Source organism: Mixophyes fleayi, chromosome 1, assembly GCF_038048845.1.
Source record: "Mixophyes fleayi isolate aMixFle1 chromosome 1, aMixFle1.hap1, whole genome shotgun sequence".
NCBI classification, from domain to species: Eukaryota; Metazoa; Chordata; class Amphibia; order Anura; family Limnodynastidae; genus Mixophyes; species Mixophyes fleayi.
This window is the reverse complement of record NC_134402.1, coordinates 282,435,440-282,723,344: the sequence shown is the minus strand read 5'-3', so window position 1 is coordinate 282,723,344 and position 287,905 is coordinate 282,435,440. Positions and strand designations below refer to the sequence as shown.

General features: G+C 40.3%; 2 protein-coding genes, 1 long non-coding RNA gene and 10 other non-coding genes across 14 annotated transcripts; 3 read left to right on the top strand and 10 right to left on the bottom strand.

The window, feature by feature from the left end:
- Positions 1-12,851: 12,851 nt before the first annotated feature.
- Positions 12,852-12,923, bottom strand: TRNAQ-UUG (transfer RNA glutamine (anticodon UUG)). Its single transcript has one exon. It is a non-coding gene; the product is annotated as a tRNA-Gln (tRNA).
- Positions 12,924-15,724: 2,801 nt separating this feature from the next.
- TRNAQ-UUG (transfer RNA glutamine (anticodon UUG)) lies at positions 15,725-15,796 on the bottom strand. Its single transcript has one exon. It is a non-coding gene; the product is annotated as a tRNA-Gln (tRNA).
- Positions 15,797-18,597: 2,801 nt separating this feature from the next.
- On the bottom strand, positions 18,598-18,669 carry TRNAQ-UUG (transfer RNA glutamine (anticodon UUG)). Its single transcript has one exon. It is a non-coding gene; the product is annotated as a tRNA-Gln (tRNA).
- Positions 18,670-21,472: 2,803 nt separating this feature from the next.
- On the bottom strand, positions 21,473-21,544 carry TRNAQ-UUG (transfer RNA glutamine (anticodon UUG)). Its single transcript has one exon. It is a non-coding gene; the product is annotated as a tRNA-Gln (tRNA).
- Positions 21,545-24,347: 2,803 nt separating this feature from the next.
- Positions 24,348-24,419, bottom strand: TRNAQ-UUG (transfer RNA glutamine (anticodon UUG)). Its single transcript has one exon. It is a non-coding gene; the product is annotated as a tRNA-Gln (tRNA).
- A 2,418-nt stretch (positions 24,420-26,837) lies between these two features.
- Positions 26,838-26,909, bottom strand: TRNAQ-UUG (transfer RNA glutamine (anticodon UUG)). The gene has a single exon. It is a non-coding gene; the product is annotated as a tRNA-Gln (tRNA).
- Positions 26,910-29,710: 2,801 nt separating this feature from the next.
- TRNAQ-UUG (transfer RNA glutamine (anticodon UUG)) lies at positions 29,711-29,782 on the bottom strand. The gene has a single exon. It is a non-coding gene; the product is annotated as a tRNA-Gln (tRNA).
- A 2,181-nt stretch (positions 29,783-31,963) lies between these two features.
- Positions 31,964-32,035, bottom strand: TRNAQ-UUG (transfer RNA glutamine (anticodon UUG)). The gene has a single exon. It is a non-coding gene; the product is annotated as a tRNA-Gln (tRNA).
- A 1,799-nt stretch (positions 32,036-33,834) lies between these two features.
- Positions 33,835-33,906, bottom strand: TRNAQ-UUG (transfer RNA glutamine (anticodon UUG)). The gene has a single exon. It is a non-coding gene; the product is annotated as a tRNA-Gln (tRNA).
- A 1,326-nt stretch (positions 33,907-35,232) lies between these two features.
- On the bottom strand, positions 35,233-35,304 carry TRNAQ-UUG (transfer RNA glutamine (anticodon UUG)). Its single transcript has one exon. It is a non-coding gene; the product is annotated as a tRNA-Gln (tRNA).
- A 34,544-nt stretch (positions 35,305-69,848) lies between these two features.
- Positions 69,849-130,569, top strand: PTAR1 (protein prenyltransferase alpha subunit repeat containing 1). Its single transcript, XM_075210963.1, has 7 exons — positions 69,849-70,106; positions 71,881-72,050; positions 95,208-95,274; positions 101,691-101,795; positions 105,146-105,359; positions 115,777-116,045; positions 126,621-130,569. The coding sequence occupies exons 1-7, from the start codon at positions 69,859-69,861 to the stop codon at positions 126,976-126,978; spliced, it is 1,431 nt and encodes a 476-aa protein (XP_075067064.1). The 5' UTR covers positions 69,849-69,858; the 3' UTR covers positions 126,979-130,569.
- A 15,217-nt stretch (positions 130,570-145,786) lies between these two features.
- On the top strand, positions 145,787-153,214 carry LOC142154651 (uncharacterized). Its single transcript, XR_012691655.1, has 2 exons — positions 145,787-147,273; positions 151,703-153,214. It is a non-coding gene; the product is annotated as an uncharacterized LOC142154651 (long non-coding RNA).
- Positions 153,215-154,814: 1,600 nt separating this feature from the next.
- On the top strand, positions 154,815-263,788 carry APBA1 (amyloid beta precursor protein binding family A member 1). 2 transcript variants are annotated; one of them, XM_075210974.1, is made up of 13 exons: positions 154,815-155,056; positions 207,548-208,752; positions 229,196-229,294; positions 234,687-234,726; positions 237,154-237,299; positions 238,191-238,223; positions 239,259-239,345; positions 243,296-243,481; positions 249,991-250,170; positions 251,189-251,401; positions 252,457-252,576; positions 256,017-256,157; positions 259,324-263,788. In XM_075210974.1, the coding sequence occupies exons 2-13, from the start codon at positions 207,592-207,594 to the stop codon at positions 259,393-259,395; spliced, it is 2,478 nt and encodes an 825-aa protein (XP_075067075.1). In that variant the 5' UTR covers positions 154,815-155,056; positions 207,548-207,591; the 3' UTR covers positions 259,396-263,788. The 2 variants fall into 2 exon arrangements, with proteins under 2 accessions (XP_075067075.1, XP_075067077.1); XM_075210976.1 differs by lacking the exon at positions 238,191-238,223.
- The last annotated feature ends 24,117 nt before the right edge of the window (positions 263,789-287,905 follow it).

Genomic DNA, 287,905 nt, shown 5'->3' with positions numbered 1-287,905 from the left:
TCTCCTGTTATAGAACAAAGTCCATCTCAAGTAAAGGGGATGTTGCTGGAAATACCAGGTTCCCTATGGACCAGAGATGGACAGGACACTGGACTGATGGCAAACGTAGCCCCTGTCATGGTCAATCTAAAAAGTGGTAGGATAGCTCCAAAAATCCCACAGTATCCATTAAAACCGGAGGTGGAACTAGGGGTATATCCTGTTATTGAGAGGCTGTTACAACAAGGGATTTTAATTCGTACAGCCAGTACAGCAAATAGTCCCATTTTCCCTGTGAAGAAGAGTGGGGGGAGGGGCTATAGATTAGTCCAGGACTTAAGGGGAATTAACAAAGTTGTTGAGAGCCAATTCCCCGTAGTGCCGAATCCAGCTGTCATCCTCATGCAGATTCCACCGTCTGCCAGTCATTTTACTGTCATTGATCTATGTTCTGCTTTCTTTTCAGTCCCTCTTCACCCTGACTGCCAATACCTTTTTGCATTCTCCTACAGGGGAGTGCAATACACATGGACCAGACTACCCCAGGGGTTCATTGACAGCCCCAGTATTTTCTCCCAAGCCTTACATGACTGTTTGCAATCCTTTCAACCCCACAATGGGTCTGTTCTAATTCAATATGTGGACGATTTGTTGTTGTGCTCTGATTCTTTTATGTCATGTTTACATGATACTAAATTGTTGTTGCTTCATCTTTCACAAACAGGGCACAAGGTGGCAAAGGATAAATTACAGCCATGTCAGACTAAGGTCAAATACTTAGGACACTGCCTCACTAAGGGGCTAAGACACCTGACAACCGACAGAATTGAGGCCATACAACACATGACCCTGCCGCAGAGCCAGAAGCAGATTCGTACTTTCTTGGGGATGTGTGGATACTGTAGGTCCTGGATCCCAGGTTTTTCTATTCTGGCATTACCATTGCAGGAGCTAGTCTCTTCCTCAAAACCAGAACGTGTCGTACACACAGAAGAGTCAGAGCAAGCCTTCTTTAATCTTAAAGATAGTCTGACAAGAGCACCTGCATTGGGAATACCTGATTATGAAAAGCCTTTTGAGCTATATTGTACAGAAGCTGATGGCTGTGCAGCAGGTGTCCTCGCACAGAAACATGGTGACGCTAGCAGACCGGTAGCATACTACAGTGCACAATTAGACAATGTGGCAAGATCACTCCCAACATGTCTCAGAAGTGTAGCAGCAACGGCCCTTCTAGTAAGTAAGAGCGAGGATGTAGTATTAGGACATAATTCAACCATCTATACACCCCATGCTGTATCAGCTCTGTTAAATTCAGCCCAAACCAGACATGTTTCTTCAGCTAGATTCACAAAGTGGGAACTAGCCCTGATGGCACCCTCAAACATCACCATCAAACGATGTAGCACCCTAAATCCAGCTACATACCTTCCGTATGTGTCTCAAGAGACACAAAGGGTGGGAGGTGAGGAGACCCTGGTTGAAGATGAGTTAGGCAAGAATACTGACACGCATGACTGTATGGAACACCTGAATCAGACCTTTACTGCAAGGCCCGACATACGTGACACCCCCTTAGAAAATGTAGATTTTACGTTTTATACAGACGGAAGTTGCCATAGACAGACAGAGACAGGAGAGCTATGTACTGGTTACACTGTTGTAGACGATCAGGATGTGGTAGAAGCTGAACCCCTTGGTCCATCTCACTCAGCCCAGGTGGCGGAACTAGTAGCACTAAAGAGAGCGTGTGAACTGGCAGAGGGTAAATCAGCCAATATATATACTGACTCTAGGTACGCCTTCGGGGTAGTGCACGATTTTGGGGCCCTTTGGCGTCTTAGAAACTTTACGACAGCAGCAGGTACACCAGTGGCACACTCACAACACATAAAAGGACTTCTGACAGCGATACAGTTACCCAGAACAGTAGCCGTCATAAAGTGCAAAGCCCATACCTTTGAAGAAGACCCAGTGTCATTGGGCAACAACAGGGCAGACGAAGCTGCTAAATGGGCAGCAGGGCAACCTATGACTGTATCGACCGAGACTATGATGGTTTTTCAGACATTAGACACGCAGAAATTAATTGAAATGCAAGATTTGTGTTCCCTGCAGGAAAAGGCGGTCTGGAAGGCGAAGGGATGTGGTCAAGAGTCCTCAGGACTCTGGAGGGATGGACAAGGTAAGCCTGTAGCTCCCCGAACATACTATCCAAGCCTGGCTGAAGCGGCACACGGCCTGACTCACCTGGGTAAAGAAGGTATGTGCAAACTGGTGAGAGCATACTGGTGTGCTCCCGGATTTTCCTCTCAAGCTGGTAAGAAAGCAATGTCATGTCTTACTTGTTTGAGGAAAAATGTTGGGAAAACTATTCCAACTGAGCCATCCCACATCCCTCCTACAGACGGACCTTTTCAGGTAATACAAATCGACTATATCCAACTACCACCGTGCAGGAATCTAAAATATGTGTTAGTGTGTATTGATGTGTTTTCAGGTTGGGTAGAAGCATATCCGGCAGCCACTAATACTGCTGTGTTCACTGCAAAGAAAATTGTACAAGACTTTGTATGTAGGTTCGGTATCCCTAGAATCATTGAAAGTGATAGGGGTACCCATTTTACTGGTGATGTCTTCCAAAATATGTGTAAACTCATGGGAATCAGTAGCAGACTTCACACCCCTTACCGACCACAAGCCAGTGGTAAGGTGGAGAGAGTAAACGGTACTATCAAGAACAAACTAGGTAAGATAATGGCTGAAACTGGGTTGGCATGGCCTGAGGCTTTGCCGTTGGTCCTCCACAGCATTCGAACCACTCCTAGAGCTCCTCTTAATCTGTCCCCCTTTGAGATACTGTTCGGACGACAACCTCATTTGATCGTGAGTCCACAAGACGACTTAAAGTGTAATAATGAAGTGACTGTACAATATCTTATAAGAATGAGTAGACAGCTGAAACAACAACAACAAAAACTAAAAATGCTGTCACCTGGTATGCCAGAGACGAACTGTCATGATGTTGAACCTGGAGACTATGTTATGATCCTGTTATGATCTGCCTTATATCGTTGTGTGCATTTTGCCCTGTGTTATTATTTGCCTAGTTTCCATGTGTGCATATTACCCTGCAGTGCCTGTGATTCTCCTGGGGTACTGCTGTTCAGCCTTTCCGGTCAGGGGTTAACTTGCACTGCTAGTTAATCACTCCACACCTGCCTGTGGCCTATATGTGCCTGCTGATTCCTGTATCCTTTGCTGGTCATTGAAGTTTTCTTGCCTGTTCATGTGATGTTCCTAGCCTGTTCATGTGATGTTCCTAGCCTGTTCATGTGATGTTCCTAGCCTGTTCATGTGATGTTCCTAGCCTGTTCATGTGATGTTCCTAGCCTGTTCATGTGATGTTCCTAGGCTGTTCATGTGATGTTCCTAGCCTGTTCATGTGATGTTCCTAGCCTGTTCATGTGTCTCTCTGTTCCTGGATTACCTGCATGTTTCTGGCTGCTACTACTACAAACTGGTTTCAGTTAAGTCATCTGCTGCATTTCTTTATTATTTACTGCTTGTTTGCCAAGATCTGGAAATCCGTTGTTCCATTAAGCCTGAACTGTTACTGTTTATTTTTGCCTTACCTGGACTTTACTTTACTGCAATAAACAGTTTAAACGTTTATATCACGTGTCTGGCTCCATGGCTGTAATTAAGGAAGTGGTTGTGAACAGAACCCTAACAGAATGACCAGCCAAAAAGCAAGCCTTGGAGTCCTGTGAAAAAAAACCCTGCTTCAGATTTTACCTGGAACTCTCATTGCAATTGATTTCATTTGTTTTCTCCCTGCAAACATGTCTGCTCTACAAATAGCTGAACAGCCTCTGCTTCAGTGTCTGCAAACTGACATAATTTTGTTACGCTCTCAGCTGGCTCAATTTTCTGCTATACTTTTGGACCCACTCAGAAGACTATCAGAATCTGTTTCTCTGAAATCCAATACTGTTGATTTGCTTCAGCCAACTCTGTCTGCTGCTGAAACTGTGCTGCCAGCACATCTTAATAGTACTAGGACAAATTTGCATTTAACTAACAACTACAGTGTAACAGATGCCCGGTTCACAGGTGGTCCACGCCCCCACCTGACCGAAGCGGAGCGACGGCGCAGAATAACCAACAAACTGTGTCTCTACTGTGCAAGTAATATACACTTCTTGCAAGCCTGTCCTCTCCGCAGACCACGACAACCTACCAAACCATCTTCTGTTGTTATTTCTCCGTATTCTGGATTTGTTTGTGCTTCACCTATTCTGCTCCCTGGCATGAGACCCAATTTGCCAACCCCAGTTACCAGCTCTGAGGTGCCAGCTCCAGCCGCCTGTTCCGAGGTGCCAGCCTCTGTCTCCTGTTCCGAGGTGCCAGCCTCTGTCTCCTGTTCCGAGGTGCCAGCCTCTGTCTCCTGTTCCGAGGTGCCAGCCTCTGTCTCCTGTTCCGAGGTGCCAGCCTCTGCCTCCAGCTCCGAGGTCACATCATCTGCCTCCAGCTCCGAGGTCACATCATCTGCCTCCAGCTTGGAGCCTGCTGCCACTGTGTCCGGTCCTGAGCCTGCTGCCACTGTGTCCGGTCCTGAGCCTGCTGCCACTGTGTCCGGTCCTGAGCCTGCTGCCACTGTGTCCGGTCCTGAGCCTGCTGCCACTGTGTCCGGTCCTGAGCCTGCTGCCACTGTGTCCGGTCCTGAGCCTGCTGCCACTGTGTCCGGTCCTGAGCCTGCTGCCACTGTGTCCGGTCCTGAGCCTGCTGCCACTGTGTCTGGTCCTGAGCCTGCTGCCACTGTGTCCGGTCCTGAGCCTGCTGCCACTGTGTCCGGTCCTGAGTCTCCTGCTGCAGTTGTTGCACCCGAGTATCCTGCCACTGTGCTGCCCGGTTCCGAGTCTTCAGCCGCGGCCTCCAGTTCCGAGTCACAAGCTGCTGTCGTTGTTCCTGAGTTACAGTCCGTTCCAGAAGGGGCGCTGCCCTTACAGTCCGTTCCAGAAGGGGCGCTGCCCTTACAGTCCGTTCCAGAGGGGGCGCTGCCCTTACAGTCCGTTCCAGAGGGGGCGCTGTCCCTCCAGTCTGCTCCAGAGAGGGCCCTGTCCCTCCAGTCTGCTCCAGAGGGGGCCCTGTCCCTCCAGTCTGCTCCAGAGAGGGCCCTGTCCCTCCAGTCTGCTCCAGAGAGGGCCCTGTCCCTCCAGTCTGCTCCAGAGAGGGCCCTGTCCCTCCAGTCTGCTCCAGAGAGGGCCCTGTCCCTCCAGTCTGCTCCAGAGAGGGCCCTGTCCCTCCAGTCTGCTCCAGAGAGGGCCCTGTCCCTCCAGTCTGCTCCAGAGAGGGCCCTGTCCCTCCAGTCTGCTCCAGAGAGGGCCCTGTCCCTCCAGTCTGCTCCAGAGAGGGCCCTGTCCCTCCAGTCTGCTCCAGAGAGGGCCCTGTCCCTCCAGTCTGCTCCAGAGAGGGCCCTGTCCCATGCGGTTCAGCCCGAGTTGCCAGTGCATGCGGTTCAGCCCGAGTTGCCAGTGCATGCGGTTCAGCCCGAGTTGCCAGTGCATGCGGTTCAGCCCGAGTTGCCAGTGCATGCGGTTCAGCCCGAGTTGCCAGTGCATGCGGTTCAGCCCGAGTTATCACTTGGTGCTGTCTGCTCTGTGGCTCCTCACAGTGCTGTCTGCTCTGCGGCTCCTCACAGTGCTGTCTGCTCTGCGGCTCCTCACAGTGCTGTCTGCTCTGCGGCTCCTCACAGTGCTGTCTGCTCTGCGGCTCCTCACAGTGCTGTCTGCTCTGCGGCTCCCCATAGTGCTGTCCAGTCCGAGTGGTGTGCTCAGTTTGGGCAATTCATCCAATGTGCCCAGCTTGCCGTCCCAGTGGGGGACTCCTGCTCTGCCGTCCCAGTGGGGGACTCATGCTCTGCCGTCCCAGTGGGGGACTCATGCTCTGCCGTCCCAGTCGGGGACTTATGCTCTGACGACCCAGTGAGGGATTCTCCAGAGACTGCTGCTCAAGTTGAAGACTCCCCAGAGTTTCCTAGTGAGCCAGAATGCCCAGATGCCTCTTCCGAGTCATCAGATCCTCCTCCAGTCTTCTTTGATGGAGACATCAAACAGTTTATTTCGGTTCTTCAGCTTACCATGAAAATGTTTCAAGACTCGCCAGATTACTTTGCCAGCCAATTTAACCAAGTGGGTTTTATGATCATGAATTTTAGAGGGGAGCCACAGACCTGGGCCTTCTCCCTTTTAAATTCCGATAACCCCATTATCCATAATACCATGGACTTTGTTAACGCTGTGTGCAAGAAGTACTCTCCATCAACAGTTGAGTTTCCTGGTCATAGTTCTTCTGTTTCCATTCCAGCCTGTGTTTCTGCACCTAAGCTTATTCACAAGTCATCGATGTCTGTTGCCTCCATTGGTCAGCCTATATCTTCAAAAAATAAAAAGAACAATCACAAACAACAAACCTTGGTTACCGGCTTCATGGGCATTTCACCATCTTCTCATAAAATTAACAGTTCTGTTCCGACTCTAGGCTGGGACTCGGACTCTGAAAGCGAATTTTTGGAGGATACTAGAGTGTTAGTGGATGAACTTGCCAATTCTTCTGCTTCTGAAGAATTGGGTCTTCTCTGTACTCCATTAGAGAAGAGCCCAATTGTGTCTCCAGGGAGATCTTATAAAAAGAAAAAGAAGAGGAGAAAAACCTGAAAGGAGCATGTATGGAGCGTCTGGAATCCGCTCCTTAAAGGGGGGGCTATGTTATGATCTGCCTTATATCGTTGTGTGCATTTTGCCCTGTGTTATTATTTGCCTAGTTTCCATGTGTGCATATTACCCTGCAGTGCCTGTGATTCTCCTGGGGTACTGCTGTTCAGCCTTTCCGGTCAGGGGTTAACTTGCACTGCTAGTTAATCACTCCACACCTGCCTGTGGCCTATATGTGCCTGCTGATTCCTGTATCCTTTGCTGGTCATTGAAGTTTTCTTGCCTGTTCATGTGATGTTCCTAGCCTGTTCATGTGATGTTCCTAGCCTGTTCATGTGATGTTCCTAGCCTGTTCATGTGATGTTCCTAGCCTGTTCATGTGATGTTCCTAGGCTGTTCATGTGATGTTCCTAGCCTGTTCATGTGATGTTCCTAGCCTGTTCATGTGTCTCTCTGTTCCTGGATTACCTGCATGTTTCTGGCTGCTACTACTACAAACTGGTTTCAGTTAAGTCATCTGCTGCATTTCTTTATTATTTACTGCTTGTTTGCCAAGATCTGGAAATCCGTTGTTCCATTAAGCCTGAACTGTTACTGTTTATTTTTGCCTTACCTGGACTTTACTTTACTGCAATAAACAGTTTAAACGTTTATATCACGTGTCTGGCTCCATGGCTGTAATTAAGGAAGTGGTTGTGAACAGAACCCTAACAGATCCGCAATTTCTTACGTTCAGGTTGTTTAACAGACCGTTGGGAAGGCCCGTACCAAGTGCTGCTGACCAGTACTACATCACTGAAGGTTGCAGAGAGAGACACTTGGGTCCATTCCACCCACTGCAGGAGAGTCCATAATCCGGAGAAAGTGCAAGACAAGACTCAGACCGACGACATAGAGCTGTCACTTGTGAGCCTGTTCCGGGAGACCTAAAGCCTGCAGTTGAGACACCTGAACCAGAGACGTTGCCTCAGAACTATCTTTCCAGCGATGGAGTGGCGGTTTTTGTTTTTCTTTTGTTCCAGGATTTTCCTTGTTTTTACTTTTTCTAGGACATTCTATTTTTGTGAAGGAGGATGGAGGACGGAGGAGAGTTCTGGGAGTGATACGGATGAAATAGAGGCCGAAGAAAAGTTAATAGGATATCCTGAGCAGCCCATTATCAAACTTGGTCCAGGGGTTATGAAAAGGTCTGCTAGCTCAGGAACTCGGAGGCAGTGTGAGGGGCTATTGTCTGATGAGTATTGTATCTGCAAGTTCTGCAACTCCCTAGTTGACGAGAGATGCATCCAACGATGCCAGTCCCCCAGTACTCTGAATATAGGCGGGCATCCTTTGGAGGATTATCACTCCCTGGTGGGTAAGGTGCTAAACCAAACTGAGTGTTGGGTGTGCTCTCACGTGCCTCAAGGGCAGCATAACATAGGACTAGTGCCATTCCCGCTAAACATATCCGAAGTACTCGAATTAAGGGGTGGGAGGCCCATAGAAGGGAGGTACAATAACACTAGGTCCCCTAGTCTGACGCTTCGACAAAACTCCATAGGCAGATCGTTGCTGTGTCTAAACATATCTCATGCAAAGCGCCTGGAGAATTGGGAGGCTGACCTATCAGATCAGACAATGGCTCGCCACACTCATTTTAGAGAGAGACTCACAAGGTCACTACTAGGCAGGAATGCTGATGGAAGTCACAAGTTAGGGCGTATAACCAAACATAAGAAGGTATCTATTGGAAAAGTCTCTACAGATAAATGTGAAAATATCATTAATGCCGACACGTGTCTAGAGCAGATGGAGACACTAGGCATGGGTAGTTTTATCAAAACTCTGTGTGATATAATTCATGGGCATACTTTTCCTTATGTTCTCCCTGATGATGTGTATTTTGTTTGTGGGAGGAAAGCTTATTCCTGGGTGACTCCGAGTTCCAAGGGCTTGTGTTTCTTAGCTAAACTGGTTCCTGAAATCATGACTATTACTCATGAAGAAATGGTAGATATTCACAAGACTACATTACCACCATACATACACACACAGTATGAACACCGTGGCAAGAGAAATATGATTCCTGGTGAGGAACCCATAGCTACAAAATTGATTAGTGAAACTGCTGGTTTCCAAGTTATGGTTGCTCTAGATCTCACCAGGACCGCTCGGGGAACATTAAACTTTAAATATATCCAAGACCTAGCTAAATTAATAGATAATATCACCGAGATGTATGATGACACTTTCAGGTATACTGGAAGGGAGCTACAAGCGTACAAGAAGGAGTTGGTGCAACATAGACTGGTACTAAATTATCTCACCTCTATTACTGGTGGGTACTGTGTGACACTGGCCACCCAGTTCGGTGTGAAATGTTGCACATACATTACTAATAATACGGATGACCCTAAAGAGGTTATAGACCGGAAGATGGATGAAATTTTGCAGCTGAAATGGGAATTTCGAAAGAGCCATAATTCTTCGTTATATGAGGTCGGGGAAAAGGTGGCAGGTTGGTTCTCATGGTTGAACCCAGCAAAATGGTTCTCCGGTCTGGGGGAGTGGGTACAGGAAATGGTTGCTAGTGTAGGTAAGCTCCTTCTCCTTATACTGGGTGTCATCTTAGCAATTGATTTAGTTGTCAAATGTGTTCCTACTGTGTTGAAGTGTGGAAAACGGTCTCATGGGAGTAACACTAAGAAAGAGACGGAAAGGGTGGTACCATATACCGAGATCATGGTCTGTGAAGAAGTATTGTATAATCCTGAACTTGAAACGGTGATTGGGTGATAGTTTATTACACTATCAAAGGGTGGAACTGTCGAAGTCAGCAAATTGGATAAAGTCATTTCAATTAAAGTCTAGCAAACTTGGTTGTCTTTGTCTGAAAAGATGCATACGGTACGCATCGACGTACAAGGGCACGCTACGGCGTGAAAGGGCGTACGCATCCACTACACGTGGCAGCAACAGTAATTGGTCTTTTACCATACATTCGCACTAACACGCATACTTATAAAATAGTACACATTATTGGTAGTTGCAACACATAGTCAGTTATGTCGAAATATAGTAGTATTTATATGTTATATCAGAGTTACATGCATATTAGTGAAATACACAGAACGGGTTAAAGGAATAACATCATGAGTGGTATCATAATGAACCTTGTTACATATCCTACTGTTTGGTTCACTCTGCGAGGGAATCGCAGAGTACATACGCAAGTTATGAATGATAGAGAATTATGAACTACTTAAGACTAAGGAATTCTGGCGGGAAGAGCAGAGCATACCCCCTGCAGAGAGGACCCCCTCCTTTGGATTCCTTAGGATGAACCAGCCAATAATTGACGACCCCTTGGACATTCCTGAGACCCGGACCAATAGATGCAAGCCATACCATCTTCATTGTATTACTGTATTTGATTGTGTATATAAGCAGCAGCTTGTGATCCAGAGGGCAGACATCTTGTCCCCAGACTTCAGGATTGAATGACTGTACTGGATCCAGAGCGCCTGCGATAAGTAACGGCTGTATTTACTATTACTTCGCTTGAGCATATTTGTTTCCACTTATTGCGAATAAATCTTTGTGCGTTGGAAACACAAATCGAGGTTCGACAATCGTTATTGGTTAGCGACAATATGCACATAACAAATGTTACAATGAGCCAACCGTAACCATATTTAGACATAGCCATGAATTAATATTGCATACCAAAATTAAATGTAAGAAAGTAATTTAACAATTGTAGATATCACCTTAATTTAATTATATTACCAATTCAGCAGAGAACATTTGTAATTGAGGTCAGTTCCTGTCCTAGCTGAGCTTTCAGTCTAAATTCCCTAACACACAGGTGTTATTTTCTATCAGTTGCCAATTACCCTACCACTATATTTTTTGGAGTGTGAGAAGAAGCCCAGGCAAGTATGGGAGAATATACAAACTGCACACAAATTAGGTTATGGTTGGGAATTGAACTCACAACCCCCATGTTGTAAAGCAGAGGTACTAAGCATTAAGCCACTGTTCTGCCTCTATATCAACAAATTAATGGAGAAAGGACCTTGCATGTATAAGCACAATAAAACATGAGAGGAGACAAGTACATGAAGATAAATAACCTGCAAACAACAATTTACAGAGCATCGAAACTTGTCATTTCTATGCTTCTCCAATATATATATTTTAATATAGTGTATAAGGAATCTTATTAGCTGGGTGACCTTTGTCCAAAACAGTTGGAGGTGCAGTTACACCTAAACAAGATTAAATAAGATGAAACATCTGATACAACATGAGCTAAAGGCATAAAGTTGGGTGACTAAAGGACCATTATCTCTTATATTTATGGTCTCCCTCATAAATGGTTCCGAGCCACAAATTTAGTGAAAAGCAGATGTGGTGCCAGCATTGAAAAGGTAACAAAAGCCTGAAAAAGGGAATTCTAGACCTGTGAGTCTAATCTCATTTGTAGGTATAGTACTTGAAAGGATTCTGAGTAATGGGATTCTGAAATATATTGTATAAAATAGTATCATAAGGTTCTAACCAGAGAGGATAGTAACTTTCTACAGAAAGATTTAGACCAAATGGCAAGCTGGTCCGTGGTGACATTTCATTTAGAAATATGTAAGGTTATGCCCCTAGGTCGTTTAAATAACTCCGCTCCTTACAAATTAATGTAAATAGAATTGGGAAAAACTGAGATAGAAAAGGATTTAGGACTACTAGTTGACTGAAAGCAGTGTAGTAGAATACAGTGCCAAGAAGTGGCTTCAACGGCAAATGAAATCATGGAATTCAAAAAAAGGTGGAATAAATGCATATAATGCATGGTGTTAGCATGGTATAAGGCACTAGTTGAACCACATTTTGAATGTGAGGTTAAGTTTCGGGTACCTAACTATATGAAAGACATAGGAGAACTCACGAGGGTATTGAGACGTGCAACAGCATTAGAAAAAAGTACAGAAGGGTTAAATTATAAAGAAAGGTTAAAAAACTAGGGTTGTCTAATTTGGAAAAAAGGTGCCTTAGAGGTAAGCTCATTAACTCTACAAATACACTGGAGTTCCAAACAAAGAATTAACTAACACATTTTTCATACCTAGGGCCCTACAGAGGACAAGTGGTCAAAGACGGAAAAAAGATATTTTTACAATGAACATAAAGAAGGTTTCTTTGCTGCCCAGTTGAAAACTGATTGCTTTCATTTTTAACAAGAAATAGTATACGTAGCCATGATTAATAAAGAAGATCATGGGCTTAGTTAATTCTAGGAATTTATCTTATTCACATTTTTTCACCCAAAGCAATTATTTCAACTCAAGGTGGGTAAATTGGACTGAAATGCCTTGTGTGTACGAAGAATACTAATGTGGAAATACACAGAAAGGAGGACTTCATGCAGATAACTGTGGAAAGGACAGCAGTAGAGGACCTCAGTTGCTAACTCTGAAATGAAATCGATTATACTATCAAAAGTGGTACTAAGAACCAAATGGCTACTGTCGGTACCAGCAGTCTTAGACATCACTGACCTGTCTCCAACACTCAGCAGTTCACTGATTGCTGGCCTTCCCTATTAGAATTCTTAACAGAACCCAGCTATGCTGAACCACAGGCTAGTGAGATGACATAACAGCTCTATCAGATGTTATCACTAAACTGCACTACTGATGACACATGTGGGGAATCAGCAATCAGCACAAAACTGTAAGAACCTGTTCAGTTCACTGCTAGTTATTGTCATCTGTGTGTGTACTCTGCTACACTTGCTGTCTATCTCTGTTCTACAGGGTCACTTCAATATATTCTTTAATCATCTTGGTTAAGTGAAGCCATAGCATGACACGATCAGGTATGCTCTAAACACTCCAAAACCACTGTGCCAAGCTCTGCATGTCATGTGCTCTTTTGCAGGTGCTCAGCCATACTCTCAGCACTGAAGAAGGGAGTCTCATGGGAGGGAAAACCACTGAACAGGTGCAGAGGCAAAGCACTGCATTATAAAAAAAACACTAGTCCAAATGTGGACACGTCCTTTCAAGTTAGCATTTGGTGCAAAATATTGATAAGAAAAGTACTAATTCATGACAGTATTAATTTGATTGTAGATCACTGTAATCAATCGTTCTTGAGATAAGGTGGAAAAGAAGTAGGTTCCACCGAGATTTGAACTCAGATTGCTGGATTCAAAGTCCAGAGTGCTAACCATTACACCATGGAACCCTTCCCAAAAGAACTCTCATTAACTTCTTTCACTACTGTCATCTAATTATATATTTGTGTGCATGACTCAGAAATGAGAGGAATATGACAAAGTGAAATGTGAAAAGATTAGATATTTACATGTACATTGTCTAATAAGAGCTCTTTTTAACTGTCATTCTGGCACTCAATACTACGTCTTACCTCAAAACATTCCCCGAATATCACTAAATGTCAAACAACTTAGTTGTCTATTAAGATCTATAGTGTACCACTGGTGGTACAGCAACTTCTTGTTAATAGAGTAGCATTCAATGTTACAATGAGCCAACCGTAACCATATTTAGACATAGCCATGAATTAATATTGCATACCAAAATTAAATGTAAGAAAGTAATTTAACAATTGTAGATATCACCTTAATTTAATTATATTACCAATTCAGCAGAGAACATTTATAATTGAGGTCAGTTCCTGTCCTAGCTGAGCTTACAGTCTAAATTCCCTAACACACAGGTGTTATTTTCTATCAGTTGCCAATTAACCTACCACTATATTTTTTGGAGTGTGAGAAGAAGCCCAGGCAAGTATGGGAGAATATACAAACTGCACACAAATTAGGTTATGGTTGGGAATTGAACTCACAACCCCCATGTTGTAAAGCAGAGGTACTAAGCATTAAGCCACTGTTCTGCCTCTATATCAACAAATTAATGGAGAAAGGACCTTGCATGTATAAGCACAATAAAACATGAGAGGAGACAAGTACATGAAGATAAATAACCTGCAAACAACAATTTACAGAGCATCGAAACTTGTCATTTCTATGCTTCTCCAATATATATATTTTAATATAGTGTATAAGGAATCTTATTAGCTGGGTGACCTTTGTCCAAAACAGTTGGAGGTGCAGTTACACCTAAACAAGATTAAATAAGATGAAACATCTGATACAACATGAGCTAAAGGCATAAAGTTGTTTGACTGAAGGACCATTATCTCTTATATTTATGGTCTCCCTCATAACTGGTTCCGAGCCACAAATTTAGTGAAAAGCAGATGTGGTACCAGCATTGAAAAGGTAACAAAAGCCTGAAAAAGGGAATTCTAGACCTGTGAGTCTGATCTCATTTGTAGGTATAGTACTTGAAAGGATTCTGAGTAATGGGATTCTGAAATATATTGTATAAAATAGTATCATAAGGTTCTAACCAGAGAGGATAGTAACTTTCTACAGAAAGATTTAGACCAAATGGCAAGCTGGTCCGTGGTGACATTTCATTTAGAAATATGTAAGGTTATGCCCCTAGGTCGTTTAAATAACTCCGCTCCTTACAAATTAATGTAAATAGAATTGGGAAAAACTGAGATTGAAAAGGATTTAGGACTACTAGTTGACTGAAAGCAGTGTAGTAGAATACAGTGCCAAGAAGTGGCTTCAACGGCAAATGAAATCATGGAATTCAAAAAAAGGTGGAATAAATGCATATAATGCATGGTGTTAGCATGGTATAAGGCACTAGTTGAACCACATTTTGAATGTGAGGTTAAGTTTCGGGTACCTAACTATATGAAAGACATAGGAGAACTCACGAGGGTATTGAGACGTGCAACAGCATTAGAAAAAAGTACAGAAGGGTTAAATTATAAAGAAAGGTTAAAAAACTAGGGTTGTCTAATTTGGAAAAAAGGTGCCTTAGAGGTAAGCTCATTAACTCTACAAATACACTGGAGTTCCAAACAAAGAATTAACTAACACATTTTTCATACCTAGGGCCCTACAGAGGACAAGTGGTCAAAGACGGAAAAAAGATATTTTTACAATGAACATAAAGAAGGTTTCTTTGCTGCCCAGTTGAAAACTGATTGCTTTCATTTTTAACAAGAAATAGTATACGTAGCCATGATTAATAAAGAAGATCATGGGCTTAGTTAATTCTAGGAATTTATCTTATTCACATTTTTTCACCCAAAGCAATTATTTCAACTCAAGGTGGGTAAATTGGACTGAAATGCCTTGTGTGTACGAAGAATACTAATGTGGAAATACACAGAAAGGAGGACTTCATGCAGATAACTGTGGAAAGGACAGCAGTAGAGGACCTCAGTTGCTAACTCTGAAATGAAATCGATTATACTATCAAAAGTGGTACTAAGAACCAAATGGCTACTGTCGGTACCAGCAGTCTTAGACATCACTGACCTGTCTCCAACACTCAGCAGTTCACTGATTGCTGGCCTTCCCTATTAGAATTCTTAACAGAACCCAGCTATGCTGAACCACAGGCTAGTGAGATGACATAACAGCTCTATCAGATGTTATCACTAAACTGCACTACTGATGACACATGTGGGGAATCAGCAATCAGCACAAAACTGTAAGAACCTGTTCAGTTCACTGCTAGTTATTGTCATCTGTGTGTGTACTCTGCTACACTTGCTGTCTATCTCTGTTCTACAGGGTCACTTCAATATATTCTTTAATCATCTTGGTTAAGTGAAGCCATAGCATGACACGATCAGGTATGCTCTAAACACTCCAAAACCACTGTGCCAAGCTCTGCATGTCATGTGCTCTTTTGCAGGTGCTCAGCCATACTCTCAGCACTGAAGAAGGGAGTCTCATGGGAGGGAAAACCACTGAACAGGTGCAGAGGCAAAGCACTGCATTATAAAAAAAACACTAGTCCAAATGTGGACACGTCCTTTCAAGTTAGCATTTGGTGCAAAATATTGATAAGAAAAGTACTAATTCATGACAGTATTAATTTGATTGTAGATCACTGTAATCAATCGTTCTTGAGATAAGGTGGAAAAGAAGTAGGTTCCACCGAGATTTGAACTCAGATTGCTGGATTCAAAGTCCAGAGTGCTAACCATTACACCATGGAACCCTTCCCAAAAGAACTCTCATTAACTTCTTTCACTACTGTCATCTAATTATATATTTGTGTGCATGACTCAGAAATGAGAGGAATATGACAAAGTGAAATGTGAAAAGATTAGATATTTACATGTACATTGTCTAATAAGAGCTCTTTTTAACTGTCATTCTGGCACTCAATACTACGTCTTACCTCAAAACATTCCCCGAATATCACTAAATGTCAAACAACTTAGTTGTCTATTAAGATCTATAGTGTACCACTGGTGGTACAGCAACTTCTTGTTAATAGAGTAGCATTCAATGTTACAATGAGCCAACCGTAACCATATTTAGACATAGCCATGAATTAATATTGCATACCAAAATTAAATGTAAGAAAGTAATTTAACAATTGTAGATATCACCTTAATTTAATTATATTACCAATTCAGCAGAGAACATTTATAATTGAGGTCAGTTCCTGTCCTAGCTGAGCTTACAGTCTAAATTCCCTAACACACAGGTGTTATTTTCTATCAGTTGCCAATTAACCTACCACTATATTTTTTGGAGTGTGAGAAGAAGCCCAGGCAAGTATGGGAGAATATACAAACTGCACACAAATTAGGTTATGGTTGGGAATTGAACTCACAACCCCCATGTTGTAAAGCAGAGGTACTAAGCATTAAGCCACTGTTCTGCCTCTATATCAACAAATTAATGGAGAAAGGACCTTGCATGTATAAGCACAATAAAACATGAGAGGAGACAAGTACATGAAGATAAATAACCTGCAAACAACAATTTACAGAGCATCGAAACTTGTCATTTCTATGCTTCTCCAATATATATATTTTAATATAGTGTATAAGGAATCTTATTAGCTGGGTGACCTTTGTCCAAAACAGTTGGAGGTGCAGTTACACCTAAACAAGATTAAATAAGATGAAACATCTGATACAACATGAGCTAAAGGCATAAAGTTGTTTGACTGAAGGACCATTATCTCTTATATTTATGGTCTCCCTCATAACTGGTTCCGAGCCACAAATTTAGTGAAAAGCAGATGTGGTACCAGCATTGAAAAGGTAACAAAAGCCTGAAAAAGGGAATTCTAGACCTGTGAGTCTGATCTCATTTGTAGGTATAGTACTTGAAAGGATTCTGAGTAATGGGATTCTGAAATATATTGTATAAAATAGTATCATAAGGTTCTAACCAGAGAGGATAGTAACTTTCTACAGAAAGATTTAGACCAAATGGCAAGCTGGTCCGTGGTGACATTTCATTTAGAAATATGTAAGGTTATGCCCCTAGGTCGTTTAAATAACTCCGCTCCTTACAAATTAATGTAAATAGAATTGGGAAAAACTGAGATTGAAAAGGATTTAGGACTACTAGTTGACTGAAAGCAGTGTAGTAGAATACAGTGCCAAGAAGTGGCTTCAACGGCAAATGAAATCATGGAATTCAAAAAAAGGTGGAATAAATGCATATAATGCATGGTGTTAGCATGGTATAAGGCACTAGTTGAACCACATTTTGAATGTGAGGTTAAGTTTCGGGTACCTAACTATATGAAAGACATAGGAGAACTCAAGAGGGTACTGAGACGTGCAACAGCATTAGAAAAAAGTACAGGAGGGTTAAATTATAAAGAAAGGTTAAAAAACTAGGGTTGTCTAATTTGGAAAAAAGATGCCTTAGAGGTAAGCTCATTAAATCTACAAATACACTGGAGTTCCAAACAAAGAATTAACTAACACATTTTTCATACCTAGGGCCCTACAGAGGACAAGTGGTCAAAGACGGAAAAAAGACATTTTTACAATGAACATAAAGAAGGTTTCTTTGCTGCCCAGTTGAAAACTGATTGCTTTCATTTTTAACAAGAAATAGTATACGTAGCCATGATTAATAAAGAAGATCATGGGCTTAGTTAATTCTAGGAATTTATCTTATTCACATTTTTTCACCCAAAGCAATTATTTCAACTCAAGGTGGGTAAATTGGACTGAAATGCCTTGTGTGTACGAAGAATACTAATGTGGAAATACACAGAAAGGAGGACTTCATGCAGATAACTGTGGAAAGGACAGCAGTAGAGGACCTCAGTTGCTAACTCTGAAATGAAATCGATTATACTATCAAAAGTGGTACTAAGAACCAAATGGCTACTGTCGGTACCAGCAGTCTTAGACATCACTGACCTGTCTCCAACACTCAGCAGTTCACTGATTGCTGGCCTTCCCTATTAGAATTCTTAACAGAACCCAGCTATGCTGAACCACAGGCTAGTGAGATGACATAACAGCTCTCTCAGATGTTATCACTAAACTGCACTACTGATGACACATGTGGGGAATCAGCAATCAGCACACCACTGTAAGAACCTGTTCAGTTCACTGCTAGTTATTGTCATCTGTGTGTGTACTCTGCTACACTTGCTGTCTATCTCTGTTCTACAGGGTCACTTCAATATATTCTTTAATCATCTTGGTTAAGTGAAGCCATAGCATGACACGATCAGGTATGCTCTAAACACTCCAAAACCACTGTGCCAAGCTCTGCATGTCATGTGCTCTTTTGCAGGTGCTCAGCCATACTCTCAGCACTGAAGAAGGGAGTCTCATGGGAGGGAAAACCACTGAACAGGTGCAGAGGCAAAGCACTGCATTATAAAAAAAACACTAGTCCAAATGTGGACACGTCCTTTCAAGTTAGCATTTGGTGCAAAATATTGATAAGAAAAGTACTAATTCATGACAGTATTAATTTGATTGTAGATCACTGTAATCAATCGTTCTTGAGATAAGGTGGAAAAGAAGTAGGTTCCACCGAGATTTGAACTCAGATTGCTGGATTCAAAGTCCAGAGTGCTAACCATTACACCATGGAACCCTTCCCAAAAGAACTCTCATTAACTTCTTTCACTACTGTCATCTAATTATATATTTGTGTGCATGACTCAGAAATGAGAGGAATATGACAAAGTGAAATGTGAAAAGATTAGATATTTACATGTACATTGTCTAATAAGAGCTCTTTTTAACTGTCATTCTGGCACTCAATACTACGTCTTACCTCAAAACATTCCCCGAATATCACTAAATGTCAAACAACTTAGTTGTCTATTAAGATCTATAGTGTACCACTGGTGGCACAGCAACTTCTTGTTAATAGAGTAGCATTCAATGTTACAATGAGCCAACCGTAACCATATTTAGACATAGCCATGAATTAATATTGCATACCAAAATTAAATGTAAGAAAGTAATTTAACAATTGTAGATATCACCTTAATTTAATTATATTACCAATTCAGCAGAGAACATTTGTAATTGAGGTCAGTTCCTGTCCTAGCTGAGCTTACAGTCTAAATTCCCTAACACACAGGTGTTATTTTCTATCAGTTGCCAATTAACCTACCAAAATATTTTTTGGAGTGTGAGAAGAAGCCCACCAGGCAAGTATGGGAGAATATACAAACTGCACACAAATTAGGTTATGGTTGGGAATTGAACTCACAACCCCCATGTTGTAAAGCAGAGGTACTAAGCATTAAGCCACTGTTCTGCCTCTATATCAACAAATTAATGGAGAAAGGACCTTGCATGTATAAGCACAATAAAACATGAGAGGAGACAAGTACATGAAGATAAATAACCTGCAAACAACAATTTACAGAGCATCGAAACTTGTCATTTCTATGCTTCTCCAATATATATATTTTAATATAGTGTATAAGGAATCTTATTAGCTGGGTGACCTTTGTCCAAAACAGTTGGAGGTGCAGTTACACCTAAACAAGATTAAATAAGATGAAACATCTGATACAACATGAGCTAAAGGCATAAAGTTGGGTGACTAAAGGACCATTATCTCTTATATTTATGGTCTCCCTCATAACTGGTTCCGAGCCACAAATTTAGTGAAAAGCAGATGTGGTGCCAGCATTGAAAAGGTAACAAAAGCCTGAAAAAGGGAATTCTAGACCTGTGAGTCTAATCTCATTTGTAGGTATAGTACTTGAAAGGATTCTGATTAATGGGATTCTGAAATATATTGTATAAAATAGTATCATAAGGTTCTAACCAGAGAGGATAGTAACTTTCTACAGAAAGATTTAGACCAAATGGCAAGCTGGTCCGTGGTGACATTTCATTTAGAAATATGTAAGGTTATGCCCCTAGGTCGTTTAAATAACTCCGCTCCTTACAAATTAATGTAAATAGAATTGGGAAAAACTGAGATAGAAAAGGATTTAGGACTACTAGTTGACTGAAAGCAGTGTAGTAGAATACAGTGCCAAGAAGTGGCTTCAACGGCAAATGAAATCATGGAATTCAAAAAAAGGTGGAATAAATGCATATAATGCATGGTGTTAGCATGGTATAAGGCAATAGTTGAACCACATTTTGAATGTGAGGTTAAGTTTCGGGTACCTAACTATATGAAAGACATAGGAGAACTCACGAGGGTACTGAGACGTGCAACAGCATTAGAAAAAAGTACAGAAGGGTTAAATTATAAAGAAAGGTTAAAAAACTAGGGTTGTCTAATTTGGAAAAAAGGTGCCTTAGAGGTAAGCTCATTAAATCTACAAATACACTGGAGTTCCAAACAAAGAATTAACTAACACATTTTTCATACCAAGGGCCCTACAGAGGACAAGTGGTCAAAGACGGAAAAAAGACATTTCACAATGAACATAAAGAAGGTTTCTTTGCTGCCCAGTTGCAAACTGATTGCTTTCATTTTTAACAAGAATTAGTATATGTAGCCATGATTAATAAAGAAGATCATGGGCTTAGTTAATTCTAGGAATTTATCTTATTCCCATTTTTTCACCCAAAGCAATTATTTCAACTCAAGGTGGGTAAATTGGACTGAAATGCCTTGTGTGTACGAAGAATACTAATGTGGAAATACGCAGAAAGGAGGACTTCATGCAGATAACTGTGGAAAGGACAGCAGTAGAGGACCTCAGTTGCTAACTCTGAAATGAAATCGATTATACTATCAAAAGTGGTACTAAGAACCAAATGGCTGCTGTCGGTACCAGCAGTCTTAGACATCACTGACCTGTCTCCAACACTCAGCAGTTCACTGATTGCTGGCCTTCCCTATTATAATTCTTAACAGAACCCAGCTATGCTGAACCACAGGCTAGTGAGATGACATAACAGCTCTATCAGATGTTATCACTAAACTGCACTACTGATGACACATGTGGGGAATCAGCAATCAGCACAAAACTGTAAGAACCTGTTCAGTTCACTGCTAGTTATTGTCATCTGTGTGTGTACTCTGCTACACTTGCTGTCTATCTCTGTTCTACAGGGTCACTTCAATATATTCTTTAATCATCTTGGTTAAGTGAAGCCATAGCATGACACGATCAGGTATGCTCTAAACACTCCAAAACCACTGTGCCAAGCTCTGCATGTCATGTGCTCTTTTGCAGGTGCTCAGCCATACTCTCAGCACTGAAGAAGGGAGTCTCATGGGAGGGAAAACCACTGAACAGGTGCAGAGGCAAAGCACTGCATTATATAAAAAACACTAGTCCAAATGTGGACACGTCCTTTCAAGTTAGCATTTGGTGCAAAATATTGATAAGAAAAGTACTAATTCATGACAGTATTAATTTGATTCTAGATCACTGTAATCAATCGTTCTTGAGATAAGGTGGAAAAGAAGTAGGTTCCACCGAGATTTGAACTCAGATTGCTGGATTCAAAGTCCAGAGTGCTAACCATTACACCATGGAACCCTTCCCAAAAGAGCGCTCATTAACTTCTTTCACTACTGTCATCTAATTATATATTTGTGTGCATGACTCAGAAATGAGAGGAATATGACAAAGTGAAATGTGAAAAGATTAGATATTTACATGTACATTGTCTAATAAGAGCTCTTTTTAACTGTCATTCTGGCACTCAATACTACGTCTTACCTCAAAACATTCCCCGAATATCACTAAATGTCAAACAACTTAGTTGTCTATTAAGATCTATAGTGTACCACTGGTGGCACAGCAACTTCTTGTTAATAGAGTAGCATTCAATGTTACAATGAGCCAACCGTAACCATATTTAGACATAGCCATGAATTAATATTGCATACCAAAATTAAATGTAAGAAAGTAATTTAACAATTGTAGATATCACCTTAATTTAATTATATTACCAATTCAGCAGAGAACATTTGTAATTGAGGTCAGTTCCTGTCCTAGCTGAGCTTACAGTCTAAATTCCCTAACACACAGGTGTTATTTTCTATCAGTTGCCAATTAACCTACCAAAATATTTTTTGGAGTGTGAGAAGAAGCCCACCAGGCAAGTATGGGAGAATATACAAACTGCACACAAATTAGGTTATGGTTGGGAATTGAACTCACAACCCCCATGTTGTAAAGCAGAGGTACTAAGCATTAAGCCACTGTTCTGCCTCTATATCAACAAATTAATGGAGAAAGGACCTTGCATGTATAAGCACAATAAAACATGAGAGGAGACAAGTACATGAAGATAAATAACCTGCAAACAACAATTTACAGAGCATCGAAACTTGTCATTTCTATGCTTCTCCAATATATATATTTTAATATAGTGTATAAGGAATCTTATTAGCTGGGTGACCTTTGTCCAAAACAGTTGGAGGTGCAGTTACACCTAAACAAGATTAAATAAGATGAAACATCTGATACAACATGAGCTAAAGGCATAAAGTTGGGTGACTAAAGGACCATTATCTCTTATATTTATGGTCTCCCTCATAAATGGTTCCGAGCCACAAATTTAGTGAAAAGCAGATGTGGTGCCAGCATTGAAAAGGTAACAAAAGCCTGAAAAAGGGAATTCTAGACCTGTGAGTCTAATCTCATTTGTAGGTATAGTACTTGAAAGGATTCTGATTAATGGGATTCTGAAATATATTGTATAAAATAGTATCATAAGGTTCTAACCAGAGAGGATAGTAACTTTCTACAGAAAGATTTAGACCAAATGGCAAGCTGGTCCGTGGTGACATTTCATTTAGAAATATGTAAGGTAATGCCCCTAGGTCGTTTAAATAACTCCGCTCCTTACAAATTAATGTAAATAGAATTGGGAAAAACTGAGATAGAAAAGGATTTAGGACTACTAGTTGACTGAAAGCAGTGTAGTAGAATACAGTGCCAAGAAGTGGCTTCAACGGCAAATGAAATCATGGAATTCAAAAAAAGGTGGAATAAATGCATATAATGCATGGTGTTAGCATGGTATAAGGCAATAGTTGAACCACATTTTGAATGTGAGGTTAAGTTTCGGGTACCTAACTATATGAAAGACATAGGAGAACTCACGAGGGTACTGAGACGTGCAACAGCATTAGAAAAAAGTACAGAAGGGTTAAATTATAAAGAAAGGTTAAAAAACTAGGGTTGTCTAATTTGGAAAAAAGGTGCCTTAGAGGTAAGCTCATTAAATCTACAAATACACTGGAGTTCCAAACAAAGAATTAACTAACACATTTTTCATACCAAGGGCCCTACAGAGGACAAGTGGTCAAAGACGGAAAAAAGACATTTCACAATGAACATAAAGAAGGTTTCTTTGCTGCCCAGTTGCAAACTGATTGCTTTCATTTTTAACAAGAATTAGTATACGTAGCCATGATTAATAAAGAAGATCATGGGCTTAGTTAATTCTAGGAATTTATCTTATTCCCATTTTTTCACCCAAAGCAATTATTTCAACTCAAGGTGGGTAAATTGGACTGAAATGCCTTGTGTGTACGAAGAATACTAATGTGGAAATACGCAGAAAGGAGGACTTCATGCAGATAACTGTGGAAAGGACAGCAGTAGAGGACCTCAGTTGCTAACTCTGAAATGAAATCGATTATACTATCAAAAGTGGTACTAAGAACCAAATGGCTGCTGTCGGTACCAGCAGTCTTAGACATCACTGACCTGTCTCCAACACTCAGCAGTTCACTGATTGCTGGCCTTCCCTATTATAATTCTTAACAGAACCCAGCTATGCTGAACCACAGGCTAGTGAGATGACATAACAGCTCTATCAGATGTTATCACTAAACTGCACTACTGATGACACATGTGGGGAATCAGCAATCAGCACAAAACTGTAAGAACCTGTTCAGTTCACTGCTAGTTATTGTCATCTGTGTGTGTACTCTGCTACACTTGCTGTCTATCTCTGTTCTACAGGGTCACTTCAATATATTCTTTAATCATCTTGGTTAAGTGAAGCCATAGCATGACACGATCAGGTATGCTCTAAACACTCCAAAACCACTGTGCCAAGCTCTGCATGTCATGTGCTCTTTTGCAGGTGCTCAGCCATACTCTCAGCACTGAAGAAGGGAGTCTCATGGGAGGGAAAACCACTGAACAGGTGCAGAGGCAAAGCACTGCATTATATAAAAAACACTAGTCCAAATGTGGACACGTCCTTTCAAGTTAGCATTTGGTGCAAAATATTGATAAGAAAAGTACTAATTCATGACAGTATTAATTTGATTGTAGATCACTGTAATCAATCGTTCTTGAGATAAGGTGGAAAAGAAGTAGGTTCCACCGAGATTTGAACTCAGATTGCTGGATTCAAAGTCCAGAGTGCTAACCATTACACCATGGAACCCTTCCCAAAAGAGCGCTCATTAACTTCTTTCACTACTGTCATCTAATTATATATTTGTGTGCATGACTCAGAAATGAGAGGAATATGACAAAGTGAAATGTGAAAAGATTAGATATTTACATGTACATTGTCTAATAAGAGCTCTTTTTAACTGTCATTCTGGCACTCAATACTACGTCTTACCTCAAAACATTCCCCGAATATCACTAAATGTCAAACAACTTAGTTGTCTATTAAGATCTATAGTGTACCACTGGTGGCACAGCAACTTCTTGTTAATAGAGTAGCATTCAATGTTACAATGAGCCAACCGTAACCATATTTAGACATAGCCATGAATTAATATTGCATACCAAAATTAAATGTAAGAAAGTAATTTAACAATTGTAGATATCACCTTAATTTAATTATATTACTAATTCAGCAGAGAACATTTGTAATTGAGGTCAGTTCCTGTCCTAGCTGAGCTTACAGTCTAAATTCCCTAACACACAGGTGTTATTTTCTATCAGTTGCCAATTAACCTACCACTATATTTTTTGGAGTGTGAGAAGAAGCCCAGGCAAGTATGGGAGAATATACAAACTGCACACAAATTAGGTTATGGTTGGGAATTGAACTCACAACCCCCATGTTGTAAAGCAGAGGTACTAAGCATTAAGCCACTGTTCTGCCTCTATATCAACAAATTAATGGAGAAAGGACCTTGCATGTATAAGCACAATAAAACATGAGAGGAGACAAGTACATGAAGATAAATAACCTGCAAACAACAATTTACAGAGCATCGCAACTTGTCATTTCTATGCTTCTCCAATATATATATTTTAATATAGTGTATAAGGAATCTTATTAGCTGGGTGACCTTTGTCCAAAACAGTTGGAGGTGCAGTTACACCTAAACAAGATTAAATAAGATGAAACATCTGATACAACATGAGCTAAAGGCATAAAGTTGGGTGACTAAAGGACCATTATCTCTTATATTTATGGTCTCTCTCATAAATGGTTCCGAGCCACAAATTTAGTGAAAAGCAGATGTGGTGCCAGCATTGAAAAGGTAACAAAAGCCTGAAAAAGGGAATTCTAGACCTGTGAGTCTAATCTCATTTATAGGTATAGTACTTGAAAGGATTCTGAGTAATGGGATTCTGAAATATATTCTATAAAATAGTATCATAAGGTTCTAACCAGAGAGAATAGTAACTTTCTACAGAAAGATTTAGACCAAATGGCAAGCTGGTCCGTGGTGACATTTCATTTAGAAATATGTAAGGTTATGCCCCTAGGTCGTTTAAATAACTCCGCTCCTTACAAATTAATGTAAATAGAATTGGGAAAAACTGAGATAGAAAAGGATTTAGGACTACTAGTTGACTGAAAGCAGTGTAGTAGAATACAGTGCCAAGAAGTGGCTTCAACGGCAAATGAAATCATGGAATTCAAAAAAAGGTGGAATAAATGCATATAATGCATGGTGTTAGCATGGTATAAGGCACTAGTTGAACCACATTTTGAATGTGAGGTTAAGTTTCGGGTACCTAACTATATGAAAGACATAGGAGAACTCACGAGGGTACTGAGATGTGCAACAGCATTAGAAAAAAGTACAGAAGGGTTAAATTATAAAGAAAGGTTAAAAAACTAGGGTTGTCTAATTTGGAAAAAAGGTGCCTTAGAGGTAAGCTCATTAAATCTACAAATACACTGGAGTTCCAAACAAAGAATTAACTAACACATTTTTCATACCTAGGGCCCTACAGAGGACAAGTGGTCAAAGACGGAAAAAATACATTTTTACAATGATTATAAAGAAGGTTTCTTTGCTGCCCAGTTGCAAACTGATTGCTTTCATTTTTAACAAGAAACAGTATACGTAGCCATGATTAATAAAGAAGATCATGGGCTTAGTTAATTCTAGGAATTTATCTTATTCCCATTTTTTCACCCAAAGCAATTATTTCAACTCAAAGTGGGTAAATTGGACTGAAATGCCTTGTGTGTACGAAGAATACTAATGTGGAAATACGCAGAAAGGAGGACTTCATGCAGATAACTGTGGAAAGGACAGCAGTAGAGGACCTCAGTTGCTAACTCTGAAATGAAATCGATTATACTATCAAAAGTGGTACTAAGAACCAAATGGCTACTGTCGGTACCAGCAGTCTTAGACATCACTGACCTGTCTCCAACACTCAGCAGTTCACTGATTGCTGGCCTTCCCTATTAGAATTCTTAACAGAACCCAGCTATGCTGAACCACAGGCTAGTGAGATGACATAACAGCTCTCTCAGATGTTATCACTAAACTGCACTACTGATGACACATGTGGGGAATCAGCAATCAGCACAAAACAGTATTAATTTGATTGTAGATCACTGTAATCAATCGTTCTTGAGATAAGGTGGAAAAGAAGTAGGTTCCACCGAGATTTGAACTCAGATTGCTGGATTCAAAGTCCATAGTGCTAACCATTACACCATGGAACCCTTCCCAAAAGAACTCTCATTAACTTCTTTCACTACTGTCATCTAATTATATATTTGTGTGCATGACTCAGAAATGAGAGGAATATGACAAAGTGAAATGTGAAAAGATTAGATATTTACATGTACATTGTCTAATAAGAGCTCTTTTTAACTGTCATTCTGGCACTCAATACTACGTCTTACCTCAAAACATTCCCCGAATATCACTAAATGTGAAACAACTTAGTTGTCTATTAAGATCTATAGTGTACCACTGGTGGTACAGCAACTTCTTGTTAATAGAGTAGCATTCAATGTTACAATGAGCCAACCGTAACCATATTTAGACATAGCCATGAATTAATATTGCATACCAAAATTAAATGTAAGAAAGTAATTTAACAATTGTAGATATCACCTTAATTTAATTATATTACCAATTCAGCAGAGAACATTTGTAATTGAGGTCAGTTCCTGTCCTAGCTGAGCTTACAGTCTAAATTCCCTAACACACAGGTGTTATTTTCTATCAGTTGCCAATTAACCTACCACTATATTTTTTGGAGTGTGAGAAGAAGCCCAGGCAAGTATGGGAGAATATACAAACTGCACACAAATTAGGTTATGGTTGGGAATTGAACTCACAACCCCCATGTTGTAAAGCAGAGGTACTAAGCATTAAGCCACTGTTCTGCCTCTATATCAACAAATTAATGGAGAAAGGACCTTGCATGTATAAGCACAATAAAACATGAGAGGAGACAAGTACATGAAGATAAATAACCTGCAAACAACAATTTACAGAGCATCGAAACTTGTCATTTCTATGCTTCTCCAATATATATATTTTAATATAGTGTATAAGGAATCTTATTAGCTGGGTGACCTTTGTCCAAAACAGTTGGAGGTGCAGTTACACCTAAACAAGATTAAATAAGATGAAACATCTGATACAACATGAGCTAAAGGCATAAAGTTGGGTGACTAAAGGACCATTATCTCTTTTATTTATGGTCTCCCTCATAAATGGTTCCGAGCCACAAATTTAGTGAAAAGCAGATGTGGTGCCAGCATTGAAAAGGTAACAAAAGCCTGAAAAAGGGAATTCTAGACCTGTGAGTCTAATCTCATTTATAGGTATAGTACTTGAAAGGATTCTGAGTAATGGGATTCTGAAATATATTGTATAAAATAGTATCATAAGGTTCTAACCAGAGAGGATAGTAACTTTCTACAGAAAGATTTAGACCAAATGGCAAGCTGGTCCGTGGTGACATTTCATTTAGAAATATGCAAGGTTATGCCCCTAGGTCGTTTAAATAACTCCGCTCCTTACAAATTAATGTAAATAGAATTGGGAAAAACTGAGATAGAAAAGGATTTAGGACTACTAGTTGACTGAAAGCAGTGTAGTAGAATACAGTGCCAAGAAGTGGCTTCAACGGCAAATGAAATCATGGAATTCAAAAAAAGGTGGAATAAATGCATATAATGCATGGTGTTAGCATGGTATAAGGCACTAGTTGAACCACATTTTGAATGTGAGGTTAAGTTTCGGGTACCTAACTATATGAAAGACATAGGAGAACTCACGAGGGTACTGAGATGTGCAACAGCATTAGAAAAAAGTACAGAAGGGTTAAATTATAAAGAAAGGTTAAAAAACTAGGGTTGTCTAATTTGGAAAAAAGGTGCCTTAGAGGTAAGCTCATTAAATCTACAAATACACTGGAGTTCCAAACAAAGAATTAACTAACACATTTTTCATACCTAGGGCCCTACAGAGGACAAGTGGTCAAAGACGGAAAAAATACATTTTTACAATGATTATAAAGAAGGTTTCTTTGCTGCCCAGTTGCAAACTGATTGCTTTCATTTTTAACAAGAAATAGTATACGTAGCCATGATTAATAAAGAAGATCATGGGCTTAGTTAATTCTAGGAATTTATCTTATTCCCATTTTTTCACCCAAAGCAATTATTTCAACTCAAGGTGGGTAAATTGGACTGAAATGCCTTGTGTGTACGAAGAATACTAATGTGGAAATACGCAGAAAGGAGGACTTCATGCAGATAACTGTGGAAAGGACAGCAGTAGAGGACCTCAGTTGCTAACTCTGAAATGAAATCGATTATACTATCAAAAGTGGTACTAAGAACCAAATGGCTACTGTCGGTACCAGCAGTCTTAGACATCACTGACCTGTCTCCAACACTCAGCAGTTCACTGATTGCTGGCCTTCCCTATTAGAATTCTTAACAGAACCCAGCTATGCTGAACCACAGGCTAGTGAGATGACATAACAGCTCTATCAGATGTTATCACTAAACTGCACTACTGATGACACATGTGGGGAATCAGCAATCAGCACAAAACTGTAAGAACCTGTTCAGTTCACTGCTAGTTATTGTCATCTGTGTGTGTACTCTGCTACACTTGCTGTCTATCTCTGTTCTACAGGGTCACTTCAATATATTCTTTAATCATCTTGGTTAAGTGAAGCCATAGCATGACACGATCAGGTATGCTCTAAACACTCCAAAACCACTGTGCCAAGCTCTGCATGTCATGTGCTCTTTTGCAGGTGCTCAGCCATACTCTCAGCACTGAAGAAGGGAGTCTCATGGGAGGGAAAACCACTGAACAGGTGCAGAGGCAAAGCACTGCATTATAAAAAAAACACTAGTCCAAATGTGGACACGTCCTTTCAAGTTAGCATTTGGTGCAAAATATTGATAAGAAAAGTACTAATTCATGACAGTATTAATTTGATTGTAGATCACTGTAATCAATCGTTCTTGAGATAAGGTGGAAAAGAAGTAGGTTCCACCGAGATTTGAACTCAGATTGCTGGATTCAAAGTCCAGAGTGCTAACCATTACACCATGGAACCCTTCCCAAAAGAACTCTCATTAACTTCTTTCACTACTGTCATCTAATTATATATTTGTGTGCATGACTCAGAAATGAGAGGAATATGACAAAGTGAAATGTGAAAAGATTAGATATTTACATGTACATTGTCTAATAAGAGCTCTTTTTAACTGTCATTCTGGCACTCAATACTACGTCTTACCTCAAAACATTCCCCGAATATCACTAAATGTGAAACAACTTAGTTGTCTATTAAGATCTATAGTGTACCACTGGTGGTACAGCAACTTCTTGTTAATAGAGTAGCATTCAATGTTACAATGAGCCAACCGTAACCATATTTAGACATAGCCATGAATTAATATTGCATACCAAAATTAAATGTAAGAAATTAATTTAACAATTGTAGATATCACCTTAATTTAATTATATTACCAATTCAGCAGAGAACATTTGTAATTGAGGTCAGTTCCTGTCCTAGCTGAGCTTACAGTCTAAATTCCCTAACACACAGGTGTTATTTTCTATCAGTTGCCAATTAACCTACCACTATATTTTTTGGAGTGTGAGAAGAAGCCCAGGCAAGTATGGGAGAATATACAAACTGCACACAAATTAGGTTATGGTTGGGAATTGAACTCACAACCCCCATGTTGTAAAGCAGAGGCACTAAGCATTAAGCCACTGTTCTGTCTCTATATCTCTGCTCCTTACAAATTAATGTAAATAGAATTGGGGAAAACTGAGATAGAAAAGGATTTAGGACTACTAGTTGACTGAAAGCAGTGTAGTAGAATACAGTGCCAAGAAGTGGCTTCAACGGCAAATGAAATCATGGAATTCAAAAAAAGGTGGAATAAATGCATATAATGCATGGTGTTAGCATGGTATAAGGCACTAGTTGAACCACATTTTGAATGTGAGGTTAAGTTTCGGGTACCTAACTATATGAAAGACATAGGAGAACTCACGAGGGTACTGAGATGTGCAACAGCATTAGAAAAAAGTACAGAAGGGTTAAATTATAAAGAAAGGTTAAAAAACTAGGGTTGTCTAACTTAGAAAAAAGGTGCCTTAGAGGTAAGCTCATTAAATCTACAAATACACTGGAGTTCCAAACAAAGAATTAACTAACACATTTTTCATACCTAGGGCCCTACAGAGGACAAGTGGTCAAAGACGGAAAAAAGACATTTTTACAATGAACATAACAAAGGTTTCTTTGCTGCCCAGTTGCAAACTGATTGCTTTCATTTTTAACAAGAATTAGTATACGTAGCCATGATTAATAAAGAAGATCATGGGCTTAGTTAATTCTAGGAATTTATCTTATTCACATTTTTTCACCCAAAGCAATTATTTCAACTCAAGGTGGGTAAATTGGACTGAAATGCCTTGTGTGTACGAAGAATACTAATGTGGAAATACGCAGAAAGGAGGACTTCATGCAGATAACTGTGGAAAGGACAGCAGTAGAGGACCTCAGTTGCTAACTCTGAAATGAAATCGATTATACTATCAAAAGTGGTACTAAGAACCAAATGGCTACTGTCGGTACCAGCAGTCTTAGACATCACTGACCTGTCTCCAACACTCAGCAGTTCACTGATTGCTGGCCTTCCCTATTAGAATTCTTAACAGAACCCAGCTATGCTGAACCACAGGCTAGTGAGATGACATAACAGCTCTATCAGATGTTATCACTAAACTGCACTACTGATGACACATGTGGGGAATCAGCAATCAGCACAAAACTGTAAGAACCTGTTCAGTTCACTGCTAGTTATTGTCATCTGTGTGTGTACTCTGCTACACTTGCTGTCTATCTCTGTTCTACAGGGTCACTTCAATATATTCTTTAATCATCTTGGTTAAGTGAAGCCATAGCATGACACGATCAGGTATGCTCTAAACACTCCAAAACCACTGTGCCAAGCTCTGCATGTCATGTGCTCTTTTGCAGGTGCTCAGCCATACTCTCAGCACTGAAGAAGGGAGTCTCATGGGAGGGAAAACCACTGAACAGGTGCAGAGGCAAAGCACTGCATTATAAAAAAAACACTAGTCCAAATGTGGACACGTCCTTTCAAGTTAGCATTTGGTGCAAAATATTGATAAGAAAAGTACTAATTCATGACAGTATTAATTTGATTGTAGATCACTGTAATCAATCGTTCTTGAGATAAGGTGGAAAAGAAGTAGGTTCCACCGAGATTTGAACTCAGATTGCTGGATTCAAAGTCCAGAGTGCTAACCATTACACCATGGAACCCTTCCCAAAAGAACTCTCATTAACTTCTTTCACTACTGTCATCTAATTATATATTTGTGTGCATGACTCAGAAATGAGAGGAATATGACAAAGTGAAATGTGAAAAGATTAGATATTTACATGTACATTGTCTAATAAGAGCTCTTTTTAACTGTCATTCTGGCACTCAATACTACGTCTTACCTCAAAACATTCCCCGAATATCACTAAATGTGAAACAACTTAGTTGTCTATTAAGATCTATAGTGTACCACTGGTGGTACAGCAACTTCTTGTTAATAGAGTAGCATTCAATGTTACAATGAGCCAACCGTAACCATATTTAGACATAGCCATGAATTAATATTGCATACCAAAATTAAATGTAAGAAAGTAATTTAACAATTGTAGATATCACCTTAATTTAATTATATTACCAATTCAGCAGAGAACATTTGTAATTGAGGTCAGTTCCTGTCCTCAGCTGAGCTTACAGTCTAAATTCCCTAACACACAGGTGTTATTTTCTATCAGTTGCCAATTAACCTACCACTATATTTTTTGGAGTGTGAGAAGAAGCCCAGGCAAGTATGGGAGAATATACAAACTGCACACAAATTAGGTTATGGTTGGGAATTGAACTCACAACCCCCATGTTGTAAAGCAGAGGCACTAAGCATTAAGCCACTGTTCTGTCTCTATATCTCTGCTCCTTACAAATTAATGTAAATAGAATTGGGGAAAACTGAGATAGAAAAGGATTTAGGACTACTAGTTGACTGAAAGCAGTGTAGTAGAATACAGTGCCAAGAAGTGGCTTCAACGGCAAATGAAATCATGGAATTCAAAAAAAGGTGGAATAAATGCATATAATGCATGGTGTTAGCATGGTATAAGGCACTAGTTGAACCACATTTTGAATGTGAGGTTAAGTTTCGGGTACCTAACTATATGAAAGACATAGGAGAACTCACGAGGGTACTGAGATGTGCAACAGCATTAGAAAAAAGTACAGAAGGGTTAAATTATAAAGAAAGGTTAAAAAACTAGGGTTGTCTAATTTGGAAAAAAGGTGCCTTAGAGGTAAGCTCATTAAATCTACAAATACACTGGAGTTCCAAACAAAGAATTAACTAACACATTTTTCATACCTAGGGCCCTACAGAGGACAAGTGGTCAAAGACGGAAAAAATACATTTTTACAATGATTATAAAGAAGGTTTCTTTGCTGCCCAGTTGCAAACTGATTGCTTTCATTTTTAACAAGAAATAGTATACGTAGCCATGATTAATAAAGAAGATCATGGGCTTAGTTAATTCTAGGAATTTATCTTATTCCCATTTTTTCACCCAAAGCAATTATTTCAACTCAAAGTGGGTAAATTGGACTGAAATGCCTTGTGTGTACGAAGAATACTAATGTGGAAATACGCAGAAAGGAGGACTTCATGCAGATAACTGTGGAAAGGACAGCAGTAGAGGACCTCAGTTGCTAACTCTGAAATGAAATCGATTATACTATCAAAAGTGGTACTAAGAACCAAATGGCTACTGTCGGTACCAGCAGTCTTAGACATCACTGACCTGTCTCCAACACTCAGCAGTTCACTGATTGCTGGCCTTCCCTATTAGAATTCTTAACAGAACCCAGCTATGCTGAACCACAGGCTAGTGAGATGACATAACAGCTCTCTCAGATGTTATCACTAAACTGCACTACTGATGACACATGTGGGGAATCAGCAATCAGCACAAAACAGTATTAATTTGATTGTAGATCACTGTAATCAATCGTTCTTGAGATAAGGTGGAAAAGAAGTAGGTTCCACCGAGATTTGAACTCAGATTGCTGGATTCAAAGTCCAGAGTGCTAACCATTACACCATGGAACCCTTCCCAAAAGAACTCTCATTAACTTCTTTCACTACTGTCATCTAATTATATATTTGTGTGCATGACTCAGAAATGAGAGGAATATGACAAAGTGAAATGTGAAAAGATTAGATATTTACATGTACATTGTCTAATAAGAGCTCTTTTTAACTGTCATTCTGGCACTCAATACTACGTCTTACCTCAAAACATTCCCCGAATATCACTAAATGTGAAACAACTTAGTTGTCTATTAAGATCTATAGTGTACCACTGGTGGTACAGCAACTTCTTGTTAATAGAGTAGCATTCAATGTTACAATGAGCCAACCGTAACCATATTTAGACATAGCCATGAATTAGCCATGAATTGCCCAGTTGCAAACTGATTGCTTTCATTTTTAACAAGAATTAGTATACGTAGCCATGATTAATAAAGAAGATCATGGGCTTAGTTAATTCTAGGAATTTATCTTATTCACATTTTTTCACCCAAAGCAATTATTTCAACTCAAGGTGGGTAAATTGGACTGAAATGCCTTGTGTGTACGAAGAATACTAATGTGGAAATACGCAGAAAGGAGGACTTCATGCAGATAACTGTGGAAAGGACAGCAGTAGAGGACCTCAGTTGCTAACTCTGAAATGAAATCGATTATACTATCAAAAGTGGTACTAAGAACCAAATGGCTACTGTCGGTACCAGCAGTCTTAGACATCACTGACCTGTCTCCAACACTCAGCAGTTCACTGATTGCTGGCCTTCCCTATTAGAATTCTTAACAGAACCCAGCTATGCTGAACCACAGGCTAGTGAGATGACATAACAGCTCTCTCAGATGTTATCACTAAACTGCACTACTGATGACACATGTGGGGAATCAGCAATCAGCACACCACTGTAAGAACCTGTTCAGTTCACTGCTAGTTATTGTCATCTGTGTGTGTACTCTGCTACACTTGCTGTCTATCTCTGTTCTACAGGGTCACTTCAATATATTCTTTAATCATCTTGGTTAAGTGAAGCCATAGCATGACACGATCAGGTATGCTCTAACCACTCCAAAACCACTGTGCCAAGCTCTGCATGTCACGTGCTCTTTTGCAGGTGCTCAGCCATACTCTCAGCACTGAAGAAGGGAGTCTCATGGGAGGGAAAACCACTGAACAGGTGCAGAGGCAAAGCACTGCATTATATAAAAAAACACTAGTGCCAATGTGGACACGTCCTTTCAAGTTAGCATTTGGTGCAAAATATTGATAAGAAAAGTACTAATTCATGACAGTATTAATTTGATTGTAGATCACTGTAATCAATCGTTCTTGAGATAAGGTGGAAAAGAAGTAGGTTCCACTGAGATTTGAACTCAGATTGCTGGATTCAAAGTCCAGAGTGCTAACCATTACACCATGGAACCCTTCCCAAAAGAACTCTCATTAACTTCTTTCACTACTGTCATCTAATTATATATTTGTGTGCATGACTCAGAAATGAGAGGAATATGACAAAGTGAAATGTGAAAAGATTAGATATTTACATGTACATTGTCTAATAAGAGCTCTTTTTACCTGTCATTCTGGCACTCAATACTACGTCTTACCTCAAAACATTCCCCGAATATCACTAAATGTGAAACAACTTAGTTGTCTATTAAGATCTATAGTGTACCACTGGTGGTACAGCAACTTCTTGTTAATAGAGTAGCATTCAATGTTACAATGAGCCAACCGTAACCATATTTAGACATAGCCATGAATTAATATTGCATACTAAAATTAAATGTATGAAAGTAATTTAACAATTGTAGATATCACCTTAATTTAATTATATTACCAATTCAGCAGAGAACATTTGTAATTGAGGTCAGTCCCTGTCCTAGCTGAGCTTACAGTCTAAATTCCCTAACACACAGGTGTTATTTTCTATCAGTTGCCAATTAACCTACCACTATATTTTTTGGAGTGTGAGAAGAAGCCCAGGCAAGTATGGGAGAATATACAAACTGCACACAAATTAGGTTATGGTTGGGAATTGAACTCACAACCCCCATGTTGTAAAGCAGAGGTACTAAGCATTAAGCCACTGTTCTGTCTCTATATCTCCGCTCCTTACAAATTAATGTAAATAGAATTGGGGAAAACTGAGATAGAAAAGGATTTAGGACTACTAGTTGACTGAAAGCAGTGTAGTAGAATACAGTGCCAAGAAGTGGCTTCAACGGCAAATGAAATCATGGAATTCAAAAAAAGGTGGAATAAATGCATATAATGCATGGTGTTCGCATGGTATAAGGCACTAGTTGAACCACATTTTGAATGTGAGGTTAAGTTTCGGGTACCTAACTATATGGAAGACATAGGAGAACTCACGAGGGTACTGAGACGTGCAACAGCATTAGAAAAAAGTACAGAAGGGTTAAATTATAAAGAAAGGTTAAAAAACTAGGGTTGTCTAATTTGGAAAAAAGGTGCCTTAGAGGTAAGCTCATTAAATCTACAAATACACTGGAGTTCCAAACAAAGAATTAACTAACACATTTTTCATACCTAGGGCCCTACAGAGGACAAGTGGTCAAAGACGGAAAAAAGACATTTTTACAATGAACATAACAAAGGTTTCTTTGCTACCCAGTTGCAAACTGATTGCTTTCATTTTTAACAAGAATTAGTATACGTAGCCATGATTAATAAAGAAGATCATGGGCTTAGTTAATTCTAGGAATTTATCTTATTCACATTTTTTCACCCAAAGCAATTATTTCAACTCAAGGTGGGTAAATTGGACTGAAATGCCTTGTGTGTACGAAGAATACTAATGTGGAAATACGCAGAAAGGAGGACTTCATGCAGATAACTGTGGAAAGGACAGCAGTAGAGGACCTCAGTTGCTAACTCTGAAATGAAATCGATTATACTATCAAAAGTGGTACTAAGAACCAAATGGCTACTGTCGGTACCAGCAGTCTTAGACATCACTGACCTGTCTCCAACACTCAGCAGTTCACTGATTGCTGGCCTTCCCTATTAGAATTCTTAACAGAACCCAGCTATGCTGAACCACAGGCTAGTGAGATGACATAACAGCTCTCTCAGATGTTATCACTAAACTGCACTACTGATGACACATGTGGGGAATCAGCAATCAGCACACCACTGTAAGAACCTGTTCAGTTCACTGATAGTTATTGTCATCTGTGTGTGTACTCTGCTACACTTGCTGTCTATCTCTGTTCTACAGGGTCACTTCAATATATTCTTTAATCATCTTGGTTAAGTGAAGCCATAGCATGACACGATCAGGTATGCTCTAACCACTCCAAAACCACTGTGCCAAGCTCTGCATGTCATGTGCTCTTTTGCAGGTGCTCAGCCATACTCTCAGCACTGAAGAAGGGAGTCTCATGGGAGGGAAAATCACTGAACAAGTACAGAGGCAAAGCACTGCATTATAAAAAAAACACTAGTCCACATGTGGACACGTCCTTTCAAGTTAGCATTTGGTGCAAAATATTGATAAGAAAAGTACTAATTCATGACAGTATTAATTTGATTGTAGATCACTGTAATCAATCGTTCTTGAGATAAGTCATTTTCAATTAAAGTCTAGCAAACTTGGTTGTCTTTGTCTGAAAAGATGCGTACGGTACGCTATGACGTACAAGGGCACGCTACGGCGTGAAAGGGCGTACGCATCCACTACACGTGGCAGCAACAGTAATCGGTCTTTTACCATACATTCGCACAAACACGCATACTTATAAAATAGTACACATTAATGGTAGTTGCAACACATAGTCAGTTATGTCGAAATATAGTAGTATTCATATGTTATATCAGAGTTACATGCATATTAGTGAAATACACGGAATGGGTTAAAGGAATAACATCATGAGTGGTATCATAATGAACCTTATTACATATCCTACTGTTTGGTTCACTCTGCGAGGGAATCGCAGAGTGCATACGCAAGTTATGAATGATAGGGAATTATGAACTACTTAAGACTAAGGAATCCTGGCGGGAAGAGCAGAGCATACCCCCTGCAGAGATGACCCCCTCCTTTGGATTCCTTAGGATGAACCAGCCAATGATTGACGACCCCTTGGACATTCCTGAGACCCGGACCAACAGATGCAAGCTATACCATCTTTATTGTATTACTGTATTTGATTGTGTATATAAGCAGCAGCTTGTGATCCAGAGGGCAGACATCTTGTCCCCAGACTTCAGGATTGAATGACTGCACTGGATCCAGAGCGCCTGCGATAAGTAACGGCTGTATTTACTATTACTTCGCTTGAATATATATATATTCTATTATTCGCGAATAAATCTCTGTGCTTTGGAAACACAACTCGAGGTTCGACAATCGTTATTGGTTAGCGACAATACGCACATAACAATTTGGGGGCTCGTGAGCTTTGGAGGTTTCGTTGCCGATGATACGCAAGACCAACGGATTTCGGTTCCTCAACAAAGGGTGGAGACGCGTCATAAACGGGTAAGAACCAGGGCTGCCAAGAAGAATTCAGGGCCCGGGTACAACAAATTCATGGGGCCCCCCTCATATTCAAGTAAGCCCCAAAATTTTTTTGCGCCGCCTTACGGCGGCGCAAAACAATTTAGGTGTATGATCATACATTCAGGGGCGTGGCTAGCCAAACGGCGGTGCAAAAATTTTGGGAGGTGTGGTCATGCATTTGGGGGCGTGGCAAACGTGCCATTGGGGCGTGGCTAACATAAAAACCACTAGGCTCTCAATTCGCCGGAGCGTCACATATGTTCAAGCACTCCTGACTTTCAGGACATCTACCACCACAGTGTAGTATACAAACAATGCAGTGTGTACACAAACAGTTCAGTCTTGGCCTACACCTTACATTGGGCACAACATTCACCAAAAATTGGTATTGTCCCTACTAGAATCACAACATTTCACACACTGTGCTGCTCTCTCCTACCTGTTCTTCTCACTTTCTCCACCTGTGGCTGCTGGTTTCTTTAGTTGTGGCTTGTCCGGATCCAGGAATGTTGAAGGACCTATTTTGAAAAAAAAATGGCTACATTTAGAAAATTACAGCCAGCCCCGGCGTTAAATCAATAGCACCCACAATTAATAATTAGGCCTTCCTCCAGCCCCAACATTAAAATAATACTATTCACATTTAATAAATAAACTTCCTGCAAACAGCCCCAGCAGTACCTATTTCTTGCAACCATCACTGCCATTAAATAATTCAGTCACATTTAATAAATAGACCTCATTCTCCCTAAACTCACCCCAACATTCAATAGCCCCCAAAACTTTTTTCTCCTCTGTTCCTCTCTCCTTTTTTTCCTCCACTGTTCCTCTTTCCCACTTTTTTTCCTCCTCTGTTCCTCTTTCCCACTATTTTTTCCTCCACTCTTCCTCTTTCCTACTTTTTTTTCTCATCTGTTCCTCTCTCCTTTTTTTCCTCCACTGTTCCTCTTTCCCACATTTTTTTCTCCTCTGTTCCTCTCTCCTTTTTTTTCTCCTCTGTTCCTCTTTCCCACTTTTTTTCCTCATCTGTTCCTCTTTCCCACTTTTTTTTCTCCTCTGTTCCTCTTTCCCACTATTTTTTCCTCCACTCTTCCTCTTTCCTACTTTTTTTTCTCATCTGTTCCTCTCTCCTTTTTTTCCTCCACTGTTCCTCTTTCCCACATTTTTTTCTCCTCTGTTCCTCTCTCCTTTTTTTTCTCCTCTGTTCCTCTTTCCCACTTTTTTTCCTCATCTGTTCCTCTTTCCCACTTTTTTTTCTCCTCTGTTCCTCTTTCCCACTATTTTTTCCTCCACTCTTCCTCTTTCCTACTTTTTTTCTCATCTGTTCCTCTCTCCCACTTTTTTTCCCTCCTCTGTTCCTCTTTCCCACTTTTTTTCCTCCTTTGTTCCTCTCTCCCACTTTTTTTTCCTCCTCTGTTCCTCTTTCCCACTTTTTTTTCTCCTCTGTTCCTCTCTCCTTTTTTTTCTCCTCTGTTCCTCTTTCCCACTTTTTTTTTAATTCCTCTGTGGCTCTCTGCTTTTTTTCCCTCCTCTGTTTTTCTCTCCCCTTTCTTTATAGTACTGTCCATCTCTGTTTTCCTCCCCTTGCCTCTCCGTTTCTTTACTTACCTTTTGTCAACTTCTTTCCTTTCTTTTCTTCTCTTCTGTCAACTTCTTCCATTTCTTTTCTTCTATCTCCTCTTCTGTCTTCTTTCTTCATGCTGGCTGCGGCGCTCCTCACTGACTGACAGGCGTGACTTGATGACGTCACGCCCGGCAGTCAGTGTGAATGGAGAAGAGGAGAGGAGGGACACGGCGCCGCGCGATCACGTGAGTATCGTTTTTTTTCTTTTTCTTTTTTTCTTCCAGCTCCCCCCACCAACGAATAACCCCCCCCCCCCGCGGGAAAAAAAATAAAAATAAATAAAAATCGCAAAAAAGAAAATTATAAAAAAAAAAAAAAAAATTTAATTAGCGGAGAGGGCCCGGCCCGGGCCCCCTGGCATGGCCGGGCCCGGGTAAAATGTACCCGCTCCCCCCCCCTCTCGGCGGCCCTGGTAAGAACGCATGGTGTTCAAAACCTGAATTTTACTCTGTGTTGCGAAACCGAATGTCCGTTTTGCATTATCTAGGGCACGCTAACTAGAACCTAAGGACAAAAGAGAAAACTGTTTCTTTTTTCTGTCATTGTGCGTTTTAACTGTATTGCATTGTTTAGCGTATGTGTATTTCCTGCTGTGCGTACGCGAACTTCCGGTAGACTTGCCACGTGGTTAAACAATCGTTTTGATAGTTATTGTACATGTATAGTATAATTACTTGTGAAAGCCTCTGAGATATTATTACTGTTGTTGGGAACTTTTGATTTTCTGCGCAGAAAAGGTATATAGTGTGTGATGTTGTAATGTAGATACACTGTTTTATTGTGGATTGTGCTCAGTTGCTGTCTGACGAGGCGGATTGCCCAACTGAAGGACGGTATACAGGGCAGGTATACCGAATGCGAAAACCGGGTTTTCGCAAAGCGCTACCAATAGATCGCAAGGTTTGCTAATAATTAGTATTGGTAGGCACTGCGATCCGATCGCACCGTTAGTGCGAATTGGTGAAGCAGCTAGGAGGAATTATACTGGAAAGGCAGGTTGATTGTATTAACTTGCGCTCCCAGCGATAATAAACTCAGCAGATTTTTGTGGTTGAGCCAGGGTATCGAGGAGCTGATAGCCCTTGGGGCCCACAGTGATATTTCTGTATTAGGAATCCTCGCCAGGGGCGAGAAAAGCGAATGAACGTGGCTAAAGGAAATACGTTCACCGAGCATTATAGATCTCTAGCGGTAAATATAGCAACAGAGTTGAAATTATTAGGTGGAAAGAACAGAGCATTGCGGTGTGTCTGTATTTCACATTTGGCCGGAAGGAACAGAGCATTGCGGTGTGTCTGTGTTCCGGGTAGAAGGTATATTGTTCAACATGGGTGCTAAGCATACGCTAGAGATGGTCAGTGTACTGCCTAAGGAAGGCCCTATTGGTTCAGCGAAGTTTCTCATGTGTAAGAAATATGGTGCATACGCAACTGTGTATTGTGACACGTGGGTCAAGATGACCAAAACTTGTGATAGGCCTTTCCCAACAATAGGAAGTTTTAATGCAGAGGTACTAAATACCGTAAAAGATAAAGTATGGTTGATTACCTCAACGAAAGTGAGGAATAAACATAATGATTGTTTAAAATTGTGGCAAATGGAAAGTAACACGTGGCAGAGCAGCGAATGCAAACCGTAAGTAGGCGTGACGAAAAGCGCGCGCAAGGCGGATGTAACCGTTGCAAAGCGTGGCGAACTCAGCGCAAGCGCGCCCCCGCCACCTTACGTGGCGGGAGGGGTAAGTACAGCCGTTGTTAAAACTGAAAATAGAAAAATTGCTAAGTTGTATCCTGTTTTAAACCAGTTTAAATCAAGTGTATCTGAAAGTGAAGATGAACCCACTGTGATTTCGGCCATTGCCCATGCCGTTAGTGTACTAGAGGCTCAGCGCAAGTATGAGAAAATAGCTGAGATAGGTGAGAGTAGCGTGATCACTAGGAGTGAAAGCGTTCTAAATCTAGGACCAGTAAATCCTGTAGTGTCTCCTGAAGTCAGTGTACCAGAGGGTGCGTTCCCGGTCCGCACAATATCAGTATCCAATGGGAAACTGGATAAGGATGGTGTAGTTCCTTTAAGAAATGTTACAATGCATTGTCCCTGGACTAGATCAGAATTACGTTCCATTATGACTGAATTCCCAGATCCTAGAAAAGAGTTAGCTAAATGTCAGAAATTTGTTAAAGACTTAGGAAATGCTCACGAACCAACCAGTAAGGATTGGCGGGTAGTGTTGAGGGCGTGTCTTCCTCCCAATACTAACATACAAAAATTTATTGAAGATTGTTTGTTGGAGGAAGATGACACCTTGACTGATGAGATTAACCAATGGAATATAGAACAAATTGTCAAACACTTAGCCATCTGTTTTTCAGTAGTAGTAAATTGGAGTAAGATTTTCACCATTAAACAAAAGGATAGTGAAACTGCCTCAGATTACTTTGCTAGAGCTATAACAGCGATCGCACGATTCACTGGGATATCCAACATAAGTGAGGATCCACATCACAGAGAGGTAGCTGTAGGAGTACTATTGGACAGCCTTAGAGAAAATTTAAAGACGAGGGTACAAACCACATTACCTAATTGGAGAGGCGTCACGGTAGACTCTCTTAGGGAGTCTGCTGTGGCGCATGACAAGAACCTTTTTAGAAAAAAGGAAGAGAAAAGTGATAGGTTAATGACGGTAAGTATACAGGCTCTAGAAGGGGTGTATACACGACCACCAGCATACAACCCATATAACAGGAAACCTAAAGTGATCAGGTGTTTCAACTGTAACGAGGAAGGACATTACGCTAGAGAGTGTAAAAAGGAAAGACTCAATACACAGAAAGGTGGGTCACATAGATATCCTCCAAGGAGAGATTCACATAGACTAGAAGACTCACATCTACCCGCGCATATTACGGCAGCAAATGCTGCGCGGGAAATCAATAGTCAGCGGTAGGGTTCAGGTCATACCTGTAGTCTACAGCCAGTGAGGTTAACTGAGAGTCAGAGTGAAGAACCAACAATGATAGTTGACATAGCTGGTAGGAAACAAACTTTTCTTGTAGATACAGGGGCGGCCCGATCTGTGATAACCTCTCCTTTCAACCTACAGGTGACCAGTAAAACTATTCCAGCTATGGGGGTAACGGGAAAAGTGTTACATTATCCTCTAACTAAACCCGCCGAAATTACTATCGGGCCTCTGCATACTAAGCATTCGTTTCTCTTGGCTGCAGCGGCTCCTACTAACTTGCTAGGGAGAGACTTGTTATGTAAAATGGGATGTGTCATATACTGTACTTCTGATGGTGTGTTCTTAGATATGCCGGAGAAGGTCGCACATGAGGTACAGGATATATTGGACACCCCTCAAAGGTTAATGTTACACTCTACTGTTATAGAACAAAGTCCATCTCAAGTAAAGGGGATGTTGCTGGGAATACCAGGTTCCCTATGGACCAGAGATGGACAGGACACTGGACTGATGGCAAACGTAGCCCCTGTCATGGTCAATCTAAAAAGTGGTAGGATAGCTCCAAAAATCCCACAGTATCCATTAAAACCGGAGGTGGAACTAGGGGTATATCCTGTTATTGAGAGGCTGTTACAACAAGGGATTTTAATTCGTACAGCCAGTACAGCAAATAGTCCCATTTTCCCTGTGAAGAAGAGTGGGGGGAGGGGCTATAGATTAGTCCAGGACTTAAGGGGAATTAACAAAGTTGTTGAGAGCCAATTCCCCGTAGTGCCGAATCCAGCTGTCATCCTCATGCAGATTCCACCGTCTACCAGTCATTTTACTGTCATTGATCTATGTTCTGCTTTCTTTTCAGTCCCTCTTCACCCTGACTGCCAATACCTTTTTGCATTCTCCTACAGGGGAGTGCAATACACATGGACCAGACTACCCCAGGGGTTCATTGACAGCCCCAGTATTTTCTCCCAAGCCTTACATGACTGTTTGCAATCCTTTCAACCCCACAATGGGTCTGTTCTAATTCAATATGTGGACGATTTGTTGTTGTGCTCTGATTCTTTTCTGTCATGTTTGCATGATACTAAATTGTTGTTGCTTCATCTTTCACAAACAGGGCACAAGGTGGCAAAGGATAAATTACAGCCATGTCAGACTAAGGTTAAATACTTAGGACACTGCCTCACTAAGGGGCTAAGACATCTGACAACCGACAGAATTGAGGCCATACAACACATGACCCTGCCGCAGAGCCAGAAGCAGATTCGTACTTTCTTGGGGATGTGTGGATACTGTAGGTCCTGGATCCCAGGTTTTTCTATTCTGGCATTACCATTGCAGGAGCTAGTCTCTTCCTCAAAACCAGAGCGTGTTGTACACACAGAAGAGTCAGAGCAAGCGTTCTTTAACCTTAAAGATAGTCTGACAAGAGCACCTGCATTGGGAATACCTGATTATGAAAAGCCTTTTGAGCTATTTTGTACAGAAGCTGATGGCTGTGCAGCAGGTGTCCTCGCACAGAAACATGGTGACGCTAGCAGACCGGTAGCATACTACAGTGCACAATTAGACAATGTGGCAAGGTCACTCCCAACATGTCTCAGAAGTGTAGCAGCAACGGCCCTTTTAGTAAGTAAGAGCGAAGATGTAGTATTAGGTCATAAATCAACCATCTATACACCCCATGCTGTATCAGCTCTGTTAAATTCAGCCCAAACCAGACATGTTTCTTCAGCTAGATTCACAAAATGGGAACTAGCCCTGATGGCACCCTCAAACATCACCATCAAACGATGTAACACCTTAAATCCAGCTACATACCTTCCGTATGTGTCTCAAGAGACACAAAGGGTGGGTGGTGAGGAGACCCTGGTTGATGATGAGTTAGGCAAGAATACTGACACGCATGACTGTATGGAACACCTGAATCAGACCTTTACTGCAAGGCCCGACATACGTGACACCCCCTTAGAAAAAGTAGATTTTACGTTTTATACAGACGGAAGTTGCCATAGACAGACAGAGACAGGAGAGCTATGTACTGGTTACGCTGTTGTAGACGATCAGGATGTGGTAGAAGCTGAACCCCTTGGTGCACCTCACTCAGCCCAGGTGGCGGAACTAGTAGCACTAAGGAGAGCGTGTGAATTGGCAGAGGGTAAATCAGCCAATATATATACTGACTCTAGGTACGCCTTCGGGGTAGTGCACGATTTTGGGGCCCTTTGGCATCTTAGAAACTTTACGACAGCAGCAGGTACACCAGTAGCACACTCACAACACATAAAAGGACTTCTGACAGCGATACAGTTACACAGAACAGTAGCCATCATAAAGTGCAAAGCCCATACCTTTGAAGAAGACCCAGTGTCATTGGGCAACAACAGGGCAGACGAAGCTGCTAAATGGGCAGCAGGGCAACCTATGACTGTATCGACCGAGACTATGATGGTTTTTCAGACATTAGACACACAGAAATTAATTGAAATGCAAGATTTGTGTTCCCTGCAGGAGAAGGCGGTCTGGAAGGCGAAGGGATGTGGTCAAGAGTCCTCAGGACTCTGGAGGGATGGACAAGGTAAGCCTGTAGCTCACCGAACATACTATCCAAGCCTGGCTGAAGCAGCACATGGCCTGACTCACCTGGGTAAAGAAGGTATGTGCAAACTGGTGAGAGCATACTGGTGTGCTCCCAGATTTTCCTCTCAAGCTGGTAAGAAAGCAATGTCATGTCTTACTTGTTTGAGGAAAAATGTTGGGAAAACTATTCCAACTGAGCCATCCCACATCCCTCCTACAGACGGACCTTTTCAGGTAATACAAATTGACTATATCCAATTATCACCGTGCAGGAATCTAAAGTATGTGTTAGTGTGTATTGATGTGTTTTCCGGTTGGGTAGAAGCATATCCGGCAGCCACTAATACTGCTGTGTTCACTGCAAAGAAAATTGTACAAGACTTTGTGTGTAGGTTCGGTATCCCTAGAATCATTGAAAGTGATAGGGGTACCCATTTTACTGGTAATATCTTCCAAAATATGTGTAAACTCATGGGAATCAGTAGCAGACTTCACACCCCTTACCGACCACAAGCCAGTGGTAAGGTGGAGAGAGTAAACGGTACTATCAAGAACAAACTAGGTAAGATAATGGCTGAAACTGGGTTGGCATGGCCTGAGGCTTTGCCGTTGGTCCTCCACAGCATTCGAACCACTCCTAGACCTCCTCTTAATCTGTCCCCCTTTGAGATACTGTTCGGACGACAACCTCATTTGATCGTGAGTCCACAAGACGACTTAAAGTGTAATAATGAAGTGACTGTACAATATCTTATAAGAATGAGTAGACAGCTGAAACAACAACAACAAAAACTAAAAATGCTGTCACCTGGTATGCCAGAAACGAACTGTCATAATGTTGAACCTGGAGACTATGTTATGATCCGCAATTTCTTACGTTCAGGTTGTTTAACAGACCGTTGGGAAGGCCCGTACCAAGTGCTGCTGACCAGTACTACATCACTGAAGGTTGCAGAGAGAGACACTTGGGTCCATTCCACCCACTGCAGGAGAGTCCATAATCCGGAGAAAGTGCAAGACAAGACTCAGACCGACGACATAGAGCTGTCACTTGTGAGCCTGTTCCGGGAGACCTAAAGCCTGCAGTTGAGACACCTGAACCAGAGACGTTGCCTCAGAACTATCTTTCCAGCAATGGAGTGGCGGTTTTTGTTTTTCTTTTGTTCCAGGATTTTCCTTGTTTTTACTTTTTCTAGGACATTCTATTTTTGTGAAGGAGGATGGAGGACGGAGGAGAGTTCTGGGAGTGATACGGATGAAATGGAGGCCGAAGAAAAGTTAATAGGATATCCTGAGCAGCCCATTATCAAACTTGGTCCAGGGGTTATGAAAAGGTTTGCTAGCTCAGGAACTCGGAGGCAGTGTGAGGGGCTATTGTCTGATGAGTATTGTATCTGCAAGTTCTGCAACTCCCTAGTTGAAGAGAGATGCATCCAACGATGCCAGTCCCCCAGTACTCTGAATATAGGCGGTCATCCTTTGGAGGATTATCACTCCCTGGTGGGTAAGGTGCTAAACCAAACCGAGTGTTGGGTGTGCTCTCACGTGCCTCAAGGGCAGCATAACATAGGACTAGTGCCATTCCCTCTAAACATATCCGAAGTACTCGAATTAAGGGGTGGGAGGCCCATAGAAGGGAGGTACAATTATACTAGGTCCCCTAGTTTGACGCTTCGACAATACTCCATAGGCAGATCTTTGCTGTGCCTAAACATATCTCATGCAAAGCGCCTGGAGAATTAAGAGGCTGACCTATCAGATCAGACAATGGCTCGCCACACTCATTTTAGAGAGAGACTCACAAGGTCACTACTAGGCAGGAATGTTGATGGAAGTCACAAGTTAGGGCGTATAACCAAACATAAGAAGGTATCCATTGGAAAAGTCTCTACAGATAAATGTGAAAATATCATTAATGCCGACACGTGTCTAGAGCAGATGGAGACACTAGGCATGGGTAGTTTTATCAAAACTCTGTGTGATATAATTCATGGGCATACTGTTCCTTATGTTCTCCCTGATGATGTGTATTTTGTTTGTGGAAGGAAAGCTTATTCCTGGGTGACTCCGAGTTCCAAGGGCTTGTGTTTCCTAGCTAAACTGGTTCCTGAAATCATGACTATTACTCATGAAGAAATGGTAGATATTCACAAGACTACATCACCACCCTACATACACACACAGTATGAACACCGTGGCAAGAGAAATATGATTCCTGGTGAGGAACCCATAGCTACAAAATTGATTAGTAATACTGCTGGTTTCCAAGTTATGGTTGCTCTAGATCTCACCAGGACCGCTCGGGGAACATTAAACTTTAAATATATCCAAGACCTAGCTAAATTAATAGATAATATCACCGAGATGTATGATGACACTTTCAGGTATACTGGAAGGGAGCTACAAGCGTACAAAAAGGAGTTGGTGCAACATAGACTGGTACTAAATTATCTCACCTCTATTACTGGTGGGTACTGTGTGACACTGGCCACCCAGTTTGGTGTCAAATGTTGCACGTACATTACTAATAATACTGATGACCCTAAAGAGGTTATAGACCGGAAGATGGATGAAATTTTGCAGCTGAAATGGGAATTTCGAAAGAGCCATAATTCTTCGTTATATGAGGTCGGGGAAAAGGTGGCGGGTTGATTCTCATGGTTGAACCCAGCAAAATGGTTCTCCGGTCTGGGGGAGTGGGTACAGGAAATGATTGCGAGTGTAGGTAAGCTCCTTCTCCTTATACTGGGTGTCATCTTAGCAATTGGTTTAGTTGTCAAATGTGTAGTTACTGTGTTGAAGTGTGGAAAACGGTCTCATGGGAGTGACACTGAGAAAGAGACTGAAAGGGTGGTACCAGATACTGAGATCATGGTCTGTGAAGAAGTATTGTATAATCCTGAACTTGAAACGGTGATTGGGTGATAGTTTATTACACTATCAAAGGGTGGAACTGTCGAAGTCAGCAAATTGGATAAAGTCATTTTCAATTAAAGTCTAGCAAACTTGGTTGTCTTTGTCTGAAAAGATGCGTACGGTACGCTATGACGTACAAGGGCACGCTACGTCGTGAAAGGGCGTACGCATCCACTACATGTGGCAGCAACAGTAATCGGTCTTTTACCATACATTCGCACAAACACGCATACTTATAAAATAGTACACATTAATGGTAGTTGCAACACATAGTCAGTTATGTCGAAATATAGTAGTATTCATATGTTATATCAGAGTTACATGCATATTAGTGAAATACACGGAATGGGTTAAAGGAATAACATCATGAGTGGTATCATAATGAACCTTATTACATATCCTACTGTTTGGTTCATTCTGCGAGGGAATGGCAGAGTGCATACGCAAGTTATGAATGATAGGGAATTATGAACTACTTAAGACTAAGGAATCCTGGCAGGAAGAGCAGAGCATACTCCCTGCAGAGATGACCCCCTCCTTTGGATTCCTTAGGATGAACCAGCCAATGATTGACGACCCCTTGGACATTCCTGAGACCCGGACCAATAGATGCAAGCTATACCATCTTCATTGTATTACTGTATTTGATTGTGTATATAAGCAGCAGCTTGTGATCCAGAGGGCAGACATCTTGTCCCCAGACTTCAGGATTGAATGACTGCACTGGATCCAGAGCGCCTGCGATAAGTAACGGCTGTATTTACTATTACTTCGCTTGAATATATATATATATTCTATTATTCGCGAATAAATCTCTGTGCTTTGGAAACACAACTCGAGGTTCGACAATCGTTATTGGTTAGCGACAATACGCACATAACATAGTGTATAAGCAATCTTATTAGCTGGGTGACCTTTGTCCAAAACAGTTGGAGGTGCAGTTACACCTAAACAAGATTAAATAAGATGAAACATCTGATACAACATGAGCTAAAGGCATAAAGTTGTTTGACTGAAGGACCATTATCTCTTATATTTATGGTCTCCCTCATAACTGGTTCCGAGCCACAAATTTAGTGAAAAGCAGATGTGGTACCAGCATTGAAAAGGTAACAAAAGCCTGAAAAAGGGAATTCTAGACCTGTGAGTCTGTTCTCATTTGTAGGTATAGTACTTGAAAGGATTCTGAGTAATGGGATTCTGAAATATATTGTATAAAATAGTATCATAAGGTTCTAACCAGAGCGGATAGTAACTTTCTACAGAAAGATTTAGACCAAATGGCAAGCTGGTCCGTGGTGACATTTCATTTAGAAATATGTAAGGTTATGCCCCTAGGTCGTTTAAATAACTCCGCTCCTTACAAATTAATGTAAATAGAATTGGGGAAAACTGAGATAGAAAAGGATTTAGGACTACTAGTTGACTGAAAGCAGTGTAGTAGAATACAGTGCCAAGAAGTGGCTTCAACGGCAAATGAAATCATGGGATTCAAAAAAAGGTGGAATAAATGCATATAATGCATGGTGTTAGCATGGTATAAGGCAATAGTTGAACCCCATTTTGAATGTGAGGTTAAGTTTCGGGTACCTAACTATATGAAAGACATAGGAGAACTCACGAGGGTACTGAGACGTGCAACAGCATTAGAAAAAAGTACAGAAGGGTTAAATTATAAAGAAAGGTTAAAAAACTAGGGTTGTCTAATTTGGAAAAAAGGTGCCTTAGAGGTAAGCTCATTAAATCTACAAATACACTGGAGTTCCAAACAAAGAATTAACTAACACATTTTTCATACCTAGGGCCCTACAGAGGACAAGTGGTCAAAGACGGAAAAAAGACATTTTTACAATGAACATAAAGAAGGTTTCTTTGCTGCCCAGTTGAAAACTGATTGCTTTCATTTTTAACAAGAAATAGTATACGTAGCCATGATTAATAAAGAAGATCATGGGCTTAGTTAATTCTAGGAATTTATCTTATTCACATTTTTTCACCCAAAGCAATTATTTCAACTCAAGGTGGGTAAATTGGACTGAAATGCCTTGTGTGTACGAAGAATACTAATGTGGAAATACACAGAAAGGAGGACTTCATGCAGATAACTGTGGAAAGGACAGCAGTAGAGGACCTCAGTTGCTAACTCTGAAATGAAATCGATTATACTATCAAAAGTGGTACTAAGAACCAAATGGCTACTGTCGGTACCAGCAGTCTTAGACATCACTGACCTGTCTTCAACACTCAGCAGTTCACTGATTGCTGGCCTTCCCTATTAGAATTCTTAACAGAACCCAGCTATGCTGAACCACAGGCTAGTGAGATGACATAACAGCTCTCTCAGATGTTATCACTAAACTGCACTACTGATGACACATGTGGGGAATCAGCAATCAGCACACCACTGTAAGAACCTGTTCAGTTCACTGCTAGTTATTGTCATCTGTGTGTGTACTCTGCTACACTTGCTGTCTATCTCTGTTCTACAGGGTCACTTCAATATATTCTTTAATCATCTTGGTTAAGTGAAGCCATAGCATGACACGATCAGGTATGCTCTAAACACTCCAGCCATCTTCACTCGGGCATTAATCAGGGTAGAGGGAGGGTGTGTTAGGTGGTCCTCTGTCCTGCTATATTTCGTGCTGTTCAGTTCTGTTCTGTGCTGTGCTCTGTGTCCTGTTCAGTCCAGTGGTGCTGTGTCATGTGCTCTGTCCTTCTGAGTTCAGTGGTGCTGCTGGGTCCTGTGCTGTGTCCTGTTCAGTCCAGTGGTGCTGTGTCCTGTGCTCTGTCCTTCTGAGTTCAGTGGTGCTGCTGGGTCCTGTGCTGTGTCCTGTTCAGTCCAGTGGTGCTGTGTTCTGTGCTCTGTCCTTCTAAGGGCATTGTTATTTCCCCATTATTCCCAAATTATAAAAAAATTCAAAAATAGTTATAAAAAAAATTACAAAAAAAGTAATTATAAAAAAAATAAAAAAATATCCCAAAACAATCCTGCAGTATAAGTCCATTGGTACTGCTATATTACAAAGTTCACTGATTCAGCAGTATAAGTCTAGTGGTACTGCTATATTACAAAGTTCACTGATTTTGCAGTATAAGTCCATTGGTACTGCTATATTACAAAGTTCACTCATTCTGCAGTATAAGTCCATTGGTACTGCAATATTACAAAGTTCACTCATTCTGCAGTATAAGTCCAGTGGTACTGCAATATTACAAAGTTCACACATTCTGCTGTATAAGTCCATTGGTACTGCAATATTACAAAGTTCACTGATTTTGCAGTATAAGTCCATTGTTACTGCCATATTACAAATTTCACAGATTCTTCAGTATAAGTCCAGTGGTACTGCAATATTACAAAGTTCACTGATTCAGCAGTATAAGTCCATTGTTGTTACTGCCATATTACAAATTTCACTGATTCTGCAGTATAAGTCCAGTGGTACTGCTGTATAACTCCAGTCCAGTGGTACTCTCCTGTGCCGCATATAATTTTTAAAGGCTTTGCCGAGTGTGTGTGGCTTAGGGGTACACTCTTTTGTGCTACATATAATGCAGAACAAAATTTTGGAGGCTAAAGTAGGGAAAGATCAAGACCCACTTCCTCCTAATGCTGAAGCTGCTGCCACTAGTCATGACATAGACGATGAAATGCCATCAACGTCGTCTGGCAAGCCCGATGCCCAATCTCCTAGTACAGGGCATGTAAAATCCAAAAAGACCAAGTTCAGTAAAAGTAGCAAAAAGAGAAACTTAAAATCATCTGAGGAGAAACGTAAAGTTGCCAATATGCCATTTACGACACAGAGTGGCAAGGAACGGCTTAGGCCCTGGCCCGTGTTCATGACTAGTGGTTCAGCTTCACCCAAGGATCTTAGCCCTCCTCCTCCTCCCCCCCTACAAAAAATTGAAGAGAGATATGCTGTCAGCAACAAAACAGCAAACAACTCTGCCTTCTAAAGAGAAATTATCACAAATCCCCAAAGCGAGTCCAAGGGTGTTGGTGGTTGTCAAGCCTGACCTTCCCATCACTGTACGGGAAGAGGTGGCTCGGGAGGAGGCTATTAATGTAGCTGGCGCTGTGGAGGAACTTGATGATGAGGATGCTGATGTGGTTATTGTAAATGAGGCACCAGGGGGGGAAACAGCTGATGTCCATGGGATTAAAAAGCCCATTGTCATGCCTGGTCAGAAGACCAAAAAAATGCACCTCTTCGGTCTGGAGTTATTTTTATCCAAATCCGGTCAACCAATGTATGGCCATATGTAGCTTATGTAAAGCTCAAATAAGCAGGGGTAAGGATCTTGCCCACCTAGGGACATCCTCCCTTATACGTCACCTGAATAACCTTCATAGTTCAGTGGTTAGTTCAGGAACTGGGGCTAGGACCGTCATCAGTACAGGGACACCTAAATCCCTTGGTCCTGTTGGATACACACCAGCAACACCCTCCTCGTCAACTTCCTCCACGATCTCCATCAGATTCAGTCCTGCAGCCAAAGTCACCAGCCAGACTGAGTCCTCTTCAATAAGTGATTCATCCGAGGAATCCTGCAGTGGTACGCCTACTACTGCCACTGCTGCTGTTGCTGCTGTTAGTCGGTCATCTTCCAAGAGGGGAAGTCGTAAGACCGCTACGTCTTTCACAAAACAATTGACCGTCCAACAGTCGTTTGCCATGAGCACAAAGTAAAACAAAATTAAAACCAATTAAACAAATTAAACCAAAAGTTAAATGCCCAGTCATAATAAAACAAAATAGGTATTGACGTCCTCGAACTACTGTACTGTTTATAACTTAGAAACACTACATTGGAAAGCTTGAGCGTTTAAATGAAAAAGTCACTCTTCACTGCACGAATATTTGCAACAGGGACAGTTTTTTGTTTAACAAAGTCAACAAATAACACTTCGACCCTGTCTGTCTTTCACATACTTGATGGGATCTCAATGATGAATGCTCAGTACCATGGTCGTCTAAAACAAGAGGTATTGACGTGCTCGAACTACTGTAGGGTTTATAACTTAGAAACACTACACTTGAAAGTCGGAGGAGGTATTGTGGCCCCGGTACCAAATTGGGTACCGGGACCACTCCACTATGCAGTCCAGAAAGCTACCTCGGTGAAACGTTTTGGACTAAAAACAATATTGTGAGGTGTTCAGAATAGACTGGAAATTAGTGGAAATGATTGTTATTGAATGTTATTGAGGTTAATAATAGCGTAGGAGTGAAAATAAACAAAAAAAACTTGATTTTAACACTTTTTATGTTTTTTTCAAAATAAATCCGAATCCAAAACCTTAAATCCGAATCCAAAACCTTAAATCCGAACCAAAACCTTTCGTCAGGTGTTTTGTGAAACAAATCCGAACCCAAAACCTTAAGCAAATCCGAACCCAAAACACAAAACACGAGACACCAAAAGTGGCCGGTGCACATCCCTACTGAGAACCTTCCTGGATCTAGTTGGGTACTATCTCCGGTTTATGGCTAATTTTGCCACTAGGGCTGCTCCTCTTACCAAGCTTCTAAAAAAACCTTCTCTAGACAAGTTGGCCTGGTCAGAAGTAGTGGAGGCTGCCTACCGGGATCTTCGAGTGGCTATGTGTTCGGCACCAATATTCCAAGCACCGGACTTCAGCAGGAGATTACATCTCCAAATAGATGCCTCTGCAGTAGGTTTGGGTGCTGTTCTCTCACAGAGGTTTCATGGAATATTGAAACCCATCCTTTAGTTAAGCCGCCAACTTCTGCCTAGAGTGAAGAAATACCCCACAATGGAACAGGAGTGTTTGGCGATCAAATGGGCCACCGAGGCTCTCAGGTACTGCCTCCTGGGTAGGGAATTCACTTTAGTCACCGGCCATGCACCCCTGAAGTGGATGCACAGGAACAAGGAGGTGAATGCTAATAAAGTAATAAAATAATTCCTTCAGTAAAAGAGACTTTAAAAATAAAATGATATCATTGTTTATTTACAAAAGAATATGCAAGCGCTCATTTTCAGAATTGAAAACTGTCTGATCTTGAACAGACCAGACAGTAGTTTTTGTTTTAACAAAAAGTAGGTTGTACTTCAATTTACAAATATCATATTACAATTGGCTGAGAAAGAATATAGGCGTATTCTGATCCTCATGGCTCTCCAGACTGCAATGGAGAAATTGAAGAAGTCTTTGTTCAAAAATCTCTTGATTAGAAACATCTGTTTGGATGTTGAATTAACTCCTTCATTCCTGTTCACATTCCTCACCAGCTCACACGAAAGGATTAAATAATATAACATATGACATAATAAAACCACATCAAATATAAATGATATACTAAAATAAGATAAAACAATGTAAATATTTTCATGCTAAAACAAATTGTCTTTATCCAAAAATGTCTTTGACAGTTTCCCCAGTTTGATAGTTCTCCATACTATCACACAATAACATGATTATGAGGTTTTATTTGTTCATACAATTCTATAATTTCTTCCCCTGTATTATTCACTCTCTTAATTTCTCTACTCAATGTTTTCTTACAAAATTTCAACAGTACTGGTATACACTTTAATACAAAATAGATAACTAACAATATTTCTAATATAAAGAGAAGAAATCTTCCTAATGAATGCATTAATGATTGAAACCATGTACCTAAACCTGAAAACCAATTTTTTGGATCTAACCACGAAAACCATGTATCTACTAAAGATAATGTCATGTTATGTAATTTTTCCAAAATCCATCTTTACTTTTATTACTTCATCCATATAATTATCAATGATTTCTTCTGGATTATTAGTGTTATTTGTCAGATAAGTACAGCACTGTGTACCATATTCCATTTGTAATGTTACACAATAACCTCCTGTTTGTGCAGTAAGATAATTTAAGACCAATCTATGTTGTATTAACTCTGTTTTGAAAACTTGAAGCTCTTTTGCAACATAATGGAAAGTTTCATCATACATATTAGTTATTTTATCTATCAATGTTGCTAAACCTTGGATATAAAACCAATTCAGATTTCTTCGTGTAATAACTGAAAATTCTAATGCAGTCAATACTTGTACACCAGTTGATTCACTAATAAGTTGCGATACTGGTTGTTTTTCTCTCTTTTCATCACTTCTTTTCTTTCTTATTACTAAATTATCTTTTAAATATTTTTGTTGTACAATTTCCTTTAAAACATGCATGAATACATTAACAGCTGGAATTACTTTACCCAAATAACATATTCCACCTATATTCAGTGGTAACCACTTATATGTCTTACTTCCACATATGTAATATATATTATCTGGTAGAATATATGGTATTGCTACATGTAATATATCTGTGCAAAGAATGTCTATAAATCTTCCATACTTATTATTGTCTAATTGCTCTTTACAATCACCATCTTGTAAGGTTATATTACAATACTTTGATGCTACTGTTCCTAAAGATCTCTTTGGCCCAACATATCTGAATTTTGGGTTTTCAAATGCAGGTCTTTTCACAATTTTTCTTAAATATTCACTTGTCTTTTCTATAGGCCTATTAAAGCTGGTTACCACCCATCCAAACCACTCCAACTCCCAATTTTAATTTCTTGTGTACTTGTAAAATTCATACATATAACACTTTCAGTGAATACATGTGTCAACAATTTTAAGTAAGGAGGTTGGGTTTCATTATATGTCCCAGCTACTGGTCTTCCTTCTGGCAAATTAAGCAATGCTGTAAAATTTAAAGGTATTAGCAATAATCCAACATTTTGGTGTCCATGTGGTGTATGTGTACATATCCAACAATTAGTTTGTTTAATTGCTCGTCCTATCATACCATGATACAAGTCTATAGGATGTTGATTTAAAAAATGCTCTGGATCCGTCTGACACCATTTTACACATCTTTCTTCAGGAGGATTATCACAATAACGACATATACACATTTCAGTTGGCAGTTTCTCACCACAATCTTCAGGTTCATCTCCAGCTATTTGTCTTTTAATTCTACCTTTATATGTGTCATTATTGTATGTGTTATTATTTGTGAGTAAAATGAATGATGAAGACAGTTCTGATTCTACATTTTTACGACTATATACCATCATTTCCTCAAAACCACTATCAGATTTTACCATCAAATCCTTATTAACAAAATGTCCATTAATAATATAAGGTATAAGAATCAGAAAACAGATCATGCCTATAGCGATGGCAATAGTAATAAGGATATTATCCTTTGGCTTCTTGGTCAGATTCTTCTTCCTGAACCACATCATTGTCAGAGTCCTAAAATAAATTTGTTATATCTGGTTCCAAAGCTTTATCAGTCTCTGCGTCTTTCCAGGTCACTGTCGGATCGACTACCTTCTTGCAGTGGGATGCGTGAATCCAAGTGTCTTTTTCTGCAACTTTCAACGCTGTTGTTGTGGTTAACAATACTTGATACGGTCCTTCCCAACGATCTGTCAAACAACCAGAGCGTAAAAAAATTCTGACCATAACATATTCTCCTGGCTGTATATCATGACAGTTCTCAATAGGCATTTGCGGTACAATCAGTTTCAAAGTCTCTTGTTGCTTTTGTAACTGCTTACTCATCTCAATTGGGTACTTAACAGTTACATCTTGAGTGCATTTTAAAGTTTCTTGCGGGCTGATGATAATATTGGGTTGTCTTCCGAACAAAATCTCATATGGTGAAAGATTAAATGGAAGTCTGGGAGTGGTTCTGATACTATGCAATACTAAGGGTAAAGCAGCTAACCAAATCATCCCCGTATCCTTCATCACTTTACTCAGCTTATTTTTGATTATACCATTAAATCGTTCCACTTTACCACTAGCCTGTGGTCTATACGGTGTATGTAACTTACTTTGTATTCCTAATAAAGTACACATTGTCTGAAAAACTTGCTCAGTGAAATGTGTACCTCTGTCACTCTCAATTATTTGTGGTATACCATATCTACACACAAATTCTTGTACCAATTTCTTTGCTGTAAATACTGCAGTGCAACTCGCAGCTGCATATGCTTCTACCCAGCTAGAAAACATGTCAACACACACTAGTACATACTGTAAATTACGACATTTTAGCAGCTGGATAAAGTCAATTTGTACTACTTGGAAAGGGCCCTCTGTGGGAGGAATATGTGATGGTTCTGTTGGTATCGTTTTTCCTGGATTCTTTCTCAGACAGGTAAAACAAGAAATAGCCTTTTTAACTGCATGAGAGTAGAAGCCAGGTGCATACCAATAGGCCTTAACAAGTCTGCACATACTGTCTTTGCCTAAATGAGTCAATCCATGAGCTGCTTCTGCCAGCGCTGATAGATAAGCTTTTGGGGCCACTGGTCTACCTTTACCATCTTTCCACAGACCATTAGTATCTTGTACACATCCCTTTAACTTCCAGAGGGCCAATTCCTGTGGATTACAAAACTTTTGCATTTTGATTAAGTTTTTGTCATCAATTACTGTAAACAACATTAAACTGGTAACCTGTGAAGAAATTTTTGTTAAGACCGGTCTTTTCGCTGCATCTTTTGCGGCCTCATCTGCCCTTCTGTTTCCTAAAGCAACTGGATCTGAACTGCTTATGTGCGCCTGGCATTTAATAACTGCTACCTGTGATGGCAATTGAATAGCATCTAACAACTTCATTATGTGCTGTGAATGTGCTACCGGGGTACCTGCTGTAGTTAAAAAATCTCTAAGCCGCCATAATACACCAAAGTCTTGAACAACGCCAAATGCGTATCGGCTGTCTGTGTAAATATTTACTCGTTTATCTCGCGCCAACTCACATGCTTTTGTGAGTGCAACTAATTCGGCAATTTGAGCTGAGTGGGGGGGACCTATTGCATTTGCTTCAACAGTACTCTCATCTGTTACCACTGCATATCCTGTGCATAACTCTCCAGTCTCATTTTGTCTATGACAGCTACCATCTATATAAAAGGTCAGATCTACATTTGGTAGTGGCGTGTCTTTTATATCAGATCTTGCTGTAAAAGTCTGATCTAAGAATTTCAAACAGTCATGATTAGGCATTAAATCACCAGGAATCTCAATGTTACCTTCATCAACATCTTCCACCATCTGTGCATGTCCATGCACAATTGGTAGAAAAGTAGCTGGATTAAGAGTAGTACACCGTCGAATGGTGAGATGTGGAGGAGCCATTAATGCTAGCTCCCATCTCGTAAAGTGAGCTGTAGAGACATGTCGTATCTGTGCGGATTGCATCAAAGCTGAAACAGCATGTGGAACATAGAGGGTTAAATCATGGCTTAGCACTAAATCCTCTGTTTTGTCTACCAATAGTGCTGCAGCTGCTACTGCACGCAAACAGGGTGGTAATGATCGTGCAACTGTGTCTAATTGGGAACTATAATAGCCTAAAGGCGTCTGATGGTCACCATGTAACTGTGTTAGGACTACTGCTGCACAACTAGACAATTCAGTGCAATATAAAGAAAATGGCTTACAATAATCTGGGATACCTAATGCAGGGGCCTCCATTAAAGCATCCTTAAGTGAATGAAAAGCATTTTCTGTGTCCTCTTTATGATTTACCAGATCTGGAAGATTGGAACCAATTAGGTTTTGCAATGGCAATGCCAAAATGGCATAGCCAGGAATCCAGCATCGACAATAGCTACACATACCCAAGAATGCACGCACTTGTGTTTGATTAATGGGCAAAGGCACATCCGAAATAATTTGCACTCTTTCCGGTGACAGATGTCTCAGTCCTTGGGTCAAACAATGGCCCAAATACTTAACCTGAGTCTGGCAAGGTTGCAACTTATCTTTGGATACCTTGTGTCCAGTGCGATACAGCAATGATAACAGCAAGCTGGTATCTGCAAGGGATGACTGAAATGAAGTAGAACATAACAATAAGTCATCAACATACTGAATCAGTACAGAACCGCATTTTGGCGTAAAAGCTTCAAGACAATCATGCAACGCCTGAGAGAAGATACTTGGACTGTCAATGAATCCCTGTGGAAGTCTAGTCCATGTATATTGCACCCCTTTATATGTAAAAGCAAACAAATACTGACAATCTGGATGCAATGGTATCGAAAATAATGCTAAACACAAATCAATCACAGTGAAGTGTGTGGCAGCAGGTGGGATTTGCATGAGGATTGTTGCTGGATTGGGTACAACAGGGTATTGTGACTCAACAACTTTATTTATAGCTCGTAGATCATGTACGAGCCTAAAACTTCTTAATTGGGAAAATGGGCGAATTACAAATACTATTAATTCTTATCAAAATGTTCTGCTCCAACAGACGTTGAATCACTGGAATAATTCCTAATTCTGCTTCAGGTTTCAGAGGGTATTGTGGAATCTTTGGTGGTTTTGCACCCGATTTAAGAGTCACTAAAACTGGAGCTACATTCACCATCAAACCTGTGTCTTGGCTATCTGTGGTCCATAACTGATTTGGAACTGTATCCAACATTTGCTGTATGGGCGAACTGAAAGTGGATGTGAGTTCCAAGTTAAACAATCGTGCTGGCATGTGTAATAAATCTTGAGCATCAATAGAATACTTCTGAGGAATATCCAAAAACACACCATCTGGTGTACAATAAATAGTGCAGCCTAATTTACACATCAGATCTCTCCCTAAAAGATTTGCAGGGGCACTTGTTGCTAAAAGGAAGGAATGTTGTGTACTCAAAGGACCTACTGTTACAGGCACTGTTTGAGTTAATGGTAGCTGCTGCACTATACCTGAAACTCCAACTGCAGATATTGAGTGATCAGATAATGGTATAATATCAGGAGTGTTCAACACTGATCTGGCCGCCCCCGTATCTACTAAAAACTGATGTTTCTGATCACCTATATGTAATGAAACTAATGGTTCAACATCTGCAGTATCAAAAGCATCTAAACTCAGTATATTACGGGTATGGCCAACACTTCAATGTGGAACAGGATACTGCAATTGTGTTTCTGAGGGCTGCATATGTGGGTTTCTAAAGCCCATGACCCCCCTCTGCTGGTTGTAATTTGAAGAGTCAGACTCAGAGATCCTTCCATTAGGAGTAAAATCAATGGGGGAGGAGCGTGGATAAAAAGATTGTGACTTGCCACGTCCCCTAGTCTGCCAATGTGTATATGGGCGAGCATTCAACCCTCTCATCATCATGACAACCCCTCTTCCCCTGTTTCTACCCCTCCCAAAAGAAGGCCAACAATAGGAATAATGACCTGCCTGTCCACATGTGAAACAACGACCAGCCATTTTTAGGTGTGGTTCACATCCAAACTGAGTATCATAAGTCCTTGGTAATGCCTGATTCTCTAAAGTTTTTAATTGCACAATCAATAATCTAAGCTTCAAATCTTCCTTTTTCTTACTGATATTAACATCATGATTAATAATCAATTCTTTTATTTCTACAAAAGTCTTACCCCTCCATTCCGGGGTTGCAATTTGAAGCCTGTTTCTCAACGTTTCTATTAATCCTTCTACCAACACAGCAACAGCCATTTGTCTATGTCCTTCTGCCTCTACAACATTTTCTATACCTGTATAATTTGAGATTTCAATAGCTGCCCTCATACAATACTGTTCTCCAGACTCATTAGCTTTCTGTTTGATAGTAAAAAGTTTCTGCCAATCTAGTCTAGGAGGAAAAGCTACTCGTAACTGTCTAAGAATATTAGTTATATTCATTTGATTAGCATCACCATTTACACAAGGCAAGTTATCATTTGCTAGTGCAGAATTATCACAAAATTCAACAATATCCAAACCCTCAGGTAATACTGCTCTAAGAAAAACACGCCAATCACGCCCCGTGGGTTCGTGTGCATTTCCAATACCTCTAATAAACTTCTGACAACCTATCAAATCCGTCTTTGGATTTGGGCAATCCTTAATCATGTTACGAAGTTCTGTACATGACCATGAAACATGCAGAGGTACCTCTAAAGGCAATTGTGGAACAGGGGGATCACCTGCATCTGGTCTAGGGACTAACATTCTTCTTATAGGCAACAATGCAACAGAATCCTATGTTTTAGCTGCTCTTCGCTGTTTGTTATTATTAGATGGTTGCAATACTCTACTGCAGTGGTTCCCAAACTTTTGCAGTTCGCGGCACCCTTAGAGTCTCCAAATTTTTTAAAGGCACCCCTCCAAAATAGTTATTGAGCAGTTCTGTTTTAGAAGTAGTTGGGTCAAAAAATTGTAATACGTATTTAGGTCAGGACAGAAATACTTATTTAGTTGTATGCAAAAATGCCCCCTCTGCATCCAGACACTCTGCCCTCAGGCACTCTGCCCCCTCTGCATCCAGACACACTGCCCCCTCTGCATCCAGACACACTGCCCTCTCTCACACTGCCCCCCCTCCTCTGCTCTGTCACGCTGTCCCCCTCCTCTGCCCTCTCTCACAATGTCCCCCTCCTCTGCCCTCTCACACGCTATCCCCTCCTCTGCCCTCTCACCCTGTGTCCCCCTCCTCTGCCCCGCTGTGCCCCTCCTCTGCTCTCTGTCCCGCTGTCCCCATCCTCTGCTCTCTGTCCCCATCCTCTGCCCCTCTGTCCCCCTCCTCTGCTCTGTCCCCCTCCTCTGCCCTGCTGTCACCATCCTCTGCTCTCTGTCCCCCTCCTCTGCCCCGCTGTCACCATCCTCTGCTCTCCTTCTCTGTCCCGCTGTCACCATCCTCTGTCCCCCTCCTCTGTCCCGCTTTCACCATCCTCTGTCCGCCTCCTCTGTCCCGCTGTCACCAACCTCTGTCCCCCCCCTCTGTCCCACTGTCACCATCCTCTGCTCTCCTCCTCTGTCCCGCTGTCACCAACCTCTGTCCCGCTGTCACCATCCTCTGCTCTCCTCCTCTGTCCCGCTGTCACCATCCCCTGTCACCAACCTCTGTCCTGCTGTCACCATCCTCTGCTCTCCTCCTCTGCCCCGCTGTCACCATCCTCTGCTCTCCTCCTCTGTCCTGCTGTCACCATTCTCTGTCACCAACCTCTGTCCCGCTGTCACCATCCTCTGCCCCGCTGCCACCATCCTCTGTCCCCCTCCTCTGTCCCGCTGTCACCATCCTCTGTCCCCCTCCTCTGTCCCACTGTCACCATCCTCTGCTCTCCTCCTCTGTCCCGCTGTCACCATCCTCTGTCCCGCTGTCACCATCCTCTGCTCTCCTCCTCTGTCCCGCTGTCACCATCCTCTGTCCCCCTCCTCTGTCCCGCTGTCACCATCCTCTGCTCTCCTCCTCTGTCCCGCTGTCACCATCCTCTATCACCAACCTCTGTCCCGCTGTCACCATCCTCTGCTCTCCTCCTCTGTCCCGCTGTCACCATCCTCTGTCCCCCTCCTCTGTCCCGCTGTCACCATCCTCTGCTCTCCTCCTCTGTCCCGCTGTCACCATCCTCTGTCCCCCTCCTCTGTCCCGCTGTCACCATCCTCTGCTCTCCTCCTCTGTCCCGCTGTCACCATCCTCTGCTCTCCTTCTCTGTCCCGCTGTCACCATCCTCTATCACCAACCTCTGTCCCGCTGTCACCATCCTCTGCTCTCCTCCTCTGTCCTGCTGTCACCATCCTCTGTCCCCCTCCTCTGTCCCGCTGTCACCATCCTCTGCTCTCCTCCTCTGTCCCGCTGTCACCATCCTCTGTCCCCCTCCTCTGTCCCGCTGTCACCATCCTCTGCTCTCCTCCTCTGTCCCGCTGTCACCATCCTCTGTCCCCCTCCTCTGTCCCGCTGTCACCATCCTCTGCTCTCCTCCTCTGTCCCGCTGTCACCATCCTCTGCTCTCCTCCTCTGTCCCACTGTCACCAACCTCTGCCCCGCTGTCACCATCCTCTGCTCTCCTCCTTTGTATCGCTGTCACCATCCTCTGTCCCCCCCCTCTGTCCCACTGTCACCATCCTCTGCTCTCCTCCTCTGTCCCGCTGTCACCAACCTCTGTCCCGCTGTCACCATCCTCTGCTCTCCTCCTCTGTCCCGCTGTCACCAACCTCTGTCCCGCTGTCACCATCCTCTGCTCTCCTCCTCTGTCACCAACCTCTGCCCCGCTGTCACCATCCTCTGCTCTCCTCCTCTGTCCTGCTGTCACCATTCTCTGTCACCAACCTCTGTCCCGCTGTCACCATCCTCTGCCCCGCTGCCACCATCCTCTGTCCCCCTCCTCTGTCCCGCTGTCACCATCCTCTGTCCCCTTCCTCTGTCCCGCTGTCACCATTCTCTGCTCTCCTCCTCTGTCCCGCTGTCACCATCCTCTGTCACCAACCTCTGCCCCGCTGTCACCATCCTCTGCTCTCCTCCTCTGCCCCGCTGTCCCCCTCCTCTGTCCCCCTCCTCTGTCCCCCTCCTCTGTCCCCCTCCTCTGTCCCCATCCCTCTCACTCTGCCCCGCGCCAGCCATAAAAAAAAACAAAAAAACACAGAAACTTACCAATCCGCCGGGCGCCAGGACCCAGCAGCCTCCTCTCTCCTGCAGCTTGTTACTGACGTCGATATTCAGTGACAGCTGCAGGAGAGAGGAGGCTGCTGGGTCCCGGCGCCCGACGGATTGGTAAGTTTCTGTGTTTTTTTTTTTATGTCTGGCCTACGGCACCCCAGTGACAGCGCCGCGGCACCCCTGGGAGCCGCGGCGCACAGTTTGGGAACCGCCGCTCTACTGTATGTTTGCCCTGTTGCTGGATTATACAATTGAACTGGTTGTCTGTCCTCTCGCATTTTTACTGTATCAGATATAGTAGTGCCAACTTGTAAACCCCCCACAGCACCCTGCTCAACTGCAACCCCTGCACCATCTGGTGGCAGTGCTGGTACTGCAGCCACACCCTGATTAACAATCTGCATTTGCAAAATCCTCTGAATTGCTAATGCCATTTGATTTTATGTAAGTAAATTCTCGGATTCACTTTCTGTGCTAGAATAATTTTCCAGTCTTTTCAAATCTGCTACAGGATACAGAGTTACAGGCTGAAGTGTTTGGTATGGGGGAGGAGATATTCCCATCTGTGTCTGTTCAGACATAGCAGTTTCAGAATCACCCAAGTCAGAATTAGGTGACTGTAAAACACTGCTTAAAGTTTCTAATGGCTTCCAATGTTCCGCTTCCACTTTCCACAAAGCCAAACAGTAAGTCATTAATAGTTTAGTTTTCTTATTTTTCAATTTCTGTTTGCACATTATCCAAAATATTTTTATCAAATTACCCTGTACTTGGAAACTACTTATCACAATTGTTAGTCATTTTTATCCATTCTTGCACAAATCGCACAGCCTCTTCCTTATATATATTAAACATTACATAATTAGCAGTTCCTTCCAGAAACTGTTTGCTATCTGAACCTCTAGACAATCCACTCCCCATAATTCACTGGGAATTTAACCCACGCAATATATTTTATATTATTTATTCTCAATTAAAATGCGTCCACGCAGTCCGCACTATGGTAATCCCGCAGTTTTACCAATATCCACAAAGTCAATTTAGGCCCCACGTCTGGGAAGATGGCCTCAATCTCTACACAGTTTAGTCACTTTTTATTATCTCTTAGTGTCCTTAACACTTATTATCACAACAGTTATACATACATACTCTTGATAAGTAGTTCACAAAGTAGCAGAACCCTTAAATCAGGCAATTACAAACAAAGTGCCCATACTCCAATAACAGAAATATATATGATATACTGTTTAGCAAAGTGGCAGACATAAAAAAAAATAAAAAAAAAATATAACACTTTAATCCCTAAGTTTTAAATTGTGAAACAATTACTATAAGCAACTTAAAAAAAATAATATGAGTTCATATTTCTGCAACACAAATTTCAATGGAAAACTAAAAACAGCCACTGTCTGTCAACAACACAAGGTTCTGTACATTTCGCAAAAGAAGTTTTTTCTTACCTCCTTTTACAAAATAGGGACGTCCACTTTTGAAACCTGTACTTTAACAGACGAGCATGCCAGAAGTTTTCCAGGAAATATGTTTCGAGAAATCGCAGCGATGCCTCCAATTAATAAAGTAATAAAATAATTCCTTCAGTAAAAGAGACTTTAAAAATAAAATGATATCATTGTTTATTTACAAAAGAATATGCAAGCGCTCATTTTCAGAATTGAAAACTCTCTGATCTTCAACAGACCAGACAGTAGTTTTTGTTTTAACAAAAAGTAGGTTGTACTTCAATTTACAAATATCATATTACAATTGGCTGAGAAAGTATATAGGCGTATCCTGATCCTCATGGCTCTCCAGACTGCAATGGAGAAATTGAAGAAGTCTTTGTTCAAAAATCTCTTGATTAGAAACATCTGTTTGGATGTTAAATTAACTCCTTCATTCCTGTTCACATTCCTCATCAGCTCACACGAAAGGATTAAATAATATAACATATGACATAATAAAACCACATCAAATATAAATGATATACTAAAATAAGATAAAACAATGTAAATATTTTCATGCTAAAACAAATTGTCTTTATCCAAAAATGTCTTTGACAATGCCCAGGTAACTCGATGGTTCCTAGCGCTGCAGCCCTACCACTTGACAGTGGAGCAGAGGTCATTAAAATTTGCACAAAAATGCAGATGCCCTTTCTCACGAGATGCGCTCTCCGCAGTGTCAGTGTCACCGAGGTTGGCAATGCTAAGGGGAGGGGTATGTGGCAAAGAGGCTTATTTGCACACCTCTCCCATAGGGAAACAGGCAAAAACCCAGCTAGTCTGCAGACAGGGTTAAATTCCCCAGGTGAACCGCATGGTTGTAGTAATTGGTTTGTTGTATTTTGTTTGTAGTGGAGAATAAAAACACTGTTTGAATTTGTGGGCGGGGACACCGATGCCAGTTAGTGGCCAGCTAGTAGTGAGGAAACTACTGTTTAGTCAGACGTAGGGTTGCCGGAGAAATGGTGATGGAATTTGCTGTTTATGCTATCCTGACACTTCCTGATTAAACAGCAAGATTGATGCAGGAGTGCAGTGTTTGCCGTACTTTATTACAGTATATTTTAAATATCTTATACTTCTTAATTATATCTTCCACACACTTATAGCTAATATACTTGGTCGTGTTTTTACAACATGAAATGACAGCTGTTTTATACACCATGGGCCTGAGTCATTAAGGCAAGCAAAGGAGTAAATGTTCTCTGGGACAAACCATGTTACAATGTAAGGGGTGCAAATCAGTTTATTATTTTGTACATAAGTTAAATACTGGCTGTTTTTTCATCTAGCACACAAATACTTGCTAGCTTTATTATTACATTGAAATATAAAGTTGATCTAGGACATGCCCTACCCAAACTATAAATCTGCCTCACATTTTAAATTTACCTCCCCCTCCAATACAACATGGTTTTTCCCAGGTGCAAATGTTACTCCTTTTTTATGCTTTACTCTCCTTAATGACTCAGGCCCCATGTCAATGACGAAATGTCAAAAAAACTGTTCTGTAATGGAAACCTGGAAACCACCATTATTTCTCCCAGATCCCCTAATCGCACTCTAAATCCTTTGCATATGCGCTCCTCCATACCTGTACCCCACTTCACAAGTGAGATACTGTGGAATGACGGCTGATTACTATAAAATGACAGCTGAGTTATATTCCATGTCATTGCAGAAATGTCAGTAAAAAGTTGCATAAATACACCCTTTTTCTCTCAGATCCTCTAATTTCACACGCTAATTTCTTTGCATATGCGCTCCTCCATACCTGTACCCCACAACACAAGTGTCATAATGTGGAATGACGGCTGATTACTAGCTGTTTTATACGCCATTTCAATGCAGAAATGTCAATAGATTTTTGCAGAAACCAATATGTATTCGAAATGTCAGGATTTTAGAAGTACAGAATCAAAAGTCCCATTCACATCTTTAAGTGTTTCTTAAAAAAAATAAATTGTAATGAGAATATCACCTTTAACACAAACTGATAAGCATAAGATTCTGGGGCCACTTAATTACTTTTTATCATTCTGCAGTGGTGAGAGTTTACCGCTGCAATCATGTGAGTATTTGTACACACACATGATCGCGGCACCGCCGTCGACCCCCCCCCCCCTCTCCCCTCCACCCCCGGTCCGAAAAAAACAAAACGGGCCCCCTATCGGGCGTAGGCAATTAGTACCCGAATCCCCCCCCCCCTCTCGGCGGCCCTGTACTTCTACACACTAATTCAGTGTAACTGAAAAGAGACATCAACTCTGGAAAAGGTAGATATTTGTTATATTTCAGTTCACAGCATTTGGAGGAACAATAGAGCTTATTTCAATTGTTTTTTGTTTTATCAAAAGACAGAAGATAATCTAATTTAACTGTATATCATGTCTTTTTTGGAAAATACTTACTTGTGTGGTCAACAGACTTGTCTATCACAGAAGCATTCCAGTTTTTTTGTAAAACAAACTTAAATGAGAAACAAATTATCTCACTACAACCTATAGAACCAAAAGGAGAAGTTTTTCCATAATTGCCCTTTTCTTCAGACCATGATCAAAAACTTGACTTCCGTTTTGATCAGTAAAGATGGATATCTAAAGGTTCGAATTTTCATGCTAAACGCCCAAATCATCCAGTTGTACTGCTATTTAAAGGACCCAAAAGGAAAAAAAGAGACACCTTTCATGGCTTTCGTAAACATAAGTATTGTTTAATGGAATACAGAGAATCAAAAAAGCTTTTAATTTTACATTATTTGGGAGATGAAACACTGTACCATCCTTCTTGCTATGGAAATAGCAAAAATACAGGTACTGCCACAATGAAAAGTTCTATCAAAGAAATAAGAGTCTATTGAATTAAAGAAAGAACCAATAAACACCTACAAATGTCTCCATAGTATACAATCACTTATTAGCACTGATGAAATAGTGTAGTTGTTTTATGTATATGGGAGTATATATGTAAAGGGTTTAGGGATCTATGCATCAATAAGATGCAGTACAGCTAAATAGGCAGAGCTGTAAACCACAGTGATGCATATTTAGGTACCGCTAAGATGCACTATGCCGGGGCTACTCTAAGAGCCCCGGCGAAGTGAACCCCTTGATGCAACCTTTTTTTCCTATTTACTGGCAGCTTAGTGCTGCCTGTGACAGGAGGAAGTGTTGTGCGCATGCGCACAGAACTTCCACTGTACCAGACACTGCAACGCCGAAGAGGCTTTAGCAGAATCCCATAGTAAATGACAGATAACGCCATCCTGTAATGGCATTATCTGTCTGCGCAATGCAAAGCTTGATGCATTGCAGAACATCGCAATCCCCATAGTAATCTATGGGGACTGCGATGCTGAACGGTATTTGCCTAAACGGAGATTTCTGTGAAATCTCCTCCTATAGGCAGTTAATGCATAGCAAATATACTTAAAAGATGCGGAAACAACGGTTTCCACATCTTGTAAGTGTCAAAAATGCTTGATGCACAGACCCCTTAGTCAGGGCTGTTTTTCCAATTGGGCACAATGGGCAGGTGCCCGGGGGCCCTGCAGCCCAGGGGGGCCCGTCGGAGGCAGGAAAAAAAAAAAACCCTGAAAAAAAAGAAGAAAATACCTTGCGGCCAGCTGGAGATCCGGCTCCCTCCATGGTCTCCTCCTCCGTCGCGCTGGCAGTGCATGTCGGGCGTGACGTCATCACACCCTCCCGACATCCATTGCGGAGCGCGACAGAGGAGGAGACCATGGAGGGAGCCGGATCGCCAGCTGGCCGCAAGGTATTTTCTTCTTTTTTTTCAGGTTTTTTTTTTTTTTTGTATATATAGGGGCCCCGGTGCACTGCTATGCCCGGGGGCCCGAGATGTTCTTAAGAGGGCCCTGCCCTTAGTGTGTGGGATTAGGGGATCTGGGAGAAATATGGTTGTTGTCCATGACAGCTTTTCTTACATGTTGTATAAACAGCTATCAATCCATAGCAATTGGCCGTCATCCATGTAAAACATGACCAAATATCTTAGCAATAAGTGTGCGGAAGATATAATTCATAAGTGTAAGATTTTATAAAATACATATAAATTTTCAGTTTCTTTCCATTATAGACAATTGACATTCCTTTTAGCAGACTGGAGCTATCGTTCCTTTTAGAACGTCCACTTATATATTGCATTGCGAGATGCGCTTTAACAATAACAATTAGTTTATCCATTAGAACTAATAAATATCGTCTAAAAAACGTATTTATGCACAAGTAAAAGGGCATTTAGATCTAATGCACTAAAACCTCCACGTGACTTACACATAATAACCCTCTTAAACGCCTACTGTATGCAGAGTATGTATAGACAGAATACATTAGTGACATGTAAATGTATAACCTCCCCCCCATGTGACGTTCCTGCGCTGGCCCGTGACGAGATTGGCATAATATCATTCATGCATGAAGCGAGTGGAGCCGCAATTATGAAGCACGGCCACGGAGAGTCACGTTGGCAGCCACAGCGGAGCGGTAACCGAGGGGAAGGGGTTACAGGCTCGGTACAGGAGGAGTGTCAGGCTGACCCGGAAGCGTATGTTCCTCCGCCCGCAGCCTCGGAGATGGCGGAGTGGAAGGAGGAGGTGGAGGTGCTGGTGCAGCGGGTGGTGAAGGACATCACTGGCGCTTTCCGCAGGAACCCCAACATGTGAGTCTGAGTGCGAGCGCGCGTGAGGTCATACACCGGCATTGTGACGTCATGCGGCTGGAGTTAGGAAACTTTCGGTCCTGTCACCTGCAGACTGCAGTCCTGTTATACCGCTCTGACATGACATGAGCCGCTATCCAGGCAAAGGAGACGTTTTATTTCAACTGTTTCTCGATTCCAAGCTGTGTTTCTGTGCCGGCGATGCATCGCTGAATAACCTTCAGTTAGCCTCTCACAGTCCTCCCACAGGAATTCAATCCAATTAAAGAGATGTGCACAATGTTCCGCCTCCTAATGATTTCTATTTACACACTCTGGCAGAAGATTCCCTCACACGTTACAGGGACACATAGATCTTACGTGTCAGAAAATGATTTATAGAAGACAGTTTTGCTGTCAGTACATTGCATCGCCAGCGTTTACTATCCCGTTGCTAATGCTTAGCTCATCCACTTTATTATGGTTCCAGCTTACATAATGCACTGCCTTGTACAGCACCAAGCAATGTGTTCTTCCAGTCTGAGCTCATGTTTTGAGATGTAACGTTTTACCACAAAACACGTGTGATCACTCGCATCTGTATCCTCCTCTAGCAATATGTACTCTTTAACTTTAACCTCTCATGGGTATGGTTTCCTATTGTTCATTCTGAAAGGTTTCTTAAATACAGTCGATATTCTTTGTAAGATGCTTGGGATTGGTGCAGAACACACGCTTTGTGCTCATAGAAACACTTGCACAGGTTGTCAAACTTTAAAATACACCTGTAAGCCACAACTAAAACAATACACATTTGAAAAGTTATTCACTGTAGGAGACAGTTACATATGGGAGACTGCTGAAGAGTTTCTCCCAGCAGCACTGTAAATCAGACCTAAAAGAGGAACTTTATGGAAGAAAAGTGGTATTTAAGGACTTGAGTGCAGGAGAGGAACCATTAAGATGGGTTTTGATGAGAAATTTATAGCAGATAATATTTCTGCAGTAAAACATTTTATAGAACATATTAGTTCAAGGGTCACAGCTATTTTGTATTAATATAATGATTATTGTGTGGCATCATTTTCTTTTTCTTAGCTTAACTTTAATGTATTTAGTTCTGCTTTGTGTGAATAATCATCACTTTCTGTTTCATTACATCACAGATTCCTGCAGTGTTCCACTAAATTTTGTAATCTCTTCTTGTAAAATTGCAAAAACGTTAAACTTTATTTAGCTGTCGCACCGCAGTCTTACTTTGTAATATGTTGCTTCTTTTCTTTTTGGGGGGGTTGCACAATTTTTGTTGTAATACAAATTAAAGTGCACCAACAATTGCTGGTACAATCTTATAATGCCTCTAGAATGGTATGACTATTGCTCAGTCTGTTGTGGGTAGTCTGTAAGTATGTTGTTTACTTGTTTTTCCTGAACTGAAAATCTGGCAGTGTTTCAAAAACTAGAAGTGTTAGGCAAAAGCAAATCTAGTAAGGGTAATAATGCAAGACACAAATTAATCCTTAGACTTTTTTTTCTGCACATTCATATAGTGAATTGTGCCATATATTTTCATGTCAGACCCACATGTTACAGTGCATTTGGGTGTTTTGCAAAGCCTAGTAGGTACTGACAATTTATTACACCCTCTAATTGAGACACATCTGTCAAATCTTTAATATGACAGATAATGAGCCTATAAAAAAAGATATTTTACATAACTCACGGATCTAACTATTGTATTACCATGTTTATTTGGGTTGTGGATTATATGAAACTTTTTTGTCTATTATTATAGAGATGAAATTGGATTAATCCCATGCCCTGAAGCAAAGTATAATCGGAGTCCTATAGTACTAGTGGAAAATAAGCTGGGAGTGGAGAGCTGGTGTATCAAGTTCCTGCTTCCGTATGTGCATAACAAGCTCCTACTGCACAGGCAGAAGAAACTATGGCTTAATAGAGATGGTGAGTATGTTTTTTTAGATTTGCATTTTATTTTTTGTTTCCATCTCCAGTCAACTAAACTAAAAGCATTTTTTTCTGTATATGGTGAAATGTATTGTTGGGACAATACATTTCACATTTCAACAATACATTTCACAGAACAAATTTGTTTTCTAAAAGTACACTGCACCATTGACTTTAAGCTAATTTAAATAATTCTTTTGGGATTCAATGTCATCTTTATCTTGTCCTTGTCAAAAGGGAGTAGCAGATTGCAGGGAAATTATAATCTGTGATAATGTATAATTTATGGAATTACATCTAAACGTAATTGCCAATTTTCATATTACCTGGCTACAGTTTTTTTTTGTTTTTTTTCTTCTTCCACAACTTTGTATTCTCCTGGAATCATTGCCTTGAACATTTCTAAATGGAATGGAAACTGCCTTGGCAATATGGTGGCTCCTTGATTAATAGGTCATTCACATGATTTCAGTAGACCAGAAGTATTGTGTTTGTTTTTTTTCATTTTTTTTCAGCAAGGTGCTCGGCTTTTGTGTTATCAGACAATTATCTTTTTTTTTTTTACCTAAGAAAAGTTATACCTGTTACATTTTTAGATGAGACCAATGTGTTACCCATTTTATTTTGTCATTTGGAACTAATACTCTCTTGGTAGTTTCTGTGTATTAACTTGTCCTCAGAATTTTAATTGGGGCATTTTATGTGTTTAAATATACACTATCTTGTGTTGGATGATTACGTGAATGGAAACATTCAATGACTTGGATGCATGCATGTTAAAAGACAACATTTATCTTTGACTAAAATGTATGAAAGGTTTAGTGGCCCTTTAAAAGTAATCCCTCTATGTCTCCATAATAGTTCTAACACTGGGGTCTGTTCCAGATTTTGTTATGTTTGGCTTGATTCAGATGGAAAGGTAATGTATAATTGGATAATGTTGACATTGCCCATATCGACAATTGAATGATTGTTAAAGATGGAAAAATCTAAAGTGGACACAATGTAAGAACAACAGATACATTTGTTCTGCTCTTGGGTGTACTTCAACAGAACAGCTCAAGATAGACTTGGCTGGTCTTGCAGATTTTACAAATTCTCAAAGGCTCCTTTGTCTGGAGCTAGACAGTTAAAGGGGACTTGTCTCAGTGCTCCTCAATTCAGGAAGAGATTCACTTTGAAGAGCTTCACTTACTTTGTTTTCCCCCATCCCTTTCCAGATGTTTGTGCTTATCTTTACATTTTTAATAGCTGCTTTTAAGGCAATTAAATAATACTGTGAGCACATTTCTTTCACGATATCTATTTATATTGTATCAAGTCAGGATCTGTTACATAAATAGATTGATCCTGATGTTTCTCATTGTAATAAAAAAAAACAAAAAAACACCAAAGGGAGCCTCTGCAAGCCTAAAAAGGAGAGATAGGGAAAAATGTTCTGAAATTATAGAACATTTGATGGAACAATATGACCTCTTATATCACTAAATGGGGATTGCCCTCTGTTATTGGAGATTTCTCTTTCACACAAGTTATTTACTCAACTCAACCTCCTCTAGATTTTTTGTTTTGTTTTTGCAAATCAAGAAAACAAAAAACACAGAATAAAGCAATGCAAATAAATGGCTAAAAAGGAAAATTAAATAGCCTCTATAAATCTCTAGTTTGTCTAATGCCCTCTGATCTAGTATATTGCATAACTAAGAGGCACATATCATTCCCAGTTTGTGCTGGTGTTAAGTGGCCAGATCAATAGTTGCACTAGCATTACAGTATAGCATACTAGGATGGGCAAGCCCTTGCCTCCCATTCCCCTGGAGTGAGCTAAAATAGGACACTTTTTATACAGGGCTTTTATCTTGCCAAACAAAATTGGTGATATAGGTCTGCAACATAGCTATATCTATATTCTTCCTCTGCACTGGAGCAGAGTTTTAACCTAATTAGTACTTCAAATAATGACAAATCAAAACCAGATCTTACTCCTTCCATGAATGAACACTACCTCCCCTCTGCAGTGGCTCTTTATATCTAGGGTCTAATTTCCACAGTCTTTTCACCTCCCTGGGTAAATGTCTGGATCCATTCTTCTTAACCATTGGTCAGTGCCGGACTAGGGCTGGTTGCAGAGGGCAGTGAAGATGAGCTGTCCTTCCACAGAACCTCCCCTGCTAGAATAGTCTTCTGAGAACAATGGACACTAATTAGTTTGGCCCCTCCAGTATTTTTCAACCTGATCCCTACCCATAACCGCCTGGCTTCACTTTAAAGACAATGAATAACCACCTCACTGCCAGGTCATCAATATACAATACACAATATACATATTTACACTGAGCTACAATGTCCCCTTAGCCACATGTAATTAGACAATGCAGTTGTAGTCTGGTGAGCTGGGGAACAAAAGCAAGGACTATAAAAAGTACTTTCTATAATCCACATTATGTGAGAAACAAGAAACAGAATGGTTAGTGTTAGCACATTTGTTTCGTCACACTAAATGGGATTCATTTATATTATAAAATAATTTAGTCAAAGAGACCGGGACATCATAATTTTGTGTGTCCCAGGGACCCATAATTTCCAATATTTGGGTTCTCACATCTCTATCTGTGTCCCTTTAATAATATTCTCTTTCATTATTTTTGGAATTCATAATATTGACTGTAATATAAGGTAAAATACGCGATAACTGGGGGTGTCTGCGTTTTAGAGCAGGGAGGGGGAGATGGGGTGACTGTGATGGAGCAGGGTGGGGAGCCCCAAGTCTTGCACCATAAGTACTTGGTGGTACCATGCCAGTCCCCGCTGGATTCCATCTCACTATCTCCTCCCAATGTATTTTATGTTCCTAAACCATAAAAATATGGAATGTTATTGTTCATAATAATATTTCCAGTTACTTTATTTATTAAATCATGAGAAGACTTGCATTGAAGAAACTAATGCACATTTCAGTATGCAACAAATAGATATCTTTTATTGTTTTATCATGTAGAACAGATAGAGGCAACTGTGACTCTCCATGTGCTGTGGGACTACAAGCCCCAGGATGCCCGACAGCCTGGAACTTGTAGTTCCACATCTAGAGAGCCACATGCTGCTTGGACTATGGTCTGTGTGTTTAAAAAGGATGCCACACTTTTTTCAGCTTTATTAATTGCTTCCTAGTGAGTGAAATGGGTACAAGAGCATACAATCTACTGTGGCAGCTAATGGGTGTCACACTGGCTCCTGCAGCAACGTCCACTCCCCGTATCTGCACATACAGTGTGCATATGTCATATATGACCTGCACATCCTGTCACATATATAGCTTGTACTTTTCATGCTGAGGAACTCTCACCAAAGAGAAGGCTATGGCTTCTATAAAGCTGTTGTCCATGACTGTGTGCAGACAGAAGACAGTCGCTGCATGTTGCAAGGTGGTTTTCTCATTATGCCTTTATCCTGTTTTCCTAGTCAAAAGCAAAACTCTGTCCCTTAGTAACCAGCTAGCTCCTGACAACCTTACCTAGCAGTATCCCGGCTTCCTATTGGTCAAAGTTCAGGAGATATCCCAGATAGTTGGGTGCACAACTGAGCTTCTTGGGGATCCATGTGAAACCAAGGAATGTGGGGGGAGGGGGTGTAACACTGTGGTACCCGTTCATTCTTAAATACTGGGTACCTTACCTGTAAAATACATATAGAGCATTGATTCAATCACTGAATACCATTGGGTTGGTAATTGTAACTAAAATGTCATGGGCAAATAAGTCTATTTTTTATTCTTCAAAACCAATATTTATGCCCTGAATCTCCCTAGTTAGCTAAGTCAAAGCCACCTGCAGCTCAATGCAGTGTGCAAAAATAAAATAAAAAATTAAAATAATCGTGAAGAGAAATGGAAAAATAAAGATCCAGGGCAACCTTAATTTCTGCAACTGTTTGAGATTCAGCTAACAAGTCCTTATTCAGCCTTCAATCTCCTCTTCAGAAAAAAAAATCTCTTAAAAGAAGAGCACATATAATCCAGTGATTTAATCAATAGATTTTCATCAGGAGGTGAGTACAATATAATTGCTTGTTGTCTGGGTGTGGAACTCCATGTTTCTTAAAGAAACAAAGCACAGAGAAGAAAGAATGGGTCTTGGTTAGCCTTAATAAAGATGGAAGGATCTGTAAACATGACTTTTCTTGGACATGATGTTCATATGAATTAGTTGTAACCCTACAGAGCTTGTCCAGCGAAAATAACCCAATTTTTCACATGTGTTTCTTGGACTAAAGCTCTTTTCCCATGATGTCTGTTACCTGAATGCCAATCTGACGTTTTTGGGCTGTTATGACCCTTAACATTTTTCTTCAGAATCGACAGGGTCTTTGTCCTCCTTGATTAAATAAGGCAGCCACTGGCAAAAAGACACTTCCATTCTCTTAACAAGAAGGATAAGTGCTAATACGTTAGAGCTTCTGGTGAGTTCTATATGAGCATAAGAATACAGTGAATTGTGTGGGGGGGGTCCATAATCTTACTATACTCAAAAATATCAAATGTACCATTGGCTAATTTTTTAGGGTAAATGATTGTCATCCTATCTAAAATGTCTTGTCACTCATATGGTAGAGAATAATAAGTTAGCCTTTTTGTATACATCTTATACCAGTTCTCTAGAGCTTTAAACTGTATCTCATTTTTCTATTCTTTTTTTATATTCAAGGTATGTGGCATAAAATTTGAGAAATAGGATAGTATTAAATGTTATACTCTCACTACTTCTATACACTATTCCTATATTTTCTCAATACTTGTACCCTTTCCACACTTTTCCTTGTACTTTCAAAACCACGCCCACTCAAGTTCTTTTCACCACTAACTTAACATACAGTCTTTACAACCCTTGTACAGTTACTTCCTCAGGAGCAACTGTACCAAAACTTGTAGGGGGATCTGCTCTTCTAACACTAAATGAGGCTGTGTGTTAATATGTATGTGTGTGTGTGTGTGTATATATAATCTTTTATAAATAAGGTGAAGAATAGCTAAAGTATGTTTATTATCTTATCAATACTAGCATTCAGCAGTATCATTCCATGTGTATATACACAGGTGTGTATAATTGTATATATTATACACACTAAGTGGGCACTTTAATAGTTACACCTATCTGCTCGTTAATAAAAATAATCAGCCAATCATGTGGCAGCAACTCATTAGATTAAAGCATGCAGACCTGGTCAAGAGGTTCAGTAGGTGTTCAGACCGTGCAGCATAATGGGGAATAAATGTGATTTAACTGACTTTGACTGTGGAATCATAGTTTGTGCCAGACAGGATGGTGTGAGCATCTCAGAAACTACTGATCTCCTGGTATTTTCAAGCAAAACCACCTTGTTAACAAGAACAGTGGAGAATGGACAGACTGGTTTAAGCTGACAGGTAGGTGAAAGTAATTCAAATAGCCATACATTACAAAAGTGGTATGCAGAAGAGCATCTCTGGACATACATCACATCGAAACTCAAAGTGTATGGACTAAAGCAGTACAAGACCATACCGGGTTCAACTCCTGTCAGCTAAGAACCGGAAACTGAGGCTACAGTGGGCAGAGGTTACCCAAAACTGGACATTTGAAGACTAAAAAGACATTACCTGGTTTGACTATATCTGCTGCAACATGTAGATGCTAGGGTCAGAATTCAGCGTAAAATATATGAATCCATCCGGCCTTGTCCATGGTGCAGGCTGGTGGTGATGTAATAGAGTGGGGAGTGTTTTCTTAGCACTTCAGCCTTGAGCATTAGTGTTGTGATGAGTCCTGGCTCTGTCAGTGGGTCAGTTCATCTCAAAGGTGCTCGAAGGGGTTCAGGTCAGGGCTCTGAAGACCATTCAAGTTGTTCGATGCCAAACTCTGGAAACATTTTTTTGATGGACCTCACTTTGTGCATGGGGGCGTTGTCATTCTGAAACATAAAAGGGCTTTCTCCAAAATGTTGGCATAAAATTTGGAAGCAAACAATTCTCTAGAGCAGTGGTTCCCAAACTGTGCGCCTTGGCTCCCTGGCCAGTGGTAAGCAAGGCTTTAGACTACTTGGCGGTAATTTTTGCCATGGGGTACCTTGAATAAACTATTGAGACCCTAAGGGTGCCTCAAACTGAGAAAAGTTGGGATCCACTGTTAGCATTAAGATTTCTCTTTACTGGAACTAAGGGGCTCAGACCAAACAATGGAAAACAGCCTCAGACCAGTATTCCTCCTCCATCAAGCTTTACAGTTTTGGCAGGAAGCGTTCTCCTGGCATCTCAAATTTGTTTATCAGGCTGCCATATGCTGAAACATAATTTGTCATTCGAGAATGCATTTCAACTGCTCCAGAGTCAAATGATTGTGTACTTTATATCCCTCCAGTAGATGTTTGGAATTGTGCATGGTGATCTGAGGCTTGTGTGTGACTGCTTGGCCATAGAAACCCAATCCATGAAGCTCCCAACAAACCATTCTTGTGCCAATGTTTCTTCCATAGACCGTTTAGAATTCCATAGTGAATGTTGCACCAGAAGACGAGACTATTTTTAGCATTGCACACTTCCGCACTCAGAGCTCCCATTCTGTGAGTTTGTGTGGCTTACAACTTTTCGACTGAGCTGTTGCTGCTCCTAGACGTCTCACTTCACAATAACAGTAATTAGAGTTGACTGGGGAAGCTCTAGCAAGGCTAAATTTTGAATAACTGACTTATTGGAAAGGTGGCATTCTGTAACAATGTCATATTGAAAGTCACTACGCTCTTCAGTACAACCCATTCTACTGCTTATGTTTGACTTTGGAGACTGCATGTCTGTATGCTTTCTTTTATGCACCAGTTGGCAGTAGATGTGGCTAAAATGTCTAATTACACTTATTAGAATGGGTGTTCACATACTTTTGGACATGTGTGTGTGTGTGTGTATATATATATATATACACACACACAAGTTAACCCGTGCATGATACTCATGCATTCTAGTCAAATCAAGCTGCTTAAGGTGTTAAAAAGGTTCTTGTCATGCATTTGGGCCTAGCCCAGGCCTCAACCACCAACCACTCCCCACTGTCACCCCCGGCAACCACCAACCACTCCCAACTGTCACTTCTCCTTCAAGAAATATATATATATATTTTTTTAAAATCTTTATAAACACTTTTAACAATTAACAACTTAAATTAACAAATTAAAAACATCTTAGTATACCAAATTTCAGCCCTTTCTGAGTTTTTTTTTTTTCCACACACACTAAGAATTTAGTAGGTCAGTGTATAACTTCGCCCAGCAGGTGGCGCTGCAGCTTGAGCACTCTGTCACCCGGTAGTTTTTTCCACACACACACAGTAACACACACCGCTAGGCTTTTATATATTAGATATATGTAATATAAATATATTTTTACATTTTAAGAAAAACAAGGGAGCACACATGGTGTAATATGGTTTATCAATAATCTAGTACGGCGGTTCCCAAACTGTGCGCCGCGGCTCCCAGGGGTGCCGCGGCGCTGTCACTGGGGTGCCGCGGGCCAGCCATATAAAAAAGAAAAAAGAAAGAACACAGTAACTTACCAATCCGCCGGGCGCCGGGACCCAGCAGCCGTCACTGAATATCGACGTCAGTGACAGCTGCTGCGGGAGAGAGGAGGCTGCTGGGTCCCGGCGCCCGGCGGATTGGTAAGTTACTGTGTTCTTTCTTTTTTTTTTTTATATGGCTGGTCCGCGGCAGAGGAGTTAGAGGGATCGTGACAGCGGGGCAGAGGAGGGTGACAGCAGGGCAGAGGAGAGGCAGAGGAGGGTGACAGCGGGACAGAGGAGAGTGACAGCGGGGCAGAGGAGTGAGAGGGATCGTGACAGCAGGGGCAGAGGAGGGTGACAGCAGGGGCAGAGGAGGGTGACAGCAGGGGCAGAGGAGGGTGACAGCAGGGGCAGAGGAGGGTGACAGCAGGGGCAGAGGAGGGTGACAGCAGGGGCAGAGGAGGGTGACAGCAGGGGCAGAGGAGGGTGACAGCAGGGGCAGAGGAGGGTGACAGCAGGGGCAGAGGAGGGTGACAGCGGGGCAGAGGAGAGTGACAGCGGGGCAGAGGAGTGAGAGGGATCATGACAGCAGGGGCAGAGGAGGGTGACAGCAGGGGCAGAGGAGGGTGACAGAGGAGGGGCACAGCGTGAGAGGGGCAGTGGAGTGGGACACGGCGTGAGAGGGGCAGTGGAGGGGGGCACGGCGTGAGAGGGGCAGTGGAGTGGGACACGGCGTGAGAGGGGCAGTGGAGGGGGACACGGCGTTAGAGGGGCAGTGGAGGGGGACACGGCGTGAGAGGGACAGTGGAGGGGGACACGGCGTGAGAGGGACAGTGGAGGGGGACACGGCGTGAGAGGGACAGTGGAGGGGGACACGGCGTGAGAGGGACAGTGGAGGGGGACACGGCGTGAGAGGGACAGTGGAGGGGGACACGGCGTGAGAGGGACAGTGGAGGGGGACACGGCGTGAGAGGGACAGTGGAGGGGGACACGGCGTGAGAGGGACAGTGGAGGGGGACACGGCGTGAGAGGGACAGTGGAGGGGGACACGGCGTGAGAGGGACAGTGGAGGGGGACACGGCGTGAGAGGGACAGTGGAGGGGGACACGGCGTGAGGGGGACACGGCGTGAGGGGGACACGGCGTGAGGGGGACACGGCGTGAGGGGGACACGGCGTGAGAGGGACAGTGGAGGGGGACACGGCGTGAGAGGGACAGTGGAGGGGGACACGGCGTGACAGAGGGAAGAGGAGAGGGGGACAGCGTGACAGAGGGCAGAGGAGAGGGGGACAGCGTGACAGAGGGCAGATGAGAGGGGGGCATAGGGCAGAGGAGAGGGGGACAGCGTGACAGAGGGGGCAGTGTGTCTGGATGCAGAGGGGGCAGTGTGTCTGGATGCAGAGGGGGCATTTTTGCATACAACTAAATAAGTATTTCTGTCCTGACCTAAATACTTATTACAATTTTTTGACCCAACTACTTCTAAAACAGGACTGCTCAATAATTATATTGGAGGGGTACCTTGAAAAAATTTGGAGACTCTAAGGGTGCCGCGAACTGCAAAAGTTTGGGAACCACTGAAATAGTATATTAAGAGCCGTAAAACTTTAAACAACAAGATAACTGCTTAAAATAAAAATAAGGTAAATGGCTCATCTGTTGTCAACCTTTTGCTAGTAAATGCATTGGAAGTAGTCCCAGTGACCACTGTACAATCTATACAGGTCAACATACTGCCAATGTTTGCTTTCTCTCCTCATGATAGTACAGTGGCGCATGCAGGGGGGGTTTCTGGTTCTCCTGAAACCCCTCCCCTCCGCGAACCAACGGTACTGTACAGCAGCCGCGGCGCTGTCAAAGAAGCGTCCGCGGCAGTGCTGTATTGTAGTATACAGCACTGCTGCGGATGCTTCTTGACAACGCCGCGGCTGCTGTACAATTCAGACTCACCGAAATGGAGCAGCAGCTCTCTCTCTACCTCGATTTTGGTTTTTTTTTTTGGGGGGGTGGAAACACCCCCTTCTAAATCCTGCGTTCGCCCCTGTAGTAAACCACGCCTGAAAATGATAGTGACCTTAAACAAAATCTAAGTGACTAACCTGTAGGGTAACCTCATGTTTTTTGTGCAAATACTAACCGCTGAGCTAAGCTTTCTAAAGAACTATGTATACAAGTCCAGGTGCTTAATTCATATTCCTTTTATGTGGACAAGGACTGTTGACCACAGTGAAATGTTTTGTATGGCGTCCGCAGCATATAAAAAAAACCCATTAATGCCAGCTTGTAACTTCACATGCACAAGACAAGAAAACATTCTCATTGTCCCTTTTGACTTACTCCAATTTTTATTTTTTAGGAACCAAGCTGTTTAGGTCTTGCCTTTTTACTATTGATATACCTTAATTGCAGCTCATGTAACCTTTAACCTCAGTTGTACTTCTTGCATGAAACTTAATTTCTTACCTACTTATTTATATAATAGGCATGAAAGACATATTACATACGTATACATTTTTGGTCCTGATTAATCAAGGCACTCAAATGCACATAAATCAGCTCTGCTTTCTCCCAAATTTAACAAGAAACAGATCTGAAGATACCAAATAAATATAAAATCGGGTGCACCAAAAAAAACCATCCTTAATAAATACAGAATAAATAATGAATTAATAAAAATAACTAAATGAATATAAGATGATGGGCTTCGTCTGAAATAAAATAGATTTATTGTAACCAATATAGATAAAGTAATCTAAAAATATATTAAATATATGCAAATAATAATTCTAAAAAAGTACCTCTAAAAAAGGATATCAATGTATATGGTAGTATGCAAGTCTGATAATGCAGAAAGTGCAAATAATAACTTTAATTGATAAAATCCTCACTCTGGAGATTGACACAAAATAGATAAAACAAAGTGTGTGGACAAGTACACTTTGTGAAAAGTCTAAAATCCTGGACATGCGCGGACAACCAAAAATATCAGGAAATAATCAACCAGCAGATGACAGTATACAGTTGAATAGAAAATTCTCACCCGAACCTGTGGCACCTGTTAACTCTGCTTATCACACATCCAGATACAATTCTTCTGTGTAATAGATGAGATGACGTGTATACATTCTGCATTCCTTATGCTCGTGACCTCGCTGCTGCAGGATGGGGGTGTCCAGCCTGTTAGTGAAGTTTTCTGTTTATAAGGATTGGCACCCTTAATTGGGGTTGCGACAGGGACAATTTTCAGTTATTTTGAATAAATATACTCTTTTGTGCTTGGAGTGCTCAAGATATGTTATGTAATCTCTAGTTTTGAAGATACGTGTGCTGATGAATTTGGGTGTAGGTCTCGTGTGCTCTACTTCGCAAGACACTGCAGGGATACGTCCAATACCTGTGTGGATTATTGTGGCTGGATCACTTATAAATAAATTATTTATGGCTAGATCATGTAGAAATAAATTATTGTAGATATTTATTTTAATTAGTAGTGCAGTGCATCTCTGTATATCATTGCAAATCTTTTTATATTGGTATGTGTGGAAATGTATTGACTTATGAGACAGTATTTCATGTTTGGGTTTGGAAACTGTCTGGAGACAGGTAATCTCATGTTAATTAAACCTTTTAATCGCTGAGTGACCAAAATGTCTGAGCCTGAAAGACAGGAGGAGGTAATTTATACTTCTGGTAGATGCCCTATGCAAGTGATCACAGATGAATGTGAATCTTTTATTTTTTTGGGATATCACTAATACCTCAAACTAGTGCGTAACTGTCCTGAGTTAATAAACATCACTGCTCAAGGAACCTGCTTTGATGCCTACTTACCTGCTGTAATTCCTGTGACCTACAAATTAGACCCAATCTAATCTGTTATCCGGCTGTTCTATTGTTGGAACCTGGCGTCTAGTACCAACGCTCTGCCTACTACCCTGCAGCTCTGGCCAGTGTCATAGGCCAGGGTGAACCATCCACAGTGGCTCCTGTTTGCAAACACATTGTTATAGCATGCATATGAGACTGTCATGGAGACTTGTCCTGTTCCTGGAGCAAGAGATACTGCAGAAAAACAAGTAACTTTGCGTTGCCCAGAGCTTGATTTGATAGCTGTGTGCGCTTGAGTTTCGCATGTCCTTACTGTAAATTGACTACGACCAAAAGCCCCTTCCCTACCCCGTTCACTCCCTGAAATTGTAGGCTGTAGTAAGTGTCATTTGTGCTAGAAGACGGAGCGGAAATGGCTGCGTTTACTGCCTTATCATCTGGTTCTGGGCATGAGCAGAGTGACTTTGTGTAAGATTCGCTCAAAATCTGCAAGTACGTGTCTTGATGAATCGGGCCCTTTATGTTTTGCTGCCTCAGTTTGCATACATGCTTTTCACATTAGTGTGCTCCTTTTTTTTTTTATTTTGCATGTTTTTTTTGCCGAGAGTCGAGCTCAAAATTTTATCTGTCCTCCATCCCTGTACTGTTAGTCTCACAGCTCCAGATGAAACTTGGGCCTGTGTGATGTTTTGAAGGGAGGTGTGAGCTCGATGACCAATGAGAGGCCAAAATCACACATTGTTGCTTCTTATTGGTTCTCCCACTCATAACCCAGTTCTACGATCATTTTAAAGTGGTGAATAAAAATGTTTACATCTTTAAGGTGATAGTGCAGCCTTAATAATTCTGTGTATTGACCCGGTTATATGAAGAACATGTTTCAAGTAACAACAGAACCATAGAAATCTTAACTGCGTTGATACCAAAGTTCTGGTTTCTTCATTTCTTTATTTTCCTTCTAGAATTGCATTTCATTTGTAGCATTGGCCCTAGTGTGATGTGTAGATTTATGTTGTTCCTGGTGTTGTATTTATGTTGCCATAGCCTTGTAATAACTAAATTCCATAGAATTCCAGGTGATGATGATGCATTTAGACTGCCCTGACCACCTTGTTATATATATGACTATTACATGTAATTCTAGGTAATAGTTTTCATGTTGTATGGGGGAAAACCAATTGTTACTGCACAAGCCACTGTAATATAACAGAACTATAAACCCATATTTAGAAGGTTAAATAAGTTTAAACGTGACTATATTCTACAATTCAGATGACACATTGATTCCTGTGTCATCTGGTTATTGAAATACTAGATAGCCACACAGTGGGTATACCTGTAAAGCTTTAAAAACTATGAACAATAGCTGGCAAAGCAAGGGATTAAGTGTATGGGCATTTAAACATCCCTGTGCCCTTCAAATGCTTTCAGTTCTTGCAAAATTGAAACAGCTGCAGCTTTCACAGAAATGGATTGTGCTCTTGTGTTATTTAGGACATTTTGTCCTTTCTTCCCACCTCAAAAGCAACTAGAGAGACCCAGATGGAGCATATGCACTGTAAGAACAAGAACTCCTCACTGAACTCCTAATGTGTTTGTTTTTTTTTTCTTTTCTTTTGTGATCCTTTTGTAAGAAAACCAAATCTGCTTTGTAAATTGGTGATTTTAAAGATTAAAAAAAAAAAATACACTTAAGTTACTATCACTTACGATGATTTGGTGAATATCGCAACTCAGGAATACTAGGTGGCATAAGCTAAAATTAAGTGTGCAGTGTGTGCGATTTTAACATTTACTGTGGTAAACCTATACTTGTTTAGACATATGTATTTATCTGCAGTTTACCATAGATGAAGTACCCATAAATAGGAAGAAAAAGCAGGTACAGGTTTCATTAACCCATACAGCAAACAATCTTCTTGGCACTGGAATGCTTGTTAAAATGCAACAGATGACTGGATCAGGAACATGCGCATTCATCTGTGTGCATTTAGAGGATAGCGTGCCATAAGGGTCAATGATATATTTTTTTTTTTTTCTTCGATTTTCAAGTCTTTTTTCAGTGTATTACCAGTGAGCTCATTGGAATGTTCACAGCAGCAGGAAATGTGCTGTCCTCCATAGTTGCTAACTCTCTATGCTTTCCAGGTATTAAAAATTTGTCTCTGGAAATGTTCCTATTTTTAAATCCTGATCGAATATTCTATGCAATTCCTGTTATTCTCTAAAATGCATGCAATTTTCACTATCTTGTTTATGGATGAGGTTATAACCATGTTCAATGAATATATTTTAATATGCATGGTAGGCCCATGTCCACGGGTCACCAATGACCCTTCACCTGCAGCTCCCAGTACTATGCTCCCGTTCTGACTTTTTATAGTAAGGTTGAAAGAGAGCAGCAGGCTTCTGCATCACCTGATCTCTGCTACACACTGCAGGAAGGTCATGTATCACAACAAATCCAAGGAGAAGAGAGTGCAGTTTATTCTGCACCACATGCTCTCCATCTGTACAGATCTGTATTTAGTCATGTGGTGAGGCATTTGAGTGACCTGGTGGGGGGGGGGGGGGGCAGTTTCGGAGTGCATGTGGCATCTGAAGCCATGTGAGGCAATCTATTTTGGAGCAAGTGAGAGGGCTGAGTGGCGGGTGGTGGAATTTTGGAGCACGTGAGGTGCATAAGGGAGCATTTTGGAATGAGTGATGTGGGGTTGCCCAAGATTTTTTGTGGCTGTTTTCTCTTTTAAATTAAACCTATAATACAAATGTCTAAACTGTTTGCAACTATGTCATCCACTTGTGATTATGCTAGTGAGTGTAATGTTGCTTATGACCATGTGGTAATTGTAAGTATGTTAACAGGAAACTTGAGGCAAACAGTTAGGCCCCTTTTAAACTGGTGCAGGAAGATTGTGGTATCAAATGCACCTCTACATAAAACTACATTCATGTATTCCTCCCCACTGTGCTTCTTATCCCTCTACCTCTTTCTCTGATTCCATACAGTGCACTTGTCTGCAGTATAAAAACCTGTTACGTTCACGGTAAAGTTATTCTATCCGTCAGGGTTAGCACACACCAGTCTTGGTGGGATGTGTTTTGCTGCCAGGAGCTCATAGGTCGCGGCCTTTGGGTTAGCCCACTGATGTGATGGTTGTAGGATGAGAGACTGCGACTGGAGACAGTCTGTTGGACCAAAGTTGATACACGTTCCATGGTCAGAGGGATAGCCGGGCACTGGTACACAACTGATGGTGTACAAGGGAGAATCCAGAGCCGTGGTCAGAATGGATTAGCAGAGGTCTGGTACGCAGCATCAGCATGGTACAAAAGAAGATTCAAGAATGGGGTCAGGATAGCCAGAGATCATACACAGGGAGACAGGATAATGTGGTGAGACAAAGAGAACAGGGGTCAGACTGTGGCAGAAAGCCTATTGTTCTGACACTGAATCCATGTCAGAGCATACATATATTGAGGAGAGGGATTCAAAATCCCTGCATGCTGTCACATGACCCCAGTGAGCAGATCCGCCCGTCCGGAAGCTGACAGCAAGAGCGGTACTAATCGGGACCTGGAGCGTGGATCAGGTAAGTTCCTTACCTATGGTTTTGTAAACACATAATAAACTTTACCCTGTTAGTCCTCATTTTTCCCATTGCAAGAGAACACTGAAGATATTTGACATTAAGCAGTAATGCTATTCCTTAATTCACACTAATATACATTAAAAGATTTTAAAACCATACATGTCCAGCATCATTTTAGTGAATGTTAAGTGGTACATATAAGCCACACCTGTTGACCCTCAATGGGGTAGCCCAGCATACACCTACGTAGGGACTACAATGCATTTCATGATAAAACAGATTATGTTCAAAGAGACAGCATGTAGTTCTCAGACAATTGGTTTTGAGTAGTAAGTAATATTTTATTCATAGATTATATTATCATTTTTAGTATGAGCGTCCCTTGTGCTGATTAGATGCTTGGTAGTTTGCCTAAATGGCAAAATACGGATGTTACCTATGTGACACATCCTGAATTACAGTACTGTGTGTGTGTGTGTGTGTGTGTGTATATATATATATATATATATATATATATATATATATATATTATTTATATTATTATATTTAGTGGATGCTGGTAGAATGTGGCTCTTGCTGCATTATATCTGTGAAGTTTGGTGGTGAAGGGATAATGGTATGGGACTGTTTTTCAAGGTTTGGCCAGGCCCCTTATCTTCAGTGAAAGGCTATCTTACCATACCATTTGGGGAAGGCCCTTTTGTATTCCAACATGACTGTGCCCCCGTGCACAAAGCAAGGACTACAAAGACATGGTTTGAGTTCGGTGTGGAAGAACTTCAATGGCCCGCACAGAACCCTGACCTCAACACCATTGAATACCTTTGGGATGAACTGTAACGGAGATTGCGAGCCAGGCCTTCTCATCCAACATCAGTGCCAGACCTCATAAATGCTCTACAGAATGAATGGGCACAAATTCCGACAGAAACTCTCCAGCATCTTGTAGAAAGCCTTCCAAGAAGAGTGGAGGGTCTAGCGCACACACACACACACACACACACACACTAAGAATGCTTTAAAAAATACAAGTGTTAATAGTGTTATTTCTATCAATTCACAACATGCAAAGTGAAACAGAAGAAAAATCTAAATCTAAACAATATTTGGTGTGACCACCCTTTGCCTTCAAAACATTATCAATGCATCATTTATAAATTAAAAGCAATAATGCAACTATGGTGTCAACAAACATTTAACACCTACATATAGTGTAAGCAGTATGTGACTATAAAACGTACACATTAAGCCTAGAGCACCTGGTGTTCCAAGGTGTTCTCCTATCAAAGTACTAACAAGGCCCAACCCTACTTTGCTTCCAAGATCTGACAAGATTGGGAACACCAAATTGGACAATAACCATACTGATTGTACCAAAAACATTACTTTTACTTAGTGTGAAAGCATACCAATGGACCTGAAAACGGCAAATTACTCAATATCTGAGTTAATGAATAAGTACACAAAATCTGTAGAATATAACTATAAAATTAACACGTAACATTATCATATATACATTGTATGTACAGCTATAGAAACCACTTGGCACCTCTCTTTGGCATTGTGAAAGTACTTTCTGAGCAAATCAAAATCTACTATGATAACTTGGCTTTTACTCTATAGTATACTATTAAATAGTTAGCCAATCTAGCAACTCTTATTATGTCAGTATCTATGTAACCCACATCAGATAAATGTTCCTCATAATGTTTATAAATGGGTACCAGACATTATTAACAATAATGTTCATGCTATATACAACAAGCAATCTCTCAAAGAAAATCGCCATATACAAAACAATTAACAATGTACAAAAAATATAGGAACACATATTCGTAGGAGACATTGCAGTCTCTAACCTGGAGAGCCCTAGATGTCCCCCAGGGAATATGGATGCTCCTCAATATTTAAAATCTAAAAAAGCAATTTAAAGGAAGGTTTTCATTAAGGCCATATGGGGCCACGGTGTTTAATCTGTATCCAAGTGATTCAAGTTGCAATATCTTATTGTTCCTGTCTCCTCCTTGAGATAAAACTGGAACATGATCAATAATTTTATATTGATGCATTGCCATGTTGCGTTGAGTATGCAGAAGATGTCTGACCACTGGTTGTTCACTAGTCAGTCTGATTGCAGATCTGTGCAAGTCCATCCTCTTTGAACTGTCGAGTTGTCTTGCCCACATAGTAAAAGCCACAAGGGCACATGATGATATTTATTACAAATGAACTAAAGCATGTTAGCCTAAAAAGTAGATCTCGTACACTTTACCTAGATGTGGATGTTTAAAAGTATTATCCGTCTCCATGTAACGACATGTGATACAATTAGGAAATTTAAAAAATCCTGTATGTACTTTACCCAACTTGCTAGACATATTTGTTACAAAAAATGGTAAAAAGTCATCTACTGCGAAATCCATCTGGAGCAACAAAAAATTGTCTCACAGATGAAACCACTAAACCTCAATTTTTATACTGCAATAGCTGTATACCATGTAGAACATCTGGAATCAGAAGCACTAAGGGAGTACAAGAATTCAAATCAAACACTACTGGCAAGTGCTTTCAGATAAAAGAAAAATTGACTTGTAACTCTGTGGGAGTTATTTACTTGATCACCTGCCCCTGTGGCATGCAATATATAGGGCGGACAATACGGAAATTGAAAATTAGAGTGGCAGAACATATTCGAAATATAAAATTGGGGGTAGAGACACATAGCTTGTCAAAACATTTTAAGGAAACGCACAATAGTGACCCATCAGGAATTAAATTTATTGCAACCAAAAAACTCAGGAAGGACTGGAGAGGAGGAGATTATATAAAAAAAACTAAACTGTGAAGAAACTAAATGGATATATGAGATGAGAACATTAACGCCATTAGGATTAAACATTGATTTCGAATTGGCTTCTTTTTTATAATAATCCTTGTGGAGGTAGGAGGTTTCAAGTATGTAGAAAACCTTGCTTTTATTTTATTTATTTTTTAAGAACCAAAATAATAATGCCTATAATTCTAATTACTAACTAAGAGAAGACTATGAGGAATAGGATATTTTTTGTCTACAAGAGATTTTAAAGGAAATTCTATATAGGAGAATATACATAATGCACTTTAAATACATTGATATTCCGAATATTAATGATTATTAACAGCATTTGGTATTTTTAGGAATTTTAAATTATTGAGAATGTATAAGAATAGCATAAGTAAGGAACTAGATATATTATTAAGACATATTATCATGCACAGGATGTTTGTAACTGGGCATTAACTGTTATGATTGGAAGCTTTTTAGTTTGCATTCGTTTAACATGTCAGGAAGACTGTATGTATGTGTATATATATATATATATATATATATATATATATATATATATATATATATATATATATATATATTGCAAGCTAGATTTTAGGACATCGATATTAAAGGAATCCTATTGGTTGGGATTGAATACAAAAGAACAGACTATGTACACTGTCCACACCCCCTGATGAAGTCACTTTGTGATGAAACGCGTTGGGACCAATTGGAATAAGACACGTCACAGACCACGCCCCCTTTGACGCTGCAGAGTTTTCCCTGGGCTATCTGAAGCCCGGCTAGTTTGATCGTGGCTGGGATTTAGGAGCTGGAGACTGCCGTTGGATAGAGGAAAGTGTGGACTGAAAGATACCTTTATAAGAGCGGTTCTAGCTTACGAAATGTGAGTGCTTTTTAACCCTATGTTCAAATCTAATAAATAGTTAAACGTACAACACCATGAGCTCTCTCTCTCTGTTCTCTCCCTATGTGCACTGTGATGAGGAGAGGAGCGAGGTTTTAAGAGGATTAACAGGATATCGTGTTGGTGCTTTTTGAAGCAAGTTGGCATATTATTCAAGGACTATATGAAATAAAAAGGGTTGCATTGCTGAAAGTCCACCATCTGGAATATCGATATAGGTTGAATTAGAAGATTGGTATTTATACTGACTTTGGGACTGTTTATATTAGCCATCCAATCCCTGTGTGTCTTTTCCCTTCCCCATTTGCGCCTATCCTTCGTTGTGTATATTTGTTACGTCCGTGTGCATAACAAGATCTCTAATATTTTTACCTCTTTTGTAAGCGTGTATAATAGATACATGTCTCAAAGAGATCAAATCAGGGTCTGTCTGAATAATTGTCCGTAAAGATTTCACTGTTTTGGCTACGATTTGAACTTCTTGTGTTGTATTGTAGCACCCATGGGAATTTATTAGATGTCTTGGTAATCAGCGCGTTAGGTTTTGGCGTTTTTAGGACTTTCGGTTCAATATTGTCTAGTAGTTGTTTGGAATAGACACAATCAAAAATGTTTCAATCGTCAAATCCATCTTTACAAGACTCATCAGAGCTTGTAATGCGATATACTCATAACTGTGAGTATGGTAGTCCATGTTTGAGGGCTATGGGATGATGACTGCTGGCTAACAAAACTGCATTTGTCTGTTTGTTTATGATAAATAGTTGTAGCTAACTGATGGCCTTGCTTCTTTTATTAGGACATGAAGATAATGAATCTCTTGTAGGTTGTACTCATAGGTAAATTTAATAGCAGAATCTGTTAATGGCTTGAAATCTTCAAAGGCTTTGATTGTACCCTATATATTATAAAGAGGTCATCAATATAGCGAGTGTAAAAAGAAAAAAAAACTCAGATGTGATAATCTCAGGTTGTGAAAATAAATTTCTTTTCAAGTTGAAACATAAAATGTGTTTGCATAAGAAAGTGCTATGATAGATAGATAGTCTATATCTAAATCATGTTACATACACCTAAAGAACATTTCCAGAATACGCACATATCTGACACAAGACACCGCAAAAACATTAATTCATTCACTTATCTCCTGCATCGACTATTGCAATTCCCTCCTTACTGGTCTTCCCAAAGTCAGACTTGAACCCCTACAATCTATTTTGCACGCAGTGGCTAGATTGATTTTCCTTACTAAAGCTGGGTACACACTACAGAAATTTCGACCAACTTTTTATGCCGAGCGATTTTACATGCGATCGATGTTCCGATCACTCGGTCCATGGACTGCATACACACTAGCCTTGTTTAGGACGATAAAGGGAAGAGCGGACGTCCCTTTAGCGACTTTTTACAGCTATGTTGTCGTGAGCAATAACTGTAATTTCGTACTCACTGTTGTGGATCGGTCGGAAGTTTATACACACTACACAGCGGAAACGAGATTGGAACGAAAATATTAAACAGCACGACCAACCAAATGAGGAGATAATCGTCCATTTGGGCAGACTTTCGACCATCGTTGTCACTGCACACACTGACCCGACTTTTGAACGAGGGGTCGTATGTCGGCTATTTGAGCCGATTATTGGACGAAAACAGTGTAGTGTGTACCCAGCTTAACCGTTATTCCTCTGTGAAGCCACTCTCAGTCTCTACATTGGTTGTTTGTATATCAACGAATCCAATATAAAATTCTTCTACTAACATACAAGGCCATCAACAAAATTGCACCGACATACATTTCCTCATTTGTCTCGAATATCTCCCTACTCGACACCTCCGTTCTGCACAAGATCTACGTCTCTCCACTCTCATCACATCCTCCCATTCTCGGTTACAGGATCTTTTCCGGGCTGCACCCACTTTGTGGAATTCCCTCCCACGCACAATAAGACTTTCCTCTAGTCTTCAAACCTTCAAGCGTTCACTGAAAACCCACCTCTTCAGACAAGCTTATGATATTCCTCAACCACCATCTTAATTTCTTTAGATTACCATATTAACATCCTCTACACAGCTAACGCAAGACAACAACCTTCTGACCAACATTGCAACACACACAGCCCACTCAATACTTTTACCTTTGCGTTCTAGCTGGTCCATTGTGCAATATGATGTAGCACATGCCCTTGTGTTTCTAACACCCATTGTCCTATAGATTGTAAGCTTGCGAGCAGGGTTCTCTTACCTCTGTGTCTGTATGTATTACCCAGTATTGTCTTATCAATGTTTGTTCCCAATTGTAAAGCGCTACGGAATTTGCTGGCGCTATATAAATAAATGATGATGATGATGATGATAGAACCCATTGCAGAGCCTGTTAGTTGTAAATAAAAATGCCCATCAAAATAGAAATAATTTCTAGTTGGCGTTTGGTTCCAGAAGTTGCATAAATAAATCAGTTTGAGGACGCTCATGTTTAGGATTATCTGACAGAAAACTTCCAACTGCTGTTAAAACATCCTCATGTGGGGTATGCTAATGTATAAACACATCTACTCTACATAATAGACTATTAGTAGGCTGTTAGACTTATCAGTGGGGAAAAAAAATATATATTGTATTCAATACATTGTATTTATTAATTTATTGTTTATATTTTATATTTTTTTTTATATATATTATTTTTTTTTGTTAAACTTTCCTTTTAAACAGTTGGCGATACCATATTAAAGATATTTACTGTTTCAAACATCAAAGCGGGCCATGGCTATATATAGATACATAACGCTTCATATTTAAATGCCCTCCATAAAGAATTGAAAAAAACAGTATATCGCTCAACTGGTTCTTTTGCACTGCAAGAACTGAGGATAGTCACACTTTTGCTGGGGATGTAGTCTTTTTCAGTGAACCACATATTTAATACACAGAAAATGCTATTCATTAATGGATATGCCAAACATCCTTCTAGTACACCCATTCAGGATGGACCCTGCCCATGAGAGCTTGCATATCAATAACATTAAATGCAGATGTATTCCAAATTTAACAATTTTCTTTTTGGGTGTGTGTTTACTACACACGTCAAATTTAGTGGGATAAAAAGTGATCATCTGCACTCTGCCACTCAGCACCACGCTACTTGTGTCTTCCCCATCCCTTTAGGATATAAGCTCTCATGAGCAGGGCCCTGTTTCCTTGTACATACTCTGCTTTTCAATCGCCTTCTGTACCTCTTGGCCTGCTGCTTCCCTAACCCTGTTTTCTTGAGCTCAGGCTTACTTCATGTTGGACATTTCCCCTTACACTCCCTCGTAATTTATTTTGCATTACCATATTATGTGTGTGTGTTTTGTTTTAATGGATAGATCATTGTTGTCTGTCTATTGTCTACAACTGTATGTCCTATATGGTCCTGCAAATCTTTTGTGGTGCCTTTATAAATAAGCGATAATATCCATAATATTACAGCATAGTAAGCATGCTGTTATTTCCATGCCTACATTTACTTTGTCTACCTTTGTGTGTGGTGCCTTACAAATTAATAATAACAATAGTGTGCAGAAAAGGGATTAAGTTCCGTGAAATAAATCACAAGGTGATGTCAGAGGGAGGGATGTGAAGTCATTTGATGGCATATATAACATGTTACAGCTCCACCAAAAAGAGAACTACTGTATTGAACTAGACATGTTACAAGTCACCATTTTAAAAGCATGAAACTGTAGGCAGAGTGTGTTAATGCAGGTCACAGCAATCCAAGGGGATTTCTAATATCAATAATTTACAGTAGGTGGTATATTATTACTTAGAATACAAAACGTTTCCTAACCAACCCTAAAGTGATGTCCTCAAAATCAACGCTTGTAAGCTATGACATCAGAGCTTTTTATAAAGAGATTTTTACAGGAGTTCATATATTAACATGAATTATGATAAATTCTAAGAATATTAGACGTTACTGAAGATTTGCGAGAAAATATAAATGGTTTACAGAACTGTGATGGGACAGATATTATTCACTGTTATGAGGATATGTGTGTTTCTGGAGATTTATCTCTATATATGCTATATTTCTTTAAATGAATGCAAATTCTGTTTACTATCTATATATGTATTACACATTTTTATATCTATCTATCTATCTCTTAGTGCATCAAATCGAATACAATGTTGGATGTAAAGTTTAGGTTAAAAATGTAAAGAAAAAAGTAAAGCATTCAAGTAAGGATTTATAAATAAAAGGTTGACTTGACTGTATCCAGTGGGATAGTAGTCAGTTGATGTTAACTTCCATAGACCTATTTTGAAGATTTGTTCATGTAATACTGAAGTCCAGTGGTTGGGTTGGTGTGTAGCACCCTAATTCTGAAAATCTTGCTAGCTGTGCTTCCAATTAAACTTATACATGTGCTTTCCAATCAAGTGCATTTTGTGTTGCAATGTGTTCGTTCATCTTTGTCTCTTCCAGAGTTGGTTGATGTAACCTGCACCCTGCTATTGCTGAATCCAGATTTCACCACTGCATGGAATGTAAGGTATGTCTTCCACTGCTGGCTAGAAAGCATTTTCTCTAGTAACATAAATGTGAGGACATTTATCTTTATATTTTAGCAAGTTAGGAAGCACTGCAAAGTCAATGTTAATTTTTTCACCATCATTTTTTTGCAAATAAATTGCTTTTTGTATTTGGTGGAACCCCGGCAGCAGTTATGCACATTTGGAAATGGCAGCCTAAGGGTTTTTACTATGTGCTGGCAGCCAGGTGTAAAGAAATAGAATTACACATCACAGAATTGCTGGGGATTGGACAAGTACAATGCTGTACAAACTATTCCAGATTTAGGAGCTAGGAAACACGGTGCTAGATCAAGATCATCTAGACTAGAAAAAAATGGTTACATTTTAAATGGCAGCATGAAATACCCTGTTGTCAAGTTGCGTAAATAAATACTTGCGTAGGGGCAGATTTAATTAGTCGCAAAGTGTGTTGTGGGCACTTCAAAGACACTTCGCAGGAGATATTTTTACAGAAATGTCCACTCATTTTTCTTCGCTCCCCATAGAGGTGCGAGGAAAAGTTAGTGGATATTTTTACTGTAGTAACGGCAAAAATGTGCAACAGCGATGTTCTCAGGAACATTGCAGCCAATTGAATCTGCCCCATAATGTGTAATTAATAAGGTATTTTCAACTACTAAAATCACATCACATAGAGAACAACTAAAAAATATTTTCCTCACTCACTTCTCAGAAAGCTGCATTAGGAAATGGCAGGATTGTGTGCAAAACAGAGCACCAAATAGAGGAGAAGTGAGCAAATACAGATACCACATTAAGCAGACAGAAGAAAATCTACTGCCAAAATAGTGAATAGATCCAGCTTTCATTCTGAGCGCTTGCAGTTAAGCTAAGTCAATCAACTTGTCCTGCACTCTGATCACTGTACGATTATTCTATTTCAATAAGCACAGAGACTTATGTTACCTATCCTCATGTCCCTCTAATCATGTTGCTATTGCCGCCACTGTTTATTTAAAATGCCAAACAGGAATTGGTGACCCTGCAATCTACAACTATAGTAATTACTTGCTGTTCTTCCAGGTAGTAATCTAACTAAATGCTCTTTCCCTCTTACCCAATAAACTGGTACCTAAAGTCATTCATGAAAGTGCAAAACATATGCCTCCGGGGCATTTTCTTTTTGTGTTTCGTTTCCTGGGGAAACGCATAAATTACTTCAGTGTCCTCTGGGGTGCAAAATGTTGCATCTTCTGGTTTTAGGAAATGAATCGATTGGGGCCTTTAAGAGTATACTGGATGCATGAATTGTTCGTCCACATGCTAACACAAAATTATTAAAGACGATTGAGGAGGTGGAGATGGTGCATTTAGGGGTGGGTCTTCTTTACCCCACAAAAGGCCTTAATTTTTCTATTGCACAGCCATTTGGGGGACACTGCTGACCATTGGGAATAGAGGGCGCTGTGCTGGGAGTAAGGCACTAAATTCTAACAACTTGTCTGGCCTGCTTCCCTCCTCTATGACCCCAGGTTTTTTTTTGTTTTGTTTTTTAAAGTGCCTTATTTTTTTTATTTTTTTTTAAATCCAGTATTTTTATTGAAATTTTTTAAGATATAAACATACTAAACAACAAAAAGAAAAGAAAAACGATCGCATACATATCGGAATTAAATGACGGAATTTACAAGATTACATTAAAGCATAATAATAATAAATGTGCTATATTCATTTAGGATCATACAACGTAAATGCTTATACATAAGTATGTTACACATGCAGGGTTTATTACATGGACTTAGATACTTATTATAAGAACTGCGGTAGCCATACATTTAAGTAGATAGAGCATCTGTACTAGATGACATAGGATAGAATGGAGACTCTAACCATCTGTACCATATATTCTCAAATTCCTTCAGAGCCTGTCTGCAAGTATAAACAAATCTCTCGTGCCTTATGGTGGTATTGACCAGTGCCTTCCAATTTTTAAACGTGGGACTCGTCGGGGCCAACCACAGCCTCGCTATACAGACCTTAGCCAACATCAATAACTGTGAAATGTACATTTTTGTCAGTTTATTAACTTTCCCCTTCAATCGGAGCCCAAAGAGACAAGTGGCCGGTGAACTAAGAGACACTTCAATTCCAGTAACCTGAATACATCTCCTGATCCTTCGCCAGAAGATTTGTATACATGAACACTCCCATAGAAGGTGCCAAAAGTTAGCATTGATCGAATTGCATTTCGAACAGTTAGGGGTAGCATCCGGGCGAAATTTTGCCAATCTAATAGGGGTAAAGTAGGCCCTGTGTAAGATAAACACCTGTATTTGTTGAAATTTTAATGATGAAGTATAACCTTTAGTACTGTCTGTAACCATTTCCCACTCCTTGTCTGATAAAGGGCCAATATCTATTTCCCACTGATTCCTCAAACCATCCAAATCATCTGCAGTGGATTCATACAGAAGACATGAATACATTCGAGAGATCAGACCTCTATAACCCAAGGCCTGTAATTGTTTCCTCAGTGGATCAAAGTGCCTTAATTTTAGTTTTTTTTTTCTTTATATTCATTTTAGTTTTAGAGCTAGTGGTGAACACTGACCGACGAGAGCCAACAGGGTGCTCCCTTTGCCTCTGGTATTTCTCAGGCCACTGGAGGGAAGAGTTCTCTCTTTCTAGTTAATGCCCCTATGACTAGACACCAGAGGTTCTGATGCTTCATTGGTAGATCCAGGGAAAGCTCATCCCTTGCTCTTTCGGTACCAGTGGATCTGTTCTTCCCAGGACACCTGGGTAAAGAGCATCGTGACCAGTGTTTACTTTCTGGATCTCTTGGGGGCGCCTCCATAGCGTTTCTTTTCCACTCCGCTTCCACGAGATGCCACCAAGAGAAGGGCCCTTCAGGGGGCCATTCAATCACTGTTGTCATCAGAAGTGATTGTCCCAATCTCAAGAGAACAAAAAGGTTTGGATTATTACTCAAACTTTTTTTTTGTGCAAGAGCTGGATTTTTCTTTCCATCCCATCCTGAACATGAAGTCCCTCATCTTACGCTTGAAAGTAACCAACTTCAGGATGGAATTTGTTTGCTCCGTGGTAATCTCCATGGAGCAGAACAAGTTTCTTGCATCCTTTGATTTCAAGGATGCATACCTTCACATCCCAATAGGGAAAAGCCAGCACAACTGTCTCCGATTTGCTTTGGACGCATCCCAATACTAGTTCAGAGCCCTACCCTTTGATCTGGCAACAGCACCGTGGGTATTTACAAAAGTAATTGCAGTTATGTCTGCAGTTTTATGGCAGAAGGGGGTGACTGTTACCTCATTAATCTCCTCAACGTAACTATTTCTGCTTTTCTTCAGTCCCAATTGCGCTTCACAGCGGAGATGCTGCAATCGCACAGATGGGTCAGAATTTTCAAAAAGTCCACCCTTTTCCCTACCCAGCATATGGTTTGGGCTGTTTAAAAGCAGACGAAAACCTTATCCTTAAAGCACATTTTTATCCTTTAGTGCAGTGGTTCTCAAAGTGTGCGCCGCGGCTCCCAGGGATGCCGTGGCCAGGAAGAAAAGAAAAAAAACAAACTTTATCAATCCACGCGGCACCTGGGACCCAGCATCCTCCTCGCTTCTCACTAAATGTCGGGCGTGACGTCATCACGATCTGACTTACTCAGTGAGGAGTGGTTGGAGAGAGGAGGATGCTGGGTCCTGGGCGCCGCCGGATTCGTAAGAGGACAGAAAAAAGAAGACCAAGTATGGTAAGTAAAGAAAGGGGAGGGGAAATGGTGATAGGAAACAGCAATGGAGGGGCAGAAGAATGAAGGAGGGGCACAGAGTGGATGGAGGAGGGGCACAGTATGATTTTTGTACATGTTGTTTTGTTTGCTCTTATTCCTCTTAGTATTAGCTGTAAATTATTCTTTGACAGAAATATAATTTAAAAAAATGTATAAAAATATTCTTTTCCATTGGCTTTATGTGTATTATTTTTGCAAACAACTTACTAAGTATTTCTGTCCTGACTTAAATACTTATTACGTTATTTTGACCCAACTACTTACAAAATGGTACTGCTTAGTAATTATTTTGGAGGGGTGCCTTGAAAAAATTATGGAGAATCTAAGGGTGCCGCGAACTGAAAGTTTGGGAACCACTGCTTTAGTGCATGAAACTTATGGGGCGAATGGTCTTTTGCTTTGAAGTGGTACACTCACAGGGTTTCCTGAAAGAGATATTTGCCAGGTGCGTGAGGTCCAATCCTCAGTTGGGGAGATGTTGTGGTTTTTTTTTGTTTTTGTTTGTTTTTGTGTCTGTCCCCAACGACCCTTCTTGTAGTGGCTACAAGCTAGGAATCTCTGTTGGGGGTGCCCCTTCTCGTGTGGAACTGGACCATAGTAACCACAGACGCTAGCCTACAGGGCTGGGTGACACTGAATCTCTGTCTTCAGTGGCTTTGGACTCGGGAGGAGGCAAGGCTGCCAATCAATGTTTTCGACTACAGGCACTCTTCAACGTTCTGGTACAGGCACAGTTCTTTCTGAGGAACAGATCCATTGGTGTCCAGTCCGACAATGCTGCAGCGGCGTATGTCAACTATCGGAGGGGGGACCAGAAGGAGGCGACCAGGATCATGCGCCATTTTTGCGTTCTTTATCCCAGGAGTGGACAACTGGGAAGCGGACTACTTAAGTCGCCATGCCATTCATCCAGGGAAATGCTTCCTTCACCCGGAGATGTTCGCCCAGATTGTGGACATGTGAGGTCAACATGATGGCTTCTCAACTGAACCACAAGGTGGTCCGGTATTGTACGAAGACCAAGGATCTGCAGGCATTCCTGGTGGATGCGATGACTGTTCCCTGGAATTTCCGGCAGGTATATATCTTTCCTCCGACTCCTATATGCTAAAAAAAAGGACAAAAGGGACGGGGGTGTCGGTGATTCTGCTGGCACCAGACTGGCCAAGAAGATCCTGGTACACCGATCTTCTCAGCATGTCTTCATCTCAGGGAAGATCTTCTGAGCCATGGTCTGGTCTTTCATCAGGAATTAGTACAGCTTGCTTTGACGGGCTGACAGCTGAGGACCTGATTCTCCACAGAAATAAGCAAAGCCAGGAAACCAGGGTCTTAATTTTTTTTTTTATTACTGGATCTTGAAGTCCTACATAGGTTGGTGTGAATGACGAGGTGCACCCAACTCTTCGTTCCGCCTGACTTTGTTCTTGTCTTTGAACAAGGGCCTGTGCTTGGCTTCTCTTAAGGTTCAGGTCTCTGTCTTGTCTGTCTTTTTCCAAGAACGACTGGATGTGTTTCTGCAGGCACCTTTCTTCATGGCGTCCTTCAAGTCCAACTACCTTTTGTGGCACCGTGGACCTAAATTTGCTTCTTTCAGCATTGCAGAAATTGCCATTTGAACTTTCGGAATCTGTTCCATTAAAATTTCTGACCTGGAAGGTTTCCTTTTTATTCGCCATTTCATCTGCGAGATGGGTCTCTAAGTTGGCGGCCCTGTTTGTTATACCTGCTTTGCATTGGGACTTGCGCAGCACGGTCTGTGCGTACCCACCCCTAGGGGCAGCTTTGGAACATCCCCATGGTCAGCAGTGTCCCCCAAATTGCTGTGCAAGAGAAAAGAGGATTTTTGTACTCGCCACAATATCCGTTTCTCTTAGCCCATTTGGGGAACACTGTGCTCCCACCCTTTTGTTCTGACAGTTTTTGGTTGTATGTTTCATTTTGAATGTGACTTTAGTCCTATCCTTAGGGCTTTGTTAGTTAAATAACTGAGTCTCTTCCATCCAAGGGGTATAGAGGGGGGATGGGGGGCAGGCCAGACAAGTTGTTAGAATTTAGTGCCTTACTCTGAGCACAGCGCCCAGAGTAATGGTGTCACTGCTGACCCATGGTCAACAGTGACACCCAATGGGATTTTACATACCTTTGAGGATGGTGGAAACAACTGGGCACAAGCCTAAGCTTTCAGTGGAGGCCTAGCAGGAGCACTTTAAGAAAAAAAAAAATTGTTTTTGTTTTGGTTGCATATTGGTCACAATTTTCTGTACTTGTACATGTTATTTACATGGTCACCGCTCCCAAAAGCTGCACAACCACTTTTCTTTTGCACACTTTAGCAATTATTTGGTGTTATTTGGACTTTATAATATAGAAAAGGTTTTTTTATTCATCTGAGGAATGCCAGTGTCTTTCCCAAAACACATAATCATTATACTTGTTGGGGCACTTCTTAAAATGCCTGTAAGTGTATTTTATTTTGGGCTGAATTACAGATGTAACCACCTCTATAGGCAGTTGTGCTGGAATTTAGATAGTGACTTTGTAGAAGTGGAAAAACATTCTGCCATTGAGAATCTTTACATGATGACACAAATGTAATGTGTATTGTGTTTCTCTCAACAGGAAAGAGTTGATCCAGTCTGGCGCCTTAAACTCAGTGAAGGATTTACAGCTAGGAAAACTTGCTTTGACTAAGTTTCCTAAAAGCCCTGAAACATGGATTCACAGGTCTGATTTTAGATTAATTTCACTCCAAAATGTATCCACCCATTTATTATCAATCTTCATCTTGTTTCCTACATTCTGTTTCTATTAAGTACACATAGATCTCTTAGGGGAAGTAAAATACAAATTTGATGTTCTATTTGCTTGTGTTGTTTCATTATTGGTTTTCTAACAGGCATTGCCTTGGAACATTGGAGGGAGTTTTATTCATCCCCCATTGCTAGCCACAGATGGTATAGTAACAGTTCTGTTCTTACCCTTATCTTCCAACATCAAAGTAAAATAGTATTATAGGATAGAGCTGTCTTAGGCTGGGTACACACTACAGGTTTTCCACCCGAACGACCATTCGGCCCGATATTGCATTAGGATGTACACTCCAACGATGAACGATTATCGTTCCAAAGAACATTGTATAGTTTAATTTTATAAACAAATTAAAAATCTCGTTCAATTATGGAACAATGTCATCCAATTCTGCAGTGTGTATACATTCACGACCTGCAGTGTAGGCAGATCTTCATAGAGTTGAGTCAGAATCTTTTCAGTCGATGGTTATTACAGATGAAGAGCACAGATCTGAGGGTAAATTTTGTAAAACATGTATAGTGTGTACACATGAATCTGCATGCTGGTCGGGACTTTTAGTCTCTGGTAAAAATTTTACTGATACTGCATTGGGAGAAATTTTCTGTAGTGTGTACCCACCCAACTGATATCCTGTGAGGTGAGAATGAAGCTTTACAAAGCTCTCTTGGTTCTGTTACATCTCTATAGTGTCTATTAGGTTACATTTTTACTGGCAAAACTTTGCCTAGCTTTTTCACATGTTTGACGCTTAAGTACTAGGTATGCTCCACTTGGGAGTATTGCTGTGGCTGCATGCATAGAGAAAGCAGCTATGTGCAGGAAATGTTCATTATGAGGTTAGAAAAGGGGAATTCAGGCACATATTTATAGTTGGTGTGCGCATAACTGTGAGTGTATTTTTTTTAGACATAAAAAACTTAGAATAGAGTTTCCCTGAGAAACTCCTCGTTACATTGCTGACTAATTCCAAAGCAAGTATATATAGGTATGATAGTGACAGGGCTAAAAGAATGGGGTTATATTCTATTAATTGTGTACACTTCAACAAAAGTCCTGCACGTCACCAGGTCAGAAGATCCTGGATATGTGAATGAGAACTTGTGTATTGTTACTACTGTTACAAACTAGCATAAAAAGTTAATTTTGCCCTGTAATCTCACATCTCCTTTCTGAAAGCATTCCTTACTATTCTATCACTTCCTTCCTAAACTCCTCTCTACAGATACATCTATAGTGCTGTAAGTTCAATATTTGTTTTCCTTTTAAATATAATCTGGCAGTGACTTTGTGAACCAACACATTTTAAATTATTTCCCCAGGGAGTTCCTCGTTACATTGAGCCACAGTTGGAGTGGTTTGATCCCCTGAGAGAATATTAAATTGGACTCCCACTGGGATATTAAATTGGACTCCCACTGGGATATATATATATATATCTCCCTAGTATGCAGACTCCAATCACATAGATTATTTCCCATGGTGCTTAGGAACCGGAAATAGAGATTTTTTATTTTTTTTTGACCAGTTTTGTATAGATGAATGAATTAACTTCTCAAAGTTGTTGAAGAGCGGTTACTATAGATTAGAGTTAATTTGATCAAGTCCAAAATGTAGTATGGTTTGCAATATAGCAGAATTATTGTTAGACATTTGGGACCTGAATCATTAAGGAGAGCAAAGGAAAAAAAAGAGTGACCATGTTACAATGCAAGGGGTGCAAGTTAGTTTATTATTTTGCATGTAAGCAAAATACTGGCTGTTTTTTCATGTAGCATACAAATACTTGATGGCTTTATTTTTACTTTTAAAGTTGATGTAAGATATGCCATACCCCAAATATAAATCTGTTCTCACTTTTTAAATTTTATCTACCCCTTCAATGCAACATGGTTTTGCAAAGGTGCAAAGTTTTTTTTTGGTTTTTTTTTTGCTTTGCTCTCCTTAATGACCCTTGGACCACAGTTAAGATGTTGGTATGTAGCTGTGATCTGAGATGTCGGCGACCCTACACCATTCCATTCTTCAAGCAAACAAGAAATAGTGGACCTCTTTTGTAGTATTGTTTGCTTTTCATCAAAGTTTGCTGAGGGTAATGGGAGGAATTTGGCATACAGGACACCTAGTTGCAGAGCAGTGCAAAAAATGTGATTTATTTTTGCAGTGAGATAAGAGTGGAAAGCAGCACATTTTTCATGCAGTCTTTGCTGTGCATATGGGTGCATGGGGGTGGCCCAAGGTCACTATCTAGTTAGAATTTGTGCCCCTCCCCCCCCCCCCAATAGAACAACAAAATGTAACCCTATTATGTGGTTTTATGTGAATGATTCTGTATTCTCTTGACAGCGCTGCCCATTTTGTATTTTTAATAAATTTATTTATAAAGTACCAACACACAGTGTATACACACAATGTAGAAAGCCAAAGTAGGTGACCGTATATACATCTGGAGGGGGCTGTTTGACAGTCCTGGTCCTTACACAAAAAAAGAACGCACAAAAAAAAGGTAACAAAAATGGCAAATAAATTACATGTTCCATTATATGGTCTTAACTTTATCAAAATAATAAATACCAAACCATTGAGTGATAAATCAGAGTGTGTGATATATTTTTTGTAATGTAATAAGGGGGGTGGGGGTAGACTGAGACAAGATGTGGGACTTCCAGCAGCCAGCATTCCTCTATTTGAAGAAAACAGAATCCATATATAACAGCAAATTTGACAGGTTGTAAGAGGGCCGAAGTATCCTGAGGGTGAGCGCTGGTGTCGTGTGAACTGGAGGGGCTATTATATGTAAACCAATCACACCAGACTTTGTCAGTTTGTATTTTTAAACTGGTGCAGTGATGCATTGTGAGGCCACACAGTTACTAGGTATGACAGTGGCATACCCAGTAGTGCAACGATTGGTGGATGGTGCCGGCCGTTCACGGCTGAAACTATCCACTTCGTGCAGGGCGCTGTCACGTGGCCTGTACAGTGCTCTGAGTGATGGTCAGGGAATGCATGAGGGGCAAGTAATTTAATGGAGTTGCCCGCACAGACCTGCAGTCTTTATTTATTTTTACACCAATGGAAGGGAAACAGGAGGATACTCTGCTAACACCCCTCCAAAAATTCTGCCTATGAGTGAAGTCATGTAAATAAATCATAAAAATAGTGATTAATTTAAGCACTAAATGAGACTAAATCTGTATTTTATTAGAAACCTTCATTCTTGTAAGATGCCAGTAATAACCTTTCCCTTCTTTCCATGATTACAGGCGGTGGGTGTTGCAGCGCCTTCTGCAGGAGAACTTTTCTTCTTCGTTGATGAATAAGGAAGGAAGCGGTCATACCCTCGCAGAGCAGATTCAGGGAATTGTACGAGAAGAGATGAATGTGTGTTGTAAGGCAGCAGGGAGGTACCCAAGCAACTACAATTCCTGGTCCCATCGTATATGGGTTCTACAACACCTCGGAAAACTAAATGTCAAGGTATTGAGAAATAATGTTTATGTAATTGTTTGTGATTTTTCCAATTTGGATTATCTAAATAAATGTTTTTATAGTTCAAACATAAGACTAACCTAATAAATGTACATCAACGACATGCAAACTCATTATAGCAAACTGTTTGTCTACACACTGCTGGTCATTTACAAAGCGCACAGCAAAAACCCTTCTTTCGGCACCAATGTGCCTGGATAATCAGCCCAGAGCATATCAGGACGCACACCTATTGTTGGGAGACTGCAGACTAGAAGTGTGTCTGTGTGCAGAGAGGAGGAACAATCTCTTGAGGCGGTGGTAATCGTATGAACGATTACCACAATTCCAATATCCTTCATACCTACAAAAAAACGATTGCATAAAAAAACGAAGGCAATGAAAACGGACTTACTTGAAATCCGAAGAACGAGATGTCTGATTGCACCGACAGGCTGACAGTAAGTGATTCCGAATATTGCGGTCGTTTTTTTTTTTATGCAATCAGGTTTTTTTGTAGGTATGAAGGATGTCTGAATTTTCGTCAAAGGAAATCCAACCCCTCTTGAGGTGCACTGTACAAAAGTGTAAACATCCTGTTAAATCCAGGCTACTACCTTTAGTACTACCTATTTCATTATAAAAAATATTTTTCAAACATACTGCTTAGTTTAGTTTCATTTATGACTTAATCTGGTTTGGGTATGAAATGTCAACAATGAAAATGTTGACATTCAGAATGTCTACACAGTTAAAAGGTTGACATTTTGAATATTGACATGGTCATTAGGTCAAGAGGGCTAAAATGTCAACAGGTAAAGTCAATAGTCACAATGTCTACATTAAATCTAAACTGGCAATTCCGTAAACTCTTAATAAAAAATAAAAAAAATGTAAATGAGTACGCTCCCCGTTTCCATACAGCTATGGTTGATACAAGCAAAATCAGGTGCAAATCTAGGCATGCTTGCGTGTCTACTCACTGGTGCTTCCTTTGCAAGGAAAGCCATCACTCCACCAAACTTCTCTCTTTGGTCTGTGCAAACAATTGATCCTCCACAAATGCCACCATGAGACTATGTAAAATCCTGTGCACAAATTGAAGTGCACAGCGGTTCCAAAGTAAAATTTGCACTTCGCAGCTGATGTTTTATGCTTCGGAAATGACTTCCACTGTGTTTAGGCAATGGGTATTTGCCACCTAATATGCATACAGTGCTTGCTTCATTGTAGAGTCAAAAATGGTATGCCTCTTATTCTTGTCATATGCTTTTTAGTTCAGCAGATATGACTATTACACTATTTGAACTGCCCATTTCTGTTCTACATATTTAATTCCTTATTTGTGACATTGAAAACTGGTTCTTTTGTTGCAGCTTAACGAACACCTCCAATCAAAAATGATGTAGCCTAATTTAAATCATTGTGCTGTGTACTACAATTTACTGGAACAATTCTTAACCTCTGAAATAGGGTGCCTTTTGAAAACTCAGAAAAACATGGTTGCTGCCATCTGACAAATACTGAAAGATTAAAATTCCTTGACAGCAGCTGTAGCCATGGAAAGTGATTGCATTAATTGTTTCCATGGATTCAGAGATTACCAAGGAGAATCTGTTTATAACAACTTATCTGTCAAATCACAATAATGTTGTGTTTCTCAATAGGCCTTTTCAGGATCATTTCTGTTTGAAGGAAGAGATTCAATTTGGATGCGCATATTTCCACCATTTATGGTAAGAAATCTCTGCTCCTTTTTCTGCGCACCTATATGGGTTGTGAGGGAAAATAAGCGGAGATTTCGTTGAGAACATCGAGGTGATGTGTCTCTGGAATAGACCATAGAGACACATCGTCCTGAATTGAATCTCCCCCGAAGTATCACTAGTTATCCAAGTAAATTGTAGTGCTCAGGTTATACATTTTAATTTGGCAGAATAATTTTGAGTGGAGTTACCCTATAACCGTCACTTGAACATAATCTGTAACAGACCCTATAAACTTTAGGTCAACATGTTTTGTTTTATTTTTTTATATAAACAGAACCTCTACCTTTTTAGAGCTATGAAATTGCTAACCTACAGCTGTGACCGATGGGGTGGAAAAAGGGATACACTTTGAATAATTTAACTCTACTATTTCAATGTAAGGGGCAGATTCAATTGACCACGTTACTCTCTAGAGTAACGCAGCCTGCGCACTTTTACCATTAATATGGTAATTTTAACCCAAATTTTAGCATTGAAATTACCGTACTGCGTGACAGTAATAATGTGCACTGTTACCGGACTGCGTGACAGTAATAATGCGCACTGTTACCGGACTGCGTGACAGTAATAATGCGCACTGTTACCGGACTGCGTGACAGTAATAATGCGCACTGTTACCGGACTGCGTGACAGTAATAATGCGCACCGTTACCGGACTGCGTGACAGTAATAATGCGCACCGTTACCGGACTGCGTGACAGTAATAATGCGCACCGTTACCGGACTGCGTGACAGTAATAATGCGCACTGTTACCGGACTGCGTGACAGTAATAATGCGCACTGTTACCGGACTGCGTGACAGTAATAATGCGCACTGTTACCGGACTGCGTGACAGTAATAATGCGCACTGTTACCGGACTGTGTGACAGTAATAATGCGCACTGTTACCGTACTGCGTGACAGTAATAATGCGCACTGTTACCGTACTGCGTGACAGTAATAATGCGCACTGTTACCGGACTGCGTGACAGTAATAATGCGCACTGTTACCGGACTGCGTGACAGTAATAATGCGCACTGTTACCGGACTGCGTGACAGTAATAATGCGCACTGTTACCGGACTGCGTGACAGTAATAATGCGCACTGTTACCGGACTGCGTGACAGTAATAATGCGCACTGTTACCGGACTGCGTGACAGTAATAATGCGCACTGTTACCGGACTGCGTGACAGTAATAATGCGCACTGTTACCGGACTGCGTGACAGTAATAATGCGCACTGTTACCGGACTGCGTGACAGTAATAATGCGCACTGTTACCGGACTGCGTGACAGTAATAATGCGCACTGTTACCGGACTGCGTGACAGTAATAATGCGCACTGTTACCGGACTGCGTGACAGTAATAATGCGCACTGTTACCGGACTGCGTGACAGTAATAATGCGCACTGTTACCGGACTGCGTGACAGTAATAATGCGCACTGTTACCGGACTGCGTGACAGTAATAATGCGCACTGTTACCGGACTGCGTGACAGTAATAATGCGCACTGTTACCGGACTGCGTGACAGTAATAATGCGCACTGTTACCGGACTGCGTGACAGTAATAATGCGCACTGTTACCGGACTGCGTGACAGTAATAATGCGCACTGTTACCGGACTGCGTGACAGTAATAATGCGCACTGTTACCGGACTGCGTGACAGTAATAATGCGCACTGTTACCGGACTGCGTGACAGTAATAATGCGCACTGTTACCGGACTGCGTGACAGTAATAATGCGCACTGTTACCGGACTGCGTGACAGTAATAATGCGCACTGTTACCGTACTCGAGAGTAACGGGGTCAATTGAATCTGTTCTTAAGTCTTTAAATCTCCTAAAAATGTAATTGTTCCTGAATCTGTATGTTGATCCATGGCTATTAAATAGACCAAAGAATTACTTTGATCCTTTCTTAGAGATTATTTGCAGAGGTGTTAAATTAATTTATACAGTGCATTATATTTAATATGCACTGCTCTTTAGCGTAGCTGTTTAAATAGATTGCTGCTCTTAAGGTAATAGAGCAATCTTGAAAGCATTGTGTGAAACAGCTGAGGCATCTTTACAGTTCTAAGGAAAGGCTAGCTAACATCTCCTTTTTTTATGCTGGATAGAACTACTTTTAATAAAACATTTCTCACACTTGTGCAAACCTGCTGGGATTTCAGAAGCTTTGCTATAACTGATCTAAAAAAAAATAGAACAATATTTTATTGAAAAGGGAAAAAAAGTCTGACACCTGGAGATGAAAGTGATGGAAACTATTTCAGCTCCCTGACCTTGGGAAAACTTGTCTAGAATCACATTTTATCCACCACCAAATCGCATTACATAGTTTTGAATGCAACAGTGATTTTTTTAATTTATTTTTTGTTTTTAAGGCTTTAGGAGCCAGGCAAATTTTACATTTTTAATATGATATCCGATAATAGAGAAACATGAACCTAGCCCTTACCCATCTAAACGAACATTGTAGCTCCTTCAATTCCCATCATTACTCTTCTGTATCCCCACCTCAATCAACTTTTTCATCATATACCTCTATTCCCCCCCCCCCCCCAAAAACCATTGTCTTTTCTCCTCTCCTCAGTAAACCAATTCACCTCCCTCCTCACTGCCCACTCTGTCCCATTCACCATTCCTTTGCCCCCTCATCGTTCTCTCTGCATTTTTCCGTTCTCAACATGTCTCCTTCATTATTTTCGCCATCAGTTACCCGCCGCCCTTTCCCCCGCCCCTATTCTCTCTCCTTCATTATAATCTTAATAATCACCCGCCCCCCCCTTATCCCAATCTAAAAGTCTTCATTACCCTATCATTACTTAAAACACACACGCACGACACCAAAATCCTTTTGGGAGACAGTGTGTTATATATGCAATAAAGAATATGGGGTTTGCAAGCAGATTATATTTAAACTAAATTTTGTCACATCCTTGTATGTAGGATGAACCTGTAGAAATATAAACAGATGAGCATATTAGAAGCCTCATCGAGGGTATTGTTTCCTATTATTTTCTTGTCAAACACTGTTATGATCCTAAAAAGCTTTTGTGGGTTGGAAATTACAAAGAGTTTTTGGAGAGGGGAAGGTATAGTACAGAAGATATAGTAAACTGAAAACAAAGTGCGATCACTAAGTGGTGACTTGACCTTAGTGGGCTTAATATCTAGTAAAATACCGTAAAATCTCTCTGAACATGAGTTGGGGGACACTGCTCACCTTGGGGTATAGAGGGCGCTGTGAGAGTAATGGCACTAAAAAAAAACTTGTCTAGCCTGCTCCCCTCCCCTCTATGCCCCCTCCACAGGAAGAGCTCAGTTTATTTACTAACCAAGCCACAAGAGGGCAAAAACACAACCAACAGAACGGTCAGAACATAGGGTGGGAGTGCAGTGTCTCCCAACTCGTGTACAGAGATTTTACAGTAAGTACAAAAATCCTATTTTCTCTTTCACACTAGTTGGGGGACACTGCTCACCTTGGGGACATTGAGCATTCCCACCCATAGGGGCAGCTATGCAATGAACGGCATGTAAAACTTTACTGCCAAAACTTGCGTCTTTTGAAGCAGAGACATGGAAACGATAAAACCTGGTGAATGTGTGAACAGATGACCAAGTAGTTGCCCTACACAACTTCTCGGCCGAGGCCCCATGCCGTGCCGCCCAGGAGGCGCTAACAGACCTCGAGGAATGAGCTGTCCGACCTTCAGGAACCGGAGAGCCCTCCGAAATGTTCGCCTGCCGGATAGTAGCGGTGATCCATCTAGTCACCGTCTGCTTTGTGGCCAGCCACGCCTTCAATCGTCATACAGAACTAGAAGACTATCAATCTTCCGAACCGAAGCTGTATGGTACACACAAATCCTCAAAGCTCTGATCACATCTAAAGAGACTGAGTCCTGACTAGACGCCAGCGAATCCTGAGGAAGAACCGGCAGAACAGTATCCTGATTTATGTGAAACCTCAAGATCACTTTTGGTTGAAACGAAGGCTTAGTTCCAAGCACCGCACGATCGTCATGAAAAATCCGAAGAGGAGCCCGACATGACAGGGCTGCCAACTCCAAAACCCGTCAGGCCGAAGTAATGGCCAGCAAGAAGGTCACATTCCACAAGAGAAATTTTAAAGAAACAGATTCCAAAGGTTCAAAGGGCGACTTTTGAAGCGCTGAAAGGACCAAGTTTAGGTCCCATGGATCCACTGGTGGAACGAAATTTGTATGTGAAGTGTACACCCTGTAGAAACGTCTGCACCTCAGGCAACAGAGCGATACGTTTCTGAAAATACACAGACAACGCCGCTACCTGCACCTTAAGGGACGACCTCCTCAATCCCTTGTCCAGACCTTCGTGCAGAAAAGTCAACACCCTGGCTAACCGAAAAGAATTAGTAGGCACTTTGATCTTCTCACACCAACATATATATGCTTTCCAAATGCGGTGATAAATGGTGAATGATGACTGTTTTCTCACCTTGATCATGGTTTTAACCACTCTCTCCAAAAACCCTTTCTTTTTGAGAATCAAGGATTCAACCTCCAAGCTGTCAAAGCCAATTTATCTAGGTCCTGATGAAAGAATGGATCTTGACTGAGAAGATCCTTCCTGAGAGGCTGACACCAAGGACGAACCACCGACATGTCTAGAAGATCTGAGTACCACGCTCTTCTCGGACAATCTAGTGCAAGTAGAATCACTGGAACCCTTTCGCCTCTCACTTTCTGCAAGATCCGCGGCAGCATTGGAAGTGGAGGGTAAAGGTACACCAACTGGAATTTTTTGTAGTTTATCACTCATCCGTGTTCCTGCAGTATGTCTCTGGTCAGCTGCAGATGTGACTGAAGCCGAGGTACCGACTCCACCTCGATCAGCAGATCATCTAGGTAAGGTAAAATAGTCACCCCCTGTAAATGCAGCTGAGCTGCCATTATAGCGTTACTTTTGTGAACACTCGCAGTGCGGTGGCCAAACCGAATGGGAGAGCCCTTAACTGAAAATGCTCCAGACCTTACCACAAACCGCAAGAGTCTTTAATGACCTGTTCATATCGGAATGTGTAGGTAAGCATCCTTGATAAGTACTCGCCTTTCTTCATGGAATTCATCACAGATCTGATCGACTCCATTCGAAAGCTGGCTACCCATAAGCAGGTGTTGAGGTCCTTCAGGTTCCGAATTGGTCTTAAGGACTGATCCGGTTTTTGCACTAGAAAAAGGTGAGTGTAAATTCCTTAATCTCTCGCCCCAACGGAACCGGAACAATCACCCCGGCATCCCGAAGTGACTGTACTGCCCCCTGCAAAGCCTTTCTCTTCTCTGACTCCCTGGGAAAAGGTGTAGTCATGAAACTCCGTGGCGGTGCCCCCACTAGTTCCAAGATGTATTTCCTGGACACTATACCTTTCACCCAGGGGGACCTGAGCCACCACTCCTGAAAGAGCAATAGACGTGCTCCCACCACTTGAGCCCCCGGTGGAGGATGCAGGAAGTCATGCTGCTTTTTTTTTTTTGCTGGCTTAGGGACAGGGCGACGTCCTGTCCAGGCCTGTCTGCCTCTTTGCCCCCCTCCCCTTGTAACCGTGGCTTGGCTTCTGGAAGAACCACCTCTAGAACGACTGAAAAGAGTGAAAACGCCTCCATTTTGCTTTTGGCGCAGAAGAAGCACTCTCCACACCAACTCTCCCCCCCTCCACCCCCCCCGCCACTTGTGGCCTGAGTGATGAATCTTTCCAAAGGAGAACCAAACAAAGCCGCTCTGTCATATGGGACAGATTCCAAAGCTCTCTAGGAATCCGCATCCCAAGATCTTAACCACAATGTGCGCCTAGCTGTCACTGCTAAGGAAGAGGTTTTTAACAACCCCTGACCCACATCCAGAACCACATTCCCTAAAAACTCAGCAGCATCTTTAATATGCTAGAGGAGCCAACTCAGTTCTAGCTACGCCAGACTGATTTCCTGTATGAAGGGTTGTGGCCCATTTTTCAACAGCTTTAACGACCCAAGTCGCCGCCATCACCGGGCACAGTGACACCCCAGACCCTAAATAAATCTATTTCAAAATCACTTCACACATTTTGTCAGTACGGTCTTTAAACGACGCTGCATTCGGCAACAGAAAAACAGTAGACATCGCCAAGTGTGCACTAGGAGCATCAATACTGTGATGAGTCTCCCAAGATCCTACCTCTGAATCTGGAAAGGGGTAGAAAAGTTTGTATCATCTGGGAATCGGAAATTTGGTATGAGGCCAAATTTAAACCTAAAATTTCAAACAGTTGTGTAGAAGGAAAGAAGAAGAAATTTATTTTTTTTCCCCCCCTTTTAAACATGGAGGTCTGTGATACAGATTGTTCCCCATCTGATATGTTAAAAACCTGTTGCACTGCCAGAATAAGGTCCTCCATGCCCTGTCTATTGGACATATACTTCTCACCTGTGGGCAAGTCCTCATAATCAGAATCCTCTAGAACATCACCATCTCCCAATTCAGATGGATCCGTGTCTGAATCTGTTAACTCCTGGGCAATAGGCAGACCCAAGCGTTTACGCCGTCCACCTGTCATACACATGGAACAATTTATCAAGAGAATTAGACCGCACAGACCGTTCCAAAATACTCACCCAAACAGGCTCCTGGGAGACCTCTTGACCACCCTACAGCAACTGAGTCGCCTGTCCCGAAGGAATGGCATCTGAGGACTGCGTACCCGGAGAAGAGGAAAAGGTATCGGCACCTACCGTCCCCAGGCGTGGGTTGTTTCTCCTTAATTCGGCAATAGACTGTGTCAGCTCCTTAGCCCAGACTGCTTCCACGATGTCTGCAACATCTGCAGATGATCACAGGCCCCCCTGGTCAGACTGTCCACCAGGCAGTTTGGACTCACACCTAGTATAGGTGAGTAGTACCATTACAGAGACAGCCTCTGGTTTGGCCCCGGTCCCTCTTTCTGACATATTACAAAACAGAAAGGTAAATGAGAGAGACACTGTAGAACTATATTATAACAAAGAAGAACTGTACAGTATATGGCAAACTGTAACACTATAGATATACACAATAATAGTGCTTCAGCTAAGACAGGAACCAGAAGTGTTCTGTAATGTACCCCCGCAAGATGTACAGCAGATAGAAAACACACAAACGCTGAAAAAGATATGAGAGAGCAAAGCCACTCCATATGTACTGGTTTTCAATCCCCAGGGATGTGTCTGCTCTGAGTGTCCTGCAGGCAGGGTGGGAAATTGCTGATAAACTTGCCAGAGGCCTGGAAAAAAACAGGTGAGTTGATGATTACCTAACCACGCCCACTTAACGCTTTGCTGGCCTGCACAAAATCAGCAATTTGTAAATGCAGAAAAAAATACATGGGCTCTGGTGGGGACTGCGCTCCAGCGACAGCTCCACACCAGCATAATATGCCTCACTAACTGTTTGCACCGCAGGTTCTCCTCTAAATGCCGGCTGACAGGCTAGGCAACTGGACAGCAAGCAGCTCTGCCTCCACAACAGTCACGGGCGACCGGAGGTGCCGCGGCCCGCATCCCCTCCCTGGAAGCGGTTGGGTAGTGGACACTACCAGACTGCCAGATGACCCTTTTCCTGGGAGCCCTACATACATAAATCATGAGGAACAGCACTAAAGTGCCTCAGGCGCTCTCCCTGAAGTAGACGCGGCGGTCATCTGGTGATCGCCGTGGAGAAATCCTAGCTATCTATTAAAAAAACCTCTAAGACTAGACTAAAAGTACCCTACTCTGTAGGTACCAAGAAAACAACTGAGCTCTTCCTATGAAGGGGGCATGGAGGGGAGCAGGCTAGACAAGTTTTTTTTTTTTTAGTGCCATTACTCCAACAGCGCCCTCTATACCCCAAGGTGAGCAGTGTCCTTCAACTAGTGTGAAAGACAAAAACTGTTTGATACAGGATAAATAAGGTATATGCCCCATAGAGTGATTGTGATGTTGAACTTAGTAGGACGGTGTACCCTGTACGTAGCAGTGATGTTTGTAATGACTCTAGCTTTGATTTTATGCTTAATTTGTTATATTTCCCTTTTATTGACTAAAGTCTTAGAGCTGAGAGAAGGGATCTAACAAGTGGTCTCTCAGAGAGAAGAACAAAAGCCACATCTTACGCAACATTTGGGGTTCTGCGTAATTTCACTAACTTTTTAGATAAGCTGTGTCCACTGGCTTGGGGAGGGCCTGGAGATAATGCTTTGGAACTAGCTATATTTACTGATTTCTAAGATGTTCTAAAGAATTTGGCACTGAAGATATTGTATATTGCATTAACATAGACTTGCCAGATTCTAAGGTTCGTGGCTTCTCATCTTCCATACAGTGAAGCCATCTGTATGTATAAATCTTTCATATGAAACTAAGAGGATATTTAGTGTGGAAATTATGGAAAAGCTAAAGATACAAATTACACAGTTGGTGGTTTGCTGCTATTGTAATCTTTTGTCTTCAAATCCAATACATAAAATAGATGTCAGTGTGTGTGTGATTGCAGCTTCCCAATTTTTCCCAGCATGTGCTTGAATTAGACAACTTATTTTGATTTTCATATAACAATGGAATACTATACTTATCTCCCAGAATTAAGGGTCTGCATTGAAATAAACAATAATTAAATTTATTTTCTTGTTTTCAGCTTCTCATAGATGAGCTGTCTTCCACAAAACACTGGGTTTCAATGCATGTGTCAGACCACAGTGGCTTCCATTATCGTCAGTTCTTGCTGAAGTCTTTACTGGTTAAAGCGCAAACAGACTGTGAAAAGTCAAGTAATGCTAGTCCTAGTCTTCCAAGAGAAGAGGAGGCCCCACGACTTGATGTACCACTTTTCATCGAAGAAGAAATGGAACTTAGCAGAGATCTTATAGAATCCTACCCAGGACATGAAGCACTTTGGTGCCACAGGTGAGACAGCCATTTATTTTGTGTTAATTGGTTTGATTACATTGAATAATCATAGATGAATTAATCTGGATAATGTCAGTATTATCTTCTTGTCACACCTCTACAAACTTGACATGTGAATAAAGCGTTTAATGTTAAATTATTGTGGAAAACCCATTACCCTCTTTATCAATACAGTTTTTTTTTAACATGTCCTTAACAATTGGATCAGTTTTATGCTTTTTGTAATGCTATGGTGACTCCTATTGTATGTGTTTTGAAATGTCCATTTTACATATGGGGTTTAAAGTATCTTAATCTCATGCATTGAACCTGAAGAGAAGAAATCATTTGTTTTTCTTGACGATAAACCTTTAGATTTTTGTTCTTCCATGGCCACTGCAACACATTTCAGAAGTGAAAGCGTTCATAACCTTGCAATTGATTGTCCTACCGTTGCCCTGCGAGTTGGTCTGGCATTAGATTACAAGGTTGTCCTCTATGTAAGCAGATGGTTCCACAGAAACTCTGCAGTAATCATTCCCAGCTCACTGTTTTGAACATATGACCAACACATCCATTTATATCTGCCTACATAAAACTATGCAGTTTTATTCCTGTAGTCCGACCGCTGACTTCAAAGCTAAATTAGAGTGGGTGGTGGAAGAGCAGATTTTTAGTCTGACATAGTATAAATAAAAAGATGCTGAAATGGGAGACTGACTAGAAACATTTGTTACGGACTGATATTTTAAATAAACCAAGTAAAGTTATAGAACAATAATATTTTTAAAGTGTAAGTCTGCTTGCAGAGCTCACTGTTCAGTAGTTATCATAATTTATCTTCAGTTTTCCATAATCACTTTTACCTTCTTGCTATCAGTTGTAATAATCCTCACAGGAGAGTAATTTAAGAGTGTGGCCAAGTGGTGAGAAGTATGTGTGACATCATTGGGGATGGAGTACGATGAAGTAGGTCCTTCAATTGTGACAGGGCAGATAAAGAGGTGACAAACACAACTCCCTAGTTTAGTCATGGTCTGAATAGAGGGATATCTTTAACTGCGTCTTGCATATGCACTCTGCACAGCTAGGCATAATTTAAGCAAATCTATCCATCCATATGATGTTTTCTGTTCCTGTCAGATGGGTGGAGTTTCTTGTCAGATTTTTTTTTCATCTAATTTACAGAACATGATTGGAAATCTGCATTGCCACCTAGATACAATATTTGAGTAAGGTGTCCCTCCTGCTAATAGGAGACTTGGAGGGTGCTTCATCCAGTTAGATGGAATAACCCACAGTCTACAAAATGCTGGTGCTCTATAGTGGTCTGTTTTAGTCGTACAAACAATTCTATACAGGTGCAGCAACCACCAAATTGGTGAAGATGTATGATTTGAAGATCCTCATCATACTTATTAAAAGAAGCTATTTAGATTTACTGTTAATTGCTTTTACTCTAAAATACTTAAAAGAAACCATTGCAATGGGTTATCCCACAGCTTGTCTTAAGTAAAGATCAGAAAATAAAAATGGGTAGTGTGTAGTGCAACTCCTGTTCCCCTGTGTCTCTGCGTAACGTCCCAAGCTGTTCCTAAAGTGTATGAATCTATTTATCAACACAAGTGGGGATATTGGGCTGTCCTATTGGGATGTACCCAAGCATTGATAGTAGGGATGACAACAAACACCATAAAATCGTCTCCCAAGTTGTGCATCAGCAGATGACATTACATTCAGTAGATGATGTCTGGTGAAGGTATGAATCGATAACCAACCAGAGATCCACTGTTGTGGCCTGAGCCCTATGTGCCCAATAAGTTGACACTTTTTTTGTTCAGGGTGTCTTGGATGCCTCTGTCTTGACTACTTTTGATCCAGTTTGAGATGGTCTGTTCAGATGGGACCCATCCTTTCCTGGGTTCCGTCTGATATTGCTCTGACTAAATCTACTATGTGTAGCTTTCTTTCTTTAATCAGCTGGTTGCAAACAAAAGTATGGCAATTACGTTTCTTGAACTAGTGAACTAATTAGGAGTCTCATGGCCGGGGGTACTTCATCTTCTCCCATCGTGTCTGAGCCCGGCGAGCGGTCCGCCTGCTGTTGATTCGTGGCAGGCGCTTGTGATTTAGTATGCTTTTTATTTCTATCGAAGAAGTTGCCGGCGTCTGCTGCGGGGGTGCGCTTTCCTCTGGAAGTCATAACAGGACTGCTTTTCTTCTATAACATGACAATGTTACAATTGCGAAGGGTTGGTGCCCCTGCTTGGAGCATTTAGAACATCTTAATCTAGGGGGAAGTCAGCCGTGAGTGATCGTAGAAGGGATGTTTGTTCGAGATGGCGCCGGGCACCAGGTCACCCAACTGTCGCTTTTCGGATAGAATAAGACTCTTGTGTAAGTTATCAGATCACCAGCCTCCTGTAATTATTATTTGCTAGACTTTTAGCGCCAAACTCTAATTGTGTGACTTTTTCTGCTTATGTAAGTACTTTTCAGATAGTATTATACTTTGTCCACTGGGTGGCAGCAGTACTGCAGCAGAGGATCCTCTGTGTCACAACAGGTAAATAAGGGAGATGAGTGTGCGTATCAGAGAGAGCCAGTGTGGGCCTATTAAAGTGTGGCACGTTGTTGGTGTCCCCAATTGAGAGCCCTATAACATCTGCAGGGGTACTGTGACTCACCCAGGTCTCGATGAAGCGGCCAGCTTATTACTCCTCTGAGTGATTCCACAGAGCGGAGAGAGGCTGACAGGTGGCCAGAGAGGATCCAAGGGACCTGTTGGAGCCTCCCGAGATCTGTGCAATTGAACTGGAGCCGTAAGAGAAGCTGCCCAGTGGTGCTTATGGTTGCCGCGACTTCCGGTCCGCGGGGTTTCTCCTTAGCCCTGGAATCTGGCCAGATAGATGGTAGGCAAGGACGGGGGACCTCCGCAGGGGGCACAAAACCGTTGCCTCCTCACCACGCTCTCCCGCAGTTCAGCACCCACCACACACGGAACAACGGCGGCAGGGAGCCTCCTCCTGGCTCAGCCGCCTCTGTATGTCGCGTGCCCTCCTGAAGGTAAGGTGTATAGCGGGCACAAGTGATAGCAGCGGTGGGGGGGGACCCGGCAGTGCCGTTGAGCGGACACGGAGACAGGCGGGGAATTGCGCAGGGATGGCCCCAGGCCAAGAGTACTGGTGATGCGGAGGTATGCCTGCGAGTCACAGCTGCACCTGTCTAGGCACAACAGTTTCACAGCAGAGTTACAGGTGTCCTGGACAAATTCAGGGGGTGAATAAGCCCAATGTAAGCTTTTTGTCCCATCTATAGGACGGAGCTCCGGTGAAAAGCAGCCTACTATTATGGCGGTCTAGCCACGCCCCCGGCAATTACGTTTCTTGATTATGAAAAGTAGACACCACTTAAGGTAACACTAAGGACTAATCCATCTTTCTTACCTAATCTGTGTAGATATTCAGAAAGGGTTATTTACACTACAAAGCCTGTAGTTCTCCAATTCTACAGGCGGAAGTAATTGCAACTAGGAATACCACCTTCAGCATAAGACACTATAGGGAAACCTCCTCTTTTAAAGGCTCAAATGGATCAGACTTCAGATTGCTTAAGACTAAATTGAGATCCTACCATTGACTTAATATGAGGGTGAATTCTCTTCACTACTTGAAAAATCTGATCCGGTCATCGGAAGCCAACTTGGTATCTAGCAAGTCACTGCGTGCATCTTTAGAGTTGAGAAGGTGAGACCTTTGGTAAGGCCATCCTAAAGAAAATCAAGAATATGTACAATAGTAGTCAAAGCTGGGGCTTGCATCACATGATGAAATGTTCTTTTTCCTTGCCTGTAGAAGTGTGTCAATAACCGTCTCTGAAATTCCTTTATTTTTTTAGCCGTGATCGCTCAGTAACCATGCCTTCAAAGATGGCTCTTCTAGATTTGGATGAAGAATTGGCCCTGGTGTAGAAAAATTGTGCCCTAGTTCATAAGAGGTAGATGTCATGGTTGCTCCTGAAGCATATCCTGAGCTACTGCAAACCATGGTTGTTGTGGCCAGAATAGAAGGATTGCTATGAATTTTCCTTTCTTTTTTTTTTTTTTTTTTTATCTTTTTCCGGGTGCACACAATGAGGGCAAACAGAGGGAAGACATATTCTAGTGGAAAGTTCCAAGGGATTGCCAGAGCATCTATCACTTCTGCCCTTGGAACCTTGTGGCGGAAATCTGGCCAGTGGTTCTGATTTGTTAATATTTATTTTTGAGAGAGGCTGAACGTTCTTGTTAGCAACTGGAATATTTCCTGGTGCACAGTACACTCTCCTGGATAAACTTTTCTTGGCTGAGGTAAACGGCTTTGACATGCTGCCTGCCTGTCTGCCACATGAATTGCCAAGAGCGACTTCTCTCTGCCCATGCTATAACTTTTTTGCCATCAAGTGTCCTGCTCTTGATGATTTATGAAGGCGACTACAGTCCTGTTGTCGGAAAATACCCTAAGATACTTTTCCTGTAAGAGAGGATAAATGCAATGAATTGCATTCCAGACTGAGTGATTTCCATAACCTTTTCATTTTAATTTCTTTTTGCTCTGTGACCATTTAGCTTATATTAGTTTTGAGAGGAGCCCTTCAGCCTGTGGTACTGGAGTTTGTTGTGAGTATTATCCAGTCTTGTTCTGAAACACACTCCTAGTTCTTTTGGATCTTGCCACCAGTCGAGAGACTCCCTGGTGGTTCTTGTGATCCAGAAATATTTGTCTGTGATCCCACTTAGTGAGTAAGCCTAACTGGATGTTTTTCATGTGCCCACATCCATAGGGGGAGAAGTCCTATGGTGGTCGAAAGCATGCCTAGAAATTGAAGGTCTCTTTGTATTTTAATCTAATGTGGAACCTGTACAAGCAAAAGACTGGATCTTGATGCATATTTTGCTAGAGATGCTTTTGTTTTGTTTTTGAGTCCAAATAGATAGTATTTATTTGAACTCCCAGAATCTTTATCTGCTGTGATGGCACTAGATGACTCATTGGTTTGTTTATAATCCAACTTGAGTTAACCAGGATTACCCAATGTCCTCTGACTTCCCCGTTAGTGGGATGCCGTCCAGATGGGGCCAGAAAGTTATCCCCTGTTTCTATAATTATGCCACCAGTGTAGTATTTTGGTAAAAATTATTGGGATGTTGCCAGACCAAAGGGAAGACAGGAGAATTGGAAATGCTGTCCGAGGACACAGAACATGAGCAATCTCTGGATGAACTGGAACAGGGATATAAAAGTAAGCATCTTGAAGATCTATGGATGTGGGAAAATCGCCTCTGCTTATAGCAGTGAGATTTACATTTACAGATTCCATATGGAAATCTCTTGCATGGACAAAGTGATTCAGTCTCCTTAAGGCTAGCACAGTACAGAAAGACCCTGAAGATTTTCTGACCAGAAAATGTTTGAATTTAATGCTCGGACTGGAGGAACAAGAAGAATTTCACAAGCTTCCTACAATGTTTCCAAACTGCTGTTTACCTTGGGAACGTGATAAAATTTGATCTTGTAACCCCTTCCAACAATGTCCAGAACCTATTGATCTAGAATAGTATTTGTCTACCTCCTACATACTCTGTAATGCTGCCTCCCACAGGTGTTAGTGGGAACTGAACCATACATATAGCGCCGCCTTCACGCACACTTGTTGTAAAGGGAATGGATGATCATATGTGACAAATGTCCTCCAGATGAATTTCTACCATTTAAAATAACACATATAAAAAAACAATAATGGTGCAGTACATCAACAAGAAGGTTGAAATGCCAAATAATAGAGGTTTAATCCTTTTTCCTCTTAATTCCCGTGTGCATATAAATTACTGAGCACCCGTGTTGTCATTTGTTGTGGAAAACCCTTTTGGGTCTGCGCTTACAAGAACATAGATGTATATTCGCCCTTAGTATGATTGGAGAACAGACCCGATTCTTCCTTTAATCTTGATGTCTCGTGCTCATAAAAAGATAATAAAGAAAACACCAATCTGGCGCATTATCTTTTTTAATATTATAAAATTGCTAAAAACACATAGGACTCGTACCAGAAATAAGCAGTATGATGGCAGTATAATAGCAAGGTAAATGGCAAGGTAAATGTGACATCAGCATCTCACCACGATCTCTCCATGCCCGATGTTTAAAAGTCCATACAGCAGTCTGTCCGTGTCCAATGTAAACGACTTGATACCTAACGCGTTTCGACTTACATACAAAGTCTTTTTCAAGGTCTGTATGTAAGTCGAAACACGTTGGGTATCAAGTCGTTTACATTGGACACGGACAGACTGCTGTATGGACTTTTAAACATCGGGCATGGAGAGATCGTGGTGAGATGCTGATGTCACATTTACCTTGCCATTTACCTTGCTATTATACTGCCATCATACTGCTTATTTCTGGTACGAGTCCTATGTGTTTTTAGCAATTTTATAATATTAAAAAAGATAATGCGCCAGATTGGTGTTTTCTTTATTATCTTTTTATGAGCACGAGACATCAAGATTAAAGGAAGAATCGGGTCTGTTCTCCAATCATACTAAGGGCGAATATACATCTATGTTCTTGTAAGCGCAGACCCAAAAGGGTTTTCCACAACAAATGACAACACGGGTGCTCAGTAATTTATATGCACACGGGAATTAAGAGGAAAAAGGATTAAACCTCTATTATTTGGCATTTCAACCTTCTTGTTGATGTACTGCACCATTATTGTTTTTTTATATGTGTTATTTTAGATGGTAGAAATTCATCTGGAGGACATTTGTCACATATGTTCATCCATTCCTATACAACAAGTGTGCGTGAAGGCGGCACTATATGTATGTATCAATTTGTTTATGATTGAAGTTCTGGTGGTTCTTCATTGATACATATTTGGCTGCACACCGAGTGAAGCGCTCCATTGACAGTCACAATTGTTTTATACTGGGAACTGAACCAGGCAATAGTCATTGTGAGGTCTTTTATATTGCTAGACTAGTTTAAGATTGAGCATATGATACCCTTGGACACAGCCACAAAGATGTTCTAGCTAATACTGTTGAAGCCATAGTTCTGATTGAAAACACAATGTATCCAACAAAATAATTATATTCCTCTCTGCATTACTTTGATGCTTTTCAGCAAATATTGGCTACTAATATGTTCCTGGACATCTGTGTGAGAAGTTTTACCCAATAGTCTGCCCATAGTGCTATAGCCATTGAAGATGTAACTACCCCCAATTTCAAAGTAGTTCCAGAGGAAATACGAAGCTTTTTAAAATACTGTTCCATCTTCCTATATGTAGGCTCTCTTAATAGACCACCATCTTCTAAAGGAATAGTGGTCCTGGTTGATAAACTGGCTATTACTACTTTTGAAACTAAACTCCATTTCTGTGCTTGTTCGTAATTTAAGGGATACATGTGTTCTAATCATTTCCAGTTAGACTGAGAGTTCTCCACTTGATCACATTCTTCATGAATTAAATCCTTTATTTTCTGGTGCACAAAACTCTATTTTTTTTTTTAGTCTGATCCTCAAAGATCGTTAAACTCAATATTTCCAAGACGGAACTTATAGTCTCCCCCCCTTCCAGGACTCTCCCATCTCCCCCCCCCCCCCCCTCTCTATTTCTGTTAATAACACTACCCTCGTTTCTGTCCCCCAAGTCAGATGCCTTGGGGTCATCTTTGATTCCTCCCTCTCATTCAAGCCTCACATTCTGTCCCTCTCAAAATCCTGCTACTTCCACCTTTCGGAATATATCTAAGATACGTCCCTTTCTCACCACGGATGCTACGAAAACCCTTGTTCACTCGCTTGTTATCTCTCGCCTTGACTACTGTAACCTCCTTCTCTCTGGCCTACCTGATTCTCGCCTAGACCCTCTGAAGTCTATCCTCAATGCTGCTGCCCACCTCATTTTTCTCTCCCGCCGCTCTGTCTCTGCAGTCTCCCTCCAACAGTCACTACATTGGCTCCCCATACCCTGCAGAATTAAATTTAAACTCCTCAACCTCACCTTTAAGCTCTTAATCATTCTTCCCCACCCTACATCTCCAACCTCATCTCTACCTACACTCCTACCCGCCCCCTCTGCTCTGCCTGTGACCGCCACCTCAATACTTCACTGATCACCTCTTCTCACTCTTGTCTTCAGGACTTTGCCCGGGCTGCTCCCCTGCTGTGGAACGATCTTCAACGTTCCATCAGGTTAGCATCTACTCTCAAAGGCTTCAAGTGTGCCCTTAAGACTCATTTCTTTATTCAAATCGATCAGTCCTCCTCCTAACTTCCTTGTCCTGGCTCTCTCCCCCAGTTAGTACCATCCTATTTGTGTCTCCCCCTTCCCTTTAGGATGTAAACTCTCATGAGCAGGGCCCTCTTTCCTTGTGTGCTCTTTCTACTACGCCATCACCCTCTGTACCTTTTGGCCTGCTTCGCTAGTCCTGTTTTCTTAAGCTTCGGCCTACTTCTCGCTGATTTCTACAATTCCTTTCACTATCTGTCCCAGAAATAATCTGATTTGCTTTACCCTGTCAACTATGTTTGTTTATATTTTTGTATCATATTTTGTCTTGGTTCTCTGTTTTCTGTATATGTAATGTATGGCGCTGCGGACCCTTTGTGGCGCCTTATAAGTCAAAGATAATAATAATTAATAATAATCTTCTGAACTGCAGTGGAGGTTGGTTCTTCATTCATCCCCATGAATTTATATATACCTGAGCAGAATCTCCACATTATCCAATTTCCCCAGCGTCACTACTAGAGGTTTTATCAACATTTTCCAACGAATACAATTCTAATGGGGAGAACCTGTTCTCTAAGCCCATAAATTGTCTAACCTAGCTCTCTTTACTACTTGCATAGCATATAAATCCTCCAAATGACTTTACAATCCTGGCTCCATAAATTGCTCAGGGGGCTGGGGATTTTTTTCCTTTGGGCTGGGATTTACATGCACAATCAGACAAGGTTTGTCACAGGCTCCGTGGATCTGATGCTGTGCTGGACTTTACTCTTTCTTCCCCTCCACGGGCCAGTCCTAAAACTAAAAGCTATATTCGTTAGTCCTCAAGAATAATAGTGCTGTGACACCATTTACACACTTTTGATTTTGTAGTAAAAATTGGCTAGCAGTGCATTTTAGGGCACAGAGAGTGCTGATATTGGCGGTTCTGAGGTCTTCTCTGCCTGGACTTCCATGCTTTTAACCCTGAACGTGCTGTACATACATGCGCAAATCGCCTGATTTCCATGTGCACCACTTTCAAATTGTACTGCCATTCCTATCCAAAATAGTGCTGTGACACGATTTACATACTTTTGTAAAAAAGCATAGCAAATATTTGAATGAGAAGTCAATAGCTGTGAATCTAGTTTTATAGTTCAGGTCTATATGAAAGGTTGAGAGGAACAACACAGACTGCCTATCCAAGGTGCACAACTAAAAACACCTTGGTGCTTTTAATATATACAGTTATCCAGTGTAATGTCATTTGTAATCCTGGCTTCCATAATTTATCCTGGGTAACGTTGATGACCTCTGCCACCAATTCCTCCAGTCGGATGATGGAACTGGCCAGCTGGGCTTGTTTTCCTTTTGCGTTTCATTGTCTGGCTCTGTGTCCGTGCCATAAACTACTTCAATAGTAACCTGAATGTTTGGATATTACCCATTAATATCAGCCTTGGACAGGTCTGGAAAGTTTGGAAGATCCAAAAGAAATGAACCTGGTCCGTCTCTTTGTAGAGAGGAGTGTTCATAGGTCATAATACAATGTTTAGGAAGAGGCCTGCGCTTAGCTTGGTCATCCAGATACTGTTGTCTTTCACCATGGGTAAATGGAAAGCTGGTTTCAGACAAGTACAGTAATTGCAAAGCAATTCACTTCGGACACGTACACGTGCAGGCATATATTTTGCAGTGCAGTGGAATGCACAACACTTACACCTGGCAATACTGAAAATGCACTCCATACAGGGAGTATAGGGAGTATTCATCTATTCCGTGCATTCTGGATTTATCACAATATTAAATTTAGACTGATACAACATCAATAGAGTTCTAGAAGTACTTTAAAAACATATGTTTCAGCATTAAGAATGATACTCAGAGCTATTTTTATTGCGGAAAAATTATCCTGAAATGCTTGGATTTAAACTTTTTTTTTTTAAGGTGTATATCATTCAAGGATGACTTACTGGGTTTTAACATTTGTTCTTTGCATCTAGTCAGATTTTAAATAAGTGTTCTCTACTTTTAATTTCACCTGTTTGTATATCAAATTTTCTTTTGTTATTTTATAAAATGTATTGTTTTTATTGTCAACAAGAACAATTTAATTTTGTGTCTAAGAAAGGAGAATTAGTATACTGTATTTGCCTCTGGATAACTAATAAGCATATAGTGGTTTGAGCCAAGGTGTTGTAAATTGTGTTGCGTTTACGAATTCTGGGAGGGGGGTGGGGGGGGGGGGGGGTTGGCCGGAGAGATTGTTTTATAGAAGTCTACTTAACTAGTAACTATATTAATTTTTGCTTCCTTCTAATTGTTTTGTAGGCGCCAGATACTCAGCTTGGTTCACCAACTGCACAATGAACAATCTCACTCTACCACTCCACAAGCCACAAGCGTGGACGCTGCTGCTGGTGTTGGCACAGGAAATGGGTCACACACCCATACTAACAGTCTGGGTTACTACACTAACACTATGGATATCGATGGAGCGTGTGAGACACACAAGCAGGGCTACACTCAAGAAACTAAACGTCTAAAGCGCGCTCCTGTCCAAGACTCTCTTATATATGAATCCGAGCTCAGGTTTATTAGCGGTGTCTCCTCCAGCTGCAGAAATGCTGAACAGTCCAGGTTTGCTGCTTCATACAGAAAATGGCTGCTGTCATTGCTAGGTCACTAACAAAAAACAAGCATTGTGTATGGATTACGTTTGTGCAATATTTTTTTTAGCAGCGATATGCCATAGTAGCAAGGTTTGTGGATTAATTAAGACTCCACAGGAAAAATGTTTGTTTTTTTTTAATTTATACTTTCCAATCATTACATTTCAGTTTTTTATTTAATGCAGAAAAGACTGTGTTAAATGCTGCATCCGTTATTGAACTTTGCATTACCTTTCTACGAAGTCATTTCAAATCATTGGTACAAGCATTTATGTATTTTAGTTATTAAAAATAAGCATGTTTCAGGGGTGGGAGGGATTGAGGGATGGTTACTTGATCAATTTTTAATTGAGAGCTGCATCTTGTCCCCTTGGTTTACTTATATTAGACATTTGGGCAAAGCATTCAGTTCTACACATCACTGTGTCCTAACCCATCATTTTAATATAATAAAAAAAAACAACAACAACCCAGAAATCTTGAATTCAGACTGCATATTCAACAATGGCCATTGTTTTAGAAGATTTGAGTTGTGCTTGTTGACATTTTTTATTTATTGTTTGTGTTTTCGGTAAGAAAATGAATAACAAGCATCCCACTTACACCCTAACGCCGAGGCAGTGTACACACAATCCAATATGAGACACAAAAAATAATTGAATGAAGTTGTGAATAATCGCACAGACTTAGGTAATACTGTGCCATAAATATAGCATATTATCGGTGTGCTTACTGTCCCCTAAGACCCTATGCAACTGGAAACCTCAATGGTGATCCTGCCTGAAACCCTAGCAATAGCGGATTCATGTAGATCCTCTTGTGGGGCAGTGATATTTAGTACAACAGTGACATCTGGCAACTTATTGCTGCACCTAAACCTATTCCCCGTCTTGCTAAGACACCTCCCAGACCTCCCAAAATATCACTGAGCTTCATAGGACATTTTGTGTGTACATATACCAACTTTTCATGTCTAATAATCTTGCACATTGCCATATACTATTTATGAACGGTGGGTGTATCTGCAGCCACCCACTTATGTACCACACATTGTTTTGCAGCAAATAGTAACTTTTGCACTCCTATGGTATTATGTTTATTATCTGGTAGCTCAGTCACCCAGCCCAGAACACATACTGGGCATCAAAATTAATTGTAATTCCTATTTTAGGAAATCTTACTCTGGACTGCTTGCCAGAATGACTGTCATTTTTGTACACCCCCATAATCACATAATATCCTGTATAAAAATGTAACTTTTATGAAGTCTTACTGGGTTAAAATATGTCCTGTGCACAATATACATTTTCATTTATGCACTGGAATTGTGGAAACCTCTTTCTGAGTATGTATCTGGTCATTGTCTCCTATTTATGATTCGCTGTTAGATCGAACTTTTGTCTCGCATAATAGTTCTATATAAGCAGGATAATAGTGGAGTTGTTTTTCAGGTCACTTAAAATTCAATTATTTGATAATTGTGTACATCATTTTTCAATGCTGACTGATTGTCTATATTGGAGATATTGAAATAACTTCAATATGTTGTCTTCACACACTTTATTGCCAAACATTTCCAGAATACCTATCTCTAGTATTGAATGCTAGCACATTATTTAAAAATAAACCATTTATGTGTGCTAGACAGATTGGAGGAACAGTGTGCACATAGAAGGTTTACATTTTCTAAATTAAAACCACATTTGACAGATTTTTACTATTCACTTTTACAGCAACATGATCATTATTCTGATTTTAGTTAATATATGACCATACCTACTACCATTCAATTTGACACATACACCTTTGCTTGTAAAGAGTATGCCAAACTGTGCAAAGTATTGGATGTTAGTGCTCATTTCATTCGTAAACAGGGACTTTTGTGATGGTTTTCAAGAGATCATCTGTCCAAATATATACCCCAGACCGAATATCAACACATTTAACCTAGGACAGTGGACTTGGGTCTAAAAAAGAGACCCAGTACCTCTGAAAGAGACCAATGTGGGTAGCTGACCCTGTTGAAGTAATGCTGTTAGCAGATATTGATCATTAAAAAGTCATTAAATGTCTATACAAGTTACTACTTGTATAGACATCTCAAATATAAGTTCCTGACAAAGGTTTATATAAGGGTTTCCTTTCTATTGTAAACATTTTACCATGTAGATCCCTGTGTGTTTAGTCTGTTATAGCAAATAGTCCAACTTGGCAACTTACCAATGTTGGCCTCTGTTAGATCCTGGGCGAAGGTGGGGGGGGTGGGGTGCTGTGCTGTCTCGGGGAATCGTGTCATTTTTGGCCCTGTGATGCAGACGTATTATTTTACTGCAGTGTGGTGGGCCAAAATGACGAGATTCCCAGATAATGTTATCATGGAGGCTCTAAATCTACCCAGTTCACTAGGAAGTAGGCAGATGCGGGAGAGTGCCCTACTCTCCCAGGAGTCTGGGAGACCTACCTGGAATTCGTGAGTCTCCCGTACATTCCAGGATAGTGGGCAAATATGAAATAGTCTATGGGATGTGAACCTTTTGTAGGATGATCAACGGCAGTAGTTTTCACTGTAAATAGTTTGGTCTACAGCGTTGTCTTTTTTTTATTTATTTTTTATTCATGTTGTAATTACACTTACAAAGATTCAGGCGGATATTGATGGTATGAGTGCAGATACTAAGAAGCCTTAAGCTATAGAACAGCATAATACTATTTTAGCTAATAGTTTTCTTTCATAGATCAATAAAGTGAAAAAATAAACGTGTTCTATGTGAAGCATGAAGCTAAAATGCATTGTATACTGTATTACTCTACCCTTCCATGGAAAAAATTACTCCCATCCCTGTTCATCACAAGAGCCAAAATACACATTTTAACATATCTTCCCCGTCAAACTGAGTCACTTGTTCTGCACCTGTGTTTCAATGCACTAATCTATAAAGAATACTTACATTTATAAAAGCAATGGGAAGGCAATTGCTTAGACCTTAACATTTAATATATTGGACACATATAGTATAAGTTACTGGACTGGTCTGCATTAAGTCAAAACACTCTGGTGCTCATTTAGAAGTGGATTTGCACCTGTTTTTTTTTTTTGGGGGGGGGGGGGGTTTCCCGTAAGATACACATTTCTTTACAGCGCATGTGCACCAAAACTGTATATACGCATGTATATCTTTGCTTTGTGTCTCCCTACACCTGAAGAGGTGAAACGGTGGTTGGAATAACATAGGACAAGTACAGTTATTGCTAAGCAATTCGCTTTGGACACACACTAATGCAGGCATATATGTTCCTTTTAGGGGGCATATATTTTGCAGGTTCCAGATGGCTGGTGCAACTATTCATGATGATGATCACTGTCGGCAGCACTATCTAGCAGCTTCTGATTCTGTATTGACCCTTCCAGCTTATTAGCATTGTGGCTTTATTATGGTGTCATGGCCATCCATGTGCATTGGAAACTGACATTTTCATTTGGACTACTCTAAACAAGAAGAATCCCACTTCATTTTTAAAGTGGAAAACAGATAATTTAGTTTGTGTGTATTTAATTGCATTTTATATTGAAAATGCGACTTTCCATTTATTAAAAATGGTCAAAACAACATCCTTGCGTTTTTGACACTTCATTATATTGTATACAAATAGGGTAATCTGCACTTACCACTAACACTGCCACGTCTCTATGCTATTGTGTGGTGTATGTATACACAATCGTTATACCTGATGTACTGTATGCCTGGTGCAAATGCTACTGCTTTACAGCTAGAAGTATCTTCAGATGTGTCGGATTCAACATATGCATGAAAATAGACTTTTTCCTGCGTACATGCATCCAACTCTAAATTAACTCATCGTATTACTTCCCGTAAAAGGTTTACTTGCTTTTTAAATATCACCCAAGGAGAAAGGATTTTTTGCTGGTAGTGTCGCTTTACAAAATCTAATCTTAGATTTAAAATTCTTTTTCAAGACAAACGGCGTAATTTTACACAAATATTCCTATAGCATGACACCTTAATATATGCAACTCTATTTTCTCATTCCAGTAAAATGTATGTGAAATATGTATGTAAAGAATAAGTTTGTTTTATCTTCTAAAACGCATAGATTCCTCCCACTACCTTACTCTGCAGGCATCACTGCCAGGACGAGCTTTAGCACAGCCTGGTAGATCTGCATACTGTGCTAAAAACATGGGCTGCCTTTCATGTAATACTGTTTATCAGAACTACAGTCTGTCTGGAAAGCTGGACACAGGATAATTATTTAATGTAATAGAGGGCTTTCCAAAAGAGGGATCCCTGCTGGTTTACTAGTCATGCAAAGGGATTGTAAAAATAAAATATTTACCTGCGTTCCCTTAAAAAAAAAAAAATTGGACATACACTTTAGTCATCTGTGTTCCTAATGCATATGATGGAGATAAATTAGAGTTGGGTTCAAATTTTGCCTCCCAAGGAACCTGTTGCACTGCAAGGGGTTCAAATACAATCATTTTATTTGCTTTCAGGTTACATACCGCATGCTCCTGTGTCTGTTAGTGACATGGAGGAAAACCAGCAACCAAGTGTTCAAAAATAACATTGTATACAATCCAGACAGTGATAATGTTTTTTTACATCCATTGATGAAAAGGAGAGCAGTGCAGGCAGACTGAATGCCTAATTGGGGATTATAAATTGTTAGTCTCTACATCAGTAGATGGGAATCTGTTCTCAATACTCAAAACAATAAATAGTGCCATGGAGAACATGTATTGGTTCAGTGGTGAAATCAGACCTTGGGGTAAATGTATGAAAGTCTGATTTCTGCAAGTCACCGGAAATCGGCGACTTTGCAGGTAAAATTTAAAGCGCTAATGGCTTGTAAAGGCAAGTTTGCCTTTACAAGCCATCGCCCCTTTAAATTTTCATTGCAAAGTCGCTGATTTCCGGCGACTTGCAGAAATCAGACTTTCATACATTTACCCCCTTGTGTTTACCAGATCTGATGTTCAACTGGAAAGTTCTATGAACACCCATCCTTATGTTATACATTTTGGGCTAGATTCAATTCCGTGCAAGGTGCTGACGTCGCCCCTAAAACTCACGGCTAGAAGGAATCTAATGGCTAATTATGAATTATAAATGAATGGAGCACAACCTGGTAAAACCTTAATAAAATTCATACGTTTACACATGAGTATTGGTGACTAATCACTTTGAAATATATTTATACAATAAGTTATCTATGTTAGTGGTGCAGTATGCCAATGTATATCCTTGCAAATGTACTGATTTTTACTTTGGGAATGCATTGCTTTCTGAAGTAATATGGCATGTTGGAAGAAACTTGTTTTTTTGTAACATTTTTGAAGAAGGGAAATTCCATGTTAATTTAGCTTTTGATCTAAATGCGACCAACACATCTTTTTAGCCTGAATGCACCACAGTAGTTTGTTTTTTTTTCCTTGTGTGAACTCTCTGAATAATGAAGCAGCAAGTAATCTGGGAAATTACAGATTGATGTTAATTTTAAGTTTAAATTGCGTTAAATCCAAGTTTAGAGAGTTTATTGTATCCTGATACTAAACATTGAATGTGAAAACTCAGACTTTGTTGGGCCAGGTATGTGTGCAGAAACTGCATAAGAAGAGCTGTATTTTGTATTTCAACTGATACATACCATCTACTTCTGGATGATCACATGTACCTCTGACTAGTGTTTAAAGAACGGGACACTTTTCTGAGCAGTAAACATCACAAGTGTTAAAGCAGGATCTTGAAGCGATGTACATGATGTTATTCCATTGATCTACAGATTAGACCACTCTAATCCGTTATCCGGCTGTTCTGAGGTTTTGGAACCCAACGTATAGTAACAATTCTCTGCCTGCTACTTCTTTGCTTCTCTGGTCTTTGTGATAGGCCAGGGGGAACCCTGACCTGAAGGAAGAGGTCAGAGATACCAGCCCAGGGGCCCAGCAAAGGGGTGCTCTAGCAGCAAGTATGTATCTAGAATGAAGAAATTCCAGGTGCCAGTGTCTGGGTCTAATGGTGGCAGCAGAGCGCCCATATAGCGTTTAGAGGAGGTGCATTTGTGAGAAAGAGACGGGTCGGTGGCAGGTCCAATCTATCCTCGGCAAAACGACAAGGTGGTATAGGAGGTCAATCCTGTCACATACATATTTAAAACTTGAATATATCGAGAAAAAATAAGCTATATAAAATTTCATCTACTAAATATATTTGATAATTGTTAAAAAAAAAGTAATTTAGAGCACATAGGTATGCTTGTCTACAATGTCAATTTGATACAGTAGACTTCCTGCAGTGTTGTGACTCTTCATTTTCTTTAAATGAGAGAAAACAAAGGCCTACATAACCAGTGTAGAATGTTAAAATACCATGATTATTTAATACATACAGCACAGAGAATGGGTATAACTTATTGGCGTACAATGTCAATCTCCAAATCGCTCTTTTTTTAGACTGACAGTCCATGCCGAGATGGAAGAGCCAGCCCAGCAGGATTACAACCATAACAGCTGAATTCAGTTTGGTCATTTATCAACAGTGAACATAGCTACTTATCTATGACTAACCGTAACAGATCAAAAAGTAATAGATGATGGATTTCATATTCTTGGCTACTTTATCAGCATGGCTTTGTGATTTATAAAGTTTTAAATATCCTATGGATAGATTTCATTGGTCACCACTTAAATAGAACTTTGAATACCGAATTAGATTCATTTTAGAAAACAAACAATTGTAATTTTTAATAGGGTCTAGAATATTGTAGATATTATGATAAAAATTATGGAAAAAAATGCTTATACAGCGAGCTCCAAATCCAAAGCATTCTGGGTAAATAACCATACACGTGTGTGTGTGTGTGTGTGTTGGGTGTAACTACAATATTTTTTATAGAACTACTAAACTGTTCTATGACATTGTAAAATTCACCATAAGTATATAAAAGTTATTACATTGTATGAACATGTATCTATGAACATGAATAGGAGATATTTATAATGGTATAGTTTGTACTCTTATTGTATAACTGAGTAAATGCAGTAGTATTTGGAATGCACATTCTGGGCAACATGTGCATAAAACAATTGCTTTCCACTCGGAGTTAGTGATTTTCCATCAGTTTCGACTGAAACATTTATACACTATTGTTGTATTTGGTTTTGTTTTTTTTTGTGATCTGTACTTATACTAATGCACCAGGAGACCCTCTGTTGTATCACAAACTCGGAGGGTTGCAAAATGGCAAGGAGCCCTAAAAATGTCAGGGATAGGTGGAAGCTTTAGCCCTAGCTCAGAAAAACTTAGGGCTACACTTGTTTGGAAAGGGAACGTTCCCTGTTTTAAGCATACCTGTCCCTGTTTATTGCCTGTTGGTTTGTTTGTGATCTGAGGCAATAAACAATATTAGAGTAGATAGAATTGGGGGAGCTCTAAAAGAGCCCCATGTAACCTACCTTGGTTACAAAATAAACACAGGCTCCCTCATTTCAAAGCGCTATCTTTCTAAGGAGGGTGGTCCTGGTATTACCTGTTGATAGATTTTTGATCAGCAGACAATAAATAACCCTGAAGAAGATAGAAGATGGGGGAGCTCTAAAGGGGCTCAGATTTCCCACTCCGCTCTGAAATTGAGGTTTCTCTCTATCACATGAAGGTGTCCCTTTTATGTAAAAAAAAAATAGATAAAAAAATAAAAATGTATTAAAGAAATAAATCCGCTTGATGGAGGGGTTCTCCCATGTTGCTAAAACTAGGGTCTTATGTAAGAGAGAGGAGAGTTGGAAACAAGCCAATTTCACAGCCAATTGTTCCAAAATAAACGAGGGTTTAGACTGCCCTCCTTTTAAGAAGGGCAGTCTTCACTTTCAAACTAGAGTGCTCATTTTATTTCTTGTCTGGTTATTAATCATAATTACCAAATAAACCCCCCCACAATATTTATGTAAATAGAAGGGATGGATATTTTAGAAATTAAATTTGCGTAAAATTTGTGGGTACTCGTAAATAAAACAGTCCCCTCTTTCAAATAAGGGAGTACTTTTTTTTTATTTAGTCTGTTGATGTATTGTGAGACTAAACATATCTATAAAAATAAATTTATTAGGTACATGTTTGCCAAGTTAAACTGATCCAAATGGATACAATTCTGTCGAGCAGCTATTGAGAAGAGGGGTTGAGTATGAATTTCCAAAGGTGAAAATAAAGACAGTCTAAGTACTGACATGCAGTAAATACCTACACAGATAAAATCCCGTCAGTGTGATTGCTGACAGGCACAATGCTGGCATTAAAACAGCAATGTCAGCGGGTTCGGCGGCACCCACTGGCAGTAAACAGGGATAAAAATAAATAAATATAAAATAAAAATAAAGTACCCCCTCACAGTTATATTAACTCTAGTGCTGCCAGCCTAATGCTGATTGGAGGAAAATCAAGAGAACAAACAGTGTAGTGTCTCCCAATTCTCATTCAGCCAGCGCTAGGTTTTTCCAGCTGGGGCTGGTGGCACCATAGCAAGGGAACCCGCAGCAGAGAGACTCCTTGCCATGATGCCAACCTGCCCCAGGCTGGCCAGCACAGTGCTGGATTCCCTAGGGAGTTGGGGTCCACAAAAAAAATATGTGGGCCCCCGCCCTAGGGGTGCCCAGCTCTGTGCCGACAGCTCTTCCCACACATCTGGGCGGTGGGTTTGGGGTAATGACGGTAAAAAATGAATAAATTAATTAAACACTGTTTTACATTGGGAAACTACAGGCGCCAGCAAGCATGGGCTGCCATGAACAGTCTGGGCATGCTGGAGCTTGCACCAATACCCATGGCTGCCAGGGCATGCTGACACTTGGGGAACCACTGTAGTGCACTAATGTAAATAAAAGACCCCTCATTACAACCACATTTTCTTAAAAAAAAAAAAAAAAACATTTCTACCCACCAACTCAGATTTTCTTTCTTTTTTATGATCCAGTCTTTTAATCCAAAGTGAGTGATGTAAAAAAAAACAGAAGGCCAAAAAAATATTTCAACTGCTGTAAAAAAAAAAAAAGCCAAATAATTTTCCAAGGGATATATAAACAATAAGCCCAATAAATATTCCAACAGCTGTAAGAAAAAAAAGAAGCCCAAAATATACTCCAAGTGATGTTGACAAAAGAAAAAGAAAAAAGGAAGCCTGAAAAATATTAATATTGTGACTATCAACATTTGTACTGTCTGCAATCACACGATCAATATTTTAGTATTTTCTCCATGTAGGTAAATCTACCACCTCCACACAGATAGGGCCCTAGTTGAAATTGAACTCATGACCCCAGAACTACAAGGCAGCAGTACTAACCATTGTGCTGCCCACTAAATATATTGTATACCATGCTGCAGGGAAGCTTTGAGATGTGTTAGTCAAAATGCTTTTAAGAACAGAGTAAGTTTTCGTCTATACTTTTAACTAGTGGCTTATATTGTCAACGGTCTTATGTACACGTCCTAATGTTTCCAAATAAAATTGAGCAGAAGCAGTCACAGAGTGTTCAAGACTATGTGAGTATTATTTGCTAATCTCCTTGAATAGCCCTAGAGATAACTGAAGGGGGACTGCCAATATGTTCATATTATGCCCAGTATATGGTCGGTATGCAGTGTCAAACACCAGCACAAATACACCATTACACATTATTATTATTAAGATGCATGCTGCATGTCTAAAGGCCATTTTGGTCACAATAAACAAAATATTAGTGTCCACAGTCTAGAAATTGCAGTACAGACTAAAGTAAAAGGTATAAGTGCTTGGCGCAGACAAAGCTTTTTCGATTGGACACCTATATGTGTGGTCAAATTAGACACTGATCTTGTCACTGGTGTTCAGGCCAGGTTGCAGTAGCCCATGAGGCTACTTCTATAACCATTTTTCTTTGGAGATACAAGTGTGTGTATGTGTAACTTAACCATTTGTGCCCGTTATGAAGCGTTGTCAGGTCTGTTGTTTAAGAGCTTTTTGTACCTTGGAATTGTTATCTATAATTATTAAGAGGCTCTATATACTAAAACAATTGTGCAACTGTTAACTATAACTGAAATATGTACGCTGTGTTTGACTGAGGTACAAGCGAGTATAATGCATGTAAAACAACATTAATAGTGAATATCTGAAGTAAAATACAAAATCATATTCAACCTGTTAGTCTAGCAAATCCTTAGTATTGGAGACCATAAGCCAGCCCAAGTCCATGCCAAACTGCCAAGATAAAATTAAGAAGGAAACTGAAGACTATAAATTGCCTTCTATCACCAGTCTACTATACAGGAGCCTCACATCATTACTATGCTACAGAGGAACCCTGCGCCTTCCACTGTAAAACTCTCAGTCTGGCTTGCCTCCATTCTCCTCAACACATCATGCCAATGCCGTCCTATCCTATGTAAAATAATCACGAGTGGACAGGTCACCACATCCCACAAGATCACAATCACGTCCTGAACTACTATGTACTTCTGTGAACATTCTGAGGATCTAATTAGCTCCAGGTTTTCCTAGGCTACTGCAGACACACAGAATGGGACTCCACAAGACCTCTAAAGGTGTCCCATGGTATCTGGAACCAAGATGTAGACGATCCTGTAAGTCCTATAAGTTGCAAGGTGAGGCCTCCATAGCTTAAACTTGTTTTTCCAGCACAACCCCGTAGATGTCCCTGTCAGGGGGAAATCAAATCCAAGGGAAGAACTAATGGACAATCAGGAAGTATCTGTCACGAGCCGCGGCGGTACTCAGCCGCCACGGCTCGCTTCCTGTCTGCCCCAGCAAGTGCAAGGACAGGTGCACTTCTTATTACAGTGGAGGAATCGTGGGTTAGAAGAACGGTCTTGGATTCCGCGAAGACAACTCCATGCTCCTAAACAGTTGAAGGAGTTCTTCAAAAAATTTCCAAGGAAACCTGGATGTCGGGGTCCCTCGACCCCTCCTCAAGGGGGGGTACGGTCACGAGCCGCGGCGGTACTCACAGCCGCCTCGGCTCGCTTCCTGTCTGCCCCAGCGTCCCGGCCGTCACCATGACGACCGGAACGTCACTTCCCTCTCAACGCCGACCGTTGTCAAGACAACGGCCGGACGCCTCACAGTGTAGCGCTGCGTCCCGGCAACAGGGGACAGCCGGGCGCATGCGCAAGGTTATCTAATAGCCTGGAGGCTATTTAGCGGTTGATTTAATTAATCAACAGGGCCCTGTGTGTGGTTACAGAGCTAGGCTCTGATTGGTCTAACCATGTATTTAAGGCAGTGAGGTCTGCAGCCTCACTGCCGGTTATAGCTTCTGTGCTCCAGTCTGCTGACCTGCTTGTTCCTGTTCCTGTATCCTGATACTGCTACTGATTTCCCGTGTATGACCCTTGGCTTTGAATTGGACTTCGCTTGTGTTTCCGGTGACCCTGATCTCCGGGCTGTTTACCGTTTCTGCTATCTGCCTGTGACCCCTGACCTCAGCTTGTTTACCGATACTGTTGTCTGCTGCCAGCCCTTGACCTCTGCGTGGACCTCACTCCGCTTGCCTGGGTTCTCCCCAGCCGGTACACACTTCACGACCCTCTGTCAGTCTGCGGCCCAGTCTGTCCCCACCATCAGGGGCTCCAGTGAACACCTGATTGGCAGAGTAGATTCCGGGTTGTGTTGTGCCGGCTGGAGGGGTTCCTAACATTATAACCGGCCAACCACTGAGACGAGGTTGTGATGGATGGAAGCGGATCCGCACCGTCTACGGCGCAAGCCTTAGCAGGCCATGTTGAGTCCTTGTACCAGATGATGCAGGGATTGGCTGAGCGTATGTCTATCCAGGAGGAACTTGCAAAGACCTCGCCATCCACTCCAGATCCCATCTGTGAACCCAAAATGAATTTACTGGATCGGTTCTCCGGAAATAGATCCCTGTTCCGGAATTTCAGGGAGAGCTGCAGGCTCTATTTTCGGTTGAGACCCCGCTCCTCCGGTTCAGAGCAGCAAAGAGTCGGGATTATCATTTCCCTTCTACAGGGTGACCCCCAGTCCTGGGCGTTTTCTTTGCCGCAAACCAGTCCTGCCATGCAGTCAGTAGACGCTTTCTTCGAGGCATTAGGTCTACTATATGATGACCCGGACCATATGGCCTCCGCTAAAGCTCATCTACGGGCCTTGAAACAAGGCCGGCGCTCGGCAGAGGAATACTGCGCTGAATTTCGTAGATGGTCACCTGATAGTGGATGGAATGACCCTGCCGTACGTAGTCAGTTCCGCCTGGGTCTGTCGGAACAGATTAAAGATTCTTTGGTGCAATACCCGACTCCTACCTCATTGGAGGATCTGATGCACCTCGCCATCAAAGTTGACAGAAGGATTAAGGAACGCAAATCTGAGAAGGAGGCATCTTCTCCTCCATCTGCCTTGATTCCTGTTGTCATGGATGACAAGGAGCCTATGCAACCTGGAGCATATCGTCTCTCCCCTGAAGAGAGAGACAGGAGGCGATCACAAGGCCTATGTCTTTATTGTGGCACTAAGGGCCATTTCTCCCGTTCCTGCCCTAATAAGCCGGGAAAAGGACATGCCTAGGGAACGAGAGGAAGGTTCACCTAGGTCTGCAAATCGTTTCCTCAAAAAATGCTGTGTTAATCCCTGCACAACTCACGTCTAGTGCCGGCTCAGTGAACCTATCGGCCTTCATTGATAGTGGAGCTGCAGGCAACTTCCTTGACAGCGAGTTTGCCCGCTCTGCTGGGATTCTGCAAATTAAACTCCAATTGGCAATTACGGTATGTGGCTTAGACGGTAGCCCATTGCCAGGCGGCAAGATTACCTGGGAGACTCCACCACTACAGTTGAACATTGGCGCTCTCCATTCGGAAACCATAGTCTAACCTCCTTATCGAATGTCCGTCAGTTCCCTTGATTCTGTGTCACCCCTGGCTATCCCGCCATAACCCTGTCATGGATTGGGTAAAAGGAGAAATTGTCCAGTGGAGCTCTCGTTGTACTCAGTCTTGCTTGACACTACCTCTGCATGTGATTCAGCCTATTCCGGAGCAGCTCCCTTCACAGTATCATGACTTTTGGGATGTTTTCTCCAAAAAGGCTGCTGACACTCTACCACCACACCGGGATTTTGACTGTACCATTGAGCTCATTCCGGGTTCTAAATTACCCAAGGGACGCTTGTACTCTCTCTCCGGTCCAGAGACCAAATCCATGCAAGAATATATTGACGAAAACCTGGAGAAAGGCTTCATCAGGCCATCCAAGTCCCCAGTAGGAGCAGGGTGCTTCTTTGTATCCAAGAAGAATGGTGGACTCAGACCCTGTATCGATTACCGGGGCCTGAATCTTATTACGGTTGAAAACACCTATCCTTTTCCTCTCATCTCTGTACTTTTTGACCAATTAAGAGGGGCAACTATCTTCACAAAGATTGATCTTCGAGGTGCCTATAACCTCATACGTATTAGAGCAGGTGATGAGTGGAAGACGGCATTCAACACGCTCTCGGGCCACTACAAATATCTGGTCATGCCGTTTGGCCTTAGTAATGCCCCTGCAGTATTCCAGGATTTGATTAATGAGGTGTTACGTGAGTTTCTGGGACTCTTTGTTGTTGTCTACTTGGACGAAATCCTCATTTATTCAGAATCCTTGTCAGTGCACCAGGGTCATGTCAGACAAGTCCTACAGAAATTGCGGGAACATCATTTCTATGCTAAACTCGAGAAATGCGAGTTCGAGGTCCAGAAGGTATCCTTTCTAGGTTACATAATCTCCTTAGAAGGTTTCTCCATGGATCCCACCAAGGTCCAAGCAATCCTGGATTGGGTACAACCAAATAACCTCAAGGCGGTCCAGAGATTCCTGGGATTCGCCAATTATTACAGGAGATTTATTGGAGGCTTTGCTGATATCGTGGCTCCTATCGTCTCCTTGACCCGCAAGGGAAGTGATCCAGCTGCTTGGTCACCACAGGCAATAACTGCTTTCGAAACCCTGAAGAAAGCTTTTTTGTCTGCTCAAGTCCTCAGACACCCGGATCCTAAGGTACCATTCATTCTTGAGTTAGATGCCTCGGACGTTGGTGCTGGGGCCATCCTGTCACAAAAGGATACCCGGACCCGCCGCTTACATCCGTGTGCCTTTTTTTCCCGTCAGTTCTCTGCAGCAGAAACCAATTATGGGAAACCGAGAACTATTAGCAATTAAATGGGCCTTTGAGGAATGGCGACATTGGTTGGAGGGCGCTGCACACCAGATCTCCTGGCACATCATACTCCGATTACTAGTCCAGAACCTATTGTTCCCATGTCCGTGATTCATGCTGGGTTAACCCAAGACCTAAGCTGCACCCTACAAAGATTTCAGAAATTGGCTCCTGATAATACTCCAGTAGGATGCTTGTTTGTTCCAGTGCATCTTAGGAAAGCAGTCCTTGCGGAAGCACACAATAATCAGACCGCTGGACATCCTGGAGTCTTCAAAACGTTGGAAATTCTTTCACGTACGGTATGGTGGCCATCTTTGTCTGCTGACGTCAAGGATCACGTCCTGTCTTGTGATGTTTGTGCCAGAAACAAAATTCCCAGGACTCGTCCGGTAGGCCAGTTGGTTCCTTTGGCCATTCCTGCAAAACCATGGACGCACTTGTCCCTGGACTTTATAGTGGATCTGCCATTCTCTTCAGGACACAATACCATTTGGGTCGTGGTAGACTGGTTTAGTAAGATGTCTCATTTTATTCCGTTACCCAGACTTCCTTCTGCTCGAGATTTGGCCGTCTTATTTATTCATCACATTTTCCGGCTCCATGGACTTCCTACTGACATGGTTTCTGATCGGGGGTCTCAGTTCATAGCACTGTTTTGGAAATCCTTCTGTAGCCTTCTCGGAATCAAGGTCAGTTTGTCATCCGCTTATCACCCTCAATCAAATGGGCAAACCGAGAGGGTTAACCAGTCCTTGGAGAAGTTTTTACGTTGCTATACATCAGAGTTCCATGACAACTGGTCCTCCTTGTTACCCTGGGCGGAATTTGCCTACAATAATTCCTGTCACTCATCCACCAAAACCTCTCAGTTTTTTTGCAATTATGGTTTTCAGCCCAGGTCCAACTCTTTATATTCACTCAAGTCCGTTGGTACCCAGGAAATCCGCTCCACTGCCAGAGATCTCAGAGTTATCTGGAAAAAGGTCCAGTCGTCATTAAGACCAGCCTCATTTGTGGCAAAAAAAAATTCGGACCGCCATCGCACCATCTGCTCCCTCAAGGTAGGCCAGAAAGTTTGGTTGTCTACAAAAAATATCAGGCTTAGACAGCCCTGCAAGAAGTTGGGCCCTAAGTTCATCGGGCCATTTTCTATCATCAAGCAGGTTAATTCTGTGGCATTTAGGCTAAAAATTCCGAGCTCCTTAAAAATCCCCAACACATTTCATTGTTCGCTGTTGAAACCGGTACGATATCCTAGCCAAATTCAGTCTTCAAGTATGTCTGGGGGAAATTCAAGCAAGCCACAGAGATACATTGTTCAGAAAATCCTGGATTCAAAAAAAGTGCAAGGACAGGTGCACTTCTTAGTACAGTGGAGGAATCGTGGGTTAGAAGAACGGTCTTGGATTCCGCGAAGACAACTCCATGCTCCTAAACAGTTGAAGGAGTTCTTCAAAAAATTTCCAAGGAAACCTGGATGTCGGGGTCCCTCGACCCCTCCTCAAGGGGGGGGTACTGTCACGAGCCGCGGCGGTACTCACAGCCGCCTCGGCTCCCTTCCTGTCTGCCCCAGCGTCCCGGCCATCATCATGACGACCGGGACGTCACTTCCCTCTCAACGCCGACCGTTGTCAAGACAACGGCCGGACGCCTCACAGTGTAGCGCTGCGTCCCGGCAACAGGGGACAGCCGGGCGCATGCGCAAGGTTATCTAATAGCCTGGAGGCTAATTAGCGGTTGATTTAATTAATTAACAGGGCCCTGTGTGTGGTTACAGAGCTAGGCTCTGATTGGTCTAACCATGTATTTAAGGCAGTGAGGTCTGCAGCCTCACTGCCGGTTATAGCTTCTGTGCTCCAGTCTGCTGACCTGCTTGTTCCTGTTCCTGTATACTGCTACTGATTTCCCGTGTATGACCCTTGGCTTTGAATTGGACTTCGCTTGTGTTTCCGGTGACCCTGATCTCCGGGCTGTTTACCGTTTCTGCTATCTGCCTGTGACCCCTGACCTCAGCTTGTTTACCGATACTGTTGTCTGCTGCCGGCCCTTGACCTCTGCGTGGACCTCACTCCGCTTGCCTGGGTTCTCCCCAGCCGGTACACACTTCACGACCCTCTGTCAGTCTGCGGCCCAGTCTGTCCTCACCATCAGGGGCTCCAGTGAACACCTGATTGGCAGAGTAGATTCCGGGTTGTGTTGTGCCGGCTGGAGGGGTTCCTAACAGTATCAATGGATAAATAGATAACCAGAGTATTTACACCAACCTCAGTATATTGTAAAGGGGTTGTCTACCGGATAACAAGAAGTTGTTATGGAGTAGGAGTGGGAGAGTTAAACCTGAACCAGGGATCTCAAGTGGGGTCATATTTATCCACTTTTCCCCGAAGAAGATAAGTGTATCGTTGCATGGAGGCAATAAACCAAATATTGTTCTTCATGCTCGATGGGAGGTTGGGAAGAGTTTTCCACAATTTAATTATGGATATTTTGCAGTTTTAAGAGTATGTTAAATAAGTTTTCTAGTCTTGGTCCCAAGACCAGGAACAGGAAAGCACAATAGGGCACTCCAAGGGGACAGATGAAATATGACATGCAAGATCTGCTCAATAAGGTTATAACATCTCTCCAAAATGATTAGATCACGGGACATCTCCACCAAATATGGATAAAGTCTCCACGATGCCCACATCCCCTCCAGCACAAAGGTGATGAAGTAAGGAACGTCTGTTGTTATAATGTTGTGGCTGATCGGTGTATATAAGGTAGAACCAGTGGTTGAAGTGGAAATTTAGAAATGGCAATATGGAAAAAATAAGTGAATTGGATTTGACAGTTTTAAAATGAAGGCAATAGGAGAGGTGGAGGTATGGCACACAAACGTATACCAGACCACTTTGACCACTGGGTAGAACATCAGGATAAATTACAAACAAAATAAAATACACTCTATGCAATAAAGTAATCATCTAGAAAACAAGCATAATTGATTGCAACAACAACAGCTAGCTAATGGAAACTACATTGTCTTCAAACAGGATTCAAAATGCTATTGTATTCAAAAACAAATATATACATGAAAGATCACTAGGAGTATATGCTTTGGAGTATTTGGTGCCACTTGCTGGTGATTTGTCTATATTTGTATTTGAATATAACAAACAGAAATTTAAATTCTGTTTAAAGGTTATTCTGTCATACTATCTTGTAAATTAAAGTATATAACATGTCAAGATCATCACTAATGTAAGATAATAGTAGCAAAACAATTAGTGAGTAATGTACATGATGCAAATTAGAACAAAACTGCGGGCAGCAGGTTTGGTTGGCAGGAAATAATTTCCCAGAAGTCTATTTTCAGGAATAGGAGAGGCTTAATGTAAACAAATTTAAAAAAAAATAATTGATTTAATTGATCTAAAATAATTCAAGTGATACGATTTGCCTTTTATTGTGAACAGCACATTAAGATCTATTGTTTGTATAATAAGAAAAGTGCCAATTAAGTTGCCACCACAGGCACAAAGATAATTAGGCCCAGCCCTGATCAGAGTCAAGTGTGTAACTATAGTGTCTGCTATAAGGCCCTCATGCTTGTAAGTTCTTGCTTTATATCTTGTTAATATATATATCTATATGTTATATTTTTCCTATTTATTATATGGATATAAAAGTCAATCATAATCAGGACTGCCATGAGGCATATGGCAGCCCTGACTACAACATAACAAACCCTTCTCCTTTCATTATGGTGGTAACTATACAAACATGAACCAGAGTTCTTTTTGGTGTATACAATACAAAGAATATCCCATTTTGGTGGCAGTTGTACAACTCAAATCTGCTGAACAGTATATAAAGCAGACTCCAATTTGAAGGCTATAGTATAAACAACCTCAAGTGGTTACTATATATAGCAGTTCTTCAAAATGGCAGGTACTATATAAAGCAGACCTCCAAACTAGTGCCTTGTATATAAAGTAGACCTCCAGTCATATGGCTATTGTATGGTCTAATCTAGTAATTTATAAAAACTGACCTAAATATGCTGGATAGTTTATAAAGTAAGTTTCCAATATGGTGCAAAGCAAGGCTCCAATTTCATTTTCCCTTGATTGACTCACCTAGTAACTGCCAGATAAAAATTTCCAAACTTAGCCTGCAAATCAGTCGCTTCTTGTTGTTAAGTGGAGGTTATTAAAATCTAGCAGCTCCCTATGCGTTTTATTAATTATTCATTTTTTAATTGTATTAATAGTGTTGGACTGAGCTGCTTGTACAATGGACTCCAACTCACTGCTAGAATCCATGGTACAATACTGACTTGACTAATATATCAAAACAGTAGGACTAAATTAAATTAAGCTGCCAATGACTCTTCTTATAGTAACAAGCGGACATCAGTTAGATTTAAACCTTTGGAATGTTCAATGTGCAGGCTCCCATGTACTCTCTCAAATGAGAGCAATACTGATATTTATAGGAGAAAGAGGAAGTTCTTGTTAATTTTTTTGTTTTGTTTATTAAATGGCAGAATAGCTGTACAAATCACTGATTTTGTAGTCAATGATTTGGAACATTTTATTATTAGTTTTGTTAAATATGATTTTTTGTTAAGGCCTCATAAGGCCTTTGTTCAGCCATTTTATTGTAACTTGTATAGAAATATTATTTGCTAGAAGAGATTATTCATTTTTCTGTTAACTTGCAGTTTTGCAATATGTGAGCCTATGGCCTTGAAGTTGAACTAATAGAGAACACCTGAAGAATGTAACCAGTTTTGAAAACAATAATGAGCTTCATATCCAGCTGGTAGTATGGGAGCTGTATCCATGGTGTTGCACATAGCATATCTCCAACTCCCCTTGAGATAAGAAATAATAGGCTCATCTGTCCTTAGAAGGGGGAGAAAAGTAAACACCTCAAGAATACGTGAGAAAGTTAATCAGTAGCGCTTCTCATAAACTAGTGGTATAAACTATTGTATGCATATGACGTAGGATTCATTTATTCAGTAGCCTATAAAAACCTGTATCTTTGTATCAATAAACTAGAGAATATTCCTTGCATACAGAACTTGGTCTGTGTCAATTCTCTCCAGCTGATTGAAGCGCTTCCAGATATACTTGACACCACAGGCTGACTTGGGTCAGAATTTTAGATTTAACAACTTGGAGGTCGCCACAGAGATTCGCTGTCCAGCAGGCTACAAGACAGACAACGGAGGTTTCCCAGCACATTGAACCCCAACATCCGCGGTCAGTAGATTTCTACTCGTTGGTCTTCCTAGTCTGGGTCACCTCATGTCTGTCTGAGGCACCTGACACGCGAATTTGTGAGTCTCAAGTATCATCTGATTAATATAATACAGTATTAACCCAATTTGTTTACTGTAATTGTATTGTTGATTAGATTTTTGAAAGATGATTGAATTTTGAGTGCATGTGTTTGTACCTATGTATGATGTATAAAGCATAAAAGTCACATAAGACATTGATCAAAGAAGCATGTAATGGAATAGAGGGATTTAGAGAGTTATTGTTTTGAACATTGAGTGAACATTTTAGACACCATCCCCAGAGGTATATCAAAGAAGGGAGATTCTGTAATCTGCCCAAATTGTGTAAGAGAGATTTCCAAAAGACCTTCGTCCCAGATACTGTCAAAGAAGCTATTTAGCACGGACATCCAGTACAAGGAGTCCACAGAACGGGACGTCCAGTGCAAGGACAACCCACAGAAACTAGATAAGAGTCCCGATTTGGACTCAACAGAATACTGTCAATACGAGTAATATAGATAGTAAACAAATGACAGCAGCTCCCTCATAGATATGATGCACAAAGACTAAAGGAAATGGGGGAGTAGAAGGTCTGCAGGGAATTTTTCAAGAAAGCGGGGATAGCCAAAGATATGTGTGGATGGAGAAACAAAGGTGTTGCAAGTGGTAATGTGACAAGAACAAAGGGGTATTGAGATCAAACCCCAAGAGATTGTTTGAGGTGGCACAGGAAAGTTAAGAGATCTGAAAAGTCGAAATATATGTGGATATGCTAAATGCATCGGAAGCTGAATAATGAATCAAGTAGGTTGTATATTATAAATGTATGTTTGATCCTGTGCAGCTGAATAAGTGAAATGTGCCCCTCCCTTATTCTGTGTAAATGATTTCAGTGTGTTGAGATAAGAAGCACACTGTTTTTTGTTTTTTGACAATGTATGTAAAATTAAAGAAATGTGTCCGGAGTGCTGATTGATGATAACATGTTGAAGCTAACTTGTATTTAGTGTAATGCTGGGACTTGTAGTTCCACAGCAGTAGGCTGGAAGATGTCAGTTAAGTTTTCTTTCTCTGTATGTGAGTTTTGTCTCCGTCTTACTGCGTGTGAGAGAGATCCGTGATAATTCACATTGTTTGTTCTCTGTCTTAGTGCTCTATAAGGGAGATGTTTGATTTACTTTAAATCACAATGTTTGTCTGTCTTGTCCGTTTTTTACAAGAGACATGTTTCAAGGTTGAAAAAGTTGTACATTCATTGCTTAATGATAAGCTTTTAAAAAGATACAAAAGAAGTTTTAAAATGTTTGGTCCGATTGCACGGACAAGATTGTAAATAATGTACATTATCACTATAAGAACTAGTGTCAGAACAAAGCTGGCTGGGATCCAACAAGCCGTTTCTGTATTTGAACAAAATAATTTTGTTTCTGAAGTTCAGAAATATAGCTTTCTCTTTAATGAAGTTGAGAATTGTGGGAGTGAGCTTACATGCTGTTTTTATCTGTGTTAAAATGGCGCTGATGAATGTTCTCAGAAATCAGGAGGGTTTGTTATGCCTTTAAAGAAATGTTACGAGATAAAATGTCGTCTGTGAGCGAGACTTAAGTGAATATATTTTTACTTTGAACACGAAAATCACAGAATCTAGAAATATTTGTGAATATTTGGTCACGGGAGAGAGATTTTGTTGAGAAAATGTTGAATGATTTACAGACACAATGTATTGTGTCTAACGAGAGTACTCTGATTTATGAGACAGTGCTGCTTTTAAAATGGTTGAATACTTGGAACCAAGATTCCAGATTGAATGTTTCTAAACCCGGAAATTTAATTAGTGTCATTTAAAAGGGCTGTACTAAGAGATGATAAGAAAGGAGTGGCTTTGAACACTCGCCCAGGTCTCGTCACTGACATTCTCTATTTGTGAAATTAGGGACTGCCCCTTTGAGGAAATCAAGGCATGGAACGCATAGCGTCACAGTTAAGCTTTTAGCAGCTGTTCACTGGTTACCTGATAACAGTATACACGCATGTTACAGTTACAGTAATTCCTAGTAAATAAATGTTAATCTCTATGCAAAAGTTTTTTTATTCACAGGTCTCCAGCTGCAAAGACCCATTAGGCAATCCAGATTGCATTGATTTAACTTCCAATGCACCATCTTTGCACCACAACAAACATAAGTATAAACTAATGAAGGATTTAAATAACGTAAACTCTTCTGAGTAATGATTACCTTGTTTTGGAAGAGATATTAGAGTTTATGTGCTATTCGCATAGCAAATGCATGAACTAGGTGGTTTTTCTGTATGTGCAGAAAGCAAAAGGTTTTTATTTGTATCCTCATTACAGTTTTGAGTAAATCAGTGTTTGTAAAGACATTTACTGCCCTTATTTACTGTGCTATAATTGTCATATACTGTAAATAATTCTCTTTATTGTGGGTATGGTAATGCATTGATGGGAATTCTATATTTTTACAGAAATGAAAAAGATTTAAGACTTTAAGAGCAATTGTATGTGCTCCTGCATTAGCACTTCTGGATCATAGCAAGCCATTTATACTCTCCTCTGAGCAGAACCAAATGTTTAACCAATTTTAAGCTGAAATAACTTCAGCGCCAGCACTGGCTTTGCCAGATTATGACAAGCCTTTCACATTATTTTGTTATGAAGTCAGTGCACATGTACAAGGAGTACTGACACAAATACATGGTCGCAAGCTAAGGTCACTTGCATACTACTCTGCTTTAGTGCTTGAAAAGAGTATAGATATTGTGCTAGGACACCCAGTTACCTTAACGGTATCGTACGTTGTGACAGAAACCAAGCACAAGCAAAACATTTGTTACCGACCAGATTTACTAAGTATGAAGATATACAGCACAAAGGACATTCCCTCCTATTGTGAAATGAGTGACATATAACACTTGCCGAGCGCACTGTGTATTTTCTTCCTCCCTTTTCTTTTTTATTAGAAGAAAAAAAAAAAAAAAAAAAAAAGGAATCACAAGAGGCCCCAGAGCCTCTCATGTTCACAGATATATGTTAAGACCTTCAGACAAGGGGAATCTGAGTAAACTGTATTTTAAGTTTTTTAAAGGTCCAAGGGAGACCAGAGAGGGGAGTTCATTGATATTAGCAGGAGGAATATAGATTGCACGTTATTTTCCTTTGCTGTGCGCTGTAGATGTGTACTAGACTAGAAAGGAAAGCCAAGTTTGGAAGAACCAGACTCAGGCCCATAGTTATGTATAGATCATTATACATAATCAGAAAATTCTAATATAAAAGTTTAACCCAACCATATAAAGAAAAGAGCAACCCATGACTACAGGGGTTTACACCCAATGCAGGAATGTGTTTGTGAGTATTGTGGCCCAACACATTATTATATACACTAATAGAACTGATGATGTGGCTTATTAACAGGTTATTTAAGCTAAGTGTTTCTCTTCCAGAAGAATTAAAGTTACCACATCTGTCTTAACCGTTGTACTGTACACTCCATCTAATGAGTGTAAACTTTGTGGAACTCAGAAACCAAGAACCTTGTCCTTGGATTCCACATGCTCCTTACTGAAGCCTATCCTAATGAAGTAGCACTGCTTACTCCCAGTAACGTTACACTTAAGCAGTGCACAATGTTGAATCCTGCTGCCTTATTGCAGCAAGTTTCAAAAGATGGGAGAAGTACCTGTATATATTGGGGTTACCCTAGGGATTTGGGGGAATTCCATTCCAGCTTGAACAGAAAGAAAGGAAAAAAAAAAATGCAAACAAAATTTTTCTGAACATGATTGCATAGAACTAATGAAACAAGAATCTCTGGTTTTATCTCACATTAAAGATAAACCATTACCAGATGCAGACATCACTCTTTTTGTAGATGGTTCACACTATCACATAGATCTTGTCCCGTATACAGGGTGTGCTGTAACCACACACACAGAAATAGTGATTCAACAGACTCTACCGAGTCACATGTCAGCACAAGAAGCTGAACTAAAGGCCCTGACACTTGCATGCATATATGCAAAAGGACAAAGAGTAAATATTTACACTGATTCAAGTTATGCATTTGTAATTGCGCATGATTATGGCCCTGTATGGAAAAGTAGGGACCTTATGGGTTCAGCAAGCAAACCAGTCAATATGATGAACATACCAGGGCATTGTTCACTGCATTCCAGCTGTCCTCCAAACAGTGATGAAGATGAAGACACACACAGAGATACTACCCCCGAAGCTAAGTGAAATAGACCAGGCCGCACGAGAAGCCGCCATAGCCCCAGTACCCCAAGGGGAGTCTATTTACATGGTGACCCCCTGACCCCTGTTTGACCAGAGCACACTCCAACTTATGGAAAGACAAGCAACAGAAAATAAGAAAAAGACTTGGGCAATACATGGAGCACTAGAAGTGCAAGGAGTGGTGTAAAGGTCAGCGTTTGTGTCTGCCAAAAGTAGTTTATCCCATTATGGCCAATATAGCACACGAGAAAGTGCATCTGGGAAAAGATGCTATGGTTGTACTCACTAGCAGCTTATGGATAGTACCAGGGTTCGCCCAAGCAGCACAGTCGTTAGTGGCAGAATGCCTAGTCTGTGCACAAAGTAACCCGAGTAAGTCTGTCCTATGGAAAAGCACACCCCAGACATAAGATCCCTATAAGAGGATACAGATAGACTTTATAACTTCCCAAATGCTCGGGCTTTGAGAATGTGCTTGTCTGTGTCAACTTCTTTAGTCACTGGCTGGAGACATGGCTGTATAGAAAAGCAAATGCTAAAGCATTAGCCAAGAAAATTGCGAATGAGGTAATCTGATGATATGGTGTACCAGAGGTCATTGTAAGTGACAGAGGGATACACTTTACGGGGCAAGGATTCCAGAAACTATCACACCCCCTACAGATCCCAAAGTTCAGGATGTATGGAGCGCCTTAATGGTACACTGAAATTGAAAATGCAGAAAATAATGGCTGAAACAGGTCTGCCATGGATCTCATGTTTACCTGCACTCAGTAAAAAATACTGCTAGGAAAGACACAGGTTTAACACCATATGAGATATTGTTTGGCACAGCAAACAGAACAGGCTGTTATTTTCCATAGCAACTACACCATGTATATAGTGATTTGTTGAATTATGTTGCCTTATTATAGAAACAACTAACTGAAATACATGGTCAAATATTCTCCTCCATTGCAAACCCTAATTTTGATACAGGTACCCATAAACTGCACCCTGGGGGGCTGGGTGGTCGTGAGAAAGCACATCAGGAGAAGTCTTGAACCCAGATACAAGGGTCCTTATCAAGTCCTGTTGACGACTCCCATGGCAGTGGAAGTACAGGAAAGAGACACCTGGATTCACGCATAACACTGCAAAGTCTTCAAATCAGGGGAGTCTTGTTCTGATAAATAGAAATGACTGTCTCATTGTATTGATATGTCTTGCCAGAATAATTGTGACTGAAGTAGGGATTAAGGCCTCCCTAACCCAGTATGAAACAGACAGTTAAGTGACATATTGCCTATGCCACTGTGAGAAACATATGGGAAGGAGTGCTCAACAATTTGCACTCATAGTAGAGTAAACTCTGAAAATGTCTTTGTGCAGATGCATAACCTCATTGGTAAAGTTGTCAGTAATGATTCATGTTGGATATTGGAAATATTGGCATTAGTAGCAAATGGTTTAGCAATCCTGTTGATCGTATAGGTGATAATGAAACTAAATATATGGCTGATTAAGAAGTTACTGACACTTGATTGTTGTCTCTCCAAAAAGGGAACCACTGAAAATCCCGAACCTCTGATGATCACAGAAATTACTTCTGAAACCTGACCAGACTATGAGTGTCATGAATTATTTGGACTAGCAAAGCCAAAGAACTGCAGAGTTTGCAACAAGAAACTACTAAAGATTGAACAAAGGACATGCAAGGCCTGCAGAACTACTATAGACTCATTAACTATCTTTTAAGAAACCATCTTTTAAGAAACCATCTTCTAAAAAACCATCTTTTCTAGACATGGACATTTGCCAAAATGCATCTCCTCATAAATCAAGTTAGGACAGGGAGGATCACAGGCTTATTAGTGGGGGATGAGTTGACAGATTCCTAAGGGGACCAACTCTATGCATGTGGCCTCCTACATGTGTATAAGTACCTGCTTATTAAGAATGTGGTTCTATAGATAGGATTAGGTAGGTAGGAGGAGAAAGGGTCGAAAATTGAATAAAAGATGGGAAATGTTAAATATGATTTTTTGTTAAGGCCTCATAAGGCCTTTGTTCAGCCATTTTATTGTAACTTGTATAGAAATATTATTTGCTAGAAGAGATTATTCATTTTTCTGTTAACTTGCAGTTTTGCAATATGTGAGCCTATGGCCTTGAAGTTGAACTAATAGAGAACACCTGAAGAATGTAACCAGTTATGAAAACAATAATGAGCTTCATATCCAGCTGGTAGTATGGGAGCTGTATCCATGGTGCTGCACATAGCATATCTCCAACTCCCCTTGAGATAAGAAATAATAGGCTCATCTGTCCTTAGAAGGGGGAGAAAAGTAAACACCTCAAGAATACGTGAGAAAGTTAATCAGTAGCGCTTCTCATAAACTAGTGGTATAAACTATTGTATGCATATGACGTAGGATTCATTTATTCAGTAGCCTATAAAAACCTGTATCTTTGTATCAATAAACTAGAGAATATTCCTTGCATACAGAACTTGGTCTGTGTCAATTCTCTCCAGCTGATTGAAGCGCTTCCAGATATACTTGACACCACAGGCTGACTTGGGTCAGAATTTTAGATTTAACAGTTTATTGTTAGTTTTGCATAGCCTGACTGAGGTCAGGCTATGCAAAATTTCTCTGGACATCACTGCTGTTTAATACCATTGTCTTTTTGTCAACCTGCAGACACAACTACCTCTGTTGCTACACAGCAAATACATTGTTAAGATGTAAACATTGAATCTACCACTGAATGAGCTGTGATTTGATCTATGTGCATTGGATTCACAGCTTGCGTGTGCGCACACCTTAAAGGGAATATTGCTTGGAACAAAATCTTCTCTTTAATCGCTGTTCACACAAAGAAGCTCTTTGTGTCATTTTTTTTCGTGGTAGCAACCACTGGACCACATAATTTAAGTAGCAAGAAGAAAACCCCCCAAAAATAAACAGTTTCCAGCATTGCTTGATTGTACTGATTGGGTGATTACCATATTCTACAGCCATAAAGTTTGAAAGCTTTACCATAATGGATAGGAACTACAATCATACTATAAGGTTTCACAGTCACAAACACATACCTGTCCAAAGAAGACTGAAAACACCCCAGGAAGGAAATACCCACCAAGCCACTCTTGTTTCTCTAGCTGCTTCCAAACAGTCAACTTATCTATTTGAAATATTTGCAGTCAAGAGTAAGTTAGCGGAATGGTATCCCTTAAAGCTGCTGTCTATAACTCATCAAAAAAGCTAATCTTGAAAATGATGTTGGACTTATCGTGAACTGGCCATTGGCTATATCTAATGGCTTTTATTTTTAATTTAATTTTCTACTTGTTTTTGCTGCATTTTCCTGGCAGTTTGCATGTATTGAATGCATGCAGCACACAGGTTTAAGTCTTTAGAGTACAGCCATACTAGTGCTTTGTGTAGATTTCAGAATTTATCACACTAGTGCTCATTTCTTCATCAGCATTCAAGCGCAATATGATATAAAGATCATATTTGGGCAGAACGGTGGCCTAGTGGTTAGCACTTCTGCCTTACAGCAATAGACTGTAAGCTCCAATGGGGCAGGGACTGATGTGAGTAAGTTCTCTGTACAGCATTGCGGAACTAGTGGCGCTATATAAATAAATGATGATGATGATATAAGGGCAGTGTCACTCTGGTGCTTCAATTTAAATGGGCATATACTTACTCCAATTAAAAACACTATATATATATATATATATATATATATATATATATATATATATATATATGAGATTGCTGTTGGATACAAAAAAAAGCATCTGAAGGTAAGCTTGTTTCGCAAGTTCCTTGCTATGCTAATTATAGTGCATGTGTAGTTTGGATGCATCTGGTGATAAATGACAGATCAGGCACCAATTGCTATATGGTGGTGGGCAGCTTGTGCCATTCAGTGTACACAAACCTGGTGCAGCATAAAAAGAAGTCAGTGTACGATGTGAGCTGCATTGTAGTGCCTGAGCTGGGTAGCAGCACTGGATGACTGCTGCCTGTGTGTAGGGATGGGAGTGTCTGAGTCAGGCTGTGCTGAGTGCTACTGATGTCACTGGCAGTGAGGGCGGAGCTCCTGGGCAAGGATTGGTGGTGGCTGCAGAAGGAGAAGAAAAGGAGTAGGTGGAAGATGGTGGAATTAGAGGTGATAGCGGCTGGTCTCCAACCTCACTCTCCGGGTTGGCACCTATTTCCCTGTTAAGATCCCGCTATCCCCTCCAGGAAGCCGCAGCGTGTGATGCTGTTTGCTGGCTCTGTGATTTACTCTGAGGGTGACAAGTCTGAGGAGCCGCGATCCCAGGGTTTGTGGGTAAGTGGAGGATTTGGGCAGTGGTCAGGTAACTGTGGGGTTGATCTGGGGAAGGTGTGGACTCCCTGTCAAGCCCTGCATGATAGGGCCGGCTGCTAGGGAAACAGATGGCCTAAGCAGGGAACGTGCAGAGCTTGACATGGGTATCTAGGCTCGGATGCAGACTGTGGGTGGGATGCAGCATCTGCTGTTTATTCATGCAAATAACTAACCCTTACAAGGCTGCTGGGCAGTGTGGGAGCCAGGCGGTGCAATGTGCTGCAGGTTTATGGAGAAGTCTCTATAGGAAACATGAAAGAAGGGAAGTCTGTCTGGAACAGCTCTTTGCATTCATTTACATTGCAGATTTATGTCAATGAAATGTGTCACTACTAGGCTACAGACAGCTATGTCACATGACAGCACTGGTAATAGTCTGCAGATGTCCATTTAGCCGCCCTGTGTTAGCTTGTCAAATTAGTGTGTGGATGCCTATGGTTCTGCTGTGATTAGTGTGAGTGTTGTGAGGAGCTGGACTTCAGACTGGAGGGGAGGGGCAGTCGGTAATAGAGCTGTATGAGCACATGGCAGGAGGCTGGCTCTCATTGTGATGTATGAATAAGGCTGTATACGCATGTGTCGTGGGACTTACCTGACAGAACACTAAGAAAATAATAGTGTCTTCGTCCTATGCACATTGTGTATGGATACACAATTACACATACGTTGGACTGTGCATGTCATTCTGCAGGCACTTAAAGCAGTGCTTCTCCTGATAGCCACCTCTGATGCTTTACTTGATGTTACCAGGTGAATCAGAGGATGTATTATATGAATGACAATATGTAAATGCATAAAGGATTTGCTCAGGGAAAAGTCATAAACGCAGCTAGCAAAAGAATAATGGTGCAGCAACCACTCAACCTCATCATAAATATGTACATGTCAAGCAGCCATTTCATTGACCATTGAATTGATGTTGCCAGATAGTTTTCCCTGGAAACCTTTTTTATTTATATAATTGCATAAATGTAAGAAATGTTTACATTGTACGACTCATTCTAGGGTGCTTGCGATATTTGTTTATGTTAAGTCTATTTGCCCATCATGCTGAGTTCAGGATTCTTTGTAGCTGCAGTCGTGTGTGGTAATGTATATCTTACTACATGCAATTAAATCTCTAAAAAAAACAAAAACCCAGTCAATCAACTATTAAACCTGCTTGTAAATATGTGCTTTTGTGAAAGGTGCATCCGTTTTAGTCACAACTTGTGCCACTTTGTAAAGGGTCCCTTTCATTGTAACGATGTAGAAATACTAACATATTTTTGATGATTCTTTCTTGTCTGTGCATAGTGTATAGAGAAGCCATTGAACTTGTATGTTTTGTTCTAAAATAATTAGTTTTGCTGTGAAATTATGCTATCTTATTGCAAGACTAAGATATAGAAAAGAAATGGAGAATCCATTTTTAATTATAAAAAAAAAGTCAGAATTTGCATGTTGTCGTTAACTAGTGTACATCTGTGAAATATAATCTCTCAAATTGAAATAATGTAGATAGTATTTTCCTGTGTCACAAGATTTCAGGCTTCCCCTTTTAAACACAGTGTAAATAACGGCCAGACAATTTTTAGTTGCATGTTTTTTGTACAATTAATATACCGGACAGGTTGCATGATCTGTAACCACTATTCCTTATTATGGTAGCATGTATACTTGATTTGTAAGTCAATCTGTTAATAAGCTGCTGTAATGTACCCAGTATATGGGATTAATTGCATCCATTCACATTAATTAGAATTGCATGAATCTTGCGGCTATTGCATGCCAGAAACACAATTAAAGATAGTCAGAAAAATTTAAAAAATCATATGCGACTAATTGCATATAATTAGATGTAGTTGTGCTGAATTCTCTCAACACCATTAATCCCCTCTACCTGCTGGTGCTGCATTTTACATAAAAATTCCCAAGTGCAAACTGCATGTTAAAAATGCATGTATACACTATGCGTTTGCACATGCATCCAACAGGTGTAATGGAAGTGGTCCGAAGTTTTTCCAATTCATTTCAATAATCCATTCATTACAGTACGGTTCCAACCGGTGCTGATCAGCCTGAGCCAATTCCTATTAAAGCTGGAGGACGTCAAGTGTGGGGTCTCCTGTCCTAGTGAACGCCAGTCTCAGTGCTGGTCAGCACAGGATTTGAGAGTTTTGGTGTAATGGAAAAGATTAGGACCCCTGGAGTGGCATATGTGCACTAAGACCCCGGTCCATTATATTAATAGAGTGAATAAATGGACAGATGCACAATTGTAGAAAAAATAAATAAATAAAACACTCCCTGGAAGCCATTGTTAACCACTTTATTATACAATAAAATAATTTTTTTTTTCTCTTCTCTTTCATTGTAGTACAGTGGGAAATTTGTAATCCCATAGGAAATAAAGCAACAAACCCATAATGGACAACACAAACAGCTTGCTATGAGCCCTGCCGCAGAATGGCTGTGAACTGAATTAACTTGGAGTGTAATTAGCTGCTCAGCCAGTCACAAGTGTTTTCACACACTTTGCATTTGCGATTGGCTGGTGATGAAGTGGGTATCTTGGGGAACGTTTGCTTTGTTCATACAGCAATAGAGACTAATTAAATATCTATTAACGTTGGGAAAAAATAACATTGTGGAGCTCCACTAAAAGTAGCTCACAACCCCACTGAAATGAATGAGCTATTGACATTAATGGGAAAAAGCGGCACAACACTATTGTAACTGCTCTTGGTAAACACTAGTGCGTATGTACACATTGCGCTTCTATAGAAATTAATGGACATTTTCAAATGCAGCGATGTGCTTTGAGTGAACTATAATGGATAATGCAGTGTCCAAAAAGTACCACAATGCAACTCTATATAGACACACATATGAATGCAGATGGGTTTGAACGCAGAAAAAAAATCTATTTTATTTTAGTTTGAGGTTACATGCTTTAAACCTGTGTTAAAAACAAAAATTAGGCACAGCATTGTGGGTAAGAGTCCTTATATATTGCTTAAGCATTATGTCATTCTGATCTCTATCAGTGTATATTTGCCAGAGGTTTTGTTCTCCAGGTTACTAGAAAGGTAAGCAAATAAATGATCTTCAAATTATTGTTATAAAATTCATATGGGTTGTATTTATGTGCATCCCAAGTATACAAAAATCTCTACCGAAGAATTAGCAATTTCAAAATAGATTATAAATACATTTGAATACAGGAGGTACTGACCGTTCTTGATCTTGGCAGGATGAAGGACTTGTAATCTTTAAGAAGTGTTTTTTTGTGGTAAAAAGGATTTTGGAGAATAAGAATAGTTAATATACTCAGCAATTGTGAAAATAAATAAATACAAATTCTACTTGTACTTTGGTAGAAATATTAATGTGACTTGGATATTGAGATGCCTTTTAATTGGACAAGAACAAATTTCAAGAGCCTCATAGTGTTGATGCCTAAAAATGAACTGACACTTAAAGCTGCACTACCACCTATAATTTTACTAACCTGCCCATTTTCCTTAGCTGGTGCTCCGGGGGGGTTTCTCCATGCTGTGTGCTAGTATTGAAGGGGGTATGTGAACACAAGGACCAAGCTGCAATCTCTTGAATAGTCCTCCCCATTATAAACACACCCTCTGCTGTTATTTTAAAGTGGTGGATTAAATGGATTTGCTGGTTCTGTATGTTAGAACTAGAGCAGCTCCAGGAGAAATGCCTGTAGGGAGCAGTCCCCGGACCTCCTACTAGCGGAATCCCCAGGTTACTCAAATTTAGATGGGATATTGCTGCATTAAAACAGCCGCTTTCATTCGTGAAAACAATTGTAGCAGACATTTCTGGGATTGGCAATGTTTTACATTTATTTATTTTTCAAAACATTTTATTAGGAACATCTGCAACGCTGATATAAAACTAACAAAGTGTATATAACAGTTATACACCCTTCACAGAGTGTGTTATAAGTAGAGTAACCAAAAAAAAGAATATGATTTGTTATGTAATACAGCCATCCAATTGTAGAATTGTATGTTTTCAGTAGACTGAAATAAGAATCTTGAATCGTTGATTTTATTTTAAACAGGAGGGGGGAAAGGACGAAGAAATTGAAGGAGAGAAGGAATGGTGGAGGAGTACAAAGGCTGGGAAAAGGGATGGGGATCCTCTTGAGCAATGGGGTTAAATAGAGTAACAATAAGTTTAGCGGTATGGTCACATACTTTATAATGTGAGTCAGGGCTTGCACATGGGTGTCACCCAGTCTGTTCCTTTTCTCAATTTGGAGAAGTAGGGAAGCTGTGATATTTGATTCACCCACTCTGTAGTATTGAAGTACTCCCACACATTCACTGACCTTTGTGTTGTACTACATACAGTACAATTGCTGATTATGGCATTAGGTGTGTATAACTAACTTTAGCATTCTGTTATATATGATGGACAAGTGACCACACACACACACACACACCTTTTGACTAACCTGCTGAATAACTCAAAGCTCAGCTGTAGATATTTAGGTTCTTTAAATCTTTACTAGCTAATGGGAAAGGTGTATATAAGCCAAACAAAACCTTTTTTATAGCAATAAAATCCAAATCACAGTTGGAAACTGGGGTGATTTATTTGAAGAAACATGTAAAGATCTTGGTTACGGAAAAGTATTTCCATGAGGACTGATCTACAATGTAAAAATGGTATTTAGCAATAGTTGAACTATTATACCACTTTCAGATTGCCACCCTGGCAATATCCCGGGTATATGCCATGGGACAGATCCTCCAACCCTGACAAATACCCGGGTAGACCATGTTCACACTGAACACGGGTCTACCCGCGTCTCCATGGCAACATCACGAGAGGAGCTCTGATTGGCAACTCTAGTGAGGTGAGGTGTGTTTTTTTTGTTTGTTTTTTTTTATTTAAACTTTTCAATAGGTGTCTGTGAGACCCGAGTTCATCAACCTGGATCTCACCGATCACACTGGAGGCTACCCGGGTCGGACCCGGGAATAACCCTCTAATTTCCGGGTCATCTGTCCCAGGTAGATATAGGGACCCCCTTTCACACCAAGCCTAGACCCGGGTCGTCGGGGCAAAAACCGGGTCTTTTAGGCAGTGTGGAAGGGGTATTGGTTAGAAAATATAATTGCAAGAGTTATTTTTGTAACAGTTATTACTTTCTATCTCAGCTGACTACGTGAGGTGTGATTGTTGTGGCTTAATCTTTTCTAATTCTTTATTTTAGCTTGTGCATTCTGGCTTCAGCCTACTGCATTATTCAGAAACTGGACTAAAATCAAATGAGTCACTGTCTCCTAATATTAACTGCACACATTATAATATTGTATGTGATATCAAGACATAAACCTAAAATGTCCACATCTGGTAATGATCCTGCTCAAGTTAATAGGATCATTGTTGGACTTTTTGAAGGTGAGCTCCATTAGCCTATGTGTGGTCATCGTCTGAACATTCCTACGCCAACAGTGATCATCCTGTAGTCCTCCATCATTTTGGGACATTCTCTAGCTTCTAGACATTAATACTGTACCCTACTGGTTCCAATCATATATTTACAGTCATTCATTTTAAATCTTTCTTGTCAAACCAGAGTGCCCTTTGAACTCTTACTGTGTCAAAGGATTGTTCTTTGTAACCTCCCTAATATAATCTCTGGTAACTAGAAGTCAAAATAATAACATGCTCTTTTGACACTGGATATTTACAGCAGTGGCAGAGACGGTGACATCCAGTTGTTTAATGTGGGAAACTGCATCCGGAGATTTATCAAAACCTACCATTTCTCCATTCCTCTTCAGGTTTCCTGTCTATTTTGGTGCCTCCCTTCAGCCATGATTGTACATCATTTTCTGAGCCCTGACACTGACTTAGTTGTCTGAAGCTTGGTGTGTGTGTAGATGCAGTTTGGTTCTCATTTACATGGGTGGTAGAGGCTAATACAGTAGAGCAATATAAACATGCTTGGGATAGACATAAGGATACCCTTAAAAAGAACCAAGGATAAAATAGGGTTGGGGGTTGCAAAATGGGCAGACTAGATGGCCAAGTGCTTCTTGTCTGCCAGCAAATCCTATGTTTCTATTGGTGTTTTATAATACCAGAAAACCATGGCATTCTGCAGTTATTACATGCTACTATTATAAGACTTTATATTTAATGTAAAAAGTGTTTCTCTTTCACACATGAATGCTGAAACTGAAGCAACCGTATATGGCAGAAAAACTTAATTTCCCATCTGATGTAATGTGTCAGTATGGGAGCATTTAGTAGCTTCAGAATACCACGTTTTCTGGTTACAAAGCCACAGCATTTGAATATATGCCTTACCTCTAATGTACAATATTGTGAATGTGCAGGCACTTATAATAAAGAGCTGACATTCTGCTTATTATTATTATACTTACACAGTGCATTTCCATGTACTACTGTACCTCTGAATTTTGTACTAGCGTAACTACTTCAAATGTCCTACACCGCAGTCAACTATTTTTGTAATCTAACCCATATATAAAAATATATATAATTATAGTGGTTTCTATTGTAGAATGGAATAACCTCAGAGCACTCAGACATTTTGAGCACTTTATTTGTCTTGGCTATATTTCAAACTCCTGCCCTACCTGACTTCAGGAACTCGAGCATTTTTTTTTCTTGGCTGTATTTTTGTTAAAGCTTATTTTTCACAGCTGCCTAGTTACCCTTATTGTGACATTTGTTTTTTATTTTTTTTTAACTACGTTATGTTCTATATATCGAACCAGTGGTCCCGGTAATTTCTTTTTTCCAGAATATTTCTATTCAAAGAGGAGTATATATTATTGGTAATTCAATTTAATGGTAAATTTACATATGATGTTGAAACTCTCTTATAACAATGGTCAGCTGCTTAACTGTTAAGTTTTCAACATGACATGCAAATTACAGATTTTATATTAATACGAGAACATAAGTAAACCTTACCCTAATTTGTGAGCACTGGGCAGTACTGCACTCCTTTACCAGCAGTTGCACTCTGGAAGTTGTGCGTGCCACAGTGCCTGCCATATGTTGATTTACTGGTGCCCACTTCCACAGCCCTCTGCTGTGTTTCAGACACAGACATGTGCTCACTGTGGTGATGTGTTTAGGTGTCAGCCAGAAGTAGTACCCTCTGCCGTGTTTTGGGAAGCAAGAATATAAAACTAATAAAACCAGCAGTCACTCATGATCCTATAATATCATTGTCAGATGGCTTTACTTTGCAGCCTAGACCGCTGAAATTTGAGGCTGAAGCTGGGCTCTGCGGTGGAGGCCTCTTTAATAACTCCATAATGTTTTCAGGGGTGGAATACCCTGATTTTTCAGCCTCCTTATTAAACTTTTTTTTTTAACTCAAAAGGTTTTTATTGAATTTTTTAGAAAAGCATATTACAAACATAGCAGTGGTTGCAGAGTACATACAGCAGATCCGTTATATTGGACAGCAGATCAGTTATATTGAACAATCCACACTGCTTAGATAAACAATCAAACAAGTAAATAAAAATGAGAAAAAAATATAGGTACAGACAACAACACATCTTATGACCCAGTATACATAAGCCGAAGACGGCAAAGAGAACAGACAAGAAAAACAGACGGATAAAGGGGGGGAGGGGGGGGACAAGACAAGAGACTATCCGGTTATAGAAAGTGTACCAGTGGGTCTCGCCCAAGTACCCAACTTAACTGAAAAACCATTCCACAGTACTCACGGATCAAAGATTGAGCTGTGATTCGTAAAGTACTCATACCATATAAACCACTTAACAAGCGGGGAGGAAGCCCCTGTAGACAGATTAAAACCTATGGTTTCCATTTTGTCCTTATTAAACTTTTAACATGCATTGGTGAGGACCAGTGAGATTCTTGGTCTTGCTGTTTTGATGCTAGGGCACACCACCCAACATAGGTGTGAGAGCTATAGGCGTGCATTTGTTATTATATATAAGCAAATAAAGTATGTCTAATTTCGAAAGTAAAAATATACTTGCTCACATTCTTCTACAATTTTTTTAATTATAAATAGAGTTGTGTTTTTCTGTTTTTGTTTTTTTTTGTTTGTTTGTTTTTTGTGTTTTTGGGATACACATATGGTAATTAACATTAATTTGTATAAGATATTTTGCTCCATACCCACAGAAAGCCCTAGTATGTTTTAACATAAGTGTTACAGTAGCAATCTATGAGTAATTAACCCAAGTGTTTGCAGACATATTAATACTACACCAACACCTCTGTCTCAAAGTTTTCTTTAGTTAAATGTCCATCACCACAGACTAATGAGTGTTTTGTTTCCAATCTTACTCCTTCACCATAAGCCGAACACTTTGGGATAAGTCAGTGATAGGAATGGGTGTCTGTAAAACCATGCAGACAGATTGATTTGAGAGTTTCTTTAAATTTTCTTTTCTTCATTTATTTTTTACATGCAACATTAGATTGTAAATTGTTTGTGGCAAACCTTTAGTCAGCAAGATATTGTATAAAACCTACAAAGGTTTACTAAGAAGACATCTGTGTACAGACAGCAAATCACAGCTATTTATTGAATGTATTTTGAATGTTATTAGCTTTCATATAAAGCAAATTTCAGCTTAGTAATTTGTCCTTTTAATATATCGACTGATTTTACCATTACTTGTATAGTGAGTATTTTTAATTTTTCACATCCTCAGTTGGCATCACTAAAGCTTTGTCTGCCGTGTTTCCCCATGTTGACCCTTTTGGAGAAGCTGCGTTGTGAAGGCCCCCACTTAACCAAACGCCCAGTGTTGTATATAATAGATCTGATTTGCATGCAAAGGAAAATATTGAAGCGAATACAAAAGGATGCAAAATGTCTGCATGGTTGACTGCTTGTGGCTTTTCTGCATACATCTAGACCATTTATGTGGTTTAAATTATTTAAATTTTAACATTAACCCGCTTGAATTGCATGCTTTTGTTTTTTCATCTGCTAGGAAAAGGATTGTCATTTACATCCAGCTTGTTTTTGCACTTTGAGTTTGAAGAGTGAGATATCAAGCAGGGTAGGCTGAAATTAAATTGAAATGAGCTTCAACAGTCAAATGAAATGCCAGTAGTATTGTTACATAAATATCTTATGACATTACACTTTCATTTGTATGGCAACAAGAGTGGGGATACTAAGGTACTTCATTTGTGAGCACATTCACTGTCAATAAATGGCACACAATTATAGAATGATCAAATTATCATTGTTCTACTAGGGCTCAATAGTGAATACTGCACTTAAGTGCAACTACAGCAGCCAATCAACAATCCACATTTGTCTAGTGTTAAACAATGAAAGAAAGAGCTTCATTAATAATGTTGAGGGCAAATTTATATGTGTGTGTTCATAACTCTGCTCTAAGGTGTGTGTGTAATCTCTTTCTAAAGAGTCTGTATATGTCCTTAGCTCATAGAATTGAGCACAACGGTCCTTATGTTTTATCCTAGTAAGGAAATTGCCAAACAAGCCTTTAATAAGACACAAAATGTCACAAATCGTGTCAGGTGACTGATACCATTAGGGACATAAAGCGCTGCTTCTGTGGCAGCATCTTACTCCTGTTACCAGATCAACACAGCATTTCCGTGACTGCAGTGTAAATGTTCATATGCGTTTGATATCAGTATTTCAACACTTGTTCTAGGAGATAGGTCACAAAATGAAAAATGTTGTAGGACAATCGGTAACTACGATGCAAAAAACAGAAAAACGATTACTCCTGACTCCTTTTATAAACTTGCCTAACAAGGCTACTGCTATGCTATGATCCATCAGAATACCATATTGATGTATTGAATGCATGTGCGGTAACTGAAAACATAACTATATTATGGGGTATAAAGGAAGACTAAGAGTAGAGATGCTCACTGACCCTCGTGTTTTGGTTTTGGATCTGGATTACCTTTTGGATTTTGGTTTAGGTTTTGCCAAAACCACCCTTGCATATTTTGGTTTTGTTTAGCCATTTTTTTTTTTTACAAAATTCCACTTTTTTGGGCTAAAAGCACATAACCTACATTATTATTAACCTCACTAACACTAAATTCCAGTGATTTCCATTCAATTTGTACCATGTCACAGGTCACAATATGCTTTTCATTCACTTTCAGCCAAATACTGCAGCGATCTGGCTGGATGGTAAGCGACAGAGCAATGACTCAAACACACGGCAGTTCCTACCACATCTAGGACACATTGGCACACAGCAGTGACAGAAATGAAAAGTGGGGCAAGATGGAAATGTCCTTGGATCATGAAACCAGTTATGTTTCTTTGGATCCCTCCACCTGTTTCTTGGATAACTGAGGTAATTCTACAGCTAATACATGGCAACAAGCGCTGCCTTCCCCCGGATACGTGCTTTTATCAGACACACACCAATCCAGGGTGCCAGACAATACACTAGAAAAAGGGCCATTGAAATTCATGGCAAAAAGCCAGTTCATCAGTGAGCTTCGAATCGGCCCCAATTCCCACAAAATTATAATCTAGTTAGGTGCCTTTCATGTGAAGTGCAGATTACAAACACAACAATACACGTGTGGGAGAATGTGGCCTCTAAGAGGCTGACTACTAGACACAAAGACATTGCATGGATGGCTATCCAGGGATGTCTCAGGACGTTCATGCACTACCGGAACCTGTGCTGATATGTCAACTGCCCCTTCTGCATCACCAGAAGGGAAACCACACGGCATATTTTTTGGGACTGCACAGGCACTGTTGGATGCCTTGGAACATGAGCATATGGACAGTGTGCCCATAACTTGTCTTTCATACCATTCGGTATTTTATGGATTATTTCCTGGGACCCACATCATTGGGGCAATCCAGGAGGCCCGGAGCCTAATGAACTGCTTTAAGGACGCTATTTGGCTTGCCACGAATTGCCTCATCTTGAAAAGGGGGAAGATGACCATCCAGGACTGTCGCAGGCTGATCCACAGCCTACTAAGAGACTATAACACTATTGACAGTCCTGAGTAAGAGGAAAAGGATTAATTTTCTGTCTCCCTCTTCTTCTCCCCCTATGTGTCTGTTTATTCAATGTAACACTGTTGAATTTGCCTGAAAATTCTACAGACAAGCCTGCTTGTCTTCCTCTTCATCACTGACTGTTCACAATAGAGCACTCGTCTTTGGGTGTATATTAGACCCTACACTTATTAGTGCATATTCAGAAAAATACAGTTTAATCCCTGCTAGGCCCTCCCTAAACAATACAGTGCTATATTACAATTTCAGCACTCAGCAAATACAGCTTTTTTAGAAGGGGGTATATGAGACCCCAAACACTTTGTAGTGCAAATTCAGAAAAATGTCTTCTCTATACTGTGACCTAACCCTTCTCTGTCCCTCTTTCAAATGGCGCTAGATCACCGTGAAAGCGGGTATTTATTGATTCTAAAACTCGTGAGATCCGACGACGTCACAATGACGTTTTGCCTTGTTTTGGAATCCGAATAGGCGCGAAAGTACTCTCGAAGTTCGGGTGGGTTCGGTTTCAAGGAAACCGAGCCCGCCCATCTCTAACGCACAGTGCATAAATATGGGAATTCCAAGGTCCACTTTTGGCAATTTGACTATTAAGTACCATGGATCCGATGTTAAACACAGTATGCAAACATACTACTTTTTTTTTTCTTTTTTTTTTTTTTTCTTTTTTTTTCCATATGCAGAAGCGAAGTAGAGTAAGCAAATTTCAATGGGAAGTCACAACTGTATGTATGTAGTCAAGGAAATGTACCTTCAAATTCAAGTACAAGCAGATGTCAAGAAATGTTTCTAGTTGAATACGGCACTTGCCGTATGCAGATAGAACACACAGCAGGATACGCACAACGCATGTGTGTGTGTTTATATGTATATATTTATATGTCCCATCAGAGCACATAGGTGAGAAAAATTAATAAAATGTATTTTTACAGTTGCTATTACTTACTTACTTACACATGTTCTGGCATGCATACACGACCATCTTGGTCACTATCATTCGGCACTTACACTCGCCCTGTAGCTGGTGCAAGTGATACGGCTAAAAATCACATAACTCAGAAATGCCCAGAGCTTGAATCTTGAATAAATCCAGACAGATGTGGCACGCCCTTACTGTCATTGCCTATGTGCATATACGCCCCTTCCCCTTTGTTGGAAGTTACTTAACAGCGTGTTGGGCCAAAATGTGTGGCTACTGTGGACTTTATGTGCTGTGATTGATGGTGATGTTGGTGTCTCTGATGTTGATGTTGTTTCGGTGATTGAAAAGCTGTTTTGGGTGTTCCAGAATATGCCATAAGTGCTCAATTGAGTTATGATATCTGGTGACTGAGAAGGCTATGACATATGTTTATAATAACTGTCAAGCTCATTAAAACATTAGGCAATTTATATATGCTCTGGATTGTATCATTATACATGGTGAAGAATGATTCATCGGACTATATCGCCTCCCTCCCCGCCGCTTGGTAGTCCATTGCCTGTGCTTGTTACAGGTGTGATATCCAATTTACACACACTGCAGCTTAACTCTGATTTCCTACTTTGTGTAGTTTGCAGTCAGTTGCTCTGCAATTGTTCTCCTTTTCTGCCTTATCCTGTGTATTAATTAATTTTTTCTATTGTTGCCCTTTGCTGATGGTTGTTTTCTTCAGAGCTCCATACTGACAACATCTTAAACACTTTTGCTAATAAAACATTAGCAAGTTGAGTCATCTTGTTCACTGTAACTCTTGTCAACTATTTCAACTGCTCCATCAATCCCCTCTTTTTCAAAGAGGGGATTGATGGAGCACATGCTAGCCTTAATTGCCATGCTAGCCTTTAATTGTAGTTAGCGAGGGCAATCTCATCATCATAATCTATTTATTTATATAGTGCCACTAATTCTGCAGCGCTGTACGAAGAACCATATTTTTATAAGGGATCTGACCATACAGGGATGTTTATGGATACCAATATGGCTGGGGACTCTCATTTACCCAGTCCATAGTTTTTTGGGGGTTTTTTGTCGACAACCTTGGCCTCATGTCCACTATGTGTACCTTTATCTGAGCAGGTGCCACAGAAATTTATGTACAGTTCATTATTGTATAGCTCTATGGAAAACTTTAGATATCTCATGTCAAAAGAAGCTAACACAACTGTCAGGCACCGTCCCCGCACTTCTCGTAGGTGTCAGGGACGGACTCCTGTCTGTTCTCACTGATGGCGGCCCGCTGCCTAGCAACGGGACTCTCTTCCTGGTAGTTACACTAAGCATACATGCATAGATTCTGTCGCATAGCGACTAGAGACTCTTTTTACCTGCTTTGCGGTTGGTTGGTTCTGTCCGCTGAAAACCGCAGCACCTTCAAGGAGTACTTCCCTCTATTTAAACCTGCTTCTGGCTGTATCTGGAGCCAGAGTATTGGTTCACCAGCTCCAGCCTTTTGTTCCTGTTCCAGCATTGTGTTTTGGCTCTGACCTTTGGATTTATCTCCGGACTACTCTCTCGTGTAATTCCTGGTACCGTTCTCATCTGTTTGGTCAGAGGGAAGCCAGAGGTCAGAACCATTCTCCTTGGGTACTTCGCTCCTGTTTGGCATCTGACGACCATTCCACTATTCCTGTTCCACACTACCGCAGTGGTGACTAACTTGGAGAACCACGACCTGCGCAGCCATGTCCATACCTCCTTGCGGAGGTCCCTGGTGAATATCGGGGATGCGTTAAACTCCGTGCCCGTCCTTGTTAAGTTGTGTCAGTACCTGTTGGTAGCACCTCCTGCAGTCACACCGTGACAACAACCTCTGCAGGGTACAAACTGAAATCGCTTTGTACATTTTAATGTCCAATTACTCTTTATTCGCTGAATTTGACAGATAACCGTTTTGGCACCCTTTCAGTCAGTAATGAGTTGAATGATTGGTGAGTGCTCAGTTGATGATAAAAAAAAATTTTGTTTTGTTTTTACCAAGTATTTTCTAATAAATACCCATTTTGTTAAATTATTTCTTTTTACTTATTTTTTTTTCCTTTCTATCCTCTGTTACATCTAGTACCCATGGGCATGATTGAGCTGTAGAAAATGAATGATAACTTCAGGAGTTGGTTAAGCTGGCAATAAATGCGCTGATTCAGTATGATCACTAAATGGCCAAGGCTGGACAGATCAGTCATTTGTTATGTGGTCATTCAGCGAAACCACCAAAGAGTTGCTTCATTCTACTTTGTCGGTGACCTCGAATAAACATTGATGTAGTTATCAGCTTGCCAGATTGGGTGCAGAACACACACTTGGCAATGTCATCCCAATTTTGTCAGAATCAGCACTTTTGGCCAGTTTAATGCACAAGCACAAAATCTATCCTTACACTAATCCATTTCTTGAGTGCTTTATTGCTGTAACACAGCAGCTTTGCTATACTCTTAAAACCGCTTGAGGCACTGGCTATGTATTAAATCACCTAATTAATACATTTTATGAAATATCTACCGGGCACATTGTCTATTAATAAATAATCCTATGTGTGCTTTGAACTTCAGGTGACTGTAGGTAAATGTGTGTGAGATCAGTGTTGTGTATGCTTACCAGGCTGGCTTTGTTTGTCTGGTTTATCAGTTGTATCAACACCTAATGTGAACTTTTACCAATAAGTCAGGAAAAATTGTACAGTGTAGTGTACAGTGTAATTCCCAAATTAGCAGGATTTACAATTTTGGAACGCCACTAACCAGCATGTCATTAGGTCTGCTGATTCCTGTGGCAAACGTCTAAAGTTATTGTAAAAGGCAAGAAGGCAAAGGATTGTAAAACATTGTTATACAGAGGTAAATTTATGCTTTAGTCCTGCATTATGTTAAGCAACAACAGTTCCCCTTGTGATGACAATACATTTACTACTATATTCACTATTAAATCTCAGATGGCAAATGTTTAAGATAAATATTCTTATTCACACATAATATGTTATGTGCTATAAATGGTGAGTTTGTAAAATAGTTTTGGACTAAAATTAGAAAATTTCATTCTTGTGCTGTTGTCTGAATTTTGATAGGCTTGTGTTTTGTATATATTACGGTTATGTTTGTATTGCTGTGTTTGAAATGCACTGTTGCTTTTCATGTGACAAGTCTGGAGTTTGCTATTCTAAGCAGGTAGAGCGTTTTAGCACCATGTTACTTAGGGGCAAATATATGGACGCAGAAAGCACCTATGTGACATTAGCCTTAGGAAGGAGAGGTGTTTTGACACCTGCACGTTGGTTTAGTTGTCAAGGGATGACTTAGTTGGAAGACCGAGTGGAGTAAGGATATCACTGTCTTCACTGTAACTATATTTAGTGTAAATATAAATGTAATTCTTCACTTATATATTTTGTTGTATGTGTCTTATACAAAGAAATCTTGTTAAATACAAAAGTAATTTATTGACAAAAATAGCAACAGGGCCTTTTTTTCAAGTAAGTAGAAATCCACCAAGTCCACTTATTGATTTTTAGTTACAATTCATATGACGGCATTATCTTTTACCACTATATTTAAATGGATCTATTTCCCGATGCTATATTATTTTTCATAAAATTAACTTATGTTTAAGGTATACTTGATGAGATATAATTTTAAGGTGGAATTACAAAACACAAACTATTATTGTTTTTCAAAGGCCAGCTGTTATGGTGTCCTGTAATTAAACCTGTGTTCAGCACATTTGCTGGATATTCTGTGAAGTGCTGATTGTGTGCGAGTCAGGCGAAAGCTAACAGAGCAGTTCTGCTGTATCTCTCATTTGAGGGACAGTTTAAAGTCACATCTACCAAAACATTTATAATTAAATCTGTGATAAAACTAATACATTCACACCAAGTTAATACCAAAATGCCTCGGGTTTTCATGTATTCAGATGCACGATGTGTTATAAAAAGGTTAGTGTACCATAAACACATAGGTGTGACTGGTGCCATAGACCACACTGTGTACCATACTTCATGAGTTTTTCGTCCGTTTAAAACCAGTAAAATGTGGTTTGGTTTGTAGACGCTCCTGAAGGGGTATTTAGTTATTTGAATCAATTTGTTACTTTGGCCTGATAACGACGCTCTGTGGTGGTTTTGCTAGGTATGTATGAGAAATCAATTTGACAGTATACCTTAAACACAGGCTTTTTCTTTTTAAAGTTCAATTTATCAGGTCAGCTACTTAATAATATAACATATAGAGAGAAATCGCTTGGCTTTGAGGTAACGCACTGTGTCTCCGGAGCACATTGAGTCAGAATTTTTACTCAAATCTCTTCTAATTTTCCCACATGTCCCATAGAGACGCCAGGGAAAATGAGCAGAGTTTTCTGTACCATCGAGGCGCTGTCCAGGTTAACTTGCGGCCAATTGAATACCTCTCATTGATTGCATCTAATAAGTGACACAAGTCCCAATGTCCCCTAACTCTCAATTAATTTAAGACCTAAATTAGGCTAGATCAAGCAGTATTTTAATAGAATAATATAGCATTTGAAATGAATTGTGTTCTGCAAAACTTGTTGGGTCCATTTTAGGGGGGGGGGGTGAGTAAATGAGCACATGTGTCCAAATGTGGTTTCATCAAGCTGTGATAGGGTTGGATCATTGTTTAAAACATATTTAGTTTTTTATTTTCTTCCAAAAACATTTTTTTTTGGGGGGTGGGTGCCACGCCACGCCACGCCACGCCACGCTACGCCACGCCACGCCACTCGGTTAGCACTGTCTGTATATTCTAAAGCTTCCCAGTAGCTCACATTAGTTATATTCTCTGGGTGACCTATGTCAGCTTGGCTTGTGACATTTTTTTAAAAGAGCATATTTTGTTGCAGATAATGCACAGTTTAATGTCACTAGAATCGCTAAGCTGACCGTGCTCCATCTACTGCTATGAGATCCAGGTTACACTGTGTTTAATAGTGTTTTTGCAATAGGAGATCCAATCTAGACCTATTCTGTACTTACAAAGCATTGGGCGCATCTGAAGGAATCCCAGTAATGTCCTATTGACAGCACAGTTTTTCCCCACTGGCCGGATGCTATAGCTTTCAGTGACGGTCCATTAATGCTGGCAATTGTGGGAATGAATTCACCATATGTAGTTCAAACATGTCCGGTTTTAAAATTGTATTGAAGTGATAGGTAATATGGGAAATATCCCTTGCAAGTACAGAATGCAACCTTCCAATCGGTTGCCGTCAAAATCTAAATTTGTGTGTTGATTGAACATGAACTTGTCATGGGAATTAGACCATAAGAATGCAGAAAATACCCCTGTAGCGATACTATAGACAGAATTTCCAGAGTTACAATTAAAAAATGGCTTCCAACTTTAAGCTTGCAACCTAAATATGTTACTAATGTTCCCTATTTATGTTATGATATTCACACTGGTAACTGTAAGCACTGACAACTTTTGTCCCTTTGTATCCATATAGTGCTGGGTACTGTCTCATATCTTTTTAATTCCTAGGTTCTCCTTGATCTCAGTGTTACAAAGTTTGACAATGCTTTAACAAAGGTGGTGCTGGTTTTTACTGCAGCACTGCTTTGGAATTAATGCTATAAGTGTGAGCCCCTAATATTTGTAAACCATGGTTGATGTTTTGAATCAAACCTCAGATGGAATTTCCAATCTACAAATGAATAGAAGAAGATATAATGTTCTTTCACAGATGGCATAACCTAGTTTGACTTTAATATCAGAAATGTCTTCTAATGAATGGCCGTTCTTGTGCACAGTAAGGGCTCGTTAACACTTTTGTACTGGGAAAATAGCTAAAAATGCATGAAAATTAATGTGCACATTTTGATGCATTTTTCTATAATGTTCAACAAAGTGTTAGCATTGTAGAATGCAGATGTAGGGATGGCACCATTAACTCTTGTTTGTCCTATTTTTAATGCACTTTTCATGTGCTTATTAATATGTGAAAAGCACAGAAAAGATCTGTGATTGAGCGCTAAAACTAATGTCAAAAATCTTTAAAGGTGATATAAAATGTGTCTCCTGTTCATTCTTGACCTTTTAGCGAGTTATCACCATGAATGACCCAGATTTTGTAGTTTGAAATTTTGTTATAATATATTTTAATCAGATGGCTGTTACAATATTCAGATTTTCTATATTTGCATCAAGTTGCTTCCTGAGGCAAAGTGAGATTATGTGATGCACCAATATATATAGTCCTCTGGACAATTCTTTAAAAATGAGACTTCATATAAATGGTTTGGGTCGTTATGTGGTTGTTATGGGATTTTGCTCAGTTATGTTTTAAAAATAAGGCTAATAGACCTACTATTCATGTTACTGAAAACATGTTTCAAAGTCATTCTTTCATCATCATTGTGTTTGAAGATTTCATATTTAATTATATGCATCCTACAAAGTAATGTTGTCTACTGCAGCCTCACTAATCTTGTTTGGAAATTGAATACAGCAATGTGATTTAGGTAATGTATTAATAAGGCCTATTTACGTGTCATACTGTCAAATATTATTAAATGACCAGTAGACCTCATTTTTTTTTCTTTTATTAGAACAATGGTGGTAAAAAAATATAGTTCAGCGTTAATGTGACATTGCTTTACAGCTCTATTAAAAGTACAATATTATTTCCACTCTCCTTTAGACAGCTGAAGCCCCTCACAATTCTTTAGAATTTGATAAAGGTCGAAAATCTGAGACTGCAGTCATCTGAACTGTTGCTTCATCACTGATCAAACCACCAATCTATACAGTGCATATATGCAGAACAATGCTACAAGCCTGTCAACCACTCTCTGCTCTGTTAGAGAAGCAATTCCTTCCTCATATGGCAATCTGCTGCAAAGGGGTAAAAGTGTACTATTCAGATCTGTAATGCAGACAACTTTTGAGATATGTATTATACATTTATACATACTTTTGAGTATGTATATATGTGTGTGTGATATATAGCTATATATAATACAAGTTAACCTGTACATGATACTCATGCATTTTAGTCAAATCAAGCTACTTAAGGTGTTAAAAAGGTTCTTGTCATGCATTTGGGGCTAGGCCAGGCCTCCTCAGGGGAAGAGCGTTACTTCCCAACGTAAACGCCCTTTTTTAACGTGGTTTTGTCCACATGTCACCACCTCATCATTCTTCTCCATCACCTCATCCTTCATCTTCATCGCCACATCCTTAATCTCCATCGTCTTACTGTTCTAAAACCTCTCGATACACAACGTTTCTTCTAAACACCTTATCGCTGTGCTCAATCAGTCTTCCTTGAAAGGCAGTATTCATAACCTGCACTTTCACATCACTGCTTCTCCGTACTGAAAATGCGACATACAATTGTCCATGACCAAACACAGGCTCTGGTAAATAAATACCCACACTGTCAAGAGTTTGAGCCCTCAACTCGTAAATTTAGCCTTTACTACCTCTCCCACGGGGGGAAGGGGGGGATGATGGAAGTTAACTGACTTCACTATTATAATTTTTTTGTCAAATAATGTCAGTATACCAAATTTCAGGTCAATTGGATGAGCCCTTTCTGAGAAAATAGTTTTTTCCACACACACACTAACACACGCCGCTAGGCTTATATATATTAGATTATATTTCTCTCTCTTTTGTAATAGTGGAATAAGTATATGTTTTATCTCCTGGACATTATCTAGGGAAAATAGGCAAAATAGATGGAAAATCTCTTTAGTCGTTCCATCATTACTTTGCTACATCGTCTTTCCATTGAAGTTTTGCAGTGTCACAGACAACAAAAACAAATTCAAATAAAAGAAAAACAAACTAAAGAACATTTTAATAATTTAAGAATTATTATTATTCATTGTTAAGAGGTCTCAAATATTGAGCTTCCCCACAAGTAAAAGTTACGGTTACAATGGTCAGCAAAGTGGAATCCATTATGTTTATTTCACGGCAGACACAATACATAATCTTACATAAAATGGAGAAGGCAACATCCTTAGTAACCATTTTGACTTCAGTCTCCACAGTAGTATCAACATCAACGACTAGATTGTTCCATGTTGTTGTTTAATGCAATTTATTTTACCATTCTCTTTTACTATTATTCTCTACATGCATTTAGTACTAAAAGAAAGGGTCTCAAAATTATAACATCACATTTTTTTAGCTGCTCTAGATTTCGATTTTCCAGAATTTGAAAATGTCAAAAATCAGAAAGTATTGGCATTTGCAGCTATACAAAAAACTATTATTATTTTTGTATAAACAACTCTTTGCAGGAGGAAGCTCAGTCGTTTATTTGGAACAAAGATCAAGGGACGATACATCACTCTATCCAGATCCAGATGAAATAAAGTGCAAACGTTTTGAATGAAAGGACTGCGCTTCGTCCTGCAACACGAGTAGTTTTCTGAGAAGTCTAAACTGATGACAGACTCCTGCTCTTTAAAGTTTTCTTTAAGATGTAGAATTCCGATTGTTGTTGAGATATAAAAGAGTAGGTTTTCAATGTTAGGATTGGTCACAGAAAGTGTCAACAAACTCTTTAGTACGTTTTGTAAATGTTTTAAAACTGCACCTGTCAGCTGACAGTCGCTGTTTGTACGTAACACTTTCTATCACCTCCTTTTCCAATTTGCTCTTTTAACTGATCAGTACCTGGACTGTTGTTGAGGTTATCTAAATGGCACTCTGGAGTCGCAGGAGTGCACATTGTTGCTAGGCATACTTTATAATCACTCCTATTTGACATACAACCCAAAACAATCTCTCTTAACTTTGCTCCACTTTTCATTCATTTAACATTCTTAATATACCTATATGCATAATATGTTAATGCTAATAAGTAGGACAGGAACCATTTGGGAATTTATAGGGTGACTTTCATTCTATGTGACCTTCATGCGCTTTTATGTGTTTGGCAAAATGCACGTGACACACAGTGAGTAAAAGGGTTTTTGAAGTGAAACTTCTTTGTCGACACCTGGTAAAAATCGCTTGCGGAGATGAACATTTGTAACGGAAGTGATGTCATGCCCTTTCTACCCAGGTGCTCTCACCTCCCCAACTGATTAACTTGAGCTGCAAGCTGTCCATATTCAGTACATAGTCCCTGAGGAATCAGATCAACACAACCACCACCAAGTACTCAAACACCATGGTGCATCCTGTACCACATCTGTCCCTCCGATGTACCTACAGCACTCTGTAATTTACAGTCTGCAAGGCCCACCCCTACCTTTCTTGTGCATTCCACTCATGGCACACCGCTCTTTCCACAGCCTTTCTCCTGCCTCATTTGTGGTTTGGTCAAACAGTTGTACTGTCACATGGGAGAAGAGGTGACTTGACAGAGTGTTGCCTCCGGCAGGAGTGATCTGTGATGAGGCTGCAAGCATTCTTCATGAAGGAGCACCCGGATTGCAAGAACCGGCCTCCGCTGAAGACTAAGCTCAAGTAGGACAAGTACCCCCTGGCTGGGGGGGGGGGGGGGGGGGTTCTGCATGCTGCCAGGGGAGGACAAATGTGAGAGTATCTGAGTCCAATAAGATGAACTGGTGAGTAAGTGGGGGAAAGGGAGGTGTGATGGTGCAGCTTCTGGATAGTGATGAGGGACAGGGGCATCAGCCAGGGCTGTCGAATATGGTCAGGTCACATGAAGGATTTGGCTAATATGGCTTATTCAGGATCTATAGCTGCGGCTGCCACAATGCAGGAGGCATAGCAAAACATAGCAGAGAGACTAGAGAAAGCTGCCTCTTACATACATAAGAGATGCTTTGCTCCTTTTTTTCTTTTTTTTTCTCAAAGCATGATAATTGGAAATGAAATTGAGCATAAAGTCTGCTAGCTCCTTGCACAGCAGAGACTAAGGGGTATATTTACTAAACTGCGAGTTTGAAAAAGTAGAGATGTTGCCTATAGCAACCAATCAGATTCTAGCTGTCATTTTTTAGAATGCACTTAATCAGGCCTGTCCAACCTGCGGCCCTCCAGGTGTTGTGAAACTACAAGTCCCAGCATGCCCTTCCAGCTATCAACTGGTTGTCTACTGGCAAAGCATGCTGGGGCTTGTAGTTTCACAACACCTGGAGGGCCGCAGGTTGGACAGGCCTGCGCTAAATAAATGAAAGCTAGGGTCTGATTGGTTGCTATAGGCAACATCTCCACTTTTCCAAACCCGCAGTTTAGTAAATCTAGCCCTTGGTACTTTTATTACAACCTGTCTTGTGCACCCACACACCTGTGCCCTGCTCGGACTAGTAAGCAAACACAAAGAAGTGTGGCATACATAGACACTTTTTTTTATTGAGGGGGAGGGGGTCAGTGTGGGGGGGGGGGGGAATCTTTAATTTTTTTTATTTTAGCAATTTTTTGGGTAATTCCAATATTTTTGTTATTATTCTTTATATTATTTATTATTAAACACATTATTTTTTTAAAATTCTGAGACCTTTTAAGATGAGGGGCGGTTCTGATCATACCTGCATACTAGCTAGTCACCTTAGTAGCTCAAATGTTGGATCTAATAATGTTGATAGAGAGATTTGATCTTGACCTCACCTTGAAGGATTCCTCTCATCTAAAGGAACTCTGGTGATGCCATAATGACCTCACAGAATTTCCCAACTTATAAATTGATTTAGCAACTTCTACTTCTGTAGTATTTCATAGCAGCCAGTCAGCACCTAACTCTGAAGTGTAGGTGAGCTCCTACATTTTGAACACAGCACTCACTTTGACAGGTGTGTTCAAGTAATTTATTCATTTTCTGCTCCCAAATCAGTTCCCATTTGTTCCTTTGATCCTTGGAGCATTAATAGCAGCTTGTCACCTCTCTATTTGTCTAACAACAATATGCATGTGGTGACAAAGAAATTCAGGAGGAGGTTGGCAAGTGGCTTAATATCAGATAGTGGCTCTACTTGTTTGTTAATGGTCATAACAAGAACCATATACAATACTGTGCAAAAGTTTTAGGCAGGTGTGGAAAAAATGTTGCAAAGTAAGAATGCATTCACAAACGGAAGTGTTAATAGTTTACTTTTATCAATCAAGATGCAAAGTGAATGAACATAATCGTGGGGTGGGGCCATCAGGGCCAGCCAATCAGAATGAAGGAAGGGCGTGATTATGCTAAATCCCCCTCCCCCATATAAAAATAAAGTCTAGGGTCTGCCCCTGATCCATCAGGGAGTTTTCGGATTGGCTCCAAATTTTTTTCTGCAGCAGGACAAGGACCCCAAACATCCAGCCAACTATCTGCAATGTAGAGAAGAACAAGGAGTCCTGGAGGTGATCATATGGCCCCCACAGAGCCCTGATCTCAACATCATCGAGTCTGTCTGGGATTATATGAAAAGACAGAAGGATTTGAGCAAGCCTTTAGTCCTCCAAGATGTTTGGAACAACCTCCCTTCCCAGTTTCTTCAAAAACTGTGTGCCTAGAAGAATTGATGCTGTTTTAAAGGGAAAGGGTGGTCACATCAAATGTCGATTTGATTTAGTTCTGTTCATTCACTTTGCATCTTGTTGATTGAGTAAAAAGAAAAGCTAAACACTTCTAATTTTGAAAGGGGGATATGTATTGCAAATGTGCTGAGCCTTAGTTCATTTATATTTTCTGGCCTAAATATAGAGCACATTTAAAAATCTGACTTAAGAGTGTTTAATATATATATTTATGTTGCAAGTTGTTTTAGAAAATTAAGTGATAAGTACAGCTAAAATACAAGTGGCTTTTTATGTATGTGTTTCTCATAACATACTTTTAAAAATGTATGTGTTTTCTAAAATATAAGAATACTTGAAACCACCGAGGGCTACCGTGATCATATAAAAGCATGAGGGCCCCAGGCCCCACATATCATAAGTGATATCCCAGCTCACCATATATAAAGTTATGTTTTATAGGAGTGGTCTGTTTTGTATATAGTGTGTGTGTGTGTGTGTGTGTGTGTGTGTGTGTGTGTGTGTGCTTTTTGTTGTTCTCCCTAAAATGACATTTGATTGGTATCTCTGTACTCTGAAGAGCTAGCAGATTAAATCATATGATCATCAAACAAAAAAAAATTGTAAAGCTTAATTTATTAGACTTTGGTAAACAAAAAATGACTCCCCTGTAAACTGATGCATCCCCAAAAGTGACATTTGATCTGGTAATTAAAGGTTGTAGTAATTTTGTTGATCAATTTGAATGAGAGAAATCCGTTCTTTAAAAAATGGAAGTAGATGTTTTCCTTTTATATAAACAAATAGCCACGGAGTGAAATAGAAGGTATCTAAGAGTGGAAACAAAATTAAGGGAGGAATTCAATTGGGCGTGTTACTGTCAAAAGAAACGTGGCTGGTGCACCATTACAGTTAATACGGTAATTTTAAGCTGGATGTGTGCTCGCGGTTCTGGGTGCCGTGAGCAAAAATCCAGCGTTGAAATTACCGTACTATTGGTAATAATGCGCACTATTACTGTATTAATGGTAATAGTGCGCAGGCCGCTTTACTTTTGGCAGTAGCGCGGGCCAATTGAATTTCACCCTGAACATATAATGGAATTTGACAAAAAAACCACTTGTATTAAGCTCCACTGCACTAAAGAAACATGTTATTCTAGACTAAATGAGTGTGTTTATATAATGATATCTCAAAACACATCACCTTGTAAAAGCGCACAGATTGTTTTAATTCTTTTATTGGAAAATAGATTTACAAGTTGTGTCATTCTGTCCTTAATGGACTAGGACAAACTCAACAGGAAGGTCTGTCTAATGTAATCATTCTGCTCTGGAGAACTATAGATTGCAAGTTCTGTAGCACAGGTCCACATGTCATTATGATGACATCATAAGAGGTAACTGCAGAAAACTGTCACTTAGAAGAAAACTATATACTCCGCTAACAAGATTGCCATCAATCTAAAAGTTATGTCAGGATATGGAAATATTTACTTATCAAGATACATTTAAATTGGATTAACCTGTTTTTTTTCTCTTTATTATGGCTGTAATATTTGTAATTCCTTCTACATTCCTCTAGATGTTTCCCTGTCCGGAGATAGATAAATAGCAAAAATTGTTTGAAAAAGTAGTAATCTTTTTCTGTGTTGCTGTATGGTGAGTCTGGGAAAACACGCACTCTTTGTGTGACAAGAGCATTTCGAAAAGCTCTCTGTATGTCACCCTTTACTTATTTTAAAAGGTTCAAATAAATGTATAGCCTAGAACAATGATTTGCTAGTGCTGCAAGTTTTTTTTTTTGTTTTTTTTTAAGATTGGAAATCTACTCCATCTGTCCACCCTTTTAAATTACTTTTGATCTTATAAGTTCTTTATTGTGTGAACATTCAGAGTATATTGCACAGCATCTGCAAAGCTTTTAATCATTCTTGGGATTACCAAAATACTTTTATTCTCTTCCCTCGACTGACATTATTAAAGATCGGATGTGTTTCATCATTAAATATGTCTGATAACAGCTGAAGCTAAAACCAAAGCATTGATTTTACTTTGAACAATAGAAGGATGATCCCCTTGCTTAAGATGTGGCTTAGTACATTTTTTTTTTTTCAAATGCCTTTATTCTCTCCCTGTTTTGCTAGTGTACAAAAAAGATCCATTGTTTTAAGATTGAACAGTTTCTGAGCCTGTTTAGCAACATCTCATAATTCCTTTGGATATATTTCTGTAAGTTGGCTAGGTTGTTTGATTCTAATATAGTTGACAAAATTTCTCTATATTTATTTTTAGCCGGTGTAATCATTTCACAGGATTTGCTGAAGAGAAGTATTTTTAAACCTGCAAAATGCAAATTGCATTTTCATCTAGGCATCTCTCAGTTGTGTGGCCAACACTCATTTTAAGATCTAACACAAAACATTCTAATGGTCGACTATGATGCTCTAAACAATAGGCGCGCATTGCAGAATTAACCTTGTGTGTCCCCCCCCCCCCCCCCCCCCCCCCAGTAACAAGCCTTTTGTGCAAGAATGCTTAGATCTCTGCCAAAGGTTTGCAGAGCAAGATGGCAGTGTTTGAGGAGTAGAAGAAGTTTCTACAAGCCAAGGGACAGAAGCGGGCTGTATCTGGGCATTTCTTGAGAGTACAGGAATGTTTTGTGGAGCAATCCAAAAATGTAATTGCCTATGCGGGACATGATTATTGAAAAGAGATAAAGGTTTGGAGAGTATGTATCTTTAAGCGCCTTCGTTGCTGGGAATGGCCATTTCTAGTCTGCAAAAGGACTCAAGTTTTCCACCAGTTCAGACCGATCCATGGATCTAATCCTATATTTTATTGTGATCCATTTTGAGCCTCAATATTGCACTTCTATTTGCACCCAAAGCAATGTACTAAAGCTTCATGCACACACAAGAACCACATGTCACAAAACCACTCTAGATTTTATTCTCATGATTAGTTTAAGCAATAAGTTATGCAAAACTGAGCATTTTGGGAGACAAAGTGAAAAGTTTAATAAAAGGGGTGGTTCTAACATGGTAGGAGGTTGGTCATTGGTGTGATATTTACCCCTTCGCACAGTGCACCTCTACCGATGTTGCAGATTTCTAGCACACTGAGATACTTTTAGTTTGTGCCATTGTCTTCCGAGACCACAGGTTCACTGGTACAAACTCAAGGCATTTTGCACTTTGTTAATGATGCCCTGTGTTTTACTGTGTCTGATCATATCATGATGTAGAGTGTTATATGGCATCCCATTTTAGGTTTCTGTATCATGCTTTAGAGTAAGTGTTTAGGGATTTTCTCTCCTTGTGTTGTGCTTCATTCATTTGAAATTACACATGTCCTGTGGACTGAACCAATATAAGAATGCAGTTTATTGATTCAGTAGTAACGATTTACACTACTAAGGCACTTTATACAATAATCAGGAAACACTGTTTACCATATAATTGATAGGCTGTAGCATGTGCATGTACACTTTGATATTCTTTTGGCCCTGACAGATTTGTTACTTTTGGTGGCTCCTTGCACTTAGCGGTACAGAAGCAATCAGCAATGTTGGCTTAGGCTATTATTCAATGACAATTCTTCAAACTGTGTGTAGAAGGGTGGAATTGCAAATGTTTATTCCGCATCTTGCTGTGCTTGCTTTCATGCAAACTTTGCAAAATAGAGGGAAAAACGAACGAAACCAGATAAGGACAATTTATGGAGTAGAATCTGCTACACTCTGCTTGGGAGAAGGTTAATATTCCAGCAGTACAAAACTTGCAGCATAAGCCACTGCGGGGTGACTTAAATACAAAAAAAAAAATATGACTTGCTCAAATAGACTACAGGTGTAACTGCAGTGCTTTGCCAAGTATTCAAACAAGGTCAGTTAATGCCAGAGAGAGGGTGGGAACACTTTTTGTAGCCACTGTATATGGCTGTGAACTTGTGACCATTTTATTTTTACAGTCCCCTACAATTATAAATGATAGTACAGGGGGAATGAAATGCATCAGAATTGTACCATGGAGGCTTTTGTATCGATCTATCATTTTGCCTTAACATATAGTAAACCTTGGAGCAGTGGTCCCCAACCTTTTCTGCGTGTGTGAACACCTGCTGACACAGATCTTCGGGCACCATCGCAAATTCTCAAAATTTGGGTATGGGCCCGACAATGCCATTCTTGACTTCCATGCACCCCTTAATGTTACGCCCCTGTGTCACAGGATAACATTTTTATTACATACCAGTGTTAAAGTATTGGGAAACTCAAGAATGCTGATTAAGTAGTTACTGATGGTCATTTTTGCACTTATATTTAACTATACAGTAGACCATGACTGCTACTGCATGGTATGCAGTGACTCTGGTATCGGTTCATAACTGAAGAGATAACGGTATAAAACTCAACAAATGACTTCCCATTGTCCAGTCACTGAAGTGTTAAGATCCACAGTTATTGAATTTGGATAGAGTGATGGAAATATCTGATGAAATGAGGCCTGTTTCTATAGAAACTAGGAAAGTATTGCTGCTCTTGCAATTTTTTTTTTTTTTTATACTCAATTTCTCCAAAACATTGCACTTCTGGTAAACATATTTTTCGAGTTGATGTGGAAATAATTCAGTTGTTTTACAGAACCATTTGTTTTTGTCGTATGCAATTAATAGAATGGCTGTTCCCAGAGGATCCTTCAGGTACATCTGTTTGCTACATGTTGTCTTATTAAATTGCTGACTCTGAGATTTCTAATGCAATTCTAGAAAAATGCAAACAAGTAAATGTTTACTTCTGAATGTCAAGATATGCTTGTAAATCCGTATCCACAAGTTGTCTTGTCAGTAAAAATCTAATATTTTCCTGACATTACCAAAATACACAGCCCACCACATTAATGACTTTGTTTAAGTTTGTGAACCTTTTGCTTGTCTCTGTCACTGTCTTCTCCAAATGTTCTTATTAGTACCAGTTTTGAGTAAGGTTTGCTGTTTTTCTTTTTGTTTTTTGTTTTGTTTGTTTTCTGTGGGTTTTTTTTTTTTTTTTTTCTTTCTATGTTTATATGGTACTAATATCTATTTTACTGGGGTTTCCAAATATCATTTAAAGTTGTCTTCTTTTCTACTCTAAGGTACATATTGTATATACAATATTGAATGGATTGAAATTAAATATTTAAGAAACATGGAGTTTAAGTAAGGAGTGTGGGCAAAACATATATAAATGTAAACATTGTGTGAAGGCTTTTTCACATTCTACCTCTCAAACAGCCCATCTGTGTAGTAGTTTTAAATGTTGATGTGTGTGTAATATGAATACATTATCTCAAAGCAGCAACATAGTTGGAGAGGCCCATTTGCAAGTGTGAGGAGGCAAAGCAAAAATGCACTACCAACAGTCATGGAACATGCATTGCGTCAGAATGTCTGAGTTTACAATCGTTGGTTCTCCATCCTCATCAGCATCTTTCATTTGTAAGGCGCCACAAAATTCTGCATTGCCCTACAGTCTGTATAAGAAAATACAAACTACAAATCATACATTAAAAACAAGTACATATGAGGTTTTTGAAGGTGATGCAGACATGTGACATAGTAGAGGGCTCTTCTGCTGAGAGCTCACAGTTTAATGTTACATGACTATACTGAGACGGTGAGACAGAAGGGAGATTGGTGCTGATACTATTTTGAGGGGAAATAGTATCAGGAAAGGATAGAATAGGCTTTAGTGAAGAGGTGGGTTTTCAAAAAGAGCCCTTGAAATATTGAAGGTTGGGGGAGTCTGGTCTGGCAGTGAGTCGAGGATGACACCAAGGCAGTGGACATGGGGAACTGGGGAGAGAGGGGGTTAGTGACACTGGATGGAGGAACGATGATGAGTTCTGTTTGGACATGTTGAGCTCTAGGTAGTATTGGAACATCCAAGTGGATATGGAGAAGTGTAGAGAGCTGAAGCCAGTTTACGGATGCTTTAGGAGGAAGCGAGTGGAGAGAAAGTGGGTCAGGCAGTTATACATAAGCCAATCAAGTAGTTTGTCATGGCTGTTTAACATAGACCCCCAAGGCTACAGTATGGTTACAATTGTCCATCTCTTCAGACTGGCTATTGAAATCAAAACTGTTTATCACTGATGAAGAAAATGGTGCACTTTATACAACTCAAACAAAACTACTTAGTAGTTGTTTCTGCCCTGACTATAAACTGCTAACATTAACGATATGTATCAAGATTTTTATTGCTTGTATCTGTGTTGTTCCATTATTTTTTGTTACAAAACATATTACATTTAAAAAGGAATTGTTTTTTTTTTTTAATATCTTTGAATTTTCACCTCATTCCTTTAGAAAGAAAACTGTACATATTATATATGCCTATGTACTGTGTTTGTGTTACTGTCTTGACCACTAGACACTTAGGGCTAGATTTACTAAACTGCGGGTTTGAAAAAGTGGGGATGTTGCCTATAGCAACCAATCAGATTCTAGCTTTCATTTATTTAGTACCTTCTACAAAATGATAGCTAGAATCTGATTGGTTGCTATAGGCAACATCCCCACTTTTTCAAACCCGCAGTTTAGTAAATCTAGCCCTTAATGTTCTTTGCCTTCTTGGGAAGAAAGTGATAATATAAATTGCGGTACTTGGTATACAGTAGAAAAAGGGATGTAATTAACCTTTTGAAATGCTAATTGTTTTTGACCTTTTGCTATTAAACCATTTAGTCCCAAACGTCTATCCAAAAATTCAGAGCTTGCATGTTTAATCCAAAATATATATGATGAAGTAATTAGCAGATTTTGGTCATAAATCATGCGAGAAAGTAAAATCCCTAAATGTTAACATATAGAGTTTTATTTGTGTTTTATTTTGTACTAGAATAAATAAAACAGACTGAGCAATTATGTTCTAGAAACAAGACAATTGCCTTTAAAAATGGAGCATGTGCATTTAGACATGATCTTGGCCAACCCCTTATCAGCAAAAATTGTCAGAAGGCCACGTAATGTAGGAATGCAATGGATCATGGGAAAATGTTCTGCCTATGTTGTAATGTTTATACATTGAAGAATTTTATTCATGGAGATCATAAAACACAGGTGCAGTGACTTCATCCCCATTCCAATGTTTATTTAAATAGAATAGTAAATAATTAAACTCAAAAGGATATAGTAACAGAAACTACATTGGTAAAGCATTTTTTTTGTCTCCAAAAATTGTCTGTAACTGTCTGTTTTTTCTTTCTTTTTGTGTTTGGAAAATACTGTGCGATCAGTGGCCACTCTATTAGGTACACCTGCTCTTAAATGCAATGATCTAATCAGCCAATCATGAGGCGACAACTCAATGTATAAAACCATGCAGATATCAGATATTGTTCAGACCTAACACTAGAATGTGTTAGAAATGTGATCTAAGTGATTGATTTGACCGTGGATTGGTGACAGACCGGGTGGTTTGAGTATCTCGGAAACAGTTGATGTCCTGGGATTTTCACGTAAAAGTCTTTAGAATTTACATAATGTTCTAAACCAAAAACTGGGCAGTTGAATATTAGAAAAATGTCGATTAGTCAAATTAATCTCGATTTCTGCTGCAATTTAAACAGCATTAATCCATGGATTTATCCTGCCTTGTGTGCAAGCTGGTATTGGTGGTGTAAGGGTATGGGGAAAGTTTTCTTGGCACACATTATGCCCCTTTATACCAATTGAGCATTGTTTAAATGCCACAGCCTATCTGAGCCTTGTTGCTGACTATGTGCATCCCTTTATGGCCACAATATAAACATATTTTAACGGCTACTTCCAGCAGAATAATGCACCACGTCACAAAGCACAAGACATCTCAATCTGGTTCCATGGACATGACAATGAGTTCAGTGTTCTCCAGTGGCCTCCACAGTCACCACATCTCAATCCAGTAGAGCACCTCTGGGATGAGATAGAACTGTAGATTCGCAGCATGATTGTGCAGCATACAGATCTGCAGCAACTGCGTGATTGTATTATGTCAACATGGACCAGAATCTCTTAAAGAATGTGTCCAGAACCTTGTTTAATCCTTGCTATGATTAATTCAGGCTGTTGAGGAGAGGGGGTGGGTCCTACTCAATAGTAGAAACATGTACCTAATAAAGTGGCCACTGAGTGTATATATGGGCTTATGGCAGTGGTTCCCAAACTTTTGCAGTTCGTGACACCCTTAGAGACTCCAAATTTTTTCAAGGCACCCCTCCAAAATAATTATTGAGCAGTCCTGTTTTAGAAGTAGTTGGGTCAAAAAATTGTAATAATTATTTAGGTCAGGACAGAAATACTTTATTTAGTTGTATGCAAAAATGCCCCCTCTGCATCCAGACACTCTGCCCTCAGGCACTCTGCATCCAGACACACTGCCCCCTCTGCATCCAGACACGCTGCCCTCTCTTACACTGCCCCCTCTGCCCTCTGTCACGCTGTCCCCCCTCCTCTGCTCTGTCACGCTGTCCCCCCTCCTCTGCCCTCTCACACGCTGTCCCCTCCTCTGCCCTCTCACACGCTGTCCCCTCCTCTGCCCTCTCACACGCTGTCCCCTCCTCTGCCCTCTCATGCTGTGTCCCCCTCCACTGCACCTCTCACGCTGTGTCCCCCTCCTCTGCCCTGCTGTGCCCCTCCTCTGCCCCGCTGTGCCCCTCCTCTGCCCCGCTGTGCCCCTCCTCTGCCCCACTGTGCCCCTCCTCTGCCCCACTGTGCCCCTCCTCTGCCCCACTGTGCCCCTCCTCTGCTCTCTGTCCCCATTCTCTGCTCTCTGTCCCCCTTCTCTGCTCTCTGTCCCCCTTCTCTGCTCTCTGTCCCCATCCTCTGCTCCTCTGTCCCCCTCCTCTGCTCCTCTGTCCCCCTCCTCTGCTCCTCTGTCCCCCTCCTCTGCTCCTCTGTCCCCCTCCTCTGCCCCGCTGTCACCATCCTCTGCCCCGCTGTCACCATCCTCTGCCCCGCTGTCACCATCCTCTGTCCCGCTGTCACCACCCTCTGTGCCACTCCTCTGTCCCGCTGTCACCACCCTCTGTGCCACTCCTCTGTCCCGCTGTCACCATCCTGTCACCAACCTCTGTCCCGCTGTCACCATCCTCTGCTCTCCTCCTCTGTCCGGCTGTCACCATCCTGTCACCAACCTCTGTCCCGCTGTCACCATCCTGTCACCAACCTCTGTCCCGCTGTCACCATCCTCTGCTCTCCTCCTCTGTCCCGCTGTCACCATCCTCTGCTCTCCTCCTCTGTCCCGCTGTCACCATCCTCTGCTCTCCTCCTCTGTCCCGCTGTCACCATCCTGTCACCAACCTCTGTCCCGCTGTCACCATCCTCTGCTCTCCTCCTCTGTCCCGCTGTCACCATCCTGTCACCAACCTCTGTCCCGCTGTCACCATTCTCTGCTCTCCTCCTCTGTCCCGCTGTCACCATCCTGTCCCCCTCCTCTGTCCCGCTGTCACCATCCTCTGCTCTCCTCCTCTGTCCCGCTGTCACCATCCTCTGTCCCCCTCCTCTGTCCCGCTGTCACCATCCTGTCACTAACCTCTGTCCCGCTGTCACCATCCTCTGCTCTCCTCCTCTGTCCCGCTGTCACCATCCTGTCACTAACCTCTGTCCCGCTGTCACCATCCTCTGCTCTCCTCCTCTGTCTGGCTGTCACCATCCTGTCCCCCTCCTCTGTCCCGCTGTCACCATCCTCTGCTCTCCTCCTCTGTCCCGCTGTCACCATCCTCTGTCCCCCTCCTCTGTCCCGCTGTCACCATCCTCTGCTCTCCTCCTCTGTCCCGCTGTCACCATCCTCTGTCCCCCTCCTCTGCCACGATACCTCTCACTCTGCCCCGCGCCAGCCATAAAAAAAAAAAATCACATAAACTTACCAATCCGTCGGGCGCCGGGACCCAGCAACCTCCTCTCTCCTGCAGCTTGTTACTGACGTCGATATTCAGTGACAGCTGCAGGAGAGAGGAGGATGCTGGGTCCCGGCGTCCGGCGGATTGGTAAGTGTTTCTGTGTTTTTGTTTTTTTTTTATGTCTGGCCCGCGGCACCCCAGTGACAGCGCCGCGGCACCCCTGGGAGCCGCGGCGCACAGTTTGGGAACCGCCGGCTTATGGGATATATTTTGCAAGATGGTTATGACAATTTAATTTTAGATGTTTTGTTTTGTTTTTTGTTTGTTTTTTTTCAATTCCAAGGATTGCCTTGCTTAAAATATACTAGCAAACTTAAAGTTTGCAAGTGTATTTACCCCACTTTGCTCTGGAATTCCACTCTAAATCGTTTAACAGTGCTCCTCACAGTGACTAGAGAAGAAAGCTCTCCATGATCACGTGTGTGTGTGTGTGTGTGTGTGTGTGTGTGTGTGTGTGTGTGTGTGTGTGTGTGTGTGCCACAATTACTCAAATGCAGGAATTGATTTTTTTTTTTTTTCTTTCCCCATTTTTTTTGTTTTGGAAATTTATGGATTACAGGTCTCAAAATAATAGATTTTATATTGGATGATTATTATCATTACTATTATTTACTTTATTTATAAAGTGGCAACATATTATACACAGCTGAACATTTAAGTGATCAAGATACAGCCAAATTACATACAATGAATATGAATCAGAAGGTAAAAATGGCCCAATAAGCTTACAATCTAAAGGTTGTGGGGAACAATTAATACATGAGGCAGTGGAATAACAATTGCATATATGGATGTGTATATCTAATATCATTTTAAATTCTATTGTAATTGTGTGAGGAAGATCTGAAGAATGTAGAAGTGCACTCAACACAACATTCTGCCCATTTTTACGGATTTCCCTTATTTGTAAGCAGGCTGGTAGCATTGTATTGTTAAGTAAACCATTTAGAAGTGAAAACTCAGCTGTTGGTTTAACTTATGGTGACCTCCAGTGAGTAATGTCCCAGATGTTTAGCATATGTAAGTTCTCCACAAGTGTGGGATAAAAAGTCAAATGTCCGTGATAGCAGGCAGTGAATCAAGTCCAGAAGGCCACAACAAGGAATACAATGTGAACTTACATTTGAGGGGAGATGGTCGCCTTCCGATTCCTTCCTTCCTCTCTCTGAATTGGGGTAAGCTGTGATAGAGAGTGTTTGCTGGAAGTCGCGCTGTCTCATCTTCTGGTGCGCGCATGCGCAGAGAGGTGCTGGCGGCCCTGCTGTCACCTATTTGGACCAAGGACCCAGCGGGGGGCGTGGCTAACGGACCTAGCGGGGGCGTGGCTAACCAGCGTCGGGGCCTACCGGTGGATTGTCCGGCTCACCGGCAGGCCAGTCCGACGCTGCCTATATGTGCCTGAAAAACATAACCAAGAAGTAGTATTCAGAGCCCCTGAAGTTTATTGCAATGCTCCAAAGTAAATATATGCATCACTAATGTACTTGAAAGACATTGGTTATTTTATTTTGCACTGCTTACTAATGTAAAGTACAGTTTTACATTTAAGTGATAGGCCCCATTTAAATGTGGTAATAAAGTCTATATTCCTCATGGTTTTTGAATACAGCATATTTAAAGCAGAGCATGTTTTCTAAACGTAATAAACCATAAAACAGAGTGCAAAAAGCGTGAAACATCTATATTTTTTGTCGCCCTCCTCTAAATATATACAATGTCCAGTAGGGGAGCTATTACATTTCTATTTGTGACTGCTACAAAACAAATGTATTATTTAGCTATACTTTTTCACTGTAGTTTTGGAAATAACTCTTTTAACTTGGTGCAAATAGCTCTTATGCACTTCAGTATACAGCCTACATCTTCCTACAGTACAATATATGTAAATGCAGTTATCCCTGTAACATATTTTAGTGCACAGGTAATTAACATGTGCAGTCCAGTTTCAAAAAAACTTAAACATACATTTATGTAGCTATATTTTAAATGGCATATTTTTCTCGATTTACTGTTTAAAGTACTTTTATCAAATGTTCACTTCTACAATTGTAGAATGCAGGCGTTATGCGATCAGATCATGGCTGTGTGTTTGGGGATGACTTTGTGATGTTTCCTGTAGAAAATGTTTGTGCAGTTAATGTATCATTCATTAGAAGCACACAATGCAATTGCTGTATTTGACAGCACTATAAAGCATAAATGTGCTGCAGCCTATTTTAATTAAGGTTAAATTTTATTGACTGTAGTAAAGTATGAATCTAAACAAACTACACAAAAATTCTTACATAAAAACGTGTTACTAACATATAGTAAAACACTTGACAGTATTTTGTTATGAATCTATTTTAATATATTTTTATAACCGAATAATTAAATTTCTCATACGCCAGAGAAATTAGATGAGCATGCAATCAGTGCTTTGTGAGCCCTGGCCGCAAGTCCTTGCTACGCTATATTTGTTCTGCTTCTGTATTCTGCACACAACATTCAATTTGAAGGCTCATATAGTGATCATAACACTGAACCCCTAGGGTATCATTGATTGGATCCAATGAAGGCTGAGCCCAAAGGAGACAGCACAACTAAACATGTTATCAACATCAGCAAGTGTCAAGGTGCACGTGTGTGTGTGTGTGTATATATATATATATATTTTGCAACATCCGGTGCTGTGCTGAACAGGTTTACCCTATGCTGCTTGAGGCTCATTTTGACAGTGATGTATTTCTGTCAAATGGACAGGTGTGGAATGTGTTGCGCACAAAGAAACCCATTTGCGTGTTCATTGAGTTGCATATGACTTATGATACGTATTATTCAAAATAAACATGTAAGTGCATCCACATGATCATAAGTTTCAAGCGCATCACGATATGCTTAAAGTTTAATTCTCAAGACACCATCCATTATCATCATCATCATCAACTTGATGATCTTCAGTGGGGTCTTATTTTCTTTTTCTTATATTTATTTAATTTATTTTATTTTGAAAGGTTTAAATCAGGGGTGTCCAACCTTTTAGCTTCCCTGGGCCACATTGGAAGACGACGAGTTGGTTTGGGCCGCACATAAAATACACTAACACTAACGATAGCTGATCATCCCAAAAAACCATAGAAAACATAGTTAACATATTAAACTTACTTGGAAGTGAAGTTAGTAAGAGTTAGGAAACCTGTTGCAGAATCATGATTAAAGCAGTAGTCCCATTACCAGCTACAATTTTACTTACCTGCATCTGCCCCTTAGTGGGGTTCGGGGAATTAAATGCCAAAAACTTTTTTTTCCTCTCTTTCTGCACCCATGAATCATTTTTTTTATTGACCAGTTTGAAATGGTCACCGATATAGGTAGCATCAGGAGGACTAATAGAAATCTACAGAGATTTAAAGATAGGGTGGCGGGAAAAATGGGTCATGGAGCAGCCTCCGACGAGGGTAACAGTGGGTGATATTTTCACCCTACTCAGCACTGCACATTTAAAATGGTTTAAAATATTAAAAATACAATAATCTCTTCATATTTATATTAGATACATACAGAGAACACAGCTAGTTCATAATTTCTTGGTGGAGAAAGACCAAATTCAGAGTAACAACAATAAGATACTGTATAATCTTTCACTGCTGCTGATAGTTCGCGCGGGTGACTCCTCTGTACTGCGCTACGCAATGGGTGTCTGGTGTGATAATGTCACCTCTGACACTCACTGCGAGCGCCACACGGAGGAGGAGACCAGGGAGGGAGCCGGAGCGCCAGCTGACATGTCCGCAAGGTAAGTATTTTCTTTTTTTTTTTTTTTTTCTGCAGGATTTTTTTTTCAGCGCTGCCCCCTTGCCACAACCAAAACTCCTGCTGGGCCACATTTACAGGCATGCTGGGCCGTGTGTGGACAACCATGATTTAAATGGTCATCCAAGGCTCAGTGCTGGAAGACTGATGAGCATCCCCAGCATGAATTTAGATGTGTAATAGATTAATATATAATGATGTCAGGGAGTACTTATTTTTAATAAATACTTTTTAAATGGTGTTTTGTGGGTTATTTTTCTTTGTTTTTTAAAACTGTATTTTTTTTAGAGTGACCAGCTCAGCCTGGTTGCTGATTTTAATGAAAGCGAAATGAGTGACAAAGATTGCCCTGACCCTTTAAAAAAATCAAAGTGAAGCTGCATTTCAAAAATAAGCCCATGCTCGGTATATCTCGTATTATGCATGGTACCAGCTGCATGGCAATAAGACCGCACTCTGTATATCCCATATTATATATAGTACCAGATATATGGCAATAAGACACGCACTCAGTATATCCCATATTATATATAGTGCCAGATGCATGGCAATGTATATGCCCATATATGTATTCAAAACAAAAAGACAGCTGTTGTCAGCGCTTATCCTTAACACTACATATCTGTGTGTATCTATCAAAATGAAAACGAGGTATTAGTTCATATTTTTATCAAAACATTTAAGCCTGCATCCCAGCATCAAGAGTACCTCATTGTATCCAAGGCCTACACTGACCTATAGGCTTTTCTTTTTCTCTCAGTTGTTTCCCACTTCCTAGTGAAGTGGGCAGGACGGGGTGGTCCTCAGTGACGCAGTTTGCCCCTTCACTTGCCTCTTGACCTCCAGTTCATGATCAGGGAGATTGTTAATGTAGGCAATTATGATATGCATAAGTGTGGCTATATCCAGCTCTATGTACAGCGTAATTGCATTAACACGCAATTACCAGCAGGGCTGGTTGTACTTTTTGGGGTGGGGTACTCGGCTTAAAGATGTGCTTAAAGTGTAGTATACATTTTTAACAGTTTAAGCATATCTTACTGAAATGTATGCAATCTTAAGTATATTACATATATTACATATATTGTGTCATTTTAATGGACATAATTTATGCCTACACTTTTGGTGTAAATTATGTCTTTCTCTGCATAGGCCCCACCTCAGAACTGGGATCTTCCACTAAACTATTAATTTACTTGTCCTTTTCTGCGTTCTCTCTACTTCCAGGACTTGATAGAAAATAAATACATTGAATCAATTTCGGTGTGCCTGTCAATGTTTTCTTTGTTTTCACTATTGGATTGTAAATATATTTGTAAGCTTCTGGATTTGGCAACCAATTTATTGTGCTGGTGAGTGATTTTTATAAATAATTTAGTGGTCCACCGTTAATTATTTTTGAGGAATTGTTATGCACTTAATTACCCTAGGCACTTGGTAAGAGAATATATTTTTGTTAGTAGCGCTGTATTTTGTGCCTAATTTTCAAAAAGTCTGTTTGTTTAATTAGTAACGAAGTTTTAATTTTTGAGACATTAATATGATCTAATTTTTTTTTCAATTGTATTCTTTTTGACAGTATTTCATTTGTTTAGCCCAGTGGTTCCCAAACTGTGCACCGCAGCTCCCTGGGATGCCACGGTGATCTCACAGAGATGACGCAGCGAGGGCATATAGTAACAGAGGCGGGAGATTACTTGGTAATGATTTCGGCTTGGGGATGCCTTGGAAAAAATTATGGAGACCCTAAAGGTGCCTCAAACTGAGAACGTTTTGGATCCAATGGTTTAGTCTTTAAGTGCACTGTGCGGAGGCAATCATTGTAATTCAACTCCCTAGACACTGGTAAAAGCTTTATTTGTTTTGGATATCTACAAGACATATTCATGTTGGGCCTAGCCTGAGTCATTTGATATCTCTTGGAATCAGCTACATAGCATATCAGGCTCAGCTGTTCCCATTAATTGGTTCTTTGCCACGAAAGTTCAGTATGCACAAGATAAATGTGTATATATTTTTATATTATTACCCACTTTTTTTTATTTATACTCCCACCGTCACACACCTATAGGTCTAACCTCCTGTAGCCTTTTTATGATCATGTAACTAGGCCTCATTTATTTCTAGACATACATCAATTTTTGTGGTGTAAATATATGCATATGCTTACTGGGTATACGTACAAAAATTTGTCCTTTATATAGATTGTGCATATCTGCAAGTCCCTTATGGGCAAGTGTAAGTTGAGTGCACATGGGCGTGCTACTCCCCCTGGAGATGCACCTAATCCAGTGTGGGCTAACCTGTGACACTCCAGGTGTTTGTGAAACTACAAGTCCCAGCATGTTTTGCCAGTATATAGCAGCTTATTGCTGGAAGGGAATGCTGGGACTTGTAGTTTCACAAATACCTGGAGTGTCACAGGTTAGCCAACACTGACCTAATCAGACTTGAACACATCCCAGATACTCTTCTTAGGAGGTGACTCTTTACAGGTACTGGAGGCCCGATGTAAGGATACATGATGATGATGACACCTGCTGCTTCTTATTGGTTGCTTGCATATTGACTCCTCCAGTGGATAATACTTATTTCCTTAGCTCCGTGGCTATATTAGCTCAAGTTGCGGCAGTTTATTTGGTTCGCTTATTTGTCATTCCCATTTGGACTACTGCAGGAAAGAAAATTCCCATTAGATGTTAAAGGACAGATGTAGGGTTAGGACAGATGTAGGGTTTTTTATTTCATAACCTTTATATTGACATTAGACATTTTCATTTGTTAATAACACTGTCATGACACTATTCTCTTGTGTATATGACACTTCATTGCCTAAAACTGTTTATAGACAATATAATGTAACTTTTACATTTACTACTTCCATGTTGAAGCTGCACCTCTAAGCTAACCTGAGCTAAAGTATACAAATACTGCTGTGGTGTGAGTTGGGCCTATGGTGCCATTCAGTCCACTCAACACACACACATTTTTGTGACAGAATTTTTATGCGTTCATTCAGGGCCCAAAATGCATCTAACTCTAAATGAGGCCCATAAACGGTAGCTAGGTGGAGAACAGCTGGGGAGGGAATTACTTTGTATTTTATACTTAGAAGAAAGGGATGGGTTACTGGTGACTAACATCTAGTACTAGCAGGAGCACCACTTCTCCTCTAAATTGTGAATGTTTTGTTTTTTTGTCCTCCAGAAATAAGACCGTTTATTGTATGTACCATTATAACCATGCCTTACAGCAATAATATATTGCATTGACGAGACCCACGTTTGCCCCTGTTTTGTTCTTTTATTGTATGATTTTCCTAGTATATGAAGCTTTTTCATTTAAAGTCCTATTGTTTCACTTATTTGGTAAAAACTTCCATTCAGAAAGGTATTGTTGGTTGTTTTGCTTTGTAAAATGTTAAAAGCACGCACCCACACTACAAAATACGCTGTTACTGCTTTCAGCCTAACCTCCTCCTATTGGAGACATCAACCTGAGTGGAACCTGATTTTTTTGTTTGTTTATGTTTCCCATTCAATGACCCATACGTTCAGTAGAAAACTTCCATACACAGACAGAAACACAATGTATAAATGCTGAGGCTAATTTTAGTATAAATTTAATATGAATGCAGAAGCTAATGCATGGGCTTCCGCCCTAGTAATTCTGTATGTGTGTTGCCTTAAAAGCTTGTACAGCTAAGCTGTTTTTTCTTCTTCTGTGCTCTATTGTATCGTGCTCTGCATTGAATAAACTAATGCATTTAACTCTTTATGGGGATTTTTATATAAAACAGGGCAATTAGGAAAAAATGCTGTTCACTACTGCACCTCTGCATAAAGGTTCATTGGGGTAGGACTCAGATTCTAATACTATGCTTAACACAATGCTTCATCATCAACATTTAGTTATATAGCGCCAGCAAATTCCGTAGCGCTTAACATTTGGGAACAAACATTAATAAGACGATACTGGGTAATACATACAGACAGAGAGGTAAGAGAACCCTGCTCGCAAGCTTGCAATCTATGGGCTTAGTGCTACAGTAATATCAGCGAACAGCTTTGAGGGCATGCAGGGGTTCATTTATTTTGTCTTTTTTTTTTTTCAGCTAGAATTCAGTAAAAACACTAATTAGGGCTTATAACTGGGAGTTGTGCAAGATTAATAATGTAAAGCTTAATATCCTCACATTGGTACCTGCTGATGATGTACTGGCACTGGACATGGATAATGCACTCATCTACAATTATCTGGTTATCCTTCACATTATTCTAACATCTAAAACCAGCAATAGGATATTACATTTTAAGTAGAAGTTTAAATTAATTTTAAATGTCAGTTATGTTAATTTGTAATGTTGTCACAGTTCAGCATCAATGCAAGTATTAGGGGCATATTCAATTGGCCGCATTAATGTCAAAAGTAACGGGGCTTGCGCACAATTACCGTTATTATGGTAATAGTGCACGTAATTACTGTTATTACGGTACCTTTAACGCCGGCTTCATGCTTGCAGCTCAGGGAGCAGCGAGCTAAAATCCGGATTAGAATTACTGTAATAACGGTATTACTTTTAACGCTGCGTTACTTTTGCGTGAAACGTGGCTAATTGAATATGCCCCTTAGTGTTAATAGATGAACAGTAGCTTAACATCATTGATATTTGCACAGGTCAATAATGGTCAGATATGAACCATAAAAGTAAAAATGCAAAGTTCAGTGTTAATCTGACATTCCCTTGCAGTTCTGTACACCTACTTGTCCACCAAGGTGCAGACATGGGCTTTGGAAATACCCCCTGTAAATTCAATCTGTGTCTACTTCTGTGGATTGGTGTATGCTCTGGAAAATATTCATGGTGGAAACTGTAAAGATGTCACATAAAGGTCTAGCCAACTACCATTTTTGGTTCCCCCCTCATTAATTTAGAACCTTTCCATTGCTCTCCTATAATTTTGCTTGGTGGTCTAGAATGAGGGGACATTGGGAATTATTAAATGTGTCGCTTCTCTCAAAGCAGGAAATGCCCCAGTAAATGTGCTCTTAAATGAGAGGTTGTCTCCTTTAAATAATCCCACCCCATGAAATTAATTTTTTTCTTTTTTTCTTCCGTAATAATCTAGGTCCAGTTAAAACTACTGTATAAGACTTAAAAGACACCTAACTCTGAACTGGTGCAAAATTCATGTCCTTTTTCTGAGTTGAAATGAACATGTACCGCTCCTCACTGAAAAGAATGCTCCTAAAATCCAGATGTCTTCCCGTAAAACTGAGTGCAATTGCACGCAATAGGAGTGCGTTGTCACAAAAGAGCATTTGCTCTGTGGTTTTAAGTGTGTGGTTCGTACATTATATATAGTGTCTTAATGGCAACTCATGCAGGTGTAAAAAGACATAATTCTACAGTGATTTAATCAGCAAGCTATTGCCGACCCCTCTGCCTGCTAGGTTAGTGAAACACCTTATTTGGCAAGCAGCCACTTAGGAGTGATAGAAAGCATAGTGAGCTTATTTAGGTAAGTATAAACACTACAGTTATTTCAGGTGTATTATTCGGCTTATCAGGGGTGTAGCACAGAATTGTTAGGCCCCATATCAAAATTTGGTCCATCCTCTGCAGAGGGTACTGCTCATTTGAACATGTGTGGGGGGTGGGTTCTGGGACTGAATGCTCAGAAGAGATCGGGAGCCTCCGTAGCAGAAGGATCAGCATTGCTGAGACCCGCCCCCACTATGTTTGTTTGATACAAATATACCGCCACATTTGTATTACGAAGACAAGAGGAAGGTACTGGTCTTCCATTGTGGTTTGTACATTAAAACCAAAAGACCACACTGGGGTGGTCTTTTGATTTGTTTGCAATTAACAGTAAATATATTTTAGTTTGTTTTTGTTTTTTAATTTATTCATAAAACAACTATAGAGTGTAACAAAGAGAAGGAAACAAATATCCTACATTTGAAACCGTCGGAAAAACATGCTGTTTTTTTTTTAAAGTTTTAATCCTTTAACTGTTTTGGTTTGTGTTTTTGTAATGTATTAATGACAATTAACTTTACATTGCAAAACACTTTAATTCGGAGACTAAGGTTGGGTAAGGGACTGGCGTAATATTTAAATATAATTTAATATATTTTGGATATTGTGCTCCACGTTGCAGAAACGGTTGTCAGAAGAAGACCTAAACATTCTGGAAATAGATACCATACCGGTAATAATTTACTGTATAAAAGTATATCCCAAAGTAATGTGACGTAATAATGAGTGCTTAATTTGTATATTACAATTTAGAACTCAAAAACATGACACATGCTGGGAATTAATCTTTAAGCATTAAAGAACATGGGACCAAAAGAGGTGCCAGATCTGTGTGTTTGTAAAAGGGTATCTATTTTGCCCCTAAAGCGGGTGCTATTTCCCTCTGTTATCAGGAGGATCAATGATGAGGCAAATATAATGTTAATGCTAATATAGTAATGACCATTTAATAACTACCTTCATTATCACTCACAAAGGGTGAGTTTACACCCAGTTCTTGGAAAAGATAATTTTATTTCAATGTCTGCTCTATTTGCTCTGATTACCACAGTATAATACAGGGGATAATGATAATCATATCAAGAAGGGATTTCCACAAAGTCTCATTTAAGCTAATATGTATTCTTGTCAACAATAGGTATTGCCAGTAACAGTCTTTACACGTACAATAACAGTGTAGAAAGCATAGTCAATTTTACATAAAATACAATACATTGCCGATTTCAGATGGTTTACCTATGTGTAAATGTGCCTGTCCTGTCTGTTATTAAATAAACCTGGTAGTGCTATATGGCTATAATATGTATGTATATCAGATTTCAGTGTGTGTGTATGTATATGTTAATTGCAAGTGGGGGTCTGCAAGAAGGAGGATTGACCAGAACGCATGACTCTGAACAAAGCACATGACTCACACACTCCACTCAATTTATCCAGCACTAAACTACACGTGCAGAACTTGGTACAATACTCCTTCATCTCAACTATTTCACTTTCTCATCTTCTGTTTATCAATCTGTCCAATCTAAGTCCTGAGCTAAGCTATAACTGTTTGTGCAAAACTTTACACTGAACAATCAAATCACTTTCTGCAAAACTTTCCCAAAACAACCATTCTAATCTTCCCAGTCAGAACCTTTCCAAGTCACTTTCTAAGTACACTAACAATATGACTTGCTATGCATTTACACTAACAATATCACATACATCATGTTACAACATTTACAGTTCCTATTTATTAAGGATGAGCGGGCTCGGATTCCGCTAATCCGAGCCCACCCAAGCAGTGCGGATCCGACGGGATCCGAGCACTGTTCGGGTACTTCCGCCCGGCAAAAAGATCCGAAACGAGGCTATGACATCCAAGTCTCGCGTCGGATCTCGCGAGACTCGGATGTCATAAATACTCATCTTGCAGCCACCATCTTTATTTCGCCTGACATCAGGGAAGAGGGAGGTTGTAGGGCAGTGGAGCTCCTGCGTGATCAGTCCAGTGGTGCTTTATGCTTGTGTCTAGTGCTCTGTCCTTGCTGAGTCCAGTGGTGCTTTATGCTTGTGTCTAGTGCTCTGTCCTTGCTGAGTCCAGTGGTGCTTTATGCTTGTGTCTAGTGCTCTGTCCTTGCTGAGTCCAGTGGTGCTTTATGCTTGTGTCTAGTGCTCTGTCCTTGCTGAGTCCAGTGGTGCTTTGGCTAGTGTCTGCCCTGTCCTTGCTGAGTCCAGTGGTGCTTTAGTCCTGTGCTTTGTTGTGCTAAGTCCATTGTAATTTTATAATTCTTAAAAACTCCTAAAAAAATTATACAAAAAAAAATATTAAAAAATAATTTAAAAAGTATAAAAAAATTCTAGCGCAATATATTATTGCAGTCCTGAAATATTAGTACTGCAATACCTACGTTCACTGTTCTTGCAGTACTGCAATCTATATTACTACGTTCACTGTTTCAGCAGTCCCAAAAAATAGGAACTGCAATTTATATTACTACGTTCACTGTTTCTGCAGTCCAAAAAATAGGAACTGCAATCTATATTTATACGTTCACTGTTTCTGCAGTCCCAAAGTATGTGTGGTTTAGGGGTACGCTCTCTTGTGCTGCATATAATGGAGTATAAAAATTTGAAGGATAAAGTAGGGAAAGATCAAGACCCACTTCCTCCTAATGCTGAAGCTGCTGCCACTAGTCATGACATAGACTATGAAATGCCATCAACGTCGTCTGCCAAGGGCGATGCCCAATCTCCTAGTAGAGGGCATGTAAAATCCAAAAAGCCAAAGTTCACTACAATTAGTGAAAAAAGAAAATTCAAATCATCTGAGGAGAAACGTAAACTTGCCAATATGCCATTTACGACATCGAGTGGCAAGGAACGGCTTAGGACCTGGCCCGTGTTCATGACTAGTGGTTCAGCTTCACCCAAGGATCTAAGCCCTCCTCCTCCCCACCCCTCTAAAAAAAAAGCTCAGTTTTCCTAAAAGACCCGCTGGCGGGGATGCTGAGAACATCTGGTCCGGACTGAAGGACCTGCCAAAAAGCCAGTTTGGAAGCCCCTGTACAAACTGGCTCTATTTTACCTGAGTTGTCCCCCCTCCAGTGTGTACTCTGAAAGAGTTTCTAGTGCAGCGGGGAACCTGGTCAGTGAGCGGCGAAGGAGGTTGCTTCCGCAAAACGTTGAGAAAATGATGTTCATAAAAATTAATTATCAATTCCTCAATCAAGGACAGCACTGCCCTCCAGAGACTACAGAGGGACCTGTGGTTGTGGAGTCCAGCGGGGACGAATTGATAATGTGTGAGGATGAGGAAGTACACACTGAAGGGGGCGAGAAATCTGAGGATGAGGACGACATCTTGCCTCAGTTGAGCCAGTTTAGTTTGTACAGGGAGAGATGAATAGCTTTTTTTGTGTGGGGGCCTAAACAAACCAATCATTTCAGCCACAGTAGTTTGGTAGGCCCTGTTGCTGAAATGATTGGTTTGTTAAAGTGTGCATGTCCTATTTTAACAACATAAGGGTAGGTGGGAGGGCCCAAGGACAATTCCATCTTGCAACTCTTTTTTTTGGCATTATGTGCTCTTTGGGGCCTAGTTTTTCAAACTGCCATTCTGTCTGCCACTGCAGTGTCACTCCTATATAGTCATCCTATGGCAAAGCGGATAACTGCAGCCGTAACAGCTATGTTAGTGTTAGACATGCCTCCGGTGTCCGCCTACTTTGCAGTGGAATTTAGACGGTTGATGGCGGTATTGTGTCCCCGGTACCAAATCCCGTCGAGATTCCCCTTCAATAGGCAGTGCAGAAATATTAGTATCAGATATTAAACTACGTTCACTGTTCCTGCAGTGCAGAAATATTAGTATCAGATATTAAACTACGTTCACTGTTCCTGCTACATCAAAAAAGCATGAACCTGCCCTGCCATGAACTAAAACAAGAGGTAGTGACGCGCTTGAACTCCACCCTCTATATGCTGCAGAGGATGGAGGAGCAGCAAAAAGGCCATTCAAGCCTACACAGCCACCTACGATGGGCCACGTGTTTGTGCCGCCGACTTGTGTCGCTTTGCTTAGACATCCAGCTACCTCGGTGCAACCTTTTGGACTAAAAACAATATTGTGAGGTGTTCACAATAGACTGGAAATTAGTGTAAATGAATGTTATTGAGCTTAATAATAGTGTAGGAGTGAAAACAAACCCAAAATATGGATTTTAGCTGTTTTTATGCTTTTTTAAAAGAAAAAAAAACATCGGAACCAAAACCTTTCGTGGGGTGTTTTGGCAAAACAAAACAGAACCCAAAACACCAAAAGTGGCCGGTGCACACCCTTACTATTTATGCAACATAAGCAGTCTAATACCATACATATCATTGAATGGAATGGTCTTTGAGTGCAGATAGTATGGAGTTTGTGTTTGCAAAAGTTAGATTGTATAAGACATATATAGTGTTTAAACTTCACATACTTGTTATCTTGCCCAGGTACCACCTAAACCATTCCTCCATGTTGCCTTAAACTGCAGCTCCTATGCATATATTCCATAAATACTTGTTTATCCATGGAGTCTCCAAAACATATGTGTCTCTCTCTATGTCCAGCAAGAGCAAAGACAAACGTGATTTTCCCAGTTGACCCCCAATTGTGGGCGGAGTCTCAGTACAAGAATACCGTTAGAGATGCTAATTACCTGAGGCTTGACCTAAACCGCTCCAATTTCTACACCAGAAATCAGGTTTTTGAAGAGGAGTGGGAGGTGCAGCTTTGTTGTTTCTATCGAGATCTGTCATGCCTCGTACCCAGATATGCGCTATTGCCACGCCTTTAATACTGTGCATGTACAATCTGTGTCTAAACACATCATGTAACTGCACTACTGCACACGTGTCAGTCAGCGCATGCGCAGTCTGTGTTTAAAGACGTGCCAATTCACACTGCACCACAATGACATCACCGCTGGTGGCATGTGTCCTGCACAGTTTTCGTGCATTCCAGCACAAATTAAGCCCCGACGAGAAGTAAGTTGAAATTAAGAGACAAGCAGACTTTTTGGGTACCATTAAGATATTTACCCATAAAGATCTGTAGTACAAAAACAAAGAATAACTAAACGAAAATGGGGAACATGGGAGTCTAAGTACTAAAGAGAGACTTACACTTGTACGGTTCTTGTGTTTCTAAACTGCCTCACTTTTTTTTTGTTTTATAAAGATTTCTTTGTTAACTGATTTAATTACATCCCAAATATGTGTCTTGGTCCTAAATCCAATACAGTCAGTTATTCTCTTTGTGAATCTTGTACATGATATTGTATATTTCTTTGTATAGAAATGTGCCAATGTGTGTTATCTCTAGATATTGTAAAATGTGCATTGGTTTAGACAATACTGTGTTTTTTGCAGGTATTTATATTGTCCTGCAAAATTTAACTTGCAGGCGCCAGACTTTCAGTTTTATTAAAATACTAGCAACACGGCATAACAGTGTCATTGCACCAGTCTTCAAGGGCACCGTTCTGTTTCTTAAAATCATTCTTAATTTAAAAAGACTTCAGATGCAAAATCTACTTTCACCAACTGATTTGCTTTCAAATGAATCTATTACAATTCTGCCCATACAAATTCTTCCGCTGAAAATATAATACAACTTTTATGACAGATTCACCATAAACCAGTGGTTTATTCCAGGCACGATTACTTCAGCTCCCATTGCATTAGATTATTAATAGTGATGTCTCTTTCTTGTCATTGGTATCTTTTATACTACTACTGACAGTACTGTGTGCTGGTTTTAATCTAGCACAATATACAACTAACAAACATGAAACAGACGGTGTTTAAATCTGATATACAGTTATATATCTACTGGCACACTGCCTAATATTTCACTGCAACTCTAAATGGAGCTTTATGGTGCATACACTGCTCTACTTGGAGCAAGGGATGTGTCAGCTGTAAGTAAGTAATCTCTATATATGTACTTTGTTTATTTAAATCGACGGGTCTTTGTCAAAAATTTCCACTTATCATTCGCTTTTGTGCGCTTGAAAGCAAAATATGCCCATTTTAAGTAGGTTTTATAGTCAACATAAACTATGGTTTACTACCACTTGCAGGGAATATAAAGACTCTCGATAGCATTCAGTTCAGAACGAGGCCATTCAAGGCCAGTCACATTTTGTACTTGAGCCGCGGTAACTTTGGTTCCCAATAGATTTTATGTTTTGGGTAAACATGGAAATTGAAACGACAGACACACTGGCTTGTTATAGACACTATGCACATATACCCACAAGCATGTCATTTGCTAAATGAGCTTTAGTGCTGGATAAAACTGCCATCCAGTTTGTAGACACTAAAATAAAGTTCTATGGGAAACTGATTCCAGTACGGCAAGAAAGGGAGATGTAGAGAATGTATGTTGTAGATTCTGAGGCTGGAAAGGGAAAATGTATTAAATGACATATGTGTAACCCTGTCACTGTGTGTGGTATTGGGATGGTGCATGGATAGGTAATGTACCTCTGCACCTGGCTTTCATCTCTGCCCTGGCTAGCTCTTGGGTGTGGGCATAAGTGACCAGAGGGTCCTGGCACATGGTGTTAGTCTAGTATCCATCCTCTAAAGACATTGTCCTATCTTAATCAGAATACATCTAGAGTTGTTTAATATATGTACTGATTTAAATTGTCTGTTGTAAAAGCTTTCAGTATTTATTATTTGATGAAACTAAATAATTAGCTATCTGTTTTCCATTTGAGCAGCCATGTTTGAGAATTTTTGCCCTCAAACAGAGCAGTAAAGTGATCCTAAGGTGGCTCATATTAAATATTTTCTGTTGTTGACCATACACATTTAACACTGCTTTACCACCTAATCGTTAAATGTTATTAACCTGATCTTTCCCCTCTCCGGCAGCCATTTTTCCCATGGCTGTGTGATGTTGTAAAGGCAGGGTGTGAGAGGGAGGACCAATCAGAAGCCTCGGTCAAATCAATTGCGCAGGCATTTTAAAGGGGTAAACAAAAATGGTTTGCCATTTCTATATTACAGAAATGTAAGAGCCCTGGTATAAGAATGACTAAGTAACATTTAACAATTAGGTGGTATTGCGGCTTTAAGAAATACTGTAAAACTATTGCCTTGTACTGAAGTTTTTTATATATATTTTTTATAGTTCTTTTTCAATTTCCATTTTGAACATTTCAACAAAATAAATATAGTGAACAAAAAACCCCAGAGTTCCTTGAGTCACTTTTTAATGTCTCCAGCAGCAAGGCCATCTATATTTTATGGGCCTGCACGCTGCTATCCGATTCTGCCATGGGAATCAATCAGCTATGTGAGTGCCCCTTCTGGACTTGTAAATCATGCTGCTAGTGCAAATCTGGCAGTCCGTCATTATACTGTACTGAGCTGCCTTAATAATAGAGCTAAGCAGTTTGGTGCCAAATTAGATTTATGCGGTTACGTTTAATATCGTGTTCCACTGCTGACATTATACTATACATTCCATGTGGTTGAATAAGATTACCTTTTTTGCTTTCATACTATAAAAAAAAAAAAAATTTCATAGCAAGTGCAAAAAAAAATATCTACAGTCAATCTTAGTACACAGGTGCAATATTATTCGTCATTGCATTCTATAATCAATCCTTTGCTCTTTTATTCTTTATTTTTTAAAACCTGCTAATGTTGACAAAATGGCACAGTGCGTACATCCACTCCCCCTGAATGGCGAAAGCTTCCATAACAGGTAGTGCTAGTGTAATTGGCAATCAAAAATAAAGAAGATTTATATTTAATTACTATTTATATTAACAAAATCCACAGAGGGGGACTTGACATTTAAGAGAACAGCGACTCTTTATGTCACATGGGCTTTATTGTTTTGGGGGTTTTTTTGGGAGAGGGGTGGAGGTGGCATTGTTTGATGTACACAAAAAGTCTATCCAGATATAAAATGGTCAAACACTAATCAAACCAAATGAGCAGCAATTAACACAATGCTGTTATCTATGGCAATATTCACTTTTTTTCTTTTGTTCAAAACAAGCCTTTTCAAAGCAACACACGTCCATTTGCGTTATAAATGGATGTTAAAAGACAAGTACAAAATCATATAAATGCATGTTTAAAATGTGTATTAACTATGAATGTATAATGAAACGCATCAAACTCACCATGGAACAAATATAATTCAAAACACCGCACCACAGGTTAGAAAGATTGAAAAAAGCAAATATACATGGTTTCACTTGGTACAATGACTTTTAGTTTTACATCCATTTACATGCATTTTACGTGCGTAAAAAAACACATTTCTATGCAGACTTTTAGAGCAAATTACTGTGTAGCAGAAGCAAAACTTTCTTTTTTTTAAAATCCTTGTACTCTATAAAAAGGTCGTTATCTACGTTTCCCATCTACAGTAAATTTTCAGACCGTAAAATTAGGTTAATATTCCGTAAGAAAAGAGGGCAGCAAAAACCATTAACACCTCGTGTATTTCCACAGGCAGTGTGTGTCTGCATGTAGGTGACATTAGAAAGTATGTCGTACTATTATTAGGTTTGTGTAATAGGGTCCATATTTGTATTTTAGAATTTTTACATTTTGTTTCTGAAAAAAATATAAAGTAAAACACCCAGAAATGAAATCAATGCATTTGTGAGTTGTATGAAACGTTTATGGGTTTTATTTTGGAATAATTAAGTGTTTTCGGCAGTCATCCTATGGTTTGAAACTGTATGGAGCTTTGTGTGTAACAATTATGTTTGTGTTTTGCAGTGTCTAGAGAGCTCTGTAATGGAATGGTGTGTGTGAGCAAATAGAAAACAAGGGGGAGGATTTGCCTGAAAACTCAGGGAGTGAATGCTGCTTTTAGTGGATTTCTTATGCTTTAGGGCATTTACTTGAAATGTAGACAGGCTCAGAAATGCAGGAAAGCTACGGGAAGCTTGTTGCAGAAAAAATCTAATTTCACTCTAATTGATTTTAGCAAAGTACTTAGCTGTGTAACAGCGAACATAGGTGTCTGTCCTAGCTCTTTAGAGTTGAAATAATTCAACTATTATGCCCTTGCCCAGTTTCTCTACTTATATTATGGACCTAGTCTATGCAACAATTTAGACTTAACTGGGTGGTAGGACATTTATTATGTTGCTGTTGGCTTATTAAGCATAATTAATGTCTATGGGCCTGATTAATTAAGGACATTTCTTACTTAAGTCTCCTGGACAAAAAAAACATGTCAAAATGAACGGGGTGAAAACTAGTTTTCTATTTTGCACATAAGTTAAATACTGTCTATTTTTTCATGAAGCACACAAATATCAACTTTTAAATTTCAGTGTACAAATAAGCTATCAAGTATTATTTATGTGCTACATGAAAAACAGTCAGTATTTAACTTATGTGCAAGATAGAAAACTAGTTTTCACCCCGTTCATTTTGACATGGTGTTGTCCAGGAGACTTAAGTAAGAAATTTATTGCCTAAGTTCCTTAATGAATCAGGCCTATGTCCTTTTTTTTTTCCCCTCTTGTTTTGCAGACTTTGTTTAATGAGATAGAGATATATATATAGATATAGATATATATATATATAATATATATATATATATCTCGACAAACAATATTTTAACACCCGTATGCAGTAAACTTTTTTATTTTCTATTCTATTTTCAACAACTACTTAGCAAATGAGCTTCCGTAATACCTGTCTTATACATTTGTTTTTCTCTTTCAGCCAAGATGTTAATACAGTAAGGATCCTACAATCGGAAACTTGCCATGAACCACTTAGACGGATCGCAGGAGGTGGAGGCGAGTGATGAGCCTGGCAATGCAGACATCAATGAGTCTGTGGAAGCTGATCTTGAACTTCCAGAAGTGGAGGAAGAACAAAATCCCTATGCCTCTCCCAACTTACGGCATACAGCTGAAGAGCAGGAGGGACAGTCCGGGCAAGAGGAAGAAGGGACACTGGCCAGATCTGCTAGTACAGAGAGTGGATTTCACAACCACACAGATACAGCGGAGGGGGATGTAATTGCAGGCCAAGTAGATGGCTATGATATGGACAGAGCTCAGGAAAATGAGGATGAGAATGCATATGCTATTCAATATAGACCAGAGTCTGAGGAATACACTGAGAATGCAGAGGCTGAGCACGGTGAGGTGCTGCATAACAGAACTCTGCCCAATCACTTACATTTTCATGGTTTGGATCCAGAGGAAGCCATAAATGCTGCATACTCTGGTTATGTCTACACTCACCGATTATTTCATAGGGGAGAAGATGAGCAATATGCAGAACCTTATGCAGACTATGGGTTGCAGGAGCATGTTTATGAGGAAATTGGAGACACTCCTGACTTAGACATTAGGGAGGGCCTGCGCCTTTATGAACAGGAAAGAGAAGAAGCTGACAATTATCGTAAAGAAGCTCTGGGGGCTCGTCTCCACCATTATGATGAGCGGTCTGATGGAGAGTCTGACAGTCCTGAGAAAGAGGCAGAATTTGCACCATATCCAAGGATGGACAGCTATGAGCAAGAAGAAGACATTGATCAGATTGTGGCTGAAGTCAAACAGAGCATGAGTTCCCAAAGCTTGGACAAGGCAGCAGAGGATATGCCGGAAGCTGAACAAAGCTTAGATCTCGCTGACCCTTCCAAGGTTCGTGGAGAAGGTCATATAAGTAATGGAAGCCTCTCTTCTGCCTCCAAGACTGCTGCTAATGCAGGAGAGATAGTGCAAAGGTATAGTAAGGAGAAGCGGGATGCCATCTCTCTGGCTATCAAAGACATTAAAGAGGCTATAGAGGAAGTAAAAACAAGGACAGTTCGTTCCCCATACACTCCTGATGAGCCAAAAGAGCCTATTTGGGTGATGAGGCAGGATATCAGCCCAACCAAGGACTGTGATGACCAAAGGCCACTAGATGGAGATGTAAGTATGTCTAGTGCCTTTACTCTCTCTGATAATGAATAATGTAAACTGTTCTTCCTGACTATAGACACAGTTCTTTGAAACTGTCAAGTAGGAATGTTGCAAATAACTCCATATATTTCTAACCAAAAATATTTTATATAATTCCTATACAATAAGAACTTTATTTAGCAGACAAATACATTGTATTTGTAATAAAAAAGCAACAGAAAACAAAGTGATGATTTAAAAAAAATATGACCAACGTATGTACAGTATGAATACACATCAGCGTAAAATTCTTATAAAATATTGATGTAATGTGGCATTGTGGAAATGTGTAGTACCATGCCCTGAATTGCTTATATTCTAAATGGTATATTGGTAAAACATGTTGATGTATTTGCAAGGTTTATATTTCTGCTAAAAATGCATATAAAATCATCAGTTGATGCTGCAGATTCAGTGTGAAATGTCAACCAAGAAGTGGACCTTTCTTTGAAACTTAAAGGAGACAATGGATCTTGTCGAACCTTCAGTGACAGAGCATTTGATAGGTAGGGAGAGAACAGAGTAATGGTCTTCAGATGGAGGAGATCAGTAATGATGAAAGGTGAAGATAGGAGACAGCTGTGAGAAGAGCAGAAAAGCTGCTTGGTTTACAACTTACTATAAGTTAGTGAAGAATTAATATAACAATAGTCAATAAAACAACAAATAATAGATAATTATTGCATCAGCGTTTTCCATGTGTCATATGGGAGGGAGCAAGATGGAAGTCTGAGACCAGACAGAATATTTAAGTTGTCGATACAAACCAGAATTAATACATTGATATTATAGTGCATTAATGATCATGAAATCACCATGAGCAACATAATTTTAATGTGCTTCGGAGTACCTCCAGAACGCACACTGCAGCGTTGTAACATCACAGAATTGTCCTTGCATAATGCTGATGTGATGTTCGGGTTCCGTAATAACCGAACATTTGTGTAACTTTTCATTGCGATGAATTGACTCCCCCCCCCCCCCCCCCCCTAAGATTATTAATATGTGAAATAGGAATGAGAGATTGAGCATCGTGACACCTAGACAGCAAACTTTGTAGATGTGATGGGAATTTTTTCAATAGACTATTATTTTCAAATATATTTAAGGGCAGATTCAATTCAGAGCCAGGTGACGTAGTGTGTCTCTGGAACAGTCCATGGAGTCCCTTGTGGCCCATAGAGGTGCACAGACAAATGAATGGAGATTTCTTCATGTAATAGCTGGCACTATGCACATCTGAACATTAAGGTGATGCTCAACGGCACCTAGCGCTGAATTGAATCTGCTCTATAGATTTAGATTTTTTTCTTCTGCACAATTTAAGAATCTCTGTAGGTAGAAATGAAGAGGCTCTTGTAGCCCTTGGTCTAAACATTTAATAAAGCTCCATATAATTTATGTGTTCTGTATATTTTGTTTTAATGTTGATGATATTAAATATGATAATCAAGAGTTGTAAACAAACAGACAGAAGCAAAAGTAGACTTACTGTGATTAGAGATCATCACACTGTGACCTCCAACCCATTTTTTATTGTTCGTTTTTTCCCTTGGGACACTTACACTGCTGCCATCCTGTCCCTACTTTCCTAGAATTCCCACTCTCCCTGCTTTTGAATAGTTCCAGGGCTTAAAGCAGATCCCATGTAAAAATAAGTCGCAGTGCAAGAATGATGGTATTTTGGTTATTATTCCTTGGTTTGTTTCCTCAGGCTGCTATAAATGATTTATAATTCTGTACAGTGTCATGGAGTACCAAGGCAACCACAGTCACATGGCACATGATGTAGTGAGCAGAGAGGCATTAGAACACCCCTCTGTGCTCTGTCTGCTCTATGTACTGTAAAATCCTCTCCTTCTCTATTCCCTTGCCCTCCCCCCCATCCTCTATCTTCACTTGACATGCTGAAAGCTGTGAGCCGGTGTACGTGTAACTGGCAGACATATTTATTGTGTAACTTCCAGTGAAATTTTTAAGACTTGTAGAATACCAGTTATGAAAAATTAGAGTTTTTTTCTTTAAATAGTAAGTTAAGTAACTTTTAAGCATGAATGTATGTGGGATTGCTGCTTTAAAGATTTGTTCCTAGGAAATTTTATCCCTAATAATATCTATATTTTTCAGTTCTGATCAACTATATAATGCAATTCCTTCTATTCTATACATTGGGTACCATTCTGAGGAGGTCGTTATTTTCTTAGCTTTTATACATTTTATTCAGTTTGTATTGTATTGACGTATTTAGAAGCACCTATCCAGCAGCAAAGTGTAATCCCTTCCCTGGCATCGCCCCATCAAAATATTACATTTTAAACCATATATACAGTGGAAACAAAAAGTATACCTAACCTCATTGAAACTGCAGATGTTTGTGATGTACAGCCAGGCGTGGGCTGGCAAGATGCAGCCCAGGGGGCGCACAGGCGGGCGCGTCATCAATGACGCGGCCGCATCGCGTGTCATGTGACGCGCCCACCTGTGCGCTCAGGCGGGTGTGTCACATGACATTATTACCGGCGGCCATCGGTAATAATTAGGTTATAGTGCAGCCGGGGAGAGGGGGAGCTGGGCGGCCGGCCGGCCCTAACAATGGATAAACTGAGCGGCCCGGGGGACCGATGCCGGGCCAGCCCGCCCCTGTGTACAGCTGAAATAATGATAAAACATGTCAGACCTTTTTTTTTTCACCATTTTTAATGTGCTTTTGTACGAACAAAGTTAAAGGGAAAAATAAATAGATAGTGTATTAGTAAAAAACCTACAATACTCGGTTGCAAAAGTGTTTACACCCGCTCATAATGAGGCTGAATCTGAGTTCACATTTACCTAATCCCATTAAAAATCAAGTTTAAAATTAATTGGCATACACCTGCTAGCAGTGAAAGCGATTGTGAATTCCTTTCAGTTTTCTTGGTTGCATCCTACTGGGATAGCCACGGTCCGCAATGGGCTTTCACAACATCTGCATAATCTCATTTTTTAAAGGTACCAACAAGGAGAAAGACATTACATGTACCATGGAACACTGTGTGTTTCATCATTAAGTGGAGAAAATATGGCACAACAGGGACATTCTGGCTACTGTTCACTCCTTGCATGTGGCAACAAACTCCAATATTCTGCAGATGTCTGGGCTATAACGTAAGGTGGCAAGAAGGACACCATTTCTTACAAAAAAGACTTCCAGGCCCATCTACATTTTGCAAATAAAAACATGCAGTTACCCCAAACCAAGTGAGAACATATCTTATACTTTGATAAGACCAAGGTTGACATTTTGGTTGTAATTTTCAAGTAAATGTTTGGCACAAAGACAACACAACTCATCCCCGAAGAACACTGTACTTGCTGTAACCCCAGGGAGATTGTTGTGTTTGGAAAAAGACTTCCCAGAGATTGTCTTCAGCTATTGGAAAAGCTGTAAAGGGACCCTGTGGTTATGAAAGGAGCCCTCCCTTTCTCTCCCATCATAAGTCCCATTTCGGGTTTTACAACATACCAGACGCTCCGCTGGTAATCGGGAGTTGCACATGGTGAGTGTTGTTAAAAGGCTGCTAGTTAGAAGCCAGAAAAGCTAGGTGTTTATGTTTTGCTTTAGTTTGTCGCTGGTGAATAAAACTAGTTGCAGCTCCTTAAACCAAAGCACTGGACTGGTGTGATATCCTTGGCTAATGTGTGTAAAGTGCAGCCGTCTAACCCAGAAGATGGTAACCCCAATCTGATATTATGTAAATATACTGTGTGTGTATATTAAGGATGTGCACCGGCGACTTTTGAGGTCTTGTGTTTTGGATCCGGATTTTCGCGATGTTTTGGGTTCGGATTTGTTTCGCAAAACACCTGCCGAAAGGTTTTGGTTCGGATTTAAGGTTTTGGATTCGGATTTTTTTTGAAAAAAAACTAAAAAGTGTAAAAATCAAGTTTTTGGGCTTATTTTCACTCCTACGCTATTATTAACCTCAATAACATTCAATAACAATCATTTCCACTAATTTAAAGGCTATTCTGAACACCTAACACCTCACAATATATTTTTTTTTTTTTAGTACAAAACGTTGCAACGAGGTATCTGTCTGGACTGCGTAGAGGAGTGTTCCCCACAATATAATTAAAAACCCATCAACTGGTCTGAATTACACCCAAAAATAGTATCTGGACTGCGTAGAGTAGTGGGCACTGGGCACCACAATAAAAAATATAGAGAAAACCATCAACAGGTCTGAATTACACCCCAAAAAAGTATCTGGACTGCGTAGAGTAGTGGGCACTGGGCACCACAAAAAAAAATATATAGAAAACCTTCAACAGGTCTGCATTACACTGCACATACGGCTGCTCCTCCATCCTCTCCATCATATACATGTTGGAGTTTCAGCGTGTGAAAACCTCTTGTTTTTGATAATGACAGTGCATTTTGAATATTTTTCAATTTGCCCCACAACACTGAATGTACTTTATCTATGATACGCATCTATCTTTCTTGACTGCGTAGTGTGGTGGCCCTGGTACACAATTTGGTACCGAGGCCACAATATAATTAAAAAACCCTCCACGGGTCAGAATTCCACCAAAAAAGGGTATGGACTGCGTAGTGTGGTGTGCCCGGAACACAATTTTTTACAGCGCCAACAATATAATTAAAAAATTGGGCATCAACTGTCACCGTTGGTTAATATCTGATACACCTAAATATGGACTGCACAGTGGAGTGGCCCTGGTAGTAAATTTGGTGCCGGGTCCACAATACCTCCTCCAACTTCCAAGTGTAGTGTTTATAAAGACAGACAGCGTCGAAGTGTTATTAGTTGACTTTCTTAACCCTAAAATTGTCCCTGTTGCAAATATTCGTGCAATGGAGAGTTACTTTTTCATTGAAAGACTCAAGCTTTCAAGTGTAGTGTTTATAAAATATAAACAACAATACAGTAGTTCTAGAGCACGTCAATACCTCTTGTTTTAAATTATGACAGGGCATTTTACTTTTGGTTTAATTTCTTGAATTTGTTTAAATTTGGTTTTACTTTTTGAACATGGCAAACGACTGTTGATTGGTCATATAATGCAAAAAAAAAGTTCCAAGATGGAATTGTCCTTGGGCCCTCACACCCACCCTTATGTTGTTGAAATAGGACATGCACACTTTAACAAACCAATCATTTCAGCGACAGGGCCTACCAAACAACTTTGGCTGAAATGATTGGTTTGTTTGGGCCCCCACACCAAAAAAGCTATTCATCTCTCCCTGTACAGACTAAACAGGCTCTACTGAGGCAAGATGTTGTCCTCATCCTCAACCTCTGATTCCTCTCCCCCTACAGTGTGTACTTCCTCCTCATCACACATTATCAATTCGTCCCCGCTGGACTCCACAACCACAGGTCCCTCTGTAGTATCTGGAGGGCAGTGCTGTACTTCATTGAGGAATTGATTATTCATTTTTATAAACATCATTTTTTCAACGTTATGAGGAAGCAACCTCTTTCGCCGCTCACTGACCAGGTTCCCCGCTGCACTAAAAACTCTTTCTGAGTACACACTGGAGGGGGGACAACTCAGGTAAAATAGAGCCAGTTTGTACAGGGGCTTCCAAACTGCCTTTTTTTCCTGCCAGTAACAATATGGACTGTCTGACATGTCTACTTGGATGGTGTCAGCAAAGTAATCATCCACAATTTTTTCAATTGTGACAGCATCCAATGCAGCGAGAGTAGACATGTCTGCAATGGTTGGCAGGTCCTTCAGTCCGGACCAGATGTTATCAGCATCCTGCCAGCGCCTCTTTTAGGAAAACTGAGCTTTTTCCTCGCAGCCATAGATGTGGAAGAAAATGAGGGTGGAGCTGTTGGCATGTCACGGTCCTCTCCAGAGGACAATCTCCTGACCAGCAGGTCTTTGCACCGCTGTAGACTTGTGTCCGCCGGAAACAGAGACACAACATACGCTTTAAACCGAGGATCGAGCACGGTGGCCAGAATGTATTCCTCTGACTTTAAAAGAGTGACCACCCTCGGATCCTGGCAAAGCGTACAAAGGGCTACATCCACAAGAGCTACATGCTTGGTGTAATCGCAATGGCTTACCAGCTCCTCCCTCACTTTCTCCAGCTGCTTCTGCAACAGCCTGATCAGGGGAATGACCTGACTCAAGCTGGCAGTGTCGGAACTGACTTCTCGTGTGGCAAGTTCAAATGGCTGCAGAACCTTGCACAACACGGAAATCGGTCTCCACTGCGCTTGACTCAGGCGCATCCCCACTCCTTTGCCTATGTCGTAGGTGGCTGTGTAGGCCTGAATGGCCTTTTGCTGCTCCTCCATCCTCTGCAGCATATAGAGGGTGGAGTTCCAGCGCGTCACAACCTCTTGTTTGAGGTGATGGCAGGGCAGGTTCATGCTTTTTTGATGTGCCTCTAGTCTGCGGTAGGCACTGGCTGAATGCCGAAAGTGTCCAGCAATTTTGCGCGCCACCTCAAGCATCTCCTGCGCACCCCTGTCACTCTTGAGGTAATGCTGCACCACCAAATTAATGGTGTGGGCAAAACATGGGACGTGCTGGAAATTGCCCATATTTAATGCCCGCACAATGTTACTGGCATTGTCTGACACCACAAATCCCCATGAGAGTCTAAGTGGGGTAAGCCACTGGGAGATAATTTCCCTCAGTTTCTCTAATATGTTGTCAGCGTTGTGCCTCTTATTAAAGCCTGTAATACACAATGTTGCCTGCCTTTGCAAGAGCAGCCATTTTGTAGATGCTGCTACTGATGCAGCTGTTGCTGCGGAAGGGGATGCATCTACCCAGTGGGCTGTCACAGTCATATAGTCCTTCGTTTGCCCAGAACCACTTGTCCACATGTCCGTGGTTAAGTGGACAGTGGGTACAACCGCATTTTTTAGAGCACTGAGGACACTTGATCGTACTTCTCTTTACATTTTTGATATCGCCTGCCTAGTGAAGTGGAATCTCGCCGGGATTTGGTACCGGGGACACAAAACCTCCATCAACCCTCTAAATCCCACTCCACTGATGGCGGACACCGGGCGCACGTCTAACACCAACATTGCAGTTACAGCCGCAGTTATACGCTTTGCAATAGGGTGACTACTATCGTATTTTGTGGTCATGGCAAACGACTGTTGGACGGTCAATTGTTTTGTGAAAGACTTAGCGGTCTTACGACTTCCCCTCTGGGAAGATGACCGACTAACAGCAGCAACAGCAGCAGTGGCAGTAGTAGGCGTACCGCTGCAGGATTCCTCGGATGAATCCCGTATTGAGGAGGACTCAGTCTGGCTGCTGACTTGGGCTGCAGGACTGAATCTGATGGAGATTGTGGAGGAAGTTGACTAGGAGGGTGTTGCTGGTGTGTATCCAACTGGACCACGGGATTTAGGTGTCCCTGTACCGATGAGGGTCCTAGCCCCAGTTCCTGAACTAACCACTGAACTATGAAGGTTATTCAGGTGACGTATAAGGGAGGATGTTCCTAGGTGGGCAAGATCCTTACCCCTGCTTATTTGAGCTTCACATAAGCTACATATGGCCATACATTGGTTGTCTGGATTTGGATAAAAATAACTCCAGACCGAAGAGGTGCATTTTTTGGTCTTCTGACCAGGCATGACGATGGGCTTTTTCATCCCATGGACATCAGCTGTTTCCCCCCCCTGGTGCCTCATTTACAATAACCACATCACCATCCTCATCATCAAGTTCCTCCACAGCGCTAGCTACATCATCAATAGGCTCCTCCCGAGCCACCTCTTCCCGTACAGTGATGGGAAGGTCAGGCTTGACAACCACCAACACCCTTGGACTCGCCCTGGGGATTTGTGATAATTTCTCTTTTAGAAGGCAGAGTTGTTTGCTGTTTTGTTGCTGACAGCATAACTCTCTTCAATTTTTTGTAGGGGGGGGGAGGAGGAGGAGGGCTAAGATCCGTGGGTGAAGCTGAACCACTAGTCATGAACACGGGCCAGGGCCTAAGCCGTTCCTTGCCACTCCATGTCGTAAATGGCATATTGGCAACTTTACGTTTCTCCGCAGATGATTTTAAGTTTCTCTTTTTGCTACTTTTGGGCATCAGGCTTAGACGATGAAATGCCATCAACGTCGTCTTCCATGTCATGACTAGTGGCAGCAGCTTCAGCATTGGGAGGAAGTGGGTCTTGATCTTTCCCTACTTTATCCTCCAAATTTTTGGTCTCCATTATATGTAGCACAAGATACTGCAGAATGTGTGAGCTTGGTAATATTGCAGTACCAATGGACTTATACTGCTGGATTGGTTTTGCAAATTTGGTTATAATTACTTTTTTTTTAATTTTTAAAAACTTGGGAATATTGGGGAAATAACTATGCCCTTAGAAGCACAGAGCACAGGACACAGCACCACTGGACTGAACAGGACACAGCACCACTGGACTGAACACAGCACAGCACAGAACTGAACAGCACGAGATATAGCAGGACAGAGGACCACCTAACACACACCCTCCCTCTACCCTGATCAATGCCTGAGTGAAGATGGCGGCGACTAGCGGGGAATTTATAGGATCCGAGTATCGCGAGATCCGACAACGGGATTATGAGTCAGAGCCTCCGTTTCAGATTTGAATTTGGCGCCAATACCCGGATCTGTCTCGGATCCGACTCGGATCGGCAACGTTCGAGTGCGCTCATCTCTAGTGTATATGTGTGTATATATCATCATCATTTATTTATATAGCGCCACTAATGCCGCAGCGCTGTACAGAGAACTCGCATCAGTCCCTGCCCCATTGGGGCTTACAGTCTAAATTTCCTAACACACACAGATAGACTAGGGTCCATTTGTTAACAGCCAATTATCCTACTAGTATGTGTTTGGAGTGTGGGAGGAAACCGGAGTACCCGGAGGAAACCCACGCAAACACGGGGAGAACATACACCAAGGCACTGTGTGTGTGTGTGTGTGTGTGTGTGTGTGTGTGTGTGTGTGTGTGTGTGTGTGTGTGTGTGTGTGTGTGTGTGATCATCCTATCTAGCCCCCCAAAGTGAAGTCAGCCATTCTCTGTATGCAAAATGAATGAATGTCACACACAAACTATGTGACTCCAAGCCTACAAAATGGCCATCGTGGTACCCAATATTTGCCTGACCACTCCTGGGCCCTATCCTCACTTACTCCAACAAAAAGTATTTAACATTCCATCTGTGGTTGCTATAAATGTCAAACTAAAAGAGAAATCATCCACATCTAAAATGTTACCTTGTTTCTGTACCCTATAACTGCATTATTCCTTGTACATAGAACACGATATCTGGTCATGAATGGTCTAGAATCCTCTGGTTAATAAGTGTTAAAAATGTGTATCTTTTTATTATTATTATTATTATTATTATTATTATTATTATTATTATTATTATTATTATTATAATAACACAAACATGAAGTACTCTATACTGCAGTGAGCAATTTTTTTTAACCAAACCCCACGTCTGGTATATATCTTTTTCTGTTTCATGTGCTGTACATACTTCACTGTTGCTGTAATGGTGTGGCACAGGGCACAATATATTTAATTGTTTAAAAACAAAAAACCCTGAATGACAGACGGCTGTGATTTTTACGTATAGGTGTGGGGGTATCATTGAACTTCATTACATGTGTAATCTATACACAAATAGCCAGAGTCCCTTTCTCCTCATCATCCTCCATGTGTATCTTTGTGCTCTGGTTTAATCATCTGCAAGTGATATGCCTGGAAACAGATGTTTCTGGAGATGTGGCTGACTCCGAACAGACCACACTTACATGTACATAATCTTTCTTCTAAGTGAAAGTAAAGTAAAATAGGATAAAAACTGCATGATCTTTCTGCTGGTTGTACTCCTGTTTCTCAACCAAGTTAATGCCAATCGTTTCAGAAAAATACTGAATTGTTCTAGAATAATAACCTGCAAACCCAATATTTTATACTTTTTATTTGAACCGGTGCCAAGTTGATGAGTACACTCTTAAGACCCCAGAATACAATTGTTTTTTTCATATCAACGAATTGGTAAGCTAATATTTATATTTACTTTTCTTAAAGTATTTCATTTTTGATGTACCAGAAACCTCAATATAAAGGTACCTGTTTTTGTGCTAGCCTTTTAATATTACAATAGTGCTGTGTCATTTGTCCATTCTATTGTCCCGCTAATCAATTATTAATGCAACAGATACGAAACCTGCTATACATAATTGAACAGGTTTCAGGTGCAGAATGAACTTTATAATAAATGAACTAGAAAAGCGATCGGAAAACAGACCTTTGCAGAGCCCTAGACCAATGGCTGGTCCTGTGTATTAACACGCCATAAAATTCACTGGTGTGGAATGGGTCACAAAATATTCAGCCTTAAAATAGTGTAGTTAACATTGCGTATTTAATTGCATTAAGCAGATGGCAGTGTGCTGATTCATCGGTGAACTTGCACTGAAAATGTTATTTTATTGCCTAATCTCTTGGAATGTAAAAACCATGACTTGAGCTATGTTGCCTCTACTCAGTTGAGTGCTTCAATATCTTTAATTTCCTTGGTAGGAGAGCAGGTACGATAAAAACCTAAATTAAATGTAGGATGATTCAGGGCAATTAAATGTCTGAAAATGTCAATTTCTTTTCATAAAACTTTTATTTGTATTTCTTTTTAATAGCCAAAAGTAAATTAAAAAGTCTACCCTGTTTTTTAAATGTGTAAATAGGACACTTTCAAATGTGTTTCTTCACCTCTCTCTTTTTTACTAAATAGAGCTGTCTGTGATTGATGAAATGATGTAGGTGTAGCTGGAGATACAAGAGCCCTCTAACCACTGTCCATAAAAATAGATTGATGTAATACAGAGCTATATTGGGATTCAAAGGAAAAACTCTATATGCGAGTTCTCTGTCTACAGCAGTCGCACAAAATGAATGTTCAGTTTGCATTTTTGTGATGCATTTTTTGGCATTTTTATGCTTTCTTCCATTTTTTTATTTAATTCTTTTTTAATGCAAGTGAACTTTAAAACTGCAATTTACCAGGTGCTAAAAATGAATTGCAAATGCGTATTTTTTTTTTTTATATATCCTAACCTATAGAATAATTAATAGAAAAAATTGGGAAAACTGCAGCAAGCTGTGTTTTGTGATAAAGGCAAAAGACAGAAGAAATAAAACCTCAATCAGTCTGTTTGCATTGCTTTCATCATACTATAACATTATTATCTTTTTTTGGGGCATCATGTTATAGCTTTAACACACTTCAAGTCACACTAGTATCCTGTTTTTTTATTTCCAATTTAGGGGCATATTCAATTCTCGGCGGAAAAGCCGAAAATCTCGCGGTCCGCGCACGATTACGGTAATCTTGCGCGGAAAAAACATTAATACGGTAATTTACTCGCTGTATTTCAGCTATCTATTACCGTATTAACGGTAATAGTTTTTACGCTGCGCGGAAAACTAACAATTGAATATGCCCCTTAGAGTTTAAAATTCTTGTTACATCTTATGTCCTCATTGCACTACTTGCCTATCTGCCTTAATCCCCTATCAAATTTACTTCTTCTAATGATTATTTTGTCCTCAGTACTCCCATACAAGACTTGTCACAGAGAGTCTCCAAGCAGCTGTGTCAGCTTTCCTTCTCTTATTAGAATATGGCTGTTATAAAGCACCATTAGTGACTGCTAATATCCTTATATTCTCATAGGTGGATATGAAATATTAAATGAATTGTCTCCACTGGGACTATTTGACCTATGCTGTACCCCACTGTGCTCTCCAAGCTCAGCATGTTTGGAACAAGCTGAATACCTGCATAAACTCTCCACTCAGGTGAATGTGCAGGTCACAGAGTGGACAATAGTAATGCTAAGTGGGTTCTAGTAATCCTGTCATCATGATTCTGTCATTAAATGAATTGTAAATTAAATATAATTATAGGCGTTTTGATTGTCAAAGTTGACGATCCAGCAGCATTTTACAAAAACAGGACAAAAAAAAATATTATATATATTTATTATATTTCCAAATTCAGGATTTGATAAATCTTACTGTACGAGGCAGCATAGTATGTTTGTCTGAGGCAGGTTGTTGAAAAGAATCCTGACATAGTGTCATGTAAAATTTACAGGAAGGTAATTGATCAGGTCTAAAATAACTGCAGTGTGACAGCTCTCCAATTACTTTGTTCCCTGCATTTTTGAGACCTTTTATTTGTACATCCAAAGAAAGTCAACCATTGCCTTCTGGATATTCCTCGGTACAACTTTACTGCTTACTGTTTATAATACAACAGCCCAATGGAGAATTTTTGGAACTACCAAGCTGAATTCTGTGCTGAAGATGTAAGTACAGCAACCGCTGTCACCTCTCTTACATTTTCTTTAATATGCTCTGGCATAACAAATGAGTGTGAATTTTATTAGTAGACTGACTTCCAGTGGGTTTACATAATATACTCAAGGTTTCCTAAATGGTGCATTACACTATGATATAGATAATGAAAGTGGTAGATATTATGTCCTAATCTAATTTTGTTGGGTGTTTTTTTTTTTTTTACATCCTTATATCCTTTTTACAATTTTATATTGTTTGAGCTTAGTACACTGTATTGAACTGTTTTGAAAATGTTAATTGTTAAAAATGTTGAGTGACTTATGAGAAGGGCTTCTATTATTTTGGATGAATAATGAAGATTATCCGGTTCATAAAAGTAACCCACTGAGCCCTTCTAGGAGTCCTATCGTAGTGAAACTTCTATGGGCACATGGAAGAAAAATTTAGTTGATGAATTCTAGGAAAGCAAACATTGTAAACTAAAGGTTTCTATCATGGAAATATATTTTGACTATCGTGGGAGGATTGCAACACTTGGAAGCCCTCTCTATGAATATGCTTTAGACACTGATTTGATCAACGTGCGACAAGTAATAAGACCTATGTCTTAGGAGCACGGTTCGGAAATACATTATTTTTTTTTAAACAGACTTAAAGCATTAAATACACACCTAGGTAAATAAAAGCGATGAATGGAAAGCATGAATAATATATTAAGCTTAATCAGAATACCCAGCTCCCATAGTTTCCTTGTTTTTTGTTTTAAGTGACCAACAATTTTTTTTATTTTTTGTTTTATTTTTTAATCCTTTGTTTGTGGGAGCAGTTTCTAAATCCACTGATTTTTATAAAAGTTACGAGAAATCAATAAAATATCAATCAATATCAATTTAAAAAAATGTAGGATTGACAGATCTTTTTTTAAGAAAAAAATAAATAAAACCAGAATTATATAGTCAAAATAATGTTCAATGCTTTAATAAAAGTAGGAAAGTAATGTATTTGATATGTTGTATCAAATGTGTTGAATTATTATTTTTTTCTATTACAATAAATAGTATTTAATATAGTTTAGTATTTTGTGATCCTCAGTCTCTTGATTAGCAAAAAATGTTTTGTAAGTTCTTATAGACAAGATACTTTGTGAATGAAGATGTCTATTAGGAAATAGAAACATTGTGACTTGGTGACAGGTCTCCTTTACCTCTGTGAGGCAGCAGTCCCATACATTACCATTCCTACTGTGTTGATCTTGTTGCATTGCAGAGCAAAACAATTAATTATGTAATTATATAAGGTTTTAGTTTGAACTTTTTACTGTATAAAATATTTTTAAAATTACATTGCAAATTCTGGATGGATCCAGTTTTCTTCCCCACTCACAGCATATGCCAGGAAAAATGCTTTACTATATTGCTGGTAAAGTTGTGAATCCGCCCCTGAGAACAGGAACTGGAGCTCGGCAGTGCTGAATATTCCCTAGTCCTTCTAGACCAGTGGGAAGGGTCTGGCTGTGCTTGGCTGCAGCTCTCTGATCCCTGAGTGAGGGACCAGAAGACAGCAGCATTGAATCACTGAGTGAGTTCTGTTGAACCCTGAAGGTGCATTGCCTTTTGGGAGTTCCAGGGAGGACTCTGAGAAATCTGTCTGTCGGTGCTGTGGGACTGCACCCTGAGGATCTGACTCCACAGCACCAGGAGACACCTTAGGCTCTGAGGTGGTGCTAGACACCAGGGACAATGCTCTGGAAGTTATTCTTGGTGGGAGATCTAAAGATAAGATTTCCCACCCCAGATTCATTGGTCTTTGGTCTGGCTGCATTTGGACATGGGGCAAACACACTCTCTAATACCATCAATTCCTTCAAGTGTTATGTGTAATGGAACCGCTCTTATAGCATCATCTTCATCAATTATATAGCGCCAGTAATTCTGCAGCACTGTACAGAGAACGCATTCACATCAGTCCCTGCCCCAATATGAGCAACAATTTTCATCTATACTAAAATCCTGGTTTGTTTTTGGGAGATGCCTGTCCTACGTTCTGATTAAAGCTCACCTTCTATTCTGTCCCCCATCTGTCCCGTGTTGAACCCAGTGTCCTGAGTTGTCCTACTCTGTCTGTTACCAAGCAGTCTTGACCTAAAGTAAGTGATTAGTATTTAGCTAGCTACAAATTCCCAAGAAGCGTAAGCAGTCCCAGTTCCCTGGGAAACCCTTGCATTCAAGCTCCACACAGGTCTTGCCTTGGTTGGAATCAAACTCACGGCCTTAGTGCTGTGAGGCAGCAATACCTATTACTGTGTCTCCTCACATCGCATGCAGATGAGAGTGGACATGTGATAATAAAACTTTTAAAAACCATCTGTTTATTCTTTTATTATAATGGATTTCTTATCCAGTTACCCATGTTTTAAAAAGAATGCAAATTGACAGTTTTCAATATAGTGGGGGGATTCCTATAGAGATATCCTGCTGGGTACTATTCGTTCATGGTACTTTTTAAAATTTTTAATGCTAAAAAATGACTACAGCTCCACAGCTGGAAAATGCTTTTACACAAAAGCAAATAGGAAGGAATCCCTGCAAAGTATTTTTTAACAGGGGGATTGTTGATACAAATTCATTAATTTGTACCATGTAAATTGGTTGCCAAAATTATTATTTTACTTCTGTTTTCACATTAAATCTGGTATGTCGCACTTAAGGATGTTGTTTTGGTCTCTTTAGACAAATATCTTTTTATAACTGTAAAAAAATCTGTGCTAGATGAGCTTGCACATACTACTGAGTAATGTAATTTATTCTCTGAACCAAGTTGTAAGCTGGTGTTAAGTTGGTGTTGGTGTTAACTATCGTGATATGACACTGCCATTACTCTGAAACCATGGTTATCCCAAACCTTAATCATGTTAAACATGTAATAGTTCCTATAACCTCCAACACATTTTTTGCACTTTCAGAATTGTGTCATTGTGACACATGGATGTTCTCTAGTTGCTAAGTGACATCTCTGCAGCCAATATAAGGTTGGGAGTACACTAAAAAGCTTGTCAAAAGGTTTATTTTATGAGTGTAGGAGCTCCAGGTGGCAGATGTGTCACTGCATTGCTTACGGAAAGAGGTCTTTAAGATAGACATCAGGGGGTAAATGTATTAAGGAGGGATTTTTGCAAATCGACAATATTCAGCGACTTTGACATCTAAATTTAAACGGCAAAGTTGATTTGGAAAAATCGCTCCTTAATACATGTACCCCCAGGTATTTTAAAAATACTTTTGTCATCATCATCATTTATTTATATAGCGCCTCTAATTACGCAGCGCTGTACAGAGAACTCATTCACAACAGTCCCTGCCCCCATTGGAGCTTACAGTCTAAATTCCCTAATATAGACACACACTGACACAGGGAGACAGACAAAGAGGGAGAGACTAGGGTTAATTTTGAAAGCAGCCAATTAACCTACCAGTATGTTTTTGGAGTGTGGGAAGAAACCGGAGGAAACCCACGCAAACATACAAACTCCACACAGATAAGGCCATGGTTGGGAATTGAACTCATGACCCCAGTGCTGGGAGGCAGAAGTCCTAACCACTAGGCCACTGTGCTGCCCTTGATATGTGCAAGGTTAATTAAATTATTTCTCTTTTAATTTTCACTGTCCTTTTGAATATGATGCAGGACTAGGTCCATTATGTTGCTTTATTCCTACTATGTTCTAAATAAATAGATTGTACTTGCAAATGATTTATGGAGTATCATTCTTATAAGATTGAACCTATTATTTCTAACTATTAAAAAATGGAGCACCAAAAATGCATATTTATAGTTTAATAGTTAGGATGTATACTAAACCTGTGCTAATAGTTTATTTATATAATGTCTGCTAGATTTTCTGCCAAAAGCAAATTTTGCATAGTTCTTTTGACTATTATGATATAGTACAACCCGTAAGAACTGTCCTTGCAAATGTGACCTTCCATAATATGAAAGGACCAGTGTCAGATTTGCAAACGTTTTCACTTCGGTGTTGTATTGACAGCACAGGAAAACACTCAATTCTGTTGACGTAATGATTATAAATGAATAATGTTTCTAGTCAATAGACTGCTTGAAATTGCCTCTTGATTTATACGATTAAGGGAATAGTAATATATTTCCTTGTTGGGAAAGCAAGATGCACTGTATAGCAATTAATGAGTCACTGAGGTTTGCAAATCTATAATTAAAAGTTTTCCAACCCTGCCAGATGTTTTATAGTACATTAGAACTTTCTAAGATGTCCAATTCAGAAATAGAAGTTGCTCAATGAATTTATGCGTTCACAGCTGGTGGTGCTACAAAGGAATATACCCCAGCACACCGCTGTGAAAGCTGCTATTCTGTTTTCCATAAAATGCAGGCATTCCAGTTACACACATTTTGCAAATATATGATAAGACACCCGTCATATGGCTTATCATATATTTGAGTACAATTAGAATAGCAGCCTTTTAACCATTTCACAGTGGTTTGCTGAAGGATTTTTCTGTGTACGTCTAAGACGTCCAATTGCAAGATGTTTCTTTATTGTAATGATTTGTTTTAGTTGCTAAACGGCTCCTCATTCTCAATCAACAGGAAGTCTGGTGTACATACAGAAACAGTTTTTACATAAATCCTCAGCCTCTCGTTCTTACAATTACTATTTTTTGCATACATTGAGGAGGGAATGGTGTTCAGATTCAGTGGTGTCTTCGTTAAATCCCTTAACAATAAGAGATAATATCATACAGCAAGTGTTTGTAGAAGATGACTGTGACTTGAAACACTTCACAGGCAATGAATAGATATATCCTATAATCCTATAAGAGCATATTGCACAGTTCCTGCTATGCCTTTATATATGGCCAGATACAATGAGTGTAACAGTTTGTTGGTTTAAGAGAGACGTGTGGCACCTCCTAGTGGGGGAGATTGTTTATTACACTTTTAAAACCCTCCCACCATATCCATGTAAACCTTTTAAACCATTTGCTCCATTCTCATCAGTAATAATTTTGCTAAGGCATATATTGCAAACATCATAGAACATGCTGTAATGTTTTGTTTTTTTTTAATTTGTAAAATGCAGTCATTCTTGCAGTAGTGGTGTAACAGTGCGTTTCTAGAGGCTATTGGTACAGAAAGGACCCCTGATAGCCATGTAAAACAGGTGAAGCACATATGCTTCCCATTCAGCAGGTATAGATGTAGAAATTAATTTTGCAGGACACTGCATCTTACACAATTGAAGACTATAATGGCTGTTCCCCAGAGATGAGTGTATTTTCCTCATTTTGCATTCAGGCGCAGAATTTGGCATGTTTCCAGTGAACAAGACCACATTGTTTGACGATTACCTCCCTCTCCTTCTCTTTTTTTTTTTGTTTTTTTTTTTGCTGTTTGCATGGACGAAGCTCTTTGAGCAGGACACTTTTGCTGTGTGTGGTCATGGAACCTATTTAAGAAATGGTTCCAGAGTGCCAGTTAGGGATTATCAGCCTCAAGCTGAGAAGCCCTCTCCAGTGCCAAAGCCCAGGGTAGGGAGAGAAGGACTTCTGAGCCAAACTAACAGCCGACTGGGAAGCCTGATGAACTTGTGAATTGGCTCTTGTGTCAAAGAAGAATGACTAGGGGGTGCCAAACTGCCCTGATTGAAGGACAGTGCCTTGGACTACTGGTTCCCTGGCCAGTTTCAATAGACTTAATGGTTGAGGAGTGCCTGGCTCCAATGGGCATATTCAATTAAACGCATAGTGCTTCCAGAACAGTTGCAGCGACGATGTAACATCGTGAATTTCTCTTCACCCCCCCCCCCTCCCCCATAGAGGTGCGAGAAGAAATCTGCGATGTTGAGGTACCTGCAAATGTGTGCAGCCGCTTTGTTCAGTGGAACATTGAATATGCCCCCAGCAGTCTGAATGGTTGCAAAGTGTCTTGCTTTAGCAGGCTTAATAGTCAGGGTGTGAGGGTAGTGTTGGCCCTCACCTGGGGCAGCCAGGGGTTAACCTCCTTTGAATTTGTTTGAAGCACTCCTGCCTGGGTCATGCAGTTCATGTTGTGTGGTCATAGTCCTGAGGCCATGCTGCTGACTGTTTCTATAGTCTTCCTCCAGGGTGAAGGGGGAACTTTTCAGGGATTCTGCCCACCAGGCAAAGCTGTTTAAAGGATTCTTTCCTCAAAAATGGACCCCAAGGGAAAGGATCTTGGCCTGCTCTACCTTCCCTGGGCTAAGCAAAAGACAAACCAGAACAAATCTCCCCTTAGCCTTTGATCCTGATGGAGTTAGACTGTCCAACATATTCCACAGAACAGTTTTGCTGGTCTCTACAGTCATCTTTCTGTAAGCTGTCACTAGAATTAGTCACATGTATCTAAAGAGTTATTTTTTCCATTTTCTGACTGACTGGTTCATTCTTCAGCTCACTGCATACCAACCTCAGATTTTCTGTACTGTATGTGCCATTTATGTGTTATATGATTAGTATGGACTGTTAGAAGTGTGCGCACGTTATCTGCTTGACACGCTTAATGTGTTGGAGTATTTTCTCATCTATCTGTCACAAAGTGCAAAAGATATGTGACATACATTGCAGTTATTAACTAAAGGGTTGCCGATATATGCCAAAAGGCTCAGATAGGAAAGTATGCAGTGACAGCTATTCTCCTCCAGTAATGTCCTGTGACCTTACTGGTCACATTGGTTGAATTCACCAATAATCACATTTTTGTGACCTATAAATTCATAAGCAAATGACTCCTTTGTAACACTGGTGGCTTCTGCATACTGCACTTGTCCATTTGTAAAGTGATACAAGGTAGAAATACTCATCAGTCCTCACAACATAGATTGGGCAACCTGATTCACCTCGGGGGTGCTGCCCTCTACTGTTCAAAAGTAATAAGTTAAAACAATACATTTAGTCAAAGAAAGAGACGCCTATATGTAATAATATATCAGTAGGCATTTTAAACAAGTGCTTCAAGCTGTAACCAACAAATCTGACAATAAAGCAGGAAAGAGCTGTGGGCCGCAGGTGAAGGTTCGGAGGACTGGATGCGACCCTAATGCAGCCTGTTGCCAGACAATTGCATAGATAGACAAAACCCATTGAATAAGTTGGTTGAACAGATAACATTCTGGGCAAGGATAATCTCAGTAGTAAAAGTAAATTTCAGCCAGTTATCTAGACTGTGATATAGATTAATTTCCAGTGGTGCATTTAGTGTTCCATCTTTTTTTTTTACAATGCGCAAAGAATACAACAATGTATTCCGTGTAGATATTGTATAACATGATACTGTTTATTTGCAGCACAATAGTTTTATACTGTATACAGAGCTGCCAAGAGGAATTTGGGGCGTCGGTACAGTAACTTTCTGTCCCCTTCACACGTAGTAGGAGAAGGGATGTGTGCCGCCGTGCAGCGCCATCACCGAGGGCGTGGCCACATAGTGATGGAGGCGTGTCCAACATGGGTGTGGCTGCGCCTCTTTAGACATGACATATTATTTATTAAAATGGTGTTGCTCTCGCGTACCTGTTATTGCACCTTTTGCATCCTGGTGCTGGATTCTTGTATGGATCCTGGAATGTTGGGACCTGTTTGGAAAATATATAGATATATGAAAAGCAAAGCAATAAGTGACCACAGAAAATATAAGAGACTAAGGAGAGCACCCTTGTGGCTGCCACACAAGGCAGAGGTCACCCTTGTGGCTGCCACACAAGGCAGAGGTCACCCTTGTGGCTGCCACACAAGGCAGAGGTCACCCTTGTGGCTGCCACACAAGGCAGAGGTCACCCTTGTGGCTGCCACACAAGGCAGAGGTCACCCTTGTGGCTGCCACACAAGGCAGATATAATACCAATTTTAAAGAGAAGCTATTTGTGTTGTGGATGTTTTTCTTCATTGGTTACATTATTTCCACTTAAACACAGTCCTTGTATGAAAATGTAATACATATTCGGTTTTGAAATCAAAACATCAATGTTTGTATTATTTATGGTAACAGTGTCTCTTTCTGCTTTGGTTTAGTCTCCGTCTCCTGATTCTTCCACTCAGGGGGCAGAATCCACAAACCGGCAACACCGTCAGAATGCCTGTGATTCAGCAGAGTCCTCTTCAAATAAAGAGGTAGGTTTATCCAGCAAATTATCTATTTCTGTCTCTTTTGATTGTTCAGTTGGCAGAGTATTATTTGATACAGCTATTGCAGCAGTCTGAATCTCATTCTGAAGCCAAGTAGCCTCACGACTATCTTTTACAACTGCAATATCTTTTTTTTTTTCGTGCAAAATTTTGTAAATTATAGGGAAATCTAATCTTGCTCATTTTTTATTTTTTTTACGATGATCCTTTTTAAACAATGCGTACACTGTTTGGTTTACTTTCTTAAGTTGAATATTGGAAAGGTAAGCAACACAATCAAAACATTGGATGCAAATAACCTTTGGAAAGCTGAAGAAAATAACCTTTGGAAAGCTGAAGAAGATATGTTCGAGTATATGTCCAATCATAATAAATTTTAATACATCCCAGCTCATCCCCACTTCTCGCGTTAACCACCTGAGAGATCTCAGATTCAAATAACATTGTGTCTCTTTCTAACACAGGTGGTGTGTGTACAGTGCTGTGGCTCTGTGCATTCGGCTTACACGTTCCTGGCGTGGGACCTCTACAGCTATACTAATTGGCTTGTGGAAGGTTATTGACTAAACATTTTTATCTGACGAGTCTGATCACAAGAGACCAACATGTATGCAGTGAATGTAGTGTAATATATTTTTTATATCTGAATCTTCACAATATATGTGGTAAAATGATTGCATACATTGCATGAAGTGAATCCAGAAGAATAATTTATAACACATAAATGGCACATACAGTACAGAAAATCTGAGGTTGGTATGCAGTGAGCTGAAGAATGAACCAGTCAGTCAGAAAATGGAAAAAATAACTCTTTAGATACATGTGACTTATTCTAGTGACAGCTTACAGAAAGATGACTGTAGAGACTACTGATCTGCCTAAACATTGGCATACAGAGTGATATTGGCAAGTTTATCCCCTCCCCACCACACATTCATTTTCATGGACATCAGTTTAGTCAGTATTTCACAGCTAGGAGCTATGATTTCAGTGATCCCATGTTGTTGATCTCTGCAAAATCATGGTAGTCAGTATCGTTTAACTGGTGCAGGGGTTATTTGTGTAATGGAATTGAGGTTCTATGGACCCCATATCTGTTACATAGGGACACTAGAAAAGTAGCATAGTTTCTGTCTCTTGGCTTACTGCGGATTTCCCTAGCCTCCACTGCCCCAGGGTGGCTATGGAGACCCTCTGTGGTTTTTAGTGCTAGCACTTTTTGTAATTCACTGGGGCGTCACACCCACTTTTAGTTAGTGTCAATTCTACTAAAGAAATTATCTCATCACTGAATAGTCCACAGATTGGTACTTGCGGTTAAGAAGACCACTTATTGCCGTGGTTGTCTAGCACATGTACTGCTGTGTATTAAGTATGAGGCTTTGTCTGTTACATGGATATAGGTTTTGATACAATTTTAAAACCTCCTTAAGTGGATGCTGTTTCAAGCATGGACAAGAAATAGTTTTCAAATGCTCTGTGTTATGATGCGAGTTGGTATGCATTCATGCAGCAATTGGGGACATACATCACCATTCTTGACGTTTCTGACAATCTGCACTGGTCCTATGAATCATGAGAGAGATTGCCAGCCTATACAGCTGAAGAATCCTTAACAATGTCCGTTGATGTACAGTTAATCTTGTATTTAGAATTGTATTCAGGGGTGTACAGTTGTACAGTAGTGATAGGTTACCTTTAGGTCAATGTAAACCCTACGATAAATACATGTTCTTGAAATCACTGTTTACATGAATTAGTACCTGGTTTTGCGGGGTCTTAATAAGCTATAAAGTCCCCTTTAAAAGAGATTTAACAAAGATTTTAGTTCTAGGCTGTGGATGGTTACCTACTGTAATAAAATGTGTATAAGGGAGATTTTCTACCTACTTTAAAACATATTTAGTTTATTGGGTTTTACATGCCCTTCTGCACCTCTGTGATCTCTCTGACTTCTCCAACTCTCCCTTCCCACTCTCCGACCACCATCTCCTCTCCTCTCTGTCCTCCTCCCCTTCTCCCACCTCGCCTAAAGCCACCCTCACCAGGCGCAACCTTGACGCCATTGACCCCATCTCCTTCTCCGCCTCTCTTGAAACTCTCCTATCACCCCTTCCCTTTCTGGCCTGCCCTGATCAGGTATCCTCTCTCTACAACCAATCCCTCACTACTGCCCTGGACACCGTCGCCCCGGCCTCTTCTATCCGCCGTCGTCGCCTTACTCCCCAACCCTGGCACTCCAAACTCACCCGCTCCCTCCAAAAGTGCTCTCGCACAGCTGAACACCTCTGGAGGAAATCTCGTTCCCTGGCTGACTTCCATCACTTCAAATTCATCCTCTCCTCTTTCTGCTCTGCCCTGTCCCTCGCTAAACAATCCTTCTTCAAGTCGCTCATCTCTTCTCAGTCCTCCAACCCCCGCCGCCTCTTTGCCACATTCAACTCCCTCCTCTCCCACCGCCCCTCCCACTGTCCCGCCTTCCCTCCCGGCGTCTGACTTCGCCTCCTTTTTCTCCTCCAAAATTGAAGCCATCAGACGCAACATCTCCTCCTCCCACCCTTCTCCCCCCACTCCCACCGCTTCACCTCCCGCCATCAACTAGCTGTGGTCCTCCTTCATCGCCACATCAGGTGAAGAAGTTCGCTCCCTTATTCTTTCCTCTCCACCCTCTACCTGCCCTCTTGATCCCATCCCCTCCCACCTCCTTCGCTCTCTCTCTCCTACTGCCTGCTCCTACCTCGCACACCTCTTCAACCTATCACTCTCCTCTGGCGTTGTCCCATCCTCATTCAAACACGCTCTTATCTCCCCTATCCTTAAGAAACCCAATCTCGACCCCACCTCTCTTGCTAACTACCGCCCTATCTCTCTTCTCCCATATGCCTCCAAATTACTTGAGCGGATTGTCTGCAGCCGCCTCACCAGACACCTCTCTGACAACTCCCTCCTTGACCCTCTCCAATCCGGCTACCGCCCCCTCCACTCCACTGAAACAGCCCTGGCTAAAGTTACCGATGATCTCCTATCAGCCAAATCCAAGGGTCACTACTCCATACTCATCCTCCTTGACCTCTCCGCGGCTTTCGACACCGTGGACCACCCCCTCCTACTGCAAACTCTTCTCTCACTCGGCCTCTCTGGCTCTGTCCATGCCTGGTTCACCTCATACCTTGATAATCACTCCTTCTCCGTATCCACTTCTGGTTCTTCCTCCACCCCCTCCCCTCTCCCTGTTGGAGTCCCTCAGGGCTCTGTTCTTGGCCCTTTACTCTTTTCGCTCTATACTTCCTCCCTTGGGGCTCTCATCTCCTCTTTCGGTCTTCAGTATCACCTATATGCTGATGATATTCAACTCTACATCTCTTCTCCTGATCTTTCCTCCTCCCTCCTCTCTCGTGTAACTGACTGCCTCTCAGCCATCTCATCGTGGATGTCCTCTCGCTTTCTTAAAATTAACATCTCCAAAACCGAACTCATTGTCTTTACCCCACCCAGGCTCCCTTCCCACCATGACCTCTCTATCGTTGTTAACAACTCCACTATCTTCTCTGTCACCCAACTCCGCTGCCTAGGTGTCACTCTCGACTCCTCTCTCTCTTTTGCGCCCCACATTCAATCCCTTGCCCAAGCCTGTCGCTTCCAACTCTGTAACATTGCCCGCATCCGTCCCTTCCTCTTTCAAGATGCCACCAAAACTATCATCCATGCTCTCATCATCTCCCGTCTCGACTACTGCAACCTCCTCCTTACTGGACTCCCCTGCTTCCGCCTTGCCCCCCTCCGCTCTATACTCAATGCGGCTGCGAGACTCATCTTCCTCTCACGCCGCTCCTCCTCTGCCTCCCCTCTCTGTCTTTCCTTACACTGGCTCCCCTTCCCCTACAGAATCCTTTTCAAACTCCTCACCACCACTTACAAGGCTCTCTCTCAGTCTACTGCCCCTTACATCTCTAACCTCCTCTCCATTCACACTCCCGCCCGCTCCCTGCGCTCAGCCAATGATCGCCGCCTCTCCTCCACTCTGATCACCTCTTCCCACTCTAGAATCCAAGACTTCTACCGTGCTGCCCCCCTTCACTGGAACGACCTCCCTCGCTCCATTTGTCTCTCACCCAATCTGTGCTCCTTCAAGCGGGCTCTTAAAACTCACCTGTTCCTTAAGGCCTACCAACCATCCACTTAACCTCTCACCTCTTCTAGTTCTCCCCTGCCCCCTTTCTCTCTCCCCGTTGCTTCACTGGCTCCCTTATGTACCTGATTCTGTTTACCCTCCCTTAGGATGTAAGCTCGTATGAGCAGGGCCCATCTTCCCTCCTGTCTCCATACCTGTTCTTCCGCTCCGTATCTACTGTATCTGCCTGCCTGGAGTTTCTGTAGTACTGGTACTTTGTATTTATTGTTCTGTACTGTCTTACCCTGTATGGTCTACTGTTTGTACCATGTACGGCGCTGCGGAAACCTTGTGGCGCCTTACAAATAAACGATGATGATGATAATAATAATAATAACTCTTCCATTTCAGTGTGTCTGAAGAAATAGCAAATAAACACATCATTGCTGATTGTATGCTAAGGGACAAAGAAGAATACTTAATGCATTCTCATTTATTTAGTTGTGCATAGTAACTTCTCCTAAGCCTTGCACCTGTGTCAGATGTTTTAGAGTGAACATCAGATTGAATGTATCCTCAAAGTTTATAATGATTTACTTGATCAAGCTAGGATCAGCTAAGTGTATTTGGTAATTTAATGTATTATCTAATGTAACCTATTTCTGTACATTTAACAAACCCTGGCAACAAGAACGTGGTTGAATTTGTCCCTATTCTAAAGGTGTTATTGATGCATAATATTCATTACAGCAGAGATTAAGTCTGCATGTTATGTGGTCAAGCATCATATTGGTATAAGACATCAAATTCTCTGTTTCTGTCTGCATTCAGCCAAATGATTTGTTTTCCTCTTAGCTCCATGGGGATAAATCTACAGTCTGGAGATGTGAATATTTTACTGTAATTTCAATTTCAGCCCATGGAAACCCAGAGACCTGCTGACAGTCTCCTAGGCAGTAACTTCAAGAGGTAGCATGCAGTGTTTGCAAGCATTACCAAACTGTCACAACCGGGAGCCTGCAAATTCAACTCTGAACTCCCTAATTATCTAAACATGCTAATAAGACCCGTCTGTGCCCAACTTCCTAAATAACTGCTAATTGTTTGAAAACAATCTAATGTTTTATTTTTTTATTTTTTGTTAACAAGCGGCTGTCTGGCTGCATTTGCTGTCTTGTGTGTGACTTGTGCATGGAGCTGTTCTATTTTACTTTACGACATGTGTCTTTCTTGTATTCAAACAAACATTGTTTGTCTTAATTACAGTCAAGAAAGAGCCTGGCTTCATTCCCGACCTACGTAGAAGGTAAGAAAGAAAACATGTGGCTAATCATAATCTGAAATGTCAGCTGGATACATTCCTCTAATTGCCATAACAAATTTAAATCTTGCATCCTGGGTTTTCTTTTTGCGTTACATTAAAGCAGTGCCTTATTTTTCAGACTACATACTTTTCTCAAATTTTCAGTAGCATATTTAAACCCCCTACTAATATCTACAACATGTAATCGTTAGGTTATGGCCCCTCCCTCATTTTTTGTGATTGCCTTCCCCTGGCTCACTTAATGCTAGTTGAAACAATTCACTGGACATAACTTAAGTGTATAGTTCTTTGTATATTTAATGTAATAGGTTTGTGAATGTGCATACAACTCCTTTTTTTTTTTGTCATGTGAGAATGATTACAGTCCAACCCCCCAAGTTCCTCCATCTTTTCTGATCTTTACTTCTTCATAGGCACTGCAGTAGTTCTAGCCAAGCATAGCCAGTGCCACTTCTCTCTTTGGGGAGCATCCTGGAAGAACGCTGAATCTACACCTTTTGTTAAACAAATATACTAGTAATGATTTTGACTTTTGGTTGAGAAAAACCTATAAGAATAGCGCAGACTAAATGAACCCCCCTTACTCTCTCTCCCCCCCTCCCGCTCTACCTTTCTCTCCCTCTCTCTATCCCTCTTTGTCTTTCCCCCATCCCTACATGATGTATTATTGAATACTAAATGGTACTATATTGTTATGCTGAACTATTGTTGAATCGTGTTCATGTATATATGTCTTTACGTAATATTTTTGAATATCCTTAATGCATTGTTCTATACAAAATAGATATGTTTGTAAAAGCTGTTCAATCTTTCAATAAAAAAGAGATTTACAAAAAAAAAAAAAAGAATAGCGCAGACTGAAAAACACAAAATCAGTCCGACATTTGCTTTCATTAGTCTTAGCTTTCAATGCACTGATTAAAACTGGTATCTTATTGGTTGGAATGAGTTTTAAAACAGTTGTGCTGGTTGAACAATGTTTCTAGAAACCTGTAGATGTAAAACATGTACATTTGAATAATGATTGAATGCGAACATCAGCCACTGCTTGAATTACATACTAGTTTATTGTGAATCCCTCATTTATTTGACCATTTCCAGAAATTAATTTAGTCTGTTCAGTTTCCTTTCATTTGCCGAAAAGGTACTAGAGTATATTATGGAAGCTATTTATCACCAAGGTTAGCTAATTCCATCTTACTAGATGAATACAGTTCTACAGTACGGCCTTTATTTTAATATTGGGAACAAAGTACATTTCCCCGTATCTTAGTTGAGATGGAATATTATTCTGCATGTGCTGTCCCGTGGGTCAGGCCACTTAGGTATGCTTATTTTACATTGCAAGAAAGTGGTTTGATACAGGAAGCCGCTGAATATATCTGTGGTTAAAGCATATACAAGCTGCCCACTTGTTGTAGATGTCAGAGACAGCCATATAATGCCAAAGTGTATTATTTCATATTGGGTAGTTATCAAACCGATCCAAACTAACTAAATGCTGTAGGTGTCCGCAATTGATTTGTAATCCTAGTAATGGGAGGTCATTTATGTCTTGGAAGTGAAGAGCAAAAATCAGTCTTGTGTTGTGCGTCCCCAGCACTGGAAGGGCACACCTTCAGATTTGCCCAGTCAGCTGCTTTCATGCTCCTGTAAATATCATGCTACCATATTGTTTTTGCTCTTTGTTAGGTGCTAAGAATTCACTTATATAGTTAGTTACGGGCATCTCCAATCCGTCTTCAAAGATATGCAACTACACTGACGTTTAAAAATGGTCAGTCTCTGGCTTTGTGCTGTTCTGTGCCTGCCCATAGTAAATAACCCTAGCTGAATGCTGAGATTGTAACCTTGAAATCATATAGATCAGGCCTGGCCAACCTGTGGCTCTTCAGGTGTTTAGAAACTTAAAGTCCCAGTATAGATTACCAGTAGATAGCCAGCCGATAGCTGGCAGGACATGCTGGAACATGTAGTTTCACAACACCTGGAGAGACACAGGTTGACCAGGCCTGATATAGATCTGTATGGTAGTTGGCCCAGAGCACATTTATAAAAAAAAAAAGAAAAAAAAAAAGACGTGAAATGATTTCATTTGTTGTAATGATGATCATGGAACATCCACATCTCTCTTCATAAAAGGGATAATGGGATTTGATTTGTGATGTTCTATGTAACATTTATAACAGATAAGCAGCTCATGGGATGAACAATTAAACAAAGGTACAGCTTATTTATTTTTTCTATGGTAAGTCAACTCTCGGTGTCCTCACATCTGGCAACTATTCCAAGCTGAGAAAGTCAGTTAGTCTTAAATTTAAATTGTCACAAATGTAGGTGTGTTCAACACTGATTCATTAGGTTTCTTATTGCACGTTTTAAAAAAAATATATATTTTTTTTCTCCCAGTCCCAGGGCCCTGTGATCCAGAAGATTTAATCGATGGAATAATTTTTGCTGCCAATTACCTTGGCTCCACGCAGCTACTTTCTGACAAGACCCCCTCTAAGAATGTGCGCATGATGCAAGCGCAGGAAGCGGTTAGTCGGATTAAGGTGAGGTGTTGATGCTTTTCTCCTCTATTAAGTTTAGAGATTGCTCTATAGTTATAAATTGCATAGATCACGTAGAATCCAGCTGTAACAGTTTTTAACATTGTTTAAAGGGGTTGTCCACCTTGAGATGCCTTTAGTTTATTGGCTTATATAATGATCTTTTTTTTGTTTTATTCTGTGCTTTTCAGTCATGTCAGCCATATTATCAGGCCTTAGGATATGACATATGACCTCTTTGCTCTCTGCATTGCTTACAGTTGTATCTAAAACTCAGCTTTGTGTATCCAGTGACATGAAGAACAAACAACTGTGTATGGCTATATAAAAACATGGTTAAGATCATAAACAAAAATGTGAAAAGGTAAAGCAAGGTAGTAAACCTTGCTGGAGAGCATGTGTAAGTCATTAATCTATCGTCATCTGAAGGTGGAAAAGTTTATTATTTACCTTCTCTTCCAAAGTATAGTTAACAGAATTGTACAGTCAACCATCCTGTCACCCAACTGTTAAGATGCATGGAAGCTTAGTGATGAAGGGTTACATTCCCTACATCTTCATCGTTTTTACAATGCTGCATCCTTATTTTAATATGAGTTGTCTCCATTGCTGTTAGTACATGTTTCATACGGGCCAATTTTTGTTCTTGAGACCAATATAAAGAGCCACATAACCAAAGTAAATAGCTCTGAAGATGGAAAGACGCGATTGTGAAGCACAATATGAAACGTTTTGCTCCATTCCTCCAGTTTCACCCCTGATTAGCTAATGCTCGCTGCGCCAGTACTGTCTGAAATAAGCACCAGCTTCCCGCTATATTCCCCTGACTAGGACTAGTATCTGTAATTTATTCTCTAACCATATTCCTGTCTCTGTTTATTTCATGCTAAGCAGATGGCCCAGAAATTAGCCAAAAGCAGGAAGAAGGTGCAGTACAATCTCATCAGTTTGTTGTTATGCTTGTTTTTTTATTTTTTTCATTTGCGTTTTCGCATCTTGCGACTTCATATTTCTGTATAGAGTAAGCTGTCCTCTCATAATTAGCCGTTTCCTTAAAATTAACCATTCTCTCCTCTTTTTGTCACTGGCCATTAAGTCATTCCATCTTTGTTATGATGTCATACATACAATAGGTGGGCTGAAAATTAGAATCTGTATATGTTGCAGTAGCAGTTTGGCATATAGTAGCAATACAGACCTCTCTATGTTCTATATTTTCTAAACATTATAGCTGAAACAACACAATAATATAAAGATTTTTATTTTTTTAATACCTATTTGACAAAAAGACGTCAGAAAAACACGCATCACTTTATATTAATTTATTTTGCATATTGTGTAGCATTTTATGTGATTAACACTGTCATGCAAGTATTCTGGATGTGATTGTTGTACTGTACATGTATTTCTGTTGTGGTTCATGTGTATAAAACATTCTGCTTATCAGAACAGTGTTAGTTTTCAGGTGTTCTTTAGATATATTGTTGTACACAGCTTGCTTGTGGTCCACAAAGAAACACAGAAAGCCTTTTAGTCTTCAAATAGTGACTACTTAATGGGTGTATAGCAGCCACTTCCAATTTTGACTTTAGCATCAGATTGTGCAATTAAGTACTCCTGCACTTACAGGGAACTACAGTCATTTGGAATATACAGTAATTATGTCATTAATGTTCCCACGTGACAACTGCTCTGATAAGAACATTTGTGACCAAAAAATAAACGATTTACATAAAAAAGCAACAGATGATAGACATAAATTTTAATAAAAATAAAATAATGTGTAAATGGATACTAATTATAGGCTTAATACTCTGTAAGCTAAAACTATATGTTTTCTTTGAAGTTAGTCTATTCTGTGAGGCTGCTGTTCTGATAGCGGAATGTTTGTGCAATTTGTCTGTTCTATAGCTCAGATTAAATGAGCAATTTTTTCTTAACTTGATTATTTTTTATTTTTAGGCAGCAGAAGGGGAGGCCCAGCCTATGACAGAAGTGGACTTGTTTATCTCTACACAGAGAATAAAAGTATTGAATGCTGACACACAGGTAAGGGATAAGTGAACTTTAGTTTCTGGCAACTTTTTTGCCATTGACTGGAATGTCCTAGAAAGCAGTCATAAAACAATGCAAGCATTACTGTAGAATGAGCACCCTTTATTATAGATCTCAGAGGTCTGGGAAAACTGCAAAGATTTTTAATTAGTCTCTCTTGGTCTGTGTGTGATGTGACATATGTTCTCTGTACAGCACTGTGGAATTAGTGGCGCTATATAAATAGCTGATGATGATAACAGCCATATTTTATCTTCAGGAGTTCAGCCCATGTTCTTCCTGCATAGACAGTCATCACTAGTTCCTATGGGGAGCACAAGGGCTGTTCACACTCAGGGCAATGAGGCAGAATAAAAATACTTTAAACTGCATCCATGCTTTGTTGAGCATTCACCTTGAGTTTCTCTAAGTGGCTGAGCTACCAATGTGATCCTCATTGAGATAAATTATCGCTATGTGCATGTAACCTAAAAAAGATGTTTTCTCTATTTATTTGTATAAATTGTGTCCTCCTTTTGATAATATGCTTTTTAAATTGTTAAATAATCTTTAAAATGATCAGTGAGAGATTAGACCCCACTGCCTTTTTAAATTTACTTGATACCAAAGATGAAACGAACATGGGTGCAGGGAGCGTGGCCGCTACAGGGCCTGGTAGTAGATGGTGCCCAGCAATGCCAGACCTCCCCCTCTCAGGCCCCCAGCAGCACTCCCCAAGACTCCCCTCCCTGTTCTGTGATGAGCAGAGTCTTCTTTTGAGTGCATGTGCTGGACCTTTGCACGTCGCACAATGTTCCCGGAGGGATTGCACAGTCCTCCTTGCGGCCCTTTGAAGGCCCCTCACTGATCTAAAGTGTACATTTGCAGTAGTCACAGCTTGAAGACACTAAGATGTACACACAGACATTAAGTTGAGTTTAACTTCCATTCTTAAAGCCTATTAAACACACTTGGATGTTGACAGTCCAAAAATGAATGTTGTGAGTGATAGATATTACACACATTTTCTGGAGAGCTGTACATCAATTGGAGCTGTATGGCAGCAATCACTAAGTGTCTAGGATACTGTACTGCAGAGAAACATTAATGAACATGCTTTGAGCGCTCTCTTAAAAACAAGGACAATGTGCAAGCCCTAATAATGTAAACTTCATAAAATTATAATTGCAATTTATAGTTAACACACATTATTAATTAAAAAAAAAACCGCTATAAAACGGTTTCCCCTCTCGACTTAAGCAATCAATAACTGTTGGTGTTGGCAGAAGTTCCTGTGACTCCTAATTTCATGTGATCATTAAGAGCCAATGTACTGCATTCAGGCAATTTAATGATATTACATGGTGTTTCTCGTGAGCCTACTCTTGCCAGTACATAAGCTGCTCATACACTCATTAATACTTATGAATATTCATAACTGCTCAGAAGGTGTCTAACTTCATGCTGGCATATAAGATTGTGTATATAGAAGAAACTGTAACACACCTTAAATGTAAATATATGTTAGTAATGTGTTAACAGTTCTGTTAAATGTACCCTTGTGTACAGGTTATAGATACACTTAGAAAAATGGCAATACATAGCAATACATTTTAAAATTGTGATATACAATAGAAAAAGTCAAATATGCAGTGTAAATAATAAATAAAATAAAAACATGCATAAATCTGAAACTAGCAATTAGAGCTGCACTCAGATCCGCATTCAGATTCATATACAGTAAATAATTAAGCCAAAATAAAGATCTGAAATGGAAACATCCTGTATCAACCCAGCACTATTTTAGTATATTAATAAACATATAAATCACTATTTTCCATAAACAGATTAACTTAACATATCTTAATGTGTATGGTGGTGCACATGATTCTTAAAAATGTAAATAAAAAAGGGGAATCAGCCGTGTCATACTATAAGTGAAAAGGGACCAATCACTTCGATTCAATTAGCCGCGACGTTCCTCAGTACATCGCGCCCGAATGATTTTCACAGGAACTTTCTGCTGATTTTTTTCCTTGCTCCCCATAGAGGTGCGAGGAAAAACAAGTGGAGAATTTACCGTAGTAACGGTAGAAATGCGCAGCCATAATGTTCTCAGAAACATGGCGGCTAATTGAAACTCCCCATAGATGTAATAGGTTAGATACTTTTTACTGAAAAAAACAGAAATAATGTTAAATTGAAAAACTTGCATTATACTTGGCTTATGAACCTTTTTAATTAATCCTGTATTCCACTCAGTGCTCATTAATGAGTAGAAGTATCGGATACAAATATTTGAATATTGTTTACATCATATCTTTAGGAACAAGAAATTAGTTATATCATTTTTCAGATAGGAGAGTTCTCACCAACTGCTATGCAATTTTTCTTATCGATTTAAAAGTGTTTACATGTTAAAGTCTATTGTGAGTATGATTTTGTTTAAAAAGACAAGTCTATTAACAAAATATTAAAATTATGGAACTGGTTAGATGGCCATGGAACACAAGCATGATTGAGCAAAAATGTTTTTTCATGTAGCACACAAATATCAACTTTAAATTTCAGTGTACAAATAAGCCATCAAGTATTTGTGTGCTACATGAAAAAACAGTCAGTATATAACTTATGTGCAAAACAGAATACTAATTTGCACCCCTTGCATTGTAACATGGTTTTGTCCAGGAGACTGAAATAAGAAGTTTCTTAAGTTAAGATCCTTAATGAATCAGGCCCAATATATTTAAATTGTTGATATTAATATTCATTTTATTTGGTGCTTCAAACTTATCAGTTTCTCTGTTGCATTAAGAATTAATAGTACACAGAAGTTAACAGCATAAATGATTTGTTTGTTAGAATTAAGCGTTGGCTGCAACTCATGGTCTGTTGTAAGGACAATGTAGAGGGAGGCTATGGAACCTCAGACCAGTATATTTTTAAACTGATTCGATAAAGGTTGATTATTGTGTTAGGACATCATTAATAAGCTGTATTTTAATAAATAAGAAGTACAGTTTTTATGCTTTGCAGTATATCTACATCTGTTTTTCAGTAATACAAAATTGAGTTTCGGTCACTTTTAATCCATGGAAAAAGGGGCATTTTAATGGTCAAACAAGGGGCTTCCATTCAGCCTTGAGATTGTTTGTTTGGCCAACCCATCTAAATTCAATCTTAATTCCCTGTAATATACTACTATTAATTAATTCAATAAGTACAATTTAAATCTTAAATACAAAAGAAGATCTTGCATTTATATTTTAAAACATTATCTGCATAAGATTAATTTTCTGTCTTGTCAATCAGAATATGTTCATTTATTGTGAACTGTAAAAAAAAAAATGGGCAGCAGTTTATTTTGGTTCTTTCACTATCTATGGAGAAGTAGAGACTGACATTAACGTGTATGGTTATCTAGATCAATTTCCCCTCACAATAAAATAGGCCTCCATCTGGCTTCTCTGTGGTGACCAGATGGATGCTGGTAAAAATCTAAATGGAGGGAGATTTTTACTTTTTTTTTATACTATTTTGTATATTGTTTGTTTCTAATCAAAATATTGTTTTTCTTAGCCAACTAAATAAGCTTGTAAAGTGCAGCACAATAGCCTCTGGTTTCTGCTTGTGCCATAGTTTCTTACTTCTGTTAAACTATTCTTTCTTTCTGCAGTATTACAAGTCTTTGCATGTAGACTAAGGTGTTGTGTTTTAGTCACTGACTATTTGGCAACACAATCCTTGTTGTGTGACCCTTTGCCAGTGTTCCTTGAGGGCAGGCCTGGCTTCTTACTATAAGTAATTGTCATCTCTGACATTGAGGCCAGGAGAGGGGAAAGATTCTCAACCCTGTCTCTGTATGTGCACCCGCGGTGCCAGGAGACTGCACCTGTGCCCTGCCACAACACTGATACGTAAATATTTCCTTTTCACCCCCCCCCCCTATCTCCATGTTTCTGCAGGAGACAATGATGGATCACCCTCTGAGGACTATCTCGTATATTGCCGATATCGGGAACATTGTAGTCCTGATGGCACGCAGGCGAATGCCACGCAGCAATTCTCAGGACAATGTGGAGGCTTCTCACCCATCCCAGGATGGTAAAAGACAGTACAAGATGATCTGCCACGTTTTTGAGTCTGAGGACGTAAGTACCACGTGATTTTGTGCTGTTTGTGGTAATGCATGAAAATCATTGCATTACAAAGAGATTGCATCGAAAACCATGAATTCTTCTATGACGCACCAAAACCATCACGTCCATTATGTCATGGTGCTGTATTTAATAAATAAAGACAGTACATTGCTCCTGGATATTTATAAAAGAATTATTGTAAATTGTGCCCTAAAATAACAGATTACTGGCATGTCTGGATACTTTGCTGCAAATAGCAACATATTGTGGACAATATTAAATTCTGTCACAGCATGCTTGCACGAAGGCTGTCACTACTGAAAGTATATTTCAAGTGAATAATCCCAAGGCTCTTTAATGATATAGAAAATACACGGATGCCTCAAAATATTATAATGTATGCATTTGCTTTTTGTACTTTGAATATGGAGCTGTAAATGAAAAATAATGTGCTACATTGGTACCTGCCATGACAAATAATGTGCTACATTGGTACCTGCCATGACACATAATGTGCTACATTGGTACCTGCCATGACACATAATGTGCTACATTGGTACCTGCCATGACAAATAATGTGCCACATTGGTACCTGCCATGACACATAATGTGCCACATTGGTACCTGCCATGACAAATAATGTGCTACATTGGTACCTGCCATGACAAATAATGTGCCACATTGGTACCTGCCATGACACATAATGTGCTACATTGGTACCTGCCATGACAAATAATGTGCTACATTGGTACCTGCCATGACACATAATGTGCTACATTGGTACCTGCCATGACACACATTAATGTTTGGGGTCATTTTTAAAAAATAGTGCAAAGAAAAAACAACTGTGCTGCTTATAGCAACCAATTAAATATTTGCTTTAATTTTCTTAACTGATAAAAAAAAACATCCTAGATAATTGTCTCTGTCTTTTGTTGCATTTAATTTCATATATGCTCTTTAATGTTTGCAGATAAGGTCCCTGCCTGCATTTTACACACACTGCATTGCTCTTTATTGTTTCTGTTTTTCTAAAGACAATAAATACAGTACTGTAATTCACTGCAATTTATAAAACACAAGGGGCTAGATTTACTAAGCTGCGGATTTGAAAAAGTGCAGACGTTACCCATAGCAACCAATCAGATTCTAGCTGTCATTTTTTAGAAAGTACTAAATAAAGGAAAGCTAGAATCTGATTGGTTGCTATAGGCAACATCCCCACTTTTTCAAACCCGCAGCTTAGTAAATCTAGCCCAAGGTGTGAACATTAATTGTCCACTAATGCTCATTTTTTTACACTTGGAAATACATTCCACTTTTAGAAACGTTGCAATAAACTAAATTTGTGTTCAGGAATTAATGTTGTTTTAAGGCCAAATAATATACAAATTTGCATATTAATATATTTTTTACAAACATAACCTACATATAATGTAATCTTGAGGAAGTGATAACAATTCAGTAAAGTCATGCAATGTCATTTATTTTTAACTGTGACATTGAAATTGGAAATCTTGTTTAGAAATATATATATATATTTGCTGAAGAGTAACCTAGGACTACTTTCATTAATACAAGATTCCATGTTCAGAACTTAGTGCAGAGCAAATCTTTTTTTTTTTTTTTTTTTTATCGGTGTAAATGTTGTTTGATGCTATTAAACGAACATTACCTTAAATGTAATTTGGTAAACAATTTGAGGTTCTTCTTTCTGAGTAAAACAAGGGTACTTCCATTTTGGAGGAATGTTTCCTTTAAACATCACTTGCTTGGTCATGCTAAGCAACATTCAACAATTTTGTGTACCATTTTGGCCACTAGGGGCTGTGTTCTAATTTAGTATATGGAATGATGTTGGGTTTTGCTTCTATGGTTATGCAATGCTATAATCTTCTATGCAGAATAGATTGTGCTTGTATGTTTTACTGAACAACTGCAGGACAAAGCGAAAATAAACACTAATTAAAATGAGGCAAAGTGTCTATGGAGAGCATAGGCAAACAAAATAATATTTAAATGAAGGCTTTTAATGAGGACATAGTTCTTAATACAGCAAACTGTCACTATAATGTACTTATTTTAAACCTCTAAAACCCGTACAACTATAAATATTGTATATTTGCATTTTTGGTAGGTTAGATATAATTAGCAATCATCCTTCACACTTGTGTGGGTTTAATTCTGTCCTCGATCAAACTGGAATATTTGAGCATGAACATTTCCATCCTTGTAACTCCTCTTTTCCTTTGGAAGAGCTGTAGAAATTAATGACATGAATGTCAGTTCTTATTAGCAATGCTATTTTAAACAGTATGTTGCTTCATAAATAGAATGTAGTTTTATTATCTTTTTTTTTTGTCACTCTGGAATGTCCTTAACATAATTACGTTTGAATTTGCTGGCTGGTGTTTTTTCTGTGATTTATATGTTGTTGTTTTTTTTCTTTTTTCTTTTTTTTTTTTGCATGTGCTTCTGCTGAGGCTTTTTCACCTTACCTAGTCTGTGCTCATCCAACGTGACACACAAACAAGCACAGCTGTAATTAGGCCAGGGTACGAATTGCCTAAATAGATAGATGTTGACTGACCTTGCCAGCAGGTCATGCTTAGTCACTGACTGTGTCCTTGCCAACAGTCTGTTTGCAGGCAGTTCATGAAGATAGATGAGAGATGCTAATCAGGCTCAAATATCAGGGGAACTGTGCCCAGACTGTACACTTACAAGAATGTTTAATGACATACAATATCTTATATTATGTATGCCCCATTTTCTCCCTTAAATAATTTTGAAATTTATAAATAAAATTTACAAGATACTAAACTATTTTTAGAGGGGATCCATAATGCAGATATAAAGGAAAACAAAGGATCAAGGCTCTATTTCAGTTGTTTTTTGTTACCCTTCGTTATGATTACTCGCATGCTGCGAGTCCTCAAGCCCAGGAAAGGCTATATAATTTTTACCTGTTGCCATGCTGTGTGTTAGGGTCACAATGGTAAAACGGTAACCTTTTCTGTGGGCTCAAGCGTTACACACACACAACCAGGGTAATGCAATATACTACTCAACTACTGCTGGACCACACTACATTGACTATGACTCTGCATCCAAGCCACCTTTATGCCTTTCTACTTAATCCATCCTCCCAGTCTGTTTAATACCATTATACAAGATGGACAAATTAACATCCAATAACTATAACATACTATACACACTTCAGCCTACACAGACAGATACAGCAATCATGACTGATTTTGCCAAATGTATGGTGCTGCTGTGAGCTTCTGAGCACATGACTCAAGTTTTATGAGCATCCAGAGAATTACAGAGTGTTGTGGTCTATCATTAATGAACTTAATACATAACCTGTACACCACCACAAGTGAGGACTCAACCTCTTCACAGAATGGTTAAGAAGCTAGTCAGGATTTCTGAAAATATTAAGGTCAATATGTGTGAATAATCCTTGCACTAGGACTTATATCGTTTGTGAAAGACTGTAAGATTGTTACAGTAGTCCAGAGGAAATTGGAGACACTCTTGAGGAAAATGTAAGCCATTCCCTGGTTCTCCAACAAAGATAATCAAAGGATACAGTACTTTATAGATTAGCTACTAGAATTGAAGTCAGCCAAAACGAGCCCACATTTACCAGGGCTTAGTTATCTAGATATCACTGTAGGGGGTAAATGTATCAACCAGCGGATTCTGCAAGTCACCGATATTCTGACAGTTTTGCCTTGAAAGCCATTGCCGATTTAAATTTGCCCTGCAAAGTCGCAGAATATCAGCCACTTGCAGAATCCGCTGGTTGATACGTTTACCCCTGTGAATCCCAATGAAGAAAATCTTCTGAATGACCTACTAGAGAAATGGATATTCCAAGTCTCAAGGTACAAGAATAAAATCAAAGTCTCAATCCCTACTTTATCATTCTTTTCTAAATTAATTTGTGAAATAACTAAAACAATGAATGACCCAAGCTTCAAGAACTCTACTATGGCTGATCCAAATCTTTCAAAGGGGCAGATTCAATTCAGAAAATATCCACCCGAGGCGCCTCTTTAACGGCCATGAGACACCTGGCACGGATATTTTCTGTCAGAATTAACGCTGATTTTTGCTCGCGCCCCATGGAGGTGCGAGCAAAGATCTGCATTACTTTTTACCATAGTAACGGTAATAAAGAGCAGCCGCAATGTTCTGAGGAACATTGCGGCCAATTGAATCTGCCCCAAAGAGTGGAAAAGCAGCTACAAGTTATGGTAACCCTAAAATACCTTTCTCTGGAAATAAGACAAAGTGTGATCTATCACGACTTTCAGCTCCTTACACCACCATGAGTAAAAAGATAGAGGACTCGTATAAACAATGTCCTCTGCACAGAAGATCTCATTCCCTCAAGAAGTGTTGTAGCTTCAGAGAAACGCATCTAAAAGAGCGGAGATCTATGCTCATAGTCTATGTTTCTGGTGTTACATAGTAACATAGTTGATGAGGTTGAAAAAAGACACCAGTCCATCAAGTTCAACCTATTTTGGATCTCCTGCGATCCCTCTCTTATATTAGAAATTGATCCAGATAAAGCAACCACCAAATTGTTTCAATCTGGAAAATCCCTCCTAACCCAATAATATAGGTCCTATTTCTCGCTGGATCCACTACTATCCATTATTTTAACTAATGGTTGCAACCCTGTTTATCTAAAATTTGTAACATTAGCATTGTCGGCTCTGTGACGATGAGAATCATGACTGCTTCACTATACAAAGGAACTTGGGAATCTGCAGATTCTCAGGAGAGATACACCAGTACCCTTAGAAAGACAATAAGAACAAGAGCTGGGGGGAGGAATCATTACAAGAATCTAAAGAACATCTTCAAGATCTATACTGTTATGTTCCTATCTCTCTCAATGTAACGAAACAGAGAGTTAATATAAAATTCTTCTAATAACATACAAGGCCATCAACAAAATTGCACCAACATACATTTCCTCACTTGTCTCGAAATATCTCCCTACTCGACACCTCCGTTCTGCACAAGATCTACGTCTCTCCTCCACTCTCATCACATCCTCCCATTCTCAGTTACAGGATTTTTTCCGGGCTGCACCCACTTTGTGGAATTCCCTCCCACGCACAGTAAGACTTTCCTCTAGTCTTCAAACCTTCAAGCGTTCACTGAAAACTCACCTCTTCAGACAAGGTTATGATATTCCTCAACCACCATCTTAATTTCTTTAGATTATCCTATTACCATCCTCTACACTGCTAACGCAAGACAACAACCTTCTGACCAACATTGCAACACACATAGCCCACTCAGTACTTTTACCTTTGCAGTCTGGCTGGTCCATTGTGCAATATGATGTAGCTCATGCCCTTGTGTTTCAAACTCCCATTGTCCTATAGATTGTAAGCTTGCGAGCAGGGTTCTCTTACCTCTCTGTCTGTATGTATTACCCAGTATTGTCTTATCAATGTTTGTTCCCAATTGTAAAGCGCTACGGAATTTGCTGGCGATATATAAATAAATGTTGATGATGATGATGAAACAGAGTTTTTTTCAGATGATTTAACAACGGCCATATGAACTGCAGAATACAACTGTGAATTGTAATTGTTATTTCATACCAATATTTATTTAGCAGTGAAAGTAGTTGCAGCATCTACTAGAGATTATGTCTAAATCCTTGAACTGGTACAGTTATGTGTAGTAGTAGTAGTAGTATAATTTTGGAAGGTTGTCAGACTCTTACTGGCTGCTTTTTTTTTTTTTTTTTAATTACCTATGGATGTAAATCTCACCATGTTTTCAATAATGACCCGGAAGCGCTTTACAATCATATGACCAGGATTTAAGTGAGAAACATCAATGTTGAAATTCGTTTTCTTATTTCTGTTTTTGTAAAAGATGTAATCAGAAGGAAGAACTTCAACCAAAACTTAAACTTTAGTATTTAGTGGAGTTCTTTGACTTATTCATTTGGCACACACAATTTGCTGGATCTTACAGGGTTCCCAAATCCTTCAATGGACCCAAACCTCTATATCCCTACTACTCAACTATTTAAAACAGACATATGATTAGAACGCATAACAGCTTGGGACCATTGAAGGCATAAATTCCTAGTTTAACTTGGTGAGCTCCACTAAATGTTAAGATTTGGGTGGCGTTATCCTTTAAGTAAACTTAACTTGCATGTATAAGGTTATGCTCATACCTTAATGGTTTGCCTTCACATACTGTTATGCATTCACTACTGAAAACCTTCACAATGAGTCAAGTGAGATAGGTGAGCAGAGGTGTTTCCTTAGTAAAAATGGACAAAATAGAAGTGCAAAACGTACTTGTTTATTTGCAGAACCCACCTTTATGGGCAGATGTATCCACTGCTCGTTAAAATAATTGTGTTTCTTAGTTTAATTTTTATCTTTAAAAAGTCAATCATTTTCTTAATGTGATTTAATTTCACGATATGTTTTTATTTCTTACATTTTCCTTTGTGAGCACAGGCCCAGCTTATCGCTCAATCTATAGGTCAGGCATTCAGTGTTGCTTACCAGGAATTCCTCAGAGCTAATGGCATTAACCCAGAAGATCTCAGCCAGAAGGAGTACAGTGATTTACTTAACACCCAGGACATGTATAATGATGACCTCATCCACTTCTCCAAGTCTGAGAACTGCAAAGATGTAGGTATTCTGCTTCAGCGTATGATCTCCTTATGAGTTTTATAGTATAGTTTTGTCTTTTTCTTATATCCTGTTATTTCATTAGCAATGTCACTGGACGGAATCTGTAATGAACGTTTCCCTGTCTATAGGCTGGTTTCTTATCTACATGTGGTTAATTTTCAATCAATTTATGAGTGTTGCAGCAAAGATTAGCTGATTATACAAATTAGGCTTGATTAGTATTTTTTTTTCAATTGTTTTGCTTTGTATTACATATTACATATTCTATCTACTTCATATTGTACAGTATCTTCTTAAGCAAAGAATCTATTGCCACAGATGTATTTTTATGTAGGGTCATTACTGATATTGGGAAGTAATTTGATTGCATAATATTTTATTTATCTGGACCTGCTGGTCATGTATGTTTCTTCTTGTGAAGACCATCTTAAAGGTCCTCTTTCATTAATGTGAAATAAGTAAAAGCACTAAATAGTTCATGACTATGAGTGACAATTGGGCAAATAAAAATGATGGCATTAGACAGGGTTAGATATGATTTATTTTCTTGAGCTATGCCTTTCCATGCTTCCCACTGTGCCACACAGATCCATGGCCCCACTCTTCACCACCTCCCATCTGTAGCAAAATAAATATGTGTATTAAAAACGCTCTTAATAATAATAATAATAATAATAATAATAATAATAATAATAATAATTATTTATGTTCTGATAAAAGAATAGACAGCTGCCATCCATGTAAGACTATGCCCTGATCTTGGTTCTATATGCCTGTTGACAAATCAAAACATATTATTTTAAAATAAACTGACAATAACTAAATTTGGAGTTATTTTACATTTGCGATATGAGTAATTTAATTATTTAACGTTTTCTAGCAATCGCCAAAGACATACATGTGTTAAGATGACCAGGAAGAGGGGCCTGTATGGCTTTTACATATATTTCTAAATGGTCATTGAAAGCATTGTTTTTTGGAAATAAGTGGGTAACCATTTCCTTTTGTCTTTCAGGTTTTCATTGAAAAACAGAAGGGAGAAATCCTTGGGGTTGTGATTGTAGAATCCGGCTGGGGCTCCATTCTGCCGACAGTTATTATTGCCAACATGATGCATGGAGGACCTGCTGAGAAGTCAGGGAAACTGAATATCGGCGATCAAATCATGTCCATCAATGGCACCAGTTTAGTTGGGTTACCATTGTCCACCTGTCAGAGCATTATAAAGGTAAACTAATAAAAGAAAATTATTACCTCTTTGACTATAAATCCAATAACTAATTATTTGCTTTATCTCAAGAGGCAGCTCATAAATAACTCAGAAATAGCAGTGCTTTGTCAATCTACATTCTTTCAGATTACACAGTGCTACTTCACAAAGCTGTAATGTTTCTGCACTCCCTGTCACCTCCGCTAAGCCGTGTGTGGAGTAATAGTATTGATCAGCTTGTGTCAACAGAATGCTCTGTATTTCCTGCTGTATGGATATACAGAACCTATTGATAATATGTATGATATGTTAATGAACTCTATGGGGGACATTCAATTAGCAAAGTGTCTCTGGAATGGCCGCAGATACACTTTGCGTGTATTGTGTTTAGTGAAATATCCGCTGATTTTTGCTCACACCCCATACTACATGTGCGAGCAAAAATGAGCATATATTTTTACTGTACTACCGGTAAAAATGCGCAGCCGCCATGTTCTCAGGAACATCGCAGCTAATTGAATCTTTCCATATTTGTCCTGCCAAAGCTGACTGCTTCATCTCTGTGGTGGTAGTTGTAGTCAGCCATTGGACACCAGAGTATTTGGTCACTATCTGGGCTGGGTTAGTGATCAGGCAGTTACCACTGTCTGCAGTGTGAGCAGAGGGAGATGACCAATAGGGCTAATTGGGGTTTGTTACTGGTGCTTCAAGTAGGTTGCATAACCTGCAGGTGTCACTAACTACTTGATCACACCTACCTCGACCAGCAGTGCGGGCTGACTAACTAGATGATGTAATGTATGTTATCACCAAAGGCAGCAAATGGTCAGCAGTGCCTATGGTATGGGTGGGAGGTGATACTGGTGGTAGCAAGGTGTGTGAGGTAGGCAGGTAGCATAGAACTTAAAGATACAGGGCTAGCAGGCAACCTAGGGAGCAGGAAAGAAATGAGGATTAGATCCGTAGTGACATTAGAGTACCAAGGTGCAACTTTTGCACCCGGTGGCTCGATTTGTTCTAAATCGGGATGGTATTCTACAGATTACTTTCATGTTGTGTTTGTTTGTTTTTAGGGCTTAAAGAACCAGTCCAGAGTGAAGCTAAACATTGTGAGATGTCCCCCTGTTACCACTGTCTTAATCAGAAGACCTGACCTAAGATACCAGCTTGGCTTCAGTGTACAGAATGGCATTGTGAGTAATGGACAATTCCATGAATATATTCAAAATATGTCAAATGATTTGCACTTATTCCATCAATTTGTGATGCTCACAGATAGGAATTAAAACCCTGTGTTATTGTTTTAATTGTGTGCCATTAATCATTTTATTAAATTCAATGTATTGCAACAATTTGACAAATTAAACCCCTCTCTGTTTCAATAGAATTAGAGAACTTGTTTTAGTCATAGAGTGGAAACATTTTACAAGAAACCGTAAATGTAATGTATATAACCTTCTGAGCCATAATTGTGGGAGCTTACTGATTTGTTCTGACATGTGTTTGTGAATATCCCTCAATATGTTTCTATTTCCATTTATGGATGAAGTGTTATATAATGGTATAGATAAGTATGATAAAATTTTAACTGCCTTAAAATGACAATTTATACTGTCCTTGGTATAGCAAATGTGTCAGATTAGGAATGTATTGGTAGTATCAGTATAGTTTGAAGGCTTTGAACCATTTTAAAATTGTATATGTAGATAGTGATAGTTGATGCTGCCTCGAAGCGGCAACATGGAAAACCTTTACAAGCATTAGTCAGCCCACTAATCCCCTCCCTCCTCAGACCTCATTCATTCTCCAGGTTGTGTCTTCTTCTGTGTCATTATGAAAGGGCGGGGCTATCTCTGCGCTCGGCCGACCTCTGACCCTTCGTCTTAAAACATACAGATACACGTGCCTTCCCCTTCCTGAGCAGAGCAGCAGGACTGCTAGGACAAAGTCCTGGCCATGTGGGACAATCTAAATTATGTCTGTCCCACCAGAATCGGACTATTGGCAGACTGTGCTTTTCTTTCCTACCTCTTCTTGTAACTTTGACTACCTGGTGCTGTATCTTAAGCGTACGTCCCAACATTTCAGTCCCCGACAGCAGGACAGGGGCGTAGCCAGAGGGCTGCTTAGCACTGTGAAGGACTAAACTGGACATTGGAAATCTCCCTTTTCCTTCCAAACATTGCTAGCTGTGAACAGAAGATACCTCCCAACTGTCCCATCTGTGGGACAAGCATGTCTCTGGACAGGACATCAGGACAGAGCCCTAAAATCGGACTGTTGAGAGGTATGTCTTAATCTCAGTTGCTGCTTGGCCAGATCTTGGAAAAGGGATAGGTACTATTAACATTTTGCAAAGCAGAGCAATGCGTGAACTCTCTAGCCCCCCCTCCTTCCCATCAGCTCCAACATTAAAACGATAGCACCTAAGTTTAATAATTAAGCCTTCTTCCCCTTAACCAGCTCAACATCAAATTAATAGTGTTTACGTTTCATAAATAAGCTTCCTTTCCTTCAATTTAGAATTAAAATATTAGCATTCACATTTAATAAATATGCCTATTGCTAAATAAAAATCCAACATTAAATTAATAGAATGACATTTTAATAAATAGGCCTATTAACAGCAACACTTTCAGCAGCTTTCAAGTTAACAGCATTTACATTTCCTCTAATGAGCTCTGACCATAATTTATTAGCCCCACATTTAATAGGGACTCCACATTGCATTAACCGCACATTATATTAATATGTTTCTATTTCCATTACATTAATACTCCACACACACAAAATTAATGCCCCCTTTAAAAAACATTTGCCTGTTTTCAATTTCTGTTTGTATGATGGAATGATGACTCTATTCAGGGACAAACCCTCCTCCAGTTCTTATTTATGTTTACTGTTTTGTTGTACTCCGGAGCCTGTGCTTCTGTATTGGGAAACATAGCACTGAGATTAAGTATTTTATGTACTGATTGTGTGACCTAGAACCGGATCTGAGGGTTCCCATTGTAACCAGAGACTTTCATATTTACAGATACTGCATGCTCGCCACTTTGCTATGCCATTTTATGTTCTGTCCAGTGAATATGCTGCCTAAAATATATATACAGTGACCTGATGAAAATTGGTTAAATAATGTTTAGTCATATAAAAATAACACTTGTGTAAGAAATGTGTTTTACATTTTTAGATTGTATTAATAATTTTCTTGTTTTTAAAAGTGCACATTTAGCTAGGTATCCACCAGCTATGCTAATCTGGCCTGGCTGTGTTTTTACAGACTGGAAGTAGTGGCATGAAATGAGCATCAAGCTCACAGGGACGCAGAGCCTGGCTGCTTTCCTTTTGAGAGTATTTTTAACTATGACAGCCCATGGAGATATGAATAATTTGCTTGGGTTATAATTAGCTTATATTTACAAGCCTCCAGCGCTGTCTGCTGTGCCATTGGTAAAAAGAAAAATAGTTTAAAGAAACATGGGCACACAGTGTATGGTCTTTTTTTTTTCTACCAAGGACTTGTTTCCTTGGCATGCGTTCTCCTTAAGCACTCTGATTGCCCTTATCTGGAACACTTGACATGTAATCTTAAAGAATACCTAAACCTAAAAAGAAGCAGGGAGATGAAATATATAATTTAATAATTCCCTGTTTTCCACAAACCTGTTTGTGTATAGAGCAGTGCATGTGAATGAATATGCCTTTCCTGAAAAAAAATTAAATATCTAAAATAGCAAAGCATATTATGATGTCTAACCTCGCAGGGATATATTGTACCTGTTTATGCAAATTTATTTTAATTTCCCAGTCTGTAGAGAGAGTTTCTGATCATTCAGTGGTTAATCACTGCATGTTCCATATTTGTTTTAAAAATTTAGTCAACATTCTAACATTCCAAGCCTCTGACTTGGATCAATAAATAAATAGCTGCATTTCAAGTATTATGTACTATGTGACACATTTTTTTACACCCTTTTTCACAGATCACACTTTTAAAAAAAAAATGACAAAATGTTTTATGTCAGTGCAACATTATTATAACTTCCACTTCAAGACCATTTTCTTGACACTTTATTTCTGTACTGTTCAGTTCCGCTCTAATTTCAGCTTTAATTGGGGCGGGGACCGTGGTAAAATATTTCTGCATGTCTAGCAGCTAATATTCTCTCGTCTAACGGTCACCATGTACAGAAAGTCAGCAGGTGCATACCTTTTGTCATAATAGTGAGTAATTAATTAAAAATCCTAGTTTGTGTACTGGTCCCTTGTCTGTGCATCATTGCTAGTTACACATCTATTTCTAGTAACATCTTTTACGCACACATTTACTTTACTGAGGCGAAAGCAGGTGCCTGTACTAGGATACAGTGCCATTCATTGATCCAAGACTGCATTCAGCACACATACATATGGCACACATTGTGATGAACCTGCTTCATTTTGCACCTAAACTGCATTTGCATTGTAGCCAATGGGCCCGATTTAGAGTGCTTTTGTTAGTTTTGTCTTAGTACATATACCCCATATTTTCTCAATTGTTCTTATTGGTTACTGTAATGGTTAGTGATGGTGAGAAAAAAAATAAGTTACCCAGGTATTGCTGATGTATCGCTCTCTCTCTCCTCTGCAGATTTGTAGCCTTATGCGTGGTGGCATAGCAGAACGAGGAGGTGTGCGCGTGGGTCACCGTATCATTGAGATCAATGGACAGAGTGTTGTAGCAACTCCTCATGAGAAGATAGTCCATATTCTCTCCAATGCTGTTGGTGAGGTAAGGATTGCAATGAATACACTGTTTTATTGTCTGCCTATAAAAGCTGGTGTTCAGTCCTAAAAAGCATGCATACAAATCATTATTTCTATTTCCACTTTTTTTATTCAAAAGCAGTAAAGCAGGGTATTAGTATTTGTACTAGACATGGATAGTCATGGAGTTTGTTCATAGACATGGAACAGTAACAGTTTTTGAATGAAGTGGCGGGAATAGAGCGCGAGACGTGTGTGTTCTGCTGCCCCGGCGGAGGTATCAATGTGAAATAGATTCCAGCCAAGGCCTGGTATTGTTGTATAGTAAAAGTGATAGTCTGCCTATGTTCCCTGATTAAACATAATATTGCTGTGAGGTCAGCTCTGCCAGATCCCCGTGTTTGCGTGGGTTTCCTCCGGGTGCTCCGGTTTCCTCCCACACTCCAAAAAAAAAAAAACATACTGGTAGGTTAATTGGCTGCTAACAAATTGACCCTAGTCTGTGTCTGTGTCTGTGTCTGTGTGTGTGTGTGTGTGTTAGGGAATTTAGACTGTAAGCCCCAATGGGGCAGGGACTGATGTGAATGAGTTCTCTGTACAGCGCTGCGGAATTAGTGGCGCTATATAAATAAATGATGATGATGATTTAGTTGGGGGTATGTGAGCATATTTCTAATCACATATAAAACACATATTAAATGAACATTTCAAATGCAAATGTGAACCTAGCCTTAGACAGCCTATCGATCTCCATATGTGGAATTACATGTCCCAACATGCCCTGCCACACTTTGAATGGTTGGGTACACAGAATTGTAGTTCATACAGCACCTGGAGAGCCAAAGGTTACTTATATAATGTTAGTGGTAAAAAAAAAAAAAAACAGGAAAAAAAATGGTTAACTACACAATCACGGCGGCGCATAATTTTCCATGTGTATGGTCGCACAATTGGGGGCGTGGCAATGCGCCGTTAGGGCGTGGCTAGCACAATAAAATCAATGGGTCCGGAATTCCGCGGAGCGTGACATTTGTCCATGCATTCCTGACTTTCAGGACATCTAGCACCCTTGTGTAGTATAGGAAGTGGGCACACAAAGAGTTCAGTCTTGGCCTGCGCCCACTGGACTCCCCAAACATTGACATTGTCCCTACAGGAATCGCAACATTTCACACACTTATGCTGCTCTGTCCTACCTGTTCTTCTCACTTTTACCACATGTGGCTGCAGATTTCTTTAGTTGCGGCTTGTCTGGATCATGGAATGTTGGAGGACCTATTTGGAAAAAAAATGGCTACATTTAGAAAATTACAGCCAGCCACACCGTTAAATCAATAACATCCATTATTAATAATTAGGCCTTCCTCCAACCCCAACATTAAAATAGTATTCCTATTACCCCGCAAACAAAATAGCAGCCATTAATTAGCCACCATCTACCACACACACACTACATTGCCAAAAGCTTCGTGCCATCACACACACATTACTATGCCCCGTTATCATCACCACGCTATGCCCCCTTATGATCACACTGATGATTAACCCCCTGTGTCATGCTGCTTGTCCCTCTTTTTTTAACCCCTCTGTGTCATACTGCTATTGTCCCTGCTTTCTTTAACCCCTTTGTGTCATGCTGCTATTGTCCCTCCTTTCTTTAACCCCTTTGTGTCATGCTGCTATTGTCCCTCTTTTTTTAACCCCTGTGTCATACTGCTATTGTCCCTCCTTTCTTTAACCCCTTTGTGTCATGCTGCTATTGTCCCTCTTTTTTTAACCCCTGTGTCATACTGCTATTGTCCCTCCTTTCTTTAACCCCTTTGTGTCATGCTGCCCCCCCCCCCTGTTTTTTAACCCCCCCGTTTTCCTCCCTTCACTTACCTTTACTTCTCTCTTCCTTCTTGTCTTCTCTGCTGCTCTGTGTTCCATTGCTCCAGACTGACTGAATGCTGGGCGTGACATGATGATGTCACACCCGGCATTCAGTCAGCCTGGAGCAATAGAGCACAGAGCAGCATAGAGGAGGGACGTCGGCGCTGCAATCACATGAGTATGGTTTTGGTTTTTTTACTACCCTGCTCCCCCCACCAACGACTGAGCCCCCCCCCCCCCCTCCATTTGGAAAAAAAATGGCTACGTTTAGAAAATTACAGCCAGCCCCACCGTTAAATCAATAACATCCATTATTAATAATTAGGCCTTCCTCCAGCCCCAACATTAAAATAGTATTCCCATTACCCCGCAAACAAAATAGCAGCCATTAATTAGCCACCATCTACCACACACACACTACATTGCCAAAAGCTTCGTGCCATCACACACACATTACTATGCCCCGTTATCATCACCACGCTATGCCCCCTTATGATCACACTGCGCTCTCCATGCTGCCTTTGCCCCTTTCTTTAACCCCCTGTGCCATGCTGCTTGTCCTTTTCTTTAACCCCCTGTGTCATGCTGCTTGTCCCTCTTTTTTTAACTCCTCTGTGTCATACTGCTATTGTCCCTCCTTTCTTTAACCCCTTTGTGTCATGCTGCTATTGTCCCTCTTTTTTTAACCCCTGTGTCATACTGCTATTGTTCCTCTTTTTTTAACCCCTGTGTCATACTGCTATTGTCCCTCCTTTAACCCCTTTGTGTCATGCTCCCCCCCCCCCGTTTTCCTTCCTTCACTTACCTTTACTTCTGTCTTCCTTCTTGTCTTCTCTGCTGCTCTGTGTTCCATTGCTCCAGACTGACTGAATGCTGGGCGTGACATGATGACGTCACACCCGGCATTCAGTCAGCCTGGAGCAATAGAGCACAGAGCAGCATAGAGGAGGGACGCCGGCGCCGCAATCATGTGAGTATGGTTTTGGTTTTTTTACTACCCTGCTCCCCCCACCAATGACTGAGCCTGTAATTAGTACCCGCTCCCCCCCCTCTCGGCGGCCCTGTACACAACACTAATGTACATATACCCGTGTATACACAACAATAATGTACATACCCGTGTATACACAACATTAATGTACATATACCCGTGTATACACAAGGGTGATTTCTAATAAAGTATAAATGTTTGAACATAGCTTAAAAAAAACACAAATGCAAACTTGTAATAAAGTACTGTTGTTTTTTTTTGTTGTTTTTTTAAACCTTACTTTTTTAAAATTAGTAACAAACAAAAATTGTCTTTTTCATTTCAACAGATACACATGAAGACAATGCCAGCAGCCATGTACCGACTGCTGACTGCACAGGAGCAACCAGTTTACATCTAATATCTTCTCACTTCACAACATGCATGGAGGACAGATCTCCTCACCTGTGGTTGTGTTCATAGTGCTGCATCTGTGTCTGCAGAAACATCTCCAGTTACTTCCTCTTTTGCTGACCACATTTTTTTATGTCCTTCATTTCATTCCTCATAAAAATGTCGTATTTTCCAGAAAGTCACGACTCTCTGAAGGCTTGTGTTCCAGTCATGACTAAATGAGCACAGTTGTGCTAGGAAGACACCTTACAGTCTGTGTGGGCTGTAATATTTCCAGCTCAAGGACTGGTTCATAAGAAGCCAGTTATCTGAAGGCTAATCATTCTACTGCTATTCGGGCTCACTTTGGTTGATATTCTACAGTCGTTTTGTGCACTTAAAGCTCTAACACTTGAGATTGGCCAGTTCTTACTATCACATTTTCTGAAATAGCCCTCATGCATGTGTCACAGTTCTAAAGTAGCAGGATCGAATCTTAGTTACAACTCGGGAGGCTGTGCATGAAGCTCTGGGTCACCTTGAAACTAAAAAAAAAAAATGATACTATGTGTGCTTGTTGTGTTTTACTGTATCAAAGCACTTTTGAATCTTAATTGTATATCTTGCATCGGTTGAGTGATTGAGTAACATGCGGTTTTATACAAGTAGCTCTACTTGAATCCTTCTATATATATACGTCGCCAACCACTATTCTTCAGTATATTAATATCTTAAATTATTTTCCCCACTATATATGTAAATGGTGGAACCTGATTCAACTTTGTCACTGTTTGCTAAGTTGCGCTATAGTGTGTCTATTTAGTGGGGTGAATGACTTATGACCATAATACTTTAAAAATAGAAACATACCAGAAACACCACATATATAGGTAGGTACATAGGTGAGTTTGTGGACTCCATTGAAATATTATGTATGTAGAGCACACTACCAGGCTATAAAGGTGCCATTTTGCTTAAACATTATTTTGTAATAGGTTGTTACTCAAGCGTTAACTCCTCTTTATACAACAAGAGCACAAACTCATGGGCAGCGGTTTACATGTGTCCATGGAATGTTACACTGAGCTGACTTGAGTGGACCAGAACATGGTGAATAGATTACTCTGAGTAAGTACAGTCCTTGATCAATGTACGTTTCCAAATGACTAATGGATAAAAAATAGAGCAAGCTGTGTTCTGGGCCCAGAAAGCATTTGGAAAAACACAGTAATTACTGTAGATGTTGATCACTATTTTGAGATCTGCCTAGATGGTAGACGTAGCTTGAGCAGAAGTTGGGACCATGCACACAAGTACATTGTTCTGTCACTGTCCAGTGATGATTCAGAGCACTACACTGTGTTGTGTATTCGTGCAGTTTTGGTGTGTTTTCTCTCACGCAAAGGATGCGAACCCAGTTTACCTGATGGAAAAAGAGCCAATACTGCTCAGTACTGGAACCATTTACTATGTCATCCAAAGCACAGGATCTTACTCTGCTCACAATGGCGCTTGTGTGATTGAGCCCTAATCCTGCTCGTGATTACTTATCCATAAAATTGTATTCTGTTTCAGGTTTTAGAAAGGTGACAGAAGTCACAAATAAGATTAGTTTGGGCTTAAAAATATTTCAAACATGTTTACCTTTTACTGTGGTTAAGCTATCTGAGAAAGAGATTATGAATACAAACCAAGTTACTGTGGAGTGCATGCAATTTATGGGCTTTGAAATAACAGCTTCCAGCTAACTGTGTTTACATAATTTGATTTCAATTGCCTAAATATTGTGGGTGTGCAATATTCTGTACGTTGAAGTGACACAGCTCTTAGGCAGTAAGGCTGTGACAGGGTAGCTTTGATTTTTGCCACTTTACACGGAAGTTTTCCCAGGTTTTAAAGAACATGTTTACATAGAAGAAAATGGGGTGTAGGATTTCTGTTCCAGACATGTAAACATAGTCGGTTCCTGTTGGTCAATAAATATATCTCTAAAGAGTTCATTTCAATATTATGCCAGATTAAAGTGGATTTATAAAAACATCAAAGATAATAATATAAGAAAATAAAGTTTTAGTTCAAAATCAAGTCAACCAAACTAATATAATGCAATTGATATTTATTTTGTGATGTAGATAATTGTGTTTACTTGTATATTGGGGTTTATTGATAATGTGCAAGGATGTATTCTTAGTTTTTAGAAAGCAGGCACATCCTTGAGAGCTTTAATATGACAAAATTAGGCAATGTATTTATTTATTTATTAGGATATGTATTTGGGACTTTTAGCGATTTCTCTTAATCCGAGTGACATGGAAAGCCACTTCTTGTGGTCACCGGTAATGACAGGGATAGGACCTGCAGTACCGCCAAAGCTCGCTTGCTTGCTGACACTAGTGGAACGAACCCAGATTATTGTAAGATTCCCGTGTAGCGTTACTGTTGTCATCGGTTGAAGCAGACCCAACAAGTTGCCTTCATGTTTACTCAAGGAAAATGCAATTCGGTGCTTGTGACTTGAATAACACAGACATAAGAAAACAAATCCAGTGCTTTGTCTAAGAAGAGAACATTTTGTTTACCGCCCTATGAATAGGTGAGGACTTGATACTGAGGATCTTTACATTGTTACTTATTGCTGCCGGCTGCTCAGAACCACATTCTTTTATTACAGCAAGAAGCATGACGCTAATGGGAAAAGACTTACTAGACTCTTTTATGGCTGGCAGATGACACTGGAATCAACAACAAAATAAATGTGGTTCATTTTTTTTTTTCAATAAGTACACAGAACAAATCTTTGTCATACTGACTATTTATAAATCCACTTTATGATTGGATTCATGCAGGAGGAGGGTATGCTCTGTCTTTATGCTTTTAGCAATATAAAAATAAATACAGATTTATTGCAAATAAAAACCTAGAATAAACAAAAATTTAGCTGTTCTTCAGTGTAATGCGTTGCATTTTGGGCACAAAAACAGGGTCAATATAATAGTGGTGGCAATGTCATATATGACTCTTATGTCTCCGCCGTCTAAGATAATATTCAGTTGCCCAGTCCTTCATTTTCTGTTAGTCCACCAGGATTATGTGGAGCTAGCTGCCTATTTGTAGTTTGTATTTTTTCACACTGTTCATTGTAATGTCAAAAATGACTTTGTGCACTTTGTGCAAGCTCTACTATCAAGCATCATGTTTTCATGTGCTGTTTTACAAACCATTCCATTATCAAGAGATCCAGTATGGGGGGATATGAATTAATGCAAGAAATGCAATGGTGACACACATGACTTTTTTCTTTTTGTGTAAATTTAAGATTTAAATTTAGCAAACTAAAAGAACCAGTGTTTTCTCTTTCAGCAACATTTAACATTGTTAATTTATAGCATGGAAAATGATACTTTTAAACTAGGCTAGAAGCAAAAACTAGAGCCATGTTTGTTGACCTATTGCCATCAATTAGCAAATATATATTTATAATGTATTGGAAAGTGTGTGGCAAGTGTGAAAGTAACACTTAGGGGGCCCTAAGGGCAGTTGGTGCCAGTATCCAGATAGTGACTTTCAGTTTTTTTATATTATGTAATAGCATAAAATAGCACAAGTGTCACTGTCTTAAGATCCCTACAGAGAAGCTCAGTGCTGTTAGATTCACAGCGTGGAACAAAATTTTTTATTTAAGCCCCAAACTGAAATTACAATTGTTACATTACCATTTACTTTTGGCACATTCCAAAATCAGCCCATTTTCAACTACTGCAGTACAAAATAATCAAATAAGCACAGATCTCTTCTTCACACCTAACACACCTTTCTTAATCTGTTTATATTCTTAGGAGGACATTTATACTATTTTTATTACCAATATTCATGCAATTTAACACTTTATTTGACCTCCATTTTGGTTAACTAGGCTTAAAATACATCAATGTCCTGGTAATTAACGTTTTTTAAATTATTATTTTGGTTGTTTTCTTATTTGTACAAAATCACAGCGGCGTCAAAACCAGATGTTTTGTACATACCTAGCAGAGTACTTAGAATATGCAGTTGTATTATTGTTCTGTAAAGAGGGTGGAATAGAAATTATTGTAAATCGCTGGGAAAGTATAGTAATGTATTTGTAACAATATTGTTCTCTGTAAACTGCAAACTTACAAAAAAAATCAATGTGAGCCTGGAATGTTGATACTGCACATCTACTGAATGTAATTCCTCCGACGGCTTTGTCACAGGACAGGCCCTGATCCTTTTTCTCTGTGATGCAGCTGCAATGGTTCCATTGATTTGCAAGCTATTTTGTTGTGGTGTGTGTCTACTCTGCTATGTATCTTTTATTTAACTGAGCGCTTGCTGATGTCTGTAACATTTGCAACAGCAACAATAGTAATAATAAAAAATAACAATGAGTAAAAATGTAAGTGTTCAGAATTTTTGGTATCCTCATGCACTCTGTTTTCTCATATAGCCCTGACAGCATGAACCAGAATTCAGCCAGCAACGGATAACTTCTGAAAACTGGTGCAAAGGAAAAATGTAGTGTTTCCTATAGCAATACCACATTTTGGAAACTAAAAACTTTACTACAAAATCCAACTACTACTGCTTTAGGACCACCCTATTCAATATTTAAACTTCTCAGTTTTTCTCCTTAAATACTGTTTTGTTTAATCGTATTAGTGTTTTAAATTATGGGAGTGAAGGGATATCAGGACTGTCTTTATCATAAGTTACACTTTTGTGTGTTTGAATTTTTTATTACATTGTAATGTAGTAGAGTGCGTCTAGAAATGCACTTCTCATAAGTACAAAATGCATCTCATTTAAAAGTATTTTGTTTTTTGGCATCTTTTACCAACTGTAGAATTAAAGTCCTTTTGCATGGAGGAGAAGGCTCTGTAAACAAGTGAACGTTTCTCTAAATGCGCTTTCGCCAAAGTGAAATCATTTAGCTACTGCAACTAGGTGAAATCATGCTCCGAATATGTAGTCAACGAGGAATGCCCCCAATCTGCCCAACTCGCTTCAGCTACGGTGCAGACTTTTGCTCCTCTGCAGAAGCCACCATCTTGGTTCCCAGAGACGGGTGTATTTGCACCACAGTCTGTTTAATAGGACTTGAAAATATGTGTTAAACTATTTAGAATAATGCCCATTTGTATGATGCCGAAGTGTCATTTATCCTGAGTGATCAGTTTAACAAAAACATAAACCATGCTTTCAGACACTAAGGGGCATATTCAAGTAGCATTCGTGGCTGCACGGGTCCCGGGACCGCAACATTGTGGATAGGGTGCACACAGAAATCCCTGATGTTGCGGTACCGTAATGGCACTTTACACGCGTAGTCTCGACCCAAGAATCCTAATTGAATACCCCCCTAAATTTGTATAACCCCTTTAAAGAATTGGTTTTGTATAAATTAACGATTATAATATGTAATCTGGACACCAAACTTGACAAGCGAAGGAAGCAGCAGTGAGTTCCAATCAAGAAACATAGTGTATAATGCCACGGGTCACAGTGCATCCGGGGTAAGTGAAAAGAGCTAAAAGTAAAAAAAAAAAAAAAAAAAAAAAGTTTTATAATGGAGTTTTTATTTATTTTAAATGGTCTAATTAAAGTAATAGAGACATTGGAAATATAGTTTGAGTTGAAGTTTGCTGTTATTACTGCAAAAAGAAGCATTGACCACCCTTAAAAGTAGGGGAGGAAAAAACAAAATCTAATTGCAAGTGCATTATAGCAACAAAAAAACTAAGCTTTGAGAAATAGACCCCTAAAACTACAGTTATAAAATCTTTTAACTGTCCATAAATCAGAATTCTTTTCTGTCAATGAGCACTACTAGATTCCTATGAATGACCCTGATTTGAATAAAATATTTAATGATTTGCCTCCAAAGTCAGGGGAGCAGCTGGAATTACAGATCCATTTTAATCACAAAAATTATATTTACTTAATTATAATTAGAGTAATATAAGCCAGATATAATTATACATTCTACTCGCTGCAGGCTATGAGCAAACTTGCAGGGTTTTGAGTCTCTCCCTTGTGCTTGGTCTCTGTAATTTTCATACTTGATCATGCTTCTAATTTCGCTATACTATGTTTAAAACATGACACAATTCCTACCTCTAAACTAAAGCACATGCATTGAGTGGCCTGTCACAAATTAATATGATTTGTATAAGACAATTATTTGATTTGGGCAAAAAGAATTGCTCTGTGTTGGCAGAATTTCACTTACCTAGATTAACCATACGGTGTAATCTGGGTCAAGTGGTGCAACCAAGCATGTAGAGTCTAATGGACTTGAGTGGTTTTCAAAAGGGACCCCCAAAAGGAGGTTTGGGCTTCACTACAGGAAGTTTGCAGATCTTGGCCCTTGGAGTAAAAAACTGGTAGCCTAAGGAAGCTGTGCATCAAACGGGCAGCAGGAGAGGAGTCAGGTGAGCAAACAGGAAAGGTCAGTGAGGTATCAAATCAGAAGGTAGGAAAGGAATAAAAAATTCTAGGAAGCTGAAGACCCTGGGAAGCATGAAGGGAGACAATGCTGGAGCTAGGTAGACCTAATACTTCGGCACTGAAAAGGGCCGAGTCCTGTTTAAATTGGCAGTTAAATGGCTGCAGCAAGGAGTATCATGAAGAGCGTGTGGCTACCACTATAAACTTAGACAAGAAGAGAGAGGAACAGGAAGAAATCTTAATTGCATCAACAGATACAGCATAATCTTATATGTGGTACTATGTCCATTTAAAAAGCAGTAATATCCAGGATGGGCCTTTGCATATCTAAACTTCCATTTAATAAAATAAGCAATAACACAAAAAACTGATTTGTAACTGTCCCTCCATTTAATAAACCAAAAAAATTATCAAAAACTTACAATTTTTACTACAAATATTTAGAACACAAACATCTGGGGTGTAAAGGGAGACTTGCTGTAAGATTAAGGCCTATACTGCTGGGCCCCCTCTCTGGTGCTTGCTCATTGTTAGGGGGGAAAGTACTGCTGGCAGCTGTTACTAACATCTAGCAAACAGCTCCCAGCACTCTGATCTGTTAATTATACCAATTTTAGGTACCTATTTGTACAGTGGCCAATGGTAGCTAGTTGGAGGCCACTGTACAATTAGTTTCCTGTTTGACACTTACAAAAGCCAGATTACCAGGAGCTGTCTGCTAATTATTCATAGCTTCTTTTAGCACTTCCCCTTAGCAAGAAGAAGCGACTTACATGGTGGTGAGGGTTATGAAATTTTGTCCAGCAATTACTGGTCTATCAAGTGGAAGCTAAATTGAGATCTTGCTTTGCACCATATTGGAAGTTTACTTTTTATACATTCTATCAGATTGGTGCTTTGCTTTATACACTAGCCATTAGATTGGAGATCTGTTTTATACACTAGTCAGGGATTAAATCACAAGTGGGATTGGAGATTTATAGTAGTGTAGAATTCTTTATTACACTTGAAATCAAACATTGACAATGGTTTGGAGTTCTTTGGCCAGAAAGGTATATCAGGATTGTACATGGGTAGCGCAGAGTCATGAACTCAGGATAGTATACAGCTATCAGAATGCCAGGACCTCAGGCTTGCAACAGGTAGCAGGGGGCCATGAACTCTGGTTGCACTTGGATAGCAGATTGCCAGGTCTTCAGGCATGTACATGGATAGAAGGGTGCCAGGAGCTCAGGATAGCACATGGTAGCAGTGTGTCAGGAACTCAACAAAGCTGATGAATGTCAGTTCTTGTGGGTAAAGGACTGGAAAAAGGGCGGGAATCTGTAGGCCGCAATTTGCAAGGATCTGAGGATCTTGCTGGTCAGGGATGGTAAAATCACTAGCATTCTATGGAGCTGGTGCCATATACAGTGGTGCACGAACACTGTGACAAAAGCGGGTTTATCCTTTATTATTCAGAGGCTGGATCAGGCCCAAAAGATGCAGCGAAGATCGGAGAAAGAATCTCAGTCATCCTTTGGCAGAGGCCAGGGCAGTAGATGTATCTTCAGGATCAGAGGCCGATGCAGCAGAGTGGCCTCAGTCTCAAAGGCTAGGAAACCAGATTTGTCCTCAGGAACAGGCAAACACTGAGAAGGCTAAAATCTGCAATTATTATTACTCCAGGTGCTAGGTTTAAATAAATGTGTCTAGATTGTGTTCCCAGATGTCATTAAGGGTAATACTAATTCCTCTACTTCAAGCAAATGAACATCCAATCAGTGGTCAAAGTGGAAATTTAGAAGTGCAGGTATGGAAATTTTAAATGGAAGACTGAGGAACGTCTAGGTCCTAGGAGCTTTGGGTATTTTGATTTTATGTAAAATTAGTTTTAGATGCATTTTTACTGTATATAGTATAATGTAAAACATTAAAGAATAGAAGGCTATGCACCATGTGTCCCCAACCATTTCTGTGTTTCTTCACCTCTTTGTCTTCCTTTTGACCCTTCAACTTTCCCTTATCTGTCCACTCTGCCCATGTGCCCCTATCATCATCAAAGGTAACTCCTCTCTCTCCCCACCTCCTCTCGTTTGTGCCTCACCCCCTGCTCCTCTCACCCTCATACTCACCCCCTGTCTCTTTCACGATGTCCCTTACCCCCCTGATCCCATCTATATATACCTGTCCCTGCTTCTCTATTTCCCTATCACTTGTAATATATAATGTTTTAGTTTTTCCCATATTTTTTTTCTATAATTAAGTAATCAGTGTGGGGAAGAGAGATATATATGTGTGTGTGGCGTGTTGTTTTCTTGTAAGTCACTACGACATAAGGTTAAATATGGGACATAATACTAATTATAGGGTCCTGATATCAGCTGAGACAAAGTCAGATGTTTGGCCACTTAAAAAGAAAAATAGTTATTTGCTTTTATTAGTATGTATGTCACCATACCTATACTTGCAAGTGTTACACCAAGGCAGAGGACTTGGGAGACTGAGGAAATAGTGGTGTTATTGACAGTGAGGGAGATTTGAGGGCTGTTAGGGCCCGCGACCACCAAGATGAGCTATTAGAACGTATAGAGTTGAGGGTCTTCACCTTTAGCAGCCACCTTTCTTGTAGAGCTTTATGTGCTCACAGGTACTTGGAGCCCCCAGGTCTTAAGCTCAGAGTCATAAAAGCTCATCAATGATGGCCGCAGAACAGATATAACCGGAGGCGCTAGCCCAGACTGGAGCAGGTGGACAGAGTCTGGCTGAGGTCAGGGGTCTGTAGCAGACAGGCAAATCGGTATCCAGAGGTTAGGGTCACAAGCGAAACAGCAGAGTCCAGTATTCAAGCCAAAAGGTCAGGGCAACGGGCAAGGGTCACAACAGGAGATCAGGCAAACGAGTCCAACAGCAGGTCAGCAATAGCACAGGGCTGCAAACGCTATAACCAGCAGGGAAACCCAGTCCTCCCTGCCTTAAATACCCAGAGCAGCTAATAGGAACAGAGCAGCCCAGCCTAACCTAATCAGTCCCAGAAGGCTGATAATAAATTATCATTTAATGTGCACGTGCTCGGTTAATTTCCCCGTTGGGATGCGGTGTTCTGCCCTAGCAACGACCAGGCCGGAAGTGACATCCCAGTCGTCAAGGAGGCGGCTGGGACGCCGGGGGCAGAGGAGAGCGAGCCGCGACGGGTATGGACAGCGCCGCGGCTTGTAACAAGGGCAGGTAATGACTCTGGCGGGAGGGGAGATAATAAGCTCTGTTTTGATCATGTTGAGCTTTAGGTAGCGTTGGGACATCCATGTGGAGATAGCAGAAAGATAATTGGTTACACGAGATAGTACAGAAGGAGAGAGGTCAGGGGAAGAAATATAGATTTGAGTGTCATTAGTGTTGAGTGGGTATTGGAGGCCAAATTAACTAATTAGTGCCCCAAGAGCAAAGGTGTACAATGAAAAAAGTAAAGGGCCAAGAACAGAGCCTTGTGGGACCCCAGCAGATAGTGGGTGTGGAGGGGAGGATGTGCCAGAGGTAGAAACACTAAAGGAACAGTTCGATAGGTAGAAAGTGAACCAGAAAATAACTATGTCACAAAAGCCAATGGAATGAAGAGTTAGTCGGGGAAGAGGGAGATTAACAGTGCCAAAGCAGCAGAGAGGTCCAGGAGAATGAGTCTAGAGAAATTACCCTTTAGATTTTGCAGTAAGTAAACCATTGGTCACTTTTGTGAGAGCAGTTTCAGTGGAATGATGGGGCGGAAGCCTGATTGCCATAAGCCAGAAATGGAATGAGAAAAGAGATAGTGAAACAGGTGTTTGTACATTAATCGCTCAAGTAGTCTGGAGGCAAATGGGGAGGAGAGAAAAAGGGCGGTAGTTGGAGAGAGAGGCTGGATCGAGAGATGGTTTATTTAGAATAGGTGAGATGAGCGCAAGTTAAAGGAGACTGGAAATGTGCCAGTGGAGAGAGAGAGGTTGAAGAGGTGAGTTAGAGCTGTGCTTGCAGGAGAGGGAGCAGAGAAGTTGGGAGGGAATAGGGTCGAGTGGACAGGATGTAGGATGAGCTGATAAAATGAGTGCAGAGACTTCGTCTTCAGTTACTGGAGAGAATGAATTAAGGGTGGATTGGGGAGTGCAGGTAAAGGTGGGTAAAGTGAGTGGAATTTGGCATGAGGAAATATCTTGTGGAACAGTGTCAATTTTGTCTTTGAAATAGGTGGCAAAATCAAGGGCAGTGAGGAAGGAGGAGGATGTGCAGGGGGGCAGAGAATTGAGTTGATGGTGGCAACGAGGTGATGTGGGTTAGAAGACTGGGTGGGTATTAGAGATTTGAAGAATGTTTGGCAGTTAAAAGGGAAGTGCTGTAAGATTAAAGGATGAATTTAGTTGAGGAAATCGGGTTAGGAAACAGATCTCCTCCAGTGGCGCTCTGCAGTGCGGGAGCACTTTTGCAGGTAGCGGATCTGTTTGTTGTGCATGGCTGGGGTTTGGATCGTTGGAGACTATATGTAGTAGCTGGAGCTGCATTGTCTAGGACTGAAATGAGTGTTTGTTATAGAAAGATGCAGCTTGATTAGGACAGGACAATGCATTCATTGGAGAAAATAGTTGCGTTAGTGAAAATGAGAAGTGGATTGAGTTAAGAGTACTTGGGTTTCTTTGTGTATGTGTGTATTTGTGTGCAGGGGGGAAGGGCATGAGGTAAGGTGAGGCTGAAGGAAAGGAGGTTGTGGTCGGAGAGTGGGAAGGCTAAATTGGAGAAACTAGAGATGGAGCAGTAGCTGGAGAAGACAAGATCAAGGGAGTGTACATCCCAGTGGGTGGGAGATGAGGTTCATTAAAAGAGACCAAAGGAGGATGTAAGTGAAAGAGTTTAGTGGCAGAAGAGAGAGTGGAATTATCAATGGGAATGTTGAAATCACCTAGTATGAGTGTAGGCAGGTCAAAGGATAGGAAATAAGTGAGCCAGGCCACAAAGTTGTCAAGGAATTGGGAAACTGGTCCCGGAGGGCAATAAATGACAGCAACACGAAGGTGGAGAGCATAAAATAGATGGATAGTGTGGACTTCAAAGGAAGAGAATTAAAGGGAGGGTACGACTTGGAAGATGCAGCTTGGAGAGAGTAGAATGCTTGCTCCACCACCTTGTCTGCTTCCGGGTCTGGGAGAGTGGCTAAAGAAGAGTCCCCCATGCGAGAGAGTTGCAGAGGATGTAGTATCAGAGGAGGTGAGACAAGTTTCTGTAATGGCAAGGAGATTGAGGGATTTAGAAATTAATAGATCATGGATGGATGTAAGTTTGTTACAAACATATCTGGCATTCCAGAGTGCACAGAAGAAGGGAAGAGAAGGTAGTGGAGATATGTGAATAAGGTTGGCCGGATTGGAAGTACGGGATGGATGGAAAGGTTTGGGGTGAAACAAGAAGCATGAGCAGATAATGGGGATTGTACGGGGCCCAGGGTTAGGTGAGATATCACCAGCAGCCATAAGAAGGAGCAGGGTGAGAAAGAGGACATGCGAGGAGGATTTGTATATGTGAGGTTTATTTCTGTTTATGTAGGCTGGTGAGTGTAATGGGTGCAGGAGACAAAACAGTTCATGTGTACAGACTAGCGAGGAGGGAAGTAGTGAAGGGGAAATCATAATTGGGGAAGGAGTAATAGGATGATGGAGAAAGAAGAGTAGTTTGGAGAGAAGTATGGTGACCGTAAATAGGAGAGACTGTAAATTGAGTAGGTGCATGAGGGAGAAATGTGAATGAATGCTACTACCAGTGGCTGCTGGTCTCTTCTGTTCAGGTGCTGCCTATCTGGATCCTGAAATGTTCGTCCCTATTTGGAATAAAATGGATACATGAAATATAGAAAACCCCAGCGTTAAATCAATAACACCCACATTTTATAATTAGCCCTCCTTCGCTGCAACTAGCCGTTTTAAATAAAATTAATGCTTTTCACACTTAATAAATAGACCTATTTCCCTCCAACCAGTCCTGGCATTAATTTAATAGCACACACATTTAATAACTAGCCCTATTTCCCTCAATCAGCCCCATAATTAAATAGTATTCCCATTTAATAAATACATCTATTTCCCTTAACCATCCCTGACATTAAATAATTCATAATCCCATTTAATAAATACCCATCCTTCTCCCGAAACTTAACCCCCATGCACACCACAGTCCATAATTAAAATAATAGGTCACCTCTCATTGCATTAAGACAAACCCACCCCCTCTTCCCTCATTACATTCAGACAAATACCCCCCTCCCCTCATTACTTTAAAACAACCCTCTCTTCCCACACTACATTAAGACAAAAATGACAATCCCTTTTGCCTCATTACAGTAAGACAAATCCCCCCCTTCCTTCATTAAATTAATAAAAATCCCCATCCCCTCCCTTATTACATTAAGAAAATAACCCCCCCCCCCCCCACACACACACACACACACACACACACACACACACACACTTTCCCATACACTTATTTTCTTTCAGCTGTGTAGGAGTGTCTCTTGCAGGCTGCACGCATGAGATGACACCTGTCATGTGGTGCACCTTCCATGTGACTTGTTAGTCACATACATGCAGAGGGGAAGGACTCAGAGATGGGGGGGGGGGGGTCAGACACATGCACGCATGTACGCAGGGAGGTGACAGACACAAACACACATATGGTAAGAGAGGGAGGGGGAAACCGATCATACCAGCTGCAAGTCTAATGCACACATGCTCTGCAAGGGTAGTAGAGCGTGTGTGCAGCTTAAATGAAGTGGAGAGAAAAAGTGGCTGTATGCCATAATGGCACATATTGCCCCACTTATAGCATGACATACAATACTAACACAGTGCTTAGAAAGATCGCTATAGTATAAAAAATGTCAAAAACTTCTCAGACAGAATTTAACGGTGTTAAGAATTGGTTACACTAATCTGATAAAAAAAAGACTATTTAATTTATAAAACCAACATAAATGAAACAGTTTTATATATATATATATTTATAAATCAAATAATGCAGATAGTACTAAAATTGTGAACTTAGTGGCAATATATACCGCACTGTATTAGTCCAAGAATAGTAGACTATGGGAATGTTGATTAGCCCCATATTTATGACAGACTTTTATCACCTTGGTAAACTTTTTCAAAAGCCATATGTTTCCTTCTTTTACCATATTGTATGTATGTATGTATGTATGTATGTATGTATGTGTGTGTGTGTGTGTGTGTGTGTGTGTGTGTATATATACACTATATGAACAAAAGTATTTGGCCACACCTGTTAATTATTGAAATGAGGTGTTTCAATCAGACTCGTTGACAGAGGTGTATGCACCTAGCCATGCAGTCTCCATTTGCAAACATTTGTGATACAAAATGGGTCGTTCTGAAGAGCTCAGTTACTTCAAGCGTGGTACTGTGATAGGATGCCACCTTTGGTACGTGAAATTTCATCCCTGCTGGGTATTCCACGTTCAACTGTAAGTGATATTATTAGAAAGTGGAAGCGTTAAGGGACAACAGCAACTCCGCCACGAAGTGGAAGAACACATAAAATCACAGAGCGGGGTCAACGACTGCTAAGGCACATGGTGCGTAAAAGTCGCCAACGCTCTGCTGATTCCATAGCTGAAGCGTCCTGAACTTCCACTGGCATTAATGTAAACATAAAAACTGCATGCAAACCTCACATCACCAAGTCCAATGCCAAACGTTGTATGGAGTGATGTAAAGCACACCGATACTGGACTGTGGACCAGTGGAAATGTGTTTTGTGGAGTGACGTATCACGCTTCTCTGTTTGGCAGTCTGATGAGTAAGTCTGGGTTTGTCAGATGCTGGGAGAATGTTACCTGCCTGACTGATTATGCTAACTGTGAAGTTTAGTGGAGGAGGGATAATGGTATGGGACTTTTTTTCAGGGTTTGAGCTAGGCCCCTAATCTCCAGTGAAGGGCAATCTTAATGCTTCAGCATACCAGTTATTTTTGGACAATGCTATGCTTCCAACTTTGTGGCAACAGTTTGGGGAAGGCCCTTTTCTATTCCAACATGACCGTGCCTCGGTGCACAAAGTAAGGACTACAAAGACATGGTTTGATGAGTTCGGTGTGGAAGAGCTTGACTGGCCCACACAGATCCCTGACCTCAACCCCATCGAACACCTTTGAGATGGAGATTGCGAGCCAGGCTTTTTCGTCCAACATCAGTGCCTGACCTCATAATGCTCTACAGAGTGAATAGGCACAAATTCCCACAGAAAAACTCCGACATTTTGTGGAAAGCCCTTTAAGAAGAGTGGAAGGTGTAAAAGGGGGACAAACTCAATATTAAAGTACATGTATTTGAATACAATGTTATAGTCCCTGTCGGTGTAATGGTCAAGCGCCTGAATACTTTTGTCTATATAGTGTGTATATATGTATGTGTGTGTGTATATATATATATATATATATATATATATATATATATATATATATATATATATATATATATACACACACTGTACATTTATATGCTAGGAGGGAGGAGATTTTCTACCAACTCTTAAATTAGTTAATTAGCAGACTGCTATAACACAACATAATACTATCATTAAAATCAGCCAATTCTTATTAAAGATGTGAGCTAACTCGGGACTAAACATTTTGCTAGTTCTCAAATTAATCCATCTCACATTTTGAAACAATACAACCTTTAACACAAACGTAGCTTTAAATTGCTGTCTTACTGGCAACTTAATTGCTACATAGGGATGCTGTTTTAATCAAAAATGGTATAATTACTATAATCCACTTTCTATTCTCTGTTATTACACACACTTGCTCGCTCTTACTTGGATCTATACATTCCATATCCCTCAGGAATATACGTTTAAAAAGGTAATGAAAATATACATGTCTCCGTTGTAAGCTCACCAATTCATATGCACTGATCAGGTGCAGTGTTTCGACCTACAAGGTTTTTTCCCAGTGATTCACAGTTTTTCCTTGTCTCCAGTTGTTACATTTTGTCAGGAAAAGTATCATGTTATGTATGTACTATGGTGTTTAAGTGCAAATTTTGACAGGAAAATTTGAGCGTTGGACCAGGAAATTTGAAAGTGGAAACACTGATCGGGTGTAGCAAAGACACACCAACTGTAGTAGTGATATTTATATTTATATGCAACTGGCTATAATTAAAAGAGCAGCAATGATTATATATTTTTTAAAATCAAATATTTTTATTTAAATTTCTGAAAAATGCAGTAAAACAAAACAAATTAGCAAACAGTTCCAGTTTTTTTTTTAGATATAAGCATATCCACAAGTACATGTAAAATGGCAAACAGAAGAGCAATGCACAGTACACAAGAAAATCCAGCGTAACTATTAAAGTAATTTTATTGCTTACCAATAAAACACTGTCCAATGTGATTTTTGTGGTTCCAAAGCACAAAGATATTTAATTGCAAAAGATAGCAGGATTTACAGCAAGCCATTACAATAATACAGGAAAGTATAAACAAACAATGAATACATTACATTTTCTAATGAGCTTCACCCAGGATAAGATAACGTCATGTTGTCTGAGTAGTCAGGCAAAGAGAGGGAGAACAATGGGCCAGTGTGCTTATATGCAGCTTCAGTATAGAAAAAACTGATGATGTCACTATGTACACAAGCATCATGTCTAGGGGTCTGCATTGGCTCAAGATTAATGATGTTCCAGTTGTCTGCTGGTCATAGGCTAATTCAAAGGATTCCTTTGATAAGGAGTCACCATCTCACCCCAACTGCTGAACACATGTGATGTTTAAGGAAACTGACCCAAACCAGTTCTAAACAAATTTAAAACACAATGTCATTTTGATCATTCAATATTTTATCTTTCATGACTATTGATCACAGCGATCGTAAAGTCGAAAGTAGCGGATTTGAGATGGTAATGTGCAGATCAAAATTACACTAAACATGATACATTTCCTATATCCTGAGCCTTAGATATCTTTAATATATTTTACTAATTAATACATGTGGATTGGAACCTTAATAACTGTGTATTATTTACAAGTGTAAGTGCAAATGTAAATGTGTGTGTTATGAATTCATGCAATTGCGTCATAACACAAGGGGTGTATTAATCGCAATCGTATGGTAAATCAATAGTAATCAATTTGGTTTACTTCATCCAATTATTTGACTTCCACAACGTGTAGTCCAGTTAGATAGGCAGGCTCAGGACTTCTCCCCCCATTCCCACCAAATATGGTAACCTCTAAGTCCATTAGCCAAAAGAGGGTGAAAAAAGGGGATGAAAAAGGGGGAGGTGGGGGCAGGGAGGGAGACACTCAAGGTGGATCAAAATCTCTGTATATCTAGACTGTGCCCAGCAGGACCAAACTTTATAGTACTTGGACATTGTATTTTTGGACCCATAGGTAAACCGTTTGTGGCCCACTGCTTCATTCACCAGCACCACCCAGGCAGCAAAATTGGGCCCATCGCGGGTCATTCACATGCGAGCTATAATGACCTTTTCCAGTGCAAGTAGATTAATGACATATCTGGTCGCACTACTGCCAAGTAGTAGGTCCACTCCAAGACCAAACATACAAGTCCTAGGAAATAACAGAGGAACCTCGATACCTGTATCTCGTATCCCCTCCCATTACCTCCCACCAGAAGTAGCCGACCACAGGGTAACCCCAGAAGAGATGCTAGATGGTTGCAGGGGCTCCTCCACATTGTGAGCAATTATAATCAGGTCTGACACCCATCTGGTGCAGCCTGTGTGAGGAGTAATAAACTATGTAATATGTATAATTGCACTTGTCTAAACCCGGTACAGGAGGCAGCTTCCTTGGCACTGTCAAGTATGAAACTTCAGTCGTCGTCATCCAAGGGGCCCAGGTCCACCGCCCCCCAACTGCAACCTGCCTAAATCATTAAGAGTATGCTGGGAGAGGACATTGGCATAGAGAATGGAGATGGTCTTAGTTGCGCCCACCTTTCTAAGAAGTAATCAGAGAGAGTCTTAGCTGAAAGTAATCAAAGCACTGCCAAACTGAGCAACCAGAGTGTGCTGGAGCTGCAAATAGTTATAAAATAGGCAATTAAAGAGGGGGAATTACAGTTGTAGCTGAGCAAATGATTTAAAGATGCCGTGCGAGTAGAGTTGGCTAAGAGATGTGATCCTGGTGTCACGCCAGTGGGGAAGCTGCTACAATTTATATAGTTTGGGAAGCAATGTTTATATTTACTTGTTGTGTATTATTATTATTAGTACATACTGATATTCCATTTTTCCAACACATTGGCCCATATTTCAGAATTAGCTATGTTGTAATTGTTACTCAAAGTTGGTAAAATCTGTTCTAGGGTAAGAAGTTAGCTTGCATTTGCATATCAAATGCTCTGAGCCACATCACTCTCTGAGCCAGAGCCACATCGGACATTGACTATATCCTGTGGTAGGGTTTACTCCTCCCACAAGCAAGCTTTTAAATCTCATTACACAAGGCTGATCTCTCTATTTCACACTCACTGGAGACATTACTGAACATGTTGGCAAGTAAAAGAATGTTATGGAATCTGTAAGTTGAATGAATTAAATGGAATCAAGTTTTGTGAGTGTGAGGCAGTTTGTGCTAGTGTTGATGTAATGGAGTTTGGTCAGTTTGTGCTAGTATTGAAGTAATAAATTTTGGTCAGTTTGTACTACTGTTGAAGTAATGGAGTTTGCTCATTTTGTGCTACAATATGGCTAACATTACAGTGTTATAGGTGGCTATGATGTGAAATGAAGTAATGGAGCTTATAGTGCTGTATTTGAATATAATATGAATAGCTTATGATTGTATATGTATGAAGTTATGGGGATTAGTGTATGTAAAATTCATTGATATTGTATTGTAGGTCTTTGTGATAAGGAAGGTTTTATCTTGGACTGAAAATCACGGAGCTTCGTTCCCTCTAGATTTTTAAGGCCATTGAGCCCTAACTACCAATTTTAGTACTATCTTGGGTCCTCATCTTCTCTACTCTTTTCTTCTCACCTCTCTGGCCAGTGACTCCCCTTTCCCTCCTACTTCTATTCTTTCCACTCTCCCTTCTCTTTTCTCATTTTTCCCTGAATGCTTCTTTTCTTTTTTTTCATACCAATAATAATATGCTGATTACGTTTCTTGGAATTTACACTATACTTTTGTTTCACCTGTTTTACCTATTTCCTCATTCTGTGTTCTGTAAAATGTAATAAAATATCTTTTTTTCTGTTTATAAAAGGAAGGTTTTATCTGAAACATATCTGAGAATAAGATGGCAGATGCCATGCTGGGATCTGCACCTATAATGCTTGAGAGACATCTTCCCGTACACACATGAACTGTGATATAAATGATATAATTTTGTACATGAGGTAACTAAAGTGTGTTTCTATGTGAGAAAGATAGAATGCGTGTAATGGCTGCATGATGATTACACTATGCACCAGAGCCGTAACTAGGGTGGTGCGGGCGGTGCCGTCGCCCAGGGCGCAAGCCCAAGGGGTCGCAGCAACCGCCCGCTTCCTTCCCCATCCGGAACAGTAAAAAAAAAAAATAATCACGGCTGTGTTAATAAAGAAAAAAAAAACCAAACAAAATAAAATCAGTCACCTGATCTCGCGGCGGCTCCCGGCAGTCTCCTCGCTCCCACCGAATGTCGGGCGTGACGTCATTACGCCCGACGTCATTTTCAGTGAGGATTCAGCGACGAGCACTGCTGGGGCAGATAGGAGCAGCGCAACATAGAAGAACAGAAGAGATAAAGGCGATGGAAAGGTAAGTAAAATTTTTATATTATGTACATATTGTGTGTGTGGGCAGGCATTGTATTTGTAGTGTGTACGGGTACAGGCAATGTATTTGTATTGTGTGTGTGTGCGTGGGCGTTTGTGTATATACAAGCCTATTTAAGGCACATTTGGGTGTGGCTCACAAGCCAGCCTTTGCTAGATGTAAACCCCTATACCTGGGAGGTGAGTGCATCTGATTTTAACTGTATTTTAATAGTGTTTAAAGCATATAGGTCAGAGTAGGACCTGCATATAATGAGGTACCCTTGACGTTGGGATGCAGGCTTAAGTCTTTTGATCAAAATATGAACTAATACCTCATGTTTTCATTTTGCTAGACACACACAGATATGCAGTTTAAAGGATAAGCGCTGACAACTTTCTTTCTGTTTTGTATACATATATGGGCATTTATATTGCCAAGCAGCTGGTACCACATACAATATGGGATATACCGAGCGCGGGCTTATTGCCAAGCAGCTGGTACCATATATAATGTGGGATATACCGAGCGCAGGCTTATTTTTCTCTGGTTTTGTTTCAAAATATTGCCTTTTTGTCATAGCAGCTGTCCGTCAAGCCTATTTAAGGCACATTTGGGTGTGTGTCACGGGTACTTTTTTACTCTTCGGTCCCTCTCCTCTGAAGTTAATTTGGAGCGACCTATCTCCATGGGTATCACCGGAGATGAAACTGGGCGAACTTGAGGGCTTGAGCGAAGAGGTGCTTTAAATGAAGTTGTTTTTTCAGACTATCTTTCACGAAATCTCATGTCTACACGGTGGCAAAGAGGCTAATATCCGAAATTGAATGACGTACTGGCCTACAGTACGAGAACCCTGACGTAGACGGAAGATGCTGGATGCAGCGGAAATAACACGACCAGGTTCATCAAATACACTTCGAAACGTGGAAATAAATTTGGCACTATCCTGTAATAATGGATCATTTCTTTCCCACAGAGGGGAAGCCCATGTGAGAGCTTGTCCGAAAAACAAGGAAATGAGATAGGCCACTCTGGAACGATGAGTAGAGAAATTATGAGGTTGAAGCTCAAAATGAACTGAGCATTGATTTAGAAAACCCCTGCATGTTTTGGGGTCTCCATCATATTTTGAAGGAGTAGGCAGGTGTAGCGTGGAAGCAGTAGACACCTGGGATGGCACTGGGGAAACGGAAGAAGGCACAGGAGCATCAACAGTAGCTGTGATATTTTGCACAGATGTTCTTTGGGAGGCTAACGCCTGGCAACATTGCAGCAAATGTTGTTGGCGAACATCCTGTTGTTCAATACGGGTAACCAGATACTGCAGCATCTCTTTAGCTGTAGGTTCCGCACCTGGGTCTGTCATGCCTGATCTTACTGTCACGGGCACTAGGAGTCTTTGCCCAGGGTATCACCAGATGATAGACTTACCAGAGTAATATAGCTGGTACTATGGTTCTCTGGTAGCAGGGTGACAACGGAACAGGAGAATCAGCAGATGGTGAGAGAATGCTCAAGGAAAGTCTATGACTAGCAGCAACTGGTAATGAGTATATGTATGTACACGAGGAACCAGATGGACAAGTAAACGTGAGGCAAGTCAGTGGTCTGCGTATAGCAAGTTGTACCACTGCTATAGTGAGGAGGAATGTCCAGGAGTAGCGAGGAGGTAGTGAAAGTCAGCGGTCTGCGTATAGCAAGTTGTACCGCTGTCTATAGTGAAGGAATGAAGTCCAGGTGAAAGTAGGTAACGGGGAAGTCAGTGGTCTGCGTATAGCAAGTTGTACCACTGCTTATGTGAGAGGATACTTGAAACTGGTGTCACAGGGAACATGAGTCAGTGGTCTGCGTCAGCAAGTTGTACCACTGCTATATATATGTGAGGAGGGGCATAAGGAGATGAATGTAAAGCAGAGTATACACGGGGCACACAGAACTTGATCCCACGATGATATCCACAATACAACAATAACTGACAAGCGCTGCTTGACGTATACAAAGTCACAATAGCTATCCAGGCAATAGGAAACAAAGTCAATGGTAACAATAGCTTCAGTGGATAGGAGGCTCCGGAGAAGAACACAACTCAGTCCAGATGGATATGCAATACAAAAGCAAAGTCAATGGAAAGTATGCATACCGCGGTGCAGGAGAGCAGGCTGTCAGAGAGACGTGCAGGGATACCTGAACGGCTGAAGGCCGGCAGGAGGAGAGACCACTGGAGGGTGGAAGCGGTAATCAGGTTGGTGCAGCGCACGGCAGGTAATCCAGAATCAACGAAGCAATACTCAGGAAGCAGTAGTAAGTGAAACTGGAAACATGATGAACACGGGAGAGTTGAGGCTGTCTGGTATCCAGTAGTAGTGGTGGAGGCAGCGGAGAGAAGGCACGCTGAACACGGGAGAGTAGACGCGGTCTGGAACCCTGTAGTAGTAACGGAGGCAGCGGAGAGCTGACACGATAAACACAGGAGAGTTGAGACGATCTGGAACTCTGTAGTAGTAACGGAGGCAGCGGAGAGCAGACACGCTGAACACAGGAGAGTTGAGACGAACTGGAGTCCGGTAGTAGTAGCAGATAGGAATCAGCTGAGTGCAGGCACGATGAACACAGGAGAGTTGAAGTGGTCTGGAAACCACAATAGCAGTAAACAGGAATCAGCAGGAGCTGAATACACGAGGAAACACAGGAACACCTTCAGAGGCTCATGGGGAATGAGACTCCAAGATCAGGCAACTAGGTAATGATCAGAGGTGGTTTAAATAGGGAGGGTTGCCTGATCATCCAATCAATTAAAAGCAACAGGTACTGAAGGTTTGATAAGGGCTGCACATGCGCAGACCCTCAGGATGGCGGACGGCCACGGTTCCTGAACACACGGGAAATAGCACTCACAGTCCGGTGAGTGACAGTGTGGCTCACAAAGCCAGCCTTTGCTAGATGTAAACCCCTATACCTGGGAAGTGAGTGCATCTGATTTTAACTGCATTTTAATAGTGTTTAAAGCATATAGGTCAGTGTAGGACCTGCATATAATGAGGTACCCTTGACGTTGGGATGCAGGCTTAAGTCTTTTGATCAAAATATGAACTAATACCTCATGTTTTCATTTAGCTAGACACACACAGATATGCAGTGTAAAGGATAAGCGCTGACAACTTTCTTTTTGTTTCTTTTTGTTTTGGGTGTATATATATATATATATCAGCCATAGACTGATTTAGTTATTCCCCCCCACTTACGTCTCCCAGTTATTTAAGGCACCTGTGCCTTTCCCAAATTACCAGATCTTGTCCTTCAGCCTGTTCAGTTGATGATTATTTGGCTCCCTCCTGTCACCTGTCAAAATAGGAAAACTAGCATCTCCAGCTTAACCTGGGTATCCAGACAACCTGTACCTACAGCGACCTGTCATACCTGGAACCCAGCATCTCCATGCTTGGCAGACAAACTGTACCAACAGTACCTGTCATACCTGTATCCCAGTGTTTCCAGCTTCCCAGCTAAAACCGGTCACCCAGACACCTGTACTTGCTCTACTTATTACACCTACATCATCTCTAACCGGTCTCGCATGGTGCCTATCCGGAGAGCTGAGGCCTGTGGGGCTGAATCAGTTAAGACCAAACCTCCTTGCATTAGCTTCTGCACCTCTGTGGTAGGTAGAGCTAAACCACGCAGACTGCGAAGGATCCAAGAGACTTGCTTGTAATGAGATACCCACACTTTTATTTTAAGTACACACCCTTAGACCACACAATACAAGCTTACACAAACACCCTTAAACACTGTGTGTGTGTGTGTATATATATATATATATATATATATATATATATATATATATATATATATATATATATATGAAAAAAGCGCCAAACATAGTGTGATATTGTTAATTAGAAATAGACAGAATTCCAAGTGTCCAAATTGGCCTCATACCAAATGTAAATAGTAATCTAGCTTATCTCACTGAGACCCAAATCTTCTCCCCCGGATGGATTATACCTCTGGTCCCATGCATTCAGTGCTATGACTATCCATAAAAGACCAAGCAAATGCCCGTATATAAAAAATAATTTTAACAAGCTTATCTGTCCAATAGACCCTCAGATGTCCTGGAAATGAGCTCTCTGACCGCAAGGATAAAGAACACTCTCCACCACCGAGCAGGATAGACAGAAACTAGCTACACCCTTAACGCGTTTCGTCATGAAATGACTTTCTTTTGAGAAATTTGCTTGGTCTTTTATGGATACACTGCTATTAAAGCCTGATTCTGTTTTACTTGAGAATTACCTGTCTGGCTAAACGCACTACACTATATTGCTTCTTCTATTTCTGAGTCATAGCACTGAGTGCATGGGACCAGAGGTATAATCCACCCGTGGGAGAAGAGACAAGCTAGATTACTATTTACATTATGGTACGAGGCCAATTTGGACACTTGGAATTCTGCCTATTTCTAATTAACAATATCACACTATGTTCAGCGCTTTTTTCTTCTTTTTTGTGCATTTAGGATATACATCTGCAATTGGATGTTAATTGGAATCAAGCAGACTACTCTATATGATTATTACATTATATTTTGAGCACGTTTGTTTACTTGATTTTCTGATACACTGAGTGCCGTTGTCTATTCACTCTTTTTTGACACACACGCACATATATATAGGCATGTAATGTATTAACATCTATTCTAATACAGTAAAAAAAATGCTGTTTTATACTATGCTTACTTCCCTGTTTCATATTATGTATAAGATTGTTACAATTAGAATGATGATTAGAATACTAGACATTGTAATTAAAGTTACATCACAAAGTTTTTATTGATAATATAAGCATAAGTTTTGATATGCCTATTGGACCTGTGAATTTAGAGCAGAACATGTATTGTATTTCTTGGGTTAAGCCTGAACTACCTTTTTGTGAGGAGTTTTTTAATGGTATTAATCATAAATAAGTTATTAAATTGTCATTGGCATAAGACCAAAAAGAGACTTAGTCACTTCCCCTCTAACACATATGCTATACTGTGTTATATTTGCTAGTACTAAAAATAGTGCAGATATATTTCAACTATTAAGAAAAGCTGCACAAGAAATTGTTTTTGCACACACAACCTCTTCATAATTATAGGAAACATTGTATGTAGCCAACGCCCACTCTAAAATTAGGTGCAAATAGGATGTTGCCTATTATGGCAATGGTTAGGGGGCACCTACATCACTGAATGAGTGACATAATGTCTTTATTTAAAACTTCAGTGTAAGCTATATACTATGTGATGTTAGCTTAATTACCTTATTTATAACTTTTTACTTACTGTCCCATAATGTTTCTATTTCTTGCCCCAATTATGCTTGTTGCAATCCATGTTCTGGAACTGTGTTGTAATGGTCTGTTTCTGCTTTGTTACTATTTCCTAAACAATGAAGTTCCACTGCATTGTGAATCTAGTAAATGCTGTCACTAATGTCATTCTTTGAATAAACATCATTATCAGAGGATTCATTTTTATATAAACTTTCTTTATTGGTTTTCACAGCAAGGTAGAGCATACAATAATAAACTGGTATACAGGGTACAGAAAAAACAAATTGTAGTTTGCAGTAAGGTAACATAAAAATAAACCGTTATTAACCTTATATCATAAAATGCTAAAAACATCTGGGTTAAAAATTAAACATGAGGGGGAAGGCAGGAAGACAAAGGGGAAAAGGTGGGTAAAGGGTAAAAATTAAGTCTAATGTATACACAGTGTAAGGGTTGTCAAAAAGAAAAAGTGCAAGATGATGTCCAAAACACCAAGAAAAGTTTTCTTCATGAGTCATTATTATTATTATTATTATTATTATTCTTAAGGAGACTGCGAGAGGGACAGAATGAATAAGCAGAGATAGGGTTTTATCAACAGTAAGTCTAACAGCATTAATCAATAGAGGGACTTGAATAACATTGTCCCAAAAGGGTTTTAAGGACAAACAGTCCCACCAAATGTGTAGCGGGTTGTCCAATTTTTTAAGTCATCTCCAGCATAAAGTTAATGCTCCTAGTTCATCTTGCTTAGGACATCTGTACCATCTAGAGAGCAAATTACCACGGTAAAGGATTAAACAAGTCCTCAAGGATAAGTTTGTATAGCTATGAAATTGAATTAGAGGGGTTCTTAGGACTAGAGCATCAATTGCTCAAATGGCGTAAGATCTCTGCTAATTTTGGCAATAAAATCTGTTGCCCCAAGAAAGTGGCATAATTGTAAGTGCTTCCATTCCTCTGTATGGGGAGATTCCAATTCTCTTACAAAAAGGCGAGCTCCAGTAGAGCTGACCAGCTGGCCAACCTGAAAGATCCCCGCCTCCAACCAGTGTCTGGGGTAATGTAACTATGCGGCCATGTACAATGTACAACCCTTTGTAAAGTATATTGTACATGGCTGCATACTTACATTACCCCTTTAAGAGCAGCGTTAACAGCGTTGCCTATGTCAGTGACGTGATCATGTCCCACCGGTGTCTTCTTTCTTCGGGATTGCTTCAAGTCGCTTCACAGAAGAGTCGTGACGGATCCTCGTCGGGATAGAGCCGTCCGGACTTAAGATGTTGTGGTAAGTCTTGTCGGTGTAGTCAACATCGATATTCTGACTACCACCACCACAAGCTGTGATGTTGCAAAACTCACATGCTGCTCTTGCAGGGCTGGAATGTACACATAATATAGCTAATACATGAGGGGATATGGGTACTTCTACTAGCTATAGGGACAACAAAAATCTCTAAAAAGGACTACACTTCTCTTGGGGGATTCTATCATAACAGGCATACATCTGGGAAAAGCTCCTGAAGTAGAGAAAATAAGTAAGGTGCTTACCTGGAGCCACAGCTCCAAGGGATAAAGAGCGCATTTTAAAAAACATGGTAGCAAGAAAGATGGGGAGGTGGATGTCATTGTCCAGCTACGGACAAATGACTTGGCTAATGTTAAAGCCATGGTCGTAAAAGATGAATTTAGAAAATTAGGGACTGCTCTAAAGCAAGTGAAGCACTTTCCAACCTTGGCAAGGATATTGTATGGAATTCTTGATTACTATTGATTGTATGCCAATCTCATTATTTGAAGTTAAGTAAAACCATTTTTCTATTACACCTTTTGTGTTGGTGGTTATTATTATTATCGTAGATTTGCAAAGCGCCACAGTGCTCCGCAGCGGCGTACAGTTGGAAAAACAGGACATACTTTACATAAAACAGGGACGAGTGTGGAGTCAAATGTGACACCAAGACAGTTGGCTTGGGACACTCAGGAAATTGTGGTGTTACTGACAGTGAGGGAGATTTGAGGGGATGTCATGATTCTGGCAGGAGGGAAGATAATAAGGATTTTTTTGGACATTTTGAGCTTTAGGTAGTGTTGGGACATCCATGTAGAGATAGCTGAAAGACAGTTTGTTACACAAGATAGTACAGAAGGGGAGAGGTCAGGTGAAGCGATGTAGATTTGGGTGTCATCAGCATAGAGATGGTACTGGAGGCCAAATGAGCAAATTAGTGCCCCAAGAGAAAAGGTGAAAAAGTAAAGGGCCAAAAACAGAAACTTGTCGGACCCCAACAGATAGTGGAAGTGCAGGGGAGCATGTGTCAGAGGTAGAAATCCTAAAGGAACAGTTCGATAGGTAGAAAGTGAACCAAAAAAGAACTACGTCACAAAAGTCAATGGAATGAAGGGTGAGTAGGGGAAGAGGATGATTAGCAGTGTCAAAGCAGCAGAGAGGTCCAGGAGAATGAGTATGGATAAATGACCCTTAAACTTTGCAGTAAGTAGATCACTAATCACTTTTGTGAGAGCAGTTTCAGTGGAATGTTGGGAACGGAAGCCTGATTGCAGAGAGTCAAGAATGGAGTGAGAGGAGTGATAGGGCGGTATTTGGTGTAAGAGGCTGGATCAAGAGTTGCTTTCTTTAGAATTAGTGAGATGAATGCATGTTTAATGGAGGATAGAAATGTGCCAGTGGAGAGAGACAGGTTGAAGAAGTGAGCTAGAGTTGGGCATGCAGCGGAGGAGAGGGATCAGAGAAGTTGGGAGGGAATAGGGTAGAGTGGACAGGTTGTAGGATGAGATAAGATGAGTGTAGAGACTTTATCTTCAGTTACTGGAGAGAATGAAATAAGGGTGGATTGGGGAGTGTAGGTGAAGGTGGGTAGAGTGTGTGGAATTTGGCATGAGGAAAAATCTTGTTGATTGGTGATAATTTTGTCTTTGAAGTAGGTGGCAAAATCATGGGCTGTAAGGGAGGAAGAGGGAGGAGATGCAGGTGGCCAGAAAAGTGAGTTGAAGGTGGCAAAGAGGAGACGAGGGTTAGATATTAGAGATTTGAAGAATGTTTGTTTGACAATTAAATGGGCAGTGCTGTAAGATGAAAGGATGAATTTATAGTGGATAAAATTGGGATAGGAACGAGATTTCCTCCAGAGGTGCTCTGCAGTGCAGGAGCACTTTTGCATGTAGTGGGTCTGTTTGATGTGCCATGATTGGGGTTTGGATCGTCGGAGAATGTATGTGGTAGCTGGAGCTGCATTTTCTAGGGCCGAAGTGGGTGTTTTGTTGTAGAAAAAGATGGCCTAAATTGGGCAGGACAATGCAAACATAGGAGAAAATAGTTGTTTTAGTGAAAATGAGAAGTGGATTGGGTTAAGAGTACTTAGTTGTTGTGTACATGTGAATTTTGGTGCAGGGGGAAGGGCATTAGGTAAGTGAGGCTGAAGGAAAAGAGGTTGTGTTAAATGTGGAAATGCTAAGTTGGTAAAGCTAGAGATGGAGCAGTAGCGGGAGAAGACTAGGTCAAGGGAGTGTCCATCACAGTGGGGGTAGATGAGGGGGAGATGGGATAAAATAGATGTATAGAGTGGACTTCAAGAAAGAGAATTAGAGTGATGGTTCAGAGGGAGAGTATGACTTGGAAGGTGCATCTTGGAGAAAGTAGAATGCCTACTCCACCACCTTGTCTGTTTTGGGCTCTGGGGGTATGGCTGAGGAATAGTCCCTAGTAGGAAAGAGCTGCAGGAGATGTTGTGTCAGAGGAGGTGAGACAAATTTCTGTAATGGCAAGGAGGTTTAGGGATTTAGAAACCAATAGATGATGAATGGATGCAAGTTTGTTACCAACAGATCTGGGGGTAAATGTATCAAGAGAGTTTTCCGGTTTGGTTTGAAAAACCAATCAGATTCTAGCTATCATTTATTTAGTACATTCTACAAAATGACAGCTAGAAT

Bases quoted from the DNA above. Each gene is read 5' to 3' on its own strand.
- PTAR1 (XM_075210963.1), top strand. From the start codon at position 69,859: ATGCATGAAGCGAGTGGAGCCGCAATTATGAAGCACGGCCACGGAGAG. The intron at 70,107-71,880 runs GTGAGTCTGAGT...CTATTATTATAG, and splicing joins TTCCGCAGGAACCCCAACAT to AGATGAAATTGGATTAATCC. The intron at 72,051-95,207 runs GTGAGTATGTTT...TGTCTCTTCCAG, and splicing joins ACTATGGCTTAATAGAGATG to AGTTGGTTGATGTAACCTGC.
- APBA1 (XM_075210974.1), top strand. From the start codon at position 207,592: ATGAACCACTTAGACGGATCGCAGGAGGTGGAGGCGAGTGATGAGCCT. The intron at 229,295-234,686 runs GTAGGTTTATCC...TCTTAATTACAG, and splicing joins AGTCCTCTTCAAATAAAGAG to TCAAGAAAGAGCCTGGCTTC. The intron at 239,346-243,295 runs GTAAGGGATAAG...ATGTTTCTGCAG, and splicing joins TATTGAATGCTGACACACAG to GAGACAATGATGGATCACCC.